Source organism: Ahaetulla prasina, chromosome 4 (assembly GCF_028640845.1).
Source record: "Ahaetulla prasina isolate Xishuangbanna chromosome 4, ASM2864084v1, whole genome shotgun sequence".
NCBI classification, from domain to species: Eukaryota; Metazoa; Chordata; class Lepidosauria; order Squamata; family Colubridae; genus Ahaetulla; species Ahaetulla prasina.
The window spans coordinates 104,007,651-104,292,528 of record NC_080542.1 but is presented as its reverse complement, the minus strand read 5'-3'; the positions used below and the strand labels follow the sequence as shown (position 1 = coordinate 104,292,528).

General features: G+C 38.1%; 4 protein-coding genes and 2 long non-coding RNA genes across 6 annotated transcripts; 2 read left to right on the top strand and 4 right to left on the bottom strand.

Moving 5' to 3' along the window:
• Positions 1 to 9,368: 9,368 nt before the first annotated feature.
• Positions 9,369 to 15,220, bottom strand: LOC131197717 (uncharacterized). The gene is made up of 2 exons (XR_009155016.1): positions 11,356 to 15,220; positions 9,369 to 10,893 (listed from the first exon to the last, which is right to left on the bottom strand). It is a non-coding gene; the product is annotated as an uncharacterized LOC131197717 (long non-coding RNA).
• Positions 15,221 to 25,176: 9,956 nt separating this feature from the next.
• Positions 25,177 to 30,656, top strand: LOC131197713 (uncharacterized protein K02A2.6-like). The gene has a single exon (XM_058182100.1). The coding sequence runs from the start codon at positions 27,593 to 27,595 to the stop codon at positions 30,632 to 30,634; it is 3,042 nt and encodes a 1,013-aa protein (XP_058038083.1). The 5' UTR covers positions 25,177 to 27,592; the 3' UTR covers positions 30,635 to 30,656.
• Positions 30,657 to 66,697: 36,041 nt separating this feature from the next.
• On the bottom strand, positions 66,698 to 70,824 carry LOC131197716 (cytochrome c). Its single transcript, XM_058182108.1, has 3 exons — positions 70,667 to 70,824; positions 68,622 to 68,798; positions 66,698 to 67,106 (listed from the first exon to the last, which is right to left on the bottom strand). Exons 2-3 carry the CDS (start codon positions 68,788 to 68,790, stop codon positions 66,958 to 66,960), a joined length of 318 nt encoding a protein of 105 aa, XP_058038091.1. The 5' UTR covers positions 68,791 to 68,798; positions 70,667 to 70,824; the 3' UTR covers positions 66,698 to 66,957.
• A 5,319-nt stretch (positions 70,825 to 76,143) lies between these two features.
• SPMIP4 (sperm microtubule inner protein 4) lies at positions 76,144 to 99,125 on the bottom strand. The gene is made up of 7 exons (XM_058182734.1): positions 98,992 to 99,125; positions 97,750 to 97,920; positions 90,328 to 90,428; positions 89,048 to 89,115; positions 85,276 to 85,420; positions 79,176 to 79,267; positions 76,144 to 78,169 (listed from the first exon to the last, which is right to left on the bottom strand). Exons 1-7 carry the CDS (start codon positions 99,123 to 99,125, stop codon positions 77,375 to 77,377), a joined length of 1,506 nt encoding a protein of 501 aa, XP_058038717.1. The 3' UTR covers positions 76,144 to 77,374.
• Positions 99,126 to 114,897: 15,772 nt separating this feature from the next.
• Positions 114,898 to 243,050, bottom strand: NPVF (neuropeptide VF precursor). The gene is made up of 4 exons (XM_058181786.1): positions 242,980 to 243,050; positions 117,675 to 117,757; positions 115,573 to 115,931; positions 114,898 to 115,046 (listed from the first exon to the last, which is right to left on the bottom strand). The coding sequence occupies exons 1-4, from the start codon at positions 243,020 to 243,022 to the stop codon at positions 114,971 to 114,973; spliced, it is 561 nt and encodes a 186-aa protein (XP_058037769.1). The 5' UTR covers positions 243,023 to 243,050; the 3' UTR covers positions 114,898 to 114,970.
• Positions 197,996 to 270,938, top strand: LOC131197560 (uncharacterized). Its single transcript, XR_009154985.1, has 3 exons — positions 197,996 to 198,740; positions 243,251 to 243,414; positions 270,843 to 270,938. It is a non-coding gene; the product is annotated as an uncharacterized LOC131197560 (long non-coding RNA).
• The last annotated feature ends 13,940 nt before the right edge of the window (positions 270,939 to 284,878 follow it).

Here is a 284,878-nt window from a genome sequence, read left to right as displayed (position 1 = left end):
CGGAGTTTTAGACATATGATGTGTATATAAAAAAGAGATGGGACTTTGTGTGAATTTTAAAAAAATCCTTTTACAGACTGCTGCTCCAATGCCTCTATTCCCTGTCACTGTCCTCCTATCTTCACCCCAGACAGGTGGATAATAAAACAAGATTTTGTACTTGTGGAGGCTTCCCCTGAATACTGATAGAACCTGGGAGAAAATATTTCTTTAAATATCAATTGTGAAGACGTATTACTAATGGATTAGGGAGAAGATGAAACAACATTGTGAGGACCTGGCAGAAACATGATATTGCCATGATGCATTTGTGCAATAGCTGGAAAAAATGGGTAAGGTGAAAATGCCACTATCTAAATATTGAAAGTACCAGTTTGGTGTAGCAGTTAAGGTAAGTATCAGATGAGAAACTGGGACAACTGTTTCTAGACCTACCTTTGGTACAAAATCAGCAGGATGGCCTTGGATAGTGACTCTGTCAGCTCTAGCAAGCAGACAAATTCAATTATGATGGCAAACTACTTCCAAAAAACCTTACAAAGAAAACTGCTGTGATTAGTCCAGACAGTTTCCAGGAGTTAACATTTATTTAAAGGGACCAAAACAAAAACAAAATAAATATTACTGTGAATCTATATCTCTGTAGCTTCCTAACTCTCTTTCACTCTCAGAACCCTTGCTTCTTTCTCTTGGTGGACCCAGCAAGACCAGCAAAAAAGCTGGTCTCTTGCTAATTTAGGATAAGCCTAAAAATTGGTTTTCAAAGTTGCTGCAAGAGGCTCAGTTTTTAGTCTTCCATTCCAAAATGATATTATTTATTTGTGTCCCAAGCTACTCAAAATGATAATCATATGCATAGTTCATATGTGGAAAATAAAGCAAAACATACCATCAATTAAGTTGTAAAACTCTTTGCCTTCATAACTATTTAATAACACCTTTGAAGATGTTGTATAGTCCTTAGATGACCTTGGCTGATATTCAAAAGTAGGTAGAAAAACTAAGAAGGGTCAGATATAGTTAGTAGATTAGTGTTTTCAAACACTGGTAACTATAAGATATGTGGACTTCAAGATATGTTTTGCAATGCAGGTCTTAGCGGTCCTTTACTATTCACCTCTTGCTTAAGGTTGATGGTAATAGAAACCCAAATCCTACCTGGGAGGTGAACGGAGCTACAGTTTAACTACAAACCCAACTGTGAAGTTATTTCTTTTTAATTTTTAATTTTTCAGCTTTAAATCCCTCAATGTAGCAAGCACAGGGACTATTTGTTGGACATTAGAAACTGATGGGACTTGGAAGGCCTTCCCTTCTTTTTATAATAAAGTGTGCTTTACATCAGGGGTGAAATATAAAAATTTTCCCTATCGGTTCTGTGGGCTTGGCTTAATTGGTGGGCGTGGCTTGGTGGTCAGATGGCTTGGTGGGCGTGGCCAATAACAATAAATAATAAAAATAATAAACAAAGTATAAAAAAACAATAAGAGGTACCAAAAACCAACTTTCACACTTTACACACACACAACACAACACAACTGACTCACACACAACGTAAAAGCAGCTGCACTTCACACTTCACATAGCCACAAAAAGCTCAAAAACCAACTTTCACACTTTACACACACACAACACAACACAACACAACTGACTCACACACAATATAAAAGCAGCTGCACTTCACACTTCACACAGCCACAAAAAGCTCAAAAACCAACTTTCACACTTTACACATACACAACACAACACAACACAACTGATTCACAATGTAAAAGCAGCTGCACTTCACATTTCACACAGCCACAAAAAGCTCAAAAACCAACTTTCACACTTTACACACACACAACACAACACAACACAACTGATTCACAATGTAAAAGCAGCTGCACTTCACACTTCACACAGCCACAAAAAGCTCAAAAACCAACTTTCACACTTTACACACACACAACACAACACAACACAACTGACTGACACACAATGTAAAAGCAGCTGCACTTCACACTTCACACAGCCACAAAAAGCTCAAAAACCAACTTTCACACTTTACACACACACAACTAACACACACACACACATACACACACACACACAATATGCCACATACAGCTTTCTGAGATTTTGTGTGTTTGTGTAGTTAGAGTGAAACACTACAGAAACACACCAAATCTCAGAAAGCTGCACAAATATTTTATTTTATTATTTTATTTTATTTTATTGTGGACTTCAAATCCCAGAGTTCCTCAGCAAAGCCAGCCAGTTGATCACCGAGGAAATAGATTAGCTGGGCGATTGATTCTGTCTGGGCTGAAACTGAAACGGCTTTCGGACTGTGGCCATGCATTCATCAGTAATCAGTTAAGTGCCTTAGAATCTCTACTCTTACTTGTAGAGAACATATTTTCTACAAGTAAGAGTACAAGTAAGGTTCTGCTGTTTTTTACTTTTAAAGGCCTGTTTCGGCTGAAGCAAAACCGGCTTTTAGAAGTAAAAAAAAAAAACCCTCTGCAGATGGTGCGGCTCAGCAGAGGCAGGGGACGGCGCCAGGGATTTTTGCTACCGGTCCTCCGAATCAGCAGCTGCTATCGCTACCGGATCGCGTGATCCCGTCCGATCCGGGAGCATTTCACCCCTGCTTTACATTCAAGGTAAAATACATTTCATCTCTGATGGAGATAGGGATGAAGTTGGTTGGAGGTTACTTTTTTGAAAGTTCTACTTTTCTAACTTATTCAAGCTTCCATGACAAAAGGACAATCAGTTTTATTGAGGGGAAAAAGGACTGAATGGGAAAGTGGATTGCAGATACTACTAAAACTCCTATAGTGCATCTGTTTATACCCTTCAATTAGTCCAAACAGTATATTAGAGCAGAACAACTTTTGGATCAAGGTACTTCAAATCCACTATCTTAAAAAGAGTGTAAAAAGATTTTAAACCCATGACTATTGTGGAATTAAAATTTCAAGGATCTTCAGACTTACTATTATTCACAAAGTTGTGGTGGCTGCAAAAGTCCCCTAATCCAGGAGCGAAATCCAGCAGGTTCTGGAGAACTCGTAGCAGAAATTTTGAGTAGTTCAGAGAACCAGCAAATACCACCTCTGGCTGCCCCAGAGTGGGTGGGAATAGAAATTTTGCAATATCCTTCTCCCAGGAGGGAAGGGAATGGAGATTTTGCAGTATCCTTCCCCCAGGAGGAGAGGGAATGGAGATTTTGCAATATCCTTTCCCTGTAGTGGGGTGGGAATGGAGATTTTGCAATATCTTTCCCTGCCACACCCACCAAGCCACACCCACAGAACCAGTAGGGAAAAATTTTGGATTTCACCTCTGCCCTAATCCCATGTTTTGTGACTTCTAATACTACCTGTGATGTCCCATAAGCAAAGTCAATGAGTGATAGGCAGAAAGTCAGAAGTCACTTCCATTCCCACTGCACTTTTGGTTGCCCATAGTCATTCTATTCATCTCTTTACATAGTTAAATATTGACTTATTATCTACACGGAGGGAAGTACCGGCATGCAGTGGGATATCCCAAGGATATCCCAAGTCTTAGGCCCAGTAGTCTTCAACATCTTCACCAATGATTTACATGACGGGATAGAAAGGAAACTCATCAAATTTGTAGATGACATCAAGATGGCAAGAATAGCTAATACTCCAGAAGATAAACTCAAGATCGAAAAGGAACTTGACCAGTGGTGGGTTCCACTTACCTTTGCTACTAGTTCGCAACTGTGACTGTGTGTGCGTGCAGCACTTCTACACATGCGCAGACCGTCCATGATGATGTCCGGGCAGGTGGGCGGAACCTTCTGCTGCCGCCGCAGCTACCAATTCTTTTGAACCAGGGCAAACTGGTAGAAACCCACCACTGAACTTGACCAACTTGAACAATGGACCCTATCTAACAAAATGAAATTCAATGTAGAGAAAAGTAAGGTTTTACATTTATGCAAGAAAATCCAAATGCACAAAAATAGAATAGCTGGCACCTGGCTCAACAGTAGCAACTGCAAGAAGGATCTTGAAGTCCTAGTGGACAATCACTCAAATATAAACCAGCAGTGTGCTGCAGCTGCCAAAAAAGCCGACACTGTCCTAGACTCTGTTAATAGATTCAAGATCATGTGAAATATTAATACCACTTTATAATTGCTTGGTAAATCCACACTTGTATCCAGTTTTGGTTGCCATGATATAAAAAAGATGCCGAGACTTGAGAAAGAGTGCAGAGAAAGGCAATAAAGATGATTAGTGGATTGAAGACTAGGACCATTACAGGAAGTAACAATTTAGTGAAAAGGGGGACTAGGGATGATATGATAGCAAAGTTCCAAAATCTAAGGGGCTGCCACACAGAAGAAGGGGTCAAGCTGTTCTCCAAAGCATCTGAAGGCAGAACAAGAATGGGTAGAAACTAATCAAGGAGAGAACCACCTAGAACTAAGGAGAAATTTCCTGACAGAACAATTAATCAGGCTTGCCTCTAGAGATGTTGTGGGTGCTCCAACACTGGAGCTTTTAAAGAAGAGACTGGACAGTCATTTGTTGAAATGGTATAGGATTTCCTGCTTGAGCAAGGGAGTTGGATTAGAACAGGGATCTCCAACCTTGGCAACTTTAAGCCTGGCAGACTTCAACTCCCAGAATTCCCCAGCCAGCTTTGCTGAAGTCCAGAAGTCTGGGAGCTGAAGTCCGCCAGGCTTAAAGTTGCCAAGGTTGGAGACCCCTGGACTAGAAGACCTCCAAGGTTCTTTCCAAGTCGGTTATTCTGTTACGATGGGTTGCAGTCTTGTAGTATATCAAGAATGCATATTTATTCAGGGGAGTTCTTAGTAGATATCTCCCATCAAGCTGTTAAACATGGATTTGATGGCATAACAAATAATACATAGCGGGTTCAAAAATCAAATTCAAAGAGGGCTTTTCATCAATTTGATGGTGTCACAGGATTTAATTCTAGGCCTTGTGCTGTTCCACATCTTTAGAGTTGGATAAAAAAAATAGAAGAAATGCCTTTCAAATTTGCATTATCAAATGGTCATTCACAGTTGACTCAAAATTGGGTGGATATGTAAAGGTTAAGGCATCAGGCTAGAAACTGGGATACCACCTTAGGCACAAAGCCAAACACTTTCAGCCCTAAGAAGCAACCAATAGGAAGCAAGAATTGAAAAACATGAGCAAAACATCTAAAATAATGTTCTGTACCAGAGAGAAAGTCATGAAATAATGAATTAAACATGAAACTCAGAATTATAGCCCTGCTTTAGGCATGAAAGTTGAAAGGGTGACCTTGGATTATAGTCAGTCTTTCTCTCAGCCACCCACCACACACAATTATTATGAGAAAAATAGGAACTGGGAGGATATGAGTTACTTATAAAAATAATGAAGTTGAAATTGAAATAAATAAACAAACTTCTGATTGAACTTTATTAAACTTTTCCTAACAGAAAGAACAGATTGACAATGAAAATGATTTTCCAGAGAGAGAGAGAGACTAAATATAATCAAGGAGAGATAGAAGAGGATGGGGGTGTCTACAGGGCATGGTACAAAAATCAGGATGGTGGATGGATGGGACAATGCAATCAAAGCTTAGCCTGTTGTTATGTGTGTTGCAGACACAATATACATGATAAAATGAGTGGAATTTTGATAATACCATCCTGGTAACTTTTTTAACAACATTTTTCCGATATTCCCCAACAGTGATTAAATTCAAGACTCTTGTGACAGAAAAGTCACTGAAGAAATTTATCTACAATTGGTATTTTTATACCAATATGATATAAAATATATACTTTATGTTATATTATACCAATATAATGCTAAAAATGCAAGTAGAAAAATAGGGACCACCTTTGGTGGGAAGGTAACAGCATTTCGTGTGCCTTTGGTGTTTAGTCATGCCGGCCACATGACCACTGAGATGTCTTCAGACAGCGCTGGCTCTTCGGCTTTGAAATAGATGAGCACCACCCTCTAGAGTCAGGAATGACTAGCACATATGTGCAAGTGGAACCTTTACCTTTACCTTATACCAATATAATATAAAATATAAAGAACTGAAATATGTCACGTGGATTAGATGATTGTCAAAATTTTAAAAAGAGTTTTTTTCTTTTTGGGCGGGGGGAAATGTACAGTTTATTATAGTGTTAATCTAAGAATTGCACATGTTTCTTTTATCCTTGCAAGAAGTCAGAAGTCATTCTTCGCATATATTTTCATTTTCCTTTTTTTTTTAATATATATGTTTCTGTACCTCTATTTTTATCTTTTTTCTTCTTCTTCATCTTTCCTTCTGAGTGTGAGTTTATGTTATTTTAAGTGTACATTTTGTAAAATTTAATAAAATTAATATGAAACGGGTTACCCCTGAATTTCAGCCTTAAGTAATGGCTGGGCTTGATCTAAATAACCCCCTTAACATAAGCTCTATGATTATGCAGCAACTTAAAAAATCCAATTCTACATTCTTTTTCAACTTTTTCAACTCGTAATTATTTGGTTTAGGTTATATTAATGCCTCCTTCCTCATATATTCCTTTCTAACATTCTAGTGCACATCAGAGTCTGTGATTCAGATTTCTTTGATGAAACAGGATGAACAGTTAGTACTTTTCATCTGAAATTCTCTTTTGAAATTTTTTTTATGTTGATCCATTAGAGAAAATTTCCTAGATTTCTGAAAAATAATAATGCCATTCTCCTTGTGACTTTTTATGAAATAGCGTATTTTTCAGAGTATAAGACACACCTTTTTTCCCCCTAAAAGGGGGTTGAAAATTTGGGTGTGTCTTATATACCGAATGTATATAATGTATGTAATGCCCACCCACTGGCCCCACTCTTGGCCTTTGCCTCCAGCCAAGTAGCAAAAAGAAACAGCCCATTTCAGCTACAGCACAGCCTAATTAGCACAAGTTGATTGTTGGTTGGATCTGCCTCCCGACTCTCAGCTGTTTCAGGGTCCAGGGAGTGCCATGGCCTATTGCTGCGTGGGCCTCTGCTGCTTACTGCAAGGAGGTAAATTGCTGGGAGCAATTTTTTTTTTCTTGTGCTAAACAAGCTATGCTGAAAACGAACATGAAAGTAAAGCAGGCTGTTTGCTGTTTGCTGCAAGGAGGCAAAATTGATGGGAGGCAGAGGCAGATTTCTTTTACTTATTTTCCTCATCAAAAAGGTAGATGCCTCTTATAGTCTGGAGCATCTTATACTCCGAAAAATATGGTATCTTTTTTACTAATTATTTTTATATTACAGCATATGCTTATGTTTTATAAGGTATGTAAAGAGGCCTGTATCTTTTATATAAAAAAATGTCTTTGACACCCCTTAGACTTCATGCTATGCAATAAATGGACATAAAATTATTTCTTTTTAAAAAAATATATGTTTTATTTGTAGTTTTCCTTTAACAGCCATACATATTTTGTGAATAGTGTATCTGTGGACAGTGCATACATTTTACACAATGCTAACAGTAATAGTACAATTAAATATATACAGTCCTAATCTTCCAATTTCTAACCTTAACATGTACACTTTAATTATAATAAATTACTTTATAATTTTATAAATAAAATTATTTCTGTCTTGTTTAGTCTCCATCTCCTTTTTTGTTCCTCTCTATTTCAAACTATAAATTAATAATTATAAGTTATAAATAGAATATTTGATATTCAAACCAAACTGTTTCATCTAGCAGTTTAAAGTATATTTTTGGAAGTGGTTTTCAATAATATCTGTTAACATGCAGTATTTTTAGGATATAGTTGTAAAGAATCGGATGGAAAAATATATGTGGAAAACATATTTCCTGAAAAAAATACTGTTCAGAACATGAGTTGGGTGCAAACCTAAGTATAGTTTTTACTCCAAAGTGCTGAAGATGAGTGGGATGGTTGATGAACAACAGGACACAAGAACAATCAAGTGGGCTGGCTTAATTATTGCTAATTTCACGGCATTTTCACAGTGTCTTTTTATAGCCCCGCTTGGGGAGATGGAATTTTACTGCATCAAATGGATTCTGACCTAAGCCATAAAACAAAAGCTAAAAAACCAAAAACCCTTCTTAAATAAGAGCAGTTTATTTAGTCACCTATGTGTGAGTTGGGTGGATATATAAATTTGTTTAAGTAAATAAAGTACATCATTTTTAATCATGCAGAACTAAAAATGTTCAACTAGCAATACAAATTAATTAAGCTTCAATACAGAGTTTAATCAAAATAGAAATAGATATTCTGCTCCAAACTCAGGAGAATCAGATTTTGGGTTATTTTTCAGCATTGTCAAACTGGACCATAGACTCTTGTGGGAGAGTATGGGGTTATTGCAAGAAGTCTATGCTTGCCACCTAATCAGTATCTCCCTCACTTCAAACAAAGGGAACATTCTTAATAGGGCTCTCAAGATGTTCTCACCAGCTGGGCAAATGATGCCTGATGTGATCTGATATTAAGCTATATAGAATTTAACAGATCATCACCAGGTTTTTTAATCGGGCCTGGAAACTCACCCAATAAAAGGTCGTCTCCTATGGTACCATGTATAAGTATATCAATAGGAGGTTGTTAGGAAATCCAGATGGGTGATCTTCACAAAATGAAGGCAGTTGTAGTATACTGATATAAATAAAATTGACAGTAGACTGCAAAGTCTATAACCAATTTCAAGTGGCTCCTTTTTATGAGAAAAAGGAAGACTGGAAGATTTGGAGAAATATAGTGATAGAAGAGTTGCTTAGCTCTTCTGCTTCTGACCATTTTGATTTTGGTTTTGTACGGGTTGTTTTGTTTGAGGTTTTCTTTCTTTCTTTCTTTCTTTCTTTCTTTCTTTCTTTCTTTCTTTCTTTCTTTCTTTCTTTCTTTCTTTCTTTCTTTCTGAAAAATGATCATTTAAATGGTGAAATTTTACCAACCAGGTTTAGTTGTTATAGAAATGGTAACACTATAAGAAAGAGATTCAAAATAGATTTGATATGTTGTTAAGGGGGGGGGGGGAACTAAAAATAGACTGAAAAAATACCACCCTCTTCTAATCCTTAGGGGTGCTGAAGAAAATTCTTTAGTTTGCATACACTGTGGAGGAACATAGGTGCACACCTTTCCAGAAAACCAAGTGGCAATAGACAATGCCCAACTAGATGAAGAAATAGTCTGGTTTTACACACTTTGCATGAATTCTGGGGCTCAATTTAGATATTTTAATGACTATAGTTTACTGTGTAAATTTCACAAGTCAGCCAGACAAGAATTACCAGGGCTCCATGGACAGCCAGGCCTGGGAATGCAATCAGATCTTCAGAGATATAAAGAACATTTGAAGGGTGAAAACCCTATGTACCTTGGGGAGATAATATTGCAGAGCATGACACTATGACAGAGAAGGTATACTTCCTTGGTTCTGATAAATGACAATCTTTAACTGACGACACTCTGGGTGTACAACCTCCTCTGTTTGATCATACCTGAAAGGCAGAAATTATTAGAGACAAGGACTCCTTCAAATAACCATGCCCTGTGCCATGAAGGGCTTTATAGATGACAACCAACAACCTAAATTGCAATTGAAAGCCAACTGGTAATAGTGCAGCTCGTCAAGCAGAGGTTACATGATGGGCACTACAGCTTGCACTGATGCATTTGGAATGATTGTAGCTTCCATTTGGTTTTTAATGACAGCCCATGTAGAGTGCCTTATCAGTGCATGAATGACCATCTAAATAGGTCTCTTTGTTGGTCAGTTAAATGACGGAATTAGTGAATTAGAAGAACTGTGGGCAAAAGTCCTGCCTACAGCTTTCTGTCACACCAGCAGTATCTGAAAATCTAGGAGGATCCCCTTGAATGGGGAAGTGCAATCTCTTCCAGGTCTACAAGTTAAAACCATCCCAAATCTAGAGATCCGAAACAGTCCCAGGTCCGCTCAGTGTAGTCGGAATTAAGCCTGAGACTGTTCCTTCCTATCCAGACCTAAACAGTTTGCAGACACTGGGACAGACATTTTCACCTTTGCAGTCAGGAATGAGATATACAGTTAAATACGACCAGCATATTGATGGTTCCAAATGGATAGAAGATTTCTCTCAACTCCTTTCATTGTTGCAGTAGTGGAGTACTAAAATTAGGATGGGAGAGCTTCTTAGGAAGATTAAATTACTACAATACTTTGAAATGTACAATTAATATTTACAGTTATGTGTGCAAGTATTTGAAACTTTTGTTGGCATGTTTACCAAGTATATCTTACACTGTAATGTTACACTGCAAGTTACAAAAACTAAAACATCAACAACGTAACTTGAAACTAGACCTATACCTGGTCTTACATAAAATTCTTTATTTCCTTTTCAGAAATATTCACCTATAGTCAGAAAAACAGAAGCAGATACGTCTTCTCTGTGGCATCTCCATCTGTATATGCCTTTAGGAATAAGATTGTAAGTGATTTGTGCCAGAATCTAAGAGATTCAATTTGATATTCTTAACAAGAGGGCAGAGGGACCTTCCAACTCATTTCTGCCACTAACACAGTATGTGGGGAGGAAAACAAAGAAGCTAAGAGAGAGTGAAAGCTAATCCACAGTGAAAGCTATTCCTCTTCAAATAACACTTATTAACAAAGGATTAGGCTGTCCACTAACCAGAACAGAAGAGCTGAATCTGTACTTCTGGCAGCATTATCAACCCTCTCTTGATGTCTCACTGAAAGACGTTATTGGATAATATCTCGAGAAAATCTCATATTTGAGCACATGCTTTACCTGCAAATGAAATTCACAGAACAGCCTGTCCTGTTAATTATGATGCTACTTATTGCCAAGAATGAAGGCAGCTTCTTTATCTACTTCCTTTCTTCCTTTTTCCCCCTGTCAAGAAAACGACATAACAGAGCAATAATGCAGTAGCTGGAAAGAAGAAGTCACTTATGCACAAGAAATACTGGCTGCTTAGAAAAAAAATTGGAATTGTAATTAATCAAAACTGCATATACAACATCAGGGTGATCTAGCTGTTAAAATAAATAAACACAATTCCTTGAAAAGATATTTTTTTTCTGCTGCATGATTATTTCTTAACAAATTTTTCTTCTTACTCCAGACTAAAACAATCATAACCCAGTTATAATTGGGAGATTTTAGCCAACAAAGAAATAACAGAGATAGAACAGGAAGCAAAGCAAAATTAATCAGGAGAATTTGGTTAAGGTTTTGAGAGGCTATATGTAGACAGATAGAAGTAGGTAGAAGAAACATTACAACTTGGATTACAATAAATCATTAATTTAAAACTAGCAAGGAGATAAAGGACAAAGAGGAGAAATAAAGTACCTATTTTCAGCGTGGGAGGAAGGTAATAGGGAACTGTTCCAACACTGGAACCAATGTTCCATAGTAATAGTCAAAGTATTATTGCTAGTTCAGAATGGATTTAATGAATATAAAGCAGTAAAGAGCTCCCCTCCCCCCCTTGTGGAATACAATGATCTAGCAGAGAAGAAGACAAGAAATACAAAAAGCATTATAAGCTTTTATTGTTTTTTGTTTTTGTTTTTTGCATTCCCTGGAGCTCCCTTATACCACATACTGAAATCGAATATTTTACAGGCAAAAATCAATGGCACAGTTTTTGACTATTTTTAGATGGGAAATATCCTACTAAAATTTGACCCTATGACACTGTTTCATGAAATGGGAGAGGGGAATCAAACCTCACCCTATCCCTCCAGTCTTTGAAAAACATCATTCCTGTGAGTTACTAATCTACTATTCCAAGTCTATGCAAAAAGAAAAAAAAATGATTTTTTAGTCACTCCTCATGATGATTTCTAGCTTCTGAAACTTTACCTGGTAATAGATTAAGTATTGCATGCTAGTAGCCACTCAGCATATTGACCAATTAATTAATTCAGCTTTCCCAACTGGTGCTCTTATATATGTTGGTTTTTATCAATCTTTGGAATTTATCAATTCTCATTATTCACAGTCAATTCTGCTGGGTATGTAGTCCAAAAGAAATGAAAGGTACCAGAAAGATGAAATTTATTTATTAGATATATATATATATATAGTACAGGAACACAAGACTGTGTAGCTAATGTTTCTTTCTCCTGTTTTTACTTCCTACTATCTTTGCATTTTTGATGTTTTCCTGTGTTGTTTCCAAAACAGAACAATTTCTATAATCAGGTCACGTTTCACAAGTCATTGTGAAAGCAATTTCAGCAAATAACTAGATTTCTGGCATTTTCTCACCATGGTTTTAAATACAAAGGAAGGACAAGTGGCACAAGTGACCTCGAGGGACTAAAATATTTACAATGGTAAGAATATATACCATACATACAGTTCTCGTGATAAATGTTCCTTAAAAAAAACCACTGAACTAAATATGCTAAACATTTTGGGATTCCTTATAAGACTGAAAATCCCTACTGGTCTTTTATATATGTAGAACCTATCTGGGAATTATGGTATGAACTGGCAGAATTTATTACAGTACTTCAATTATGAATAATTTCTTCTGTTGGACTTGACAGATCTTGGATCTCCTCAGGCCACACACCTGCTTAACAATGCTACACATTTTCTGCATTTTTTTAAACATTTCATTGCCATTTCTTCATACCATTTATCATTTCTTTATCCCTCTTTTTGTACTAAGTAAAATGAATACTTCCGGAAATTCTATGTAGCTGATTCATGAAAACTTTGCTGTCATGATAAATGTTTGCTTTCAGAAGTTGTGAGTGCTCCATCAGTGGAGGTTTTTAAGAAGAGATTAGACAGCCATTGTCCAGAGTTGTTAGAGTCTTCTGCTTGACCAAGGGGTTGGTCTATATAAGTCCTGCAATGTCCCTTCCAACTCTGATATTCTGTTATTCTTTAATACACTAAAACATACTGAAGTGCCTTCATGATGTAGTATTTTGTCAAATGCTTTGTATTAGACAAACACTTCACAGAAACAAAAGAAACAACTTTCATCATAATTTTTAAAAAAAATCAATACTCAGGATTCCATAATTTCCAATATGGCCAGAGGACATGAATTCAAAATTGCAGCAGTAATCTATAACATAAGTCTCTAGAATTGTATCAGGCCTTGGAAGTAGAAACTATGTCCAAACTGTAGTTTAACTTGATGGAAGAAAAATTACTTAAATATAGGTAGATAATAGAAATCATATAATAGGCATCATTTAAATATGTTTCAAATTAGACCAAATTTAGCTGTCCCTGACTATTGGGGATCAATGTTATATCTTTACAAATGTCTTTAATGCAAAGAACCCCACTGCAGAAAACTTTGCACAGGATTTATGACTTTGCTAACCTGATATTATGAAGGTTAGTTAAGTCATATCTGAATCAGATATGACACTGACCATACAGAAAAATATTGTCCATCCTGAACTGTCCTCACTAATAATTTGCCACTGTTCTAGAGACATACCTGATCTCTTCTGTCAGGAATTGATAGTTCCATCCACCCCTGATCAATTGACTTTCCTTCAACCTTGCCAAGAATTTTTCTCTTTTAGTTTGCATCACTTGCCTGAATTATGTGAATTCTGCTAACTAATGATCACCTCAAAGGAACAGTCAATCTTTATTTTTTCCAGTACCAATTGCTTGATAGGGTTTGAATTCCATAATGTAACTGTTGGCAAAACTATAATTCAAAGAAATTTCTTCTCTGCCTCATTTTTTTTTCTCAGGGAACAGCTTTCACTGGCATATATTACTGCTGGAAAAACCATTTCTTTTATCTGTTGCAATCTTTGTCTTAATTGGTTTTATATTAGGTTTTTTTTAAATGAAATATTTAAGTTATTTTCTATTATAGTGTCCTGGTACATATTGACCACAACATTTAAAATGTTACAAATGGATTTAAATGTACTTTCTAAAGGATTATGATCGATCTCATTTCACTTTTAGCAGGACATAATTATATTCTATTTCACTATTTTCACTGTAAATTGTAGTTCAAAACACCATTATGTGATCTACATTTTTTCTTTTACTTTTTTCCCTCCCTCCCTCTTTTCTGCTTCATTGTCAAGGTTGACTCCCAGTTTATTTTTTTATAAGAAATCTATTATTTCAGAGGATACAATGTGTTATACAAAGCAAAACCATTTGAGTTTTTGATTGAAAAGGAGGAGGAGTACAGGAAAAGGATTTCTCTCTTTCACCTAAGACCCCTTTCACAGCAGGAAATATATATATATATATATATTTGAATTGCCAAATGGAAGCCTTTACATAAGAAAAGGCCACACAGGCTAGAAAATTCCATAGCAACATAGAAGCAATCTAAAGAAATTGGCTATTTGTGCATTTAGTCCTTTTTCTAGTTAGACAATATAGAACCTTGCCTAAATATTTTGCTATGAGAGTTATTTTGCAGAAATATATTATTATTATTATTATTATTTAATCATATTTATATACCGCCTTATCTCCCGAAGGACTCAGGGCGGTTCACAGGCGCTTAAAAACATATAAATACAGAATAAAAACAATTAAAAAACTTATTTTAAAGCCCGTTAATTAAAATATACAAATAAAACCCAATTAAAACCCAAAAATTTAAAATCTAGCTCAGTCCTGAACAATTAAATAAGTATGTTTTAAGCCCGCGGCGGAAGGTCCGAAGGTCCGGAAGCTGACGAAGTAGTTCGTTCCAAAGGGTGGGAGCCCCCACAGAGAAGGCCCTTCCCCTGGGCGTCGCCAGACGACATTGCCTCGCTGACGGCACCCTGAGGAGACCCTCTCTGTGAGAGCGCACGGGTCGGTGAGAGGTATTCGGTAGCAGTAGGCGGTCCCGTAAATAACCCGGCCCAATGCCATGGAGCGCTTTAAAGGTGGTCACCAAGACCTTGAAGCGCACCCGGAAGGCCACAGGTAGCCAGTGCAGTCTGCGCAGGATGGGTGTTATACGGGAGCCACAAGGGGCTCCATCTATCACCCGCGCAGCTGCATTCTGGACTAACTGCAGCCTCCGGATGCCCTTCAAGGGGAGCCCCATGTAGAGAGCATTGCAGTAATCCAGGCGAGACGTCACGAGTGCGTGAGTGACCGTGCATAGGGCATCCCGGTCCAGAAAGGGGCGCAACTGGCGTACCAGGCGAACCTGGTAGAACGCTCTCCTGGAGACGGCCGTCAAATGGTCTTCTAGAGACAGCCGTTCGTCCAGGAGGGCGCCTAAGTTGCGGACCCTCTCCATCGGGGCCAATGACTCGCCACCGATGGTCAGCCGCGGATTAAGCTGACTGTACCGGGATGCCGGCATCCACAGCCACTCTGTCTTGGCGGGATTGAGCTTGAGCCTGTTTCTCCCCATCCAGACCCGTACGGCCTCCAGACACCGGGACAGTACTTCGATAGCTTCGTTGGGGTGGTCCGGTGTAGAAAAGTACAGCTGGGTGTCATCCGCATACAGCTGGTACTTCACACCGAAACCACTGATGATCTCACCCAGCGGCTTCATGTAGATGTTAAACAGAAGGGGCGAGAGGATCGACCCCTGCGGCACCCCACAAGTGAGGCGCCTCGGAGCCGACTTCTGCCCCCCTGTCAACACAGACTGCGACCGGTCGGAGAGATAGGAGGAGAACCACCGATAAACGGTGCCTCCCACTCCCAATCCCTCCAACCGGCGCAGCAGGATACCATGGTCGATGGTATCGAAAGCCGCTGAGAGGTCTAATAGGACCAGGGCAGAGGAGCAACCCCTATCCCTGGCCCTCCAGAGATCATCCACCAATGCGACCAAAGCCGTCTCCGTGCTGTAACCGGGCCGGAAACCGGACTGGAACGGGTCTAGATAGACAGCTTCATCCAGGTGCAAGGGAAACTGATATGCCACCATACTCTCTACAACCTATATACCAAATAACAAGCAGTTCTAAGCAAGCTGCTAAGTTATAAGTAAGAATGGGTGTGGTTGATTTATTTCTAGACCTAAGCAAAAATTATATTTCAACATTCTCCATTGAGTTTGGGGTCAAAAAAAAGAAAAGAAAGGAAGATTATTTTTGCAGGTTTTTTACAGAAAAATAAGAACTTCTCTAGCAATTTCCACAACATATTTTCTTTCCTGTAATTTAATGAGAAATTATTTTAAAATGCAGGAGCATTTTACTTGCTATCACTGGTTCATTAGTAAGACTGAGTAACAATGTTTTGTTAATAAGGTTTGCAACTTTGTCATAAAGACAGAAGAAAAATACATTAAGAAATGCAGATAAAGAAATTCAGATAAAGAAATAAATACATTTACAAAAACATTCAAAGTATTTAGTCAGATTTGTTCTAGTTAATTATCATGTGCTTTATTGCATATGTGATCCATGATCGTCCCACCAAATCTTTGAAATATTGTAAAAGATACAAAAATATAAACAAAATATCAAGACATTTCAATTAGATGTATGCATTAAATTGCATGAGATTTTAAATTGTTTTATTTGGGGAATGACAAGCATTACCTGTCATTAGAATGTCTAATTCTCATTTAGATATTGAAAATCTGGATAAAAATCTTTCAAGTTTTCAGTCATGATTATCATATTAAATTAAATATCACCCACTATTTTTTGATAGGATCATTAGCTTTTAACAGCAATGAAATAGGTTCTAAATTAGCATCCTTATGTTATCAATGTTTGCACTTTGAATTTGCTAGGGGCAGATGTTAGGCAGATGGAAAAAATATTAAATTACTTTTCTTTTAAAAAATGAGAATATTTTTCTCATTTTTAAACATTTCATCAGATACAAAGAGACTATATGAGAGTAAAGTCAGAAGGGAAAAAGCTAAGAGAAAACCAAATTAATACATTTTTTACATTCTTTTACTTTTAAGAGGGCAAATAGGAATGGGGACAAGATTAACTGTGTCAGTCTTGTTAGAAATAAAAATATGCAGGGTTTTCCTTTATTGGATAGAAGAAAAAGTTGCAAATCGTAATGATTTTCTAAAATCTGCCCTTTTCTGAGGAACTAATTGTGAAAAGAAAAACAAAGGCTTTCTTGATTAAGTATTTTATCCTATATCATTCGCCTAGCAGAAATGTTTTGTAACATAGCCTTTTGTAATATCTTCTGAAGTTTCATTACCGATTTATAAGGTTTTATTGGGATATTGGGATAAGGGCCGGAATAGCTCAGGCTGTAAGCAGCCTGTTATTAGAACACAATAGCCTGCAATTACTGCAGGTTCAAGCCCGGCCCAAGGTTGACTCAGCCTTCCATCCTTTATAAGGTAGGTAAAATGAGGACCCAGATTGTTGGGGGGGCAATAAGTTGACTTTGTAAATATACAAATAGAATGAGACTATTGCCTTATACACAGTAAGCCGCCCTGAGTCTTCGGAGAAGGGCGGGATATAAATGTAAATTTTAAAAAAAAATTATATCTCATTTACAACTACTGTTTTTGCACAGTCTCATGTTATTGCTGTCATTGCCTCATTTGCAACTATATTCATTGTATAGCTTTGACATGATTCTCTCTGTAAGCGTTTTATCACATCATTTCTCTTTTTTACCACAACATTCTATTGCTTGAGAAATATTTTATTTATTTATTTATTATTTATTTATTTCGACAAATACACATTAGATAATATATATAAGCATAAAGTGAAAACATAAAATGAATACAACTAAAGGGAACATAAGGACAGGAATGGTATGCACCCTGGTGCTCTTATGTATATTAACAAGAAAAATCACAGATCCAGTCCATGCATTATTACTATATTCCAAAAATCATTATTTGCATTGATTCATCATTGCCAATTCCCTTGAAGGGATAAAGTATCAAAAAGATTCAAAGAAATCTTAAATATTTCTCGTGTTCGATGAAAATAGTATTAAAAATTGAGTCAGGCAGCAAAAGTCTACAATTTGATCTAAAAAATATACTCTGTGACACAATCAGTCACATTGTTTTTATATAAAAAATGAAAGGACTCATTAAAGCTAAAGAATGATATATTTAACACAATATGACAGAATAAATTAAGTAACCCCAGAATGTACCACTTCATTATCAATTTATAGGCTACCTTTATGTCAACTGAATTTTTAAAAAGCATAGTGTAATACTTTGAAAAAAGATAAATCCAAACAATGTGTCATTGAATAACAAAAAAACAATATGGTAATAAATTTGCTTATATGGGAAGCATATAAGGCTTTCTTTCAAAATATAGTTCATTTATGCATTTAATTGTCTTTGACTATGTATTACTTCTTTTTTGAAATCCAAAGATAATTTTCTGAAAAAGCAGTATTTATAACGCTAATTAATAGGAATCAAAGCCAACACTCATTATATTTGATTACAACAAGTTACTCCTTTAAGAACATATATGTACTGGAATAAATTGAAAGGACTAAATTTATAAAATAAAAACATCTCAGAACCTATTGCGTTTCATTTTCTCATTTTGTAATTCATTTCTTCCTTTTCAGGGTTCTGTGCTCACTGAGCATGCTCAGACCACAGAAGCTCTTTTGGTTCTTTTTCCTTTGAAAGTTGTTCTCTGAAATGAGGGAGGGAGCTGGTAGTGGCAGTGCAGGAATGGTGGCAATGGGGGAGGGGAGGGCAGTGGCAGCCCTATTGATTCGGCCTCCACAACAGTCCTTGGAAAAATTAAATGCCCATCCTGTTTGAGGGGAAGTTGTGATTATAAGTACTTTGCTCAATTTTGTATTGTGCATCAGCTGTGCATAGATAAAGGGATTAAGGGACTCTACTCATGATCATTCTGTCCTAATCATCTGCACTTGGATTTCTATAATGTAATCTACATGGGGCTGCCTTTGAAGATTATCTAGAAGCAGTACTGGTTGTGATAGGTGCATGTATAGGAACGTACATTATATCTTTGCTCTTGAACTGCATTGCAGACAAAAATATTAGTGTCCTGGAAAGACAATTTGTGAGGAAGATCTGAAAGAAATGGGTTGATTATATGTTTTATATCTATCATAAAAGACTAGATATTTGGATCTATACTGGATTTTGATGAGGAAGGACTAAAGTTAAATAGATATTGTAATTTTCTGTATTGAAATTTTATAAGGTGTTGCACTAAATTTTAAATAGAATATTCTCAAAAGATCTTATGTAAGAAAGACATGGGGGGAAAATTATATGGTTATAGAAGTTATAAGGGACATATTTTTTGAATTGGATTGGATTTTTATGCTTTAGCTGGTTTTAAATACTTTAGGATTAATTTGTTCTATTGATTTATATATTTTACTATTGTTAATTCTTAATTTTTATTTTTATTTTTTTGAAGGATTTTGGTTATGTTAGGAGGAAGTCAGAGCTAGAGAGGGAAAATTGGTATAATAGTTTTGGGGGAAAATTTTCTTAGCATATGTTTGTTTTATTTTTAACTATACCTTGTGCTTGTTCCAGGAAGCCAGGGGGGAGGGGGGAGGGTATTAGTGAAGGGAGGGGGGTTGGGGGGAAAGGGGGGAAAAAATTTTTGTAAAACTTTTTGAATAAAAAAAAAACTGCATTGCTTACCAGTCTGTTTGTAGGTCAAATTGAAGGTGCCTTAATTAATCTCTGAAGTGCTACAGGGCATGGGACCAGGTTATTGGAAAGTACAGGATTTTCCTGTTTACATCTACCTACTCCCCTACCCCAAGATCCAGCAGAAAGAAGATACTGCAGATCCCATTGCAGTGTTGGGTTGCTCCTGGTTTGGTCCGGATCTTGTGAACTGGTAGTAATGGCGGCAGAAGGCTCCACCCACCCAGCTGGACATCATCATAAACGATCTGCGCATGCGAAGCAAGCGCGCACGTACATGCTCCCATTGCGAACCGGTAGCGGAGGTAAGTAGAACCCATCCCTGTTCCATTGGCTAAGAACCTTTGCTGGATAGTAGGTGGTGGGCTTCTTTCAGTTTTGATCCCATTTTATGGAACATTTTTCTATCTTAATTGAGACTGGCTTCCTCTTTTTAACTTACCAGAAGAACCTCAAGACCTGATTGTGTTTTCAGTTTTGCGGATCTAGGGGACCCATTGAGATGGCTCCAATGTGATTAACATCTGGCTATTCATCTAATTTCATTATTTGGTTTTAGTACTGTGACTGGGGTGGCCAAAAGAGACGTTGCACAAATTCATCTAGTGTCCCAATTATACCCATTCCTGATCAGAAAGCCCCTCAGTCAGCCATTTGTGCCCTAATCACCTCACAAATGCCATGAGTTCTAGATGGAGCTGCCATTAAAGATAAGCTAGTAAAGATTGCAGTGAAACGGACAGTTATGGGCATGCTGCAATTTGTCCATGTGTTACAACTGCTCTGCAAGTTGCACTCATTACCAGTCAACTTCTGGAAGCAATTTAGAATACTAGTTGCTGCCTACAAAGCCTTTAAACAAATAAGGCTGGTTATTTGAGGGACTGAATATTTCCAACAGACTCTGCTCATCCGTGATATCAGACAGAGTAAGCGGGATTTCAAATCTTTTTGATTAAACAATAGCATCTTCCATGATCTAGGAAGCATGCCTTCTCTATCACAGCACCTGCCCTTGGAATAGACTCTCTCCCCCTCCCCATGTTTGAGATCCATATAGTTTTCACTCTGATAATATTTGGAAAACTATTAAAAGCCTGGATATTCTTCCAGGCCCTGGGGGGAAATGTGGGTGATCCTCTATAAGATATTTTATTTATTGTCCAATAAAGTGTTTGTCTTCTGGATAAATATGATTTCTTTATTTTTTATTTTATTTTTAAGTGCAAATTGCCCAAAGTCATTTGGAGTTGGACAGCATTAAAATTGTTTAACTGCATAAACAAACAACAAAAGAAAGCCAATGAAGCCACAGAAACATCAGAAAAGCTGCCTATCTCTGGTTTAATTTGTATTTATCTTGAATGAAATTACTATAGTCTTCTAAGATCCATCACTGAAAAATAGTTATTGACAGCTAGAAGTTATAAAGAAATCAAGCTGAACATTTCTCCACAAGAAAAACTTTATTATATATTTTCTTTTCCATCTGATGGTCAACATTTCATGGATCCTGAGCAGAGGTGGGTTTCAGCAGGTTCTGACCAGTTCTGGAGAACCAGCAGTGGAAATTTGGAGTTCGGAGAATCGGTAAATACCATTTCTGACTGGCCCCACCCCCATCTATTCTCTGCCTCCCGAGTCCCAGCTGATCGGGAGGAAATGGCGATTATGCAGTATTCTTCCCCTGGAGTGGGAAGGGAATGGAGATTTTACAATATTCTTTCCCTGCCACGCCCACCAAGCCACGCCCACCAAGCCATGTCATGCCCACCAAGCCATACCTACAGAACCAGTAGTAAAAAAATTTGAAACCCACCACTGATCCTGAGCATGCTCTGACTGAATTTTGGTTTTTTCAGGGAAAGGGATGAGGGGGCAAGGGTGTTGGGTAATTCTTGTTCCTTAGTATTTTTAAAGAACTATTCTTAGTAATATGCAAGTCTGGGAATTCTACTGAGTATGTTAAATATATTTTTTCCTCCAGTAGCCCCGTTTATTTCTAATTTTCTCAGCACTCAACTCTCAAGTTGATTATTAACAGGAATAAAATGGTTTCTGATAATGCAACAGCTGCTATTTTATGTAAATACAGGTTATGTGGTAAACCATAGAAATCATGATAGCCATCAATCTGTTTTATGGCAACTGGCCAAGACTAAGCAGAATTAATAGAATTGCCTGTGAGAGTTAATAAAGCCTGCTGAATAATTGTGTTCCTCATATATTCCTATAAATGAGTGCAGACTCATATATTCTCAGTGCTTGGAATTACTTTAGTCGTGACTAAATGAGAAATAAGAAATCTCATTCTTGGACCCAACTCATAAAACATCACACACAGAATGTCAAATCCTAATTTTATTGTATAGTTTAGCAGTCCCATCAACAGCGTGCATTTTAATATCGCTTTTATTTGTGGTATTTCTGTCTGCAAATTTTCAGCATGAAGCATGAAAATAAATGAAGCTTAAAGTTTAATGTAGATTAAGGCTTGCTCATCAGAAAATTCTGCTCTGCTAGAATTGGAAAATAATTTCCCTCTAGACCTCACTAAGATTATTTGAGGTTTTGTTCCCAGTCAATCCTTGGTGAAGTGAATATAAACAAGAATAAAATAGGCAGAGAAATTAGTTATGTGATTTTGGATCGGTTCCTCTTTCTCAACCCACTTCATCCTCACAGGATTCCGGTTGGGGAGAAAATAGGAAAAGAAAGTGTTATGTAAGTCCCCTTGAATGATAAAAATACAGAGTTATTAATTAATGTTTTCTTTTCTAAAAAAGTAAAATTTTTTAGTAAAAATCCAAAGACAAATATATTAGAGTGGAAATTTTCCTGTTACTAGTTGGTAAAATGAATGGTTCTTAAATTGACCTACAATTCTTAATCTAAAGCAGGAGCTACACCAGTGGGTTATCTGAACAATTGTAGGTTGCAAATTATATAGAAGCCTCCAACTTACCTTTTCATGAAATCAGCGATCTATATTGACAGGCACTCATTTACTTTAAACCTTTGACACTCTATCTGATCCCCCAGAAGGTCAAGGATTGACGTTAAATGAGTGTTTATTAATGAAAGGAAGAGATGGATGCGTTACCATCAACTCTATGTGAACCCATTAAGAATTCCAAAGTTTTATTTTCAGTCCTATATTTTAGATAATGTTTTAATATTTTTTAAGAAGGCCATCATTATAACATTTGGATGTTTCTGGTAAGATGGGTTTGTTTCAAAAATCACTTTGCATTTTTAATCACTGAAAAAACTGCTATAATCCACCCACTTCCTCGGCATGAATAAATTGATAACCAATCTTTGCCTAGCAATTTATTTTCATGGTTTGTTTCCATCCTTTTAAGTTTATTAAATAATAAAAAATGACTCATTCGTGCTTGAAACCATTATTGAAACAGATTATTGTCAAGTGAGGTGGATCAAATAAAAATATATGGGTAAAAACAACATTTATTTATTTATTTATTTATTTATTTTATCACATTTATATACCGCCTAGGGACTCAGAGCGGTTCACAGGCAAATAAAATGTACATATAAATACAGACTAAAATAACAGTTAAAAAACTTATTCTACATGGCCGAATTATTAAAAAGCAATATAAATAATAAAACCCATTAAAACCAGTATGAATTTAAAATCTAATCCAGTCCTGCGCAGATGAATAAATGTGTTTTATTTCTGGTGGATACAATGTTTACTTTGAAAAATTATATAAGGCTAATTAGCAAACATTAATTAGTTGCCACTTTTGGAGTATTTGAGAATGAGCTGATCTTTGTAGGACCAAGTTTTGTTGAATTAAGTTGATGTAGTTGAAGTAAATAAGTTTAGGACCTAACTATTGGAAAAGTTCTTCATTCCTCTTATTGGAACAATGAAGGAAACTAGCAAACCAAATGTTGAGCTTTCCCAGAACTGAAATCCACAGATTTTAAAGAATATCAGATTGAACAATGTACACTTCAAATGAGAGCCTGAAGGTTTTGTTAGCACTCCTGCTCTGCAATGTGTTCTCTGCTTCTGCTTCTGTATTTAGTGCACAAGTATGATGAACAGTATTGTCTGCAGGGCACAATTATATTGATAAATGAATACAGGTAGTCCTTGCTTACTGACTACTTATCTAGCAACTGTTCCATGTTATGACAGCACTTGAAAAAGGCGACTTTTGGCCAACCCTCAAAATTGCTGTCATTGCAGTCTTCTTTGCAGTCATGCAAACTCTTTGCGGTCATGCAAACTCTATTTTGGTCCTTGATAACTGGCATGTATTAATGATCATTTCAGTGCTCCATAGTCATATGATTGCCATCTGTGACCATCACAGATGACTTCCAACAAGCAAAATCAATGGGCAAACCAATAAGTCACAAGTTGTGGTGAACATGATATCACTTAATGACTCACAGTGATTTGCTTACTGGCTGTAACCAGAGTGTCTGCATTCCCAACTGACATCATAAGACAGATGTGGTCATGTGACATTTCACTTTGCAATTATGTTGCTTATTGATAGAATTGCTGTTCCCAATTGTGGTTGGTAAGGGAGGACTAGCTCTAATGGCATATGTCATAAGCTAGGATTCTACAAATTGTCTAAACTTCCATTTCACATATTTGTTAGATTTATATCTATATTTCAAGGTGATATACATTGGGATCTTCTTCTATTTAGCCCGACAAAAGTAACACTAGGAGATTTATTAAACTGAGAAAGTATAATTGGTCCAAAGGACTGAATGAATTTTCACAGCTAAAGGAAAATTTGAATCTGGAACTTCTAGTCCCCTTTCAATACCATATTGGCTCTCTAATTCAGTTTAGGGATTTGAAGGCAATATGAAATGATATAAACCCCTTAAATAACTATGATTAGTTAAATCATAGATTTATTATTATATACAATTAAAACACTACTTATTTTTATGATAAGTCTAGTATTCCAATTTAAAAATAAAATATAAAAAATATAAAAAGTAAACTTCTTACTAAATAAATGAAGATTTCAGCATACTTTGATACTACTGAAAGACTTATTGACATGGTTCATGGGCAAGGTTCACATATTCTTGGAAGAATATGTTGTGCGCTCTTTGTGCAGCCATTTTTAAAAAGAAAAACTGTTGAACAATCTGTGTCTTATTATTATTTCACTGTAACTAATAGTCTGAATTATATATTTAATCTCCCCAAATTAAATTTTTAAATAGTACTTTAGTCTAAAAAATTTACATTTACTTTGTTTTGGGGAGGGGGGAAAAGATGAAAGCTGTGGATTTAGAAAAATGTAAAAAACAATCCCCCTTCCCCAACAAGGCAAACAGATAAAAAGGTCCAAATCAGCTAACAAAGACCAATACAGGAAATAAAGAAAAAAGAAAACTTTTTCTGCTAGTCTTTCCTTGCAGGCAAATTTATCGGACGAAACACAAACCCCTCCTCTAAATGGCTGTGTTAGGATTTGCAGAATTGATAAAATTCACCATTTCCCACCCCTCCAGTTTTATCCATAAATGAAAGGCAATCTCCAGCCATCTTTTAGCTTATAACTGTTTTCCAGGGGTTATTTTAGGACCTATGGCATGTTTTCAGTACTGCATTTAAAATTGCATTTGCCCTTTGATTATCTGCTTCTTCCAAATATTTGGCTCCAATTACACAGGGAAGTACCTCCTTCCTCCATGAACATGCCGGTCATAAGTTAGCTTTGAAAGTTTCTACAAAATGGCTTTTTATACATACTTCAAATATTACAATATCATTAGACATTTTAATGATTTCATTCAGGAAGGGAACTGATGTTTTCTATGTTATGGTCTTATCCATGGCATTTATTTTCCTTAAAATTCTGGTCTGTGGGGTCCATTGTAATTCTAATTCAAGTTTCAGATAATCCGATCACTTTTGCTTTGATACCCATAGTGCAAAACATCAAGGTTAACAGCCTGTTGTAATATTTGTTTTAGCCTGATAATGGAGCTCAGGTGGAAAGCAAGCAAATCAAAGAGGACAAAAACTGAGGGACAACAGGCCTTGAGATCGTGCTTTTAAAACTGAAGGACAATCTTCTCAGCCTAGACCCCATGGGCTACCTTTGGAATACTGAACTGAGTTGCAATCCAATGCATATGAGACAGGCTGTTTTATGTTGAAGAATGTAGCTGCTTTTGTCTTCACATAAGATTGTCTTATCTGAAGCTGGGATGACAGCTAAAAAGCTGCACAGTTGACTTGGCATGAGCTAAACATGACAGCAGATGGGACCTAGATTTATTTTTATCTAGACTGAAAATGAACAGAGTAATGAATGAGAACAAATGGCTACAATATTTTGATACTCCAGATTGTAGTATTTGTGGGCTTGAAGGATTTGTCTCTAGCAAGCAATGATGGGAAAAGGTCTAAATTTACAAACCATTCCAAATGGTTATCTCTTCCCATTGCAAGCAATGCTATTGAAATTGCCATGGGCAGTGGGGGAGGGCGGAGGAGAGGGGAGATATGAATGCCTTTATATATGCCTCTGACATAATGGACAATGTGCGGGGTCTTCCTCTGATTATGGCAGGGAAATAATTCATAATCCATAGGGCAGATGTATTTCAAGAAAGTTCTACAAAGTTGGTCTATGTTATTAATAGTACAGCATAAGGGCAATTTTGAGCTTAAGGACCAGAAAGTTTGAAGTCCCCTACATACAAATAAACAATGACGAAAAGGAATTGTGCTTCCATGGAGTCATTGAAAATTCAGTGGGATACATGTATAATAAATGTATTATTTATAAACACAGAAAGACATTTTTCTAATTGAATTATGGAAGATTTTGAATTAGAATATGATTGTGATGGAATGTTGCTTAAATTCCCAGGAGGGAGGGAATGCATTCCAGAGAAACAAGAGACAATGCAGTTTACAGTAATACCTTGATACTCATCATTAATTGGTTCTGGGAAAAGTGATGCATAACAAAAGCAATTTTTTCCATAAGGAATAATGTAAATAAATTTAATGCATTCCCAAACAAGACAATGCACATTTTAAGGCAAAAGATAGAGTTGTATATCATTGCTGCCTTTTTCGGTGTATAAGACGCACCGGATTATAAAACACACCTTAATTTTGGGGAGAAAAAAAAAAAGAATTCTGCCTCTGTGTTATGTCCTCGGAGTTACGACCCGAGGAACCTTTGCCTGTTGCTGGCCGCCTCTGATTGGCCCAGGCGCGGCTAGCCCAGAGCGGGAAACCCGGTTGCCTTTTGATTGGTTCTTCAGACTTGACAGCTAGCTATTTAAGCTGCTGTCAAGGCAAGGAATGTTGTTGTTGTTCTGAGGAGCACGTTAGCTCCAATTGTTATTCTTGAATGTGGATTAGAAAATAAAGACGGTTACTGCTTAAGCCTCGGACTGCCTTATTGTTCGTGAGTACAGAACACTGGCGACGAGGACGGGGGCCGGAAACCCATCACCGCAGAAATGACAACCACGCTTCCCACATTCCCTCTGTTCGAGCCGGCTAATGAGGCTTGGGACACTTATATCGAGCGCTTTGAATGCTTCCTTCAAGCTAATGATTTGTTAGATCTGTCAAGTGCCAGGAAGCGAGGCTTCTTCTTGAGCTCCTGCGGCCATGAGATTTTTGCCACGGCTAGGGCTCTAACCGCCCCTCAACAGGTCTCCTCTGTTCCATGGGAGATGCTGCTAGAAAAATTACGAGCTCATTTCTCTCCGGCTCCTTCCCGCATAGCAAGGCGACACGCTTTCAGGCAGCGTTTTCAGAAGGCAGGGGAGTCCATTAACGAATACATGGCTTCCCTACGTGTCGCCGCTTTAGAGTGCGAATTTCGAGATTTGGATGAGATGTTGTTAGACCAACTGGTCACCGGGGTTCGAGACCTGCGGCTGTAGCGCCGCCTCCTAGCCCGCAAAGACGCAACCCTGCAAATTGCCTTGGATGAGGCGCGAGCCTCTGAGATGTCTGAACGGTCGGCTGCCGAAATCCAGAGGTCCCATGCTGGGACTGCTTCCGAAGGCAAGCCTCAAATGGTCCACCATGAGACCGTTGTTGATGACATACCGTCCGACGAAGACGACGAAGTAAGCCGCCTCAAGGCGACGCGGAAAAATGTGTGGGACAGTGACTGGAAAAACCCTCAGGGAGGTTGCCTCGGATGCGGAGGAAATTACCACCGTTCTGAATGCCGTTTTAAAACAGCAATTTGCCGCCGCTGCGGCCGGAAAGGCCACCTTTCGCGGGTCTGCCGGGCATCCCTCCCCGCCTACCAGGGTGCCTCTCCCCAAGTGAAGCCCAAGCAAGGTGCCAGGAAGATGCCGAGCCGCCGTGATGAGTGCCATGCAGTTGACCGCAAGGTGATGAGCGCTGATACCGCTGTCAGCCACGCCTCCGCCACCGTTCCCACCAACAAGATTTACCTCAGGATACATCTGGAAGGTGTCCCTCTCAAGATGGAGGTTGACACCAGCTCTTCGAGGTCCCTCATAGCTTGGCATACCCTGCGGCGCCTATTGCCTAAGTTTGCAAAACGGTGCCTCCAGCCCTGTCCAATTAATTTAAGGGACTATCAGGGGAATCCAATTCCTATTGCGGGTTGCACCTCTCTTAATGTCTCCTTTGGGACCTTTGCGGGTCGTTTACCCCTCATAGTAGTTAGAGACAACCTCCCAAGTCTCCTGGGCTTGGACTGGTTTGCTGCTCTGCATCTTGACGTATCAGGGATCCACACCACCGACCTAGACACCCCGGCCCAACTCTTCTCCGAATTTGCCGATGTATTTGAGGGCCAGTTAGGCAAATACACAGGACAACCTATTTCTTTTAATTTGGATCCTCAAGTTGCCCCAGTCCGCTTAAAGCCGCGAAGGGTACCGCTAGCACTCCGTCCCAAAGTAGATATGGAGCTGGATAAACTTATTGCCCAAGGAGTCCTAGAACCTATTGAGTATTCACATTGGGAGACCCCTATTGTGATCCCCCTAAAACCGGACGGATCCATTAGGATCTGTGCCGATTACAAATGTACTATTAATAAGGCCCTGCAAGCTAATCAGTACCCCCTTCCGGTGGTGCAGCAATTGCTTCACTCATTAGGGCCTGGGCGGGTGTTTGTTAAATTGGACCTCGTCCAGGCGTATCAGCAGCTCCCGGTGGATGACGTGACCGCCATGGCCCAGGCGATTGTCACCCATCGGGGCGCTTTCAGGTGCAACCGCCTGCAGTTTGGGGTCAGCATAGCTCCCGGGTTGTTCCAGGGATTGATGGAACAGTTGCTCCAGGGGCTCCCGGGGGTTGTGCCCTACTTCGACGACGTTCTGATCTCGGCCATCGACCGATCAGAACTCGTTGAACGGCTACGGGCCGTCCTCAGCTGTTTCTGGGCTGCAGGGTTGAAACTAAAAAAAGATAAGTGCCACATAGGGGTGCCACGGGTAGAGTTTCTAGGATTCTTGGTGGACTCCAATGGAATCCACCCCGCACCTTCTAAGGTCGAGGCAATTAAGAACGCCCCAACTCCAACTAATAAGGGGGAACTGCAAGCGTTCCTGGGGCTCCTTAATTTCTATTCCGTATTCTTGCCCCATAAGGCTACCTTAGCTGAGCCCCTCCACAAACTCTTAACCTCCAAGGCCCAGTGGCACTGGAACCAGGCAGCTGCTAACGCATTTCAGGCTGTCAAAGACATCCTCGCGTCGGCGGCTGTGCTCGTTCAATACGACCCCTGTTTGCCGCTGTCCTTGACATGCGATGCCTCCCCCTATGGTTTGGGGGCCGTTTTGAGCCATCAACTTCCTGATGGCTCAGAGGCCCCTACTGCATTCTACTCGCGCACCTTATCGGCTGCTGAGCGGAATTATAGCCAGCTAGACCGGGAAGCCCTAGCTGCGGTAGCTGGAATCAAAAGATTCCACGACTACCTCTATGGTCGGTTCTTCTCTCTTATTACCGACCACAAACCATTATTGGGGTTATTGTCAGGGAACAAACAAACACCCCAAATCCTATCCCCGCGTATGTCCCGGTGGGTGGAATTCCTAGCTGCCTACTCCTATCAGCTAATATATAAGCCAGGAAAGTTTATTGGGCACGCTGACGCGCTCAGTCGTTGCCCCCTCCCCATGACAGATGCAGACCCTGCCCCGACGTCCCCTATCCTTTTTGTTGAGGACTGGGACATATCCATCTCCGCCACCTCTATACGTGACCTTTCTGCAAGGGATCCTATTCTCTCTACAGTTTTGGACTGGGTGCGCAGGGGGTGGCCCCGGGGACAGGTAGCCCCCAGTTTCCAGCCTTTTGCCCGCCGGCAGCATGAGCTGTCCGTCCTTAAGGGATGCCTATTGTGGGGAAATCGGGTAGTAGTTCCCCCCGACCTTAGACGGCGCATTTTGGCTTGTCTGCACGATGCCCACCCTGGCATCGTGCGAATGAAAGCCCTGGGTCATAGCTATGTCTGGTGGCCGGGCATGGATCAGGAGATCGAGGCCTGGGTAACTAGATGCCCTCAATGCCAGACCTCCAGACCTGCTCTGGCTGCTGCACCAGTTAGGAACTGGGAGCTTCCTAAGACCCCTTGGGCGCGGGTCCACGTGGACTTCGCGGGACCCTTCCTAGGCCAGACTTTTCTGATTTTAGTAGATGCCTACTCGAAGTGGGTAGACATCGTCCTCACACCGTCACCCACGGCGGGGGCAGTCATCCGAGCCCTAGACGGCCTATTCGCTACCCATGGGCTACCCGACGTTATCGTTACCGATAACGGAGCCCAGTTCACCTCGGCGCCTTTCCGGCAGTTTTTGACAAGGCTGGACATCCGCCATGCCACCACGGCCCCGTACCATCCGGCCGGGAATGGCCGGGCAGAGAGGGCCGTACAGTCAGCCAAGGAGGCTTTGGGACGCCTGAGTTCCGCAAATTGGCATCAAAAGATATGCCAATATCTCCTAGCGCAACATACCACCCTTGCCCAGAAACTAACCGAAGCCCGGCTGAAATGCTAATGGGTCGGCATTTACGGACCATCTTAGATCGCCTACACCCAAGTTATGCCCCTGACACGCCAGCAATTCCAAGTTCCCCTTACAGGACATTCCAGGCAGGGGACTTAGTATACACGGAAAATTATGGGACTGGCAACCGATGGCTCTCAGGCCAAATCACCCAACTAACAGGGCCCTATTCTTATAGGGTCCAACTGGAGGATGGTCGTCAGTGGCGTCGCCATGTGAACCAGTTACGGCGCAGGGTCCCTGGAGTGAGTGAGCCATCCCCTGACCAAATCAACCCATCGTCAACAACCGGCGCCATCCCTAATCAAACCACCTCTCCCTCAACGAATGGCGCCACACCTGAGTTCTCAGATATCCAGCCGGAACCCGCAGAAATGTCTGTTCCCGTAGCGGTCTCGGCGGACGCCTTACCTGGGGTCTATGTTCCTCCCGCGACGCTCCAGCCACTTCCTAGTCCACAGGCACAGTCTCCAGCCGCGCGTAGAGATGACAGCCCAGCTCCTCCTAATCCTACAACGCAAGCCCCTATACTACGAAGATCGGGGCGGAGCCGACGTCGTCCAGCGTACCTCGCTGACTACGCTTGCGCTGTCTGGGGGTGAGGGGTGTTATGTCCTCGGAGTTAAGACCCGAGGAACCTTTGCCTGTTGCTGGTCGCCTCTGGTTGGCCCAGGCGCGGCTAGCCCAGAGCGGGAAACCCGGTTGCCTTTTGATTGGTTCTTCAGACTTGACAGCTAGCTATTTAAGCTGCTGTCAAGGCAAGGAATGTTGTTGTTGTTCTGAGGAGCACGTTAGCTCCAATTGTTATTCTTGAATGTGGATTAGAAAATAAAGACGGTTACTGCTTAAGCCTCGGACTGCCTTATTGTTCGTGAGTACAGAACACTCTGCCTATCAGCATCAGGATCAGCCATGTCCAGACTTCCACTTGATTTTGATAATGAGCAGAACAGTTATCTGTTTAAAACAAACCCTATAACTCTACATGTGTTTAACTAGAATGAATGGGGTGAGGGATGATTTTCATGGGGGCAGAAGAGGAACTTGGCACCGAAGGCTCTGCTCCTGAGATGCCCCTGTCTTCCTACTTATAGCTCGGGGTGGGTGGGTGGAGCACTGCCTGAGGAACAAACCTCTTCAGGATGGTCGTGGGGGGGGGAATCTGCCCAGCAGCTTTAGCAAACAAGGTGGGCCCCAAGGTTTGTGGCTGGTCACCCCTCTGTCCGCCTAGTGGGCAGCTCAGGCCAGGCAATGGTCATGATGACTTCACTCCCCAGCAATGTTAGGAGCCACTGCTGCCGCCACCACCTAAGCCCTCTTTATGCCCAGGAGCTGAGCCGAGCAGAGCGGGAATCGTGAAACGTTCCTCCTTTCCAGCCACCGCTGCCCGTTGTCCTGATTCCCCAATGCAAATTTCAGAGCCGTGTTTCAGGCGGCGGCCAGTTCCCCTGCAATGTGCAGTGGGGAACCAGGGACCATTTTGGATTTAAGGAGAGGATCACAGTGCTGCCGCCTGAAAGTGCTCCTTCCTGTTGCACATTGCAGAGCTGCGCATCCTCATCCTCCTTCTCAGCAGACTCAAATCCCGATTCTAAAGGAAAGCGTTTTTGGGCAGCAGCCCCACGATCCCCTTCCTGATTCCAAAAGTGGGGTGTGCAGAGGCAAAAAAGGTGCTTCACGTTTTAGGCGGCAGATCTGGCCAGGAGGAAAGAGATGAGTCTGCTGAGAAGAAGGATGAGGGTGCACAGCTCTGCAATGTGCAACAGGAAGGAGCACTTTCAGGTAGCAGTGCTGTGATCTCCTCAAATTCAAAACGCTTCCCAGTTCCCCGCTGCACATTGCAGGAGAACTGGCCACTGCCTGAAACGCGGATCTGAAATTTGCATTGGTGAATTGGGCCAATGAGCAGCGGTGGCTGGAAAGGAGGGACGTTTCACGGCTCCTGCTCGGCTCGGCTCGGCTCCTGGGCATAGAGAGGGTTTAGGCGGTGGCAGCAGCAGTGGCTCCTCACGTTGCTGGAGAGTGAAGTCATTGCAACCATTGCCTGGCCTGAGGTGCCCGCTGGGCAGCCAGAGGGGTGATCAGCCACGAACCGTGGGGCCTGCCTTGTTCACCAAAGCCGCTGGGCAGATCCCCCCTCCCCAAAAGTATCCCGAAGAGCTTTGTTCCTCTTCAGGACAGGCTGTGCCCCGGTCCAGATTCCCGCTGCCTGGAACTACCTGAAAATGTTCAAATAATGCACCCAGATTTTCACCCTCTTTTTGGGGGTAAAAAGGTGCATTTTATACACCGAAAAATACGATACTTTATATGAGAAATAAATCTAAAAATCAGTAAACACTTAAAGAAAACAAAAACTTTACTATATCTCTACTGATGAGGAAAAAAGGTGTAAAAATAGACAATAGGACCACAGAAGCTAAGAGCGCAAGGGGATGTGCACACGGAAAGAACTACTGCATGACTAATGCATCACACTTTGTTTCAGCTGGAAAGAGTAGTGAGTCATGAGGCAACCGACACCAACAAGTTCTAGCTTGTGCATTGAATACAAAACAAACAACAAGTTACTGAAGCAAAATTTTCTCATCAAGTGGCACTGAGTACCAAATTTGATGAGTTTCAAAGCAGTTGCGTACCAAGGTACCACTGTTGTTAGTTTATGTGAGAGAAAGAGGGTGAAGATGGTGCCTTCCTAATAATTCCCAGTGTACAGGTAGTACTCAACTTATTACCACTAGAGCCAAAATTTATGCTAAGTGAACATTTATTAAGTGAGCTTTGCCCTATTTTATGACCTTTATTGCCAGATGTTAAGTGAATCATTGCAGTTAAGTTAGTAACACGATTGTTAAGTGAATTTGATTTACCCATTGACTTTGCTTGTCAGAAGGTTGCAAAAGGTGATCATATGTTCCTAGGACACTGCAACCATCATAAATATGAGTCAGTAGCCATGCATCTGAATTTTGATAATGTGATGCTGCAACAGTTATAAGTGTGAAAAATGGTCAAAAAACTACTTTTTTCAGTGCCGTTGTAACTTCAAACTGTCACTAAATGAACTCTTGTAAATTGAGGACATTGGCAAGGTCTCTTGCCAATGTAAGGAATAATAAAAAGTTTGCTTAGAAAAATCACAATATGTCTTTTTTCTTTTTGGAGCCTAACACTTTTAGTAACCTATACTACTATTTCCATCTAGTTACACTGAACAAGAAAAGTTTGAGGAAAGGGTATATTATCATGCATCAACATCACAACTATCCTATTTATCTTTCAGTAATATGTCTTTTTTCTTTTTGGAGCCTAACACTTTTAGTAACCTATACTACTATTTCCATCTAGTTACACTGAACAAGAAAAGTTTGAGGAAAGGGTATATTATCATGCATCAACATCACAACTATCCTATTTATCTTTCAGTAATATGTCTTTTTCTTTTTTAACTACATGTACTGTACTAGATTTTATTAGCTCACATTCAAATGAAAAAGGCCTTTATTAATATAAAAACTGTATATTACTTTCTGACTTTTGAATGCTGCATACTATAGAATTTGAAATCTATTTTTTTCTCAAAATTGATTTTTTTTTTAAATGTCAAGCTCACTTTTATTTTTATATTTTTTATTGTATTTTTTATTATACTTTTTATTGTAACTCAAGGCCGGGAACATATCTAATACTCCTTCTTCTTGCTGTTTTTCCCCACAATAGACCTGTGGGGTGAGTTGGGCTGAGGAAGAATGTCCAAAGTCACCCAGCTGCCTTTCATGCCTAAAGTGGACTGGAACTCCTGATTTCTACCCTGGTGCCTTAACCACAAGATCGAAGTGGTTCTTATAAATAGATACAAATGTGGATTTCATGATTTACAAAAACTGTGGAATCGGCTATTCCATCATTATTTTTCTCAACAATTGTAGAAATAAGTCTATGTAACTCAATGCTTTAATATGTACCTTTTCATCTATTCAGTTTTAATATTGTGTGTCCATCTCCATAGAACTGTTGATCGGTTGTCATAAATACTTTGGTAGATTTTTTTATAATCCCTAAGTAAACTAAATTGAATTCAATATCTCATTTAAGAATCAATGCAAAGAGCTTGTCTTTCTCCTTGCTTGGTTTGTTTGCATTGGCAAAGGTACAGCTATACAATTTTGATGCCTGTACAATATTGGGTTGTGGTGTTAGAAAGCTCAGAGAGATCCATCAATAATTTAATATCATCTGATGTTGTTTGTCCTGAGTATTTGAAAGCAAGAAACATTCTAGAGAAAATGGGGTTATAATTTCCTAACAATAAAATTATTTGAGCGCAGACAACATTATCTTGGCAACTCCAAATCTCAACCAGCAAATGCTCAGTCTTACATATAGGAAAAAAGAACCCAAACACTAAGTACATACTAGATGGACATTACCTTACAGACGACCCCCCATCCCGTTAAAGACCTTGGAGTTTTCATGTCAAATGATCTAAGTGCCAAAGCCCACTGCAACTACATAGCAAAAAAAGCTCTAAGAGTTGTAAACCTAATCCTGCGTAGCTTCTTTTCCAAAAACACTACACTACTAACCAGAGCATATAAAACATTTGCTAGACCAATTCTAGAATACAGCTCGCCTGTTTGGAACCCTCACCACATCTCTGACATCAATACAATTGAACGTGTCCAGAAATATTTTACAAGAAGAGTTCTCCATTCCTCTGAAAACAACAAAATACCTTATCCCACCAGACTTGAAATCCTAGGCTTAGAAAACTTGGAACTCGGTCGCCTTCGACAAGACCTAAGTTTAACTCACAGAATCATCTATTGTAATGTCCTTCCTGTTAAAGACTACTTCATCTTAAATTGCAATAATACTAGAGCAACCAATAGATTTAAACTTAATGTCAACCGCTTTAATCTAGATTGCAGAAAATATGACTTCTGTAACAGAATCATCAGTACTTGGAATACTTTACCTGACTCTGTGGTCTCTTCCCATAATCCTAAAAGCTTTAACCAAAAACTCTCTACTATTGATCTCACCCCATTCCTAAGAGGACCATAAGGGGCGTGCATAAGCGCACAAATCTGCCTACCATTCCTGTCCTATTGTTTTTCTTTTCTTCTTCCTATATGCTTATATGCTTATACCTCCTTATATTTATTCATATATGTGTTTATATATTATATATTCTTTTTGTATGATACCTACATATATTGTTATGACAAAATAAATAAATAATTAAAAAATAAAAATCTTTTTGTCTGGTACTGTTGCCGGAGGAAAGAATTTGAATCTCTCAGTATACATTTCTGCATAAAAAAATAATCTGGAACAAATTAAAACAGAATATTTATTCTGTTTTAAGAGATCACATACAAGCAATTTCAGAGGAGAAAAGAGATGCTGCACTATTTTATTGATACATCGTGAACATCACTCCATGCACTATGAGAGAAGATAAAACTATTTGTATCACATAATTCTTTTAAAATCTACATGAGTTCTTCACTATGGCTCTCCAGTACACCTTAACATAATGTAGTTAACAGATTTCTGAAATGAACCATTTAATCTGATTTATTTAAAAACAGAAAATCACAGTGTATTAAAGCTCTTTATTAGATCATAAACCATACTAGGTCTTCTCATACTGGCAAAAATATTGTTTATTTATTAATTAAATTTATATACCCACCCATTTCACATACATGACTGAGTAACTCATAAAATTAAAACAATCACAAAAAACAACAAACAAACAAAATAGAGATAACAGTAAAACAACAACCCGCATTAAAACTGAATTAAAACTGTTAAACATAAGGACAAGGGTTGTGGCAGAATAGCCTCCTTCTGAGCCCCATCAAATGGCCCTTCTAAACAGAAGGGACCTCTTACATGCCTCTTCTGCCATCCTGATGAGGCAGGGAGATGTAACTAGGGAAAGCAGGCTTCTTATTCCAACATCCAAGTAAATAAAGTGGGAGATGATGTTTCCACTTAAATTTACTCTAATTTCCATGAGTGCTACGTTATAAAATGAATTTTAAGACTCCTGTATTGCCCAAATATTGATTAGTATAATGGTGAAGGTGCTGGCTTAACTGAGAATTTCAAGTTCACTTTTAGTTACAATAAACTCATCAGAAGTTATAGGTAATATATAAGGGTCTTATAACGAGTCTGTTAGCCTAAACAATTTCACCATTCTATTCTCCTATGACAGCTTTTTCTTTAAAAATGACATCAGCATTTTTCTTATGAGTGCTGATGGGGAACAAATTTAGGCCATGATGTGCAATGAGCATACTTTTAATTTATTGCAGAAAATTTTATTTATTTTTATTTATTTTATTAGATTTTTATACCGCCCTTCTCCCGAAGGACTCAGGGCGGTGTACAGCCGAAATAAAATACAGAGTATATACAATTAAAAGAAATTAAAAGAAGCTATTAATAAATGGCCGATAATTAGAAAATTTAAAAATTTACAAATATTTAAAATCTCTAAAACCCCAAATTAAAATCAACTATTTATGCCAGTCCTGCTTGAGTAAATAAGTATGTTTTTAGCTCACGACGGAAGGTCCGAAGATCAGGAACTTGACGTAAGCCTGGGGGGAGTTCGTTCCAGAGCGTCGGTGCTCCCACAGAGAAGGCCCTACCCCTGGGGGCCGCCAGCCGACATTGTTTGGCGGACGGCACCCTGAGAAGGCCCTCTCTGTGAGAGCGTACGGGTCGATGGGAGGCATACGGTAACAGCAGGCGGTGGGTCCTAAGCCATGGAGCGCTTTAAAGGTGGTAACCAGGATCTTGAAGCGCACCCGAAAGACCACAGGAAGCCAGTGCAAACTACGGAGCAGTGGTGTTACGTGGGAGCCTCGAGCGGCTCCCATTACCACTCGCGCAGCTGCATTCTGGACTAACTGCAGCCTCCGGGTGCACCTCAAGGGCAGCCCCATGTAGAGAGCATTGCAATAATCCAGCCGAGACGTAACCAGAGCGTGAGTGACCGTGCATAAGGCATCCCGGTCAAGGAAGGGACGCAACTGGCGAACCAAGCGAACTTGGTAAAAAGCCCTCCTGGTGACGGCTGCCAGATGTTCCTCAAAGGACAGCCGGCCATCCAGGAGGACACCCAAGTTGCGAACCACCTCCTTTGGGGCCACTAACTCGCCCCCAATTTATTGAAAATGTCAATAAATCAATCTGAATAAGTAAACTATAGTGACCTAGTATTATACAGTCATCATATAGACACCAGGCTAGAAATCAGGAGAATGTGAGTACTGGCTAAGTTATAAAGCCAACTGGATGGCATTGGGCCAATCTTTTCTCCCTAGGAAGTAGGCACTGATAAACCACTTCCAAAATTTTGCCAAGAAAAATTCAAGAGCTGGTTCAGGCAGTCCCTAGGAGTCAAGACTGGCTCAAACTCATCCCTTCAAAAAATAAGCTATATATAAATAGAAGATGAAGTTACATTCACATGACACATAAAAAGAAAAATGTCAGTATAGGCCAGGGCCTATACTGTGGGGCGTGGAACTTCTGCTGAAATGACATCTGGACCGGCTGGATGGGCTGCTAATCGCACCACAACTTTATTATGCGAAGATTTTCTACTGCGGACCTTCTTGCCCTGCGAGATTCCCCTCTCTCGCAGGTCTGGCCCTCCTCACTATCGAGGGCCCACCTTGAGGACGGGTTTTGGAACCCCGAGAGCTGGCATGCTAAATCTAGGAGGCTTAGGGGATTTTTAGTTAATTGTTTTAACCGTTTTTTAAATGGGAGTTTTAATGGAAATTTTAAGGGGGGGAGGGAAACCGACGGGTCTGGGTTGGGGGTGGGTGGGAGGGTTAGAGGCGGGTGATGGGGTAGCCCGTCGGGAGAAACCAGTTCCAGCGCATGCTCATGGCGACTATCAAATGGGTTCGGAGGTTATGGGGAGTGTGTTCCTTTGTGTGAGGTGAGTCCATCTGCACGGTAAGTGGAGGGGCAGATATGGCGGAAGGGGGATCGCATCGGTTTAGGGGTCACGTTCGATGTATACAGGCGATCGCGTGCCCCGATCCCCCTGACTTCTCCCGTTCCCCGGATGGTCAAGACCCTCAGAGCCTGGGCCTTCGTCTGATGTTATGCAACGCACGGTCCGTGGCCAATAAGGCCCCCCTAATACATGATCTGATTCAGGGGGGTGCCGCGGATATTATAGGCGTTACGGAGACCTGGTTGGGCACTGAAGGGGGCGTGCCCCTGGTCGAGATGTGCCCACCGGGTTTCCGTGCATTCCATCAGCCGAGGGCCCAGGGTAGGGGTGGTGGGGTGGCGGTTATTATTAAAGAGAGTCTAGAGCCGAAGGAGACCACTGTACCTCAGATTGCCGGGTGTGAATCCCTCTTTGTGAGGTGGGGTCATAGATGTCAGATGGGCTTGCTGGTCGCGTACCTGGCTCCTTGCTACGTGACAGCCGCCCTGCCCGAGCTTCTGGAGGTGCTTGCCGGGGTGGCAGTGGAGACCCCCAGACTTTTAGTCATGGGGGACTTTAATTTGCCATCTGCCGGCCCGTCATCGACAGTAGCTCGGGAGTTCATGGCCTCCATGACGGCCTTGGACCTGACCCAAGTAGTGGATGGCCCTACTCACATCGGGGGAGGCACACTGGACCTGATTTTCATCTCTGGTCAGTGGCTGAAGGATCTGGACTTGAGAGATATAGTCACAGAACCTTTGTCATGGTCAGATCACTCTCTCCTTCGCCTGGACTTTCTGACTGCTACCCAACACCGCAGGGAGACGGAACCACTACGTTGGTACCGTCCCAGGCGCCTGATGGACCCAGAGAGGTTTCGGACGGAGCTTGGGCCATTCCCTGAGGGTCTGGCTCACGGCACGGCAGAGGAACTAGCCGCAGCCTGGGAACGGGCTGCGGCTGGGGCTTTAGACCGTGTCGTGCCTCTGCGGCCTCTGACCCGGTGCAGATCCCAACCGGCTCCTTGGTTCTCTGAGGAGCTGAGGGGGATGAAACGCCGGAGAAGACGCCTAGAGAGTTCCTGGAGGTCCAGCCGCTCAGAGGCTGATCGGACACTAGTTAGATCCTATACTAGGACCTACCTAGTGGCACTGAGGGAAGCGAGGCGTTGCTACGCCTCCTCCCTCATTGCGTCGGCAGATAACCGCCCAGCTGCCCTGTTTCGGGTGACCCGCTCCCTCCTTCACCAGGGGGAGCGGGATGACCCGTTGCAGGGACGTGCTGAGGAGTTTAACGGTTATCTATACGATAAAATCGTTCAGCTTAGGGACGGCCTGGACCAAAATTGTGGCGATCCGGACGGGGCATCTGAGGGCGGTCTTGGTGATGTTGTTTGGGATGAGTTTGACCCTGTGACTCCCGAGGACATGGACAGGTTGCTGGGTAGATTGAATGCCACCACGTGTTTGCTGGACCCGTGCCCCTCCTGGCTGGTGCTGGCCACTCAGGAGGTGACACGAGGCTGGCTCCAGGGGATTACGAGTGCTTCCTTGTTGGAGGGAGTCTTTCCGGCCGCCTTGAAAGAGGCGGTGGTGAGGCCCCTCCTCAAGAAGCCTTCCCTGGACCCGGCTGTTTTAGGTAATTATCGTCCGGTCTCCAACCTTCGCTTTGCGGCGAAGATTGTAGAGAGTATGGTGGCATATCAGTTTCCCTTGCACCTGGAGGAAACTGTCTATCTGGACCCGTTCCAGTCCGGCTTCCGGCCCGGTTACAGCACTGAGACGGCTTTGGTCGCATTGGTGGATGATCTCTGGAGGGCCAGGGATAGGGGTTGTTCCTCTGCCCTGGTCCTATTAGACCTCTCAGCGGCTTTCGATACCATCGACCATGGTATCCTGCTGCGCCGGTTGGAGGGATTGGGAGTGGGAGGCACCGTTTATCGGTGGTTCTCCTCCTATCTCTCCGACCGGTCGCAGACGGTGTTGACGGGGGCAGAGGTCACCCGCGGTGCCTCACTTGTGGGGTGCCGCAGGGTCATTCTTCGCCTTCTGTTCAACATCTATATGAAGCCGCTGGATGAGATCATCAGTGGCTTCGGTGTGAGGTACCAGCTGTACGCTGATGACACCCAGCTGTACTTTTCCACACCGGGCCACCCCAATGAAGCTATCGAAGTGCTGTCCCGGTGTTTGGAAGCCGTGACGGGTCTGGATGGGGAGAAACAGGCTCAACCTCAATCCCTCCAAGACGGAGTGGCTGTGGATGCCGGCATCCCGGTACAGTCAGCTGAGTCCGCGGCTGACTGTCGGGGGCGAGTCATTGGCCCCGATGGAGAGGGTACGCAATTTGGGCGTTCTCCTGGATGAACGGCTGTCTTTGAAGACCACTTGACGGCCGCTCCAGGAGAGCTTTCCACCAGGTTCGCCTGGTGCGCCAGTTGCGCCTTTCTAGACCGGGATGCCTTGTGCACAGTCACTCACGCCCTTGTGACGCCTCGCCTGGACTACTGCAATGCTCTCTACATGGGGCTCCCTTGAGGGGCATCCGGAGGCTACAGTTAGTCCAGAATGCAGCTGCGCGGGTGATAGAGGGAGCCCCTCGTGGCTCCCGAGTGACACCTATCCTGCGCAGGCTGCACTGGCTACCTGTGGCCTTCCGGGTGTGCTTCAATGTGTTGGTGAACGTCTTTAAAGCGCTCCATGGCATAGGGCCGGGTTACTTACGGGACCGCCTGCTGCTACCGAATACCTCTCACCGACCCGTGCGCTCTCACAGAGAGGGACTCCTCAGGGTGCCGTCGGCGCGACAGTGTCGTCTGGCGACGCCCAGGGGAAGGGCCTTCTCTGTGGGGGCTCCCGCCCTCTGGAACGAACTCCCCCCAGGACTCCGTCAACTTCCGGACCTCCGAACCTTTCGCCGTGAGCTTAAAACTCACTTATTCATCTGCGCTGGACTGGGTTAATTTTTTAAGTTTATGGGTTTTTAATGGGTTTTACTTCTAAATTTTAATTCTGGCCAATTTAATAAGTTTTTTAATAGTATTTTAATTGTATTTATAGTGTATTATGTATTTTTACTTGGCTGTGAACCGCCCTGAGTCCTTCGGGAGAAGGGCGGTATACAAATTAGAATATAAAAATAAATGTTCTACATTGACTTTGCAGCACTGGTCAAAAACTAATGTTTGCTTTCCACAAACTAAATCCTATAGGCCTTATGGAAAGATACCATGATCTTTCAAAGTGAAAGCATTTTCAAAGTGAATAGCAAAGTAGTTTACACTGCTTTAAGATGAAGACGTTCAAATCAAGGCTAGCCATTATTTTTATCCCAAGCACAGGAAAGAGATTGGGGTTGGAAGAAAGGAATTGAGGGACGGCAGAAGGGAGGGACGGAGAGAGGGAGAAAAGAAGGAAGGGAGGGATCAAGATAAAGAAGGCTGCTTAATTAGTTTGATTTCAGTATACTTAAATTAATTTTACCTTGCGTTCATTTGAATGCAGTTTTTAACTTTCTACTTACTGTCTTCATCATTTCATTCCATATTGTTTTTAAAGTTTAAAATTTTTAGCAGTGTAATTTTCTCATTTATTTTATTAATTGTAAACAACTCTCAACAAATTCTATTCTCTAAATAGTCTTAATGAAAAAAAGATGAAAAGGGACAATTGATTTTGTCTTCTTATTTTTGCCATAAATAATATCTAAATAATTGAAAACTCATTCACATTTGCCAATCTAGTTTTTTCTTTCCATAAACACCAACTTTTTAATGCCTTAAAATGAACTAATGGCTTGCTTGCTAATGCATTTCAAATTTGATCTTGTAGCAACCACTATTCTTACAATGGAATCTATATCTTCCAGCTCCTACGTGATGTTTAAATTTTAGATTAAATCTCAATGCCAGAAATTGTCCTAGGAGAATGGTAGGAGTGTGTATAATTGTAAAAGCCATTATTACTGGGGGTGGGGGGGTGGAACCCTGGCAGAGGAGTAGAGTGCATTAAGCATCATTCTGGTCCAAGTTATTTTTCAAATGTCTTTGAAAGGAAGGATGTTGGATAATTGGGCATCCAGACAGTGCAGCAAAGGTAAGTAATCAAGTGATTCATGCAGTACTACTATTACTTTCCTAATCTGTAACATTTTAAGAATAGGAATTTTGAACTAATAGTACCAACAAACGTTGTTCAGATCTTTAAAAAAAGGGGTGAGGCAAAAACTCATTACTAATGTTGATCCTTTCTTGTTCCATTCTTTGAATTTTAAAAAAAGGAAAGAATTATATAGTTATTTTTAAGGTACCTCAATGCAATGGCTACTACACTTAAGAAAATGTTAACAAGTGGATTATTAATATTACAACAATTGTGAAATTAAACTGAGCAAAGAATGGTTCTACTCGAAGATATCAACTGAGAGTCATGGATGAATATGCTTCTTTTGCATCAAAACAGAAAATTACGAATCATCTTATTTGTCTTTTTTTAGCAATGCATAATGAAAAAATATCTTTGCCCCAATTTTAAAATTAATGTATAAATATATCAAGGAATATTGCATATAGTACAGCACACTTTAGACATAAAATTCTATGAGTCATTTTGGGTCTAAAAATGATGCTTTTTTTCCAGCATAGATAGCAATGTACTTTGCTCTTTCGAAATTTGACCCAAATTACATCCCTCTAGGAGGCCAATGCTTTTAAAACATCTTGCTACACAAATTGGTCAACACAGAGGTTCCCAATCTTTTTCGGTTTGCGGCTCCCATAACACTTCGGATTTTTTCCGCGGCTCCCTTAATAGGTACATCCGATTTTTTTTTTAATTTTTGTCTTTTTTTCAGAATTTTTTTCTGAAAGCTGAAATCTTTTCTGTTAACTTTAAAATGTGCATATTGCCTCCTTGTAAAGAGAGATTCAACACATTCAACTTTTCAAAGATATCACATAGGTATGTGAGTTTAATCAAAAAGTCTGTTTCTACAAAGTGTTTGGCATACTCATGTTTTGCTGATGGACGCGCCGTCTCCTTTGATGGGAGCGGCCTCTGTGGAACTTTCCCAGGCGTGGGGGTCCCTGCTTCGGTCTCGGAGTTTGGCCTCTCGCGATCCCCTTGTTCCCTCGGGTCTCCGCCTTGTGGAGGAGGTGGCTGTTCTCGCCTCCAGCCTGGCTCACCTGGGAGGAACTAACGGGGTGGTTTTGCTATTTTCTGCGCAGCCCCTCTTTCCCGATGCCGTCGAGCGTGGTGGCCGCGGCCGTGTTGGGCAGCGTGTCGGGTGGTCTGGGAGGCCAGTGGCGTCGCGGGCAGACTGGAGGGGAGGTGCGCCGTTGCTTCGTCAGGCGGCGGGTCTGGGCGGGCGCTGTGGTTCAGGCGGGCGGGCGGGGCCGGAGCTCGCGCTTCTCCTTTGGTCCGTCGTCGGCGTCTGCCGTCTTCCTGCCTGCTGTGGCCTGCCCCGCGGGGGGTGTGGGTGCGGCTGCGCGGGGGTCCCTTGGCTTTTGGAGTTGTCCCGAGTTGCGGTGTGCGAGTCCCGGTCGCTGCGGCCGTGTCCGGCTTTGTGCGTCTGGGATCTCGCGGCACCGCGTGTGGAGCGGACGCTGCTTCTTCGCGGCTCCCTTGTGGCGGTGGCGCGGCTCCCTGGGGAGCCGCGGCTCACAGTTTGGGAATCACTGGGTCAACAGTTTCTTTTCCTTTTGTCCATTTCAAAATAACCAAGTGGATCCTCTTCTTGCTGCTCAGCAGACCAAGCTATTTTTGTTTCTTAACCTTGGTGGCTTTAAGATGTGTGGACTTCAACTCCCAGAATTCCTCAGCTAGCAAATTCTAGGAGTAAGTCCATCTTTCTTAAAGCCACCAAGACTGAGAAATACTACATTAAACCAGTTGTCAATACAGTATTAAGTGGCCAGATTATTGTATATTTTTGTACTATCCAGATCATCCAGATCAGAATTCAACTATTTAAACGCAGTTAAAATATTTAACTTTTCCTTAACTCTTTGTTGGATGGCAACTTTGTCCTAGGAACATATGCTACTTTGTCCTAGGAACATATCAAAATTAATTCAAGTATTGTCTGTAAAATGTTAAACAATTGTCCATAAATTATCCAAAAACATGCCAAGCTATCAATTTCATGTTTTACAGTGGCCACTAAATTAAAAAAAATATCCTTCACAAACATTTTAAATAACAAATTCAAAATATTTAGTTTTTTGCATCTGAACCCTCAAGGCGACATAAAAAGAGTGTTAAAACAACGCAGAGAAAATTAAACAAATGTTTCTCTGATTTCCTTTAGCAAAATTTTAATTTTGTTAAAGGAAATCCTTTATTTCCTTCCTAACAAATAGGAAGCAGCAGGTCAAGCTAAGCAGGAGCACATCAGATACCTGTACAATTAGCACAGGGGACCCCCAAGGCTGTGTGCTCTCCCCACTTCTCTTCTCTCTGTATACCAATGACTGCATCTCCAACGATCCATCTGTTAAACTACTGAAGTTCGCAGATGACACAACAGTGATCGGTCTCATTCGAGACAATGACGAATTCGCATATAGACGAGAGGTCGAACGACTAGCCTCGTGGTGCGACCGAAACAATCTGGAACTGAACACACTCAAAACTGTAGAAATGGTGGTAGATTTTAGGAAAAACCCTTCCATACTTCCACCTCTCACAATACTAGACAACACAGTATTAACAGTAGAAACCTTCAAATTTCTAGGTTCTACCATATCACAAGATCTAAAATGGACAACTAACATCAAAAACATCATCAAAAAAGGACAGCAAAGAATGTTCTTTTTGCGCCAACTCAGAAAGCTCAAACTGCCCAAGGAGCTGCTGATCCAGTTCTACAGAGACATTATTGAGTCTTGTCATTTGCACCTCTATAACTGTCTGGTTTGGTTCTGCAACCCAACAAGAAAGACACAGACTTCAGAGGATAATTAGAACTGCAGAAAAAATAATTGCTACCAACCTGCCTTCCATTGAGGACCTGTATATCGCACGAATCAAGAAGAGGGCCGTGAAAATATTTACAGATCCCTCACATCCTGGACATAAACTGTTTCAACTCCTACCCTCAAAACGACGCTATAGAGCATTGCACACCAGAACAACTAGACACAAGAACAGTTTTTTCCCAAATGCCATCACTCTACTAAACAAATAATTCCCTCAACACTGTCAAACTATTTACTAAATCTGCACTATTAATCTTCTCATGGTTCCCATCACCCATCTCCTTCCACTTATGACTGTATGACTGTAACTTTGTTGCTGGTAATCCTTATGATTTATATTGATATTGTTTCCTGACTGCTTATTTGTAGCCTATGACTATCATTAAGTGTTGTATCATTAAGTGTTAAATTTGTACCCTATGACCATCATTAAGTGTTGTAAGTGTTGTACCTTGATGAAGGTATCTTTTCTTTTATGTACACTGAGAGCATATGCACCAAGACCCTTGTGTGTCCAATCACTTGGCCAATAAAAATTCTATTCTATTCTATTCTATTCTTCTTCTTCTTCTTTTTTATTCAAAAGGTTTTACAGAAAAATTCCCCCCCTTTCCCCCCTCCCCTCCCCCCTCCCTTCACAACCCCCCTCCACCCCCCAACTTCCCGGAACGAGCACAAGGTATAGTTAAAAATAAAACAAACATATGCTAAAAAATTTTCGTCCCAACTTAATTATACCCCTAAAACCATCAATTCCTAACTTCCCCCGAAAACAATCAAAAATAATACATCATAATCATTCAAAAACAGTCTGATAACTCTTAGTCTGATATCTACTTTGAATATAGTCAATCCATTTTTCCCATTCCTTTAAGTATCTTTCTTGCGTATTGTCTTTCAAAAAGGCTGATATCTTCGCCATCTCAGCCAAATTGGCAACTTTCAATATCCATTCTTCTATTGTAGGTACTTCTTTTTTCTTCCAGTATTGTCCTATTAGTAATCTTGCTGCTGTTATTAGATTTAAAATCAATTTAGTCTCAATTACTGTACAGTCCGTAATAATTCCCAACAAAAAAAATTGTAGCAGGAACTTTTATCTTCTTTTTCAAAACATTTTGTAAAATCCACCAAATTTTTATCCAAAAGGCCTTTATATCCTTACAAGTCCACCAAATATGAAAATATGTAGCATCATCACAATTACATCTCCAACATTTTGCTTGCATATCTGGGTACATACACGATAATTTCTTAGGATCTAAGTGCCATCTATAAAACATTTTATAAAAATTTTCCCTCAGATTCTGTGCCTGCGTGAATTTAACATTTCTAACCCAATTTTTTCCCCAAGTTTCCAATAATATTGGCTCCTGAAAATTTTGTGCCCACTTTATCATACAGTCCTTTACCAAGTCCCTTTCAGAATCTATTTCAAGTAACACATTATACAATCTCTTTATATGCTCCTGAGACTGATTTCTAATTTGCTTTACCAAATTTCCCTCGTTCTGCTCTATACCAATTTTCTGATCTTCCTTCCATCTAGCACGTAGTTGCTCATATTGAAACCAAGTATAATTTTTCCCTTCTTCTTTTAGTACGTGCAGAGATTTTAATTGCAAATTACCTCTTTCAGTATACAAAAGATCTTTATATGTAATCATTTCCTGATTCTGTTCTATATTTATATTCTCTATTGTATGTCTAGGACTTGCCCATATAGGAACCTTATAATTTAGTTTGTAAGAGTATTTTTTCCAAACACGCAGAAGAGCAGTTCTTAACACATGATTTTTAAAGGCCTTATCCACTTTTTTGTCATAAATTAAATATGCATGCCATCCATATAGCAAGTCATAACCTTCTATATTCAAAATTCTTTCCTCCGTTAAATTAAACCAATCACTTATTACAGAGAGCAGCTGCTTCATAGTATAATTTAAAATTGGGCATTTTTAAACCTCCCCTTTCCCGGGAATCTTGAATTATTTTCATTTTAACCCTAGCTTTTTTACCTTCCCATATAAATTTATTAATTCCCTTCTGCCATTCCTCAAGATTCTTATCTTTCTTAATTATTGGTATCATCTGAAAGAGGAATAAAAATCTAGGTAAAACATTCATTTTAATAGCAGCTATTCTCCCCAGCAAGGATAATTGCAATTTTTTCCAAACAATCAACTCCTTCTGAACTTTTTGCCATAAAACCTCATAGTTATTCTTATACAATTTCACATTTGATGATGTAATATAGACCCCTAAGTATTTAACCTTCTTTACAATTTCAAATCCTGTTATTTCCTCTAGTTTTTCTTTCTGTTGTCTGGCCATATTTTTTATTATCACTTTTGTCTTTTTCTGATTTACCTTAAACCCTGAAACCTTCCCATATTGATCAATTATTTCCAACAAAGATTTACTAGAATTTATAGGGTTTGTTAAAGTAATCACCAGGTCATCTGCAAAAGCTCTCAGCTTATATTCATGTTGTCTAACTCTAATTCCCTCTATCTCCTTTACTTCTCGTATTTTATCCAATAATGGTTCTAGAGTTAAAATAAACAATAATGGTGATAAAGGACATCCCTGTCTTGTTCCTTTCGCAATCTTAAAAGGTTCTGTTAAGCTACCATTAATTATAATCTGTGCTGTTTGCTCTCCATAAATTGCCCTAATTATTCTTGTAAAACCATCTCCAAATTGCATCTTTTCTATTAATTTAAATAAAAAATCCCAATGCAATCGATCAAAAGCTTTCTCTGCATCAAGAAAAATAAATGCTGCTGGAATAAAATTTTTCTTTTCTAAATACTCCAGTAAATTAACAATCTGCCTAACATTATTCCTCATCTGTCTCCCTTTTATAAATCCAGATTGATCATTATGAATTCTTCGCTGCAAAATCAACATTAATCTATTAGCTATTATTTTAACAAGAATCTTATAATCATATTCTATTCTCTTCTATATTCACTTTGAAGAAGCCAATCTATTTCAACTGTAAATGAATAACAAAATGAAAAAGATTCACCTCTGGTGGGCTATGTATGAGCATACTGCACAGACTCGAATAAGAAACATAAACATTTGTTTCATTGTGGCACAGGGCATAGAAAGAGCAGAAGAGTTTTTTTCTGAACAGAATAATACTCGATATAATAAAATACATTCTAAGGGATGAATTGGTCTGCCCTAATTTAATGGCACAAGTCTAAGAGGGCACATCCCAGACCACCAAACATTAGTAATATTTAGCACACGGTTCAGCTTGGAAATACCCAAAAGAATGACTAATGGAATTCATATGTGTGAGATCTCACAATACTTTTGTCAGAGGCTATTCTCTATGGTTCTTGGTTATGGCTTCTTATAATGATTGAAACATTGCCTGCATGTCTTTCTGGATTGTATTCATTTTCTTCTGCTGAATCAAACTTTCTATTGACCTTTGGTTTGAGGGACTCGACGTTGCTGATGATAGTGCAGATAATGATGCCGATGGGATTTCCCACTAGTTTAGATAAATTTGAGATTGACATTTTAAACTATATCAATATACCAATAACTTTGAAGCAAGTGCCCACTAATAATTCTAAATTCTACCAAATCTTCCACCATCTTTTCCTCCCCTTTTTAAATATTTACCAATAGTTCTCTCCCCCCCTTTTTTCCTTTAAGTCAGTGGTAGTCAACCTGATCCCTACCACCTACTAGTGGGTGTTCCAGCTTTCATGGTGGGTGGTAGAGGTTTTGTCTGATACTGAAGCACTTTCCATTTTTTTAATTTGACTTTTTAAAAAATTTTCATAGCATTATTGAAAACATTTTCATTAGGTTTTCATAAAATTCCCCATGACAATTTAAATTTCTGAAAATATACTATTTGTATCACATAAGTTTAGTTCACGTTACGTAAGTGAAACTAAATGGCGCTATAGTGCGACCGCAAACAAAAGAGCCTTGTCCCAGAATAGCTTGGGCATCTCCCCCCGAACTGGTGGGCAGTTAGAAAATTTTACAGAGATACAAAAGTGGGCGGTAGGTACAAAAGTGGGTAGGTATAAAAAGGTTGACTACCCCTGCTTTAAGTCATCAGCCAACTTCACTGTTCTTTAACTTTAACTTTAACTTCCACACAGTCTATGTCTGAATTAATCCAGTGGGTTTCTTCAGTATTCTTAATCCACCTATTCTTCTTATAGCAAATGGAATTTATAATCCATAAAGTCCACAAAACCCCCAGTATTTATAAGTCACCCTCTCTAACCATTCAAAAAATCATTCACTTAGTTTCAAAATAAATCCAAGTTTCATACTGCCCAGTGTATTTGTAATCCACAAATTTTCTGTGTCTTCCAAATGTCAAATATAAACAATCATCCAAATGTCAAAAGTAAACAATTTGCAGGTGTTAATTATCAGTTCAGTTCCAGGCAAAGCCAGACAATTCACATTTCAAAAGGCAATTCAAGGTCTTCTCCCTTTCAATGTCAAATTCCACCTGTAGATAGTATCCTTATTCTGTTTTTCACTGTCACAGACCTTTTACTTTAAGAACTTTTGTGAGCTTTCAAAATGTCCAAGATTCACTTTTCAAAATTTTCAATACTCAGAAAAATGTCTTAAATGTACTCCAAAAAAAAAGGGGAAAATGTCCGCAAACAGCCAGCCCAGGGTCTCAGCCACTTAAAAGTCTATTTCTTAAAAGTGTTCTCTTCCCATTCCTTCAGATCTGTCAGCTGCTCATGAGCTTAGTTGCTGCCATTCTTGAGTGATTAAAGACCACCTCTTCTCTTTTAGAGTCTCATTTCAGAGAAAAAGTTAATTTCTGGGGCAAATTCCTCACCAGAAGTTGGAAAATTGAAAGTATTTCACCTAGATCAACCACACTGTTATCCACTTATCTCCTTCTTTGCTCTTTCATTGGAGCTGTCGTAGCCTTGGTCTGGCCAGTTTAATGGCCATTTTTCTAACCCCCCATCCTTGGTTTGAGGGGTTTTTCCAATACGAACAAGGAATTTGCTGACGCCCTGTGATCAACAGAATTTCTCCTGTTTTCACCACCTCTCCAAGGTGGCTTGGGTCCAATTGAATTCAATTGGACCTCCTGGCAGATAGAATTCAGCAGCTTAGCATGGAGCCCCGTGGAAGCACACCATTTTGCCACAACGTCAGCTGTGCCCTCCCAATCACAAGCCATTCTCATCATTTAAAGAACCTGACATCAGCTAGTCCACATTTTTAGATTTTAGAAATAAAATCTTAAGTGATTTGTCATTAGAAAAAGAATATTTAGATTCTGCAAGATAGACGTTAAGACTGAAATGCTTATTCCTTAGAAGTGTAATTGGCATTAATTCTATTGGCAACTTGACTCAGGCGAAGACCATCTGCTTTACATGAAGCATATATTTATGATAAAATGTTATGTGATTTGTAGCTTTCTTTTGACTGATTTATGGTTATATTGTTATGTTGTTTTTATTTATTAACATTATTTCTAACTTTTTTTATTGTTGCAAAGGGCAGTATCAACAGAAAAATAAAAAATAAGTGCTTTAATGGAAAACATTCATTTCTTTTCAAGGATGGATAAACATTTAGGGTCATGATTAGACAGTGCATGGCCCCATCAGAACCCGGTTCAGAGGAGGAGTTGGAACTGGGACCATCCAACAGGGAAGGTAAATCAGGAGCTGAGGAGGATACTGTCCTGGGACCCTCAGGCACTGGGGGAGGTGGTTGACCAGACGGAGAGCTGCCTGCTTGCACAGACACAAGGAAGGATTGGCTGCTGACCGGCTGTGATGCTGATAGGAAGCTGATCTCTTCTAATGAGGAACAGCTGTCTAGTCCACTTGATCCAAAAACAAGGAAAGTGGAGCATAGGCAAGCCCAAGGAAGAACTGCGAGGCTACTCAGAAGGTCACCCCACCTCTCTTCACAAAGAACACCTGGAGGAGAGTAATTTAAGGACAAGCTGTGGGGAGTTAGTCTTTGCCAGGAACAATTGTTCGCTTTGGCTTACATCCCCCAGCTTTGATTTATGCCTGTTGCTGTTTGCCTTGCCTCGCTTGGAAGATTGCTTTTCGCCTTTTGTTTTGGACCTACCCTTCTCTTGCGGCCTGCATTTGGTCTTTGTTTCATTGTGCTTTGGGAACTGCTTCTTACCTGGGACTTGCTTCTTGTCCTGAGGACTGCCCTTATCTTGTGCCTGGACTCTAACTTGTGGCTTGGACTTGGAACCTTGGACCTTGCCCTGTGACTACCCTCCTACTCTGTGGGCTTTCTTTGTATTACTCGGGCTGTGTTTGCGAGACTGAGGGAGGCTGCCTTCAGGGTAGCTTGGAGCTGGAGCCTTACCATTTGTTGGCAGACTGTTGCCTGGAACATTTGTGAAAAGAAATAAAGAATGTTCCAGAGGCCCGCCTTGAATACCTGGATCATAACAGACAGTTTCAAAGCTGTTTTTTTTTTTTTTAAATTTACCTTTATATCCCGCCCTTCTCCGAAGACTCAGGGCGGCTTACAGTGTATAAGGCAATAGTCTCATTCTATTTGTATATTTACAAAGTCAACTTATTGCCCCCCCAACAATCTGGGTCCTCATTTTACCTACCTTATAAAGGATGGAAGGCTGAGTCAACCTTGGGCCGGGCTTGAACCTGCAGTAATTGCAGCCTGCTGTGTTCTAATAACAGGCTTCTAACAGCCTGAGCTATTGCTGCAAGACACTAGCCAGATGAATACCAATGGATGCTGGTAGGCAGAAGCAGAATTTTTTTTTCGTTTTCCTCTCCAAAAACGAATGTGCGTCTTATACTCTGGAGTATTTTATACTCCAGAGTATCTTATCTTATGTGTGTGTGTGTGTGTGTGTGTGTGTGTGTAATGTATATGTATACATATACATTACACAGACACAAACGATATATATGTATGAATGTGTGTGTATGTGTGTGTGTGTGTGTCTCGTTCGTCATCTTCAGGCTTCAGATTGTCGAAATGTTGCCAAGACACTTCCAATTTATGCGGGAGAAAACCCAAATAACCAAAGACCTACATATATAAATATAAATATAAATATAAATATAAATATATATATTTGTTTTCTGAGGTTTTTGTGGGTGTTTGTATGTAGGTCTTTGGTTATTCGGGTTTTCTCCCACGTAAAATTGGAAGTGTCTTGGCGACGTTTCGACAAAGTCTCATTCGTCATCTTCAGGCTTCAGCTTTGTGCTTCTAGGAGCAATGTGTGATCGCAGCTGTTTCTTCCTTTTAACTGCTAGTGTTGGTTTGAACTGATTGGGTGGGAGCTTGGCTGTGCTCTGATTGGATGGGGATTTTGTGTTCTGATTGGCTGGGGGTGTGTCCTGTTTGGGTGGCTGCTTGGTTGTGCTCAGATTAGTCTGAGTTGCAGGGGGATTTGAGCTGGTGAGCTGCATTGCTGTTGTTTGGCGTCGTGTTCGTGGTTGTGCTACATCTTCATGGAGGGTGTCAGTCTGCTGCATGTATGGATTGGAGGGGTTTGAAATGGCTAATGTTGCAGCTGCGGTCTGGCTTCTGGTCCTTGGTCGTGCTTCATGATCAGTGTGGGTTTGGGTCTGCTTTCTGGGTGGATGTGTGATGGTGACATCCTGTGTGGACCTCGTGAGTGTGGGTCTGGTGTCATTCCTTGTATTAGGGGCTCGTTTGTCAATAAGGGCGGGTTTCCAAATGGCTGGCAGGCGGGAGGGAGGTATCATCTTGTTTATTCATGCTGTGTGGGTGTTTTTCTATCTCAATGGCTTCTCTGATTATTCTGTTGTTGAAGTGTTCAGTTTTGACGATAGTTCTGGTCTTTTTAAAATCAATATCATGTCCTGTGGCTTTTTATATATATATTTATATATACCTCAGAAAACCTCAGAAAACATATATATATATATATATATATATATATATATATATATATATATATATATATATATATATATATAATTTGTTTTCGTATACACACACACACACACACACACACAGAGATGGTTGGATTGAGTCACTGAAGCAGTAGGCATGAGCTTAAATGGATTCTAGGGGATGGTAGCGGATAGGAAGGCCTGGAGGAATGTTGTCCATGGGGTCGCAATGGGTCAGACACGACTTCACAACTAACAACAAATATATATGCATTCATACATGCATACATGTATAAAATGAAATTTTATTTTGGGTTTTTGATTTTGTTTTTTTTTTATTTAAAGTTTTATTAAATATAGAATTTAAAAACATTGGACATGGTGCGACTAGTCTGGTACGTCCTTTTGTAACACTTTTTCTTTTGTGTAGCTTACAATATAACATCATGTTTATTCCGTATATACTTTTTTGTACATTCAATTATCCTCCAATTACATACATATTCCCTTCATATCTATTTGAATCCTATCTACTCCTTTCTACTATTTCTTATAATATTTTCTTTATTTTTCCCCCTACTTTTCACTTTGTTTCTAATTCTCTATCCCTACATTCCTCCTTTTCTCTAGCCATTTATAAAACATATTCCAGGTTTCATAGAATTCTGATTCATCTTTATCTTTGAGCTCCATTGTTAACCTCTCCATTTCTGCACAGGTCAATGTTTTATTGATTATTTCTACCTCCTGTGGGTTCTCTCTGCATTTCCAATTTTGTGCGAATATCAGCCTTGCTTTTGGTTTTCCTGATCAGAAAGATTTGTCATTATAGAAATGGCTACTTATATATTCATTTGTAAAAGCAAAAAGTTGAGGATAGTTTTTATCTTGTACTGTGCTAAGAAGGGTTGGAAGTCAATGCCTCTTTTTCTTTCTCCCCCTACCTGTTGTATTTCATGTCCCCTTTTCCTTTCCTTAATTTCCTATTTTACTTTATTTGTATTTCATATAATAAAACAAAAATCAGAAGAACTTGAAAAAAAAAGATTAAAAAAATGAAACAAAGAAACAAAAAAGGCTGGAACCACAATTTGAAATTAATATGCTTTAGAAACACAATGGAAAAAATGATATTCATGTTGTTGTACTATGGAGAAATGGAAGCTTACATCTACCTGTGAGACCCCTGTGCAGGATAAAGGTATTCTTAGACACTTTCAGGAGTAAGCAATGTCTGATCCTCAAGATATTGCTGAATTCCAACTTTCCATAAGCTTTTGTTAGCATGGTCACTAATGAGTATTAATGAGAATTAAAGTGCAGTAATTTCTGGAGAGTCATATGCTTCTAACCCTTGCTCTGGGAGTCCTCTGAGAACTCAAGGTTTGCTTATCTCAGTTTTCTGAAGATAAGCTGTTGGTTTTTGCTTATAGCCCTCCTTTATTTTATTTTTTAATTAAAAATCTCGCCACATGATGACTCTTATATTAAAATGAAATCATAAATATATGAATATATAAAATCAAATTAAAATTATAATAGTGCAAGTTATAACTGAAGATGGGGAGGAAGTGACCAGAATGTATGGGGACTGGAGAGGGGGAAGCTGCTATTAGTTAATCAACCACTTCCAATGTAAAATTCCCATATCAGGGCCCCAGGCCAAATAACAGAGCCAGGTCTTCAGGCTCTTACAGAAAGTTAGGAGGGCCGGAGTCAATCTCACCTTAGGGGACAAGATGTTCCAAAGGACCAGGGCTACAGCAGAGAGGGCTCTTCTCCTGTCAGAATTCCTTGAATGATGAGATTCGCAGTATGACTTCTCTGCCAGCACAAGTGGAGGGGGACTGTCCCATAGGGGTGAGATGCTTCCTCATGTAACCTAGAGCCATGCCATGCAGGGCATTATAGGTAATAATTTGAACATTTTGAATTGCACCTGGAAGCAATCTAGTAGCCAGAGCAGCTCTCTAAACAGTGGTCTAGGGGCCCCAGAGACTGCCTGTACCACTACACTCTGCACCAGTTGAAACTTTGGATGTTCTTTAAGGATAGCTTCATGTAGCCGCATTGCTGTAGTCCAAGTATGAGATGACTGAGGCTTGAATGATTGAGCACAGGGATTTCTTATCCAGGAAAGGCTGCAACTGGCATACAACCTGAAGTTGTTCAAAGATGCTCCCAGCCACAACTTCCGCCTGCTCTTTGAGCAGGAATTGCAAATCCAGGAAAATCCCTAAGTTGCAGTTTGGGTTTATCTGGGGTAGTGCCCCCCCTTCCAGAGCTAAATATGTTAGAGTCCTGAATCTTGAAGCTCTGTGTACCTACAGCCATTCAAACTTGCCAGAACCTGTTGTCACCCAAACAGGCTCCCAAAGGCTCCAGACACCATGAAAGGCCAGTGACAGCATCACTTGGGTCACCAGAAATGGAAATACAAAGGTGAGTATCAACTGCATATTAATGATACTCAGCTCATGGTTTCACCCAAAGGCTTCATGTACAAGTTAAAAAGGAGTGGAGAGAGAGATGAGCCCTGTGGCACACCATAGAAGAGCAGCTGTGGGTTAGATCTCTTACTCTATCAACATTGATTGGGATCGGCCTTGGAGAAAGGAGCCAAACTGGTGAAAGACTGTGCCATCCCGCCCCATACACCGTAACTGGCCCAATACCATGTTTGATGGTATCGAAGGCTGTTGAGACATCAAGGAAGCACAAGAATGATTGCACTACCCTTTCTATATCAGAAGTCTGCAATTTTTTCCTTTCTGCTTTCTTTCTTTCTACTGTACTTCATTGAGAACCTGAGCCTTGCAAATAAACTAGAATCTCAGGTTTTGCATAACATTTTGTTAGCAGAAAACAATTCCTTTCTGAGGAAGATCCAGAAAACAGTTTTTAGGAATCCTTGAGTGACTGCTTTCTCTATTTAGGGTTGCTACTTCTTCTGAAAGTGATCCATCCTCCTCCTCCTCCTCCTCCTCCTCCTCCTCCTCCTCTCCTTTAGATTTTCTTGCTTTTATTTCTTTTCAATATCTGGAGTTTTGATGATAAAAGCATCTTATAAAATCTTTAATAGCAAATAAGAATTTCCAACTTGGTAAAGTAGCAAAGTTCAAGTTCAAGTTTCAGTTTATTACAGCCATAGGCCAGAACAAATAAAAAACACTCAGTAAATATACAATTACAAATTCAAGAATAAAATAATACATAACAGATAAAATCTATGATAAAAACCAGTTATCTGTTATGTAATTTAACATTAAAATACTACTGACTCAATCGTGTATAATACCATTCCTATAATTAAAATACATGATCTCAACCAATAGGGTCACTTCCTAATTTACATGCGTGGAGAGCTGTCAAGTATGTGAGTAAATGTATTTTTCCCATAACTGTTATATATATATCTCCAGAAAGTTGGCATCAGTTGACATCTATAATTCAGTAACCAATTTTTTTCTTGTGGACATTGCAGCGACACAAAATTTTGCCACTGCATGTGTGGTAGCCGGATTTGAGTCTTGGAGGAGAAAGCCTACATAAAAGTCCTCCGTCCTCCCTGGCAATCTCTCTAGTAAGGGGAGAATATATATTGACCTACATACTCTGTATAACTCACGGTACAATAAGACATGTGAGATATCTTTGACTTCTCCTTTACCACATATACGTACCAGTTCTGTTATTGATGTTTTCTTGTACCTACCCTGGAGAAGTGCTTTGGGGAGAATATTAAATCTGGCTCTGAAGAATATTCTTTGTTTTGGGGAAATCAGATCATTCAGCTATCCTGCTGATTCCCACACACCCTGGTAAAGTAGCAAAGAATGACATCATAGTAACAATGTCTGAGAAAACCTTCATACTGGAACCTTTTCAATTCCTCTGTTCTAATAGAAAATACATTTTGCAAAAATTCTTCTAATTATCTCCAACAAAATTAGAGCATAGGTAATTTTAATAGAATATTGTGTATTTTCTAATTGTATATTAGAAGAAATTAAGCTGTGACATTATGAATATTTCTCAAATATAATCCTCAAAATGAGAAAAAATCCATTATTTTGACCACAAAAGATTTAAGAGTTTTAATCCTCATGTCTTTTTAAGAAAAAGCTTACCAAATCATTTTTCTTCAAAATATCTATATTTAGATACAATAATACTGAATTAAAAAACTGAGATTTCCCAGGATTGTGTGGCTTATCTGACCAGTAGCAGTTAATGATCATCAATCACCCTTATATCAGGGATGAAATGCTCCCGGTTTGTACCGGATCGCCTGATCTGGTAGTGATGGCGGCGGGTGGTTCGAAGAATCCTTTAAAAGCATGTTTTCTACAAGCTCTTCGGCCGAGCTTGTAGAAGATGTTTTTAAAAGGTTCTGGCGATCAGGCAACTCAGCTGGGATCGTCAGAACCCTTTAAAAGCTTTTTTTTCCTCTGGCGTCCCAACTGAGTTGCCTGATCATCAAAACTATTTCAAAGCATGTTTTCTACAAGCTCTTCAGCAGAGGAAGTTGTAGAAAAAATGCTTTTAAAAGTAAAAAAAATTGGCCACGCCCACCCAGTCACATTACCTACCACCAAGCCACACCCACAGAACCGATAGTAACAAATTTTACATTTCAACCCTGTCTTATATTCCTTATTCATTTGTTTAATGAAACATTGATACATCACTAACATTTGTATTTTGTTCCCACCCACTTTTTTTAGCCCTGCTAGTTTTTCATGGCTGCACTCATTTTAAAAAAAATCAAAAGATTAATTAAAATAAAATTTGCTGCTTTTATCTGCCCATGTATTTAACAGGATAGAATTCTGGAATTATATTTTGGGAGCATGATTTCTTACTTTTTCAAAGATGTTTCATAATGCTTCTCGGAAAAAAGTTGGAGCCACTAATGTCCAGAGCTGAAAATATTATTGCACAAATAGCCCAGGATCTGCCAAATAAAGTTTGTTTATATTCTGAAAGTTATGCTTTACAGTTCAAACTCTGGCAGTCACTCAAGCTAAGAATTCCAGAAAGGGACGATATTGCTGATTCCCAAGCTTGCTTTCCTGATACCTAAGCTGTTGGCTGTAGATAAGCTACAGCTGACATGAATGGTATTGGCTGCTTAAACAACTATTCACAGAGGGCATAAACAACCTAACATCACAACACCACCTGGAATCCAGAATAACACCAATCTGTTAAAAAATATGTGCATTGCAGTATGAGCCCAAGCTTATTTATTCCAAATTAAGTCCTGTATTGATTGGGCTCCAGTTCATAAAAGCATTGGATAGAATAGAAAGTCAGAATTAGATAGAAAAATAACTCTTATCATCAATAGCATCTTGCCAGCTGGAAGGAAAGGATCCATAGCAGAATTTGCTACTTTTTTTTTTTTAAAGAAAGTTATTCTATTTTCAAAGAAATCAAACATCATTTATATTTTTGTTTCTGTTGAAATTAAGAGGTTTTCAAAGATTAACAATCACTTTTTGAAATATTTTAAATTTAAATAGTCTTTTGTGGTATGTACTGTATTAAATTATAAACAATGACCATAACTGTATATTTCTGAACTTTATATATTTGACCAAAAATTATACTAAAGAATATTTTCCCACCTTGAGATCTATGAATAGTATATTAACCTAGAAATAGTGAAACCCTGGTTGAACTGAATGGGATCTATTTAATTTTAAATATTTATGTACCGTTCTTTATCAAAACTCCCAAATAGCCCAAAGTTTTTAGTATTACATAAGTCATATATAAGCCTAAAGAAAACATGATCCACGAACACTGTAATGGATTACCTTTAAATTTTGAATCATTAAACCATTATTTTATATGCCAGAAATCCAAGGGTGCAATCTTATATCCGATTCCTGAGAGTTACTCCAATTGAATAAAATGAGTTATTTTGGATAATGTGATTGTGTATTGGTACAACCATTTGTTTAGTGACTGTTTAAAATTGCAGAGACAATGGAAAAAGTGACATGACCATTTTTCACACTTACAATCATTGCAACATCCCTATGACCACATGATCGAAATTTGTATGCTTTTCAACTGGTTCATATTTATGAAAGGTGCAATGACCTGGGATTATGTGATCATCTTTTGCAACTTTTTGAAAAGCAAACTCAATGGGAAAGCCAGATTCATATTACTAGCTTAACAATTGCAACGATCCACTTAACAATTGTGGCAAGAAACATCATAAAATGGGGCAAAACTAACTTAACAATTGTCTCACTTAGCAACAGAAATTTTGGGCTCAAGAACTATTTGTATTAAAGAAAGGAAGATGTACTCCCAATAATGTATAGAGAGAACTGGGGGAATAATGAAAGAAAGAGAAGGAATATCTCTGTTTTAGGAAATAGATTTTAAAAATGTATGTTTTTTCCTATGAGTTCAGCATGTTTAAACATGAATAGTTACACTAACATAGAGGAGGGTGAGCTAAAAACCAACAAAAAAATTTACTGCAATCAAAATATTAATATAAAATATTTTTGCCTCAATTCTTAGGATTCAGATGTAGCTTGATAGTAGAGTTCTACTGAAGCTAATGAATTTGATGTTTTGAATTGTTGATGAACCTCCCAAACAAGAACCATAAGGGATTAGATTTATTTATACCTTTTCAATTAATGGTGAAGCAGATGCTTCTAAGAAACCCATAAGCAACATATAAAGTCCAGTTTTTCTCCCATCATATTTCCCAATAAGCCAACACTATGAAATTGAAGCTGATTTGTAACCATTGCTAGAAATCTTCTGTATGCATTTTTGATATATCTGGTTTGGGCAATGAAACATCTGCAAGAAAACAGAGAGTACAGAGGACCGTTCATTTGACTCCCTGAGCTACAATTATTCTGCTTTGTTGATACATTTTTAAATTTAAAACTATCTTTTGGTGATGATTCCTACGAGCTCTACAAACTCTGCCAAGTATATCTTTTTGATGTATATTTGAATCTTCCTACACATCTGACTCATTTGATATCCCAGGGTTCTATAAGCAATATTCTCACCAACCAAAAAACTAATAGAGGACATTAAACTCATTTTGAAAAAAAAATACTTAAAAACAGCTGCTTAAAATCACTTAATTTTGATCAGTGCAAATTTGCATTTAATGGCAAATTGTAATCTGTTCTTTTTTCTGGCCCTATGCCAGAAGACAAAAGCAAAGCAGCAAGCATGATCCTCCAGCAGAAAACCCTTCATTAGTTGACTTACAAGGATAAAATAAACCCCCGTACTGTATAGAACCTTTCTTACTTTTTTTTTGCTTCTAAAATGGAACATGGAAGCAGGTTTCCAATGTTACAATATAATTCCCAAATGGAATAGTGTATTAATATTTTTTGTTACCTGGGTATCTTCTCTTACTGGAAAAACAGGTACAGTAATCTGCTTTATATTTTCGAAGGACTGAGCTTTTCAATGTCTTTGCTCCCTCTTCTGGCTTTACTGAGCAATTTCATCATTTGAACATGAAAAACACTATCTACTGCCTACTGCCCTCTTACGTCTATAGAAAGCAATCTAGGAGTGAGTTTTGCTCTTTTGTTTTTTTTAATTGTCAGACAGTGCTACGCCAGTCTTGTCAACAGGGATGTGTCTGTAAAGGATCAGAAAGAGTCAAAGGGCAATCCAAATTGTATGCATTTAGAAGGCCCTTTCTTTCAAAATCATAATCCATGATAATTGAGGAAAATACATTTTCTTTTAAAAAATAAGTTTTGAAAACTTTTTTACAGTTAGACATAGAAATGGATCTATTTTGATCATTTTAAAAGAGTTTTAAAGTGCATTATTCCTATGAATTGTAGGAGTCAATTTTGATTTTTTTCCATTAAATAATATTTATTTACATAATACAGGTAGTCCTTGACTTAATAATTCATTTAGTGACCATTTGAAGTTACAACAGCAATGAAAACAGTGACTTATGACTGCATTTCACACGTGACAATTGCAGAATCTCCAAGGTCATGTGATCAAAATCAAACCCTTGGCAATTGACTTAAATTTATGACAGTTGCAGGGTCCTGGGATCATGTGATCACTTTTTGCAACCTTCTGACAAGCAAAGCCAATGAGGAAGCCAGATTCATTTACAATGGTAAATTACTTTTACCATTTACTTACTTACTTATTTAACAAGGTCCCTTCCAACTCTGTTACTGTTATAACTGCAGTGGCTCACTTAACAACCATGGCAAGAAAGATAGTAAAACGGGCCAAAACTCACTTAACAACTGCCTTACTTAGCAACAGAAATTTTGGGATCAATTATGGTCAAGGACTAGCTCTATATATTTCCCAACTTCAAAACCAGTGGTGGGTTGCTAGCAGTTCACCCTGATCAGGCAAACCAATAGCCGCGGCGGAAGGCTCCACCCACCTGCCTGGACGCTTCTGCACAAACCGGTAGCAAACTAATTTGAAACCCACTACTGTTCCAAACACTCGTTTCACACAGCAGCATTACAATAAGCCAGATCTGTGACCGGCCCTCGGTGCTCTTTGGAACAAGCACAGAATGGGAGGTCCTTCTAGTTTAGGAGGAAAGAGGTTGTACAGTATGGAGCCGATCACTGCTTTCACTTTCCATGGGTAGGAATCCTCAACAATTTTTTTTGAGATAAATCCAAAGGTAATTGTTATCAAGAAACATGACCCTAGAGGTACAGGGCTAAAGAATTAGTAGCTAGACTGCATTTTGAATTATTTTCCAGGATAATCCATAAAAAACACATTGCAGTATCTTGAGTTGGCTGAAACGGCAAAATTGATCACTTTGATTAAAGAAAAGAATGTACCGTATATACTCGAATATAAGCCGATCCGAGTATAAGCCGAGGTCCCCAATTTTACCCCAAAAACTGGGGTAAACTGGGGACTCGAGTATAAGCCGAGGGTGGGAAATGAGGCACCTACCGGTTGGGGAAAGCCTCCCTCCCTCAGCTGAGAAGGCTGGCGGCTCCCCCGCCCCGCCCTCTCACTGCACCGGCAGGGCTTCCGTCCGGTAAAATGTGAAAAAAAGAAGGAAAAAAAAAACTCGAGTATAAGCCGTATATACTCGAGTATAAGCCGAGGGGCTTAAAAAAAAAAACCTAGAGTATAAGCCGTATAGACCCGAGTATAAGCCGAGGGGACGTTTTTCAGCACAAAAAACGTGCTGAAAAACTCGGCTTATACTCGAGTATATACGGTAAGTACTTTTGTTTCCACATGGAGACAGCTTCTGAACTTAGTGTTTGATGTGGAGAAGAATGAAACTCTGACTTTGGATTTTACTGATTAGACTGATAGATATTTTATAGAAATGGCTTGTTCATATTACTATGAAAAAGCAAAAAGTTGTGATTTGATGTTAATGCCTTATTTTAGAGAGAGTTGGAAGTCAATGCTTTTTTCTTTTTTTCCCCCTTACCTTTTCTCACTTCTCCTTCCTCTTTTCCTCGCCATTGCTTTCCTATTTACTTTGTATTTTACATTACTTTATAACTAAATAAAAATGATGATAAAAAAGGAAAACACAATGTAATATCTTAAGTACAGATGTTATTAAGTTACTGTTGTAAGTCACTTGTCACTGTCCAAGAAGAGTTGCAAATCACTATCTGAAACTGAGCAAAGCCCTCTTGGACACTGTCTCCATCTGTTGTTCTATTGTACTTCTTTTTATCTATTTTTTGTTCTTCTTTTTCTCATGAGATCTAATGTTCTGTAGTGGTTAGTAGTTATGTGGTTATGAAAAACTTAATTGATTTGGGATGGAATATTCTGGATAATTTCAGAATGTTTCATTCTCCTCCCAGACCATGCTGAACCTCATCCGTTCTATGCTATTCTGAAATCAGTTTGGCAGCTTCCAAAAGAAAATTCTACTGAACTAGAAAGTCTAGTGTCCTGGTGTTCTTCCAGCCTCAAAAAGAACAGTGTTTCATCAGCAACTCCTAAATGTTGAAGACACCTAGGGCCACTTCTGGTTAGATGATTGATTTTCAGAAACCATCCAGACTGAAATAATATGATTTTGAGGCCTGCCTGACATGATCCAAAGACGGAACAGAGCATGTTGGAATGCTTCACAAGTCCCATTCTAAATTTTTGGGTTTTGTACAACTTCAGCAATCAAAATGTCAGACTAGTTCTAGCCAAGAAGATTCGAGAGTCAGTGTTCAAGGCTTTGCTTAGGGCCTAATTCAGACCATTTCAATATTAACAAAAACAGCATGAGTGAACTTGAGAGAGTTTTTGAGACACTAAAACTGAGAATATCACAAGCTGTGCATTTTTTTTCATGTAAATGGCTCAGAGACTGAAATGTTATTTCACCAAAATGCAATTATATATTGGAAAATAGAAGGAATATTAGCTAATTTTGCTGCCTTATTTATAAAAATAATACAGGCAGAATAAAAAAAAAAAATAATCAAAAATAAAATTTATTTCTCATCGAACTTTTGGTCTAGTCAAAATGGACTACATATTGATGGGGTCAGAATGAGGACGTGTTTGGTATTCCTTAGCACTTCGCATATGCAGAACCCAGGCATATGTGGCTTCTGCTTCATGCCAGAGCTGAGTGTGACTCATATGGCAAATCAGATCAATGCAGTGGCAAACAGCTTGGTTGAGAACTGACTTCATGCAGTTCTCATAAACTGCAGATTATGTTGGAGAGCAGATAGCTTTGTACAGTAAAAGGAGTGGAAACACTATTATAAATACAAATTTGTAATAAATCATGGGGCTGACAGTTGTAGAGAAGAAAATACAATAAACCTTAATTTTATTTAGGAAGTTAACAGTGATAAGAAAGCCTGTTATTCAAGCTGGCGTATAATTGAGGCACTGTCCTCCATTATGGACCAAATTTGTTAAATGGGTCACCTGAATTACACAAGACAGGGTTTTTTTGAGTAAGAAAGTAATGGCCTTGAGAGTATTAATCTAGCCAATAGGAAGCATGCTATGCAGAAATATGGAAAGACTTTTAGACCAGAAAATGAATTAAAGTACAAAATCCCTCTATCTCCACATCTACTGTCCCTAGTGGTCAATAGATTAGAAAGCATAAAAAACTGAATTCCAACCAGTTCAAAATGCATGGAAAACCCACTAGCCATTGTTTATTAGCATGAACTGCACTATTCAGATTGAAAACTAATTGAATAGAATAGTTTTGGTTTGAAGGGGGACAGCACTAGGATTATGTCAGCACACAATGGGAATTGTGTTGTTAATAGACGAGTGCTAATTCTGACTAAATTGCAAAGGAAAGGGATTAGTCTCAAGTTCAGTATTTTCTCGCAATTTCCCAGAATGTTACCCCATAGAACTCTTCTTGCCTCTAAGAAAACAACTCACCCAGGTGCATATGGCAAAACTGTTAGCTATGCTTCACTTCTAGGAGCAAAAACCCATGGCTGAAATAGTTCTCTGTACTTGCATTTTTGGAATAAAGTGTAGGCAATCATGCAGAGCTGGCTTTGTCCTTGGTTGAACTCCAAAGAGAAGCTGAGCTGTGAGAATTAATCTTGGTGGCCTGATTTCACACTTGAATCATGCAACACTTACGCACTTGGGTCCCAACTGAGCATTTGCCAGTCCTATGACCACAGATAAAGGGAACAATTCCCCACACTGACAATTGCCTCCAGTAGAGAAAACTCCTGATTGCAGAAGCCCAGGTGGAGATTAGGATAATAGTTGCTTGGCAACATCATTTACCCACTTGATCCTGGGCAGATGATATAATACATCATCATTCACACTTGGATGGTAACTTGGTGGTGCCACCAGCCTTGAAAATGAATCTTCCCCTGCCAGATTTCCCTAATCTGCCATTTAAGAAAGAATGAGGAAGTTTCTTCTACTTTCCAGACTTCTGGTAGCAGCAGGTGAATACACCAAATCATCTGAATCAGAGAAAGCCAATCACTTAGTGGGAGGAAGTCATAGTTATAAGAATCACAAAATGCATTTTTAATGAACCGCACTTGGCTCTTCTGTGGCCCTTCAATGAGCACTCACTGGATGCAAGTCCATGCAATTAATATGTTGGCTGTCCCTTTTATCGCTGAATAAAGAATGGATGAAACTCATACTAGAAGAAAATCCCAAATGGGATCACCTATTTTTTTGCAGTTGCAGCGGGATTTATTCACCATCCCACTCCTAAATTTCCCTTGTTCCAGTGAAATAGTCCACTTACCTTCACACTGAATAGTAAGGATATAGGGGCCCTAATTCCTGACCTACCCTGTTTCCTCCAAAATAAGACATTCCGTGATAGTAAACCCAATTAGGCTTTTGAGTGCATGGCAATAAGGCCAAGTGCTTATTTCAGGGTTCAAAAAAATATAAGACAGGGTCTTATTTTCGGGGAAACTTATTTTCGGTAGCTAAATTAAACAAGTGCACACTTGTAAGGTCGCATATATAAATTCAAAGTATGCATACACCACAGCGTGTGGTGGTTAATATTCTGGCTAGCAACAAATCAATTAGTCAAGACAAAAGAAAAAGATGACCCTTTCTTTCTTTCCCATTCATTATGCTATTGCCCAACTGCTTAGATGGTAAATCATCAGTTTTTTCCTCCCCTAAAGGATTCCCGTAGAAAAACTTAACTGATGTTAAGGTGGGGTGACATCTGAGATGAAACATGGGAAGCAATACCAAAGATGAGTATGTATGTATTAACATGCACTTCTGTTCAGTTTTCCATAAAAATAATTGAAATGCAAAAAATGATACATGCTAGTTTAGTTGGTCCACTGCTTAGAGGCATTTGGATATTCTGTGGTTGCTTTTAGTTTCTGCAAATGATGAGTCATCTTTGTCTATATAAGCCAGGCTCTTATAAGCAGTTCTACTTTGACAGTGAGGTGCGTTGTTTCATAGGTCACCTCATTGAGACTCACTAATAACATGATTTGCATCTTTGTACCACTTAACATTGCTTTGAATCTCCCTGTTCCCCTTCTCCCCAGTGGCCAGAAAGGCGCATAGAAACTCTTCTAGTTACCAGACATGTGATCAGAGAAGACCTCAGAAGCCACATGAATGTTTTAGATAAGCATTCCTTCAAAACCCCTTTTTTCTTCAAAAACAGTAATTCATTTATAAAAATAATCAAAACCAAACAAAACAAAGACATTGATAGGATTTTAATTACATGATTCAGGTTGCAATGTAGTTGTCCTGACAATATTCCTTCAAGCCTGATTGCACAATTCTATAAATTATGACAACGAATATGTATTTTTAACCATCCATGATCAAAGTTCTCTGGTTGATGAGTAATATTTTTTAAGTGTTAGGTACAATATATGTAAAAATAGAAAGTTTAAGATCTAATCTCATCACAGAGAATGTTTCTGTTTGATAAAATAAATAAGGCAATACATAGCCATTACTTAGCAGTGGCTTCCTTAAGATACGCTATTATATCTGTCCTCTCTTTCTTACTCTTAAGGCCAGTAAAGACCATCTTAGTTCCTGGAATATACTTCTTCGGATTTTCCAGGTACTCCATCAATGTCTCTTCTCCCCAGATTATACCTATGAGAGAACATTATTACAACAATATTGTAGAATTAAATTCAAAATAATTTGTATCGTGTATCAGAATCTTTGTATTATTCTTTTCCAAGGCGTCCATATTTTTTTTATATAGCTGAATAAAAACAATTCAATATAGTGATTAAGGCACTGCACTAAAACTAAGACCCTAAATGTCCTATACCTTGAACCTGGCTGGGAGGCATCACATTCTCTTAGTCCAATTTCCTCTTCTTGATTTGAGGAAAATAGGACACATGATATATTGTGCCTTCAGTTCTACAAAATAAAGTGCAGATATGAATCTAATAAAAAACAGGAATGACATATTAAAAGTTATACATAATAATTATTAAAATAAAAAAACAGAAAAGGAACAAAAAGATCCATGTAATTTAATTTAATCTAACTCAATCCTTAGGAAGTTATTGGTGGGCTGCTGGCCTTTTACCACCCAAATATTTGACCTTAAAATCTGTAGACAGAGACAGAATACAAGAGTAGTTTAAAGAGATAGAGGGGAATACAGAACTGCCTGTTTTCCACCAATTTAATTCCTTGCAAAATACACTAGTTAGAAACAGATTTAAGAGTTAGAAAAAAAAAGATTATTTCAGGATTATTTTGAAATGTTAAGACCAGTCATTGGGTATTGTTACTGTAGTTCAAGTGAATGCAGTAAGGAAGTTTAAACATACTTTAAACTCTGAAGAAATATTTAGGTTTTTCGAACCATATATCAATACAGATATAATATGTTGGTTTATATATAATTCACACTGTGCCATAACAAGTCAAACCAATGAAGAAAAAATAAACTGCCTCACAATACCCAACAAATTATAGTTAGAACTAATAGTTTAAGAACCCTGGTTACAATTTGCTTTTTAAAAAATTCTTCTCCCAACCTTTTTTCCTTGTGTTTTCTGCCATTTTTTAAGATGGGGATAATTTAGAATACTTTATTTACAATTCTGAGTGAAACTAAAGGGTCTAGAACTTTACAATGGGACTTTATTATAATTCTGTTAAAAATTCTTTTCCTAGTAAAATTCCACCAGCTGCTTACATCAGTGAAAGATGCTCCTGCACTAACAATTATCTTATGTAATAAGTAATTTTTTGTCAGCCATTTACAATACATAAAGTCAGGAAATACAGTGATCTGGGTTGCATTTTGAACTAACAGAAATCTAAATCTGCAATGTAGAAGAATAAGATTATGTAATTGCCACTAAAGAGGACTGCTCAGTTGCTAAGGAAATATGGGAAGTCGGACACCTAAGGGACAAGAATTAGGGTTCATTACATTCTAAAAAGTGTATTAAATCTGAAGGTGATATCTAACATATACTAAAATACACCTAACATATACTAAAATATTATTATCCATTGGAGCAAGAATCCATCTTGTTTGAAGGGATGTTTTTAAACATACAATAATCCTTTGGTAATATGTCTTCCCCATTATTATTGCATTTGCTTTGTACAGTAAGTGTAACACTTCCATTTTACCTTTGTTTTTGTTGGCGTCTGTGTAGGAGTAACCAACAGCTTGACCAGTCTTTCGGCCAAACAGACCATGTAGATTGGGACCAGTCTTGTGTTTGCCTCCTGCCTCCACAGTATGGCAGGTTCCGCATTTCATAGAAAAGATCTTTCTGCCCTTTTCAACGTCTCCCATTGTAAATGCTGAAGGAAAGACATACACATCAGCAGGGTTAATTAAAGAAGTATGCAAAAATGGATAGAAACTGCAAAATACAAGGCATTCTGAAACATGTTGAAGCACAAACACCAAAACTAGAAGCGAACTGCCAAAATGTATACTTTCATAATGGATAACATGCTTTAGTACAATAAATGTATTAAAAGCATTTTAGACTTCATGTTGTCAATTGTATGGAGATTGTAATGAAGTTTAGAAAAAATTCGCTATATTCTGAATTATTAGGGTTAAGCGCTCCATGGCATAGGGCCGGGTTATTTACGGGACCGCCTACTGCTACCAAATACCTCTCACCGACCCGTGCGCTCTCACAGAGAGGGACTCCTCAGGGTGCCGTCAGCTAGGCAGTGCCGTCTGGCGACACCCAGGGGAAGGGCCTTCTCTGTGGGGGCTCCCACCCTCTGGAACGAACTCCCTCCAGGACTTCGTCAACTTCCGGATCTCCGAACCTTTCGTCGCGAGCTTAAAACATACTTATTCATCTGCGCGGGACTGGATTAGGTTTTAAAGTAATTGGTTTTAAGGGGTTTTTTATTATTTATACTGTTTTTAATGATTTGGGCTTTAGAATAAGTTTTTTAATTGTCGTTTTAATCTGTATTTATATGTATTTTAACTGCCTGTGAACCGCCCTGAGTCCTTAGGGAGATAGGGCGGTATATAAATATGAAAAATAAAATAAATAAATAAATAAAATAAAGGTCAATTTTCTTTTTCAGTCTGGTCCTAGACCCGTCATAAATATAGCCTTTGGATGTGATAACAATCAGACAGCACCTGTCATCACACTCAAAAGAACATAATTGGAATAATCAAACGATCAATAACTCTAATGATGAAATTGTGCTTCTAGAAAAAAATTATGATGCACTAATATGCACTTTCACTGAAAATTATTTTCAAGTAAACGCATGCATTTAGGATTTCCTGCAGAAGTGTGCCAAATATACATCAATGCATACATTATTATGGAAAATATTAAGCCGATTACTGCAAGTGAGCAGAATTAAGCACCTTAATTGATTTGACATCAAAACGAGGTCCTTGCATAGTACCATCTGGCAAAACTCCCGATTCAATTCAATAAATTATTCAGTGACCCTGACTGTGACCTCTAATCGACACAGAAACCATTACTTCTACTACCAGGAAGCAGCCAAGGTTACTCCGTCCTTCGTTGTGAATGGATCTTATTTCCAAGGGAATCGAGCTTCCCTCTCTCTTTTAACCAAGTCCCAAATACGGGGCAACGGTTAAAAGACGGCAGAGATGCCTTAAGGCTCCCTCTGCTCTAAAGACTCCCTGACCGCTGGCCTCGCTGGAATGAAGTGCATCCATTTAAAAAGCGGCGCTTTTTAAAATTTTAATCAGATTAAAGCCGCGCTGAGCCGCCACCCTGACATCCTTCCTTAGTCCCATATAAGGTCAGATGCCGCAAGAGGCAACGTGGGAGCGTCCGCTTTGTCTCTTTCGGAAGGAAGGCCTGGATCTTTCATAAGCCTCAGCAGGGAGCCCCCCCCCACTTGAGAATGGACCCAACTTCCTCCCTCGGTCACTTTGTATTGTACCACAAAAACATCCTCCCACATTTTTTTGGGGGGGGCACATTCCACAGCCACGTGGAGTCCCGAGCTGTGTCTCAAGGATCTGCGCAAGCGTCGCCCGCGAGCCTGCAGCTCTGACCTCGCGAGCCTTCCATCCCTCACCCGCCAATCCCCACCCGTAGCTCAGAGCCGTTCTCCGGCTTTTCCCACCAAGCATCTTTCCCCCAATTTCGGGAAGCTCCATACACACGTGCAATTTTAGGATGGGGAAGGTTCTCTTTAATTACCAGGCCAAGTCGTTGACTACGTGCAAGAAATCCGCGGTGTGGTACTCGCGCCGATCTCCCTTTCCCAGTAGCGCCGTTTCTACCCAAGGACACCCGGTACGCAAGACTTTGTAACCGGTGCCTCTGCAACCAAACTCCCTTCTCGTCTAATGTACGTCGGCCAATCAGACGCTAGATAGGAGCAAGACTATTGGACGGTCTTGGTGCCTATCATCAACTAGCATAGTAGGTTGAGTTTCGAGGCATGTCTGATAAGACGGTGTGGTTTTGCGCAATGGGCAAGGACGTAGTAAGGGAGGAAGCTACGCATGCGTATTGGGTCGTTGTAACAAGGTCAAGACTACCTGAAGCCGCTGTGCCTTTCATGATTTTTTCCCCCTCCCTTAAAGGTCATGTGAATGACCTTTTTTGCCGGCAAAAAGTGACGTAAGCGGGGATTCCGCCCATAAAGCGAGAAACTTGCTGTTCTCTTGGCGGCAAATAGGTTGATCATGCAATGGGTGGGTGGGCGAGCGGAAAATGATGCAATCGTCAAACTGCGGAGATAGGAAAACTTCTCTTAACTTGCACATTCAGAGTCAGTTATTAAGTTCGGCATCCTGGAAAGATACATTTATTTATTTATTTTGTCACAACAATATATGTAGGTATACAAAAAGATTATATAGTATATAAACACATATATGAGTAAATGTAAGGAGGTATAAGCATATATATATATAGGAACAAGAAAAGAAAAACAATAGAACAGGAACGGTAGGCACGTTTGTGCGCTTATGCACGCCCCTTATGGTCCTCTTAGGAATGGGGTGAGGTCAATAGTAGAAGGGTTTTGGTTAAAACTTTTAGGATTATGAGAAGAGACCACAGAGTCAGGTAAAGTATTCCAAGCACTGATGATTCTGTTACAGAAGTCATATTTTCTGCAATCTAGATTAAAGCGGTTGACATTAAGTTTAAATCTATTAGTTGCTCTAGTATTATTGCAATTAAAGCTGAAGTAGTCTTTAACAGGAAGGACATTACAATAGATGATTCTGTGAGTTAAATTTAGGTCTTGTCGAAGGCGACGGAGTTCCAAGTTTTCTAAGCCTAGGGTTTCAAGTTTGGTGGGATAAAGTATTTTGTTGTTTTCAGAGGAATGAAGAACTCTTCTTGTAAAATATTTCTGGACACGTTCAATTGTATTGATGTCAGAGATGTGGTGAGGGTTCCAAACAGGCGAGCTGTATTCTAGAATTGGTCTAGCAAATGTTTTATATGCTCTGGTTAGTAGTGTGGTGTTTTTGGAAAAAAAGCTACGCAAGATTAGGTTTACAACTCTTAAAGCCTTTTTTGCTATGTAGTTGCAGTGGGCTTTGGCACTTAGATCATTTGACATGAAAACTCCAAGGTCTTTAACGGGATGGGGGTCATCTGTAAGGTAATGTCCATCAAGTATGTACTTGGTGTTTGAGTTCTTTTTTCCTATATGTAAGACTGAGCATTTGCTGGCTGAGATTTGGAGTTGCCGAGTTTTAGACCAAGCGGTTAGATGATCAAGGTCTTTTTGAATGATAGATGTATTGTCTGTGGTGTTAAATAGTTTGACATCGTCAGCAAAGAGAACACAATTACTTGAGATATGGTCACAAAGATCACTAATGTATAGTATGAAGAGTGTTGGTCCAAGGACGCTGCCTTGAGAAATGCCACTCTTGACAGGAACAGGATTTGATAAAGCATTGCCAATTTTGACCACTTGTTGTCTGTTAGACAGAAAAGCAGATATCCATTTGTGAAGGGGTCCTGAGATGCCATAGGATATTAGTTTTAGGAGAAGTTTATCGTGTACTACTGAGTCAAAAGCTTTGCAGAAGTCTATGTAGATTGCATCTATTATTTTGCCTTGATCAAGCTTTGTAGTCCATATGTTTTTACAGTGGAGAAGTTGTAAGTTACATGATAATTTTTTCCTGAAACCAAATTGTTTATTGGAGAGTAGGTTGTTAGTTTCTAAGTGTGAGGTAATGGATTGGTTGATGATTGATTCCATGACTTTGCAGGTGACGCAGCACAGAGAGATCGGTCTGTAATTTTCGACTAAGCTGGGGCCTCCTTTTTTGAAGATAGGGATGACTGTTGCTAGTGACCAAAGTTTGGGAAGGGAACTGGTAGTGAAAGCTTTATCAAAGATAATGCTTAGGAGTTCTGCTATATTAATGGAAAGTTTTTTTAAGAAGTATGCACATAGTCCATCGGGTCCAATAGATAGCGATGGTTTTAAGTTATGAAGAGCTTTTCCAACGTTATCTTCTGTGAAATCTATATGAGTTAAGTCATCATAATCATTGCTGGTACATTTGTGGAATGTCGGATATATGTTATCAGAGTTAACAAAAACTGAGCCAAAGAAAATGTTGAAGTTACAAACATCTGGTTTGTAACCCTAGATTGTAGATAGTGTTTTATTTTATTCTGTCCAAATTGGTAACAGCCATCAGAAGACTTGGGTGTATTCTAAAGCAGAGGTCTCCAACCTTAGCAACTTCAAGCCTGGAAGACTTCAACTTCTCTAGGTTTGCTGGCAGGGGAATTCTGGGAGTTGAAGTCTTCCAGACTTGTTGCCAAGTTCTAAAGCAGAGGTCTCCACCTGGGCATCTTTCAGCTTGGTGGACTTCAACTCCCAGAATTCCCCAGCAGCTTTGCTGGCTGGGGGATTCTGGGAGTTGAAGTCCACCAGGCTGAAATTTGCCCAGGTTGGAGATCCCTGTTCTAAAGGATGTCTTCTAAGCTAAATTGAACATGGTCATATTTGGCTAGGAGACACCAATGGTACAGAGCAAAGCAGTCAGTCAGGAAAACATCCTGGTAGGAAGCAGTGACAACAAAGAAAACAGTATGGATGTTGTTATATATTGTGACGCTATAAAAGTTGAGCTTGACTCAGAGCAGACTTTCCTTCTCTTCTGTTATATCTGGGGAGCCCATATTCACACCCACACCCCAGAGGTCATTGATCCTGCCCAAGTAAAAATGGCCAGTGGGAAAGTTTGCAATGACTTGAAGGGACTGGACACACCTACAGTAACCAATAAGAGTGGACAAGTCCTAGCTAGTATGTTACCATCACAGCAATGTGAAACACCACAAAAAGCATACAGATTTGCTTAATGATCACTTACGGTACTTCAACAACTGTTCAAACTTACAGTGGTGCTGAATGAGTACAAGTTACAACCAACTTTCATATTTACATCCGTCAGAGTGTCATGTTGCAATCCAGATACATGGTGCTGGGTTCACAATTATGATTTCACAGCAACCTGCCATCATTTGATTGTCATTTGCAATCTTCTTTGCTGGATTTCTACAAGCAAAGTCAATGGTGAAGCCAGCAGGAGGTTACAAATGTACATATGATATCCTCGCTTTATGACTTGCAGTGATTCATTTAACAATGGCAACATGAGTACTGAAATTTCTGTTGCTTAGTAGTATAGTCATGTGACATCACCCTTTATGATTGTCATTTAATGATGGAAATCCTGGTCTCAATTATGTTGTTAAGTGAGAACTATCTGTATAGCCACCAAGTCTCTTGATTGTGAAAAATAAATCTAATTAAATAACAAGCTACAAAACAAATCATATATTTTTTCATATAATTACAAAGTTAGGTAGCAGCTATTTGAGATGGAATGAAATGAAGGGATAAAAGCAATAGTGAATGATGCAATATCCAGTTATCTTTGATAGAAATGTGGAACAGCCTTTGTTTAAACATATTTATTGAAACAAATGTATTTTCTAACCAATGAGTGAATTTCACTTCTGTATGTACACACTATATATGTGTACAGAGAGAGGGAAAGGGAGGGGGAGAGAATATATGTATGTGATTACTAGGAGGAGATTGAGTTTGATGAACTGGTATAATAAAAAGAGTGTGGTTTTAAATATAGGAAAAACAAAAGAGATCATTTTCGATTTCAGAAAAAGCAGGCACAGCCATACACCTCTGTGTATTAACAAATCAACTGTGGAAGTGGTTGGTAGTATGAAGTTTCTGGGTATGCAGCTGATGAGCTGGTTAACTTTTTTTTTTTTAATTTTATTTAAAATCCCGCCCTTCTCCGAAGACTCAGGGCGGCTTACAGTGTGTAAGGCAATAATCTCACTCTATTTGTATATTTACAAAGTCAACTTATTGCCCCCCCAACAATCTGGGTCACTCAGTAGTGAGACGCTAGTGAAGCAGTCAGAGCAGCACCTGCATTTTCTGCATCGTATGAGAAGAGCACATCTTCCTTTCCCTATCATTACAACTTTGTAAAGAGCAGGGGTCGTCAACCTTTTTATACCTACTGCCCACTTTTGTATCTCTGTTAGTAGTAAAATTTTCTAACCGCCCACCGGTTCCACAGTAATGCGCCATGTATCGTCGTCTGCGCATGCCTCTCACACATCAGTGGATGGGGGTTGGGGTGGGGCACCAGCTACCAGCTCTGGTTGTCTGCTATAGCTGGGTGGTGTGGGGGGAGATGCGTGAGCTATTCTGGAATGAGGCTCTTTTGTTTGCAGTCGCACTATAGCGCCATTTAGTTTCACTAACGTACCGTGAACTAAAATTATGCGTGGGTGATACAAATAGTATATTTTCAGAAATTTAAATTGTCACAGGGAATTTTATAAAAATCTAATGAAAATGTTTTTAAATAACGCTATGAATTTTTTAAAAAAAGTCAATTAAATTAAAAAAAAGGAAAGTGCTTCAGTATTGGACAAAGCCCCTACTGCCCACCATGAAAGCTGGAACACCCACTAGTGGGCGGTAGGGACCAGGTTGACTACCACTGGTATAGAGGGATGATTGAAAGCATCCTGTCATATTTATTACTGTGTGGTTTGGAAGTATTACTGTTTCGGACAGGAAGGCTGTGCAGAGTGTGGTAATGAGGGCAAAGAAGATTATTGGAAGCTCACTTCTTTCGATCCAGGACATAACATATAAGCAATGCTTGACCAGGATCGGCACGCTACACGTCCTCTCCATGACCAGTTTTCATGACCTTCTGGGAGGAGGCTTTGTGGTAGCCGAAGCAGAACAAACAGCAGATTCTGTAATAGCTTTGTAACATATAGTATCAACCTTGTTACTTCTCAAAACTCTTTTCTGCTATGAATACAATATGAATTAGATATATGTGTGTGTGTGTAAGTAACAATGGATCAACGACATCAGCGAAAAAAATCAACTGGGTAAAATGCATTTCATTCAATATATTTTATCCTGAGCTCAAAAATGGGGTCAGGCATGTCTTGTCCTGTGCAATTCTTTCTGGAAAACTTTCATACTTGAGCAAGAAAAAGCCATCTTCTGGATTCATGAAATTCTGAAAGGCACTTGATCTTTGTGCTACTTGGCAGGTTTATTTCTGGTGTGTCAAATATGCTGTTTCACAATCTTTGCAATTCCATTTTATAACCTAGTGGATTTTTCCCTTCAAGACAACTCATAAGTATACAGGCTCAAACCCATACCACTAGAAAATTTATTTTCATCTAGTGATGATCTATTTTAGAAATATGTACCTTGGAGCCTTCTGGAATTATAGATGGCAATTCTTATATACCCAATCAGTAAGATCCATAAGGATCGTTGTTCAAAATGTATGGAGGGCATAGGTTTTCTTACTTTGATCAGTCTCGAGAGAAAAGAAAATCACAAAAAATCCACATTAGCAGAATACTTAGCAGGAAAAAAAATGTTCCTTAGCAGGAAAGGAGAAGAGTTAGATTACCCACAGTATGCTGTGGAAGTAAAAGTATGTACCTTTTTCGGGATTTCATCTAAAACATAGGTTATCCAATCCAATGCCTATCACCTATTTGGACAGCATTTCCATTTTCAAATCCTCTGGCACATACGGAGTTTGCCAGATACAGTCAAGTTCATTAGCAGCTTATGAACAATTCCAAAATATTAGTTCTGCAGTCAGCAGTTTTAAAACCTTTTAATACTGGAGTGCTGTCAGTTCTGTAACTAAGATCCTTTATGCCAACCAGCAAATTGATATGACCAAATGTAGAAGGTGCAAAATTTGTCTCCAAAGAGAGAACGTACAATGTATATTTGAAACAGCTTCAGTTACTTTAAACTTGCAATTTCCTGTTCATAAATGTGACATTTCAAAATAAGTTTGCTCCCTGATGATAATGCCACTAGGGCAAGGATAGTTTAAATGCTCATAATAGCAAGTCTTGACTAGTATGTCATGTGATCAGGGTAGGGCGGGTTGATTTCATATGGGCGTTGGAATTATCAAATTCAATTATCAAAACTCAATTATCAACATTTTATTATTATAGAACAAGGATTCTGATGCAATATTTGAAAAGTGGATAGCGTGGTTAAAGACAGCTAAGTGATATTCCTACTTTACAGAATAGGAACACTGAGGTTGAAAGACACAAACAGTTAAGCACAGCAATTTCTTTACTTGGAGTTTATAAAGTATTGGGAATATGCAATTTTGGCAGACTACTGCACATCACAGAGGCCTGCCAGTGTATTCTAAACCATCCCTACATTAGAGGATATTGAAACAATTCCATAATAATAAATAATTAAACTAAGAGAAAAATACAAAAAATAAAAAGACCAATTCAGTAGTGGAGTCTGTGGCTGAGGTGTTTATAAGTTCTGCTGTTTTTGAAGATGAATTATTACAAAAAGAAAGCATGGATGCCCTGGAATTTATGCTTTCTGCCGTACCTGTCATGATCCCTCAGGTCTCTTAGTCCTCGCCTTGTAAGATCATTCAAGTACTTGATGGCTTCTCCCTTTGTAAAAGAATCCTGGATATCAAGTAATTTTGTCTGAGGTCGAACCATCCCACAATTAGGCATCCAGTCTGAGGATGGATTGCAGCTTGTTACAAACTCTCCGACATTAGAAGCACTTTCGGAATCTGGTTTACTAGCACACCTTTCACACTTCAGTTGTGTTGAAGTTGAGGCGGGCTTACTAAGAATGGCAGGATTATGCCACACAATATATCTGTTTAAATGGGAGGGTTGCAAATCTTCATAGTATATGGATCTGGCAGGCTTTAGAAGAGGTTCTGGTTCAGGTGACACTGTAAGTTGCCTGCGGTACAATTTATCTGTTTTCCAGGTATCCGTAATTTTCCGAAATCTGTTTGAGAGCAGTTTTTTATCTTGACTGTTTTCTTCCTGGCAAGCTGTTTCAGGATGAATCCAGTTGTTGAGCAGGTAATTGTCCCTTTGACTTGCTTTGTTTTGTGTATCCTGCTGAAGGGGACTCAAGGATGCTTTCCCACTATTCTGCATTCCCTCTGAATGCCAGTTTATGCTGCAATGGTCTCTCGAATGAAGTGGCGACTCATAGTTCTCTGTAGCATGCTGATGTTGATGATTTGAGATCCTGCCTTGAAGGAGGCGGGCAATGCGTCCTTCCAAGGGCCTTACTTGAGACATTGCTGAATGAAGGGATTCTTTCTGAAGAACAGATGGAATAGAATGGATTCCCAGGACTTATATGTACAATGCTGCACATCTGAATATGATTTTTTTAGACCTGTATATTTATTTCATATGTGCATCCATCTCAATCTACTGATTCTTAGTGATTAGCAATACATAAAACATAAAGTAACACAATATAAAATAATTCAATAATACAATGCAACTGAGAGTTGTAGTAAGTTATAGTTCACTACAATAAGGCTGAACTAGCATCCTGGCACCAGTATTTGAGGGGAAAACCAGGTCTTCAAGGATTTCTGGCAGATTAATAGGATCACAGTCATCCAAACTTGGATGATGCTGTTTCACAGTTCAGATGCCACAGTAAAGAAGACAAGTTTTTTTGAATCCCCACTAGATGACAGTGTTAAACAGAAGGACCCAGAGCATGTTCATTTTGCCATGAACATGGCAAAACGAGTGGTCTGGCAATGCAAACAATTATCAATGTCAACCATGATATGCCCACATAACATTACTGTTTTGCCATCAAAGGAACTAACTCCCAATAGATTTCTACATGCAGTTCAAGATGATATTATCTTGAATTGCAGGTGGAAATCTGTTGGGAGGTAGTTCCTTTGATGGCAAAACAGTGATGTTGAAAGCACTTCAAGGATAGCTCCATATAGAGCGTATTTCAATGGTCCAAACAAGTAGTAACTAAACATGACTGATTAGAAGCAGGGCCTCCTGATTCAGGAAAGAGTACAATGTGCAGATAAGATGAATTGCTGCAAAGGCCCTCCTAGCCACTCATATTAAGTACTGATTAAGCTCTTCTTGCAACAGAATTTCAAAAACAACCCCAAGTTCCCTCTGAAATCCAACCAGTCTATTAGGTGCTTGTGGTGGACTGTTCAAGTAATCCTTCTACCCTACAAAGAAGAGCGGCCACAGAAAATTCCAAAGCTAATGTGTGATTTTTGCCATGACAAAAGACTCAGTCCAGATCCATGATACCACTTTCTGTACTTACAAGATCCACATTTTTTCCCAGTTCTCCTGTTGCTCTGCCAATTAATTTGGCATTATAATCATCCAGCTGCAATGGGTTCATACGCCCTCTACCTAAAAAAAAGAAAAAAGGAACTAAAATATTTTATAATTTCTATTCTTTTTAAATAAATAATATTTCATTTGTCTATATTTTCTTTTTTTTTAATTCTCTGTATTTTTTTTAGGAAGATACAAAGAACCAGATGATTATTTGAAAGTGTTTGTGATTTATCTGCTTTCTTGAACTATAATACTTTAGTTTGGGTGTTGGCAACCTGCGGCTCCAGAGCTGCATGTGGCTCTTTGGGCCCTCTGCTGTGGTTCCCTGTCTCATCACTGGTTGGCCCTCCCCTTGCCCCTTTTATTTCTTTTTTGGATATTTTTGGAAATCCAGGCTGGCTGAGGAAAGATCGCCAGCAGCGGCTAAGGCTTCCTTTTGGGCGACCCTCCTCCTCCTCCTCCTCTCATGACCCTCTGGCCGGCTGTGGCTAAGCAGGGAGCATGGGCATGCATGGGAAGACCCTCCTCAAGTGAGCGCCAAAACACAGGAAAGATGTGCATGGGATGGGCAGCCACTCGCTTAAGGAGAATCTTAACAGGATGCAGCAGGACACGGCTTCTCTCCTGCACTAAGGCTCCGGCTATCACCTTGCTGTGTTGTTCCCCCACCCCAGCAGCTCTTTGGCTGAGTGTGGAGGACGCAAACTCCAGCCCAAAGTGGCAGGAAGCAAAGGCTGCCTTACACGCAAATGTGGCATGAAGGCAGGTATAGGGCCGCTTCAGTCCTGCACTCTCTGGCGACCCTCCTCCTCTCATGACCCCCTGTGTTAGATACTGATAAACTAATAGTTTTTCCTCTGGTGTGTCATTTGAGTGGGAAGTGATTCAGATGTTATTGCTGAACTCCCTGACAGCTCCCTATATAAGGGCAGGCTGTCAGAGAGGCAAGCTGCTGGATTGTAGATAGTTGTCAAATAAAGAGCTGCTGCTGAAGTCTGTTTCCAGTCTCTTCATTCACCCAACTTAACACTGGTGATGAGGATGGAATCGGCGACGGAGAACTGAGGCAAAAAAAAAAATTGACAACGAACATCCAGCCAGGCAGACAAAAAGGAGCAGTGGCCATTTTGCATGCAAAATTCAAAGGGAGCAGAAGCAGCAAAAATGTCTGCATTCCACCTGCCTGCGCCCTTTGATCCAACAAGGGAGAAATGAGAAACGTACATGACCTGATTTAAATGATTCATGGTAGCAAATTATCTCCTTGGGTTATCCGACAACCAAAAAAGAGCACTATTTCTCAGCCATTGCGGCCACAACGTGTTCAACACAGCAGAATCCTTGTCCAAACCATTTCTGGTGCAATCGGTTCAATGGCAAGAGCTTCAGAATGCACTGAAGACTCACTACACTCTGGCACCGTCCAAAATAGATGCTATAAATTCCGGCACAGAATGCAGAAGGACAGAGAGTCCATCACCGAATACAGTATATTGCAGTACTTCAAAAGGCCGCTACCCACTGTGAATTTAGGGACTTGAATGATATCCTTTTGGATCTATTCATCTGCAGGGTACAAGACCTCTGCCTACAAAGAAGGCTCCTCACCAAAACCAATCTGACTCTGCAGGACATCTTAAATAAAGCAAGGGCTACTGAGTCATCTAACAGAGCAGCTGAATCGCTCCAAAATCTTGCTACAGTCCTGGCAGCCAAACCTGCAGCCATGGTGCACAAGGGGCACCAGCAGGACCAAGAGTCTGAAGATAGCAAGGATGAAGTCTATCACACAGACAAAAGGAGGTTTTCAGGACAAGAGAGTAGACGGCAACCATGTGCCAGCTGTGGGGGCCAGCACCTGAAAGCATCGTGCTACCATCGTGATGCAGTCTGCCAAAGATGTGAATGGAAGGGGCACTTGGCAAGAGTATGCCAAGCAAATCTGCCCCTCAACTACAAATCTACCTCTGAGGCCACCCTAATGGGGACATCCAAACAACTAAGACACGACACGTGGAAGCCAAGGTGCACTAGCAACAACATGGGGGTTCAGGAAACCAAGCAGACCAGAATTGGCAAAGCAAGCACCCCCTCTCAAAAGAAACTAAATGTAACTATCTTAATTGAAGGGTCCCCTTGCAAGATGGAGATAGACACTGGGTCATCAGTGACAATAATATCCTGGCAAGCACTAAAGAGAGCAGTTCCAAGACTCTAGAACAGTGGTTCCCAACCTTTTCTTGTTTGAGGCACAACCTTTTCTTGTTTGAGGCACCCTTGGAAAGCCTTTCAAAAGTTCCCGGCACCCTTATAAGGAAATAGATATTTAAAATCTCCGTAGCTCAAAAGTTCCCGGCACCCTCAAAAGATCTCACGGCACCCCTTAGTGCCGCGGCACACTGGTTGGGAACCACTGCTCTAGAAGCAACAATTGAGCCACCAACAACTGAAGCTGAGTGACTATCAAGGGAATCAAATTCCTGTGCTGGGCTGCGGGAGGTCAAATTCCTGGGGTACAGGGTCACCAGGGAGGGCATACACCAACAAGATCTGGGAAGCCCCAATGCCAAAAAACCAAGCCGAACTAAAAGCATTCCTGGGTTTGCTGAACTTTTACAGGGTCTTCTTAAAAAACAAAGCCACGATTGTGGATCCCCTCCATAGACTACTGGCTAAGAGGTGCCCCTGGGTCTGGAGGCAGAAAGAAGCTGCCGCCTTTCAGGCAGTCAAGCGGCTTCTCTCAGCTGACAGTTTCCTGATACAATATAATGACTCACTTCCCCTTGTCTTGGTTTGTAATGCTTCACCCTTTGATGTGGGGGCAGTCCTCAACCATTGCATCCCAAATGCGAATGAGGCACTGGTTGCTTATTTTCCCAGGAATCTGTCAAACACAGAGAGCAACTATAGCCAGCTGGACAGGGGTAAAACGGTTTCAGGAGTACTTGTTTGGGAGGGATTTTGAATTGGTGATTGACCACTTGCCACTGTTGGGGGTTTTGGCAAGGGACTGCCCCACAGCTGTGCCTCTGTCCCCCCATTTCACGAGATGGGCCATTTTCCTTTTGGCCTACAGCTACAAACTCCTCCACAGACCCGTAAAATCCTTGGGTCATGTTGATGCCTTCAGCCATTGCCTGCTGCCCGAACTGTTGGACGATCCTACCCTGGGTGAACCCATCCTCCTTATTGACTGCCTTGACTCCGGACTTGTGATTTCTGCTGAAGTGGCAAACCATTCAGCTAGAAATGCAACGTTCAAGACTCTTTTGAACTGGGTGTGAGGGGATGGCCAAAAGGCCCAGTTGGTACTGAATTTACGCCTTACATGGCAAAATAAACTGAATGTCTGCTCAAGGGATTGTTTATTATGGGGGGATCGGGTTATAATACCCCCAAATCTAAGGAAACCTATTCTGAGGGCATTACATGAGGCCATCTGGGGATTGTCCGGATGAAAGCCCTAGCATGAAGCTATGTCTAGTGGCCCAAAATGGACCAGGAAATACAGGACTGGGTAGCGACGTGTAGGCCGTGCCAAGAGTCGTGACCGGCAGTCCCAAAGGCACCTGTACAGGAATGGGAACATCCCCGAGCACCATGGGCAAGGGTCCACATAGACTTTGCAGGGCCATTCCATGGCCAAACATTCCTAGTGGTTGTGGATGCATACTACAAATGATTGAAGATCATCCTGATGGGCACGACCACTGCAGAGGCAGTGTTTAAGGTGTTGAGGAAATTGTTTGCCACACACGGCTTATCTGATGTGCTGGTGTCCGATAACGGCCCACAATTTATGGCCACGCCTTTCGAAGGGTTCTTGGCAGACCAGGGGATAAGACATGCTCTCACAGTGCCCTTTCATCCGGCCAGCAATGGTATGGCTGAAAGGATGGTAAGGTCTGCCAAGGAAGCTCTGGATAGACTTGGACCAGGAGACTGGCTAGGCCGGGTAGATAAATTCCTCCTGTACCAACACATAACGCCCAGTGCAACCACAGGGAGAAGCCCGGCTGAACTACTCATGGGCTTTTGGCTCCGGTTGGTCCTAGACCGACTTCAACCAAACTATGCCCCCGAGACAATAAAGGAACCAACAAACCACACCAGTCCTTTAGCATCAGAGACCTGGTGTTTACAAAAAAACTTTGCCGAAGGACCCCTATGACTACCGGGAACAATAGATAAAGCAACGGGGCCCAGGTCATACATAGTTAAACTAGACAACGGGCGACTATGGAGACAGCACATAGACCAACTACATAGCCGCTTCTGCTCTAACAAAGAACCTACAGAATTAGTCAATAATGAACTATAATCCCTTCTTAGCAGACTCAAGCCCAAAGGAAGCAGAGTATACACCTGAAGAACTGGAAATCGAGCAACGTGCCTGCTGCAAACTGGTTCCAGTAGAATCCGAGGCCCCATCCAGAGAAATTCAGGACCTTCTATGGGTGGACCAGGAGGCAGCAGCAGACACTACCTCTTAAGCCGCTGCCACCACACCTACTGAGTTGTGCAGATCTGGAATGACCTGTAAATGTCCTGCCTATTTGCGCAACTACGTATGCAGAGTGGATTGTTCCAACTAAGAGGGGAGAGGTGTTAGACTGACAGCCTAATAGTTTCCCCTCTGGTCCGTTGTTGAGTGGGAAGAATACTCAAATGTGATTGGCTGAGCTCCTTGACAGCTCCCTATATAAGGGCTCCCTGACAGCTCCCTTATCAGAGAGGCAAGCTGCTGGATTGTAGATGTTATCAAATAAAGAGCTGTTGTCTAAAGCCTGTTTCCAGTCTCTTCACTGGAAACAGGCTTAACAGCCTGGCCGGCTGTGGTTGAGCCAGGAGTGCGCGCACGCATGGGGAGACCCTCTTTAAGCGAGCGACAGCCCACCCCGCACACACCTTTCCTGTGCTTTGGCACACACAGAGTGATACACACACAGAGTGATACACGGGGTGAGAGAGAGAGAGACATAGAAGCACACACAGAGTGCTACACAGAGAGGGGGTGAGAGAGAGAGAGAGACACACACACACAGTGAAACAGAGAGAGAGGGAAAGACCTAATCTTCTGCAGCTTCTTCTTCGGTAATATTGAACTGCAAACTAGGGCATATAAAACTTTTGCTAGACCAATTCTTGAATACTGCCTGGAACCCACACTGCATATCGGACATAAATACAATCAAGAGAGTCCAGAGATATTTCACGAGAAGAGTCCTCCACTCCTCTGTTTGCAACAGAATACCTTATGCCACCAGGCTTGAAATTTTGGGCTTAGACAACTTAGAACTTTGCTGTCTTCAGTCTGATCTAAGCATAGGACATAAAATTATCTGCTACAATGTCCTACTTGTCAATGAATACTTCAGTTTCAACCACAATAATACATGAGCACACAATAAATACAAACTTAGGCAAACCGCTCCAAACTTGACTGCAGAAGATACAACTTCAGTAACAGAGTTGTCAATGCCTGGAATACACTACCTGAGTCTGTGGTTTCTTCCCCAAACCCCCAAAACTTTAACCTTAGACTGTCTACTGTTGACCACACCCCATTCCTAAGAAGTCTTTAAGAGGTGTGCATAAGTGCACCAACAAGCCTACCATCCCTATCCTAATGTTCCCTTTTATTCGTATCCATTTCATATATTCATAATCATATTTATATTTATATCTGTTATCTAATATATGCTTGATGAAATAAATAAATAAATAAAGATAAGGAGAAGGGAAGAGAGATACAGAGGGGGAGAGAAGAGATAGTGGGGAGAGAGGGAAAAATAGGGAGAGGGACAGAGAAAGATACAGAGAAATATAGAAAGGGGAGAGAGAGGGAGAGAGAGAAAGGAGAGAGAAAGGAAGATAAAGAGAGGGGGAGAGGGCTTGGTAGGCATGGCTTGGTAGGCATGGCTAGATGGGTTGTGTGACTGGGAGTGTCATCGAGTTGGCCACTCCCACCCAGGTTTTGTGGTTCCCAGTGTGCTTTTTTTCTGTGGGAAATGGGTCCAAATGGCTCTTTGAGTGTTTAGGGTTACAGACCCCTGCTTTAGTTTGATAAATATGTATACCCGTGTAGTCTCGCTTGTATGTAGATAGCCAAAGAGCCTTCTTTACGTTTTCTAGTATATTGGCAGCTCGAGGTGAAAGATCAGGTTCTGAAGGCTGGAATGTTGATTTAGGAGTTTCATCTTGGTGACCGATTCCTTCAATGACCTGAGATTTGGCATAAAGATATAAATAAAACATGTTGACAAATGATTCACTTGAAGCCATATTGGGAATGCATACTGCTTCTTCATTGGTTTGGGAAGTAGCAGTTTTTAAAATTAAATTTAAAACATTAAAAAATCTAACAGGATGCTGCATATATTTCCCATCTCACATGTACCTCTCTCCCTTTTATTCTAGAATAAGTTCAGTGTAATTGAGATGTAATGTTTAATGAAAAGTGTTTTTCTCCTTGCTGTTCTGAATAAATTGGACTTTCAATATATATGTTAACATTTTAGAAAACGTCTGTTCCACACATACAGAAACTGATTTGGATTGAGACCACAGACTTTACCAAAGGTTAAAATACCCCGGCTTTCCTTCTAGTTCCTGTTGCAAATCAAAACAGGAAATGAACCGGTAAAGGGGGGGGGGAGGGAATAGTTTTAATAGTGATATGAAAAGTCTGTTTATTGTACAGTGAAATAGAGTGAAGTACCCATTAGATCAATGATAAACAACCTGGGGTTCTCCATGTCCTTTAGACCACAACATTCCTTGTCACTGGACTAGGCTGACTGGGACTGATAGGAATTGAAGTCCTCAATGCCTGAATATGCCAAGTTGAATGCTAGAAATGTGGGGAAAGTGTGGTTTAATGCTGAACTTTGCATGGCAAGAGCATGTTTTGCCTCACTCTCAGGCTGCACCCATGAAAGCTGCCTTGAAATCAGTTAAACAGGCACAAAACTTCTGGTACTTTCTGTAGAAACTTTCTATAGAAGAACTAAGAAGTCCCTGCAAAAGAATTCCAAGGTCACTTATATATCAAAAGCGAGCCCCTTTTACATTTAAATAAACATTCATATTTTTGTATCTTTTTCTTCTAACTGGGCAGACTTCACTGTCTCTATCTTTCTTTGATCATGAACAACATATTTAATATTAACTGTTTTCCTCTGACTAACTTTCACACCTAAAAGTAATAACGCCAGGCTAATTTCCTGGGAGTCTTGTCCCAAAGTAATCGCCATCCATGCAAGTATTCAATTGCATAGAAGACATTTTTCCAAATGAAGTGTGGTGACTGTTTACTAAACACCATAGTATTTTCTTCACCGAATTTCAGTGGTGTTTTTTTTAAATATCTTCTTTAAAGCTCCTATTGAATAACTATGGCTTAAAATGTGATCACTGCAATTGGTAATATTCCAAATGTTGTAGAAATTAGTAGCTGGTGGTTGATTTTATTATGATCCATTGCATAGTCAACCGGATGTTCAGACTGTATTTGGCATTTTTATCAACCTACCGAGTCCTTCCCAAGAAACTGGGATAGGCAGATATTGATGTTTGATGGTGTTAGAGTTATCATTGCAGGATGTAAGCTGCTCCAAGTAAAGCTGCTTTTTGCAGTTGACTGATGGTGAATTGATCAATGCCAAATGGTGTTCCAGTTGTTTTGAGATTGCAATGAACACACTTCTTACTATTGGTATTACTTTTGCTTCCTTCTGCTACAGTTCTATTTCTATTGGCAGGTATTTGGGCCGTGGCAGTGCAGTGATTAGAATGCGGTACTGCAGGCTATTTCTGCTGCCTGCCAGCTGCCTGCAATTTGGCAGACTGAATCTCATCAGGCTCAAGGTTGACTCAGCTGTCCATCCTTCCGAGGTTGGTAAAATGAGGATCCAGATTGTTGAGGGCAATATGCTGATTCTGAAAACCGCTTAGAGAGGGTTGTAAAAGCACTGTGAAGTGATATATAAGTCTGCTATTGCTATCGGTATTTTATTATCTTCTCTAGTTCCTTCTGTTCTAATTTGCTTCTTTGTCATGCCATTGTTTATAATTGATCTGTGCAATCTTTTTGCAGCTGCTAACCAGGTGACCCTCTGTTTCTTCAGCTTCTTTGCAGAGATAGCACTTACTATCTGTTGCTGTCTTCACAATTCTGGCTTTATATGCATTTGTTCCTAAGGTCTGATCTTGTGCAGCCAGAAAGAGCCCCCATTTCTTTCTTCAAACTTTCTTGCTCTTAGCCATTGCTGGGTTTTGTTATTATCTGCTTTACCTGTTGTTATTTTTAAAAATGTACTGTATTATCATTGTTATTATTGTTATTATTATATCTCTTTTATTCATTAAACATGAAATTCAGTCAACTGAACATTTACAAATGTGTTACAAATACGATTGACTGGTGCTAATGGTTGATACGGGTTGCTGCCAGCATCCGAGGTATCAACCAAGTATCTTCTTAAAATATACGATGTTCTGAGTAGCACCGTTTTTTGCAGTTCCATTGGTGCTATTGCAGGAAGCTGCAATTTCTTGATGTGTTTTGTAAAATTCTTGGACATGATACCAAGTGCCCTGATGACAATGAGTATCACTGTTACATGTTTCATCCATAGCCGTGTAGTTTCGATATTTCATGATTTTTTCCAGTTCTTTTTCTTCGACTGTGATGTCTCCTGGTACAGTGATATCAATAAACTGTATGCTTTGGCTCTCAACAACCGTGATACCTAGCGTGTTATGTTCCAAATGACAGTGTTACTGTCTCATTTTCAATAACTTTTTCCACTTTGTGCTCCCATGACTTTTTGGATACAGGTATATCATATTTTTTACATAATGACCAGTGGACTAATTTAGCAACTCAGTCATGTCTAGCTTTGTAAGCAGTTTGCGCGATTTTGCTGCATTCACATATTAAATGTGAAACAGTTTCGACTTTGTTGTTGCAAAGTCAGCAGTTTGGATTGTCAATGGATTTTTGTATCTTTGCTTTTATGGCATTAGTTTGTAGTGCTTGTTTTTGAGCAGCAAGTATTAAACCTTCTGTTTCTTTCTTGATGGTTCCTCTCTTAAGCCATGCTGATGTCAAGTTATTATCACACTTTCCTTCAGTGTTTTTCAGCAGAGCTTTGGTTTTTCATCCATTTAATTTGTCATCCAACTGTTTTTCCTTATATTCTGCCTTTGTTTCTGTTGTTTTAATAATGTTCTCTGTTTTCACAGCCTGCAGCAATCTTTCTGTGTTTTGGTTCACATAATCAGTCAAACTTCATTTTTCTTCTTCTAGAGTTTGATGGATTTGCAATAGCCCTCTGCCCCCTATTCTTCTTGGCAGGTACAACCTGTCGGTGTCACTTTGTGGATGTAAAGTGTGGTACATATTCAAAAGTTTACACTCTGGTTCAGGTTTTCCAGTTTAGCCACAGTCCAGTTGATGATTCCAGCTGGGTAGGTTATCACTGGAACTGCCCATGTATTAATGGCTTTAATTATGTTTCCAGCATTGTTGTTGTTGTTGTTGTTGTTATTATTTTGGTGACTTTGGGTCAGTCTTCGTGACTACATCGACAAGCCCATGCAATTTTCTTAGTAATATTTCAGAGGTGGCTTTCCATTAACCTCTTTCCAGGACTGAGAAGGAGAAAAAGAAACTGCCCCAAGTCACCCCAAGAAGTTCTATGTCTCCTAGAGATAGTAGCTTTTCGAGATTTCAGGTTAGGCTTAATGGAAGATGTCAGATATAGAATCTGAGATCTGAAACATGCATCCCATGTCTTCCACCATCAAGTTTATGCTGTTTTTCAACTACTAGTAATAATTACTTACATGACGTGAACATGTCACAGCTTCTCTATAGATAGGTTCATTAGCATCTTCCTTTTTATTGAGGCCACCTGCAATGTCAGATGAAAACATTTGATTATAATATGACATTCATGAAATTTAGTTTAGAATCGCTATGAGTTCTGGCCAGATGAGTGGAATTGACATTGCTTGTGATATTCTTCCATTACACTGTGTGTAGTTTTTAAAAGTACCATGAAAATTAAAACAAAGGCTTTGCAGAGAAAGTTCTAGATCTTTGATTCTGATTCTGTAGGACTATTAAAATAATTTTTTTAAATAAAAAATTAAAATTAAAATTTAATTTTTTTTAAAAAAAATAAAAATTGTTAAAATAATATTTTTTTACTGGAACTGTGTTTGCGTGCTGAATTGACATTGAAATACTCTTGTGGAGGATTATTAGGATATTCAGTGAATGAAAAATATTTCCTCTCCATCCCTTTAAAAGGAAAAAGTCCTTCTACATTTTAAAAAATATGGCAATAGAAGCAGATTAGCTTCTCTATCTGTTCTTCTTTGGGGAAGAGGATGATTTCCTTTTAATAAAATAAGACCCTTTGCTATAAACTAAGCACAGGAAATTGTTCATCTGTATTTTTTCTGATCGGCGAGCTTTGCACACAATTAATTTTAGACTTTCCAGCAGTATTACTAACAGCTAATTAACGTGGACTATAACAAGTACCAAGCTAGTCTATAATGCAAATGTTAATTTTTCTCTATAACACTCTTTTAAGCTACAATCAAAACACGGGGGTGGGGTGGGGAAGGAAAACCACACTACAGCAAAATCAATGAACATTAAGTGCATAGTTTATTCAAAAGTATCTTTGTAGGAAGAAATCCCCAAAAAGTAGTTTTTAAATAGTGTTTTCTCTAAGACATCATATATACACAGTCCCCCAAGCATTATTTTAAGTGAATCATATTCATATTTCATAGATAGTAAAGATAAAGTAAATGTGCCTTAAAGACTAATGTATGTTGTTTGCTTAGGGCTATGCAAAGCATTTAAAAGAGCCACTTTTCGAAGTACATGGCTTGAGTAAAGTATCTCTCCATAAAATACCAAAGCAATAATGCTCTCTGGAACATTTGCATAGCTGCTTTGAAAAAATTCCCTGATTTTTGCACATATGCATGAATAGAATAGAATTTCCAGTGGAGCACTTTGCTTGTTCTCTACTGAATATTTAAATAGTGAATATTTAAACACTACTCTATAAACACTACCTTATAAAAAGAGAATCTTGCTTTACCTTGGATATCAGTGTTGCCATGGACATAAGGATGAAAAGGACGAAATCGGTTTTCTATGAGTAGAGCGCCTGGTGTCTTATATTTTAGATACTTTGCACACCTAAACAATAGAGCAAATACTTTATAAAAGTTTGGCAAGAAAATAAAACAAATAATGTTACTTAATAACATCTTATTGGTTCCTATAAGTCCTGCATGGATGATTCTTCCCCCCCTCCTTTTCCTCTTCTTTTTCTTCTTCTTCCTCCTCCTCTTCCTCTGCTTTCTCTGCTTCATCATCATTCTAAAACCATATGATCAACCTTGCTTTGACTATGAGTAGCAAAAGATTTGCACCTTTTTATAGCATGTTCTTGAATCCTTCATAGGTCAATATATACACTTCCTATTTGGAAGGTATTGCTACCCGTTTCTGTAAACCAAAAAAGTAATAGCTCATATCTGAAAATGCAGAGAATGATGAACTCCTTGCTATGGCCTCTCCCTTGTTTACCCACTGTTTAGTAACCTCATTACTCATAGTACATAAACTAAGAATCAAGAGTGGACGAACAGGAATTTTGGTTTCTATTAATTATGCTATAGATTATGAGCCCAATATTGTTCACCTTGCGATAGGCTGAAAAAATCTCCTAATTTTTTTTTACATGGTTGTACCTGTCCTATGCCTATATTTCACCATATTACTTATATTATTTTTGGCAGTTTTAAGTCCAACTATAAACACATTGCTTTTTATTTTTTTAAAAATCAGATCTCACACATTCTGTTCACACAGATTCAGTTTTTAGTACTATCCTCAGATACTGTATGCTTTTAAAGCAGAAATGAGGAGCATGTTAATCTCCAGATATTGCTGATCTACCACATGTTCACCACTGGCCATGGTGAAAGTAGCTGCTGGAAGGTGGAGTTCAATGACATTTGATGGCTAAAGATTCCTCTTGCTCACTTGAGGGAATTAGCTTCCCGCACAGCTTATATTTAAAGTGGCTGTGAAGAGCTGAGACCAGTTCAAAAAGCCCAGATTACAGCTCCACCTGCCAACACTCAGATGCTACCCATGGGTAGAATTTAAAAGAATGATCTACATGAACAGAAAAAATAGAAGATATACACTTACTTGTTTGAACTGGAATTTTCTGGCAACTCAGGTAATCTGTAATTAGAATAAAAAAATATTCTGCATTTATTTATTTATGAATCCAATTTATATAGCTGCTCATACCACTGACATGATTGTAGGTATCATACAATAAAGCAAATAATTTAATCTTAAATTACATTATTAAGTTAAATTATATTAAAAACAATATAAAACATAAATTGGATCAAAGGAGAATGCATCAAAATTTCACACAATTTACTTTTTATTTATTTGTACTCCACCTATATTATTTTTATAAATAGCTCAAGTTGACAAACATATCCAACATACTATCGTTCTCCTATTTTCCCCATAACAACAACTTGTGAGGTGGGTTTGGTAATTGGCCCAAAGTCACTCAGCTGACTTTCATTACTAAGGCAGGACTTGAACTCATAGTCTCCTGCTTTTTTGCCTGGTGCCTACTTGAAATAAGTCATAACACTGAAATCTAGCACAAAATCAATATAAATGAATAGTACAAATAAGAAGGAATATGCTTTCTTCTGCTTTCTAGCCTGGTGTCTTAACCACTAGACCAAAATCTCACAAGCTTTCTATTATCATGGGGTTATCATATTTTAACAGATTTCCACAAGGACAATTCTTTATTAGGCTTTATAACCAGATGCATTCCAAATATTTTGAAAAAAAACCACGTTCCATTAAGTAGAATTGTCTACAGCCAAACAATATATTTATTTACATTTCATTGATCAAATAAAAGGGATGCGGTGGCTCAGGGATGAGGACGTTAAGCCTGTTGATCGAAAGGTCGGCAGCTCAGCGATTCGAATCCCTAGTGCTGCTGTGTAATGGGGTGAGCTCCCGTTACTTGTCCCAGCTTCTGCCAACCTAGCAGTTTTGAAAGCACATAAAAATGCAAGTAGAAAAAATAGGGACCACCTTTGGTGGGAAGGTAACAGCGTTCCGTGCACCTTTGGCATTGAGTCATGCCGGCCACATGACCACGGAGATGTCTTCTGCTTTGAAACAGAGATGAGCACCGCTCCCTAGAGTCGGCAGCGACTAGCACATATGTGCAAGGGGAACCTTTATCTTTACCTGATCGAATAACAATTTGTTTGCATCAAGTGCTGCCATTTTGAAACAGTTGTGTTATAAAAATAATTGCATACTTAGTTATAACAGCATTCTGTAAAGACAGACAGCAATTGAAAATAATTACTGATGAGGATCTAAAAATCAAGTCTGTTGATAAGAATGTTATTAAAAGTTCCAAGTGCAGAATATTCACGTTTTCTAAGTCTAGATGTTTGTTATTGCTACCAATTGACAGTATTTATTAACATTCTGATTTGGACCAATGGAGATTTCAGCATCAGAGATATCTAAATTTTTATAAGGGAAAAATATCACAGTTAAATCAATAAATCAATCGGATATGCACGGATTATAATTATATTATATTTAAATGTAAATATAGTACTTGAAATCAATAAATCAATCGGATATGCACGGATTATAGACTGAAGGAACTAAAGGAACCCAGTTTCCTCTAAAGAATGGGAAACTCTTAATATCTGTATTAAAAAATTCAATTATGGTTTACTGAAGTTTTTCTATACTACATGTATAGAAAAAGAATGAATAAATCAACCTATTGTTGGAGATGCAGTAAGAATAATGCTTTATTATTAAATATTGTTGTACTGTCCTGAAGTTGTTATGCTTGGGGAATTAGAAATTACATACATTAATGTGATTTTGCAATAGGGTTTAATACTTTTAAATATTCATATTTTCCATTAGGTACATATTACATAGAAATGAGAGCAAGAAAATGGAAGTAGGATATTTTTACTGTTAGCAGACAATTCTTTCAATATTGGAAAAATAATTATATAGCCCCAATTATTCAATGGACTGGAGACCTGATATTTGTCATTTATTTTTGTTGTTTTATTTTGCTGTTTTTCCTTATATTCTGCCCTTGTTTCTGTTGTTTTTATAATGTTCTCTGTTTTCACAGCCTGCAGCAATTATTCTGTACTTTGGTTCATATAATCATTCAAACTTCGTTTTTCTTCTTCTACAGTTTGATGGATTTGCAATAGTCCTCTGCCCTCTATTTTTCTTGGCAGGTACAACCTGTCGATGTCACTTTGTGGATGTAAAACATGTTATATATTCAAAAGTTTGCGCCTTTTCTGGTCCAAGTTTTCTAGTTCAGCCGAAGTCCAGTTGTTGATTCCAGCTGAGTGGAACTGCCCATGTATTAATGCCTTTAATTATGTTTCCAGCATTAAGCTTTGATTTTAATATTTGTGGACCCTCCTGATGTATTCCTTTTGCATTGACTCTTTGACTTTTCCATTTAAGATGTTATCTGCTTCCAGTATGCCTAGGTATTTATAACCCTCATCCTTTGCTAATGCTTTTACTATATTTCCATTTCCCAGTTCTATTCCTTCTATTTTTTCCATTTTTCCTTGCTGCATGGATAATATAGCACATTTTTAAAGTCCAAAATTCATTTTGATGTCGCTGCTGAACAGTTGAACCGTGTTGAGTATTGATTTAAGTTCAGTGGGGCTTTTTGTATACATTTTTAAGTCATCCATGTATAGTAGATGGTTTATCTTCCCATGTTGGCTTGAGATTTGAGTTTTGTGTTTCGTAGGATTATTGTCAATAGAATTAATACGGTGTTGAACAGTAGTGGTAAAAGTGAGTTCCCCTGGAAGATTTGTCTGATGTTGACTTCACCAATGTTCTCCCCATTTGCTGTTAGAACTGTTTTCCATTTTTGCATATTTGCTTTCAAAAATGTACAAATATTTTTGTTGATTCCAAAGTTTTCCAAGCAGGTGTTAATCCAACTGGGGGTAATAGTCAAATGCATTCTTGTAATCAATCCATGCCATATTTAAATTTGTTTTTCTACATTTTGCATTTTTTAATACCATTTTGTCAATGAGCAGCTGATCTTTCGTTCTTCTTGATTTTTTATAATTTTTTTTTGTTCTACTGGATACAAACTGTTTTCCATCAGATGATTGAATACTGAATTTGCCAGTATTCTTGTAAAAAGTTTGAATGTTGTTGGCAAACAAATAATTGGGCAATAGTTGCTTGGCTGTGTCCTTTTCTGGATCTTTTATTATCAAGTATGTTCGACCATCTGTTAACCATTCTTCGCTTCTTGCATTTTGAAGCATTTAATCAAATTGAGTGGCTGTGCGATGATAGAGGCTGGTTAGGTGTTTTAGCCAGTATCCATGCAGTTCGTCTAGGCCAGGTGCACTCCAGTTCTTGACTTTCTTTACTAGTTTTGCAACCATATCATGTGTGTGTGTGTGTGTGTGTGTGAGAGAGAGAGAGAGAGAGATATTGCTCAGCAGTTAAGATGCTGGGCTTGTTGGCTGGAAAGCCAGCAGCCCAGGTTTGAGACCTAAGCTCCATGCAAGAGGGTAAGCTCTGCTCCTCGCCCCAGTCCTGCCAACCTAGCAGTTTGAAACACACAAATGCAAGTAGATAAATATGTACTACTTTGGTGGGAACAGTGCTTTGTGATGTCATGCTGGCCACATGACTACAGAAATGTCTTTGGTCAGTGCTGGCTCAATGGCCCTGAAATGGAGATGACACCGCCCACTATAGTCAATAAACTAAAAGAGTAAAATCCACAGGGGACACAGGTTACAGAACATTTAAAGTATGAAATACCCATCTATATCTCTACCTCTACCTCTACCACTACCACTACCACTACCACTACCACTATCACTATATTATTTTATTGATTTTATATTGATTTTATTTATTTTTATAAATATTTATTTATTTTTATAAATAAAATTTTTTATTTTTAAATATAATTTATATATTATTTTATATTTATTTTATTTATTTTATATTGATATTGATATACTGATATACCACTATCACTATATTGATTTACAGATTTATATATTATATATTTATATATTGATCACTATATTGATTTAGATTGTTCTAAAACTTGGCAACTCCAAATCTCAACCAGCAAATGCTCAGTCTTACATATTGGAAAAAAGAACCCAAACACTAAGTACAAGCTTGATGGACATTACCTTACAGACGACCCCCACCCTGTTAAAGACATTGGAGTTTACATATCAAATGATCTAAGTGCCAAAGCCCACTGCAACTACATAGCAAAAAAGGCTCTAAGAGTTGTAAACCTAATTTTGCTTAGCTTCTTTTCCAAAAACTCTACACTACTAACCAGAGCATACAAAACATCTGCTAGATCTATTCTTGAATACAACTCACCTGTCTGGAACCCACACCACATCTCTGACATTAATACAATTGAACATGTCCAGAAATATTTTACAAGAAGAGTTCTCTGCTCCTCTGAAAACAACAAAATACCTTACACCACCAGACTTGAAATCCTGGGATTAGAAAATTTAGAACTCCGCCGACTCTGACAAGACCTGTGTTTAACACACAGCATCATTTATTGCAATGTCCTTCCTGTTGAAGACTACTTCAGCTTCAGTCGCAATAATACAAGAGCAAACAATAGATTCAAACTTAATGTTAACCGCTTCAATCTTGATTGTAGAAAATATGATTTTTGTAACAGAGTTGTTAATGCTTGGAACACACTGCCTGACTCTTTGGTCTCTTCTCAAACTCCCAAAAGCTTTAACCAAAAACTGTTTACCATTGACCTCACTCCATTCCTAAGAGGACTATAAAGGGCGTGCATAAGAACACAAAAGTGCCTACCATTCCTGTCCTAGTGTTTCCTTTCATTATATCTAATCTGTATCTGTCTATCAATATTTAATTTTTATTCTTGTTTTTTTACTTTTTCTATCTCTTCTGTTTTCTGTTCAATAAAAACAGCCCTTCATCCATCTCTCTCTCTCTCTCTCTCCCCCCTCACCCTCTCTCTCTGTGGATATGTTCACATGTGCATATCTGTTTACAGAAAACTAAGTTTGAATTGTCCACTAGGTGGCAGAAAAGAATCTCTGTTTTTCTTGCTGTTCGATTTATTCATTTGCGTTTTTTAAATCCCATCTTTATTATAAATCAATGGTGAACTTCATAATATTCCTTCCTATTTTTCCCCACACCTAACACCCTGTGATATTAGGGACTGGGCCAAAGTCATTCAGTCAATTTTTTATGTCTTAGATAGAACTAGAAATCACAATCTTTTGGCTTGAATCACTACACCAAACTGATTGTGTTTAACAGACAATCCCATTTTAAAGTTCATGCGATAGAGTATATTCATGGCAATAATAACCAGATTAATAAAATATAGTAGGGAGTAGATTTATATTTTAAAATAAGCGACCTACAAAATCTAACGCTGAAAAAACAACTGATGGTTTTGTATATATAAATATCACATCAACAATATTTCATTTAACTTTTAAGGCTTAATCTGAGCAAATGAAAAGCTATCAGGTGGTTAAATTTGAGAATACACTTTTAATTTTGCAGTCCTCAACATACAATCAATTAAAGTTTAAAATAGGTATAAAGAATCTTTGTGAGGCCAGATTTTCAAAAAGTCATTGACATGTGCAGGGAGCAGCCCTTTTTATAATAAACCATTCTATCTGAAAAACCATACTTAAAATCACCTGTAACCTGACATGTAGATTTGAAAGAAAGTAAAACAGAAGCCCAGAGCAGGCAGGTCTTCTGTTATATTATAAACATATATTATATTATATATAATATAATTCAGTTATAATATATGTATGTATGTATGTATAAAATCCTCCCATCCCCAGGTTTGGCAAGTGGCGGGAGGCTTTGCCCACCCATCCGGGTGTCATCACATCCCGTTTTTGACCCTCTGTGCATGTGCAGAAGGCTCTGCACATCTGTGGATGAGGCGCGTGTGCTCACATTTGCGAACCAATTATGAAGGTAAGTGGATTTTACCTCTGGATATGATGCTAGAGTTAAAGCAGCAGCTGAGAAATTTGATGAAATGGTTAAGGTGTGTTGGTTTAGAAAGCAAGAGATTATAGTTTTAGTCTCACTTTGGGTCAGCTGCACTTTCTTAGCCCAACTCACCTCACAGGGTTGTTGTTGTGAGGAAAATAGGAGGACAAAGAATATTAAGAATGTTCACAACCTTGACTTATTTATAAAGTAAGAAATGTGAGATAAATATCTAATAAATAAAAATAAATAACTTATCGTCAATCAGGAATAAGAGGAAGGCTAAAGCAGATGATACCAAAGAAGGAATATGTAAGAGTCAATCAAAAACAGAATGGAGTTCTACAACCTTAATGGAACATTTTTGGGGTCCTCCTCACAGCAGGGTCCCTGAGTAAACTTGTGAGGTGGTTCATATGTTCTGTGATATTCAGGCAGCATAGGCTCAGTTCCTCTAGGTTCTTGACTTCCTCTCAAGATTGATTTGCATAGCTGAAATGTTTTCCTTAGTTCCTCAAATCTGAAATGAGATCAAATATTATGAAAGAATAATTGCAGTTATAACATACTAAGCCTGGTTGACAGCTTATGGTGATCCAAATTGCTGAATTATACCTGAATTTTTATCACTAATTCTTGTAACAGATCTGAAAGTTGTGTTCACACATCATATGGCTTGCTTAATCAGGATTTGTTGAGTAAACCACAATTGGCACGATTTATACAACATTCAAGTAACATGATAAAAGTAGCCTTCATAACTCCACTGTGGATGACCTAGAAAGATTTCTAGAAAGTGTATGTTTACAATCTCTTCCATTTCAATAATCCAGAAGAAAAACTCACAGCAAATCAGTATACCTAACCAACCTTAAAATAGCAGGTTATTAGGAACACTAGAAACTGTTTCTGTTTCACGTTTGAGCATTCCAGACATATATTAAGTTTCTTTTTACATTTCCTATGCTGAGAATATTTGAACATCCTAAACATTGATTTCTGCAGGTGCTAGAAATAAGGTAAACATAGATAAGAACTGATCAAAGCAGTATGATCAAAATCCTGCCATTGGTATACATAGTATATATAGATGACATTGAAAAAATATAAAAACAGTTGATTTCTGTTTACCATGTAACAACTACCATCTTATCTTTTTGACAACTCCCTGATTGGCTGCTTTGGTGGACTTTGTTCTGAACTAAATATAAACTTTACTGAAGTGCAGCAGGATAAAAGCAAGAGAAGCATTTAAATATCTTGTATGTCTTTGGCTTTCTAATTGGTGACTTGATAGCTCTTTGTTTTGCATCATTTAAAAAGGTATAATTGATTTGCATGTACAGAACATGATTTTCTGTTTAGTCCTAATTAATGTTTCAAATGCATTTTCACAAAGAAATAATACAATCCATATAAAGCTAAATCTTTTTTTTTCCAAATACAAAGAATTAAACAAAGGAGCAAGAACACACCAACTAAACCTTAATCTTAGCAATTGTGCAGATACATGCCATTGTATAAATATTTAAAAGTCTAGATTCAAGCTATGGATGATAGAGTTGAAAGCAATTAAAAGGTGAATTTTTACCTCTCTGGGAATATAGGTGGGCCTGGAGGGATATGCAGTGGAGTAAAGTGGTCAGTGGATTCCAAAGTTTTCGTTACTACAGCTGCTCCATCTTGTACATCATTGTAATAAGTCAGTCTTGGATACACCTCCATCTTAAACTGCTAGGGGGAAGACCTGAAAACAGATAATTTCAATGGTCTGGTTCTGAAACCAACTAACCAAATACATTAGAATACATTTTCAGGTTGTATTGGAATGCTAAATATGTTTGAACAAATAAAATGGATAAGAACTTTTAGCATTTAACATAAATAAGGGAGGGAAGATTTCTAAAATAGACACAGTTATTTTGCATTTTTAGTAGATCAAGGTTTCTAATTAAAATAAAAAAATATTTGTCGGAAGTCACATAAAGCAATCACAATCACAGAAAATTAATGTGATGTAATGATGATTTCTTTTACTAGTGTTTTGGATTGAGTGAAATATGCATATTATGAATTTAAGTATTTCTGCATATAACAAAAAAAGACATTTTGATTTCCTTTAGTTCATGAAAAAAGGCACAATTCATTCCTACTTGCAAACTTTGTTTGTTCAAATGATCAAATATGCAATTGTTAAATGATATATCTTGCAATTATAGTTATTTCAGCCTTCTCAAACTAGGTGTTCTTCAAATGTATTAGCAATAGCAATAACACTTAGACTTATATACCGCTTCACAGTGCTTTACAGCCCTCTCTAAGCAGTTTACAGAGTCAGCATATTGTCCCCAACAATCTGGGTCCTAATTTTACCGACCTCTGAAGGATGGAAGGCTGAGTCAACTGAGCCAGTGAGAATTGAACTGCCACTGCAGGCAGCCGGCAGGCAGCAGAAATAGCCTGCAGTACTGCACATTGATGCCACCATGTACCAATTCCCATGATAATCAGCTACTATAGAAAAGAAACACACTCTCTAGAAATTATGAGAGTAGTTTGAATACAGTGAGAAGATATTCAATTGAGGAAATGTCTTTGAACGTTGAACTCTAGGACAGAGAAATCTATAGTCTCCCAACTATGTCTAAACGAAATTCTCATTGATTACATTGGTTGCTGAGAGGTATGATTCAGTTTATGATTCACCTGTCTCTTGCAGCTTCAAATCCACCTACCTTTCCATTTAAGTGTTGTGCAGGATACTGAATTACTTTCTTAGCTAGCCCCCCAAGTTTTTATCTGACATCACAATGACTTGGTCATCAACTCCTTGTGAAATAGAGGAGATTATCCTCTCTCTTGTTTCTAGATTAAAAAGAAATGTCTGAATTTGCATAATGGGTTTTAATCAAATGAGGCTAAGTAGTGAAACGTACTTGTAATACTGTAGGGAAAAAATATTGGTGACTGATTTACTCAGGCAGGAATGAAAGTTAATAAAGTTAATTAAGATACAGAAAAAACTGCAGCCAAGATTATAAACTACAATCTTGCTGGAAATGATAAAACAGAAGGGTGGTTATCTTTCAGTAAAACTAGATTTTGATTCCATTCCTACACAAGAGAAAATAATCTGCCTATCTAGTGTTTTAAATATCAGTTTTAAGCTTTAGTGGACAACTTCTGCACTCTAGTGGCCGCAGGATAATTCTGAAAAGATCCAATTTCACTCATAATTTGAAATTATTCAATAGGAAATTATTCAAGAAATTATTAGAAAAGGAATAAAGAAGTACACTTCTCTTGTTAATATATCTACTTTTTCATATTGACAAGAGTTGAAAGTGTGGTTTAACTATAGTTATTATTTCTTTGAGGCCATAAAATGATGCCAATAGTTGCCTGTTTATGGCTCAGTTCAATTTGTGTGATTAACTTCTGAGGGGAGACTATGAAGAGAAACTATTATCACCATTTAAATCAACAGTAAAAATTCAGCAGCATATAAGCTACATGAGATTCTAACATCCCCCCATTAAAATTCAGAATTAAAATTTTTACATTTCAGAGGCACAATTTCAGATCATTTGAGGGGATGCTTGAGGTAGGCAGGTATGAAGAGTAAAATGGGTTCCTAAAACTGCTCCATTCCTAGTGTAGCCTCCAAAAGACAAAAGTGCCAATGTATTTGGCTCTGCTCTCTCAGTGACATCATAGCATTAGGAGAAAGTACCTGTGATTATCCAGAAGAGTTGGGAGTTGGACTACTGCTCTAAATCCACAGATATAAGCGGTCCATGCGTATGTTATCTGAAGGATACTTATGGATGATGATTCTTTTCTATATAAAGGGAAAACATGGCATATAGCCCATTATGCATTTAACTACAATGCTGATTATTTGGCTTGGTTTTGAAGGATGAATCCAGCTATTGTAGTTTGAAAATGATGGTTTATGAATTAATGCCATATTGGAATCATACTATTTGGTTGTTTGTTTGTATCCTACCTTCATTATTTTACAAATAACTGAAGGCAGCAAACATATCCAACAAACCTTTCTTCTCTAATTTTCCACACAACAACCCTCTGAGTGAATTGGGCTGAGGGAAAGTGACTGGCCCAAAGTCACCCAGTTGACTGTCATGGCTTTCAGATAAAACTATAAAACTCACAGTTGCCTGATTTCTAGCCTGGTATCTTAACCACAGGCTATTATACTATTATAATTACTATTTCTATTGTATTATTGTGATGGTTTGTCAAGGCAGAGTTAAAATAAACATGATTGTAATGAGGGCCATTCAATCTTTAGCAGAGACTGAAAATCTGGACATGTGAAGTCCAAATGTGAAAATATTGCATTGGAAAACTGTGGTCCTTAACAACTCTGTTCCTGAGGTGCTTATCTGTTCTTTCATTTAAGACTTTTAGCATTACAATCTGAAAAGGACACAAAGTGTTATCTTCTCCCATGGCTGGGCAGAAGCAGCTCTGGAAGTACATCTTATTTGTTACTTGAATGAGAAAGGATCTGCTTCCTTTCACCTGGGCATAGAAATCTTTTAATAACAGACTTTCTAGCTGAATCTATGCTTTAATCTTTTTTCTTCCTCTTCTCCTTCTTGTGGTTGGAGGGCACAGAGGCATCTTCCATAATGCATATGTTCCCCTTGTTCCCCCGTCACTTCTCCAGATGCCCTTGGATGAACAAAACCTTGCCAAGTAGTTTTTTAATATTTAATATTTAATATTTAATAAAATATTAAAAAATTTTAATTTTTAATTTTTAATAAAGCCTTCAAAACTTGTTCCCTTCCAAACTCTGGTCTCTAGCCACAGTCATCCCTATCTTCAAAAAAGGAGATCCAAGCCTTGTTGAAAATTACAGACCTATCTCTCTATGTTATGTCTCATGCAAAGTAATGGAATCCATCATTAACCAATCCATTACACTCCATCTTGAAATAAACAACCTTCTCTCTAATAAACAATTTGGTTTCAGGAAAAAATTGTCTTGTAACCTACAACTACTCCACTGCAAAAATATATGGACTACCAACCTTGATCAAGGAAAAGCAATAGATGCAATCTACATAGACTTCTGCAAAGCTTTTGATTCAGTAGTACATGATAAACTACTGCTTAAACTAAAATCCTACGGCATTTTGGGACCTCTTCACAATTGGATAAATGCCTTCCTGTCAAACAGACAAGTGGTCAAAATTGGCAACGCTATATCAAATCCTGTTCCTGTCAAAAGTGGCGTTCCCCAAGGTAGTGTTCTTGGATCAACACTCTTCATACTATACATAAATGATCTCTGTGACCTAATCTCAAGTTATTGTGTTCTCTTTGCTGACGATGTCAAACTATTTAATACCACTAATAATACTTCTACCCTTCAAGAAGACCTCAACTTAATTTCTGATTGGTCTAAAACTTGGCAACTCCAAATCTCAAACAGCAAATGCTCAGTCTTACATATTGGAAAAAAGAACCCCAACATCAAGTACAAACTTGATGGACATTACCTAACTGATGACCCCCATCCTGTCAAAGATCTTGGAGTTCTCATATCAAATGACTTTAATGCCAAAGCCCACTGCAACTACATAGCAAAAAAGGCTCTAAGAGGTGTAAACCTAATTTTACGCAGCTTCTTTTCAAAAAACTCTACACTACTAACTAGAGCATACAAAACATTTGTCAGACCTATTCTTGAATACAGCTCATCCGTCTGGAATCCATACCACATCTCTGACATAAACACAATAGAACGAGTCCAGAAATATTTTACTAGTAGAGTTCTTCATTCCTCCGAAAACAACAAAATACCTTATACCGACAGACTTGAAATCCTGGGATTAGAAAACTTACAACTCTGTCGACTTTGACATGACCTGTGTTTAACACACAAAATCATCTATTGCAATATCCTTCCTATAAAAGACTACTTCAGCTTCAGTCGCAATATTACAAGAGCAAAAAATAGATTCAAGCTAAATGTCAACCGCTTCAAACTTGATTGCAGAAAATATGACTTTTGTAACAGAGTTGTTAATGCTTGGAACTCATTACCTGACTCCATAGTCTCTACTCAAAATCCCAAAATCTTCAACCAAAAGCTATCTACTATTGACCTCACCCCATTCCTGAGAGGACTATAAGGGGCGTGCATAAGAGCACAAACGTGCCTACTGTTCCTGTCCTATTGTTCCCTTCATTATATCCAATTAATATAGTTGATGCATAATTTTAATTATATATATATATATATATATATATATATATATATATATATATATATATATATATATATATATATATATATATATATATTCTTCAAGATATGCTGTTTTATCTATGACATTTGTTTGTGTATACTGTTGTGACAAAAAGAAATAAAAAAAAAAAGTGCTACCAGTGACTTGCAGCTTGTGGGTTAGGTGCTGCTGCTGTTCAACACAATCAAAACTGGAGGATCTTGAACACTGTGCAGTGTCTGTATCACACAAGCAAAACTGGAGGTGAGAAGGCAAATATGCTGCAGCAAAGTCTTGGCCTGCTACAAAAAGTTCCCTAAACTTTCAGTTCTCTCAGAGGAAGAATAAGTGGCAGAATGTTGCAAATCATAACATAATACTTTCACTATTTTTGCACTGATTTTTTTTGCATTGAAGTTAATATGAACAGGTTATTTCTAGTAGTATTTAATATGTCTTCTCCAGTTGTGTATCTTCTGATCATCAACAAAGTTACAATATTTGTGTGATCCCATCCTGTAGATCATTTCCTACTAAATGTTTTGCTTTGTCAATCTCAGGTAGTATTTCTGGGGTATTTATTCAAAATATATTAGAGTGAGGGGGACTACAGTGGCAAAAATCAGAAGTCTGGTAGCATTAGTTTATTCATTAGTCAGAAGTTATTCTGAAAAGACTCACTATGACAGTTGTATCATCTCTGGCACTTCATAAGTAATAAAGCAATTCTTATCAGAGGGAAGGACTGCAATCTGTGAGGAAGACAAATGTAGCTTCTTCTCCTACCCTTAAATACTAATGGCTCAAATAAAAGAAAAAGGAGCCCTTTTTTCTGAGTTGTGTTGAGTAATTAGCATCTCTATGTGTTTGCATGATTTTCATTTGCACTGCAGCTGATTTAAAAATACAGGCAGTCCTCAAGCTATGACCGCAATTTCCATTGCTAAGCAAGACAGTTGTTAAGTGAGTTGAGCTCATTTACAACCTTTTTGCCACAGTTGTTAAGTGAATCACTGCAGCTATTAAGTGAATCATGAGATTGTTAAGCAAATCTGGTTTCCCTCACTGACTTTTCTTTTGGGAAGCCAGCTATAACCACTGGACAGTGCAAATGGACAGTGCAATATGTGAAGCACGCAAATTTTGATCACATGACCATTGGGATGCTGCAATAATTACAAGTGTGAAAACTGGTTATAAATCACTTTTTTCAGTGCCATTGTAACTTTGAATATCATAAATCAAGAACTACCATGTTTCCCTGAAAATACAACCTACCCCAAAAACAAGCTCTAGCCTGATTATCATACCTGCGCCTAATATAATCCTTACCCCCAAAATAAGCCAAAGTTAAGCCTCGCCCACCATCTGGTTATATGAGCTGAGGCAAGGTGCAAGCATAAAAATCAAGTTATAGCAGGGGTGGGGGTGGAGCTGCCCCACATGCCCTGCACCTGCATAGCTGAAGTGATCCCAAGGTATGTGGGTAAGACATTTTCCCAAAATAAGACCTGGTGCTTATTATGGGGCCGAAAAGAAAATAAGACCAGGTCTTACTTTTATGGAAACATGGTACCTATATTACCATATTTCCTCGAATATAAGACCGGGTCTTATTTTCTTTTGATACCTGAACTATAGCCATGGCCTTATTATTGGGGGTCTTATCCCTAAACCTTGGCCCTGGAATGCTGACTGGCTGCTTCACCAGTGCTGCTCAGGCAGCTGCTTCTAGCAATCATGACAGCTTTTTCATTACTTCCCGTGCAAACAGCATGAGGTGAGGAGGCAAGGTGGGGGGGCGAAGGGGGGGAACATGCCCCTGCCATCCATGAGGAACTGCCTCGTGGAGGCAGTTCCTGCAAGCCCTAGTTCATGCGCCCCTTCTTTTAGTGGCAAGCCGGATGCACCACTGCCAGTTGGGAGAAGAGAGAGAAGAGGTGCTGCGAGAGAGCCCATTTCTGATGTTCTTCTTCTCCTGGGTGGTGGCAGCACGTTCAGCTTCCCGAATCTGGCTTGCCAATCTCAGCCAGAGAGGGGGTGTGGCAAGTGGGAGGGGTGGGGTGGCGCAGAGCGAGATGCATGGAGTGAAACATGACTCCCCTTGCCATCCACCCCCCGGCATGGCAGGAGCTGGAAGTCAGGTAAGACATGGCAGAGAAGACAGGCAGAGAGACGGACAGGGAGAGAAGCAACAGGAGTGAATATTCTCCTGTCCGCTTTTATTTGCTAATAGTGCGCTGACCATTTAGCCAGATTTCAATTCCATATCCTTTGGAGATTTGGAGGTGACTATTTTTTTCCCCTCGCTTTTCTCCCCCCCCTCACTTCATTCTTTTTTTTTTTATTGAAAAAGTTTTTACAAAAAGAGAGCTTTCCCCTTTCCCCTCCCCTTCCCCCTCCCCTTCCCCCTCCCCTCCCTTCAAAAACCCTTCCTCATCTCCCCCGACTTCCCGGAACAAACAAAAGGTATAGTTAAAAATAAAACAAACATATGCTAAAATTTTTTCCTCCTAACTCAATTATACTCCTGCATTTCTCATCAAATTCTAACCTCCCCCAATGCAATCAGAAATAATACATCCTAATCATTCAAAGGCAGTCTGATATCTCTTCATCTGATATCTGTTTTGAATATAGTCAATCCATTTTTTCCATTCATTTAAGTATCTTTCTTGCGTATTGTCTTTCAAAAAGGCTGAGATTTTTGCCATCTCAGCCAAATTGGCAACTTTCAATATCCATTCTTCTATTGTAGGTAATTCTTTTTTCTTCCAGTACTGTCCTATCAGTAATCTTGCCGCTGTTATTAGATTTAAAGTCAATTTAGTCTCAATTACTGTGCAGTCCGTGATAATTCCCAACAAAAAAAATTGCGGCAGGAACTTTTTCTTCTTTTTCAAAACATTTTGTAAAATCCACCAAATTCTTATCCAAAAAGCTTTAATATTCTTGCAAATTCACCAAATATGAAAATATGTAGCATTATCACAGTTACATCTCCAACATTTTGCTTGCATATCTGGATACATACATGACAATTTCTTAGGATCTAAATGCCAGCTATAAAACATTTTATAAATATTTTCCCTTAAACTCTGTGCCTGCATAAATTTAACATTTCTAACCCAAATTTTTTCCCAAGTTTCCAATAATATTGGCTCCTGAAAATTTTGTGCCCACTTTATCATACAGTCCTTCATCAAATCCCTTTCAAAATCTATTTCAAGTAACACAATATACAATCTCTTTATATGCTCCTGAGACTGATTTCTAATTTGCTTTACCAAATTTTCCTCATTCTGCACTATACCAATTTTCTGATCTTCCTTCCATCTAGCATGTAGTTGCCCATATTGAAACCAAGTATAATTTTTCCCTTCTTCTTTTAATACGTGCAGAGATTTTAATTGCAAATTATCTCTTTCAGTATACAAAAGATCTTTATATGTAATTATTTCCTGATTCTGTTCTATATTTATATTCTCTATTGTATGCCTGGGACTCACCGACATAGGAACCTTATAATTTAGTTTATAAGAGTATTTTTTCCAAACATGCAAGAGAGCAATTCTTAAAACATGATTTTTAAAAGCCTTATCCACCTTTTTGTCATAAATTAAATATGCATGCCATCCATATAGCAAGTCATAACCTTCTATATTCAGGATTCTTTCCTCTGTTAGATTAAACCAATCACTTATTGCAGAGAGAGCAGCTGCTTCATAGTATAATTTAAAATTGGGCATTTTTAAACCTCCCCTTTCCCGGGAATCTTGAATTATTTTCATTTTAACCCTCGCTTTTTTACCTTCCCATATAAATTTATTAATTCCAGTCTGCCATTCCTCCAAATTTTTATCTTTCTTAATTTTTTTTTAATTTCTTTTTGTCACAACAGTATACACAAACAATTGTCATAGATAAAACAACATATCTTGAAGAATATATATATATATATATATATATATAAGTAAAAAAAATATGCATCAACTATATTGATTTGATATAATGAAGGGAACAATAGGACAGGAATGGTAGGCACTATTGTGCTCTTATGCACGCCCCTTATAGTCCTCTTAGGAATGGGGTGAGGTCAATAGTAGACAGCTTTTGGTTGAAGATTTTGGGATTTTGAGTAGAGACTATGGAGTCAGGTAATGAGTTCCAAGCATTAACAACTCTGTTACAGAAGTCATATTTTCTGCAATCAAGTTTGAAGTGGTTGACATTTAGCTTGAATCTATTTTTTTGCTCTTGTAATATTGCGATTGAAGCTGAAGTAGTCTTTTATAGGAAGGATATTGCAATAGATGATTTTGTGTGTTAAACACAGGTCATGTCGAAGTCGACGGAGTTGTAAGTTCTAATCCCAGGATTTCAAGTCTGTTGGTATAAGGTATTTTATTGTTTTCGGAGGAGTGAAGAACTCTTCTAGTAAAATATTTCTGGACTCGTTCTATTGTATTTATGTCAGAGAAGTGGTATATATGATATATATGGTATCAGATTATTGGTATCATCTGAAAGAGGAATAAAAATCTAGGTAAAACATTCATTTTGATAGCAGCTATTCTCCCCAGCAACGATAATTGCAATTTTTTCCAAACAATCAACTCCTTCTGAACTTTTTGCCATAACACCTCATAATTATTCTTGTACAACTTCACATTTGATGGTGTAATATAAACCCCTAAATATTTAACCTTTTTTACAATTTCAAATCCTGTTATTTCCTCTAATTTTTCTTTCTGTTCTTGTCATATTTTTTATTATCACTTTTGTTTTATTCTGATCTACCTTAAACCCTGAAACCTTTCCATATCGATCAATTATTTCCAACAGAGATAAATTGGAGTTTATGGGATTTATTAAAGTAATCACCAAGTCATCTGCAAAAGCTCTCAGTTTATATTCATGTTGTCTAACTTTAATTCTGTCTTCTCCTTTGATTCTCGTATTTTATCCAATAATGGCTCCAGAGTTAAAATAAACAATAATGGTGATAAAGGACATCCCGGTCTTGTTCTTTTCGCAACCTTAAAAGCTTCTGTTAAATTACCATTAATTATTATCTGGGCTGTTTGCTCTCCATAAATCGCTCTAATTATTCTTACAAAACCATCTCCAAATTGCATTTTATCTATTAATTTAAATAAAAAATCCCAATGCAATCGATCAAAAGCTTTCTCTGCATCCCAAAAAAATAAATGCTGCTGGAATAAAAAATTTTTTCTAAATATTCCAATAAATTTACAATCTGCCTAACATTATTCCTCATCTGTCTCCCTTTTATAAATCCAAATTGATCAGTATAAATTCTTCGTTGTAAAACTAACATTAATCTATTTGCTATTATTTTAACAAAAATCTTATAATCATTATTTAAAAGTGAAATTGGCCTATAATTCCCAGGTTTAGAATAATCCTGTCCCTCTTTTGGTATCAATGAAATAAAAGAAGTTCTCCATGAAGGGGGAATTCCCCCTCCTAATTGTATTTGATTAAATAATTCCGTAAGTGGACCTAACATTTCATCCTGTAAATTCCTATAATAACTTGCTGTAAGCCCATCCGTACCAGGAGTTTTCCCCATTTTTAATTGTCTAATTACCAAAATAATTTCTTCAGAAGTTAGAGGCCGATTTAATTCTTCCCTTTGTTCTAAAGTTAAGCTTTTAACCTTATAATCTTTCAAATAATTATCGATATCCATATTCAATATATTATCTTTAGCATATAAATTTGTATAGTATTCTAAGAAAGCTTTTTTAATTTTATCCTGTTGATATCTCTCTTTACCTTTACAATCTATTTTTTCTATAGTATGTTGTTTTTGTTTTTTCCTTAAAATGTATGCTAACCACCTACCAGGTCTGTTTGCATTACAGAAAGTATTATGTTTGGCATAGTGTATATTTGTTGCCACCTGGTCAGCCATTACCATATTAAGTTGACTCTGTAATAACTTTATTGCATCTTTAAGTTTTTGATCATGCAGATTATGTATTAATAATTGTTGTTTCTTGTAAATTTCCTCTTCTAGATACCTACACTGTCTTTGTTGCTTATTTCTCTGTCTATTGTTAATATATATTAATATAACTCTCATAAAAGCTTTACTGGCATCCCAAACCATTTCTATTGATGTTTCCTTATTCAAATTATAATCAAAAAATTCTTTCATCTGCTTTTTACATTGATTTACATTATTCTGATATCTAAACAAATTTTCATTTAATCTCCATGTTCTTCTGCTTCTTTTTCATACTGCAATTCCATCCAAACTGGGCTATGATCAGATAAACATCTTGAAAATATCTTAATTTTCTTTACCCTAGAAAGCAAATCATTAGAGGTTAATATAAAATCAATACGTGAAAAAGATTGATGCCTATCAGAGAAAAAAGTATAGTCTCTTTCCTCCAAGTTCCACAATCTCCATACATCTCTCAACTCAAAATCTTCTATCATCTCAAAAAAGGATTTAGGGAGCTTTGCATGTGCAAATATCTTTTTAGAAGAAATTCTCTTGTCCTTTGGTGTATCAATTACTCCATTCCAATCTCCTAATATAATATACGATCTGTAATCCCATAGAATCAACTTATCATACAACATTCTGTAGTATTTTTCTTGTTGCTGATTAGGTGCATATATACCCAGCAGAAGAATCTTTTTTGTTTCTAATGTAAGTTCAATAGCAATATATCTTCCATGAATATATGCCTCTATTAACTTAGCTGGTATATCCTTTCTTAAATATACTACTATGCCATTTTTCTTATCCAAAGCTGAAGCAACAAAGTGTTTACCTAATTTTGAGTTTATCAAATATTTTTGATCTGATAATTTAATATATGTCTCTTGTAAACAAATCACATCATTTTTAAATTGTTTCAAATAATGAAATATTTTTCTTCTTTTCTGAGCTGAATTCAAACCATTGACATTCCAGGTCAGAATTTCATTTACCATTACTGGCCTCCTGAAGCTTTTGAGCAATCTGCTGAAGATCATCCTCCCGTATCTTTGGCCTTGCTCCTCCCACCGCTTCTGTAGCAGAATCCTGAACTTTGCTTTGAATTTGTTGCTCCTTTTCTTTATGCTTAAGGGCTCCCCTCGTCACTCTTTGTTCTTGTGGTTGTTCCTCAGATGATAACATCACTGGAGTCACCTCCACTTCCACACTCATTTGACTCTCTTGAATTCTTTTTTCTATTACTTCTATTTCAACTTTCAACACAGTAGAAAGAAAATCTTTGGCCTTAAGCACAGTATCAATATGATATCTTCTTCCTTGATAATACACTGTCAAGCGAACTGGAACTTCCCATCTAAATTGAATCTGGTACTTTTTAAGTTCTTGTGTAAAAAATATAAAGTCTTTCCTGTCCCTTAGCATCTTGGGAGGAATCTCTTTCAAAACCTTCAATTCCTGATCTCCTATTTTCAATTTTTTCTGATATGCAACTTGCAAAATCTGGTTTCTCATTGTTCTTTTCACAAAGTAAACCACAATGTCTCTAGGGAGTTTCTTCTGCCTAGCAATCCAGGAATTAACTCTGTATATTTTATCAATTTGATAAGCAACCTCTTGTGGATCAAATTCAATAAATTCAGCCAAGGCTTCTGATAATTTTTTTTTAAATCTTCACCTTTTTCCTTTGTAAACCCCTAATTCTCAGTGCTCCTTCCATCATCCTATACTGCATCACCACCACTTGATCTTCATTTTTGTCCAATTTTATTTGCATTCCTCCCATTTTATTTTCTAATTACTGGTTTGACTGGGCAATTTCTTGCACCTCCTCCTCCAACTCTCCAGTCTTTTTGCCAAACCTTGAAAAGCCATTGAAATATCTTCTCTTATTTTTTTATTATTCTCTTTCATTTCTTCTCTTATCTTCTCATTATTTTCCATCAACTCCTTAAACCTCTCTTCAAACATTTTCCCTTGCTCTTTAAGCATAACTTCCAAAGCTACTTCAGATCCCCTTCTGCCAGCAGTCTTAGGTGGTTTTGTAGCCATTTCAGTTTTTAAAAGTCACAAAATTTAAGTTTAAAACTTTTCTTTTCTCCTTTAAGTATAGGAGAGCTCAATTCGTTGCGATCCACAAATAACGTTTCTTAGTTACACAGCCAGCTTCCACTTTCACTTCCACTTCCACTTCCACTTCCACTTCACTTCACTTTCACTTCCTCTCAGACGCCATTTTAAACAAAAAAAATTTGTTAAGGCAAAAAAAATTTCCCCCCACTTTTTAAAAGGTAGACGTCAGGAAGTCAAAAATACTTGTGATCCAATAATTATTCACTCATGTTTATTCCATCTGCATGTAGAAATCCACAGAAAAAATTGATTGGGCAGAGATGGACACTTTCTTCTTTTCCTGCATCTGCAGGAGTGTGCTGAAGTTCAGAGCTCGGCAGGGTTTCAGTGGGACTCAACCCTCCGGGGCTCTGCTTAACAAAGCCAAGCCCCTGGGGAGATCTACCACTCTCCCGCTGCTCTATCCTTTCCCTTTCTCCCAGGGAGAGAAGTTGAAGCCGGCGAACAGCTGATTTTCGCTGTTTTGCTGGCTTTTACGAGATTTCAGCGCAGAGCGCCTTGATTAGGCGCCCAGCGAGGAAAGTGGCACCACCAGAAGTCCCCCCCAACTTCATTCTTTAACCAGGAGGGGAGGGCATGGGATGAGACGTTTCTCGCTTCAGCTGCACTGCAGGAGATGCAGGATTGCAAAGAGGGACCGCTTTTCTAAACTTGGTTTAAAATCCGAAGTTGGTGCGCTCTCCACCTAGCAACTTCAAGCTCCTGCTGCGTTCCTTATGTTCAAATGGTCACTTTCAAATGCAGCTGGCCCCTTCCAATCTGCTTCTGTATATCTCTTGTGCTCAGTTCATGCAGCCAGGACATTGAAGGCTGGGGGGAGGCTTTACTCTGCTGTTGGGTTCGGGGCTGAGGGGGGTGGGCAGTGCTTTAAGGCCATTTGTGCAGCTGATGCAAGAAACACCTCATCCCATGCCCACCCCTCCCAGTTAAAGAATGAAGTTGAAGGGGGAGAGAAAAGGGAGGGGGAAAATAGTTGTCTCCCAAATTTCCAAAGGATATGGAGTTGAGATCTGGCTAAATGGTCAGTGCACCGTTACCAAATAAAAGTGGATAGGAGGATATTCACTCCTGTTGCTTCTCTCCCTGTCTTCTCTGCTGTGTCTTACCTGACTTCCAGCTCCTGCCATGCTGGTTGAGGGGACGGCAAGGGGAGTCCCCTATTGCTCCATGCATCTCACTTCTCCGCCACCCCACCCCTCTCCACCTGCCACACCCCCATGCCGGCCAAGATCGGCAAGCCAGATTTGGGAAGCTGAACATACTGCCGCTGCCCAGGAGGAAAAAAACGGCAGAAATGGCCTCTGTTGCAGTGCTTCCTCTCTCTCTTCTTCTCCCGAATGGCAGCGGTGCCTCAGGCTCACCACTAAAAGAAGGGGAACACGAGCTAGAGTTTGCAGTAGTGGCTCCGCAAGACCATTCTGCATGGATGGCAGGGGTGTGTGGGGCACATGGGGCATGTTCCCCCTCCCTTCCCCCCTCTCCGGCCTAGCCTCCTCACGTTGTGTTGTTTGCGTAGCAGCTGCACATGCATCTAAGTATGGGGGGACTTATTTTCAGGGGGAAGCTTATTTTAGCACATGTGCTTGAAAGCCCAATTGGGCTTATTATCCGGGCATGTCCTAGTTTTGGGGAAACACGATAGCTACCCCCCCCCACCCGTACTGAATCCTGAATTATACATAGAAAAATGTCATGCAATATTTTTGCAAACATTTTGACTCTCCACAAGTTTGGAGAACGGACCTTCACTCTCATCCTACACCTGAGCTACAGATATTTGCCACTGTTTTGACTTTCTTAACAATCACTAACAAGGAGTTGGCTCAGTGTAATTTCAGTCTTAATGTTTATAAGATTCTCAGTCATTCAGATCATAGTTGTCCCAATGGTGTTTTTTCAAGCGGCAACTGGACTTTCAGCTTTTTCTGAACAGAAGACACTTTTTGGATGAGAAGTGAAACATCTTCAAAGAAAAACCAGAAAGTCCAGTTACCTCTTGAAAAAGCACCTTTGGGATAATTTCAGTCTACATTTTCTACATTTTGTCAGTTTTGGAAACCATTTTTTCTTTTAGCTTCCTGACTGCCACATATTCAGTTCACAAACACTATTTTGGGTTAAGAAGCAAAACAAACTTTTGAATATCATTATTATTATTTAGTTTCTAATTCTGCCCTTTTCCAGTTGAATATCTGTGTTCACATAATAAATTACCAATTGCCTTCTTTGTCTGGATTATCACATTTTCACACCCATTAGATAGTTACACTATTGTGATGAAAAGGAAAAAAAACTACTCCTCTTCCTATACATAGCATCCTATCATTTCAAGAAGTGGAATGAAAGGACAATTGCGTGTTTGGGTGGCAAACAGAAGGAGCCACCTGTAAACTTGTATGTTTTCGGGGGTCAGGATTCTGGCTGTGATTGTCCTGCCCTCTTTGCAGTGGTGAAATCCAATTTTTTTCACTACTGATTCTGTGGGTGTGGCTTGGTAGGTGTGGCAGGGGTAGGATACTGCAAAATCTCCATTCCCATCCCACTCCAGGGAAGGATACTGCAAAATCCCCATTCCTTCTCCACTCCTGGGGGAAGGATATTGCAAAATTCCCATTCCCTCCCTACTCTGGGACCAGCCAGAGGTGGTATTTGCCAGTTCTCGGAACTGCTCAAAATTTCTGCTACCAGTTCTCCAGAACCTGTCAGAAGCTGCTGGATTTCACCCCTGCCTCTTTATATTACTTCACGTAAGAAAGAGGAGAACTTTAATATAGCAGTAACATATGCCATATTGACTTTTTCCTGACAAACACACCACCCCATGCCCCTACTTTTGGACTCAATATATGAGATAATCACAAGTAGTTATATTCATCTTTATTTTGCTTATACAGATAATATTTTTCAACTGACTGGATATTAGTTGTATTGAGTACAGAAGAATTAGCATTGACAGCATAGCTATGGGAATAAACTATTACTGACGTTATCATGATTTTATATATATATATATATATATATATATATATATATATATATATATATATATATATATATATATATATATATATATATATATATATATAATGTTTAGCTAAGGACAAATGCTCTGGTTTGAATCACAATTTGACAGCAGATATTTTTCTTTTTCTATTTTTTCTTTCTACCACATTGGCATTTCAGAAAGAAAACTAGTCCTGCATATTCTGATGGCTTGCCTCTTCATTTCCAGAATTCCTTTTCAAAAGTTTGTTCAAATGGCCAAGTCTGAAAGAAAGAAAAAAGGAAGGAAGGAAGGAAAGAAAGAGAGGCAGGGAAAGAAAAAAATATATTATTAATGTTATTTCGGTCATTAACTAGTCTTCACTGTTTAATTCACTATGTAAATCAATTGGGTTTTTCAGTGTTCTAAATACAACCTAAAACAGCTCAAAAGTTTTTGTCCAACAGCTTGAACATTTAAGCTCAATATTTAAATTGATAATGCATTTCCTACCTTTTGCTAATTTCTTCTTCCTCAGTAGCTTTCAGAGCCCCTCCAAATATAGGCACTTACCGGTAATTGTATTTTTTAACATGACAGGAGGGCAAAAATGATTAAATGTGTGGCAGTGATTATATGAATTGATAGCCAAAGCTACCTTTACATTTAGCTGACAAATTTAGAAATATATGTTGTGCCAATTCGACTAATTGTAAAGTCATTTTTCTTGTTGGACACTAGAATAACATTTAAAACCTGCAAGTGCTGACTGAGATGATAATTTCATCAAGCATGCTTTAAACTATTTACCTATTTTTGATTTGGTCACAATCCTGGGTGCCTTGAATCAAACTGAAAAGAAAGGATCTCCCAAATTTCTCTGGTAGGTTGGCCAGTGAATGGAAGAAACTTTGAACTGAAGGAGCTTTCTCAAAACTGTGTGAGAAATATCTAAAAGCCCTTCCAAACCTGAGGGGCAGATTGGCTGTAGGTTTGATATTTCTTCTTTCCAGGAAGTTTCGGCCAAATCTCAGTGGCAAATTAGCCATTGAACTTGGCACTACCTTCCCAGCTGGTCCACTCATCTTAACTATGTTCTTCAGTTCCCAGTCTTTCAGTTCTTCAAGATTCACACTTCTCTGTTTTTCTTCTATAAGGTCTTCACTAGACTGGAAGGGAAAAAAATAACATGATTTAATGTTATTAAAAATATAGCAAAGAAACCAGAGTAACATAAGTGGCATAGAAAGTGCACTTTAGGTCCCCAAAGGGTTGCAAATGATCTTTAGCACAATGAGGAGGCATTTAGAAGAGGAAAGGATTTGTGCTGTTTGATAAAATCTAATGCAAAAAGAAGTAGAATAGTTTTAGTACACTGGAGTTAACGCTCTACTGCTGCAGAGTGAAAGGGTAACTAAGAAAATATAGCATCAACATCTAGAACTATGTGACTTTGATTAGACCTTGGGTGAAGTCTTGTACAATTAGTTGTGCAAGAAAAAGAATTCCTCTAAATTTTGGAAGAAAGGATAAGGAAGATAACTTTGTAGAGTTTAAAGTGAACTTACCCAACTTTCCCAATCAATATATAAAATGAAATGCAGTTTAATCATTGCTCTTCTGAACAACAAAAACATTGTTATAGCAATGCGCATAGAAGAGAAAAGCAGACAATATAAGGGAGGACTAAGAGTTATTATTACTATTAGTTTGGGGCAAAGGGATAAATTTAACAAATAGATCTAATAAAAGTAGAAAACCTGTGGGAGAAACGAAAACAGATCTATTTAGAAATAATTCCTGTTTTCCAAAAGTGGAATATAATGAAACGTTCATTTTATTGAACTTTGAAAAACAGATTTCAAAGTAACACTCAGATCAACAAGCTATACACACTGATGTGAATATACTTTGATTCTTAAGCAATCTGTACAATTATCTCAATGAAACAGAACCTTTCTGCCTTTGTGGTGCAGAGGAGGAGGATTATTTTTTTTTAACGTCGGGGGAACATTTTTTTAAAAAAAATGATGTTGATTCAATGTTTTTGGTTGTGTACAAAAAAGAATATCTGATTAAAATCAACATAAATGTTAGTAAAAATCTAGTCTTTCTCTCACAAATGAATTTGCCACAGAATATATGTAAAGTTCTGTTCTTTCTTTGATCAGCCCTTTCTTAATAGATGGAGGAATACAGTATTTCTTTTAGGTCATAAAAGATCTCTTCCCTAAAGCTTATACATTGTACGGTTGTGTAAAGTTTTGACTCAAGCAACCTTTCTCTCTTGTTCCATGAAGCAATGTAGTAGTTTTGTTTCTAAGGGTGAAACAAGCACATTGTTTCACTTTGCTGACCACTTTGTGGTCTGGATCCCCTTTCTGCCGCTTCCGCAGAGCTTATGCTGTGAGACATTCTGAGGAGATTTCTTCAATTAGCTCTGCACCAGGAGGCATCTTCTCTGTTGGACAATGGTATCTGGCTTATGCTAAAGGTTTTCCAAGCTAGGTGCCTGATGCTCATATTGTGAGCAATTTCACCAGCATTGTGAGAGAAGGCTGAAAGGGATTTGATGCCATTCAAATTGCTTTGTTGAAATGCCCTCTCCTCTTCAGCAAAAACAAAACAATCTTAATTGCTTCCATGGCCCACAATGTTTCATTGAGATGCATTTTATTGCTTTTCATAAGCCAGAGGAATTTCAAAAGCAGTTAGAGAGGCTGCAAAGTGGATCAAGAGAACCAAAACAAGCAGTCTGTTCCACTGCAGAAGAATAACAAAGCTAAAAGAGGCAGAAAACCATAGCTCCTATTTCAAGAGAAAGAAAACTTACAGCAAATTAGGAATATACATTAATCAAAATAATGATAATTCAATTTTCATGTAAAAAGTAATGCCAGTCAAGATCTTACCTCAGAAGAGTTTTTCTCACTGTTTTCTTCTCTAGTCCGCAAACTGGTCATTAATGATTCATTGTGGCAGATGGTTTTTGAAGCTAAAAGCAGACATATAGCTAAAGTAACTATGATCACTCTGTTCATTTCTCTTAAAATTGAATTTACATAAGAGATCAAAATCACAACACATAGAAAGTAGCATCATTTTATACCAGCAGACAACAATAGAATCTTTTATCATGACGTCAATATCACATACCTTAATTTTAATATCAAAAGACAGTGTTAATTATATAATGCAGAGAATTTCTTTTGATAACTTCTGTAAACAAAAGAGCTTCCTATCAAAAATGCAGATGACTTTCCAAAAATTTTCTTGCCTGTTAATTAGGGTTATTAATATTGACCAGTTAGGTTTAATTACATTTTAAACAAAAGCCTCTTGTTATATTGTTTGTATCAGGCTTAGTCATTAGTACCTTGAAACAAAATGTCAGTGTCTAGGCCATAGTCACTAAATCCTGAAGTGTAACCCTGCCAAAATGTCAATGTATTTTCAGCATAAACATGTAATTATAGAAATCAACTGTCAAGGAATTAAGCTTAGTTCCAGGCAACCATAGAGACAAATGCTTACTGTCATAGTTCCTCTTACATTTCTGAATTTCTTCTCTTCATCATCAGTTAAACAGTACTCATCATCTCTTACAGTTCTTTTACTTTCAAGAGCTCTATCAAACATAATTTCAATAGATAAGAATATAGTAATTGAAGAGAAAATACTAATTTTCTTAGGAGTCCATCTTTCATTGACATTGTTTGCCTAAAATATGTGAGTTTCAACTTACTGATCAAGTGATCAATCAGTTTTTATCTGATTCCAAAATGATTGATATGTTCATTTTACTGTGTATAGTATTCTTAACAGCATAACTAAATCTGAAATCTGAAGATGACAACACTTCCTATTCTTTCTCAAGCTTCCACAGCCACATGTTATTGCTGGATACACTAGTGAGAGAATACAGAAAATTATGAACAACTCACTCCTAACAGTGCATGCCAATATTCCTCATTTATCAGCAAGAAGACTTAGATCTAGGCAATCTCTATTGGCACTTGCACAACATCTGCCCAACAACTTTAACATCAATTCACAATGGAAAGTCAAATGGGTTGCTGAATGCTCAGTCATAGGTAGACATATAAATGATCCAAAAAAGATGCCAGGCTTTGAACTACCATGTCAGCAATGGACCATCCTGAATAGGATTCGCACCTCATAGTGTCTACCGGAATTCTCTGTATGAATGGGGTATAGTATCCTCCCCTCAGCATGACTGAGAGATCTCACGTCAAACTTTAGATCACATTGCGACCAGCTGTAAGCTGAGGGCCTATACCAATCCACTATCAGATTTTTTTTTAATATAAACAAAGCTACACTTCAGTGGTTAGATGGTCTAGGCTTTGGTACTTGAACCTAGATCTTTTTAATGTTTATATATTATTATGTTCTACTAATTTAGATGAAATGTTAATATATATTGCTAGTCCATGTATGACACGCCCTACGCTAAATAAATAAATTATCGCTGGGAACACCATTATTTAACTATTCTGATCTTGTTGTTACTGAAATGTCCTTAATTTATTAATGAGTTCTTCTATGTCTTCTTTTGTTTCAACTAGTAAAGGAACATCATTTGGGCCTCTGGTGGCTCAACAGACTAAGTCTGTCTGTTATTAACACAGCTGCTTGCAATTACTGCAAGTTCAAGTCCCACCAGGCCCAAGGTTGACTCAGCCTTCCATCCTTTCTAAGGTAGGTAAAATGAGGACCCAGATTGTTGGGGGCAATAAAAGTTGACTTTGTATATAATATACAAATGGATGAAGACTATTGCTTAACACTGTGTAAGCCGCCCTGAGTCTTCGGAGAAGGGCGGGATATAAATTCAAATAAATAAATAAATAAATAAATAAATAAATAAATAAATAAATAAATAAATAAATAAATAAATAAATCATTTCAAACAGAACTTGAAATTTTACTATTTTGACTGGTACTTCTAATTTCAGCTTTATTAGAGGCAATACATAACAGTATTTTATTTGAAATACAATATATATAAAATCTTACTATAGTGGTTGCATTGACTAGAGTAGCAAACTTTGTTTAATGTCAACCCTGTCACAGTATAATGTCCAATGCAAGTTCATTTGGAATGCCCAGGGTCACACAGGCATCAGACAAGCTGCTGTAGTCTTAGATTACTACACACAGCTGCTTGGATATTGGATGGTATGGAAATAGGATCAGGAGTAATGAAAAGAGCACCTTCATCTCCTAAGTGAATCAGCTGGAGGACTGTAAATCATTTGGTACCAGTAGAAGAGGAAGTTTTAATATTTTTTGTTGCATTTCCTATAATAATATAATGATAAATCTTTATTTATTATTAACAACACATCATGCAAAAATGCAGTGCGTTCTATGACTCATGTCACCGATAAGTATCAAAAGATTTCCATGCTGATGAATAATTCATAGCATATTCATTTCCCCCCAGCATATAATAACCTATTTTATGGCTCATTTTGAAATGGCATGATTTAAAAACGCATACATTTTTTAGTTGAGAAATTGCCCAGTGATTTTTTAAAACATTCTGTGAATTATACAGCATTCTGGCTGAACTCTGAGATACTCTACAAATGCTGCTATATATAAAATGGCCTTTTCCAATTTGGATTTCCCCAGCCAGATTTTTCCAGATATATTGATCTACAACTCCCAGAATTTCTAGCGAGTATAGCAGGAAACTCTGAGAATTGAATTTCCAATACAGCTAATAAAAACTAAGTTCTCAAGTCTGTAATAACAATTCATGCAGTATGTAATCTGTTTTTCACCCAGAAAATATCAATTTCATAACTGCTCAGTACAAACCAGAAAGGGGGATTTTGCTAGAGAAGCATAGAAAATATTTTCACATTATCTGGGTACATGCAAATCTCATACTGTCAGAACTTCTGGTTGATGATGATTATTATTATGTTCATAATAATATGAAATTGTAACTGCCAAGTTCTTTAGTTGGTCTTCCCGATCATTCACCAAGAACTTTCCCAAGAAATTAGGATGTTCTATTATCCAAACAATGTGGCCTTTTGATATTCACAAATGGAAATTTTGCCAAATGTGCAAAGTGCTGTCCAAGATTTTTTGCTATTATTGATAACCACTGGGGCCACCAGTTTATATCGTAATCTTTCAGATTTGATTTTCATATTTTGATGTTTTGTAATCTCCAATTCTTTGTTTTTTATTTGACTATGTCCTGCTATTGCCACATCAATCATCCAGACTTTTTTCTTTTCAACTACAGTTGAATCTGATATGTTATGAGCCAAGTTTAAGTATGGACTGACTTTCAAAATTTTCCAGCCAGCAAGAAGTCCACACATTTTAAAGTTGCAGAGGTTGAAAAATTGAATAATGTTCTAGATGATTGGAGCTGATGTGATGCAGTTAGAATATATAAAAAAGAAGGTCAAAGGGGGTCTTGAGAATAATTTTTATACTTGCTTTTTGGTTTTGTTTTGATCCCCAGACTTTGGCTATGAGAGACAACCTCTTTCACTGATCATTAAGAATTCCTTTTGCTACTTAGGAACTTGTGCAAAAATAATTAAGTGTAGCTCTAATAACAGTGCTCTTTCAATTTTCTTGAGTACCAATGATGCAGCTGTCTGCTCTGTTATATAAATACACCAAAAATGGAGCCTCTAAATCAGGGGTGTCAAACTCAAGGCCCATGGGCTGGATTATGCCTGCAGGGTGTTTAGATCTGGCCCACAGGGCTGCCCTGGAAACAGTGAAGGGCCGGCCTGTGGTGCTTCTGCCAGTGAAAATGGAGCTTGGAAGGGCCACCTCCAGAGCTCCATTTTTGCTGGCAGAGGGTTGCAGGAGGTCATTGCAGCCAAAACGGAGCTCACTAGGGCTGTGTGCAGTCCTCTGGAGCTCCAACTTTGCTTGCAGAGGATTGCAGGAGGCTGTCTCATCCAAAAACAGAGCTCTGGAGCCTGCTTTTGCTGATAGAGCACTCAGGCTGCCACAGGCACCTCCAACATAAGTGATGTTGAACTGGCCATACCTAACCAAGTCACGCCCACCTGCCCTGCCCGAGGTCAAATATAACCCTGATGCGGCCCTCAATGAAATTGAGTTTGACATTGAGTTAAGTCATTGCTGCCTATTGTAGAAAGAAAAGATTGACCCTTTCCTTCAAATGGAATGTCATTTATTATTATTATTGGAAATTAATGAATACAATTTTGATTAGGAATTCAAATACTGGAGGTTTCCTTTTCAAATATGGGTGATATGGAAAGAACAACAAGAACCATCACTATCCAAGCTCACAAATCAGCAAATATTTTCTTGTGCTATGCAATCATAATGGCAGTAATTATTTCTCACCTGTAACATCCTGTTTTTGTGGTTCTCTCCTATGACTATTTTCTACCCAATAGCTTAGGTTTAATTCATAGGACAGGCCTTATGTTCATAAGATTCAAAGTTTTACCATCTTTATTGCTGGTGTGGTTAAGGTGCTGGACCAAGAAATGAGAGACTGATTTCTGATTCTTCTGGATGACAAAAATCCATAAGAACTGTTTATTTGTTTGCTTGTTTCTTTGTTTGTTTCTTTGTTTGTTTGTTTGTTTGTTTGTTTGTTTGTTTGTTTATTTATTTATTTATTTATTTATTTATTTATTTATTTATTTATTTATTTATTTATCATATTTATATCCCGCCCTTCTCCCGAAGGATTCAGGGTGGTTAACAGCCAATTTAAAAACACGTTATTATACAAATAAAAAACAGGATAAAATTAATATAACTTATGGCCAAATTTTCCTAAAAACTAAACAATAAAAATCTAAAACCCCATTAAAACAGCATTTTTAGGCTAGCCCTGCTCAATGGAATAAAAGAGTCTTCAGCTTGCGGTGGAAGGTCTGGTGGTCGGGGAGTTGGCGAAGCCCCGGAGGCAACTCATTCCAGAGGGCAGGAGCCCCCACAGAGAAGGCCCTCCCCCTGAGAACCGCCAGTCGACATTGTCTAACCGATATGTCCATATGTTTGACATATGGACAGAGTTAAAGACTTAACATAAATTCCCTGAATAAGGTAAATACTAGTTTTTGTATCTTTGATCAGTAGTAAAATTGTTAAGAAAAATATAAATGCTTTCTTCTCTGACATCCTAATTATTTCAATATACGTTTTTATTGAATTTTTGAGATTTCTGAAAAAAGTGTTGACTGAAAAATATTTGCAAATTTAAAAGTATCCAAAATTCTTCTTGAGTGAGTAGATTAGATGCATAACCTGGGCTATATAACAGCAGGTCTATGATCTAATTTTATAGCCATTCCCTTTTGGATTATTGCACTTATTAATTTTCCCTATTAATTTTGCCCTGATCTTTAAGACCCATTTGATTTTTTAAGAGGCTCATCTTCTTTTGAATTACATATTAAGGCTTTGAAACTTGGTAGTATGACAATATAAATCTATACTGTCTATGGAGATTCTCAGCCATCCAGGTCATGGTTGTCCCAAAGGTGCTTTTTCAAGAGGCAACTGGACTTTCTGTTTTTTCTTTGAAGATGTTTCACTTCTCACCCAAGAAGCTTCTTTGGTTCTCTGAAGAAACTTCTCTGAAGAAGCTTCTTGGATGAGAAGTGAAACATCTTCAAAGAAAAACAAGAAAATCAGTTGCCTCTTGAAAAAGCACCTTTGGAAGAAATCTCTACTGCATGTTTTTTGTTGCAAATAAATCAATGCAAAGAATACAGAACGTGCATTCTTGGTCATCCATACATGGAACGTGTCTCTCTTTAGCAGGCATTTCATTGCCAACAGATCTGACTTGGAGAACTGATTAAAAATTTGGACTTTATGTACAGGTGGTCCTAGATTTATGGCCACAATTGTGCCCAAAATTTCTGTTGCTAAGCAGGACAGTTGTTAAGTGCATTTTGCGCATTGTAAAGCCCTTCTTGCTACAGTTGTTAAGTGAATCACTGCAGTTGTGAAGTTAGTAACATGATTGTTCAGTGAATCTGGCTTCCCCATTGACTTTGCTTGTCAAGAGGTCGCAAAAGGGGATCACGCAATCTCGTGACATTGCAGCTGTCATAAATATAACACAGTTGCCAAGCATCTGAATTTTGATCATGTGACCATGACAATGATGCAATGGTCGTTAAGTGTGAAAAAAGATCGTAAGTCATTTTTTCAGTGCCGTTATAATTTCGAAAGGTCACTAAATGAACTGTTGTAAGTTGAAAACTACCTGTATGTTGCATTTCCAGTTTTCCCAATTATTATGCAAACTGACTTAATTGTAGAACATAAAATTGTACTGGAAACTATTTGTGAAGTTTTGGTTTTCTTATTTTGCCTTTCTTTTTAAAATAGCAAACCAAGTAAATAGTGGTGACTTAACTGAAATATTACAATGCTGTATATGATTATTTGTGTTGCTGTTATATAGTAACTTCTGCTAAGTTTGTGGAAATTTATTTATGCAAAGAGGAATGCAAGAATGGATTCAGAGAATTGTGTCATTTGTAATAATCTATCAATCTTTAGTTTTTCCTCTAATGAAGTAAATATTGTAAATTATATCTAAGAGTGTTGTTTATTAAGTCATTTTTCCCTTGCGGGTGAACATAGTAGAAGCAATACAGAAATCACAAAATCATCAGGGGTTGGCAATAGATCAAAGGCAATTATATGCTCTTTTTAAGAAGAAACCAATAATTGTAAATTGGACACGTTTTTCAATTATGCATTTGATTTTTGGTAATAAAATAACGCCTGGTTTATAAATATACTCATAGGTTTTTACTAAATCTTTTGGAAAGAACAATGAAATGTTCTTTTAGAAATGAACTAAAGGATAGCCTGTCTCCAATTCATTATTTTTCTATTAATAATTACAAATTATTAAAAAGGTTTGAATTGGCTATAAATCTACAGCTTCATAACAGCTAATAAGATCAAGAGAGAATAAAAATCTATATTCAGAGATAACAGTAATGAAGCACATGAAATAAAAGAAATCTTCCATTAATTTGTGTTTGTAAAGACTTTCCAAAATGTTAAAAGGATATTAAAATTAAACAAAACTTTTCAGTATAAATGCCCATAATTTTTAAAAGGCTTTTCTATTTAGGTTATCAGACATTTTAATTTTTTTGTTTGTTTTTTCTTAATTTTAAACAATTTTTATTACATCTATTTTTATTATAATTTTGATAATATAGACTAGTTGAGGGTGAAGGCTCGTTCTTCGAGCTTGTGGGTTGGTGTGGTAACATCAGGGGTGAAATCTAAAATTTTCCCCTACCAGTTCTGTGGGCGTGGCTTAATTGGTGGGTGTGGCTTGGTGGTCAGGTGACCAGGTGGGCATGGTCAATAACAATAAATAATAAAAATAATAAAAAAAGTTCACAAAACAATTAGAGGTACCAAAAACCAACTTTCACACTTTACACACACACAACACAACACAACTGACTCACACACAAAATACCACATACAGCTTTGTGAGATTTTGTGTTTTTGTGTAGTTAGAGTGAAACACTACAGAAACACACCAAATCTCAGAAATCTGCACAGATATTTTATTTTATTATTTTATTTTATTTATATTTTTTAGATAAAAGCAGCTAAATTTAAAACTTCCTTAACTTTAAATTGCTATGTCAAAAAAAAAAACCCCTCCTTAAAAAAACCTAATTAACTATTTTTTTAAAGCTTCCCCCCCCTTTTTTTTGTTTTTTGTTTACATTTATACCCCGCCCTTCTCCGAAGACTCAGGGCGGCTTACAGTGTATAAGGCAATAGTCTCATTCTATTTGTATATTTTTACAAAGTCAACTTATTGCCCCCCCAACAATCTGGGTCCTCATTTTACCTACCTTATAAAGGATGGAAGGCTGAGTCAACCTTGGGCCGGGCTCGAACCTGCAATAAAAAACCTTACTTACCCAATTCAAGGGACAAGGCAGGCAGATTGAGTTGCTCACCGATGAGATGGATTGCAGGCAGGCAGATTGAGTTGCAATTTGATTGCAGCAGCCGAAGCAATAGTGAGCGAGACCGAAACAAGCAGGAAGCTCCCAAGTAGGCAAGTGGGGACCGGGCGATTGGGTGGGCAGGGGAGGGCCCGGGATTTTTGCTACCGGTTCGCCGAACTACCCACCCCCATTGCTACTGGATCGCTGGAACCGGTCTGAACTGGGAGCATTTCACCCCTGGGTACCATCTTCAGTGCAGTTTATGGGATGTCAGTGTTCTTCTGTTTATAAGGGCTTCAGATATGGGCATATCAAGTAAGGCTGTTGTGATGGGTCAGGAGTGAGAATCTTGTGACAGGTCTTGTGATAGGGAGGTTACATCAGGTCAAGGTCATTGGGAGGTGAACTGCTGGTGAAGGGGAGTTATATGGGTTAGCTGAGGATCGGTGCTGTTCTCTGGTTGGCTGTGTAATTGATTTGGATTCTGAGGGATTCATAGGTCAATATGAACCCCTGAGGTCAATGTGTCAGTTGATGGAATTGCTTATGAAGTGCCAGTCTTCGATGAACTCACAAGCATGATGGGTGGTAGCAAGGCCAATGTTTTTTGTCTTGCTCCAATCAAACTAGTGCTGTTTGATGTCGGTATGGGTAGAGATTGAGGATTTGAGATCGTAGTATTTGACTGCAAGCTGGTGTTCGTGGATCCTGGTTTTTAATTTTTGTGATGTTTGTCCCACGTAGAATTGATTTCAATTGTTACAGTTGATTTTGTAAATCACATTGTTTCTTTCATCCTTCTGTATTTTGTCTTTGGTTCTGGATAATTCCTGATGGAGTATGGCTGTGGGTTTGTGGGCTATTGCTATTCCTAGGGGTTGGAGGATTCTGGTTGTCGTTTCAAACACCCCTTTTGTGTATGGTAGCATTAGTTTTTGCGTAGTGGTTGGGCTGTGTGGCATGTTGTAGTTTGGGTGTTGGGTGTCAGAATATGAAGTTTTTGGACAGCCATTAAGGAGAAAGATGGTAAGCAGCTGTTTCTCTTCCACTTTTCTTATTGTTGTGGTGCTGCAGAGTATCCTGGTCTTTCTGAAGAGACACAGCTTCTTTTGTGTGTGATGGAATGGTTGCTTGTGAAGCTTGGGATCTGGTCGATGTGCATGGGTTTGTGATAGATGTGGCTTTCCAGTTCTCCGTTGTGTAGTCACCTTTGTCGATGTTGAGGAATCTGAGTCTGTTGTCAGTTTCCTCTTTGTATGTGAATTTGATCCCAACGAATATGTTATTGAGTAGGTAGTGTGTTTCTTTAATTTGGGAGCATTTGATGATGACGAAGGTGTCATTATGTAATTGTCCAGAAGGCCCTGATCAGGAGTGGGTTTCAATTTTTTTACTACCAGTTCTGTGGGTGTGGCTTGGGGTGTGGCATGGCTTGGGATACTGTAAAATCTCCATTCCCTCCCCAATCCAGGGGAAAGTTACTGCAAAATCCCCATTTCCTTCTGATCAGCTGGGGACTTAGGAGGCAGAGAATAGATGGGGGCAGGGCCAGTAGAGGTGTTATTTCCCGGTTCTCCGAACTACTCAAAATTTCCGCTACCGGTTCTCCAGAACTGGTCAGAACCTGCTGAAACCCACCACTAGCCCTGATGGTATTACCTCCATTGAGTTTGGACTTGAAGATCTTCTTCACTCTCTTGATGTATTCACTTTTAACCCTTTTTCTTCACTTCATTGTCACCTTAAAGGATAGCCAGATACTTGTAGTGATCATTTTCATCCAGACTTTTGATGTTATTTCCATAGGGCATCTTCAATTGCTGGGCCCAGTTACTCAGGTATCAGTCATGGATCCTGTAGCCAAGCAGTCCCCAATCATTCTGGCTCCATGGAATGGCAGCAGCAGTGGCAGCGGTGGTGGTGAAGGGTAGGGGATGATTTCACATGCCCACTCACTGCTTGCATGGCTGAGTTCCCAAAGGCTGAAGACCCATACCAGCCTATGGATTGGGGGTTAGGGACCCCTATTCTAGTCATTTTTTCCCACGTATCCAAAAACTCCAATACCTAGGATAATCCTGACTCAGGAGACAAGTAAGATGGTCTATGTATCATTCCATGGTTTGGACATAAAAATTGGGTAAAGTTTTGATTATACTATCTCAGCCACAGCTTTTACCACATTGTGTAGCAAGTCTGAACGTATACATACATGTTGTTTTGCCATTTGATATTTGTTAAAAAAATCTGTAAGTTTAGGATCTTTTGTCACTCATTACGGAGGAAAAGAAAGGACATCCATTGGACATTTTTCTTCGCATGTGCATCACACAAACAGCTGCTTTGTTTAGGCAAAGGGACCATCAATTCCATTGGGATTCTTGACTGCCATCTGCCAGTTAACTGTTTATTTGGCAGGCAAGGAACTATGTTTCTAAATCCAAATCATTTCCATTGATTTGTGGCTCACAGCCTGTCTGCTTCATGATGAACATTAGTCACACATTTCACACACAACTGGCAATTATACTTGAATGTTGGGAAAACCGGATAAAGCTCCTTCTTTCCTGGGGAAAAAAAAAGGGATTGAACTGACAGATGGCCGCAAACCATTTTTCCAGCTTGTATAGTTTTGCTGGAAGCCTTTCTTCTCATGATATTCATGCTTGTTCATTCATTTGATGTTTTCCTTTCTTCTCCAAAGGATTTCAAAGATATTGTCGTTTCAAGGGGTTTCTGGGAGCAAAATGGCAGCTGTCTAGAGCATCACAAAGCATGATTTTCTTCTCAATTCTCTCCTCAGAACTTCTTTGACCTGCTGTCTCTCCTTTTCTCCTCTATTCTGCCATGTGCAAGTGGAGAGATGTCTTGAATTAGCATCTCCATGTAGCTGTTAGCCTTCCAAGCTTTCTAAACGTGAAGGTCATAACGGAAGTAGGATTTACAAAACCATGCTTCAATCTTTCTGTACTTTTATGCCGTAAGTAGATGCATTCAAGTGGGATCAAGTGGGATTTTAGTTCATTATACAAATACATGTGTAGCATTTTTATAGTTTAACACTTTTGCATGGAACAAGAACTTTAGCTATAATTAAAAGATTTCATGTCTGTCTTGCCTGGTTAAGTCTCCTCTTCTATAATCAGCCTGACATTTTTGTCAGTCATCTCCTATAACATTATAGGTAGTCCTCAATTATATATATAGTGTTAGTTTGAAGTTCATAATCACACTAAAAAAGTTACTTATGACTAGTCCTTGCACTTATGACTGTTGCAGCATCCCTAAGGTCACATGATCAAAATTCAGGCACTTGGCACCAAGATGTATTTATAACAGTATATTGTTATCCTATTCCTATCTTATCCTATCCTATCCAGTGGTAGGTTTCAATTTTTTTTTACTACCAGTTCTGTGGATGTGGCTTGGTGGGAATGACTTGGTGGGCATGGCAGTGTAAGGTTACTACAAAATCTCCATTTCCTCCCAATCAGCTGGGACTTGGGAGGCAGAGAATAGATGGGGTTGGGGCCAGTCAGAATTTTTACTTACCGATTCTCTGAACTACTCAAATTTTCCACCACCGGTTCTCCAGAACTGGTCAGAACCTGCTGAAAGCCACCTCTGGTCCTGTCCTGTCCTGTCCTATCCTATCTTCTCTTAGCCTAGCCATCCAATCCCATCCCATCCCATCTCATTTTCAATTTCTATAGCGGCCCAATTCAATCAAGGGATTCTGGGTGGCTTACAATTCTAAAATTATAAATTATAAATTATCTAAAATTATAAAACAATTAAACATTTAAAACAATTTTAAAAAACATGACAATAAAAAATATCCACAAAGTTAAAGAGTACAAGCAGCAGCTGTGACAATTAATCAGCTAAGTGGAAAGTTACAAGGGCCTGGTGATGGTGAGCTGATGAGCCTTCCAGTCCAGAAATGCATGCAACTTGCATATTACCTGAAGGTGTGAAAAGACCCTTCTAACCCAGCTGCCAACTAGTTATCAAAAAGGAGTTGAAGTCTAGGAGGAACCCCAGGTTGCCCATTGTGTCTGTCTGAGGTAGTATTGCCCCATCCAGAACTAAAGATGGAAGAATCTTGTTTCCGGAAGTCCAAATACTCACAGCCATTCTGCTAGAGTTGAATTAGAGTCTGTTTCACAGAAAAACACTTTCCAAAGTGTTAAGGCAATTGGAATTTCTTGGTTTTTCCTTGAAAACATTTCATTTTTCATCTAAGAAGCATCTTCAGTTCTCAAGACCGAAGACCAGTTGCCTTTTAAAAGAAACTTTGGGATAATCATGGCCTCAATGATTGAGAATCTTCAGAAACAGTTTGCTTCACTCCATTCAGACCCAAACAGCCTCATGAGGCTGGGATACAACACCCACAGCATCACTCAAGGACCTGGAGTAGAGATATAAAACAGGTTGTCATCTGCATATTGATGATATCTCACCCAAAACCAGCAAATCACTTTACCCAGTGGCCTCATGTACAGTAGACATTAAATAAGAGAGGAGAGAACCCTGAGGTGCCCCAGAAAGTAGGGGCTTCAGCCCAAATATCTCCATTTATGAACACCAACTGAAATTAATCCTGGAGGAAGGATGAGAACCAGCAGAACACAGTGCCAATCACCCCCAACTCCTGGACACAGCCCAGAGGGTATTGAAGGTATCAACTACTGCTTAGAGATCAAGTAGATCCAGAATGGATACACTACCACCATCCCACTCCCACACCATCCATGAGGTGATCAATGTCATCTCAATCCCAAATCCTGGCTTGAATCCCAACTGAAAGGGGGCTAGATAATCTGCTTCATCCAAGATTGTCTTCAGCTGCCACACAACTACTCTCTCCACAATCTTGGGATGGTGGGTTTGGAAACTGCGTGAAAACAGTTCTGTAAAGCAATGGTCCTTGGGGAGACGGTACTGAGGAGCTGGTGGGACCACTCCCTCTTTCAAGACGGAGTTAATTACTGCCCGGACCCAATTCCACATTCTCTTCTGTGCAACTTTAATACATTTAATAATAATTTAATTAATACACAGGTAGCTGAATGAGCAGCTGAGAAGGCTTTGTCCACTCCCTCAGTTTCCATAGGCTAAAACTCATCTCAGCTCACCCTGCAAAATGTTGTCCCGGCTATCTCTACAGATTCAGCTTTAAAGCTGAGTCCCAGCATACAGCAAATATGAGTGACTTTGTCTGCCACATGTGCAGCATGTTCCTCACAGTGACCTTTAAGTGAATTTCGGTATTACTCCCCCTGAGAAGGGACTGAGTGACTTGAAACCTGAGTCATCTACTGAATGACTATCTTGGCAGACACAATAAGGGCAGACAAATAGTTAAATTTTAACTAGTAGTGGCTCTAGCTCATGTTCAATTGTCCTAACTCTGTGTTGCGCAGCATTTCAAGATAATATGATGCCATCTGCAACCTTCCAACCAGCTTCTGAAAAACAGTTAATGAGGGAAGCTGGATTCATTTAAGAACCATGTGTTTCACTCAACAACTGCAATGATTTGCTTAACAATCACGGTAAAAAATGTAATACAATCAGGTATAACTGACTTAATAGTCACCTTGCTCAGAAATGGAATTTCTGGCCCCAAGCCCTTAAGCCAAGGACTACATGTAATTCAGAAATGTGTGACCATATACATCAGTCCTGTATAAGTTATTTCTTGCCTCCACATTCAGCATACCATCCATCCTATTTTGGGATGCTGTCCTAATAATTGGCTGGCTCGGTGATCTGGACCACTTTGCATCAAAATTCTGTCACAAACGTTCCATTGTTTCCTGCAGGGATTATTAAGCCAGCATCATTGGGAGTCAAGATATCTGCACCCAAATTTGAAAATCTTCAAAAGTCCATGGAATAACAGAGATTTCTTGTGAGGTCATAAATACTTTGGCATTCTATGTGTGATCTCAGAGATAAGTGCACTGAAATATTTAATTAATTTAAACAATATTTTTGGGAACCATACCATTAAATAAGATTATGATTATGATGTCTATTGGATGAAAAGATACTTGTTGAAAAATAAAACTTGCATTTTTCTTCTTTCCATTATAATTAATGGAATTAATCACCAAGATAGATTTGTTGCAAAAGAAAAAAAATGTATCACTAAAACTGATATGATATCTGCAGATATCTCTGAAGGCCATGCAAAGAAAGGTATCCCAAACAGATGCCAAATGTATAAAAAAAACATCCTACTACATAAACCCTCTTTTGCTATCCTAATCTTTATCATTGGTTTGCTTGCTTCTATATCGGCCACTGTCCTTTCTGCACAGAAACAGAGATATCAATTTCTGTCCAGAAATTGAAATAGTTAAGAAACAAAGCTTCCTTTTATGGAGCTAATTCAGTTTATTTCTGAGCCAGTCTGATGAAAGTCATGTAATCCTTTTTAATCTCTACAATTGCATGAATATAATTCAGCGAATGTAATAGGTACTTTTTTGATACTTTTAATAAAGTACAATAAATTTTTCTCTTTTCAGAAGCAATTAAAAATGAAGACGATCCATTTCCTTTCCACAGAAACATCTTTTTAAGTTACCTTTGCTTAGTGTTCTAAACACAGCTAAATAAATTTGTTAGGCAATTTAAAAAGAAACGATATTTCAGGCATTTTTTTAGTTTAACCACATGGGGGCACAATACGTTTGCATAAGAACAGTTTTATTTGCTCAGAAGACTTTCCCAAGATTATGCTGGCCTTTACTAGATGCTTGGTTACAATCTAATGCTTACTAATTTGCCTACAAATAAGGCATGACTAAAATCTATCAAAATGAGCTTTACCTGAAATAAATCTAAATTCATTTAGAAAGCATAGGTTTGTTTGGAAGAAGTATAAAAAAAAAATCCTGCTTAATCCATTTGCTTTCTAAATATCAGAATGTTCTTGTAATACAGTATCCCAAAGGATCTTCAATATTAAAAATACATTCTTGAATGTGTTTAACCTATGCAGTTTCAGCTACATTTTAGGTTAGCCAAATATAAATCTGACTTATAGATACATTATTTAATTGAATTGTTATAAATATTCCAATGTGTAAAAAATGCCTTTATGTGTGGCATATATATTGCATTTTCCCCACATTGCAATATAATTGGATTAGAATAATTTTAGCTATGCTTTCAGAGCTGATGGTGTTTATAGGATACTGTTCCTTGCATTTATTCCCTAATTAAAAGGATGGCAGGCAAGCAGCGGAATTTTGGAATTTGAATTGCAATTTTCCTTTGTGGTTTGTGTAAAGTAAAATGCTTGTTCTGAAATTCATTCTTAGAGGGCAAGCATAAAACATATTTACCTCTTTATAAGGATAAGATTGTTTGCTTTGCTTCCTCTCTAAATTTGTCCATTTATTTTACTAGTTGACTTCAACAGTTCAAAAGTTTTTCTTTTTTTTTACAGGTATTCAATCTGGGTAATAAAATACAAACTGTCCTTTTTAAGAATAATTATAGAAAAGTATTCATATTTATCTCTGATTAAGGGATAAACTATAAATTACAAATTAATGTACTGAGATGAAATAATGGTGGGTTTTTTTAAGGGAAAACAATTGTGGGTAACTTTCAGTTTTTTAAGCAGCTTCTCTTTGGGACAGGAAAGCTGTGAGGATCAGAAACGAGAGGGTTAAGCAATGTCTCTCCCAATTAAACAGATTCAACCATGCCTATTTTGCATAAAATAATAGTTGGGCAAAGAATAATGGCACCATATAAAAGGAATCCTGGCAAAAACATAAAAAAGTATAATTCAAGTTACATTAAATGCTGTTTTGTTCTGAATAATGTGAACATTAACCCTGATTTTATTTAAACTTCATTTAAAGTTCTGAGCATAAGTTCAAAAGAGAGAGGAAAGAAGATGTTGGAATCTACTATAGTTTGTAATTTTACTGTGGCAAATAATATCACCATCATCCTTGATAATTGCATTCTAAATGTAAGCATTTTGTTTTAGGTTTCCCACAGAAGGATTGCATTGTGTTTTCCAAAGGATATCTTTAATTCAACAGACTTCATTTAAATCAAATCTGTGGCATTCTACCCTTCAGCTGTATTTCATCTTTTTCTAGTTAACTCCTCAAAGATGTTAATTTTCAACTCCCAACGAGTACGATCAACACCATGCTAGGGATTATGGGATTATGATATACAACAATTTGCAGTGTACAAGTTTGAGGAAAGCTGATCAAAATGGCTTTTAATTTTTTTATTGATACCAAATCAATGCTGAGTCTGGGTTACTTTAAGGAACTGCCTCACCCCAATGGGATTGGCCCGCCCCACCTGTGCCAGCAGAGGAGGCCTGCTCCTGGCCTGTCAGTTCATCTGGTTCAGCTATGTTACCCCCTGTAAAATGGGTAAAAGGTGATTTTACCCATTCTTTTGATCTTCTGTAATGGCCTGAAGTTCTGGCTCTGACAGTTGGCTTGGGACCTTAACAGGGAAATATCACACTAGAGGTAATTGATGAATTAAGAGGTAATCCCACCTTCCCCCCACCTCCATCCTGCTCCCTCCCCATCTTTTAACTATAATTTTATCTTTGATCATTTTAGAAATATTTATTGTTTATGGTTTTAATGCTGTAAGACACCCAGACTTGCTTTAAATGAGATGGGCAGCAAACAAACAAACAAACAAACAAACAAACAAACAAACAAACAAACAAACAGAAAGACAAACAAAAAAATAAATGAAAGAATATTGATTCTGACCAGACAAAATGCAACTGAATGAGACCTGATTTTACCATGTTTATTTCATATATATCTTGGCAATAACAAATTGTCTATAAACCATCATCTCATTTACTGCATCCGAAATTATGGTGCAAAGAAAAACAGTTGAGAGCCTGTTTGTACTCTGTTAATACACCGAATGCCCTTGAATTACAAGATTTATATAATGTTTTATAGAATGCTATTAAACCAGCTTGTTACTCTTGATGATAACTGTGCTGCAACATTTACAATGTTCTATAGCAGTAGTGAAATCATTATTCTTGGTTATGTTTTTCAGATGCTATATATTGGAATTGCAATGGCAATTTTAAGAAGAGCTTATATTTTTCCACTGAAACTGCTTAGCAAGAGTCATTTAACTTTATATAAAAACTGATAAATATAAAGAAAAAAGCCCTGCATGTGTGTTAGTATATTGCCACCTACAACCCAAGTTTCTGAATGTTTACCTAAAGTAAGTCCCATTCTAGAATTCTATTGTCTCACATTCTAGAATTCTCAATATAATATAATTCTGAATTCTACTGAGAATGTGGAGAATATAGAGAATTCCTCCATATGAATACCAGTAAACCAGGTTTCCATGGAGATACTCTTTCATTTCTCAAATTAAAGCTCACTGAAAACCAAAAGCCATTTTCTTGAAGACATCTGGAGCTTCCTTTCCAAGCTGACACAAGCTTTTATCTAGACAAGAAAGGTGATCTTAGAATTTGGAACGAAGTCTATTTTGCAGTTAATTGGTGTTAGTGAGGTAGATCTGACAGACTGACACACAGCTTTGGAATGTCCAATTCTATTAAGACTTGTCACTTCTGAACTAGAAGATATAAATACATCAGCATTTGCTGTTTTGACTTTTCCTTTGGAAAGAAAACTATAAGAGCTTACCAGCTTTCATTACACATATTTTCCAAAACTATTTAATTAATGTCAAGAAATAATAGTGCATACAAATGTCAAATACATACTAAATATCCGACTGTGTGACCAGTAACAACAACAAAAAATAATACTTGGAACTTGTTACATCCATAAACACTATCAAACAAAATTTTCTACCTATCCAGATCATCCTTGAGAAGGACAAAATTACTAAATCGAATCTAAACTTTTGGCTGACTATGCAACTAATCTTAGCAATATTAATATTTTCAAAGCATCTAGAGCACTACTTGAACACCATCAGCATTGAAAAAATCACCATCATTCAACTGCAAATGGTAACTTTACTTGGGACAGCTGACATTCTGTAATGATACCCTTACTACTATCAAACAATAACACCTGCTCATCCCAGGTCCTTGGAAAGGTTGATTGGTGGATAAAAATGCCAAATCCAGTCTAAACATCTTGTTGGCTATGTGACCAACCATAGTAATAAAATAAAGCACCAACAGCATTGACAAATTCAGTATCAGTCAATTGCAAAAGGTATGCAATTGTATGACAAAATGACTGTATGACGAACCGTATTACTAATGTCCTATATATTACATTCCAGTCGTGATATTGCTAGATTATTTACTTATTTATTAAATTTATATGCTGCCCATCTCACTGTCTGAAGTAACTGAGATTATACCTGTCCTGCAGAATTGGAGGTAAATGTTTAGTTTAACTGTTGAAGAAAAAAACCATGCATTGACTAATTAGATAAAAAATAACTAAGAATAAGCAGTGATGCAAATTAATGATTGGAACACTAGAACGGGCAGGAAACAAAACATGAATATTGAAATAATGTAATAAATGCAAGGACAGAAAAAAAGTCAATTTCTACAAAGGATCGAAGATAAAGTAGGTAAAGAGAAAACCTGGCAACAGTTTACAATTGGAACAATAAAAAAAGAAACCGAAGGCTTGATTTTATTTATTTATTTTGTCAAGCATGTATAAGATAACAGATATAAATATAAACATGATTATGAATACGAATAAATGGTGACAGTAGGACAAGGATGGTAGGCACACTGGGGTGCTTATGCAAGAGCAACTATTTGAATTAATACAATCAGGGCCAGAACTGAAAATGATTCAAATGATTCAAAGTGCAGATTGCACAAAGAAGTAGAAGAAATGTAGATCATAAACTCTGCTTGTGCAAGAATATTATGCAAACTAATTATAAACAATAGAATAGAATAGAATAGAATAGAATAGAATAGAATAGAATTGGAAGAGACATTGGAGGTCTTCTAGTCCAACCCCCTGCTTAGGCAGGAAATCCTATATCACTTCAGACATATGGTTATCCAACATCATCTTAAAAACTTCCAGGGTTGGAGCATTTACAACTTCTACTACTATTGAGCAAGTACAACATATATTGTACCTGTGCATTTTGCTTTTCTTACCTAAATGTAGAACCTTACTTTTTTCACCATTGAATTACATTTTGTAAGATAGTGCCCAATGTCCAAGTCTGTCAAGATCCTTGAAAATGGATAGTTGAAAATGAGCAGTTTAAAATATGGTGAGGTTTCCAAATACAAACTTATAAAGTCTTGGCTCACAATATATCACATTTAACTGTGATTGAAGGAGGAAATATGTGCAATTGGCTCAATATCAGGAGACAGTAGAATAGAAGACAAAAAATGGAAGATCACAAAGTATCAAAATATGAAAATCGAAACTGAAAAAATATAGCATAATGTTGCTGTGATACCCACATTTAATAACTTTTAATTATGAAATCACACTGAGTGCATTTATATGCAATGTCAGATGGAGAAAATCAAAGTGGTATTTTTTAAAGGAAAGTCAACAAGAAAAACAGGGAGCTACATAACCAGAAGTTTTCTCGAATAATACAATTTGTGGAGCTAAAATAAAAACTGATCACAAGCAATCCACATTTCATTTACTGTTTGCATGACATGCAAACACATATCTGAGTTTAACAACTTGAATTTTGCTGTTAAAGAAATAATTTGCATTTATTATTTATCTGGTACATGAAATTATAAAGAGATTTCTTTATAGTTCTTAGTGGTAAAAAGGCCATCAGAATTGGGAAGAAGCAAAAAGTTTTAAAACTAAGTAAACTACTCTGGCTGGGGTCTCTTTGGGATGTTACTGCAGAAGTTCTAATCCCATAATTATAATTACCAAGCATCCCAATACTATAAAAAGAAAATCATCTTTCCAAATCATCACCTTCCATTTTATGTGACCTTGCATTCCTACGAAACTGCCGAGATCAAAATTTAATCCCCACATGCTTCCAATTGAAATTCCACTCCAACTCTGCAGCCGCCAAACGCATCCAAAAAGAACAGAATTGGCCATAATCAGAAATGAACTTCACACAAAAAGATTCCTCCTAGATCAAATCAACAAAGATCTCCTCACACTTCACCTCAAACTCACCAACAAGATCCACCCTGCACTTTGGGACAAATCCAAACAACTCGCCGTCTGGAGAGCCGAAACACAGACCACCTCAAGACAGACACACACACCAACAAACTCCGAAGACTACAAGAATGCCAGAAACAAACCCCTCCACCCTCACAGCCACACATGAAACAAACAGTGCATAACATCTCAGATAGGATCCTCACCAAAGCTGAAACCGATATCCTTTCCAAAGGATTCAGCTTTGCAGTCACTCCCAAATACATCTCCACTGAAACCATTATATGCGGAGTTGAAACCAGCCTGACCAAAATCAACCCCAATGACGCTAACAAAATCAGACTCGAAATCACCAACATCCTCTGCAGCAGCAAGCCACCCAAAAGCAACTTACCCAAAGAGGAACAGACAGCACTACTTAACCTGAAAAAAGACACCAGCATAATTATTATTATTTATTTATTTATTTAATCATATTTATATACCGCCCTATCTCCCGAAGGACTCAGGGCGGTTCACAGGCATTTAAAAACATATAAATACAGAATAAAAACAGTTAAAAAACTTATTTTAAAGCCCGTTAGTTAAAATATAAATAAAACCCAATTAAAACCCATGAATTTAAAACCTAGCTCAGTCCTGCACAATTAAATAAGTATGTTTTAAGCCCGCGGCGGAAGGTCCGAAGGTCCGGAAGCTGGCGGAGTCCGGGGGTAGTTCGTTCCAAAGGGTGGGAGCCCCCACAGAGAAGGCCCTTCCCCTGGGCGTCGCCAGACGACATTGCCTCGCTGACGGCACCCTGAGGAGACCCTCTCTGTGAGAGCGCACGGGTCGGTGAGAGGTATTCGGTAGCAGTAGGCGGTCCCGTAAGTAACCCGGCCCTATGCCATGGAGCGCTTTAAAGGTGGTCACCAAGACCTTGAAGCGCACCCGGAAGGCCACAGGTAGCCAGTGCAGTCTGCGCAGGATGGGTGTTATACGGGAGCCACGAGGGGCTCCATCTATCACCCACGCAGCCGCATTCTGGACTAACTGTAGCCTCCGGATGCCCTTCAAGGGGAGCCCCATGTAGAGAGCATTGCAGTAATCCAGGCGAGACGTCACGAGTGCGTGAGTGACCGTGCATAGGGCATCCCGGTCCAGAAAGGGGCGCAACTGGCGTACCAGGCGAACCTGGTAAAACGCTCTCCTGGAGACGGCCGTCAAATGGTCTTCTAGAGACAGCCGTTCGTCCAGGAGGACGCCTAAGTTGCGGACCCTTTCCATTGGGGCCAATGACTCGCCACCGATGGTCAGCCGCGGATTAAGCTGACTGTACCGGGATGCCGGCATCCACAACCACTCTGTCTTGGCGGGATTGAGCTTGAGCCTGTTTCTCCCCATCCAGACCCGTACGGCCTCCAGACACCGGGACAGCACTTCGATAGCTTCGTTGGGGTGGTCCGGTGTAGACAAGTACAGCTGGGTGTCATCCGCATACAGCTGATACTTCACACCGAAACCACTGATGATCTCACCCAGCGGCTTCATATAGATGTTGAACAGAAGGGGTGAGAGAATCGACCCCTGCGGCACCCCACAAGTGAGGCGCCTCGGAGTCGACCTCTGCCCCCCTGTCAACACCGACTGCGACCGGTCGGAGAGATAGGAGGAGAACCACCGATAAACGGTGCCTCCCACTCCCAATCCCTCCAACCGGTGCAGCAGGATACCATGGTCGATGGTATCGAAAGCCGCTGAGAGGTCTAATAGGACCAGGGCAGAGGAGCAACCCCTATCCCTGGCCCTCCAGAGATCATCCACCAACGCGACCAAAGCCGTCTCCGTGCTGTAACCGGGCCGGAAACCGGACTGGAACGGGTCTAGATAGACAGTTTCATCCAGGTGCAAGGGAAACTGATATGCCACCATACTCTCTACAACCTTCGCCGCAAAGCGAAGGTTGGAGACCGGACGATAGTTACCTAAAACAGCCGGGTCCAGGGAAGGCTTCTTAAGGAGGGGCCTCACCACCGCCTCTTTCAAGGCGGCCGGGAAGACACCCTCCACCAATAATCCTACCAGCAGACAAGGGGAATGCCACGGTGGTTATGAACACATCTGACTACCAAACCAAATTAACCATTCTACTCCAAGACCCTGCATACAAGCCCCTAAAAACAGACCCCACCACCTACCTAGAAAAAACCACTAGATCCAAAATAAAAGCCTCCCTCATCAGTGAAGAAATCCAACAAAGAATCATTCCCAGAGAGAAATCATCCAGATGCCCTAAGCTCTACGGCCTCCCCAAGATACACAAAGAAGGAACCCCACTCAGACCCATAGTAAGCTCCATAGGCTCACCTCTACAAAACCTAGCCAAATTTCTCGCCAAACAACTACAGCCCTATGCAGAATCCAGCGCCTCACACGTAAAAAACTCATTCCAGTTCATAGATATCATAAAGAAACAAAAGTTACAGCCCAGTGACCTACTCGTGAGCTTTGATGTCATATCCCTCTTCACCCAAGTGCCAATCAAAGAAGCCTTGACAGCTATCCAAAACAAATATAACCCCCCCCAAGCACATCCTAGATCTGACCAACCACTGCCTATCCAACACATACTTCATCTATAATGGACAAAAATACAAACAAATAGAAGGCGCACCCATGGGATCACCCCTCTCACCTGTCATTGCCAACCTCTACATGGAACACTTTGAAACCCAAGCACTAGAAAAATCTGATCACAAACCCAAACTCTGGCTCAGATACGTAGACGACACCTTCATAATCTGGCCACACGGGAAAGAAAAACTTGACAACTTCCTCACACACCTCAATAGCCTACACCCCAAAATACAGTTCACCATGGAAACAGAAGTTAACAACCAACTTCCCTTCCTAGATGTCTTAGTCTACAAGAAACCCAATGGCTCCCTAGGACACACCATCTACCAGAAGAAAACACACACAAACCGCTATCTGCACGCACTCTCACACCACCACCCAGCACAGATCAACTCCGTAGCCAAGACACTCATCTCTAGAACAAAACGCTTAGCTGACGAACAACACCTAAAAACCGAACTACACACTCTCACAAACGTACTAACATCCAATGGATTCCAGAGAAATAAGATTACCAAACTAATCCAAAAAGAACCCCCCACTAAAATCCAAGACAGAGAACAAGAAAACGGCACAGCCCTTTTCCCATATATAAAAGGCACCACAGACAGAATCAGCAAGATCAACATAACATCAAGACAGCATTCTGCACAAACCAAAAAATATCCACCATCCTAAGAAACCCCAAAGACAAAATTGAGTTAGAAAATCAAGGAGTATATGAAATCTCATGCACCGCCTGCAGCACCACATACATCGGACAAACCAACAGAAGAATAAGTGCACGCATTGAAGAACACAAGAACTCAGTCAAAAAAGAGGAACCAACTTCTTCCCTGGTCCAACACCTTAAAGCCACAGGACACGATATTGACTTTAAAAAGACCAGAACTATCGCCAAAACTGAAAACTTTAACAACAGAATAATCAGAGAAGCCATCGAGATAGAAAAACGCCCACACAGCATGAACAAACGAGATGATACCTCCCACCTACCAGCCATTTGGAAACCCGCCCTTATTGACAAACGAATCCTTAACCCAAGGAATGACATCAGACCCACACTCACGAGGTCCACACAGGATGTCACCACCACACATCCACCCAAAAAGCAGACCCAAACCCACACTGATCAGGAAGCACGACCAAGGACCAGAAGCCAGACCGCAGCTGCATCATTAGCCATTTCAAACCCCTCCAATCCATACATGCAGCAGACTGACACCCACTACAAAGATGTAGCACGACCACGAAGCCAAACAGCAGCAGTGCAGCTCACCAGCTCAAATCCCCCTGCAACTCAGACTAATCTGAGCACAACCAAGCCCCCACCCAAACAGGACACACACCCAGCCAATCAGAGCACAAAAAAACTCCCATCCAATCAGAGCACAGCCAAGCTCCCACCCAATCAGTTCAACCCCCCACTAGCAGTTAAAAAGGAAGAAACAGCTGCAATCGCACATTGCTCCCAGAAGCACGAAGCTGAAGCCTGAAGATGACGAATGAGACTTCGTCGAAACGTCGCCAAGACACTTCCAATTTTACGCGGGAGAAAACCCGAATAACCAAAGACCTACATACAAACACCCGCGAAAACCTCAGAAAACAAAAATCATCTTTATTTCTAGAATTTATTATTTCTGTTTTACAGATAGCAGATGAGCATGTTTTGATGACCAAGACATTCCAAGACATTCTGTTTATATCTACAACTTACAATGTATTTCCTCAATCTTAGAGATGGAAGAATTGAACATTTCTCTGAACCTGATGGCCTTGAGTGTTGTATATGAATTCAGTTGTATTGTTTAATATAATTTCTGTTGCATTGGGTTTTTTTAACCTTTGTCTGAGGCAAAGGGGTTTAATGAGATATCCTATGCAACTAGACATACATATTTACTTAAAAATAAATTGAACTGATTTCAGTGGAGCTTTCTCTAGGCATATGGTATCTGGTTTACTGTTCAGAGTTTGAAAAACAGATACTGTATGATATGCCTAGAAGAGGTGCAGGTTTGCTATGTCAGCTCACTAGAAATCTGAAAGTCACTAAAAGACTGCTTACTTATCAAATTTGCACATAAAAGGACAAAGAGAAAACTAGGCACATTTAAATTAGAATATGCTAGAATGAGTTACTGTTATTCTTTAGGAAGTCCTTGAAGAAATAGTAAATGTGCTATTTACTTGCATTTTTAGACAGCTAGATATCACCAATACAGCATCAATTTCAAAAGCTTTTTGAGCCAATGGAAAATGCTTCTAACATTGCCCAAGTTTTTGCTCTCATCAGGTACCTGGGAGTGCAGAACAATGTTTTTCAATGTACAGAAGTTGGGACAAAGTTGGAAGGGACCTTGGAAGTCTTCTAGTCCAACCCTCTGCTCAAGCAGGAGACCCTGTGCCATTCCGACAAACGTCTCTTCTTGAAAACCTCTAGTGATGGAGTAGCCGCAACTTCTAAAGGCAAGTTGTTCAACTGATTAATTGTTCTCATTGTCAGCACATTTCTCCTTGGCTCTAGTTGGATCTCTCTTTGATGAGTTTCCATTTGTTACTTCTTGTCTTGTCCTCAGGTGTTTTGGGAAATAGTTCACCCCCTATTCTTTGTGACAGCCCCTTAAATATTGGAAGACTGATTAAGATGGGAGGTGTGGAGATTTGTGAATTTATATCATGTTCTCCCTCAAGCACAGATTTTTGTAATACACCCTTTCATCGATGAAGTTCAGTGGATGGGTCAATGGATGGAGAGATGAAACCAAAATGGCCATTACTGAATAATAACTAGAGAATGTATTTCTATCAGGTTTACATACTTAGGAGATGCTTTTCCTGCTGTAAATGGTGAAATATTCCACAGTGTAATCATTTGAGAAACTGTTTTCCATCATCTACTTGGGACCTTTCCATTGTGGGAAATGTTTCTGTTTTTCCTTATAACTGCAGTGTTATTCTTTCCCACTTTCCATTAAGGTTTCAGCAAAGTTTCTTTTGAAATATAAGTGACAAATATATTTAACATTGTGTAAAACAGCAAAGAGCAATGCCAAACTGCTTTTCTCATTCCAAAAAGCAGCAATTGATGAGCTGGTTGCCAGATTTCATGCATAAACTCCATCGCAACAGCTTTTTAAGAGGCCTGAGCTCTGGGAGTTGATTCAAAGAGACTTCTGATGGAACAACCAGACGTTATGCATTAAACTTGAATGGCATTTGAATATATTTCAGTACAACATTTTAGCTTTGGCACAACCAAGATTTACTTCTAAGTCTCTTTCAAGAAAATTGAAGCTGTTGCACATGATCTTTCACATATTTCCAGAGAAACACAACTGGAAAAATTGAAGATTTGGGTATTCAGTCTTAATGACTTTTTTGATTATTCAGAATTTAAATTATATCCTGAAGCTAGCTTTTTATTTCAATATTCAATATTCTATGATAAAAAAACCAAAAAAATAGGTTCAAAATACATTTATCAATAATATAGATATAACACTTCTATACACTGTGCCTTATTGATATATCAAGATTTATAGGAAAAACTTGAATTGACTTCTTCAATATAGCAACAGTATATCTGTAAAAGTATCTTGTTTTGACTTTTGTAGCATAAGAATACATATATGAATCAGAACTGATCATATTTCCATTTAATGGGAGAGGTCAGGGAGACAACTGGAGATAAAAGATGGACTTGCCATCTGCTCCATATTCCAAAGTAGCAACCCTTATCTATGATGAAAATAAAGTTTTATATTAATAGGGAACAGAGTTTATTGGATGACATAATAATGTGATGCTTCTCATCATGGCTTGTCCCGGGACCCCTATTTTAGAGAATGAATTATACATTCACAAATAACATTTTAGTATGTAAATAAATTGATTTTATCAATTCTTTCTTTCCCTTTCTTCATTTTTCTTCTTCAGCCAAATAAGATTTGGACTTACTGGCTTCTCTGAATTATTTGTTACCCTGACTACTCCTCACAATGGATTCCTCATTATAATCTCTCTGGAACCTCTAGACATATTTGGGTTGGTTCTAAAACAGGATATTTCTTTCTCGAGCTACAGAAGGATCCCCAGGTAACAGCAAGTTTCCTGGAACTTGTGAATGTAGGCTCAGCCTTTCAGTTTATCTTCAGCATAAGGGTTCTTGACAGCAGCAGTCATGCTCCCAAGGAGGGATTACAGTATGTTTAAGGACTATGCTGCAGCAGTTATGTGGCTCTTGAACTGCTAGCTGGTGAGCTGGTGAGCTGGTGAGTAGACGATGCTGAGGTAGAGACAGCTTAGCCTGCAGAAGCAAAAGTGCATGGCAAACCCTGTCTAGTTTCTTTACCATAGAGACAAGGGAGAAGGAAGAGATATGTTTTCAGATTTGCAAGATGGGGTCCTGGAAATATAACATTACAATAAAGTTACAGCTAGTACTTAGCTAGTGTTTTCCTTGCAAGGCTGACAGATTAACTCCTGATTGCTATTTATATAATTGTAAGTATGCTGAGATACTTTGTTGTGCACTTCCTCTTTTCTCTTCTAGCGTGACATAAGGAAGCATTTCAAGAATTCACTTGAGTTCTTGATTAACCATAGTTTATTATAATATACAACAAATAGGAAAAGATCAGTTACCTGTTCGGAACTGCTGCCACAATATTATACATAAGTATTATATTATGGTTACAGTAGGTACAGACATAGATCTCATTCTCTCTCTTTCCCCATTCCCTCTCCCTCTCCCTTTCCCATTTCCCCTCTCCCTATTTCTGTCTCTTGTTGGAAGAAATGTCCATCTGGGTCCAAGTGGAAGAAAGACACTGGAAACAAGGAGGCTATTTGGAAAGATGGTTTAATGGTGGACAGGACCACATGGTTTGAGGTCCTGGGCAAAATGAGCACATGAGTGAGAAAGAGAAATAAATTTATACCCTCTCTTTGGCACGGCCTTGGAGCTTTCTGCTCCTGTGTAAGAAATGTATTCTGATTGATTGTCTCATGGAGCATGCAGGAGTAACTTCGTAAGTTGTCTTGAGTCCCAGCCTTGGTTGAATCTTGCAGGGTGATGCAATCACCCCAGCTGCCACGTGGTGAGATGTGTAGAGGGCTAATCCTATTATATCCTGAGGGTGAAGGCCTTTTGTGTTGTAGATAAGCTGGCCCAGTCTTTCTGGGGGCTGCTTTCCAAGAGCATGTTTCTTCTTTTCTCATTCAGGGAGGTATAGCATTCTGCCTTTTAAATATTTACTAGAATCTTTCATTCTTCTAGGAGAAGGGTGGGTGCTAACTTTCTACACTCTACTTCCAGATATGTATCTATATCTATCTACAGATTTACATTGTTTATCAATATATGTCTGTATTATCCATCTATCATCTAGATCAGCAGTCACCAACTGGTAGTCCATGAGAAAAATTTGGTGGTCTACACAAAAATTATTTGCATTTTTTATATTGCACTAAATCTGGGGTCTTCAAACTATGGCCCCTGGGCCGGATATGTGCAATGAACATTTGTATTGTTGCAGAGAGTCTCCCCCTTTGGAGTCTTTTTGTGTGGGTCAGAGGGGGGCAGAAATTCCAACTTGGGGCAGGGCTTTGGGCAAAGGCTGAAGGGAAGTGCAGCTGGGGAGAAGAGCAGGAGGGCCATGTTCCAGTGGGACTGCATCTTGGCCTGGAACTGGCTGACCATCTTAGCCTGCTGAGCCTCCAGGCGCTGCTACCTGGTTTTGCACTCCCACAGGTCTTCCCTCTGCTTGGAAAGCCTATGCTCGTAGTCCTCAGTGAGGTCCTTCTGCTGAGCCTCCTTTTTGGTCAGATCCAATTTGAACTGAGCCAGCTGTTTTGCCAACTATTTTTTGTGGTGGCTGCTTAGCTCGAACAATTACTTCCTATTGGGGTCCTAAGGAGCCCAGGTGGGCAGGCGAGGAGTGGCTGGGAGGGGAGGGGTGAGTAGAGGCAGCGAGGTGCCCCTCAACGTAAGTGTCATCAAGTTGACCATGCCCACCCAGTCACATATCTACCTAGCCATGCTCACCCATTAGGCAGATCATATTAGTGGTCCCCGGGATTAAAATTATGAATTTAGAGGTCCCTGAGGTCCAAAAGGTTGGTGACCCCAGATTTTTATATCTGGAATCATATTAATTTGCTATTATTTACTGAATCATGTTAAAATTAATAAATATTTTCTGAGCCTGCATAATTGTTAAATAATTTTCAGCAAATTCAATATTTTGCTTGAGGCTATTCTGATTTTAGCTATACATTCTTGGTATACTTGTTCATTTGTCCTCAGTTTAAATAACTTGAGCAACTATTAAGCCTTACTGCTGAGCAAACATCTTTATTCCTAAATTCCTGGCATAAATGTTTTTACTGAACGGATTCATATAGTCACCTAATCCTTGAGGATGACCTCTCTTCCAAAAATGAAGAGCATTAAAGTAGAGCTTACAAACTGATAAAGCCCTTAACTAAGTCCCAGCACAACAAGAACAGAAAAGTAGGCAAGAGTTATGGATCCCAGGACTCTGACTCTGAATCCTTAGAATAGTCTCCAGGCCTACAGAAGAGCCAGCATTATGAGGTAGAGAGTTGAAAGGCTGAGATGTGTAGAACTATGAGGTTCCAAGAAAGCCTTCCGAAGAATGCACTCATGGAAGACATACCTGTATGATATATAGAGTGCATAAATCCAGATGACCAGTAGATGGTAGCAAGGAGTTAGAGTGTTCTGTATCTCTTTACTGGCAGCTTGAGAACACCTTAATTTTTATAGTCCAGATATGAACTTATTCAGTAATCAGTGGTGCTCCCAAGTCCATGATTATCTCTTGAATGACATGGTGCACAGGTCTAACTGTGTTAGAGACGAAAGCCTGAATGTTTTGCTATAGAACTCTCCATTCTAAAGTAAGCAATTACTGGAAACAATACTCTTACCTTATACTGTATCATACCAGCTTCAGTGTTTGGATACTGACATGATTTGTACTTTTATTTTTCTTGTAATTTCTGAACTATAACTCAGATTACTTGGCTTGGCTGGATCATCATAAAGCTGATGTTTTCTTTCACACTGTTGAAGTGCAAATTAATTTCCTGAGAGAGAATTTAGCACATCCAAGTATATTTTATGTCATTTATATGTATATTCATACTTTTATTATTTTCACAAATAACCCAAAGCAGATAACATATCCAACTCACCTTCCTCCTCCTTTTCCACACAACAACCACTTTGTGAATGAATTGAACTGAGAGAGGGGAACTGCCACAATATTATCAAGTTTGCTTTCATGGCTAAAGCAGGATTAGAACACACCCTGTTTTCTATCCTGGTGCTTCTACTACTAGACCAAAATGGCTTTCAGTTCTACTGAATCTACTGGGTGAGACAGATCACATAGCTTGCTCAAGCAAGGCTTTTCTGTAGAAATTAATAGTATGTTTTTATCTAGCTGCACTATTATTTGATTCAATCGAGATACTCTCTGTTGTTGAGGGACAAATAGGAGGAGGAAGTTCTATATGTTTGCTGCCTTGACTTATTTGTAAAAATAATAAGGCGGGACATAAATAAAATAAATATTAGGTTATTAGATATATGTAAATATTAGTTAGAATCCTCTGTATTTGTAAATATAAGAAACTTGAAACTTGAAATTCGACTACCATATATATACCAATTAAATATGATTACTCTTAACTGGGCTTGTTTGAAACAAGCTGACTTTAAATCCTGGTTTATTGAACCATTTTGTTTTGATAAATTAACATTAAGATTGACTACCATGTCAGATTTAGATGCTACATTAAACTGTTTTAACTGCTGCATTAAACTAATTTAAAATACATGCAGAGACTTTTAGTTACCTCTGTCATGCTGCATACACAGAGAGACATGGAATTAAGTACATGCCATTCATGACAAAGCAATTATAAGTATCCATTGAGCTGGACAGTCCCTTGGAAGAATTTGTAAGTAATCAAAATGACCCAGTCTGGTCTAAAAAAATAGAGCCATCTGTGGAATGGAGCCGTTAATAACACATCTCTCCCAGGATGTACCAACTTGAATATTAAAACTCAAAGCAGGTGGCACATTGTTCAGTCAAATGAGAGTGAGTACATAGCATTGACTTGAATCAAAATGAAAAATGTAAAAATCTGACGTGTACTGCTGCATAATGGAATCTGAACTGCTAACGTGAGTGCCTGCATACATGAACAGAATCAACCAGAACAGGAGGAATTTGTCTGCAGAAAGTCAGACATCTGATTCTTTAGTTGAGATTTTCATGGATTCATCACTGCATTAGCTATGGCTACATTTAGCTGTGCATTCCCATTGGATTAGCAAAATGATGGCCCAGAAGAAAACTGTCACTTTCAAACACTCCAGCTGTGCTTTGCCACCATCAGAGTCTTCGGTTTGCAAACTCCATAATTTATTACTTCTCTCTTTTTCCCACCCCTATGAAAATATTGCTATTCTGTTTATGGGGAGTAGTGCAGTGAGAAAAGAATTCAACATACGGTGGATCTGCTAGAAGTTAAGCATTGTTGATGGTCTACTATAAATAGTGAAGTGTTCTCTCTGCCTCTAGGTATTATAAGCTATATTAGCAACAAATGACTCTTTCTTTGGGGAAAAACTGTATGGCCAAGTAGGTATGCAGAATGTGATAGAGAATACAGTATAAAAACAATAAATAACCCAGCATTAAATCTTGTGATTTATTAAGGCTCAGAGAAAAGGCTCTAGAGGACCAATTGTGGTATTTGTATAAGGAAGTGGAAGCAGCTTGGTGCTGTTTTTTTTGTTAAGACAGGTCTTTGTTTATGTCTGTATCAACACGGCACAATGCAGGGCATAGATCTTTTTCTTGCAGTCAGACAAGGCCCTGTAACCTCTTTGCTGTCAAAAAGAAACATGTTTTCATTAAAAGAACACTGCCTTTCGGTCTGGTCCCTGCATCGTATATGCAGAGAAAGCAAAAGAAGTATGTGTTGGGGTTTTCCTTTGTTTCTTTCTAAAAACATTTCATGGTGCTACATTTGTATGGCTGGGGTGCAGGAGACCACAAAGGCAAAAGGTGGTTGACACTTGAAGAATGGCCTGATTGGTAAGGTTGAGCAGAAGAGTCTCTCCACCGCAAAATAGGTCTACTAAGCCTCATTTTCTCCCATAGCACCACTTCATTTAACGATCCAAAAATCACCACCTAAAGTGAGAGAATGAATCCTAGCAGGAATCCAACCCTTTTATCCTCAGCAATATTTTGGACAAAAGGAAAATAAAAGTTGCATTTTAATCACTGGAATTGGGATTGAATTTTCACATGGTGGTGTTCAAACAGAAGGTTTTTCTCCCTCACAGGGCCAAACTGGGGGCTGAGAAAGGAAAAGGAATGTGTTGTCATTTCAAAATATTTAGGCTGGTCATGCATCTTACTGAATCTCGAAATACATTTTGGAGCATTGGAAAGGTTTAGTCATGTTCTCCCCATTCACATTTTTAAAATCTCAGATTCCTTCCATTCTCTATGTGTAAATTCCCATAGAAAAAGAACCAAGGAAAATGCTTGCCCATCTGCAACAGCTAGATTCAAACAGCATGGCTTTTCCCAATAGAATTAAGAACTCTCAGAAAATTCTAGCCCAGTGTTTGCTTGAAAAGACCCATAGAAAAAGTCAGAGTACCGGAATATTGGAGGGATAGATGTGCTGGAACATCAAAGGATGGAAATTTGCAGGAAATTGGTAAACAGATATTAATTAGTTAATCCCTCCTTCCATTGAAATTCAGACAAAAATCCATACATGTGTCATAATGAGCTCTGCGTATCATGCTGGAAATTAATAAGGATGAAGATATTATGGTAAATCATTTCTGTTTTTCCTTTTAGGAATGGCTTTTAATCTAGCCAAGTTCTGATACACTTTTTAATTAAAAGCCTGGCTGGAAATTTTGTGGATAAGGCCCAAAGATAGGAAAAGAGGTTTTTTTACATTAGAACTTCTACAAATAATCAATAAAGTCTTTCTTTTCTTCCTTTCAACCCTGAAAAATAAAATAAAAACCCTCTAAAACTGCACAAAGCTCTCTAATGGATTAAACATTTTCTGGAGCTATCCTGAACTCTCACAAAGGACTCAGAATAATGGGGGGAAGGGGAGATAAATCATTTTGGGTCATTTTATTCATCGTAATGAAAATCCAGTGGGAATCTGATAGTGTGCTGTATATTTTAGTATGATTTATTTTGGAGTAAAATTCTCAAGTTCAGCCCTGCACAAAACCTAAGAGGAGGCTTACAGCAGTGAGTACAGGTCCTTGACTTATAACAGTTCACTCAGTGACCGTTCGATGATACAACGGCACTGAAAAAAACTTATGAACGTTGTAGCATCCCCATGTTTATGTGATTTACATTTGGATATTTAACAACTTGACTTATGTTTATGACAGTATCCCGGGGTATGTGACCTCCTTTTACAGACTTCTGACAAGCAAAGTCAATGGGGAAACCAGATTCACTTAACAACTGCAGTGATTCACTTAACAAATGTTGCAAAAAAAGTCATAAAATAGAGCAAAACTCATTTAACAAATTTCTCACTTAGCAACATAAATTTTAGGCTCAACTGTGGTCTCAGGTCGAGGATTACCTTTATTCATTTTGCTTAGTATAGTATGTGGGAATAACCTTGGGAAATAGGAGGAAGAGCCACAACCTAGACAATGGTCGAATAAACAAAATTTGAGTTTGAAGGAGGAAGGGTGTCAGAGCATCTCAGAAGGGATATTCGCTAGTTTTTGGGAGAGTAAAAATGAGGAAATGAGGAAAATCTTAAATTAATCTTTAAATAAACATAGACTTAGTTCTTAGTACTTTTGGCTATGCTGATTGTCAGAACTAACTTCACAAGACTGACCTCAATCTTGCAAATCTGAAAGTAAGTTAGGCCAATGAGTTGGACAATCCTCATGTCCATTATATCTTTTTCTGTATTACACCAAAAATGGGGGGAAATGCCACTCTTATGACCCTATGAATTGGTTCACAGAATTTATAGAGATGGACAATGCAAAGTAGATATGGCATTAGGCTGAAGATCACTTATTATTGCTGAATATACAACCATGAAACCTCTTGAAAACAGTAATGCTCAATTGTTAACATGTTTGGTGCTTTCTGAGCTTTGTTATTTACTGCAGAGGTTTCATTATTCAATTAGGTAACCTCATCAGTGTGAAGTTCCTTGTTCCCTGTTTTTATACAGAAGCTTGCCCAGCCACCTTTGGTGAGGGTATGGTTTTCTCATTGGTAGCTCCTTGATTATTACTTTCTGCTTGATTGCTTGCCTAGTATACTACCTGCTTGTCTGGGTGTTTCTGGAAAGATACATTCAGGTATAATTGTTTCCTTCTTGATTTTTTTTAATTGTCCCTTTTGAATGTATAAATATGTGTTTTTTTCTGTGTCCATTGATAGCTAATTCGTTTGAATGCCAAATTTTTAGGAATGTTCTGAGATTTTTAGATTTAGCTTGGTCAAGGATGCTCACAATTTCCCAGCTGAAACTATGGTTGAGTTTGTTCATGTGTTGTGAGATTAAAGAGCTTTTGTTGTGTTTTTTTGAATGCTAGTTGATATCCATAAATGTGCTCTGCTAGTGTTCTGCCTGTCTCTCCGACATAATGTTACTACAGTTCTTCCACTGTATATTATAGATGACAGCAGTACTTTTTTCTTCTTCTTCTTGGACTATTGAGTCTTTTGGGTTTATTGATATGCTTTGGAGGGCTTTATTTATTTTATTTATTTATTTTGTCACACAGTATATATAAGCATAAGCATGAAATTACTATACAATATATAAGCATATCTTTTATGTAACACTGAGAGCATATGCACCAAGACAAATTCCTTGTGTGTCCAATCACACTTGGCCAATAAAATTCTATTCTATTCTATTCTATATATAAGTTTGAGTATGTAATAACTATATTAATTGGATATATCTAGAATGTATTGAATGCTCTATGTGTGTGTGAGAGACAGAGAGGGGGGGAGAGAGGGGAGAGAGAGAGAAAGAGGGAGAGAGGGATGGCTACTTTTGTCTTAGATGTGCTCCCAAACTTCCTAAAATTACTGCTGATTGTGATTTTTACAGTTATGGAAATAATATATAGTTAAATACAAGAAAAATAAACATATTGTCCCCATGTGGGGTATTGGGGTATTAAGTCCCTAATGCACTTGTTCCAAAATCAAATCTATATCTTGGTCCAGAAAAGATAAGGCACCGTTCCTGTAGAAGGTTCAAGGCCATCAGTCAATATAATATACTAATTTCTTTGTAAGAAATGGGCCGAAGCACCCAAGGTCCTCTACCTGGATGATGTATTCACACAAACATTGAAATAATGGAGAAAGTCCTAGATTAAAAAACAACAACTCAAAACTCTAAATAATATCTACAAATCCCTTTTCCTATTTCCACTCCAATTTTAATATCACCATTAACCTTCTTGTAGTTTAGCTAGGCTGGAACCATAGCTAAGCTGGAATACCACATAGGGTAAGTTCACTATCTTTCCATTGGACTCACTATAATTCAAGCTCTTGTCAACAGCTATATGACAATGCTGATGCACAAATTAACATCTTCCCATTAATTGGAAGGATAGAAGGCTGAGTCAACCTTGAGCCTGGTGAGATTCGATCTGCCAAACAGCTAGCAGCCGGTGATCAGCAGAAGTAGCCAGCAGTAACTGCGTCACCGCGGTTCATTTCTCTAATCTCAATTTCAATAATGGGTATTGTTAGGTACAGCAGAATACATCTCTCTTTAGAATATATTACTAATCTTTGTAGACAATACTATAGACAAATGGTCTGATTTGGTATAAAAAGCCATATAGAAGAACATCTTTTGGCAATAAAAGGCCATGTCCGATATACTTTTATTCAGACAATGGCTGAAAATTAAAAGGAGAAAAGTAAAAAAGCATAATTTTAGTCTTCAGTCATTTAAAAATGATTAACGATTAATTACATATCAAATGGCATCAAGTTTTATAAATAAATGAAAAAGGAAAATACAGCAACAAAACAAGCTGGAAGAAAAAGAATTGGTAGTTTTGCTGTTCCATCAACCTTTCATTAGTTAATGCAGTGTTTTCGGTTTTGGATGGATCCTCTGGTTTATTTTAATGCCTATATTTCAGCAGTTTGGTTTTTAGCTTTTAAAAATTGTTGTATGTGTACTTCAGTTTTAAAAGTGAAAGGGTGCTTTAAAATATGGTTCAAAGAATGAGCAGAAATGTACTGGAAAATAGCAACCAGTAACTACAAAAATTAAAATTTAATAGAAAGAAAAAAGGCTGAAGGTTCATAGACTTGATTATTTATATCAAGAGGAGTGATAAAATGTAAGCAGAAGCAGAACATATGATTCAGAAAATATTACATTATAATTATAGTTAGCCCTTGTAATTTTTCATGTTGGTTGGTGGGTCTTGAGTCCCATTATCTACAGAGCTATGGTTTATCTACCTTGGTTCAAAATAATAATAATAATAAAAAAAGGTCAGTTGCTCAAATCAAACTTTAGGTTATTATTAGACTCATTCTAATAAAAAGTGATGCCCAACAGTCATTATTTTATTTTTATTTTTCATGAAGCAACAAACCTACTTTTCTTTCTAATTTTTATTCCCATGTTGCTGGGCTCCCAACTATGCCAAAAATGTTTTTATTTATTTATTTGTCACAACAGTATATATAAGTATAAGCATGGAATAACTATACAAATTTGATACAATCAAAGGGAACATTAGGAAAGGAACGGTAGGCATGCTGGTGCTCTTATGCACGCCCCTTACAGACCTCTTAGGAATGGGGTGAGGTCAATAGTAGATAGCCTTTAGTTAAAGATTTTGGGATTTTGGGAAGAGACCATAGAGTCAGATAGTGCATTCCAGGCATTAATAACTCTGTTACTGGAGTCATATTTTCTACAATCAAGATTGGAGTGGTTTACTTTAAGTTTAAATCTATTGTGTGCTCGTGTATTGTTGCGATTGAAGCTGAAGTAGTCTTTGACAGAAGGACATTGTAGCATATGATTCTATGAGTTATACTCAAGTCATGCTGATGGCGGCGGAGTTCTAAATTTTCTAAACCCAGGATTTCAAGTCTGGTGGCATAAGGTATTTTGTTGTGATCAGAGGAGTGGAGAACTCTTCTTGTAAAATATTTCTGGACACGCTCAATTGTATTAATGTCCAAAATGAGGTGTGGGTTCCAGACAGGCGAGCTGTATTCAAGAATTGGTCTAGCAAATGTTTTGTATGCTCTGGTTAGTAGTGTAATCTTTCTGGAGAAGAAGCTACGCAAGATTAAGTTTACAACTTTTAAAGCCTTTTTGGCAATATAGTTGCAGTGGGTTTTGGCACTTCGATCGTTTGATATGAAAACTCCAAGGTCTTTGACAGGGTGAGGGTCATCTATAAGGTAATGTCCATCAAGCTTGTATTTAGTGTTCTGATTCTTATTTCCAATGTGTAAGACAGAGCATTTGCTGGTTGAGATTTGGAGTTGCCAAATTTTTGACCATTCCAACATAAAGTCAAGGTCTTTTTGTAGGGTAGCCGTATTATTGGTAGTGTTAAATCGGTTAACATCATCGGTGAAGAGAGTACAATTACTTATAACATGGTCACATAAGTCATTAATGTATAATATGAAGAGTATTGGTCCTACAATGCTGCCTTGGGGGACATCGCTATTGACAGGAGCAGGATTTGATAAGGCGCTGCCTATTTTGACCACTTGTTGTCTGTTTGACATGAATGCTGTTATCCAGTTGTGGAGGGGTCCGGAGATGCTGTAGGATTTTAGTTTTAGAAGACGTTGGTCATGAACCACTGAGTCAAAAGCTTTACAGAAGTCTATGTAAATTGCATCTATTGTAAATTGCATTTTTAAAATTACATTGTAAATCGCATCTATTATGTTCAGAGACATTTTGCTCCAGCATCTGGATTATTCTCTTAGGCTCGCTTCTCTCTGTTCTGTCATCAAATTGCACAGTTCAGGAATGGAAAACTGGAAGCTATTGTATTCTAAATGAGGTTCTAGTGCCTCTTTAAAAGTGGTCATCAGTTCTGAGATGTTTAAATGGGACAAAGAGAAAATGGTAGAAATATTTGGGTATAAATAAATACATAAAAGTAAACAAGTAAGCCCTATTGCATTAATTATTTGCAGGTTTAATTCTGTATAATTCTTTTTGAAATGGCATGCCATTGCTACTCAGTGACAAAATCAGGAGTGTTCCCAGGATATGGGCAAAAATTAAGATGGTGCCCTTACAGTGTGATTGCAACTGTGTTTTGTTTTTTTATGAGGATAGAGCTTTGTTCCCAACTTGGCAACTGCCATCTGGGATTTGTGACCGCTCTGGACCAATTATATGCTGTCAACCTGAAGTTTTTTTATCTGCTGTATGATTCCGAAATTTGCTTCCAGACTGAATCTGAATTAGTCATTTACTCCATTTCAGTATTTTGGCTGTGAAGTTATGTGTACAACTGTTCTTTTAAGCTCCAGCTTCCTATTGTTTTGTTTTTGTTGAGAGGCAATTGACCATAGACGATATTATTTTGGATGTACGCTGAACTGGTATTTTCTTTGCAAATGGGACCTCGAGTATTCATTATATATAAAATGGTAGCTAAATTTCACAGCTGTTTCTCAGTCTGCTTCTGATCTATATCAATTCTGCATGTGTTTATTCATACATTCTTTCCCTTCTGTCATTAAAGTGGGAAGTGACTTGGAAGACAGAATAGGAAAATTTACAGGATTTTTACATACCTATCCAAGATATAAATTTCAGCCCAGAAGGATTTTTTTTAAAAAGAGGATTAAGGGCAAAATAAGTGCTTTAAGCCATGGAAAGCTTTGGAAACCATTTTCACCCATTGCATATCTTATTCTTCAAAAATTACATATTGAATTTTCTATTTTGGAAGGGCATATAGCAAAATGGATACATTAAATCTCCAAAAAGGGCCTCTGGTGGCTCAGCAGACCAAGTCTGTCTGTTATTAACACAGCTGCTTGCAATTACTGCAAGTTCAAGTCCCACCAGGCCCAAGGTTGACTCAGCCTTCCATCCTTTATAAGGTAGGTAAAATGAGGACCCAGATTGTTGGGGGCAATAAAAGTTGACTTTGTATATAATATGCAAATGGATGAAGACTATTGCTTAACACATTGTAAGCCACCCTGAGTCTTCGGAGAAGGGTGGGATATAAATTCATATATATATGAATATATATATATATATATATATATATATATATATATATATATATATATATATATATATATATATATATATATATTCATTTATGAATAACGAAAGACCTACATATATATATATATATATATATATATATATATATATGTAGGTCTTTGGTTATTCGGGTTTTCTCCCGCGTAAAATTGGAAGTGTCTTGGCGACATTTCGATGAAGTCTCATTCGTCATCTTCAGGCTTCAGCTTCGTGCTTCTGGGAGCAATGTGTGATTGCAGCTGTTTCTTTCTTTTTAACTGCTAGTGGGGGTTTGAACTGATTGGGTGGGAGCTTGGCTGTGCTCTGATTGGGTTTTTTTTGTGCTCTGATTGGATGGGGGTGTGTCCTGTTTGGGTGGGGGCTTGGTTGTGCTCAGATTATATATATATATCCAAATGTATCCATTAATATATCAAAAATGAATATATTAAATTTAAAAAATCCTGGGTAAAACATTGATCCCTATCCACTATGATGATGTTTCGATATCGTGCACTGCATACTTTGCAGTGGTCAGTCAGGGCACAATCCAGTGAAAAAAGTTATTGCCTTATGTCAGAAGTCTGAATTAGAAAGTGCATGTTTAGTTTCTTTTATTCACACCAAAGAGAATAAATCAAAGATCTTCTGTATTAAGTATACATTGTTATATTTGGATTATTTTAGCTATTAAGTTAAATTATTCTTAGGCTTATGCACACACATACATACTCACACAAATCAGCATTTCTGCTTCTCTCTGTCTTTAAGTGAACAATGCTAACTTCTATGACACAGAATTGCAACAAAGAACTGAATATTTGATTGTTAATTGTTTTGGTTAATGGGTGAAAATAGGGGGGAAAGTGCAGATGGTATGAAAATGAAGAGGAAAATTATATATCCAAGCCTGGCTTTTGTTAAAAATGAGCAATTTAAGTTGGACTTTGTTTTTGTTTTTTACATTGTTTGCCATTTGGCTTTAATCAAGCTGGACTGAAATCCCCTCCTCAGCCAAGTTCCTGTTCTGTTTTGATTTTAAAAAGAAACAATTTCTGGCTATTGATTAGACACCTGTGGAAATCTGATTTTGTTTCCAAGAAGGAGAAATAAATTGCACAGATGTAGCAATGAAATATTTGCTTCAATAAAGAAAATGGGAGTTTCGGGTAATTTCTATTTTTTTAAAATTTCCCCCTTATAGGTATGGCTTGTGAAGTGGGAGAATTTGCTTTCACCCTCTGTGTGTCATTGCTCCCTTCTGGTTTATAGGCAGACTAACTCTACCTATAATAGGGATACCCATTAAGACGCATGCCTTGTGGGTATCAGCGCTAGTTTGGTGTGCTTTGTTTTTCATGGATAGACTTGGCTGAGATAAGAGAGAAGCAGAACAGTCCCAACTCAGTTCTGTAGTGCAGGTTGAAGCATTCATAAAGAGAAATACAACGCTGTTACAATACAACGCTGTTACAAACCTAGGTCTTGAACAACTTGTAACTAACAATACAAGACTCAACAACTGCCTTGACCTCATCTTCTGCAACAATTCAAACTCAATTTACGGACTACAAATTAAAGAACCTTTTTCCAACAGTGACCACTGCATGATTGATTTTCGTCTCAGTATATGTCCATATTTAAATCATCATAACAACAGTACTCCCAACTACAACTTCAAAAAAGCCAATTACGACCTCATAAACAACGATCTTTCATTTCTAGACTGGCAAAATCTGTTTGCAACCTGCATAACTGCTGAAGACCACTATAGAGTCTTCCTACTTGAAATCAATAGAGTCATTAAACTATATGTACCACAAATGACTACCATGACCAAGAAAAACAAACAACCCATATCAATAAAAAAGCTTCAATCAAAAAAAAAAATCCCTCTGGAAAAGAAACAAAAAAGGCTATGTTACAAATTTCAAAAACCGCTACAGAAACATATGCAACCAAATAAAAACTGAATGCACAAATTACCACACCAAGCAAGAAGAGAACCTTCTGCGCACAAATTCCAATCGTGCCTTTTACAATTTTGTCAACAATAAACTTAAAGACTCAAGATTCATCCCACCACTAAAAGATTCTAACAACAAAGAATGCAATGACGAAACAGTCAAAGCAAACTTCTTCAACATTTTCTTTGGCTCAGTTTTTGTTAACGCCGATAACACATATCCGACATTCCACAAACGAACCAGCAATGACTATGATGATTTAACTCATATAGATTTCACAGAAGACAACGTTGGAAAAGCTCTTCACAACTTAAAACCATCGCTTTCTATTGGACCCGATGGACTATGTGCATACTTCTTAAAAAAAATTTCCATTAATATAGCAGAACCCCTAAGTATTATCTTTGATAAAGCTTTCACTACCAGTTCCCTTCCCAAACTTTGGTCACTAGCAACAGTCATCCCTATCTTCAAAAAAGGAGAGCCTAGCTTAGTCGAAAATTACAGACCAATCTCCCTTTGCTGCGTCACCTGCAAAGTCATGGAATCTATCATCAACCAATCCATTACCTCACACTTAGAAACTAACAACCTACTCTCCAACAAACAATCTGGTTTCAGGAAAAAATTATCATGTAACTTACAACTTCTCCACTGCAAAAACATATGGACTTCAAATCTCGATCAAGGCAAATCAATAGATGCAATCTACATAGACTTCTGCAAAGCTTTTGACTCAGTAGTATATGATAAACTTCTCCTAAAACTATCATCCTATGGCATCTCAGGACCCCTCCACAAATGGATATCTGCTTTTCTGTCTAACAGACAACAAGTGGTCAAAATTGGCAATGCTTTATCAAATCCTGTTCCTGTCAAGAGTGGCATTCCTCAAGGCAGCGTCCTTGGACCAACACTCTTTATACTATACATTAATGATCTTTGTGACCACATCTCAAGTAATTGTGTTCTCTTTGCTGATGATGTCAAACTATTTAACACCACAAACAATACTTCTATCATTCAAAAACAACCTTGATCATCTAACCGCTTGGTCTAAAAATTGGCAGCTCCAAATTTCAACCAACAAATGCTCAGTCATATAGGAAAAAAGAACCCAAAAACTAAGTATATACTAGATGGACATTACTTTACAGACAACCCCCATCCCGTTAAAAACCTTGGAGTTTTCATGTCAAATGATCTAAGTGCCAAAGCCCACTGCATCTACATAGCAAAAAAAGCTCTAAGAGTTGTAAACCTAATTTTGCGTAGCTTCTTTTCCAAAAACACCACACTACTAACCAGAGCACATAAAACATTTGCTAGACCAATTCTAGAATACAGCTCGCCTGTTTGGAACCTCACCACAACTCTGACATCAATACAATTGAACGTGTCCAGAAATATTTTACAAGAAGAGTTCTCCATTCCTCTGAAAACAATAAAATACCCTATCCCACCAGACTTGAAATCCTAGGCTTAGAAAACTTGGAACTCCGTCGCCTTCGACAAGACCTAAGCTTAGCTCACAGAATCATCTATTGTAATGTCCTTCCTGTTAAAGACTACTTCAGCTTTAATTGCAATAATACTAGAGCAACTAATAGATTTAAACTTAATGTCAACTGCTTTGACATTTTCTGCTTTGATTGCAGAAAATATGACTTCTGTAACAGAATCATCAGTGCTTGGAATACTTTACCTGACTCTGTGGTCTCTTCCCATAATCCTAAAAGTTTTATCCAAAAACTTTCTACTATTGACTTCACCCCATTCCTAAGAGGACCATAAGGGGTGTGCATAAGCGCACAAACGTGCCTACCGTTCCTGTCCTGTTGTTTTTTTCTTTTCTTCTTCCTATATATATGTCTATACCTCCTTATATTTACTCATATATGTGTTTATATACTATATAATCTTTTTGTATGATACCTACATATATTGTTGTGATGAAATAAATAAAATAAAATAAATAAATAAAATAAATGTATTTCAGATCTGTGTGCTGTTTTTAAATCTAAAAATGAAATATGTGGTGAGTTCAATGAAGCGACACGTTTGCATGGAATTCATATATTTCAGTGGTATCTTGGTTTGTTCAGTTTGTAGTTTAATGGAAATCTGTCTGAAACAGAATACAAACACAATTACCGGTTTGGCTAAGCCTGACTTGGGAGTCTTAAATAAGAAATAGCTTTTATGACAATCTTTTAAAACTCTGATTATATTTAACACTGAGGTTAAATCTCAGTTAAAGCATGAGGCACATGCTGGACTTTTTTCAACAGTTTAGAATGCCTTCTCTTAGATTTAGTAAGACTTTAAACCTGGGCAAGAGTCTTTTGTGGGATGGAAAAAATCAAGAGAGCATTCACATTTGAAAGCATAATATTTGACCTCTTTTTATGTTTGTCATATCATACAGTTAAAGAAGAGCAGAGCTTCAATTGTACATTCATAACTAATCTAGAAAAAAACTAATCAAGGACAGAATCAATATGAATTAAGGAGAAATTTCCTAACAGTGAGAACAATTAAGCAGTGGAACAGCTTGCCTTCAGAAGTTGTGGGTACTCCATCACAGAAGGCTTTTAAGAAGAGACTGTGTATAGCTACTTGTCTAGAATGGTATAGGATCTCTTGCTTGAGTGGGGGTTGGACTAGAAGACCTCCAAAGTTTCTTCCAGCTCTATTCTGAATGATTGAAAAGGTGCCATCTTGATTTTTTCATCCCTTTCTGCAAATGCCACTCTCTAGGAGTTAAAATTATGACACTCAACTCATTCTGAAAATGTCATATGAGATGCTTGTTAAGAATAGGTAGGCCAACTAATTTATTTATTTATTTATTTAATCACATTTTTATATCGCCCTATCTCCCGAGGGACTCAGGAGGGCATTATTGTGAGAAAGGGCATTATTCAGTTCAATCATGGAATGAAAATTAGAACTGATACCAATTTTTCCCTAATTCCCACTCTTTCCTGCCCATGTCCTCTCTTATATATGACCTATGACCCATGAATAGCAAAAAAAATATTTTGGGAAAGTTGTGTTTTTTCCCTTGAGGAAGTTTTTTTTGTTTTAAACTAACTGGCATCAGATGAACCTATCTATCTGGGTAACAAATAGAAAGGAATTCTATAGACCCAAATTTATCAGTGCATTAAACTGTAGTGAAAGAATCCTAAGAGCAGTTGGAGAGCATAACCATTATATCTCACAGTTTCTATTGTATTATTTATTTATCAACATACTTGCTCCCAGAGATTTAAGGTATTTCACAGAACAGATAAAAGAACAGATAAAACAACAATAAAACATGAAGAACAAAGAATGGCAAAGGGCGGGGGGGGGGGGGGAGAGGTAACAACACAAAACTAACTCATCCTACAAAATAGGAGGTTTCAATCCCCCTCTTAAAAGTCTTGGGTAAAGAGTCAATCCTTCAATGGTCTCTGAAACACTACCTACAAGCGGGGGGAAGGGGATGATCTATATTCCTGGAGGATCTCCTTCACTATTTATTTAGATTTTTAAAAAAACCTGCCTTTATTATTTTTATAAATAACTCAAGGCTGCAAGCATATCCTATTTATAATACTCCCTCTTCCTATTTTCCCCACAATAACAACCTGGTGATGTGAATGGATCTAAGAAAAAGTGACTGGACTAGAATTCAGTCTCCTAGTTTTTAGCTTGGTGCCTTAACCCCTAGGCAAACTGGCCTCAAAAAAAAGAAAAAGAAAAAAAAAGACACACTTCCTGGTTTCCAATAGATTGAAAGAAACGGGAATCTGGTTAGCTCTGCTTTAGCAAGTCATCCTCGTTTAGATGTTGTTGATGCTAATATTTAGCAGTTATCAGAAATGTATAAAGCTTCTTCTTATAAAAATAGCAGTTATCTCTTAAGTCTATTTATTAAAACTTATCTTCATGGGGCATTAGTGATCCCTAGGTGATAGGTTGGCACTCTTATAGTATTTAGCATTATTCTGAGGCCATCTCAGACTCTTCCCCTTCAACTCAATCCATGATATAATAGTTTTCTTAGGTAAATTGAGCCATTTTTGATTTTGACATCTTAATTTTAGGTATTGATATTATTCGTTTGATATGTAAATCTTAATAGAAAAACATTTCACCCTTAATAGCTAAGGAGATTCTCTAATAAGTAGAACATTCCAGCAAAGGTCATATTCTTATGTTAAGTTGTTCTCTCAGCAATTTCTAAACGTGAACTTGCATTACAAGTTTACCAAATAATAAACAGCCTTAAGCTATAAAATCTTTCAGATTGTCGACCACAGACTGGATTTGTATGCTGACTCATATCCTTGATATTTATAAGCTATTGCCAAATGAAGGCAACTGCAGGATTTCTAATAATGCTATGGAAATTGCTAACATTGCAATGGGAGTTGAATAAATTTACATTTCTAGGATTTTGCTATCTCAAAATTTATGGTAGATTACCTTGTTTGTGCATGTCTTGGTTTTAATAGTTATTTTTATAGCAAAAATAGTAGTTTATGATACTATTCCCTGTAGAGATTGATGTGAATCTACCATATGGAATTTTATAATAACTCTTTTCCTGCAAGAAACAATTTTGCATTAGTGATTTTTTCACAATGAGGTAACGTTTACTGTAAATAATGTCCACATAGAGATTTCTAGAATATTTTAAAATCCTTTTGGATATTAATAACTTACATTTTTTTAAAGAGAGAACCCAGCTTACATTATCACAAGGAAAAAAGAGAGTGCATTCATTTATTATCATAGGCAAGAAAAAAGCTGCTAGGTCCTAATAGAAGTACAAGTAGTTCTTGACTTCTCAGTTATTATAACCAGGACCGGATTTCTGGTTGTAAGTCATTACAGTCATAAGTCAAGGTACCTACAAGATGGAATCCAATTTTATGTTTTATTTGCAGTGCTTGTTAAAAGAATTTGCAATCATTAAACAAATGTCGTGATCATAAGTGAGAACCCATTCTTCTAAATGGACATTTTTTATTGGAAACCAGCAAAAAAACATAGCAAATCATGACCATACAATTGCAGAATATTGCAACTGGTCATAAAGGCAAGCTAGTTACCAAGCACCTTAACTGTAGTCATAAGTCAAAGGCTACCTATAGATTGAACAAGTCTGTTCAATCAGGCTTGCCTTTTTTGAAGAATTTATAAGCTGCAAAGCAATAAAATATGTTAATTAATTATGTCCAAGCTATAATTCAAACTGGCATAAAAAGAATTCCCATTCTTTAATTTTTAACCACCACTATAATCCTGTGAAGTTAATTGGATTATGACAGCCCCATGGGTGGATAATGATATCAAGTCCATGGAATGGCTAAACCAACTTTTAGTGAGAGTGAATTACAATAACAGAATCTTGCAAGTCAGATTGTGTTGTATCTTACCTTCTTATAGTTTGGTGAATGAAGGAAGCATCTGCTGAGGTACTTCTGAATATTGTCTGGGTGTTCTGGACTTTAAAAAAATGTTTTACACCCTTTTGTATAGGTAGCAGAATATACATATTTTCATCAAAGCCATCTTCCTTATTTTTTAAAATTTGAGACATAGTAACAGGCTCAAAATTATAAACTTCTATGTCAGAGTTAATCCAACCCAATCCAATATAGAGCACCAACTCTCTAACTTTTCCTACACAGTATATTTTTTAAAAGGTGAAATTTTGATGACAGATATTTTGATGTTTTGCTTTTGTTTACCCCTTTATTTAAATTGGATTAGACCAGAGTAGAAAACCTTAGATTTCTCTGAAATCTAAATTGCCCATCTGTTTAAGGTTTAAGGTATCTTTAGTTTGAATTAGTCTTGTCATCGTGAGTATATTGATTTAACTATTAAAGAATTGAAGTTTTGATATGATCCAGTAAAGTTTAGGCTTTGTAGAAATTGTGCTATAGATCTCTCACACCATCCTGAATTTTAAGTATTTAAAATCATACTTTGCTATGTTGCCTGGCTATTTTGAGAACTATATTACAATATCCATGGAAATTATAAGACATTATTCTAATGTACATTTCAGAAAGGTAATGTTGAAAAAGCTCTTTGCAAACTAAAACCATCCCTATCTATTGGACCTGATGGACTATGTGCATATTTCTTAAAAAAACTTTCTACTAATATATCGAAACCCCTAAGCATAATCTTTGGAAAAGCTTTCACGACCAGTTCCCTTCCCAAACTTTGGTCACTAGCCACGGTCATCCCTTTTTTCAAAAAAGGAGACCCCAGCCTAGTTGAAAATTACCAATATCTCTATGCTGCGTCACCTGCAAAGTAATGGAATCTATCATCAACCAATCCATTACCCTCCACCTAGAAAAAAACAACCTACTCTCTAATAAACAATTTGGTTTCAGGAAAAAATTATCATATAATTTACAACTTCTTCACTGCAAAAACATAGGGACTACAAACCTTGATCAGAGCAAAGCAATAGATGCGAACTACATAGACTTCTGTAAAGCTTTTGACTCTGTTGTACATGATAAACTTCTCCTAAAACTAAAACCTTACAGCATTTCAGGACCCCTCCACAACTGGCTAACAGCTTTCCTGTCAAACAGACAACAACTGGTCAAAATTGGCAATGCACTATCAAATTCTGTTCCTATCAAAAGTGGCATTCCCCAAGGCAGCCTTCTTGGATCAACACTCTTCATATACATTAATGATCTCTGTGACCATATTAGAAGTGATTGTGTTCTTTTTGCTGATGACGTCAAACTATTTAACACTACCAACAATACAACTACCCTTCAAAAAGACCTTGACTTTGTATCTGAATGGTCTAAAACTTGGCAACTCCAAATCTCAACCAGCAAATGCTCAGTATTACATATTGGAAAAAAGAACCCAAACACTAAGTACAAGCTTGATGAACATTACCTTACAGATGTACCCCACCCTGTTAAAGACCTTGGAGTTTTCATATCCAATGATCTAAGAGCCAAAGCCCACTGCAACTACATCGCAAAAAAGGCTTTAAGAGTTGTAAACCTAATCTTACGAAGCTTCTTCTCCAGAAACACTACACTGCTAACCAGAGCTTATAAAACATTTGCCAGAACATTTGAATACAGCTCACCTGTCTGGAACCCATACCACATTTCAGACATCAATACAATTGAACATGTCGAGATATATTTTACAAGAAGAGTTCTCCACTCCTCTGAATACAACAAAATACCTTATGCCACCAAACTTGAAATCTTGAATTTAGAAAACTTAGAACTCCGCCGCCTTCGACAGGACCTGTGCTTAACTTATAGAATCATCAATTGCAATGTCTTCCCTGTTGAAGACTATTTCAGCTTCAAGCATAACAATACAAGAGCAAACAATAGATTTAAACTCAATGTTAACTGTTTCAATCTTGATTGCAGAAAATATGACTTCTGTAACAGAGTTATTAATACTTGAAGCACACTACATGACTCTGTGGTCTCTTCTCAAAATCCCCAAAGCTTTAACCAAAAACTCTCTACTATTGACCTCACCCCATTCCTAAGAGGTCTATGAGGGGCGTGCATAAGAGCACAAAACGTGCCTACCATTCCTGTCCTATTGATTTCTTTCATTATATCCAATTAATATAGTTATTACATACTTATGCTCATTTATATGCTTATATATTATATAGTTATTTTCATGCTTATGCTTATATATATTGTTATGACAAAATTAAAATTAAAAAAAATCTACATTTGGGATAAGTACTTTTCAAATTCCATTAACGGGCATTCAAAATCTTGAAGACTAATGGATCTTGGAGGATTCTGACAATCAAATCTAGGAATCTTCTGTGAGCATATAAAAATATAATGCAAGATTTCAGAATTCTAGCATGAGCACATAAAAAAAATTCACAAGTTTGGTGAAATGTTGCAAGATTTCAGAGAACTTGTATGAATTCGACCTTTTTAAATAAAAAAAAAAGGAGGATTGTGGTTAATATTTTTGAAGATGCATGACATAATGATACCATCCTGCTGTACAAAATCAGTTTCATGGCATTTTTGTAAGTTTTATAAGCCCAATTCCTTTAGAATTCTGGTTCAAATTATCTACCATTTTTTAAAAAGTGGCCATGTATTATTTTCTTTCCTTTCTGAAATGCATAAAGTCCATAATTTGGACAGGGACTTTATTGCGATGCAGCGGCATTAACTGTGTGTTCCAATTCATATTCATCTTCCTCTCTTTGACTGTATCCCTCTACCTATTCACCTGTTTGCTTCAATGGATCATGTTTATGCAATGTATGTGGCTGTGTATCTTATGTTTCATCTTATTTCCACATAGGAACACAAATAGAAGCTAAACCATCTGAAGTTTCATTTAAGTGTCTCAAAAGTGTGTTTGTTGTGTTTTGGATGGTCACATTTTGGAAGTGTGACCATCACACTATCCATGTGAAAGAATGTATATGTGGGGGGGAAAAGAACAATAAATAAGGGAGGAGAAACAGCAATCCAGTCCTAAGAAAGTGGGAAGGATGAGAAAGAAACTAAAAAAAAAATTATACTGTTATATTGTTTGGTGTAAGGTAGGATAGAGAGAAGCTTTGACAGATAGTCAATGTTCTGTTACCTTACTTTTCAAAAAGAATGAATATATCTGAAATCTCTACCGCTTCTGGTTGTTCACCTTGCTTATCTTGCTGACATCTACTGACCATAAAGGGCAGTGGGAGGTAGCTCATTAGACATTTCGTGTTCTTTCTTTCTTTTCTCCTTCTGACTGCTTTTTGTCTGGGAATTGCTAGTCTCAAGGGGCTTCCTTGCTGCCTTTCTCTTCCCAATATGCTTGCTCTCTGATCCTCTACCAGTGTAATAGGATGTAGCTTGCTGGACACTAGGCTTTGACTACTCACATGATTACCTACAGTACCCACATGGGAGTGATAAACCTTTCTGCTAAAGTTATATAGGCCTTCACCAGTCACAGAGGTAGTTACTTCTTTGAAATAACATATAGTTTGACCTTGAGATGAATAGGAGACATTTGGGTCAGCATAAGTTTGGTTAGCAAACTTGCAGTTCAACTTTATAGTCTACTTCATATAGTCCCGTAGGCATTATTTATTTATTTGTTCCAGCTAGTGTCATTGCATTATATACACTATTTAATAAAATTTTATATTATTTTGATTAAAATGTCAAGGAATGAAGATTTAGGATTAATCAAAGCGGTTTGCTTTCCTTGTGCCAAAGTTTTAATCAACCAGTTTCAACCCTTGTTATGGCTAAAGATTAAAGATGCATACAGACACTCTGAGATGAAAATAGTTTAATTTTATGGAGGAAAAAGGGGCAACACGCAAACTTTCATCTGGTAGCCTCACTCACTTTGAGTTTTACTCACTCATTGCCTTTAGCAATGAACATTATGGAAGGAAAAATCTCCTTACCTTTTTACATGAATGGATTATTGCTCAGTTAAAAGACTTCATGTTTTAACTGAAGAACGTCCCAGATTCAAATCTTCTAAAGAATTTTTTATAATTAGTTTGGATTTTAAAAGTTCATGTTATATCAGTGGCTTTTTCATATTTTTTATTTTATACTTTTTGTATTAACATATTCTGTTGTTTTCATAGGAAAATATTAACTTTGTTCTCTCTCTTTCAAAAAATCAGGTGAAGCAAAGGGCTTGTTGAGTATCCAAAGGTGTATTGGATACTGACCATGATGGACATTGGGCTTGGGACTCCAACCTGAGATTTGGGTTTTTTCCATAGAATATTTGCAGGGCATTAATCCTTATATGGTATACTATCTGATCCATTAATAATACAGTTCTTTAGGTTGTGATGCTGTTAAGTCATTATCATATCTGATCTTCATGAAAGTCATGAACTGTGGAAATCTTTAAAAAGTAATATATAGTATTACTTATAGATACTACTTACATAGTATCCATAAGTGCAATCACTCCTAAAAATAAAACATTCTTTACAATCAGATAAAAAAGGAAGTGGTGGTGAATAGTATTATCCCTATTGTGGTTGATTTCTGCATTAACAACAAGCTGGAAATACATTTATTTCCCTACATAGTTTCTTTCCCCCCAGGGCGGGGCATTGATTATGTTGGTGCCTGAAGTTCAGCCCCAGCTACAATACTGGCCACAGGTTGAGCAATTACAGAATACAGAATAACAGAGTTGGAAGGGATCTTGGAGGTCTTCTAGTCCAACCCACTGCCTAGGCAGGAAACCTTACACAACTTCAGAAAAATGGTTATCCAACATTTTCTTAAAAACTTCCAGTGTTGGAGCATTCACAACTTCTGGAGGCAAGCTGTTCCACTGATTAATTGTTCTAATGGTCAGGAAATTTCTCCTTAGTTCTAGATTGCTTCTCTCCTTGATTAGTTTCCACCCATTACTTCTTGTCCTGCTGTCAGGTGCTTCGGAGAATAGCTTGACTCCCTCTTCTTTGTGGCAACCCCTGAGATATTGGAACACTGATATCATGTCACCCCTGGTCCTTCTTTTCATTAAACTAGACATATCCAGTTCCTGCAACCATTCTTCATATGTTTTAGCCTCTAGTCCCCTAATCATCTTTGTTGCTCTTCTCTGCACTCTTTTTAGAGTCTCCACCTCTTTTTTACATAATGGCGACTAAAACTGAATGCAGTATTCCAAGTGTGGCCTTACCAAGGCATTATAAAGTGGCACTAACACTTCACGTGATCTTGATTCTATCCTCTGTTTATGCAGCCTAGAACTGTGTTGGCTTTTTTGTTGCACACTGTTGCACACTGCTGGCTCATAATTAAATGTATTATCCACTATGACTCCAAGATCCCTCTCACAGTTACTACTATTGAGTGAGGTACCACATATACTATACCTGTGCATTTTGTTTTTCTTACCTAAATGTAGAACCTTACTTTTTTCACCATTGAATTTCATTTCGTTAGATAGCGCCCAATGTTCAAGTCTGTTAAGATCCTTCTGTATCTTAAGCCTATCTTCTGGAGTGTTGACTATTCCTGCTAGCTTGGTGTCGTCTGCAAATCTGATGAGTTCCCCATCTATCCCCTCATCGAAATCACTGATGAAGATGTTGAAGAGTACTGGCATTCCTCTGGTCCACTAATTTTGTCACTTTGTCAAAGAATGCAATAAGATTAGTCTGGCATGATCTGTTTTTGACAAACCCATGTTGGCTTTTGGTTATCACTTTGTTTGCTTCTAGGTGTTCGCTGATTTGTTGCTTGATTATCTTTTCCAGAATCTTCCCTGGTATTGAGGTCAGGCTCATAGGTCTGTAGTTACCTGGATCTATTTTTTCTTCCTTTTTTGAAGATAGGAAGTACATCAGCTCTTTTCCAGTCCTCTGGCAGTTCCCTGTGCTCCAGGATCTTTGAAAGATATAGTTCAGTTGTTCTGAGATCTCATCTTCCAGTTCCTTCAGAACTTTGGGGTATAGTCCATCTGGTCCTGGTGATTTGAACTCATCTAGCGTAGACAGGTGCTCATTTACCATTTTCTTCCCTATTTTAACTTGTGTTCCTAGTCTGTTTTTGTGGTGCTGGTTTTAATAGGCTGGACTGTTTTTTTCCTTTGTGTAAAGACAGATGCAAAATTAGTGTCAAGCTCTCCAGTTTTATTACCATTTAGTAATAAAACTATAATTTACTTATGGTTTACGTTGATGCATTTAATTTATGAATTCATGATAGTGATTTGTTAACTAATCATAATCATGGATTATGGTTTTAGCATGAAGTGTGAATCCAACTAATTGTGGCTTAATGAATAAATAGCAATAGTACTTAGACTTATATACACCGCTTCACAGTGCTTTATAGCCCTCTCTAAGCAGTTTACAGAGTCAGCATATTGTCCCCAACAATCTCGGTCCTCATTTTAACAACCTTGGAAGGATCGAAAGCTGAGTCAACCTTGAGCCACTGAGACTCGAACTGCTAAAATGCTGGCAGTCTGCAGTCAGCAGAAGTAGGCTGCAGTACTGCATTCTAACAACTGTACCACAACAGATTCAACAAATCAGGAATAAAACATACTAGTACAATATTTATGTAATACAGGGGTCCTTTTTAAACAGGGGCCCAATTCACAATTGCTCAGACTGTTGGGGGATGGGTCAGCTGGGTGGGTGTGGCTAGATGGTCATGTGACTGGGTGGATGTGGCTAATTTAACAATCCATTTTGCCAATTTAGTAGTCCATTAAACAATACACACAAATTAAATTTTAATTTATTTTGCTCCTCGGGTGGCTTTTTTTGCTTTTGTTTGCATGTTGCTCTTTTGGTTGACTTTTCTTTCTACTAGATTGTTTTTTAAGTTGTTTAGGGGTTTATTGGTCCACTTCAGGAAACTCAGTTTTGCAGCAATTCTCAGCCCCAAGGAGCTCTCCATCAAAGCGGGCCCAGCCAGTTGCTGGCCTCCCCCTTCCCACTGGGCGTGCGAGTGCTTCTGGCAAGGAGGAAGAGAGGCGCTTGCAGTGGGAGGAGGCTCAGCAGGTGTCAGAGAAGCAGTAAGCACTTCACGGCTCTTGTGGGGGATTGAGCTTCCTTGCTCGCAACATCTTCACTTGAGGACATCGCTGGCAGCGTCTTCCCATGGCTCAGGAGATCCGCATTCTCACTGCTGCTGCTCAGCCTCCTTGATGTGCAAAGGAAGGAGGTGTGGCAGCGGCCATGATGACGGTTTTGTTTGCTGCCTATGCCCTCCGGGCGGCAAGCAACCAATCAAGCAAGCCAATGTTCTGATGGCTCCTCTAATCTGCCTGCTCCAGCACCCTTGACCATTCTACCCCATCCCCTTTCTCCTGACCTTTCCTGGCCAACAGTGTTGTGAGTAAACGGCAGCTAGGATCTCAAATATGGCCAAGAATGAACATTTGTATTGTAGCCACTGGTTGGAGCTACTAAACAGGCGACCAAGCTAAGTGTTTGAAGGACTCCATCCCATCACTGGGAGTCCAGGTGACTCAGTGATTGGCTGGGCTCCTCAAGAGATGAGGAGTTCACAGGGGGCCAATCTAGCACCTAGGCTGGCTACAACACAACATTCATTCTCATCCATATTTGAGATTCTTAGCTGCAATGGACAGCAAAGCTAGGGTTGAACTTGGCAGCTTCTCTCCGCTGCAGTGCTTTCTGGATGAGGCTTACAATTCCAAGCCCAAAGCAACAGAAGAGTGAGCCGCCACTGCTGTTGCCAGGGGCAAGTGGGCAGGATCTCCCCATTGTGAATCATGCTAAATTTTGTGCTGCACAAGGTGCTGTAAAGCAGCTGGTGGCCCATGGAGGCATGCAACAATAAATGTACCACCATGAGGAGGAATGCTGTGCTGTGCAAAGACAAGTTCAGGGGCGCTTTGCTCCCACATGTGTCTGTCCACCTGCCATCGCTCCTGGTAAGAGCCAGGGAGGGCTCTGATGCAGCCATCTCCCGCGTGCTCCCTCCCTCCCCACCGCCACCCTGGCTGCACTTTCAAAGATCAGAAGGGCTGCGTGGGAAGAGAAAAGGCAGCAAAACTTGCAAGAACGAAGATGGGAGAGCAAAGCAAGCAAGTGAACTTTCAGCCTGCCAGCTGGCCTCTTTATTCCCCCTCGCTCCTGAGGCAGGCCACTGGAATGGCAGCGGCAGCACATATGGCTGAGAGAGGAAGACAGGCTGGGTGAGACCCAGATGCTTTCGAGCTCCACTCATCCCAGAAGCATCAACCTTGCACTCTCCCCGCTCTGCTAGTGAATGCCCTTTTCTCCCCTCCCTCCTCATTGCTGGGTGTTCCTGTATGAAGAACAGGGTGGCTGCTAATAGAATTAGAATTAGAATAGAATTTTATTGGCCAAGTGTGATTGGACACACAAGGAATTTGTCTTGGTGCATATGCTCTCAGTGTACATAAAAGAAAAGATACGTTCATCAAGGTACAACATTTACAACACAATTGATGATCAATATATCAATATAAATCATAAGGATTGCCAGCAACAAGTTATAGTCATACAGTCATAAGTGGAAAGAGATTGGTGATGGGAACTATGAAACGATTAATAGTAGTGCAGATTCAGTAAATAGTCTGACAGTGTTGAGGGAATTATTTGTTTAGCAGAGTGATGGCCTTCAGGAAAAAAACTGTTCTTGTGTCTAGTTGTTCTGGTGTGCAGTGCTCTATAGCGTCGTTTTGAGGATAGGAGTTGAAACAGTTTATGTCCAGGATGAGAGGGATCTGCAAATATTTTCACGGCCCTCTTCTTGATTCGTGCAGTATACAGGTCCTCAATGGAAGGCAAGTTGGTAGCAATTATTTTTTCTGCAGTTCTAATTATCCTCTGAAGTCTGTGTTTTTCTTGTTGCAGAACCGAACCAGACAGTTATAGAGGTGCAAATGACAGACTCAATAATTCCTCTGTAGAATTGGATCAGCAGCTTCTTGGGCAGTTTGAGCTTACTGAGTTGGCGCAGAAAGAACATTCTTTGTTGTCCTTTTTTAATGATGTTTTTGATGTTAGCTGTCCATTTGAGATCTTGCGATATGATAGAACCCAGAAATTTGAAGGTTTCTACTGTTGATACTGTGTTGTCAAGTATTGTGAGAGGTGGAAGTATGGAAGGGTTTTTCCTAAAGTCTACCACCATTTCTACGGTTTTGAGTGTGTTCAGTTCCAGATTGTTTTGGTTGCACACAAGGCTAGTCGTTCGACCTCTCGTCTATATGCGGATTCATCATTGTCTCGAATGAGACCAATCACTGTTGTGTCATCTGCGAACTTCAATAGCTTAACAAATGGATCATTGGAGATGCAGTCATTGGTATACAGAGAGAAGAGAAGTGGGGAGAGCACACAGCCTTGGGGGGCCCCTGTGCTAATTGTACAGGTATTTGATGTGATCTTGCTTAGCTTCACCTGCTGCTTCCTGTTTGTTAGGAAGCTGGTGATCCACTTACAAGTCTGTTCCGGTACCTGTAGCTGGTTTAGCTTAGTTAGAAGAATGTCTGGAATGATGGTATTGAATGCTGAACTAAAGTCTACAAAAAGGACCCTTGCATAGGTCTTTGGAGACTCAAGATGTTGTAGGATGTAGTGCAGAGCCATATTAACAGCATCATCTGTTGATCTATTTGCTCGGTATGCAAATTGCAAGGGGTCTAAGAGCGGATTCGTGATGGTTTTCAGGTAGGAAAGCACTAGCCTTTCAAAGGTTTTCATGACTACAGATGTTAGAGCAACTGGTCTGTAGTCATTCAGTTCCTTGATGGTGGGCTTCTTCGGCACTGGGATGATGGTAGAGCATTTGAAGCAAGAAGGAACATAGCACATCTCTAGTGATTTATTGAAAATATGGGTGAAGATGGGGGCCAATTGGTCAGCACAGACTTTTAAGCAAGAAAGAGTTATCTTGTCTGGGCCTGGAGCTTTTCCTGGCTTTTGTCTGTGAAATAGGTCCTGCACTTTCTTTTCTGTGATCTCTAGGGGTTGTGAACCCAATGAAATGGGGTCAGTTGTAGGAGGCTTGGCTGTTGTTGGTGTGTCTGAGATGGGGGTTGTGGAGATAGGTGGCTGTAGTTTCCTTTCAAACCTGCAGTAAAACTCATTCAGGTCATCTGCCAGTTGTTGATTACCTTCAGCCTGGGAAGGAGGTTTGCCATAGCCGGTGATATTTTTAAGAGTTTTCCACATGTTTGCTGGTTCATTTGCTGAAAATTGATTCTTTAGCTTTTCAGAGTAGCTTCTTTTTGCTGCTCTTATTTCCCTTGTTAGTGCATTTCTGGCCTGATTGTACAGCATTTTATCACCTTTTCTGTAGGCTTCCTCTTTGGAATGTCGTAGCTGCTTAAGTTTAGGTGTAAACCAAGGTTTGTTATTACTGTGTATTCGCAAGTTCCTTGTAGGTACACATAGGTCTTCACAGAAGCTGACATATGATGTTACAGTATCTGTGAGTTCATCCAGGTCTGCAGAGGTATCTTTAAAATATTCCAATCAGTGCAGTCAAAACATGCCTGTAGCTTTAATTCTGATTCCTCCGTCCAGGTTTTCACTGATTTAATTATTGGTTTTATGGCTTTAAGTCTTTGCCTGTAAGCAGGTACAAGGTGAATCATGCAATGATCAGAGTGTCCTACAGCTGCACGTGGTAAAGACCGATAGGCATCTTTTAGTGTTGTGTAGCAGTGGTCTAGAGTATTCTTGCCTCTGGTGGGACAATTGACATGCTGAAAGTATTTTGGTAGTTCTTTCCTTAAGTTTGCCTTGTTTAGATCTCCCAAAACAATGGCCAGTGAATCAGGGTGTTTGGCTTCAGCCTCCATGATTTGGTCAGCTAGAGTTCGTAATGCCTCGTTTACACAGGCTTGTGGTGGGACATAAACAGCAATTAGAAGAAATGAGGAAAATTCACGAGGCGAATAGTAAGGTTTGCAGTTGATAATTAGAGTCTCTAAATTGTTGTCACAGAATTTGTAAATTATGTTAAAATCTTGACACCAGGTTGAATTAATATATAGGCATAAGCCTCCTCCTTTCTTTTTACCAGATGTTTCTGGAATCCTGTCTGATCGTTCAATTTGAAATCCTGGAATGTTCAGGCTGCTATTTTCAATTGATTCATTTAACCAGGTTTCAGAGAAGCATAGGACTGCTGAATTGCGAAAATCAGAATAGTATTTGTTTAAGAGGAGTATTTCATCCATCTTATTTGCAAGTGAGCGTATATTTGTTAGGAAAATTGAAGGCAGAGGAGTTTTAGTGCGAGTTCTTAGCTTGATTAAGATCCCAGATCGTTTACCTCGTTTCCTTCGTTTCCGTCGTTTGGTTTTTTTAGTAATCCATGGCTCCGTGGGAATTGCCTCCTCCTGTGTTAGAATCTCCTCCATGTTTGTAAAGACAGGCGGGGGTGAGATTAAAGAAAGCTGCTCCTTAAAGAAATGATCCTTAATTTTTAGCAGATGGTCTCGTGAGTAGGAAATCTGTAGTGAGTCACAGAGAACAATTAGAAATAAAGAAACAATTAGAGAGCATTTCACCGAGGCAGCCTTCGTCGGCGCCATCTTAGTATTAGATATAGAGAATTAGATATAGAGATATAGAGAAGGGAGAGTGTGAAGTTGGTGTTTCTGGGATGAGGGGAGTCAACCGCAGCTTCTCACCCACTCACTTTCTGGCCCAGGAACACATGGCTGCACCGGTGGCATCACCCTTGCACCAGTGGGCCCTCCCCAACCCACCTGCACCCTTGGGCTTACCTTTGCAGCAGCAGTGATGTGGTGAGCATTGAACTGTTGAAATGAGTAGAACTGGGAAGTGTGGCTGGATGGTGAAAGATAATGGCAATGACTGGAGGAGGGTGGCTCAGCCTTACGGTAGGCGAGGCATCTTATCCCCAGGATCCCTGTTAGCTGGGAAAAGCCAGCCACATGGGGAGTGGCTGGGAAGAGAAGGGTGAGGGGCGGGGCGAGGCTGAATCCCATCACTCATTAGGTCGGCAGGCCGTATCCAGCCCATGGGCCATAGTTTGAGGACCCCTGGTGTAATACTTGGTCACAATAGTTACTGTTTTACCAGGACAATTTTTTTTTCTCTTAACATATTAATCTATTTCAGCAGTAGTGGGTCTGATCTGTACAAGAGTACTGATCTGGATGGGTCTTAATACTAACTCACAGTATTAAGAGTAGGACACAAAACAACACATAGATGGCATAGTAACTTATATATGGAAGATTCTAGCTTAAAATAAGGTAAGATTCACCATTCTTTCTTCATTCTCTCATTTAGATCTCATCAGCTCTTTCTAATCCTGCTATTTACATCAAAAATATATAATCATAAAACTAAACATGTAATAAAATGTGACAAGCATCTGTTATGACTTCTGCTTACTTTTTTCTGTTACTTTAACACTTTTTTGTTGGATTAGGAAATAATGTAATTTATTATGTTAATTTGAATATATTTGGTCAATCTGAAAATGAGCTTTTCATAAATTAAATCCAATATTATTGAAGTATTAAGTATATATTTTGAAATTTGTGAACTAACAAATAACTCCTTAACTAATCATTAAAATAGTGGATCGTATACTTCTATACAGATCTAGAAATACATAAAGAGTTGCTTTAGGAGTCATATTAACCTTTGTGACATAACTTCTTAAAACATCTTTTTTCAGCCTTGTATGACGCTCTAAAAGAGATGGATGGTTTTAATGAATAACAGAAAGATGTTGTAATTATGCATGATCCAGAGTGTTTTTTTAAAAAAATCATTTTTGAAATGCACATAGTGCTACTAAAGATATGGCCGTTGCCTGGAAACACTGGAAACATAGCATGTTAGATAAGAATCTTAAGAATTGAATAAATAGGAGGATTACTATTGTCTATAATTATTAGCTATAATTCAGAATGTAGATAATTTCCTTTCTCCTAAAACCCCCAGGGCCTTGAATGAAATAACATAAAAAGATTGACACTTCTTATCAAACCAATTCTTTCCTTTTTATTCCACTAAATATTCTGCCTGCGAGCATTTGAGCTGAAGCACAGCGCATTCGAATTACATTTATATCACAAATTTTAGCCTTTATACTCCTGAATGCACAGCATTGCCTTAAAAAGGCTCCAGTTTCCATATCAATTCATATGAAACCTCCTTTCTCATGCATTCCCTCCCATGCTGAGTTTTCTAAGTCTTGTATGAGAATAAAGAACTAGTCACATTACCCTTTAAGGATTATTCTCAGCATCCAAGTCAGGAGGGATCTTCCAAAGACCATCAATCAGTTTTAAGCAAACTCAAAAGGCACCAAGCACTGTGCTGAGCTTTCCTCACATCACTTGACCAGAACTACACTTGTAGCAATAACTAGAGAATACCAGTAGCAATAGCACTTAGACTTATATACCGCTTCACAGTGCTTTCCAGCCCTCTCTAAGTGGTTTACAGAATCAGCATATTGCCCCCAACAATCTGGGTCCTCATTTTACTATCCTTGAAAGAAGACTGAGTCAATCTTGAACTGGTGAGAGAATTGAAGTGCTGGCAGTCGGCAGAATTAGTCTGCAATACTGCATTCCAACCATTGTGCTACCATGGCTCTATTTAGCACCATTATTTTAGCAAAATGGTAGTGAATTATGTAAGTAGAAAACAACATCTGTAAGAGTTGGAAAGAAAAACAAATTAAGGACTATATGTGCACTAAAGAAAACATATAAACATTCAAAACATCTGAACTAAATTACTATGTACAGAATGATATTTGTACAGATAAGGGTAACCTAATTGAAAAATTATTTCTAAGTAGTTGATTAGTGGTAATTAAGTTTGAATGCTTGTACAAGTAGTTCTCGACGTATGATAACAACTGAACTCGAAATGTTTGTTAAGTGAGACATTCGTTAAGTGAGCTTTACCCCATTTTATGACCTTTCTTGCCACAGTTAAGTGAATCACTGCAGTTGTTCAATTAGTAACATGACTGTTAATGGCTTCCCCATTGACTGCTTGTCAGAAGGTCACAAAAGATGAGCACATGACACTGGGACACTGCAACAGCCATAAATATGAGCCATTTGCCAATCATCTGCAACAATTGTAAGTGTGAAAAACAGTCATAGATCACTTTTTTCAGTTGTAGCTTTAAATAATCACCAAATAAACTGTTGTAAGTCAAGGACTACTTGTATTTCTCATTTTAGGGACTTTTAAAGCTGTTATTTAATTTATAAATTTTCAGCCAAACCAATCTCCCACATTTAAATACCCTAATCCAATTAAATGTATATTTTAGTGTTTTAGTATGAAAACAAACTCAGAAGGTTTGAACTAAGAAAAATTGAATCCATGTTGCTTCAGTTAATATGCTTTAGAAAAGATGGACAGTGAATCACTAACCAAATTCACTGAGAAAGCTGTTTTCCCAATATTTTCAGAAAGTTTTAATTACCTTATCATATTTTGAAATCATAATTACAAGAATTTGATCTATGAAGTTACTTTTCAATTTAGCCAGTTAAGGTCTTTTGTATTTTATTATAAACAACTTTCCTCTGATTAGAATTTTGCTTCAGATATTTTTTTTCTAGGGGAAGAAAAATATCAGTTGAATTCTAGTGGATGGAATGTAGTATTCTCTCACTTATTTAATTGTGAGTCATAATTAATATGACTGTCTGTTTTTTATTTTGTACCTTTAGCAGTCTCTCTTTCCCAAGTTCCTGCATTTTGTGGGAAGTCATCCCCATAAAGAAGGAGAATCTTTTTTTCATAAAGAAACAAAGCAAAATTATCCTTCAATTTGGTCTATTCATCATTTTTATGGAGAATATTGGCATCATGCCTAATTATTATGATTATTTTTAAGTGTATGTGTTGTAACATTGGATTAGAATGTTGGATCATAGGAGTTCTCTGAGTGTGGGCTATTTTTTGTTTATTTGTTTTGCAGACTATCAAAGATGACTTGCTTTCCTCATTGCCTATATCAACTTCAATCTCAGAATTTGCCAAACAGAAATGGGGGTGTTTTTTTTTTTTTTTTAGTAAATTCCTAGGATAGGGGAAGGCTAAGGAATGCTTGAGATTCTTCTGCTGCCACAGAGGAGATACCCATCAAAGACAAGTTCTTGGAACTACCAGCTAGCACAGAATCTTTCCCCAAAACTGAAAAAGAACTGAGTTCTTTCCCAAAGAACTGAGCATAACAATTGGACAATGGACAGTGGGCAGCTCAGGTGTGAAAAAGGGTTTTACCTATGTGGGTTTTTGTTGGAAAACGTCAGAGCTTACTTTGGTGTGCCTAAATGATCTATAAATAAAGTTTTACTCTTGGTAGTTCCTACGCGCCAGGAATTTCTATTTTTGGATGTGCCAAATGGGACAGCTGACACTGACTTTTACAGGTAGTCCTTGACTTTCAACAGTTCATTTACTGATTATTCAAAATTACAAAAACACTGAAAAGAGTGGTTTATGATTGTTTTTCACACTTGCAACCGTTGCAGCATCCTAATTGTCACATGATCAAAATTTGGCTACTTGGCAACTGAGTCATATTTATGACAGTTGTGGTGTCCTGGCATCATGTGATCACCTTCTGTGACTTTCTGACAAGTCAGCCAGATTTACTTAACAACCATATAATAAGTTAACAACTGCAGTGATTCACTTAAACAACTGTGGAAAGAAAAGTCATTAAATGTGGCAAAATTTACTTAACAACTGTCTCACTAGCAGCAGAAATGTTGGGCTCAATTGTAGTCGAGGAGTATCTGCAGTCACTTAAGATACCATTTTGATAGCTATGATCTGCAAGTAAGTGGGTTAACTATAGAACACAAAATTGTCTGCTGTACTACTCTTGTACGAGATTGGATGGGCAGCACTATTGGGTTTTCTATTTTGATGGACACATTGCTATCTGGTTCTTGTTATGCTGCTGCAGTGCATCTCCCACATACCTGGGTGTATTTTAATAGATGTGGGATAAAGGAAATGTTGTGTTGTGCATTTCTTTGTTTGGGTATTATTTTTGAACGTTGTGATTAAGCCTGTGTTGATGGCTAATTTGTGTAAAAAAAATTGGAGGTTGTCTGTGAAATTAATGTGTTCATGGTATCTTCTATCTGCCAAATAGTGGTCATGAATGCATTTGGGTAACCTTCTAGCTTTACACTGGTGCTCCCATTCTATGCATTTATTTTTGTAGAAGATTCTGATTTGTCTTCCTTGAGCACATGATCCTTATATTTGCTTAATATACTTTGGAGCGCATTTATTTGCATATATGCTACAGTTATTCTAAGAATTGGTAGTAGCCTCTTGATGGGTTTTGAGATATGCTTGATGTAAAAAAGAATTATTCTTTTAGCAGTTTGAGGTGGTTGTCCTGCTTTTACAGGTATTTCAGCATCTCTTAAAAGCTCAATTTAAAGCATAAACTGGTAACAAACATGGCACCTACTCCTAAAGAGATCATGAATTTGTGATAAACTGTAATAGATTCAGCTACCTAATAGTATAGCTACCATTATCAAAATTAGTTTCCCTAAAAGATTAGCAATAAGGGAACTGATGTGGAAGAACATGATAGGCTATACACAATGTCCTCTGATAATGTAGATAATCAATTGTAATTCCACCTGCACTTTTCAAGGGAAGGGAATGATTTATTAGTTCTAGGAGCCATCCGTCTGAAAGCAGTCTGAATTAATTTTATTTCTGCAGTCTCAATTGTTACCTATATTGAATGTGTAGGCTAGACACCACATTAATCTATAATTATTTTTAATCTACGCTGGATAGGAATTGTGACTACAGTGAATTCTAAATGTCAGTAATGCAACTTTTAGTGTTTGGGCAAATGAGATAGCCTTTGATAAAGTACTTACACCAGCCAAAGAGTTACGTCAGTGTAATAAGCCATTTTACCCCTGAAAAACATCTAATCTAGGCTTCCTTATGGAATTAGATGCTCTGCCTTCTGTTTTTAATCCACCACTCATTGAATTAAATTAAAAAGAGAAGAAGATCAAAGAATCTGAGGCACACCCAGAAGAAGATGGAGAGACAACATGAAAGACAACATCAATTAACAATGGTTAAGGCCACCAGAAAACCAAGCACTAGAACTTTAAATCTGCCTTGACACCTGAAGTGGTAAAAGAAGAACTAAAGAAGAAGAAGACTCATTTAATTTGTCTAGATCACGTCTTACATCTTAACAGGTTAAAGAGATATTCAATATACTATATGTTCACAATATTTTTTTGTACCAAAGGCTCAATTGGCTTTTGAGCATCAGGGATGGGGGAAGTGGAAGATGCAGTTTCATAAAGAAAAGAGAATTATGAAAAAGAAGTTGTTGGAACCAGAACAATTAATTTGAATTTATATTCATCCCATTCAGCTGGTAGGATTGAATGATAAGTTCATTCAATTTTTCCTTCCTTTCCTTCCTTGTGTTTTTACTTCTTGGTGCAAAACTTTTGGGACATTTGCAACTTTGATAAATAATTACAGCATCCTGGGCTCTTTGAGAGTGGACACTTTCATAGATGGGATTTAACCACAAGATAGACATTGCTAAGTTTGTGAATTCTCAGATTTTCAGAGCAATAACATTACATTTTTGGAGATGAAAGACCTCAAAATGGGAGTTAAACAGTGACTTTCGTGACTGACCATACAATAGCTAACTGTTAAGGAAATAACAGAATGCAAGAGGCAATATGAAGATAATGACCAATCTGATTATTAGCATTGCCTGGCTGGTTTTACCCTTGATTAGAGAGTTAAGCACTTCAGAGGAATGCTGTATTGCATTTCCTCCTTATTGTTGCTATTAAGCTCTGAAGGAAAAGAGCTCCTCAGAAACATCATAAAAATATATGTTGTGCTATTAATAATGAACAAAATTTAGACAAATAAAAGGCCATAGCATTTGACTGACTTGGTCTAAAAATATTTTTTACATCTTGAACATGTTCATATAATATGAAAGATAGATGCAGCAGCTAAAGAAGGTGAAGGCTAGTCTGCCAGAATCAAAATATTTTTAAAAAGCATTTTTCATCACTGGTGTTTGTTAAAATTGTATTTCAAAGAAAATCAACTACTGTGTAGAAAGTGTATCCAAAACCACAGTATAGCTATATTCACATTGATTTTAAAGGTGAATGTTACAGAGTTTACTGACAAAACTGTAAAATCCTAATTTAGTATTGATTTAGATTATTACTCACTGAAGAGAGAGACTGGCAACTTTTTAATTTTTAATTTTTTAAAATTTGAAACTGATAAATGATGAATATTATAGGCAAACTCAAAAAAGAGTGTAAAGAATGTGTAACTAATAAATATATATAAATACACACACATATATACCCATGCATATATACATAAACACATACATACATAATACTAGGTAAATTTGGGTTTATTTACACATAAATGTGTAAGTAAACTCATTGCTAATAACTGTATAGTATGCTGTTGACATTTCTTAATTTATATATAATAATATAGTTCTCTGGGCAGGAGAAAATAAAGGTTTAATGGCTGAATTTCTATATCCTCTTTCTTTGATTGAAAATAATATAAGACAACTGGCATCCAGACAGATTACATAAGCACAAGTTAAGTGGTTGAATAAAAAAGAATGATATCCTTTCTTGACTTAAATACTGCATTAAATAGTGTGTCCTTCAATTCAACATAAAGCAATTTTCTCTTGAGCAATAACAGCTAGGGGGCATTTCAAATGCAAATAGAACCAGCTTTGCATTTTTAATATTTCATGTATACATAATTCACTGTCTTGATTTAGAAATGTTATTGCTACTTCTTTGGAACATTTAAATTATTCTCCACCTCTGAACTTTCATATTAACTTTAACGTCAGTTCCAAAAATGTATTTTCCCCCTACCAAGCAGTTGCCTTTAGCTTTTTTAAAAAATGCATAAACTGGGTAGATACATATTCAGGTTATAGTCAGAGCAGGAGTAATCTGGAAGAAGTATTTTTAATACTAACCATGGTTATGTCACAGTCATTCAAACCAATAGGCAACATAATATATTCCATCAGTGTTAGAATAGCCCATTTAGAAACAGCGAATAATTAATGTCATATCAACAGGGTTGTTTTGAAAGTTCAGACTGATCAATATGAGACATTTCTCCTTTACAAACTGCATTGGTGGTAAATTTAATCTGGATGGGTGGAAAGTGTCATCATCAGAAAATAAAATCTAACCTTAAAGCAAGGCTCACTTCTGGAAGGAAAATAATAAATGGGGGCAACATATTAATGCAACATAATAATAACACAATAATAAGTGGCCAAGGTGGACTACAGGCAGGCCAAAACTGCATTTCAGTACATTTCTTCTCAGAGATGAACTATATGCCCTCCTTTTTCTCTGCTGTTTGCACAAACTCTTTTCGTGTGAGGACAAGAGTTTCTCCACTTCCTGAGATGACTTTGGCCAACTCATATATCAGTATGTACTTTTAGGCCCTATAAGTTTTAAAAACCCTATTCTCACAAAGTAGGAATGAAATATGAGCATTAATTCTTTTCTTTGAATTGCTAATTTCTTCATGAACAAAGTATATAAAACTTAGATGATCAAAATAATTCGAAAAGTTAACTCAACTTTTCCCTTCTTTAGTTCACACTAAAAAGCTCTCAAATTGTCACAAGTAAGGAAATGGACTACAGTTTAAGGATCAGCCTGAGTTGATTAAAGAGTTATGATCAATGCAAATCTATGTCCTTTGGAAATATTTTGGCTACAGAATAGATAGAAATTATCTGCAGTGGTACCTGGGCTCTTAACTGCTTTGAAACTCATTGAATTTAGTATTCAGCACATTTAGACATGAAAATTTTGTCCCAGTATTCATAGTTTGTTTAGTATTTAATGCAAAAGTTAGAACTTGTTGGTGTTGGCTGCCTTGTGATTCATCACAATACCTCTTATGGGAGAAATTTGGTATTCATCATGAGATTAGAGGAAAATGTGTTGCCCAGAAAGAGATCTAATTTCAGACCTCCTGTTTTTTCCTCCTTTGATATGTTTAGACACAGCTCTAGCTCTCCGGTCTTGGAGATTGGGAACATATATTGAGAAGGTTAGCCTTCTCCAGAAACACTACACTGCTATCCAGAGCTTGTAAAACATTTGCTAGACCAATTCTTGAATACAGTTCGCCTGGCTGGAACCCATACCACATTTCAGACATCAATACAATTGAATGTGTCCAGAAATATTTTACAAGAAGAGTTCTCCACTCCTCTGAATACAACAAAATACCTTATGCCACCAGACTTGAAATCTTGAATTTAGATAACTTAGAACTCCTTCAACAAGACCTATGTTTAACTCATAGAATCATCTATTGCAATGTCCTTCCTGTTGAAGACTACTTCAGCTTCAATCATAACAATACAAGAGCAAAGAATAGATTTAAACTCAATGTTAACCGTTTCAATCTTGATTGCAGAAAATATGACTTCTGTAACAGAGTTATTAGTGCTTGTAACACAATACCTGACTCTGTGGTCTCTTCTTAAAATCCCCAAAGCTTTAGCCAAAAACTCTCTACTATTGACCTCACCCCATTCCTAAGAGGTCTATGAGGGGCGTGCATAAGAGCACAAACGTGCCTACCGTTCCTGTCTTATTGTTTCCTTTCATTATATCCAATTAATATAGTTATTACATACTTACACTCATATATATGCTTATATGTTATATAGTTATTTTCATGTTTATGCTTGTATATACTGTTGTGACAAATAAAATAAATAAATAAATAAAAAATAAAGGTAATAAGAGGGTAACATGAGAACTTTGGGTTCTGTGGGATTTAGTGCATTTAAAACTGCCCATCCTAATTCTACAAATTATAGACCTGGACAACAATCTTTTATTCCTTCTTTCCTGCCAGTTTGTTGTGAATGAAATTTCAGACAATTCTGAATTGGGAGGAAAAAACCCTTATTATTATTATTATTATTATTATTATTATTATTATTATTATTATTATTATTATTAACAACAACAACAACAACAACAACAACTTTATTGTCATTGTACGTATATACACAGTGTACCCATACAATGAAATTCACTTAACACCCAAAGACTAGGTCCAACACACATAACAATCCCCAAACACACCCCTACCCACCACACTTTATTTGAAAAATCCCTCTAATTAGAGTAACATTTTCCTGTATTGCCATGGATTAAAACCTGTTCTGGTATTTTTACTTCGTTACATAATGGCTCCATCCTGCTAATTGTATTCACAAGTAAAGAGTATGTTCATGGGAGGGAGAAACATGCATATAATGTGCAGGATAATGCCCATGTTTAATTTGCATCAGCTAGGTGACCCAATCTACATCTTTGCGTTTTTGAGTTGCTTAAATGCATTAACTGGCACTGGTATGAGCTGAGTGAGGCTGCTGTGAGAGTTCTTGTCATGCTTTCTGCAGCTGCATGAGAAGTGTCTTCTGTGTAAATGTAATGAATGAACTGGCCTCTGCCAGTTTAAAGATGCAAAAGCTATGGAACATTATGCTGAGAGGCAATCAAGCTATTCTGTTCCTGGTTATTGAATAAACGGGGGGGGGGGAGTCCATTCAGTTCTGCAAAGTTGTTTTGTGGAAATTCTCTTCTTTAGAGAATTTCTACCACACAAAAGTAAAACACTGCCTAGAAGATTGTACAGTCTTACTGACCCTGATTTTCACCTGAATTTTGAGCAAACCAAAAGTAGTTGATAATGCATATATTATTTGCCACTTGAGTTACATGTTGCAATTTGAAAATAACCTGTGACAATGGATGGCTTTATGAAATGGAACTCCTGGAAGTAAATCATCCTTCAGTAATGGTGAAGGAGAATGCTATAATTTCAATTTGTCAAGGTATAATGATGTCACCATCCATTTATCCTGTGCACTTAAAGGTTGAGGCTATTCAGCAAATCTCTCCTAAGCAGCTTACATTGGTGACTTTAACGGTGGGCCACAGCCAAATATACTGATTAATTCACACATCAGTCATCAATTAAAACAGAAGGTGAACGTTATTTCCTTTCCTGCAATACTTTAGTAAAATAAAATATTTCTCCTTCTTTAGAAGAGGACATCTGATGAAGCACTGTTGAAACTTTGTCCAATTGTTCCATTTCTATATATGAATAAAGCTATATGGAAACAAGATACATGGAGGATTTCTTCTTTTGCATGAGCTAAGACCTGCCTTGGGAAAAAAATCTGAATATCCAAGCAGGTTATGTTTTAGACAGCTCTGGCATCTATGGATCTCTCTATGTCTTTCTTGCTTTGTTTGGTCCTTCTCTTCTTTCTTCAAGTTTATGTAGGCTTTTGAAACATGTTTTTGAATAATTTGAGATGTATTAGCTCCACTTTTTGATTTATCTTTTTCTCCCATTCTTTTTGCTGTCAGTGCTATTTTAAAATATCTAATCTTGGACAGCTAGTGCATCTTGGAAACATTTTATAAATAGAAAATAAAAATGTGTGGAAAGCCAGTATAGAGGTTTCTGTGAGTCCTTCAGATGTCTCAGTGAACAGAACTTAGTGAATGGGGGAGTGAAAAGGATATTGTGGCAGAAGACCTTCCCCCAAATATTGATTAGAATATGAATAGGATCTCCACATGAGTGGCAGTTTGCACATACAATTTTAAAAAGCCTATGATGTAATCCATCATTTCTTTAATATATATTAGGGTAAGCAGTGTAGTTCTGTGTGAATCCATGTTTTGTGAACATCTCCCTGGATCCTGCTATATCTTACCTTACTATAATGTTTATTCATAAGAGAACCTCAAGACATTTTCAGTAATAAAATGGTGAGTGGAAAGCTGGACCCCAATATTTGGATTAGATTTGTTTTACCTGCCTGTCTAAAGATAAGCTATATTCCTCAAGGAAATTATGTTGATTTAATTGTTTGCAACAGTGTAGAAATTGTTGGTCTACAGCTCTGGGATTTCCTGCTGGTTTCCTATCCAAAAACAATCCATGAACCTACTTAACTTACAGTAGATCAGTCAAGGTCAGTGGCAAAGTTGAAAGAAAAGTAATTTAAGACACTTTCCCCCCAACATTGTACTGTCCACTATATTGGGAATACAATCCTGCTGTCTAAGAATTATTAAATTTCTACTCCCAATATATCTTGGGGTTGGATATCAGACTGAGGAAGATGGTCCTGAGACTAATTCATCAAAATTTAGATTTATTGTGGATACTTTGTATTAAGATTGCTAATTTGATTATAGGAGAAAGATGTGCCTTCAAATATCAAATCAAACATATTGATTGGATATTTAGTTTCTGCTTTGGGAAAAGCATTTGCTTGGACTTTATTTGGAAATAAAGGCATTTATCTCCAATCTCTGTTTGTCTATTAGACTGCACCAGCTGGAGAAATTAACACATTTGGCTGAGATGTGGCATTTGCTGATGTCAGGAGCAGGCTATCCTTACCTGCTGTCTTACAATCATCGTATCATATTTATTTTTCTTTTAGAGGTGAGGTTTTAGTCAAAGCCATTTTTCATCCATTCTACATTCTTTTCTTGGTATGCTTTAAAAATTGGGAGGAAATGTAATATTCAGATCCCCCCCTTTTTTTTACTGCTCCTATAACTGTACCTAATCTGGGTATGTTTGAATAACACTTTTTCAATTTTATTTTGCTTAAGTTACCATTTGCAAAATAAAATGCCTTTGAAAAGCTACTCTCTGGATATTTTATTAATTATTACACAATTAAAGCCACCTTGCAGCAATTACACCCTCTTGGCAAATGTTATCTGACCAATATATGGAAAATAATGGAACAAAAGAATGCAATAGGGTCAGTAAATCTGGTCCAGTTCATCCCTTGCATTATTTTAATTAAGCAAGAGGATGAATATCTTAGCATAGTTCACAGGGGCTGTGGTGAATGGAATATGTTGGTTAAATTTTGAGTCTAATCAATACATGACAACATTAGGAAATGGTCTGATCTCACCATCAGGAATTTAGCAAAATACTGATTTCTAGCCTCAGCATTGCTCAAATGCAATATATATCCATAAAGTTCTTGGATTACTGCCTTCAAATTCTTGCATATGGTTGCACGTCATGAATACTTTTATGAGAGTTAACCTTACTCATCATAGCAAGAGGTATTATGTATTTTCCTGTGTTTCAACCTCATTTGGCAAGAATATCTAACTTGGTATGCCCTCAGAATGGCAACTGTATATAGGTTGCCTCTGAATCTCAGAGTTAAAAGCACATTGTCAACTTGCTTTATCTATTGTGCCCTTATTTGATCCTAACAATTAATGAAGTACCAGGTACATTACTGATGTGCTTCATGTACTAAGTATACATGGTATGCATGGTATTCATTATACCTAGTCCTCAATTTACAACCAGAATTGGGAGCAGAATTTCCACTGGGAGGCAAGGCAGTTGTCAAGTGAATTGCATCTGATTTTATGACTTTTTTGTTAAATGAATCATTGCATATGTTAAGTGAATCATATGATCATTAAGCAAATCTGGATTTCCCCATTGATTTTGGTTGTTGGAAGCTGACTGGAAAGGTTGCAATTGTGATCAAATGATCATTTGCAACCATTGTATATACTTGTTGGTTGCCAAATGCCCAAATTCTGATCACATGACTTTAGGGACTGGTTGTATTAGGACCGGTGGTAAGTCACTTTTTAACTGCCATTGTAACTTTGAATTGTTGTTAAACAAACTTGTAATTCAAGGATTATCTGTGTAGATGTGTGAATGTGATGAATGTAATGAAATATCTTAAAATTCTATCCAAATTTCCTGGAAGCAGACTGTATATGTGATGACACAAAAGTGTCATACTAGACACAAAGTGATATACTAGAACTATACAATAGGCTGAATGATATACAATGTAATTTTATAATGAATTGCATAGTTGATGCAGAACATTGATTATTTGTTACTGAAGATTTTCAATTTTATTAAAGACTATTTATTATGTGTTATGTGTCTTTGTGATTAAAAGGTAGAAAGTCAAAGAAGAATGGTATATTTTAGAATTTAGGAAACTCTGTCCTTGGACTCCATCCATTGCACTGTTTCTGACAGATTGTTCATTATCTGGTAGAGTTCCCAGCCATTTACCAGGCTGATAATACATCTGTTGAGTTACTGATTTATTCCATGTATCACACTCTTTTTACCCAAAACAATTCACTTTTGCAAATTGATATATTTATTTTAACAAATAATAGATTCCAGCACAAATTATATTCATATTGCTAATATTAAACTACATTACTGAATGGATTTGGAAATCACAATCCCAAGGAATTTGTAATAGGTTTTACAAATTGAATGTATGCATGAGACACATAAAACTTGCCTTTATCCATCACTACTTCTCAATGCCCTTCTTTAAGAAGCTAGAGTGAGGTCAACATTTTACTTTGCTTAAAAAAAGAGTTGGCCTGACCAACAGCATCTCCAACTGATTATTTCAAGAAATGTTTTGCATATTGGGGAAATATAGGAAAACTAAATCCCAACATAGCATTTCATCCCAATTTCTCAAAATGTAAATTGCTACCTCTCAAGTAGACTAAGAATTAAAATACAAGCTTAAAAACAAGAATTTAGTAGGAATCTGCTAATTAACGTACAAAGCAGCATCAATACTAAATGAATTTCCAGGAAGATTTATATGGATTAATTCTCAATGCCTTTTTTCATAGTTCTAGGAAACAGGGCCCTAATATTTTCAGAAGACCTGCTTTAAGATTTCTAATATGCCTGTATAGTAAAGTAAGATGGATTCTTGTGGTCTTTTGACAGCATAAAATGTGCTCACATACAACTTCATCAAATGATGGCTATACTGTTTGAGACACATGGAAGTTGTAATCCAGCATACTTGTAATGTGGGTAACTTTGTGGACTGTGGAATTTTGAACCAGAACTCTACAATTTTTAAAAAAAATGATGAGCATAGAACCAATAGCATGTGTTGCTTCTATTTTATTCTTCTTTCTCTTATTTTTATTTTTTATTTATTTATTTTGTCACAACAATATATGTAGGTATCATACAAAAATATTATCTAGTATATAAACACATATATGAGTAAATATAAGGAGGTATAAGCATATATATATATAGGAAGAAGATATATATATATATATATATATATATATATATATATATATATATATATATATATATATATATATATATATAGGAAGAAGAAAAGAAAAACAATAGGACAGGAACGGTAGGCACGTTTGTGCGCTTATGCAAGCCCTTTATGGTCCTCTTAGGAATGGGATGAGGTCAATAGTAGAAAGTTTTTGGTTAAAGCTTTTGGGATTATGGGAATGATTATTATGATTATGATTATTATCATTGGGATCACATTAGACTAGGAAAGCATAGTTCTATTTTCCAGTACTTATTGCTTGCATTTGAAAGGTTCTGAGTAAAAAGATGATCTATCAAAAAGCTGGTTGGATAGACATTTTGAGTAAAATAGGAGAAAGGATTTCATTCATTGTGTTTTCCAATTTGTCCTGAAACAAATATCCCTCTCCAAAAAACAACGCTTCTGCAAAGTGTAAGGGCCTAGCAGAGAAGCAATCTAGGATTTAAAATGTGCAGATACCTGTATTTGAAGCTAATCCTTTCAGTCAATGGTATACCACTGCTAAATAAAAGAGATTGTTCTAAAAAAACATGAAGGAAATTATTAACTTAGTATCACACAGGCAATGTAGCTCCACAAAGATAAGGTATTTTTCTTCCAACCTTCACAATAAACTATGAGAACACAAGCAAGCATTAATACTATTTAAAAGTCACTTGGGTGTGAGTTCAATTTACTTGTATAATGAATAAGTAAAAACAATTCTGATGTAATTGGAAGATGATTTCTCCCTATGTCTTTTCAGAATTAATTTTTACAAGAAAAATTGGATTATTAGAAATGTGAATAATGACATTCTAAAAATTTTCTTAGAATGTTTCATCATGTTTTTATCAGGGGATTCTGCAATGGAATGTCACAACTTGCCATGGCCAACTCATATTCTGGCTGATTTGCCTGAATTGTCTTGCTGTAACCAACTTGCCCCAGTTGACTTGCCCCAGCCAAATTGCCACAGGACAATTTGCCCCTGCCAACTTATCATAAGACAACTTGGGACAATTCAACATGGGATAACTCATGAGAGGAGTAAGTAGAATTGCTACTCATTGCAGCCTCAAGGACTTCTAACGAGAAAGTTCAAATCTAAACAAAAAAAGGTCTAATGAATAGAATTGAAGATAGAATAGAATTTATTGGCCAAGTGTGATTGGAAACACACAAGGAATTTGTTTTGGTGCATATGCTCTCAGTGTACATAAAAGAAAAAAAATACCTTCATCAAGGTACAACATTTACAACACAAATGATGGTCATAGAGTACAATTTAACCCTTAATGATAGCAACAAAAAGCTACAGCCATACAGTCATAAGTGGAAAGAGATTGGTGATGGAAACGATGAGAAGATTAATAGTAGTGCAGATTTAGTAAATCGTTTGACAGTGTTGAGGGAATTATTTGTTTAGCAAAGTGATGGCCTTCAGGAAAATAGAGCATTTGTGTTCTGTTTATGCCTGGGAAAGATGCACATATTAATACAGTAACATTGAAGTAAAAAATTCCAGACAAAGGAAGAAGGAAGATGGAAAAAGAGAAAATGGGGAAGAGAGAATGGGAACAGAGAAAAAGGAGGAGGAGGAGGAGAACAAAGGGAAAAAAAGGAGAAAGAGAACTTTCAAGAAATTTGGAAACAAATTTAGGACCCCTAGTTAATATCCACAAATATCTTCATGGCTGTACCCATCTCAAGTCCAGAGAGTCAATATAGCTAACGCTTTCTAAGGAAATCAGGTATTTCATGATAGTTCTTCTGTAGGAACTAGGAGTATGTGTCCCATCGCCCAAGCCAAATTGGCAAGGGACAGCCATTCTCACTGCCCATAGGGGAAAAGCATGACCTTTTCAACCACTGCCCCTCTTTCCTAAAGCAGCATTCTCAGAGATTTGACTTGTTCCCATACTGTTCAGCTTCAGAAAAGGAAGTGAAAACTGATTACTTCATCTAAAAAAGGAAAAGAGAGAAAATGAGAGAGATTATTTATAAGTATGAGCATTGATTATATTAGTTATTATAATATTCAATAAAATAAAAATACAATATAATTACTCTTAATGGCTATTTAATTTGCCAGATTTTTGCAGGCAAAAGGGCTTGTTCTGATTGATTATGGGTGGAACCCCTGAACTCCATTTTTCTGCTATCTAAAATAAGTGAAAGATAAATGCTAATGAATGTAGTGGATATTCTTCTGAATAAAACAAATGTGAGATTGTATAGAATATTTCAGAACATCTCTCAGATACACACTGGATTTTTTTAAAATATAAAGCATAATTAATATTAACACCTGCAGAGGATGAATGAACAAATATTCCGCTTCTTACTTCATTGCTTTGGTTTTCGGGCCCCCACATTCTTCTATTTTGCATCTTTTGGAAAACAGAAGGTGTTTCCATGGTGACAAATAGATGTTACATTTATTTACTGGGCAACCAGGAATGACAATGTCAGCAAATGACATTTTCTGTTCTTTTCTCTCTTTTCCAGCTGAGATTTGTTTTAGTTAATGAAATTGGCAACAGAATGGGCAGCTATTTTTTTTTTCCTTCCTTCTTGGAGGGGTAAAAATAAGCAGCAGTTAATCTGCCTCTGTAATTCTCAGAACAACACTTTGGAACCTCTGGCTCCATTCATTATGCAAATAGCTATTGGGATATGCAGATGTCGACTGCAAAGTGAAAAGTAAATTTCAGTTTTTACTCAAGGGAAATGATGGGAATACTTTTTGCCTTCATTCCTGCTCCTTAACTTTCACAGGGCTGACATTGTAAAGAGTTACATTGTCCATCTGAAAGATTGGTTAAAAATCTTCTGTGCCTTTGCATGCAGATTGTGGTGTGTGTGTGTGGGGGAAGGTACTTCAATGCAACACATTCTTTAAGAGGAATAGCCTTTTAGAACCTCTCAGTAGTTCAAAGAATAAAAATGACATTTGGAGAATTTGAAGGAGTGCTTTGGTAAGGTGATATTTCTTATGGTCCTTAATCTCCTTCAAATTTGTTTCAGAAATATTTCATAGATATTCATAGGAATCAGTTTTACATCTAGAACCTCTCCTGCTCAAAGGGAGAGTGTCATACATGTCAAAAGCTGCAAAGGTGCACCAAAAATTTGCTGCTTTTTATCTGTGTTGTGTGTGTGACATGCATGTTAAAAGACGGTAAGGCTTTGGAGATCGTCAAAGCCACCATGTTGATTCTTTTGATCCTTATGGATGCCCCTATTTATATCAACTCATATTGATATTTCACAGAGAAGGCATTATATACATGCCTCATTGAATTCTACAAAATACAAAATACAAGGGGCCGTAATAGCTCAAGCTGTTAGAGCCTGTTATTAGAACACAGTAGCCTGCAATTACTGCAGGTTCAAGCCCGGCCCAAGGTTGATTCAGCCTTCCATCCTTTATAAGGTAGGTAAAATGAGGACCCAGATTGTTGGGGGGCAATAAGTTGACTTTGTAAAAATATACAAATAGAATGAGACTATTGCCTTATACACTGTAAGCCGCCCTGAGTCTTCGGAGAAGGGCGGGATATAAATGTAAACAAAATAAAAAATAAAAAAATACAGATAGTCCTCATTTGGCAGGCAGAACTAGAACAGGCAACTTGGTCTTTAAGCAATGTGATCACTAATTGAAACCCTAACTGTGGCTATGAGCTTAATTCAGCTTTTCTTTGCTTTACAGACCTATGAAGGTTATAAATATGAAGATTTATCATAAAGTTACTTCATAACTTTAAATGGTTGTTAAACAAGGCAGTGATTAAACAAGGACTGTCTGTAAATTTTGGATATCCTCATTGCCCTCCTTATACTGACAAATTTGACAGTGATTGATAAGCTAGTGAGATAACATGAAAATTTCCAACTGATCAGAGAACATCAACAATAAACAATTAAATGTTTAAATTTCTGCTTGTGTAGGTAGGAATGGTTGCCAGTTTAGCTGGGACTGAGACTGTTTTCCAGAAGGAAGACTCAGATTAATACTGACAATCTGATAGGAACAAGGTTTCAAGAAATGAGGCAGGATGGAAAACTCATAGATAGAATTCAAAGCAGTGAGGCAGAGATAGCAATGGGCACATATGAAAGTATTAGGAGATGAAATTCTGATGAAAAGTTTTGGAACTATGGAACAAAACTTATTCTCTTAAATATTGAAATAACATGTTATTAGTGTTGATTTAAATCCATACAAAGTACGTGTGCAAATTTCTCCTGGGAAACAAAATAATGTTTTCCTCTTAGAGTCCAAATTCAAATTTTCATTAAGTGGAAACTCAGCAGATAATCTTCCCATTCCAGTAATCTCAGTTCCAAATATATTATAAAACCTCCCATCTTAATCTATTGCAAAACTGCAAATAACAGCTCTTCCAATGAGAATCAGAACCATAAATATCAAATGAAATACATCTTCAGGCATCAGGGGCCATTATTAAGTCTGTAACCTAGGCACAAAGCCAAAATAGCTGGGTGATGCAATTTGACATAAAACAACACATTCCAGTCACCTTCTCATCCTTATGTCTGTTTCATTTTGGTTTGACAGCAACTTGATTTTAAATGGCAACCACTTCATAATTTCCTCATCATGGGTCCTGATTCCCTTAGTGTAATTACTAGCATGCCAAGGGGTTTCATATGCTGTGAATTCCAGGTATTTCCTTTGTTTTCTTTTCATATTTCAACAGAAGCTGCGACATCTTAAGCATCATTTCACCATGAACCTGGAACCATGGGGGGTAGCAAAAATGCCACTCCTTGTGAAGAGAAGGGGATGGAAAAATGACCTACCTCCATATGTCTGCATCCCTTATTCAGTCTCTAATTCTTTCTAAGAACTTTTAACTTGCTTCTACAGCCTTGCTATTTAACCATGGCCAATTCTTGTCTCTATAATATTTCCACTATGCACCAGAGGAAGAATTTATAGTAGTAAATAGAGCACCTTCCAGGCTACTGATCTTTATGATTATATTAATTATATTATCAATTATATTAATTATATTATCAATTTTCAGCAAATGAACCAGCAAACATGTGGAAAACTCTTAAAAATATCACCGGCTATGGCAAACCTCCTTCCCAGGCTGAACGTAATCAACAACTGGCAGATGACCTGAATGAGTTTACTGCAGGTTTGAAAGGAAACTACAGCCACCTATCTCCAAAACCCCCATCTCAGACACACCAACAACAGCCAAGCCTCCTACAACTGACCCCATTTCATTGGGTTCACAAGGACCTATTTCACAGACAAAAGCCAGGAAAAGCTCCAGGCCCAGACAAGATAACTCCTTCTTGCTTAAAAGTCTGTGCTGACCAATTGGCCCCCATCTTCACCCATATTTTCAATAAATCACTAGAGATGTGCTATGTTCCTTCTTGCTTCAAACGCTCTACCATCATCCCAGTGCCGAAGAAGCCCACCATCAAGGAACTGAATGACTACAGACCAGTTGCTCTAACATCTGTAGTCATGAAAACCTTTGAAAGGCTAGTGCTTTCCTACCTGAAAACCATCACGAATCCGCTCTTAGACCCCTTGCAATTTGCATACCGAGCAAATAGATCAACAGATGATGCTGTTAATATGGCTCTGCACTACATCCTACAACATCTTGAGTCTCCAAAGACCTATGCAAGGGTCCTTTGTGTAGACTTTAGTTCAGCATTCAATACCATCATTCCAGACATTCTTCTAACTAAGCTAAACCAGCTACAGGTACCGGAACAGACTTGTAAGTGGATCACAAGCTTCCTAACAAACAGGAAGCAGCAGGTGAAGCTAAGCAAGATCACATCAAATACCTGTACAATTAGCATAGGGGCCCCCCAAGGCTGTGTGCTCTCCCCACTTCTCTTCTCTCTGTATACCAATGACTGCATCTCCAATGATCCATTTGTTAAGCTACTGAAGTTCGCAGATGACACAACAGTGATTGGTCTCATTCGAGACAATGACGAATCCACATATAGACGAGAGGTCGAACGACTAGCCTTGTGGTGCAACCAAAACAATCTGGAACTGAACACACTCAAAACCATAGAAATGGTGGTAGACTTTAGGAAAAACCCTTCCATACTTCCACCTCTCACAATACTTGACAACACAGTATCAACAGTAGAAACCTTCAAATTTCTGGGTTCTATCATATCGCAAGATCTCAAATGGACAGCTAACATCAAAAACATCATTAAAAAAGGACAACAAAGAATGTTCTTTCTGCGCCAACTCAGTAAGCTCAAACTGCCCAAGGAGCTGCTGATCCAGTTCTACAGAGGAATTATTGAGTCTGTCATTTGCACCTCTATAACTGTCTGGTTCGGTTCTGCAACCCAACAAGAAAAACACAGACTTCAGAGGATAATTAGAACTGCAGAAAAAATAATTGCTACCAACCTGCCTTCCATTGAGGACCTGTATACTGCATGAATCAAGAAGAGGGCCGTGAAAATATTTGCAGATCCCTCGCATCCTGGACATAAACTGTTTCAACTCCTACCCTCAAAACGACGCTATAGAGCACTGCACACCAGAACAACTAGACACAAGAACAGTTTTTCCCCGAAGGCCATCACTCTGCTAAACAAATAATTCCCTCAACACTGTCAGACTATTTACTGAATCTGCACTACTATTAATCGTTTCATAGTTCCCATCACCAATCTCTTTCCACTTATGACTGTATGACTATAACTTGTTGCTGGCAATCCTTATGATTTATATTGATATATTGATCATCAATTGTGTTATAAATGTTGTACCTTGATGAACGTATCTTTTCTTTTATGTACACTGAGAGCATATGCACCAAGACAAATTCCTTGTGTGTCCAATCACACTTGGCCAATAAAATTCTATTCTATTCTATTGATACAGAGGCAAATCCCTCTGTCAAAGGGCAAGGTACCAGACCAACAGGTAAGTATCCAGTTGTCCCACATATTGTTTGGATCTATTGCTAATCAAGTTGCAAATTTGATTAATTGCAGATTAGAGTGAATGTAGATATCAAGTTAGCCTTATGAATTGGTCTGAAGTGTAATTATTACAGTAGGTTATTATAGAACTGATTGATTATCCTAAATATGATACTGCAATTAATTTTAGATGGTTCTTAATGGAATTATGATAGGAGGCTCCTTTTGATGCTAAAATATAAAACTTATACCTGAGAATACTTTGGTTTTATATTGTAGTAATTTAAATTGCTTTCAATATACTATTATATTATGGATATGTAGGTTGCAATTCTGACAATCACAACTAGCCAATTTCCAAATAATCTCAAAATAATTTTCCATATTGCATGTGAATAATCCATATTCACAAAAGAATCCATATCCACAAGTGAGTTATGGCCCTTGATGACATGAAGAATTAGATTACTCAGGCCTTCTTTTCTGAAGATGTAGATTTGGATGCATTTTTAAAATTAAGGGGAAATTTTTTAAGGAGAAATTTGAAAACCAAGATGGGAGAAGAATCTCAGTTTTTTAATTCATATATAAAGCTATGCATGAAGAGTAATATTGTTTTTATGCTATCCTTGTAATTTACTGGACAATCCGTGGCCTGTTAGTCAATGTTTCAGAGATATTTTTTTTTTACTGAAAGAGAAATAGAATGTCCAAGGGCAGGCAAAAAAGCAATGGGAGCAAAAGTGACTTCTGATTTCCCACTGGTTTCCCTACTGAGTTTCCTTGTGGGAATCTGGTAAGGGGCATTGAAACTATCCCCTTCCCTTCCCCTTCCATTTTCCCTTCCCTCTTCTTTCCTACAATACCCTACCCTATCCTTTCTGTCATATTAGCAAGTGGCTGCTGTTGAGTGGAGAAGAGAAGGAAGGATTGTAAGATTGGCTGGAAGCTATTGTGGAATGTTGCAAATGAAGATCACATGACTACAGCAGTTGCACAGCAGCAGCCAATAGCACTGGAACAGCCACAACTTGCCCAAATTTCATTTCCTCAGGAGTCAGGAGTCCCAGATTTTGGATATATTCTGTAAGTTACCTCATTTACGGTACCTTGGTTCATAAATTGTTGCCCTATAGTTTACTGTTTCACCCAGTTAAAGGTCATGGGAAGGAGAGTTTTAGTAGTAAATAGATAATATAAATTCTTTGCAGCATTTCTTTCAAGATACTAGCTATCTGCAGCAGATCACCATCCTGTAATTTAAACAGAGTGTTGCATTTTCTTTTGCAAATTTTCTGGAAAGTTGTCAGCAAGTTCACTTTGATCTGAGCAGTTCTACAATTTTTCAACATTTAATGTTTGGTTTTCCAATATTTAATGTTAGTAAAGTCTTCATGTATTGTATTTTCTTCTTTTGGAATAAAGTTTGGTTATGTTTATCTCAAAAGAGATTAGTCTACCTTCCAAGGATTGGAAGAAAGAATGAATAATCTAATCACAACTTCAGTTTACATTCCAGAAGGTTGCATAATTTTAATATCTCATTTTTAATTGTCAAAAAGGCAGAACAGGTTTTAAGCCCTATGTCTCACAGACTCTGGAATTAGAAAAATGTCGTCAGGTAAGGTATTCTCCGGAAGATAAGTGGTGGCAACAGAAACTAAAAAACAACAGTCCCAAAATAGGAGAGAGACAGGATGTGAATATCCAGAAGGTTTTTGGAAGAGGGAATTGAGATGTAATTTGGAAACACTTTACAGGCACAACCGTTTTCTACACATATGTGGCAAAAAATGTTTTGATTTCAATTTTTTTTTCATTTCTAGCCCAATATATGTCAAGAATGGTTGATTTATGGGATAGGTCAGCTCCAAATGTAATGGGAGGATTTTAAAGCATTTGTAAGAAACACTCTACATGGCTCAATGTTAGGAATAGTGGATTCTATAGATATTTAAGAAAATTATTTAATACTTGTATGGCTACTTAATCTCTGGGTGGCTCACAATATACAACATATAAAAACTAAACCCAAAAAAACCCCAAAAACCAAAAAACAACTAAAACCCAGGACCACATTCATGCAATCCACAACACTCTCTGGATTCATCCTAACCCAATGCTTAGGGAAAACAACATCGTTTCATGACTTTCTGGAAGTTTGAAAAGATAGGAACCTGCTGGATCTTAAGAAGAAAGTTTTTCTATTGAGCAGTAGCTACCATGGAAAAGTCACACTCCTAGGTGCTGCCAAATGGTACCATATACGGAATGGAACTAAAGAATAGAACCTATTCTATCCAATCTGGTGGGACAGGCAGTCCCTTAAGTAATCATGTAAGACTTAAAAAGGTGATATTCTGCTTCTTTAATTGCGCCTGTAAGAAAACTGGATATCAGTGCACACACGGAAAAGAGATATATCATGGACAAACCTAAAGATGCATAGCATTGCGCATGACCCAGTATTCTGGACTAGTTGCAACTTCTGGGAGATCTTCAAGAGTAGCTTTATATAGAATGCATTGCAGTAATGCAATTGAGAAGTAACCAAGGTGAGTGACAGTGATCAAAGCCTCCTGGTCCATGACAGGATACAACTGGCAAACAACATGGATCTGTGCAAAAAACCCCTAAGCCATGGTTGCTCAAACATAAGCCATGACTCTAAGAAGACACCCAAATTGTGCACCAGTTCAGACTGGGCAACTGCCACCCTGTCTAGACTTAAAAAATAATACATCAGCAAACTCCAAGGAACCGAAAACCCAAAGCTACTCCATTATGCCAAGGTGTAACATTGGTAAAATCTCAAGAAGGCAGTGTTTTGTGTGGGGCTGTGCATATTCTGAATATGATTCAGAAGTATATCGTCTGATATTCATTAAAACAATTAAGACTTATTTCAGGCATGCATGTATAAAATGACATACTATAGCAAAGAGATCCTAAGCATGCACATAAACAGTACTCTGCTTTTTGTTTCAGGGAAAGGGGTAGCTTGTTTATACATTTCTAGCATTTAATTTATTTGATTTTTAGATACCCTGAGTACAATATTAATAGAATGATATGGTATAAATTGAAATGTTGATAATTATAAAGCACATGGCCAATGCTGGAGTAAAGAACTTGCAATTGCAGCCTCAGTGGTATGAAGCAAGCTTTTAGATTCTGTTAAGAAAAGGAAGGTTGTGACATTTTGTTTCATTTTGGAGAGTTAATTCTCATTCAACAGTGTGTCATCCTGTTTTGCTGACAAGTTGATCAATTTTCTCTTGCTTGCTGACATTTGGAACCAATGTTTCTTATGCTACACAGATGCCAAGAGCCTAGGCAACATCATAACTCAGTTGCAATGCTGTGGACTCTGGAACTGGGCACATTTTTTATTTCAGGTGTTTTAAAGGAAAAGCAACTCAGCTGTACCTAAGAGCATGAATTTAGGCTACCTCTATAAGAACATTGCTGCAAATCATGATTTAGTAATCATGTGGACTCAATAATATTTTTTGCTTTTAGAGTAACTACTTTTGTCCATATATTAAGTCCTACCCTACTTTTGGTGGCTATAATTTGTAAATCGTTTGTCAATATTTAATTTAGTAACATGTAGGAGAAGTGGCAGAGCCTGGGGGTAAAGTCCAGAGAGGAATCAGTCTAGAGTCTCTACATTGCCACAAGTGGGCTAAATTCAACCCATCTTGAATTCCATTAACCTTTGTCTAGCACCAAAATAGCTAACCATTAGTTGACTGTGCATTACTATCCTGTGCATAGGCATGAGCAATAAATCAGCTTAATTGGAAATTAACATGTGGCCCTGGTCTTTTGCACCTGACATAACATCTGTGGCTTCCACTAAGTTAATCATCTACAGCTCCATCATGTAGAGTTGATATGCTCATAATAAAACATACAAACAAAATACACAGTGGATATATAAATAATATATAAATATATTATAAATATATAATATAAAGTGGATAGATTTTACACTAAAGAGGAAGAAATCCAGAAATACTCTTATGCTATAGAAACAGATAACATTTTTCATTATTTCTTTTCTTCTTTGTTTAACGCCTTACAAAAACACATTGCTAAAAATGGGAACAAGAGTTAAATAAAAATTGTATATACTCTTTTAGTTAATTAGCTATAAGTGTAGAAAATTAATACAATGTGTTTTACTTTAATATAGTTACATTTATAGTTGCCAGTAAAAGTAAATTTGCAAAAGTTTATTTATTTCTTAATTTACAAAATTACTAAAAATAAGAACTGCTTGAACAAGATAATTAGCAAATATGTGATGTGCATTATTACATATTGTGGATGTACTTATAACAATAATATTGTCCAAGATGTAATTTAGTGATACTTTCTATTTACATTTATTAGCATGATGCAATTGTGGAACTAACCTAGGGCAATTTTGCAATACAACTGGCATTTACCTGCCTCAATGAACAATTCTTGCTCAGTTCACGATAAGATTCTTAATCTCACAAGGCTACAGTAGTGGAAGATAGCAAGATTATTCTCTTTCTGAAATATCAGTTTAATTTACTTTCCATTAAACCAATTTATTTCCATTCTACTTTCCCATTTGCAAATGGTTTTTCTCTTCCTTCTTTCTGTTTTTTCTTTCATTTGTAGACCCATTTTTGAAAAGTTATATATGTCTTTTATTCCACCACAGCAGTTGGCCGATCTGAGCAGTCTTTTCTGAGTTTACAAGCTAAATAGAACTTAAAAAGAAAGGCCAGCAGGAAACCATTTCAAAAGAAAATAGTGAAAAATCATTTCTAAATTACTGCTCATATCACAACATGGACATATCTATCAGGGATGACATTCAATTTTTTCCCCTACTGGTTCTGTGGGCGTGGCTTGATGTGAGGGTCCTGTGATGCCCATGATTACTCAATCACATGACCACCCACCAAGCCACACCCTCAGAACCTGGTAGGAAAAACGTGGGTATGAGCACGAGAAGGGCTCATAGTGAATTCTGTGGCAGAGAGAATCTGAACTTTTCTCCCTCCATTCATAGTGGAGCTGCTGCTTCCTTTATGGTCTCTCCCAGCCCCCTCCCTCCTGGGGGTCGAAGTAGCTTAAAGGGACAGGCTGCAGCAGCTCCGCTGTGAATGCAGGGAGAAAAGTCTCACTCTATAGGGTGGGGGTAGATGGGTGGGTCAAGCAGCTGGAAGGGTGAGTGAGTGGCCGGAGGGGTGAATGGCAACTGAGTGGATGTGGGCAGGACCAATCAGGGGTGGTTTTTACCAGTTCGGTGAACTGATTCAAATAATCCCTACTGGTTTACCAGAGCCTGTCTGAGCTGGTCGAATTTCACCCCAATGTCTATGAAATCACTATGAGTCAAACTTGAGATGAAAGCTATTTACTAAGTCACTTTTGGGGCTCTCTTAATTGAAAAAAACCCCACAAAGCTCCTAAAGAGATTACTAATGTTCCAAACTTAATTTATATGCCAAATTAATAATGAGAAAAATCACAGCAGTATAGCAAATCAAAATTAAAAAACTAAGTATTTGAGTAATATATGATTTGAAAAGGGTGTTGAGGGCTGCTGAAATCTGGCAAAGATCAGTATTTGCAGCCCTGCCCTTCAAGATATACATTTAATATAATGTATGCAGCCCTGCCCTTCAAGATATACATTTAATATAAAGGCTGAATATGAATGTAATACACGATGTTGCAGGAACTGTAAATTGATACACTGCTCGTATAAGCAATATATTATTTGATTCATAAGGTTTCTGTAAAAAGGCAAATGAAATTGACTTCGAATCAGGCAATTAAAATTGACTGATTTTTGTCATTCAGAACCATTTAACTAACTTGGAAAAAGTTGCCTTGAAACAATTCAAAGCCAACTCAGCTAACATAAAGATCATTGTGTCAACAGCTTAGGCCTTTTCCATGACAAATGTATGGACATTAATTAAGAGAAAAATGTTCTGCATTTTTATAATATATGGCAACATTATGCCATATAATATATGGCAACATTATAGTATTTTAAAATGCTTACAACAGCTAACGAATCTATTTCCTAGGTATAAAAATAACTACTATATCATTTTTATAAATCTGATGTTCCTACATTTGAGTAACAGCATGCTAGCAATTGTTCTTTGGAAAATGCTTTTGTATTGATTCTGCAAGAGGGTACTTTCAAAGTTACATCTGGAAAACCAATTTTCAGCTTAGTGCTAGTTAAGATAAAATATTGACATGGTGATTTAATTATTGACTTAATATCCCAAGTTAAAATTACCAAAGATTACATATTTTACAATAAATTTATTCCCACAAACTCTAATAAGAACTTTCCAAATTACAAATGAACATACTTTTATAGTCTTCAGTAAGAATGATTTATTCTTATTGAATTATATTGCTTGTTTAAAAAGTCTCCTCAAACATAGAAGGAACTTCTCAGAAAGAATTAAAAGATATTTTTCAAACATGTTGTTACTAAACAGTCTATAACTGCAATCTGGAGTGGAGAAATAAAGAAGTAGGATATCTTTAAGCCTTTTGGCAATTAATATTTTTGATTCCATTCTGGAATGAAAGCCATTATCGTCTTTTATGGACAGGGGCTTTTCTTACATTTATCTGAGCAAATAAGATTTTGCAGATTTTTCTTGTCTAAATTGGAGGAGGCTATAATAATATTGTTTTGTACCACTGTATCCTTCCTTATTGCACCCTTCTCCAAATGCTAGGCTGCTTCAACATTTCTCAGAGAATATATCTGAACCTATCATGATTCATATTTATAACAGCAGATAATAATAGACCCACGTACATACTCTAGTTAATGCAGATGGAGATATTTTTTTAACCATAGTTTGTTGAATTAGTGTAGCAGGCGGCTGAACTAAAAGACCTCCAAAGTTCCTTCCAGCTCATTCATTCTAAAAATCCTGATCACAGGATGTGGACAGGCAGAGCCAGGAACAATATCTTTGAAAAAATATATTTAAGTTGTTACTTAGTTAAGTTGATAATCAGATGGATCTTCCATAAAATGCAGCTAGTTACAGTACCACTCTATGCTATGTAATAAACAATTCTGGATTTCCCTGACACATTAAGCCAAAAAAAAGCAAACGATGTTTGGCTTACTGGTAACTTGATTGTTTAAAAAGTCTCCTCAAACATAGAAGGAACTTCTCAGAAAGAATTAAAAGATATTTTTCAAACATGTTGTTACTAAACAGTCTATAACTGCAATCTGGAGTGGAGAAATAAAGAAGTAGGATATCTTTAAGCCTTTTGGCAATTAATATTTTTGATTCCATTCTGGAATGAAAGCCATTATCGTCTTTTATGGACAGGGGCTTTTCTTACATTTATCTGAGCAAATAAGATTTTGCAGATTTTTCTTGTCTAAATTGGAGGAGGCTATAATAATATTGTTTTGTACCACTGTATCCTTCCTTATTGCACCCTTCTCCAAATGCTAGGCTGCTTCAACATTTCTCAGAGAATATATCTGAACCTATCATGATTCATATTTATAACAGCAGATAATAATAGACCCACGTACATACTCTAGTTAATGCAGATGGAGATATTTTTTTAACCATAGTTTGTTGAATTAGTGTAGCAGGCGGCTGAACTAAAAGACCTCCAAAGTTCCTTCCAGCTCATTCATTCTAAAAATCCTGATCACAGGATGTGGACAGGCAGAGCCAGGAACAATATCTTTGAAAAAATATATTTAAGTTGTTACTTAGTTAAGTTGATAATCAGATGGATCTTCCATAAAATGCAGCTAGTTACAGTACCACTCTATGCTATGTAATAAACAATTCTGGATTTCCCTGACACATTAAGCCAAAAAAAAGCAAACGATGTTTGGCTTACTGGTAACTTGATTGTTTTTAAAAAGCACATTCATTTTCAAAAGCAACACTTACAACTTCCCATGCCTACAAGCTGCAATTTCTTTTCAAAGTCAGTGTAAACAAATTTACACACACACACATACTTTTGACTATATTTAGTACCATTCAAAGATAGGATAGATAGGATGTATGTATGTGTGTATGTATGTATGTATGTAGGGATGCGGTGGCTCAGGGGCTAGGACGTTGAGCTTGTCGATTGAAAGGTCGGCAGCTTAGCGGTTCAAATCCCTAGTGCTGCCGTGTAACAGGGTGAGCTCCCATTACTTGTCCCAGCTTCTGCCAACCTAGCAGTTTCAAAAGCATGTAAAAATGCAAGTAGAGAACTTCCGGTATGGCTCCGCTTCATGGAGAGCAGCTATGATTTAGCTGCTAACTCCCTAGTCAGTAAGAGCTGTCAGGACATCGTAAATCTGGGTCCGACAGCTTGGAATTCTCTCCTTCGGGCAAAGAAGGAAAGATGAGCATTCAGGTTTGAAGTTGAGACACCCTAATAAGCTTCAAAGGCTTACGGGGAGATCTCCTTCCATAGCCTGATAAGCTCCTGGCTAGGCGAGGCTTCTGCCTTTATGGCGGACAAACGAAGCGTCCAATTTCCACGACTGGAGTTGATTTATGATGGACTGTAACGTGGACGGAGCAGAAACTGGAGTTTTAACATTTGTTTGTAAGAAGACTGCAAGCCCCTGAGGATATATTTGCTGCGAAGATAGGAGAGAAGAAAGCAAATGGCGGTTTTGTGGAATGTGTATATTGAAAACGAAAGTTAAAAAAATGCTTACTAACAGCTAGTGTCGAAATAGAAGATATATAGGAATGACTAAATGGAAGAAACGAGAATCTTATGATTTATATTTTTTTCTTCTTCTTTGGGATTATAGTGATTTAGAAGAAAAGTTTTTTGAATTTTTTTTTGAATTTTTTTCTTCTTCTTGGTCCATTATCAAGCTATATATATATATATATATATATTAAAAAATGGCTTTTAAGCAAATAGTGCCAAAAGTCATTAAAAACTTTGAAATTTCTTCAGCTCAGATTCAAAAATTAAAAGAAGAAATTAAAAAGGAATTAAGAAATTTTTTACAGGAGTTTTTGGAGAGTCATTTTTTAGAAATAGATCAAAAATTTGATGAAATAGAGAAAGAGATGTTGGATTTTAAGGAAGTGGTGGAAGAGCAGAAGAGGGAAATGAAAATGGTAAAGGATGCAATTGCACAAATATTGAGCTCTTGTATTCAGATGGAGGATGATTTTGCAGAAATTAATAAAGCTAATTTAGAGTTGCAAAGGAAAATAGAAGAAACTCAAAAAAATCAAAACAATTGGAACTTAGATAATAAGATGGAAGATATACAGGCAAAGGTAGATAGGGCAGATGAAGAAAGAGTAATATTACAATATAGATTAATGGAATATGCTATAAGGGTGAGGGGGTTGAAACAAAATAGGAAGGAAAATTTAAAGGAGATTTTTACGCAAGCCTTTGCTCAGATAAAGGGTGTGGAGCCAGAAGATTTTGAGACTAATATTGAAAGAATTTATCGTGTTAATTCTTGGTGGGCAAGACAAAATAGAGTACCGAGGGATGTGGTTATTTATTTTACAACTAAAAGGTTAGGTATGAAATTTTGCAAGCCTTTTATAAAAATAAATTCAAATATTGGGACAAGATATAAAATGATGAAGGAAATTCCTCCTAAAATGTTAAGAAAGAGAAGAGAATTTGCTTTTTTAGTGGATGAGTTTAAGAAACATCAGATATATTTTAGATGGGAAGTCCCAATGGGTTTGTCAGTGAATTTTAGAGGCAGAAAGTATTTTCTTAATTCAGTTATGAAAGCGAGACATTTTTATATTAATGTTTTAAAGAGTGGGAATCCTTTGTTGTTAGATGCTAAGTTAATTGGTTTGGAAATGATGGAAAATAGAATGGGAGAGGGGAGGAATGTTTAAGATGTGAATATGATGATTATGGTTAATTTTTGGAATTGATTTGTTTAGGATATAAATTATAGGATTTTGTTATTTGCTATTCGTATGGTATAAATCTATGGGATGATATTATTCAATTGTGAAGGATGGAAAGTGAAATTTATGAATTTAGATAATGTGGATGTAATGATTTTAACTGCTTACTGTTATATTGTGGATGAATACTATATTTGAGAGATTTTATTTGAAATGATATTTGATTGATGGAGTAGTATTGGAAGATTGGATATTAAATCTTATGACAATTGAAGAAATATATAAGTGATGAAAATTTGAATTTGAGAAGCTGGATTGTAAATTAAGAAATGGACTTATGAAATTTGAAGGAATATACAAGTGGCTGAAAAAAAATTGAACTTTAGAAGATGGACTAATTTTTAAAATGGACTGTAAGAAGAACGGACATTAAATGTTATGGCAATTGAAGAAATATATAAGTGATAAAAATTTGAGTTCGAGAAGATGGACAGTAATTTGAGAAATGGACTTATGAAATTTGAAGGAATATACAAGTGGGAAAAAAATCGAATTTGAGAAGATGGATTAATTTTAAGATTGGACTGTAAGAAGAAGTAATATGTGAAGTTGGTATTGCTTCTCTTCTTTTCCTTTTTTTAAAATTATTCTTTCCTATCTTTTTATTTTTATTGTGAGGGGATCTAAAGTTTTAAATTTTTAAAGGTGGGAGGTTATGTATATTTTGTATACGTTAGATTGTGATTGTTGGTCATAATACCCGGTATTTGCTCTGGGAAGTCTGGGGTGGGGGAAGGGAAGGGGGAGGAAATGATACATGGATTGATTATTAATGTACAGTAATTTTTGAAGATATGAAATTAAAATTTTTTAAATGATATTGGGGATGCTCGACTGCCATTTCAGGAAGAAAAGGAGAGAGGAGTAGAAGGAGGGAAGAAAGTAGGTAGGAATGAGTAGAGAAGGAGGAGGGGAATAAGAAGGTTAGATAGGGTGGAAGAAGGGAGGAGTGGAGAAGGAGGAGAGGAAGTAGTAAAGTGAAGCAGATGAGGATGGATGGGAAAGTAGTAGAGGGTAGAGAGGGAGGTTGTGAAGAAAGGAAGTGGCAATCGGGCAGGCCTGAATCAGTAATAAATAAAAATTTAATGATTAATGATGGATAATAGTTTGTACATAAATATGATGTTTGAAAATGGAAATAAAAATTATTTATAAAAAAAATGCAAGTAGAAAAAATAGGGACCACCTTTGGTGGGAAGGTAACAGCGTTCCGTGCGCCTTTGGTGTTGAGTCATGCCGGCCACATGATCACGGAGATGTGTTCGGACAGCGCTGGCTCTTCGGCTTTGAAATGGAGATGAGCCCCCCCCCCCAGAGTTGCGAACGACTAGCATGTATGTGCGAGGGGAACCTTTACCTTTACCTTTATGTATGTATGTATGTATGTATGTATGGATGGATGGATGGATGGATGGACCGATGGATGGATAGACAGACGGATGGATGGATGGAAGGATGATAGATAGACACTCCATCTCCTAGTTTCTACTTCACATTGACTGTCTTATGCAGTAATACAGTAAACCTGTATTTTCATGTGAAAATTGGACATTCACAAAAACAGCTGTTAATGTAGGGACCAGGCAAGTCACTACAAAAATATTTATTCCTGAATTCACTAGAGGTTTCCATTTGGCCACATTGTAATAATGCCAGAGAAAGTCTGAAAGAACCAACTGACATTCAGAAGGTTCTCTTGCCAGCCCCTGAACTCTGTGATAAGTTTTTACATTATCGTTAATTACAAACATGCAAAAGATTGCAAGGACAAGTTGATTCATTGGCAAGTTGACAAACATATGGCTCATTTTGCAAACCGTGAGGCTTTTGATCATCAAGGGAGAAGGACATTTTTGGGGAATCAGTTCTACCAAGATAAAGAGAGCCACAAGCAACCATAATTGGATGTTTTTCCTGACAAGCATTGTTCATCCTAAAATAGAGTCATAAACTAGAACCTGTATGTTGACTTTTGACAAACAGAATGATGAAGCAGATGAGCACAACAAGGTGTCAGACAATTTGCTTCTTGATGGAAGATTGTTATGGTTTATACATTATTTATACACAGTTGGAAACTGGTTTCCAAAATCTGTTCCATGCTATTCTTGGCAGTCTACCAATCCTGCTTTTAGTCTTTAGTTGTCAGCTTGGCATTTGAAATTAATGGTAAGTTGAAATAGGGTATAAAACAAGGCATGATATGAAGCATTTCTTGTACTTTTGTTGCTCATCTATAAAATGTATGCTCTCATGCCCCTTTGCAGAAGATCACAACATTTTCAAACCAGAATTCAAGTTCACATTCAGATATTTTTCAGACAGCAGTTATTGGTTATCAAAGATCCCTCTGGCCATTCTAAATTTTTTCAACTGTTTAGATTCAACTCTATACATAGTTATAACCTCTCATCTTGGTGTTACACATTTTTCAACAAGCAGAATACCAACTGATATGGATGCGTATTAAAAAATGCATGCTAAGCAAGTAGAGTCATGGGTGTACTTCTGTTTTGGCAAACTGATGCAGAGATTTTGAGAATCTGATCATATATAGTCTTCACATGAAAATACAGTTCCTCAAGACAGTTCCTTCATGCTATTTAATAGCACTGATATATTAACCACTCCTTCTAGCCAGATGGACTCCCCAGTGCCTTTTATTGACCACAGACCCAGTGGTGAGCAGCAAAAAACTGCAACCTTTGGCTACAGGTTTTTGTTTTTTTTAGTTTTTCTTCCCAGTTCCGGACTACCACTCATGACTGACCTCTGAAAATCCTCAAAAGAATTAGGACATTTCTTCAAAAGTATTTGAATTTGCCTGCAAAATACATCAGTATTCTTTCTGAATGAAATCCTGACAACTTACAGAAACTAAGACAAGCCCAAGAAGAATCATTGATCTAGAAAATAAAATCAGAACATGAACAATTCTCTTTTAGGCTATGAATGTAAATGTTCCAAGCTTAATGGAATTGTTCCCAAGGAAAAGGATTAGAACTCACATACAAGGTGGTGCAGGCAATCCTGTCTATGGTCTGACTTAGTATAAAGCAACTTCCAAAATTAGGATTACGATAAGGTTGGAGTCTTAGGTGCAAGTTTGGGCCTGCAAGCAAAAGGGTCCCTAAAATTAGCACAAACATGGCCAGAATTCTCCTCTTCTTTTTTCTCTACAAGAAATCTTCTGGAAGAAAGAAATTTTTTTCAAAGGCCATGGGAGAAAAGAAAGAAATAACTGCAAGAATCCTAGAAATCTGAAAGCGGATATGGTACCAACAGAATGTATGATAACATCAGTTTTGGCCTCATTCAACCCTAACAGCACCACTGTGTACTGTCAGAGTTGTGAGTATTATATGAGGCTAATGTTATTTTTCTGCCAGTAGGGAACAAGACTTTGGGACTAAACAAGCACCCTGCACTCTTCCCTCCCCCCCCCCGCCCCATTTTCTGGCTATATTGTTATGCACATTCAACATAAAGTTTAGCCCCAGAATGCTTGTAAAATACTAGGTCATTGAAATGACAGTACTCATTTGCTGCACTCAATTTAGCACTAATAACCAGAAATTGTTGAAGAGGGATATTTTTACATGGGACATAAACTTTGTTCCGCTTCTCCCACTGCAACAATAATTTTCTACCAAATTATCTTGGCTTAATTTCTGTGACCAAGTGCCTGTACAGAGAACTCTTTCCCCAAACAGTTTTGATAACATTGTATGTATATTCTGTACAATGAGATGGAACTTGTACGATTTTAGGGGATTTATAAGATGTTCAAGATTGTTCTATCCATCAATGTACTTCTCAATTCATGGAATTAATGCTTGAGTATGGCTAGAGAGACAGACCCTCTTCAATTATCTCTATTCCAGGCTTGTAGAACTAGAAGGTGATTTGAGTTAAAGTCTATTTTTCATCCTAAAACAACTACTTCATCATGTTGTTATAGAGTAAAAGGGCAACGAATACTCAAATTTCATTGGAAGAAAAATGGAAAGCATATGAATAATATTTGATGGAACCATAAAGTTAAAAACAATTACACATACAAAATAAATCATTAGTATCCATAGAGAAAAATACATATACTGTGATTTTAAAAAATGGTATTATGCAGCTGACTTTTACTTACCAACATTGGTAGGATGTATGTGATTTTTGTATGCTATATTCTGAAACCTTGAAATGGAGAACAGGAAATGTTATATTGTTAGTCATTTTTAATTATTATAAACACTGTCTTATTTTATGTTAAGTGCACCTTTTCTTATAACCGTAATATCATTGGTCTGTCTTACTCCCTAGCAATAATTAGATTTCATTGTGATAAACTATTCAGCTCTCAGTCTCATAACTTATTCACTTGAGAATTGAGTTACTGCCTCATGAAATGGAGGATTGGTTTATTTAATTACTTAATTAAATGTTCTAACTTGGTCATTGCTGACATGCATTTGGATTCACTAGTGACATTTGGAAATGTGTGACTATTTTCTCTAAACTCTTGTTCTTAATAATCTCTTCCTCTATCCTATTTTTAATTGTACTATGCTTTTAAATTTAAAAGGCTGCGTTCCTAGACAAAGTGCAAATGACTAAGCAAATTGTTTTCATTCATTTACTTTATTTATTATGTACATTTGTTTCGTTTGACTCTAACCAATCTATTGGGGGCAAACGTCAAAAAGATTCAGAGAAAAGAACAGAAATCCTAGGACCTTCTAAGATCCAAGAAAAAATAAGAGATGTGCTCAATTTATCAAAAAGATTCCTGAAAATAATGATTACCAAGATCATATTACAAATTAAAAATAGACCTACAGCTGCAGAGAATAAAGCTTATTTAAATGTTTATTTATTTATTTATTTAATCACATTTTTATACCGCCCTATCTCTTGAGGGACTCAGGGCGGTTTACAGCCTGATAAAAACACAAATATAAATACAAGATAAAACACCAATTAAAAAACTTATTGAATAAGGCCGAATATTAAAATTACGATTAAAATAATAGGACCCTATTAAAAACCAAATTTAAAATTCTAGTCCAGTCCTGTGCAGATAAATAGATGTGTCTTAAGCTTGCGGTGAAAGGTTCGAAGGTCAGGAAGTTGACCGAGTCCTGGGGGAAGTTCGTTCCAGAGGGTGGGAGCCCCCACAGAGAAGGCCCTTCCCCTGGGTGTCGCCAGTCAGCACTGCCTGGCGGACGGCACCCTAAGGAGTCCCTCCCTGTGAGAGCGCATGGGTCGGTGGGAGGAAATTGGTGGCAGCAGACGGTCCCGTAGGTAACCCGGCCCTATGCCATGGAGCGCTTTGAAGATAGTTACCAAAACCTTGAAGCGCATCCGAAAGGCCACAGGTAGCCAGTGCAGTCTGTGCAGGAGAGGTGTCACATGGGAGCCATGAGGGGCTCCCTCTATCACCCGCGCAGCCTCATTCTGGACTAACTGGAGCCTCCGGGTGCTCTTCAAGGGAAGCCCCATGTAGAGAGCATTGCAGTAATCCAGACGAGATGTCACAAGAGCATGAGTGACTGTGCATAGGGCATCCCGGTCTAGGAAGGGGCGCAACTGGCGAACCAGGCGAACCTGGTAAAAAGCTCTCCTGGAGACGGCCGTCAAATGGTGTTCAAAAGACAGCCGTCCATCCAGGAGCATGCCCAAGTTGCACACCCTTTCCATCGGGGCCAATGACTCGCCCCCAACAGTCAGCCGCACTGCAGCTGACTGTACCGGGGTGCCGGCATCCACAGCTACTCCGTCTTGGAGGGATTGAGCTTGAGCCTGTTCCTCCCCATCCAGACCCATACGGCCTCCAGACACCGGGACAGCACTTCGATAGCTTCGTTGGGGTGGCCTGGTGTGGAGAAGTACAGCTGAGTATCATCAGCGTACAGTTGGTACCTCACACCGAAACCACTGATGATCTCACCCAGTGGCTTCATATAGATGTTGAACAGGAGGGGCGAGAGAATCGACCCCTGCGGCACCCCACAAGTGAGGCACCTCGGGGACCTCTGCCCTCCCGTCAACACCGTCTGCGACCGATCAGAGAGATAGGAGGAGAACCACCGATAAACGGTGCCTCCCATTCCCAATCCCTCCAACCGGTGTAGCAAGATACCATGGTCGATGGTATCAAAAGCCGCTGAGAGGTCTAATAGGACCAAGGCAGAGGAATAACCCCTATCCCTGGCCCTCCAGAGATCATCAACCAACGCGACCAAAGCCGTCTCCGTGCTGTATCCGGGCCGAAAGCCGGACTGGAATGGGTCTAGATAGACAGTTTCATCCAGGTACCGGGGTAATTGACATGCCACCACACTCTCTACAACCTTCGCCACAAATTACTTAAAACAGCTGGGTCCAGGGAAGGCTTCTTGAGGAGAGGTCTCACCACCGCCTCTTTCAAGGTGGCAGGAAAGACCCCCTCCAACAGAAAAGCATTAGTAATCCCCTGGAGCCAGCCTCGTGTCACCTCCTGCGTGGCCAGTATCAACCAGGAGGGGCACGGGTCCAGTAAACATGTGGTGGCATTCAACCTCCCCAATAACCTGTCCATGTCCTCGGGAGCCACAGGGTCAAACTCATCCCAAACAGTCTCAACAAGACAGCTCTCCGACCTCTCACCTGGATCCACCTAATTTTGATCCAGACCATCCCAAAGCTGAACGATTTTATCATATAGATAACCACTAAACTCCTCGGCAGGTCCCTGCAACGGGTCATCCCGCTCCCCCGTTGAAGGAGAGAGCGATGTCCTTTCCAAAGGATTCAACTTTGCAGTCACTCCCAAACACATCCCCACTGAAACCATTATATGCGGAGTTGAAACCAGCCTGACCAAAATCAACCCCGATGACGCTAACAAAATCAGACTCGAAATCACCAACATCCTCTGCACCAGCAAGCCACCCAAAAGCAACTTACCCAAAGAGGAACAGACAGCACTACTTAACCTGAAAAAAGACACCAGCATAATAATCCTACCAGCAGACAAGGGCAACGCCACGGTGGTTATGAACACATCTGACTACCAAACCAAATTAACCAACCTACTCCAAGACCCTGCATACAAGCCCCTAAAAACAGACCCCACCACCTACCTAGAAAAAACCACTAGATCCAAAATAAAAGCCTCCCCCATCAGCGAAGAAATCCAACAAAGAATCATTCCCAGAGAGAAACCATCCAGATGCCCTAAGCTCTATGGCCTCCCAAGATACACAAAGAAGGAACCCCACTCAGACCCATAGTCAGCTCCATAGGCTCACCTCTACAAAACCTAGCCAAATTTCTCGCCAAAGAACTACAGCCCTATGCAGAATCCATTGCCTCACACGTAAAAAACTCATTCCAGTTCATAGAGATCATAAAGAAACAAAACTTACAGCCCAGCGACCTACTCGTGAGCTTTGATGTCATATCCCTCTTCACCCAAGTGCCAATCAAAGAAGCCTTGACAGCTATCCAAAACAAATATAACCCCCCCAAGCACATCCTAGATCTGACCAACCACTGCCTATCCAACACATACTTCATCTATAATGGACAAAAATACAAACAAATAGAAGGCGCACCCATGGGATCACCCCTCTCACCTGTCATTACCAACCTCTACATGGGACACTTTGAAACCCAAGCACTAGAAAAATCTGATCACAAACCCAAACTCTGGCTCAGATACGTAGATGACACCTTCATAATCTGGCCACACGGGAAAGAAAAACTTGACAACTTCCTCACACACCTCAATAGCCTACACCCCAAAATACAGTTCACCATGGAAACAGAAGTTAACAGCCAACTTCCCTTCCTAGATGTCTTAGTCTACAGGAAACCCAATGGCTCCCTAGGACACACCATCTACCAGAAGAAAACACACACAAACCGCTATCTGCACGCACTCTCACACCACCACCCAGCACAGATAAACTCCGTAGCCAAGACACTCATCTCTAGAACAAAACGCTTAGCCGACGAACAACACCTAAAAACCAAACTACACACTCTCACAAACATACTAACATCCAATGGATTCCAGAGAAATAGGATTACCAAACTAATCCAAAAAGAACCCCCCACTAAAATCCAAGACAGAGAACAAGAAAACGGCACAGCCCTCCTCCCATATATAAAAGGCACCACAGACAGAATCAGCAAGATCCTCCACAAACACAACATCAAGACAGCATTCTGCACAAACCGAAAAATATCCACCATCCTAAGAAACCCCAAAGACAAAATTGAGTTAGAAAATCAAGGAGTATATGAAATCCCATGCACCGCCTGCCCCACCACATACATTGGACAAACCAACAGAAGAATAAGTGCACGCATTGAAGAACACAAGAACTCAGTCAAAAAAGAGAAACCAACTTCTTCCCTGGTCCAACACCTTAAAGCCACAGGACACGATATTGACTTTAAAAAGACCAGAACTATCGCCAAAACTGAACACTTTAACAACAGAATAATCAGAGAAGCCATCGAGATAGAAAAACGCCCACACAGCATGAACAAACAAGATGATACCTCCCGCCTACCAGCCATTTAGAAACCCACCCTTATTGACAAATGAGTCCCTAACACGAGGAATGACACCAGACCCACACTCACAAGGTCCACACAGGATGTCACCACCACACATCCACCCAGAAAGCAGACCCAAATCCACACTAATCATGAAGCACGACCAAGGACCAGAAGCCAGACTGCAGCTGCAACATTAGCCATTTCAAACCCCTCCAATCCATACATGCAGCAGACAGACACCCACTATGAAGATGTAGCACGACCACAAACATGAAGCCAAACAACAGCAATGCAGCTCACCAGCTCAAATTCCCCTGCAACTCAGACTAATCTGAGCACAACCAAGCCCCCCACCCAAACAGGACACCCCCCCATCCAATCAGAGCACAACCCCCCCCCATCCAATCAGAGCACAGCCAAGCTCCACCCAATCAGTTCAAACCCCCACTAGCAGTTAAAAAGGAAGAAACAGCTGCAATCACACATTGCTCCCAGAAGCACGAAGCTGAATCCTGAAGATGACGAATGAGACTTCGTCGAAACGTCACCAAGACACTTCCAATTTTACGCGGGAGGAAACCTGAATAACCAAAGACCTACATACAAACACCCGCGAAAACCTCAGAAAACGTGTGTGTGTGTGTGTGTGTGTGTGTGTGTGTGTGTGTGTGTTGAACATTTAAAAGGGTCAAAGCTTTACTAATTGACCACTATTTTTCTCTTTTCCTCCCTCCCCCCTGCCATGAATGTGTCTCTGCAGGGAAACAGTCATAAATATGGAAATATTCTGGTTCTAAGATAAGGGGTAATTATATGGATTTGTCATCAATTTGGTATTAACTTAAATGTTTCAATTTGGTTCCAGGAATTTGAACACAGAACCATATTAAATATAGTTTTGAAAATAAAAATATTAAATCTAATGGAATATTTAGGCAAGATTTAAAATTCAATCAACCAATTTCAATGCTGCTATAATCTCTTTTTATTTCTATCACCATATATTTATTTTATATTATAAATAGTTTAAAATGCTGAAATTACAAATACAATAGGTGTAATCTAATACCGATTATTCTTATTGTTGCCTAATTAGGAAGAATTAATGGCTAGAATGGTTAGGGTAGCCTAGGAGTTGAAAACCAACATATCTGATTACCGGAACATAATTCAATCAAGAAATGGATATTGCATAGTATTATCATCATATACTTTATGATCTTTCATTGCTGCTTTGTTTCAGAGAAGGAAGGAAGGAAGGACTGGGCAGTCACAGTTTTTAAAAACGTCAAATGGTGGAGCTATCACATAGCTTTCAAATAGTTAAAACCCTGTAGGAAAAGCTGCATTCAAAAGGAGCTGTGAAAATGAATTCAGTCCTTAGGAAATTGTACCGAAAATAAGTATGTAAGAAGGAGAAACACTTTTTTATTATTCTGATTGCTTTGTTCCATAAAGGTTAAATAATACATTCTTTTCTTTTTCCTTTAAACTGCACTTAAAAAAAAAATCATTGCATTATTACTCCGAAGCAAGTTGTATGTGATACAAGAATATTAGGTTTTCCATATTATTAACAATGTCACATATGACACCTTTTATTAGTCAAAGTTCTGTTTAAAGAACAGAAAGAAAACGGATTTCATGGGAAAGCTTATATATGTTACAAAATATCATTGCTACAATGGGAATCAATAAAAACAGAGCCAAGAATATACATGTTCATGGATTCATGTATTAGAAATATATGGAATTGTACCGTTAGAAGGTAAAAGCTTTCATGGCATCTTCTAGTCAGACCACACATTAATCTTGACTCTGCCTGACCCCAGGAAACCCCAGGTTACACAAAAAAAGAACCACCCGAGTTTTTCAGCCAATTCTGACCATTTAAATGAAACTGACAGGAGATTGGCAGACATCTCAATCAAAACCGCTAGAAATCCCTTCAGGACATGGAAATCCTTTACATCCACAAAGACAATGAAATTGGCCAAAGATTACAAGCCCATTCAAGTAAATACCAGATAACACACCTATTAATAAACAAAAAGTTCCCTTCCTCCCCGTAACTTACACCTACAGTTGCAATGTTAATTAAACAGGAAGCCAGTTGATATGGTAATGAGTGGGAAAATTTGGCAAGTTCATTAGGGTGCCTGACCACTGAGCATCCTGTTCATGTTATGCATGTTATGTTGTTGAAATAAACTCTGCTCCAACAAATTTTCCCTGTATGTTCCCTAGATTCAAACTCAAAACTTTCCTCTAACATACAGTATATGTGTCAGCCTCCACTCCAATCCTCATATATTTTTTGTACAACTTATATTCAGTAGTTAGAATGTAAATGGTTCTTTCTGTAATGTAAAATAATTCAAGGATGTAAGGTGTATCATTGCCTCATACAGGGTAAGGGAAGAGGGCCCTTTAAGAGTGTCATCTGACATAACAGTGGGGGAGGGGTGATTAACGGCTGAATGTTAGAGGGCGGGCTTTTTCAACAGACACTGCATTCCTGAGATGATTAACAGCTAGAGACCCGCCAAAGAAGATTACCACGGGGGCCGAGAATGAGCTGGCATTGGACCAGACCAGCCTGACCTCCTGAGGAGAGGCGGGACAAATGGGGGGATATGGAATGTTAGCCATATTTTGTCTCAGATCCAACTTTATACTGCTGCAGTCAAGATGTATCTAGTAAAAGTACTTTTCTTTATTTGCAAGTGAAGTCAAGGTATATTCTTTCCTAGATATAATCAGAGGCGGCCTGACATTAAGTTGGATCTCACAGTATGTTGACCGACCAGGATTTTAACCAAAATACCGAGGGGGCCGACAGAAAACCTTTGATGGGAAGCCAGCCAGCTGCTGAACTGGGGGAGGCGACCGGAGGCTTTTCTTCTGTCAGTTTTAACCCTGAACTGGAGGATTGCAGAGCCCGGTGGATGGAGCAATTACAGCTGGAAGAAAAAAGGTGGCAACCAGATCCTGAAGAGCTCCCTTCTGTAGTGACTAAAAGGAAAAGGGGAGAGCTAGACTTTCAGATTGGAAGAAGAAGCAGGAAATCAGAGACAAGCTCCAGTTGGACGAGGCATTGCGTCTTTACCGTGAGGTGAAAGTGAGGCAAGCAGCGTGCCAAAGGTATGAATCCCCTATTCGGTCCTCCAGGGGGGAGGGAGAAGAGGATGAAGAAATTATCAGGGGAGCAACTGGGGGAATTTCCCAATGCGTAGAAATTTTGGAACAACCAGAACCAGAAATCCCCTTCTCGGAGGCAGATGGGTCGGATGGAGGGCGTACGCCACCTGCTGGCCAAGTGAGGCTGCGCAGAGGAAGGAAAAAGCCTAAAATCCCCCCCCCCCCATATTTGAGAAATTCGATGGAAATGCCAAGGAGCTAGGACTGTTCCTGGCATTAGTGAATAACCATATGATGGACTGGGGGGAAGATAATTGGTCACAGGCAGCACAAGTTAGAGCTGTGACCCAAAATCTAACAGGAAGAGCAGCTGCGTGGTTTGTGTCATTATATAGCGGCCACTCCCCCTTACTGCAAAACTACGAGCATTTTATGACTGCACTGAGTAGGAGGTTCGAGGACTCCCTGGTAGAGCAGAAGGCCAAAGGCCGGATGAAAACCATCCGGCAAGGGAGGAGACCAGTGGCTGACTACAGCCAGGAGTTCAGTGATCTGGTTCCCCTGATGAGAGGATGGTCGGAGGTGACCCTTGTGGACATTTACAAAGATGGCCTGAATGGAGACCTGTATGAATTGTGCCTGGCACGGGCCTCTCCAACCATGTTGTACGGCTGGTACACCCTGGCAGCGGAGATGGAAATCGAGTTAGCGAAGGATCGTGGCCGAAGAGAGCACGCTGGAAGGCCAAACCTTGCCCATTTTCCTAGAGGCCCTCCAAAGGACGCTCTTACATTGGAGAGTGGGAGGCAATGCTCAACTGTGTGCTACAGATGTGGAAAAGAAGGCCATCGAGCAGCTGACTGTTGGGTGAAGCTGGTGCCTAAGACGACCCCTAGTGGTGGGAAAGAACCAGTGAAACCAGATGCTAAGGCGCGAAAGCCGGCAAAAGTGGGAGAAGGCGTTGCCAAGAAGGCCACTCCTATCAGGGAGGAGCGTGGAACACCGACCGAATCCAATGACAGCGAAACCACATCAGAATCAGATGAAGATCTTCTGGTGAGTTGGACACAGGTCCTTTGAACATCCCGGTCAAACTGCATGGCCCTTCTTTGGGTAATAAGGGGGAAATACTAGCGCTCCTAGACACTGGGTGTACTAGGTGCATCATTAGTCCCGAGGTAGTAGAGAAAATGGAACTAAAACTGAGAACTCTACGTAGGCCCATAGCCTTTCCCCAGTTGGATGGCTCTGAGGCAGGGGGATGGCCCGCCCATTTTGTAACAGAACCCATAGAAATGATGATGGGAGACCATCGTGAAGTCCTAAATTTTATAGTAGCCCCAGGGATGGACCAACCTCTGTTGCTAGACTTGTCATGGCTGCGGAAATGGAACCCTCATATTAACTGGAAGATGGGAGTCTTACGTTTTCGCTCTAAGATGCTTAGAGGGGAGAAAAGAGAAACAAAGGAGGGATCTACCGTGGCCGTGCCCCATGATGTGATGGGGGCAATGATGGAACGGATAGAAGGAGAGGAGAGGATACCTAAGGAATACTGGGACTTGCGAGAAGTCTTTAGCGAGAAAGCACCAGATGTTCTACCTCCCCCTAGGCCAACTGACTGCACAATAGACATACTTTCAGGGGTAAAGCTTCCAAAACCAAAAGCTTATCCCATGACCCAAAAAGAATTGGGGGAGCTAAGTAAATTTATAGACAAAAACTTAGAGCTGGGGTTTATCCAACCGGCTAGGCCTCGTGTGGCCGCACCAGTGGTTTTCGAGAAAAGAAAGATGGCTCTTTTCATCTTATAGTTGACTATAGAAATCTTAACATGATATGCGCCGAAAACGTATACCCCATGCCGCTCATGAAAAACATGTTAGCGCATCTAGCGAAAGGAAAGTTTTTCACCAAACTAGACCTGCGAGAGGCTTACTACAGAGTTTGTATAAAGGAAGGGGATGAATGGAAAACCACTTTCAACTGCCCCCTGGGATGCTTTCAGTTTCGAGTACTGCTGTTTGGACTGCAGGGGGCGCCCACAGTTTTCATGCAACTAATAAATGAAATACTCCATCAACATTTGTTTAAAGGGGTTCTTTTTTACCTTGACGACATACTTATCTATACAGAAACAATGGAAGAACATATTAAACTAGTAAGAGCAGTTCTCAAAAAGTTATTATCTACAGAACTTTATTGCAAACTATCCAAATGTGATTTCCATCAAACAAAAATAGACTACTTAGCGTACCGCATATCGACGGATGGATTGGAAATGGATCCAGAGAAAGTGAAATCTGTCTTGGAATGGGCCCCCCCACGCACACGCAAACAGCTGAAAGTTTCTTGGGATTTGCGAATTTTTATCGTCAATTCATCCCCTCCTTTGCTCAAATTGCTTTGCCAATCACCAACCTCTTAAAAACTAAAGGAGATACCAAGCCTAAACCATCATTACCTCTCGAATGGTCAATGGAATGTCAAGCAGCGTTTGAAAAATTGAAACGACTGTTTGCTGCTGAACCTATTTTGAAACACCCCGACATGGATGTTCCTTTTGTTGTACAAGCAGATGCTAGTGACGTAGCAGTCGGAGCCGTTTTGCTCCAGAACAATGCCGATGGTAAACTACAACCTTGTGCTTTCACTTCTCAAAAATTGACTGAAACTGAAAAAAGGTGGGCTATTTGGGAGAAAGAAGCATTTGTAGTTCATTGGGCTCTTCGCACTAGGAGACAATTCCTAGAAGGTTCCAACCATCCTTTTGAAGTTTGGACTGATCATAAAAACCTGGAAGCACTAAAAACTCCTAGAAAACTTTCACATAAACAAGCCCGCTGGGCTCAATATTTTAACCATTTTAATTTCACTTTACATTACATTCCTGGAAGAAAGAACTTTTTGGCAGATGCTCTTTCACATCTACCCCAATACAATGGTACACGCTCCCAGGTAGTACGCCCAATACTTCCCATTCAGCAATTAGCAGCTCCGGCTATAACCTGAAGCCATACCAAAACCGAGACTTCACTACCAGATGAATTAACTAAGTTATTTAAGGAAGCTTTGAACTCAGATGATTGGTTCTTGGCTCATTCAAACGAATGCACGCTCTGTGATGGACTAGCTTGGATTGGAGCAAAACTATATGTTCCTCTATCACTCAGAGAAACCATCCCACAACGATGCCATGATGCTAAAATGGCAGGACATTTTGGGTTTGTGAAAACATTGCACCTTCTTAAAAGATAATTTTGGTGGCCAAGTCTTAAAAAGGACATTCAATCATATATAGCAAGTTGCCCTGTTTGCGCATCATCTAAAAGGCCTCCAGGAAAATCTCCTGGATTACTACAAACAGTAGCCCGGCCAGGAGCTCAATGGAAAGAAATATCCATAGATTTCATAGTGGAACTACCCGAAAGTGCAGGCAATACTGTAATCTGGGTAGTCACAGACCTGTTCTCCAAACAAGTCCATTTTATTCCATGCTCCAAAATGCCTTCTTCAAAGACTCTGGCAAAGTTGTTTGTGCAATACATTTATAAACTCCACGGGGTTCCTGAACGCATCATCTCAGATCGAGGAGTTCAGTTCACTTCTCAGTTTTAGAAAGAGTTTTTACGACTGATTGGCTCCGCCCAAGGATTAAGCTCCTTCCATCATCCCCAGACTAATGGAAGTTGTGAACGCTCGAACTCAGTACTAGAACAATATTTACATTGTTACATTAACTATCAGCAAGATAATTGGGCGGACCTACTACCTTTTGCAGAAGTAGCCTACAATAACTCAATTCATAGTAGCACAGGATTTACTCCTTTTAAAGTAGCTTCAGGCCAAGACTTTGTTCCCATCTCGGAACTCCCAAAGGAAAAAAACCACGTTTTCATCGTTGTCTGAATGGATAGATCAAATACAAAGCACATGGAAAATGACTCGAAAGGTGATTGATGACGCCCATCGTGCACATAAAAAACAAGCAGATAAAAAAAGATCCCCTGAAAACAAGTACCAAGTTGGAGACAGAGTTTATCTCTCCACCAAATATTTACAAACCACTCAAAAATCTAAAAACTGGGACCTAAATATGTTGGACCTTTCCCCATAGTGAAAATCATCAACCCCATAACTGTACAGCTTGATTTACCAAAAACACTTAGAAGAATTCACCCTGTTTTCCATGTGAGCTTACTAAAACCAGAACACTCGTCTACTTTCCGTGCGAACCATACACCTCCTCCTATATCAATTCTCATAGAGGGCGAACAACATTTTGAAGTAAAAGAAATCTTAGATTCAAGAAAACATAGAAATAAAATTCAATATCTTATTGCTTGGAAGCACTTCCCTTTGTCCCAAGCTGAATGGGGGAACAAGGAAGATGTTCTTGCTTCAGAAAAGATAGCACAATTCTATAAAAAATATCCTGACAAACCCTAACTTTTCTCTTTTCTTTTCTAGGACTAATGTCCTTGTTGCAGGAGGGCCAAATGTCAGCCTCCACTCCAATCCTCATATATTTTTTGTACAACTTATATTCAGTAGTTAGAATGTAAATGGTTCTTTCTGTAATGTAAAATAGTTCAAGGATGTAAGGTGTATCATTGCCCCATACAGGGTAAGGGAAGAGGGCCCTTTAAGAGTGTCGTCTGACATAACAGTGGGGGAGGGGTGATTAACGGCTGAATGTTAGAGGGCGGGCTTTTTCAACAGACACTGCATTCTTGAGATGATTAACAGCTAGAGACCCGCCAAAGAAGATTACCATGGGGGCCGAGAATGAGCTGGCATTGGAACAGACCAGCCTGACCTCCTGAGGAGAGGCGGGACAAATGGGGGGATATGGAATGTTAGCCATATTTTGTCTCAGATCCAACTTTATACTGCTGCAGTCAAGATGTATCTAGTAAAAGTACTTTTCTTTATTTGCAAATGAAGTCAAGGTATATTCTTTCCTAGATATAATCAGAGGCGGCCTGACAATATGTGAATATTTCTTTATATTGTACAGTTTGTTTATGTAACATGTTAGGTAAAATACAAAATTAGAATAGAATAGATTTTTTTTTATTGGCCAAGTATGATTGGACACACAAGGAATTTGTCTTCGTGTATATATTCTCAGTGTCCATAAAAGAAAAGATACCTTCATCAAGAATCATAAGGTACCATACTTAATGATAGTCATAGGGTACAAATAAGCAATCAGGAAACAATATCAATATCAATATAAATTGTAAGAATACAAGCAACAAAGTTACAGTCATACAGTCATAAATGGAAGGAGAAGGGTGGTGGGAACGATGAGAAGATTAATAGTAGGGCAGATTTAGTAAATAGTTTGACAGTGTTGAGGGAATTATTTGTTTAGCAGAGTGATGGTGTTCGGGGAAAAAAAACTGTTCTTGTGTCTAGTTGCTCTGATGTGCAGTGCTCTATAGCCTCGTTTTGAGGGTAGGAGTTGAAACAGTTTATGTCCAGGATGTGAGAGGTCTGTAAATATTTTCACAGCCTTCTTTTTGACTTGTGCAGTATACAGGTCCTCAATGGAAGGCAGGTTGGTAGCAATTGTTTTTTCTACAGTTCTAATTATCCTCTGAAATTTGTGTCTGTCTTGTTGAGTTGTAGAACCAAACCAGACAGTTATAGAGGTACAGATGACAGACTCAATAATTCTTCTGTAGAACTATATCAGCAGCTCCTTGGGCAGTTTGAGCTTTCTGAGTTAGCGCAGAAAGAACATTCTTTGTTGTGCTTTTTTGATGACGTTTTTGATGTTAGCTGTCCATTTTAGATCTTGCGATATGGTAGAACCTAGAAATTTGAAGGTCTCTACTGTTGATACTGTGTTGTCTAGTATTGTGAGAGGTGAAAGTATGGAAGGGTTTCTCCTAAAGTCTATCACCATTTCTATGGTTTTGAGTGTGTTGAGTTCCAGATTGTTCTGGTCGTACCACGAGGCTAGTTGTTCAACCTCCCGTCTGTATGCGGATTCATCATTGTCTCAAATGAGACTGATCACTGTTGTGTCATCTGCGAACTTCAGGAGTTTAACAGATGGATCGTTAGAGATGCAGTCATTGGTATAAAGAGAGAAGAGAAGTGGAGAGAGCATACAGCCTTGGGGGGGGCCCCTGTGCTAATTGTAACCAATGCTCCATATAATAATGTAAAATTATGCGTAATGCTTTGCAGGGCAAACATAATCACTGTTCCCTAGAAAAAATACTTAGATTTCAATTCCTACAAGTTATCAAGAGTATTGGAATAGAATGCCAAATTTGCATTCAGTTAGTAGAAGTATATGGGCACAAGCAGTGAACAATCAATGGGTGGTCAGAATAAATAAAGGAAAATTAGAAGAGGAGAAAATTATCTGAAACAAAGTTAAAGGGGAACTCCAGTATGTGGGACATACTGCTGTCTTTGGTCTCTTTAGCCCAAGAATGTTGCCCATCTCCTGCCCTATATTATATTTAAAAATTTTTTGACCTCGCATATAAAGTTTGGCACGTTCATTGATTCATTGATTTTGCAATCCAAAGTGAGAATTTACATACTTAACATCTATTTACATTTTGCTAACCTAACATTCTCTAAAAATGTTAAACCTTAATTCCCATTGTTCATGCCACTGACCATTCTGGCACAAGCTAATGGAAGTTGCATTCCATAGTTTCTTTAAGATGTAGGTCTGAATGTGAATAGATCAGTTTTCTATTCTCATTAACCCAAAGCCCATGCATAATTTTCAGTTTTCAGAAAGGAACATTCAGATCCCTTTCATACGTACTCATGTATCTCCCGTCCTATATTTGTGATTTAATTTTTTCTTCCCATTTATTCTCACTATATTTCCTTGTGTCAGTTTCAACCCTCTGCTGAAGTCTGTCTTCATGCTTTCAAATTTTCTCTCTTTTTTAAAATCTTCCTAATCATTGAGCATTTCTCTCTCCACACATGATTGAACTTTTTTATAAAAACTTGTTGATGTGAGGAATTAGTACAATGGTTTGATGATTTGCTCATGCTCTTGTGTTTTTCTAATTTGCTATAAATATATGCACCCATCTTCACTAGCTCACATATTCCATTCCATTATCACTGAGCTGTTAACACCTTAATTGACTCTTACCTTAGGGCTAAGCATCTTAATTCACTGTAGGGCCAAAGACATTGTGGTAAATTGTGGTCTAATATAAAGAGAAGGAATTCAGATCCGTCCTTGTTAATATAAGCTGAATACTTGACTGCAGTGGTGGAATTCAAATTTTTTTACTACCAGCTCTGTGGGCGTGGCTTGGTGGACATGATGTGGCTTGGTGGCATGGTTTGGTGGGTGTGACAGGGGAAGGATACTGCAAAATCTCTATTCCCACCCCACTCCAGATGAAGCATACTGCAAAATTCCCACTCCTGGGGTGAGGATATTGCAAAATCTCCCTTTCCACCCCACTCTGGGACTAGCCAAAGATTGTATTTGCCGGTTCTCCAAACTATTCAAAATTTCTGCTACCGGTTTTCCAGAACCTGTCAGAACCTGCTGAATTTCACCCCTGCTTGACTGGTAATGCCGAACTGGATGCAAATAGTTAGTATCCCATTCCAATGGTTTTGTTTAGTTGGCTGAGTTAAATATAATTATATAAGGATGTTGCTTCTCCTGCAAAATATCATATGTAATTTTACATTATTATATAGTAGATTGGACTCTGATAGCAAATAAATCAATTTCTACGTCACTTTAGGCAAGACCACCAGCCATCTGTTTGGCTTATATCAGCAATGCAAAGGCTTTCCAAGCAGAATGCTGCTGACTCCCTCTCCAGAGGCCTGTCCTCTGTTGCAGACTGGGGGCAGAGGCAACCACCATATCATAGCATTTCCACAGCACCAGCTGAGATAGCTCATCCCAGTGGCTGCTCTCCGGAGGCAGACAAGGAGGCTGCCATGCTGCTTTACTGTGTGTTCAGCTGCTATCAGGATTTATAGAGTAATTGAGGGGAAGGGGATGGTACGACTCCAGGGATTGGTTATAGGGGAGAAGCCTTTCATCTTCAGGTCATCTAACAGCTGTTGGGTGGCTTGTGCAGGATGACATGAGTAATGGTCGAAGCCCAGTGATTGAAAGACAGCACACAACCAAACACAAGGCACACAATGCCTACAATAATAAACACTAATTGGCAATTTAACCAGACACCAACAGAAACGGATGTTGAACATCAAGAGGAAAAAGAAAAGAACCTGGAAAATAGGCTTTAGATGGTAAACTGAAACTGACAAAACAAAAACTTTAGACAAATTTGCTATAATAATTACTATTATCACTATTACTTTAAATATCGGGGGGGGGGGGGCGGAGCGGGAAATCTCCACTATAGGAGTTCAAAATGTGCCCAGCATCAAACCAAATCTACAGTGTGAAATGAGTACAAGATGCTATCATTGCTTAAAAATCAAAACAGAAACTCATACGGTATTCCTCCTCTCTCTAAAAAACAAATAACCCTTGAAATGACTATAAAGAAAAAAGAATATACAGGTAGTTCTTGACTTATGGCCATGATTTAGGTTGCTAAGTGAGAACTTTGTTAAGTGAATTTTGTCCATTTTACGACTTTTCTTGCCACATTTATTAAGTGAATCACAGCAGTTGTTAAATTAATAACATGATTGTTAAGTGAATTTGGCTTCCCCATTGACTTTGCTTGTCAGAAGATTGGTCACATGACCCCAGGATACTGCAACCATCATAAATATGAACCAGTTGTCAAGCATCCGAATGTAAATCATGTGACATAAGAATGTTGCAATGGTCATAAGTGTGAAAAATGGTCATAAGTCACTTTTTTCCAGTGCCGTTGTAAACTTTGAATGGTCACCAAATGAACTGTGGTAAGCTGAGGACTACCTATATTGCATATTCATTATAAGAAGGTAAATTTTTCTTAGTTGAAGGTATTCCATAGTAGCCAATTTTAGCCAACTACTTAGAATTAACAATCTGAGCAACACAACTGCCAGACCCATGGCTATGAGCCCCAGTGTTAACAACCCCACCTTGTATTAGCATCCAATGGACTTAGGCAAAAGACTGAGAGTCGTCAGATCTCAGCCCTATCATTATCTTTGGATGGCTGGAGTTCTTCAACTGTTAAACAACTTGTAAGAAATGCTTTTCAAAGGCTGGGAACAGAGATGTCTCCTTTTCAAAGCATATATATATATTTAGTAAGCCATTATGGTACCTCTTCTTTGAAAAAGGAAAATAAACATTTCTAACCAGTTTAATAAAGTATACATATATAAATACACACTATTTCTTTTCAAATAAGCAAACTGATAAAGAAAGGGAAGGGAGGGGAAGGGAAGGGAAGGGAAGGGAAGGAAGAGGAAGGGAAGGGAGAAAATAAACTCCAATTAAATATCATTTATGCCAACACAATCCTATATCTCCTCATATATTTTCATCCAGATTGCACTCCATTCATACATGATTCAGATATTGCCTTGTATATTTTAAATTTCTTGCCTTCCTGTTTTGAGAATTCTCGTCAATTCTATTCAACCTTGAATTTCTCAATGTTCCCCTTCCTCTCTACCAATTCATTGTTCCTTCCTTTATTTGTCTTTTGTCCCATCTTCATTCAGTCTCTTGATACTTCAATGTACAGTACATGTTTTGTATTAGTAACCAACTTTTGTATTTAATCCTAACTTAAATATTAAACTAACTTTAATATTTAATCATTCCTGACCACCCACACCTACTTCTTAAGTAATGAATTCCCATTGTATTCAAGTTAATTTTTTGTTTTCCCAATAGATCCTAACTTCTGAATAACAAACATCCATTATACAAAGCATTTTTTTTTGTTTCAGCAAATGTACATTACTTACAATAGACCAAATGCTATTCACTATCTACCTGCTTTTGTACATTTTAATTGATCTATATCTATTTTCCCATCTTTGGAAAACATTCTACCAAACTTATATATCGAATTATATAGTACCATATAGTACTTCCTTTAATAGTTTGCCTTTTATCTATAATTTGCAATCATTCACTCAATTTTTCCTATTAAACGCAGTTGCCTTGGTCTTTGATACATGCTCTGTGCATGCGCAAGATGGCTGCATAACCGGGAGATCGGGAGGACGACGACTTGGTGAAGTGGGGGATGGCGACGCCCAGGCGGTCTGCCGAGCAGCCTGCGCCCCCCGGTTAGGTGTAGCACCACCTGAGCAGCCGTGAGAGGGGTCTTGGGACTTCCTTGGACCCACGGCTGCCGGGACCGAAGCCGGGAAGGGCGGGGCTGCGAACGGCGGCCATTTTATTATTCGGCCGGGCGGGAGCCGAGGAAGGAAACAGCGAGGCCTGGAGGAAGGAAACAGCGAGGCCTGGAGGAAGGACGCCGGCACCCAGAGGGCCTGCCAAGCGGTTTCGCCCCAGACCCGGTATGTCATCTCTCGGGCAGCCGGGGGAGAGGTCTGGGAGCCTCTTTGGACCCCCGGCTGCCGGGAACGAGGCCGGGGGATGGGCGAGCCGCGGATGGCGGCCTCTGGGCTACGGACGAGGCTGCGGCTTGGATTTGGTGGTTGGGGAAGCCGCAGCTGGGTTTCCCCCCCCCGTTTCATCGTTTCATCGTTTCATCGCTTTCTGGCATCTGGCGTCTTCGGATGTCTTCTGGGTTCTCCAGCTCTTCTTGATTTCCCCTGACCCCCCTTTGGACTTGGCGGAGGGGCCTAGGCTCTAGGGCCTAGGGTGAAGGGCTGTGATAGATCCCTCTTGTGGCCCCCACCGGAGGTGTCCTGGCCCAGTTTGGCCTGGTTAGGCCTAGCGGGGCCTGCTTCTTCTCGGACTGGGAGTTGCATTGTCATCTGCAATCATGGGCCAGCTGCATTTGTCACCTTGCATCTTATATGGCTGGCTGATGGTCATTTTTGGGACTGTTCGGGAAGGTGATTGGAGACCGAATGGGTATTGGGGCCCTACTTTGCAACATCTTATGAGGAAACATCCACTCTGGAAATATCGGTGACGCCACGAACGGGGGAGATGAATACCACCCCTATTAGGACGGATTTTAGGACTGAGCTTTTCGCAGAACCACAATCATTTTTTACTACCAGACTGCATCTGCGACTTATACCATCTTGTATCAGCTTTAAGCCAGCCACCATCTGAAGACATTTGGCAGATGGGTATCCACTCGGACTTGGCATTACACCTTGCCACCCCAGACATTACTTTGCTACTTCACGTCGTCTGCTCTCTCCTGTGTATGCTTTTAACTTATTTATTTATGCGATATTCTGCCTTGGAACTCTTGCGCCTGCGAGGTGCCCCCGCCTCGCAGGAATGGCCCGCCGCATTATCAAGGGCCGGCCTCAATGACGGGTCTTGGGACCCACAGAGGTGGCATGCGAAAAAAAAGAGCCTGTGGGGGTTTTTAGATAGGGCTTTTTTAAGGGGTGGGAGGGTTAAGGCGGGCGTTGGGGGTAGCCCGTCGGGAGGGGAGCCAGTCCTTGCGCCTGCTCGTGACGGTTTTTTAATAGGTTCGGAGGTTAGGGGGGGAGATTGCGTTCCTGTTGGTGAGGGCGGCCTGATTCCCACGGTAAGTGAGAGGGGCAGATATGGCGGAAGGGGAGGATCATATCGTTTTGGGGGGGCGCGCACCCGATGTTTGCAAGCGGTCGCGCGCCCCGATCCCCCGTCCTTTTCCCGTTCCCCGGATGGTCATGACCCCCAGAGCCTGGGCCTTCGGCTGATGTTATGCAACGCACGGTCCGTAGTTAATAAGGCCCCTAGTATACGACCTTATTCAGGGGCGCTGCGGACCTTATAGGCGTTCTGAAACCTGGCTGGGCACTGAAGGGGTGTGCCTTGTTGAGATGTGCCCGCGGGTTTCCGTGCATTCCATCAGCCGAGGCCCAGGGTAGGGGTGGGGGTGGCGGTTGTGATTAGAAAGTCTAGAGCCGAGGAGACCACTGTACCTCAGATTGCGGGTGCGAATCCCTCTTTGTGAGATGGGGCCATAGGTGCCAGATGGGTTTGCTGATCACGTACCTGGCTCCTTGCTGCGTGACAGCTGCCCTGCCCGAGCTCCTGGAGGTGCTGGCGGGGTGGCAGTTGAGACCCCAGACTTTTAGTCATGGGGACTTTAACTGCCATCGTCCGGCTCGTCATCGACGGCAGCTCGGGAGTTCATGGCTTCCATGACGGCCTTGGACCTGACCCAAGTAATTGATGGCCCTACTCACATTGGGGGTGGCACCCTGGACCTGATTTTTGTCTCTGGTCAGTGGTTGAGAGATCTGGACTTAAAGGAAATAGTCATTGAACCTTTGTCATGGTCAGATCACTCTCTTCTTCGCCTGGACTTTCTGACCGCCATTCACCGCCGCAGGGAGACGGAGCCGACACGTTGGTTCCGTCCCAGGCGCCTGATGGACCCGGAGGGGTTCCGGACGGAGCTTGGGCCATTTCCTGAGGGTCTGGCTCACGGCTCGGCTGAGGAACTTGTTGCGGCCTGGGAACGGGCGCGGCGGGCCCTTAGACCGTGCCGTCCCTTGGCGCCCCCTGCCCGGGCGCGGGCCCCACCCGGCTCCTTGGTTCCCGGAGGAGCGGGGGGGGATGAGGCGCCGGAGAAGACGCCTAGAGAGTTCCTGGAGGTCTAGCCGTTCAGAAGCTGATCGGACACTAGTGAAGTCCTATACTAGGGCTTACCTAGTGGCAATGAGGGAAGCGAGGCGTAGTTACGCCTCCTCATTGCATCGGCAGATAACCGCCCAGCCGCCCTGTTTCGGGTGACCCGCTCCCTCCTACACCAGGGGGAGCGGGATGACCCGTTACAGGGACGTGCTGAGGAGTTTAACGGTTATCTATACGATAAAATCGTTCAGCTTCGGGATGGTTTGGACCAAGATTGCGGTGATACGGGTGAGACGGCTGAGGGTGGTCTTGGTGACATTTTATGGGATGAGTTTGACCCTGTCGCTCCCGAGGACATGGACAGGTTGTTGGGAGGCTGAATGCCACCACGTGTTTACTGGACCCGTGCCTCCTGGTTGGTGCTGGCCACGCAGGAGGTGACACGAGGCTGGCTCAGGCGATTCTGGCGCTTCTTTGGTGGAGGGTGTCTTTCCGGCCGCCTTGAAAGAGGCGGTGGTGAGGCCCCTCCTCAAGAAGCCTTCCCTGGACCCGGCTGTTTTAGGTAATTATCGTCCGGTCTCCAACCTTCGCTTCACGGCGAAGGTTGTAGAGAGTATGGTGGCATATCAGTTTCCCTTGCACCTGGATGAAACTGTCTATCTAGACCCGTTCCAGTCCGGTTTCCGACCCGGTTACAGCACGGAGACGGCTTTGGTCGCGTTGGTGAATGATCTCTGGAGGGCCAGGGATAGGGGTTGTTCCTCTGCCCTGGTCCTATTAGACCTCTCAGCGGCTTTCGATACCATCGACCATGGTATCCTGCTGCGGTTAGAGGATTGGGAGTGGGAGGCACCGTTTATCGGTGGTTCTCCTCCTATCTCTCTGACCGGTCGCAGTCGGTGTTGACAGGGGGGCAGTGGTCGGCCCCGAGGCGCCTCACTTGGGGGGGGGCGCCGGGATCGATCCTCTCGCCTTCTGTTCAACATCTATATGAAGCCGCTGGGTGAGATCATCAGTGGGTTCGGTGTGAGGTACCAGCTGTCGCGGATGACACCCAGCTGTACTTTTCACACCGGACCACCCCAACGGCCATCAAGTGCTGTCCCGGTGTCTGGAGGCCGTCGGGTCTGGATGGGGAGAAACAGGCTCAAGCTCAATCCCTCCAAGACAGAGTGGCTGTGGATGCGGCGTCCCGGTACAGTCAGCTAAATGCGCAGCTGACCATCGGTGGCGAGTCATTGGCCCCGGTGGAGAGGGTGCGCAACTTAGGCGTCCTCCTGGATGAACGGCTGTCTCTAGAAGATCATTTGACAGCCGTCTCCAGGAGAGCGTTCTACCAGGTTCGCCTGGTGCACCAGTTGCGCCCCTTTCTGGACCGGGAGGCCCTATGCACGGTCACTCACGCCTCGTGACGTCTCGCCTGGATTACTGTAACGCTCTCTACATGGGGCTCCCTTGAAGGGCATCCGGAGGCTACAGTTAGTCCAGAACGCGGCTGCGCTGGTGATAGTTGGAGCCCTCGTGGCTCCCGTGATAACACCTATCCTCGCGGTCTGCACTGGCTACCTGTGGCTTTCGGGTGCGCTTCAAGGTTTTGGTGACCACCTTTAAAGCGCCCATGGCATAGGGCCGGGTTATCTACGGGACCGCCTACTGCGACCAGATACCTCTCACCGACCCGTGCGCTCTCACAGAGAGGGACTCCTCAGGGTGCCGTCAGCTAGGCAGTGTCGTCTGGCGGCGCCCAGGGGAAGGGCCTTCTCTGTGGGGCTCCGCCCTCTGGAACGAACTCCCCAGGACTCCGTCAACTTCGGACCTTGAACCTTCCGTCATGAGCTCAAGACACATTTATTCATCTGTGCAGGACTGGCTTAGTTTTTTAGATTTTAAATTTAGAGGGGTTTTTAAATTGATTTTAATATCTATATTTTTATTTTTAATTAATTGGGCAGTAGAATAAGTTTTTTAATGATTGTTTTAATTTGTATATTGATGTTTTTATATGCCTGTGAACCGCCCTGAGTCCTTTGGGAGATAGGGCGGTATATAAATTCAAACAATAAATAAATAAATAAATAAATAAAAATAATGAATCTTTACAGCCATACTCTTTGTAGGAACATATAATCTCTCTAATATTCACTGCAAATGATTTCAGTTCTCAGCTAGCAACATGGCATCACACATGCCCCTAGTTAACATTTGTTGTTGTTAGTTGCAAAGTTGTGTCTGACCCATTGCGACCCCATGGACAACGTTCCTCCAGGCCTTCCTATCCTCTACCACCCTCTGGAGTCCATTTAAGCTCACGCCTACTGCTTCAGTGACTCCATCCAGCCACCTCATTCTCTTTCATCCCGTTCTTCTTTTGCCCTCAATCTTTCCCAGCATTAGGCTCTTCTCCAGTGAATCCTTCCTTCTCATTAGGTGGCCAAAGTATTAAACAAAGTAGTTAACATTACACTGCAGTAATTTCTTATATATGTCTGATATGTTCCAATGTTCCATTGAAATGCTATTGAGGGAAGCAACTACTTTCCTGTGAATATTACATACTGTATAAATGAAAACCAGTAATGGTACCCACTCATTTGACAATGCATTCAGTCTATATTCTTCATTTCATCTTTGATCTTTTGTAACATGTAATAAAGAGTTTTTGCAAATCCAATACGTGCTACTAAGTGCCAAGGGCATATGGTCCCCTAAACCACATTGACTACTATAATGATGCCTTCATCTGCCAATACAAAGATTTGCATTTTTGCATTGCATTTGAAATTATTTAGAACAGTGGCTCCCAACCTTTTGGGTATCAGGGACTGGTTCGGTGAAGAAAGGTTTTTCCATGGACCAGAGGAAACATGGTTTCACGTGCTGCCTGCATCCTGTGGATGGGCCTTCATTTGTTTGTGTGGCCCAGTTGCCGGCATGCTGTAGCCTTGTGCTTGTACAAGGATTTTTGTCTGACTTAAGCATAGTACATAAAATTATCTCCCACAATGTCCTACCTGTCAATGATTACTTCCGCTTCAACCACAACAGTACATGAGCAAAAAAAAAAAGAATAGGTCAATATGGATCTCTTCCTCAATAACCTGGATTCAAAAGATGCATTGAAGAATCATATATTATAGGAAAAAAATAGAAAATTATTCAAGTATCTGCTGTATGAAATTGTAGATTAGCTGATCAAAACATGGACATCTATGGAAGATTACTGCTCAATCATGTCTGCTTCTTCTAAATGACTGGCTGTTGTTTTCTCTTTCAGTAGCTTTACCCAACTTATCCTTCAATATTTCTTACTGGAGTTGAATTTCAAGGCCTAGTAAAGGCCTGCTAAAAGCATCAGAATTTTTTGGATGCTTCCAAATAACTTTCATATTTTTTCATGCACAACTTTAAGAGGTCCTCATTGTTCTCCTAAATATAGATTCTTTCGAAGTTATTTGTCAATATGCTTCTTTAAAGAATATTGTGGCATTACTTTTCTGATTTGTGCACATTTAGTGGCCTAGTAAAGTTAAGAATACAGTTTTATTTACATATATTTCTTTTTTATTTCATTATTTGACAAAGTGATTAAATTAATAGACCAGTGAAATGCTTTGGACATACTATTAGTATTCTTAGACTTCTGCAAGGCTTTTGACAAAGTAGACCACAACCTATTTCTTGATAAGCTAAAAAAAATGTGGGATAGACAGCATCACCACCAGAGGGATTTGTAATTGGCTGACAAACTGTATTCGGCAAGTAGCCCTTAATGGTACTTCATCTACATGGAGGGAAGTAAGCAGTGGGGTACCACAAGGTTCCATCTACTCTCCGGTACTCTTCAATATCTTCATAAATGAGTTAAATGATTAGTCTGTGTAGTTTGGCACAACACAAACTAAAGCCATCTCTATCTATTGGTCCCAATGGAAATTTGTGCCTTCTTTCTTAAAAAGCTTTCCTCTGCATTTCCTCTAAGCATCATCTATGAAGTATCTTTTAGAATGGGCTCCTTGCCTGACATATGGTCATTAGCAACAGTCATACCTATCTTCTTCAAAAAAGGTGACCTTGGCCTTGTTGAGAAATATAAACCAATCTCTTTTTGTTGTGTCATGTGTAAAGCCATGCAATCCATCATAAACCAATCCATCACCCTCCACTTAACAACAAATAATCTACTCTCTGATAAACAATTTGGTTTCAGGAAAAATTTGTCATGTAATCTGCAACCAAAACACTGGAAAAACATCTGGACCTCTCAACTTGACCAGGGCAAAGCAATAGATGCAATTTACATTGACTTTTGTAAAGCCTTTGATTTAGTTGTGCATGACAAACTACTTCTGAAACTTAAATCTTATGGCATTTCTGGACTCTTACATAATTGGATAGCTGAGTTCCTGTCAAACAGGCAACAGGTGGTCAAAATAGGCAGTGCCCTATCAAATCCTGCACAATGGTGTATCCCAAGGCAGCGTTCTAGGTCCAACACAGAGGACCCAGATTGTTGGGGGGGCAATAAGTTGACTTTGTAAATATACAAATAGAATGAGACTATTGCCTTATACATTGTAAGCCGCCCTGAGTCTTCGGAGAAGGGCGGGGTATAAATGTAAACAAAAAAAACAACAAAAAAAACACTCTTTCTGCTTTATATCAACGACCTTTGTGATCAAATTATAAGCAGCTGTGTCCTCTTTGCTGATGATGTTAAACTATTCAACACCACAGGCAACTTTGCTACCCTTCAAAATGACATTGACTATGTATCTGAATGGTCTAACAATTGGCAACTCCAAATCTCTGCTAACAAATGTTCAGTCCTGCACATTGGCAGTAGAAATAAAAATTTCAAATATTTGCTGGCTGGTAGTGATCTAAAAGTTGATCCACACTCTGTCAAAGACCTTGGAGTACTCATTTCTAAAGATCTAAGTCAGGGGTGAAATGCTCCCGGTTCGCACAGGCTTGCCTGATTAGGTAGTGATGGCAGCTGCTGGTTTGGAGGACTGCTAGCAAAAATCCCTGTCCCCCCCCCCTGCCTCTGCTGAGCCGCACCATCAGCAGAGGATTTTTTTTACTTTTAAAAGTTTTTCTTCAGCCGAAACATGCCTTTAAAAGTAAAAAAAAAACCTCTGATGATCACAGGGCTGAGAAGAGATCAAAACTCTTTAAAAGTTTTTTTAAAAAAACCGTCTTCAGCAAAAGGGAAAAAAAACAAGAAAAAAACCCCAGGATTTAAAAGCCTCCTCTGGCGATCCCAGAGGAGTTTCCTGATCCTCACAGGCTTTTAAACTCACTTTTTAACAGCCTCCACTTACAAGAGCCCCACCCATGCCCAGCCAATTCCCCCTCCTCACTTACCTATAATTACTGCTCCTTTCCGGCTGCAACTACATGCTTTTCTTCAGCTACTGAAGAAAAAAAAAAAAGCTTGCTTTGACTTCCTGCTTTGCTGGCTGAGGAACTCTGGGGTTTGAAGTCCACAATAAAATAAATAAAATAAAATAAAATAAAATAAAATAAAATAAATAAAATAATAAAATAAAATAAAATAAAATAAAATAAAATAAAATAAAATAAAATAAAATAAAATAAAATAAAATAAAATAATAAAATAATAAAATAATAAAATATTTGTGCAGCTTTCTGAGATTTGGTGTGTTTCTGTAGTGTTTCACTCTAACTACACAAACATACAAAATCTCAGAAAGCTGTATGTGGCATTTTGTGTGTGTGAGTTGTGTGTGTGTAAAGTGTGAAAGTTGGTTTTTGATACCTCTTATTGTTTTTTATACTTTGTTTATTATTTTTATTATTTATTGTTATTGGCCACGCCCACCCAGTCATCTGACCACCAAGCCAAGCCCACTAATTAAGCCACGCCCACAAAACCAGTAGGGAAAATTTTTAGATTTCACCCCTGGTCTAAGTCCCTGAGCTCACTGTAACATTATTGCAAAAAAGGCTTTAAGAGTTGTAAATCTTATTTTACGAAGTTTTCTCTCTGGTAACACTGTACTCCAAACTAGGGCATATAAAACCTTTGCCAGACCTATACTTGATTACTGTTCACCTGCCTGGAACCCTCACTGTATTTCAGACATCATTACATTAGAGAGGGTCCAGAGATATTTTACTAGGAGAGTTCTCAAATCTTCTGCTCAAAATAAAATTTCCTATACCAGCAAGCTTGAAATCTTAGGTCTAGAAAGCCTTGAACTACATCGTCTACATTTTGACCTATGCTTAGTTCATAAGATTATTTATCAAAATGTTCTACCTGTAAATGAATACTTTAATTTCAACCATAATAATACAAGGGCCATTAATAGATTTAAATTCAATTTAATTTGCTCTAATCTTAATTGTGGGAAATATGAATTTTGCAATAGAGTAGTAAATGTCTGGAACAATCTACCTGATCCTGTTACTCTCTCTAATCCTCATACCTTTTACCATAAACTGTCTACCGTGGACCTTTCATGTTTCTTAAGAGGTCCCTAGGGGGTGTGCATAAGCGCACCAATGTGCCTACTGTCCCGGTCCTACTGCTCCCAATTATATGTAATAATTCTATGTGTTTATAGCTATGTTTTGTCAATTTATATCCTTTTTTTTTGGTTCCAATTTTTTTCCATGTGTCCATGTCTGTCTACTCTGTTACTTGTTTTCTTGTATTTGTTGACAAATAAAACAAACAAACAAACAAACAAATAAATAAATAAAGGCCTACCTATCTCCCTCAGAACCTATAATTCAAGGCAAATTTCCATTCCACTGAGATGTGCTCATTTCTGGGAATGAGAAGAATCAAATTCTGGTAAAAATGTGTATAAATAACTCGTTTATACCGTAAATTAACTAACGTATATATTTTACATGTTAAGTAAATTGTTGCAAATTTGTGTCTATTCTGCCCACCTCCCCTACCACTTTCTTCACCAAAGAGATCTTTTGCAGTGAATGATGCAACTTCTCATGCATGTTTGAACTAATGATAAGGAACATTACTGTCACTCAGGTAAATTTATAACATCATTGCATCTGAAATGAAATGTGAATTATTCTAGGATACTCGCACATACCCAGGCAGGTAGCCTATGGCATCCATTCTAACAACTAGAGATGTAGCCCAGGGCTGGGTATGATTGCATGGGAAAATAAATTCTTTTTCAATTTCTCAAGATACAAACCAAATGCTTCACAAATTGGTCATGTTCCATTTAACTCATATTAATCTGCACTGTATCTCCTAAGGGCAGAAAACGCTCCATTTTCTTCCTTTTTTTTTTAGTTCATATAATTTGTTTCAGTTTGTTTTATTTTTGATAAAACATATTCAAAACTGGGTATGAAATTATAATAAAAGGAAACATCCCCCACATCAAAATGTTATTCATTTAATCAACTACTAGCTTAACTGAAGCAACTTTTTTCCTCACCATATCCAACACAATGTGTATTTGTAGAGTAAAATTTTTACCTAACATGCAGTATATTTCTTAAAGGCCAAACAAATTTATCTCATGTAACTAATATAAGGATTTCTGAACATTTAGTTTCAGGATTTTTTTTAATCAAATGGTGAACACCTTAAGGAAAACTTATTATTTGTTCTGAGCTAGTATTCAGATTCTTGGACAAACAGAGCAGAGCAGAGCAGAACTTTCTACTATTGACTTCACCCCATTCCTAAGAGGACCATAAGGGGTGTGCATAAGCGCACAAACGTGCCTACCGTTCCTGTTCTATTGTTTTTCTTTTCTTCTTCCTATATATATATATATATATATATATATGCTTATACCTCCTAGTATATGTTTATATACTATATAATCTTTTTATATGATGTGACAAAATAAATAAATAAATAAAAATAAAGAGCAGAACAACAGAGTTGGAAGGGACCTTGGAGTCTTTTAGGCCAACCCCCTGCTTAGACAGGAAACCTTACACCACTTCAGACAAATGGTTATCCAATATCTTCTTAAAAACTTAAAAAGAGAGAGAGAGAGAGAGAATGTCTCTGGGTGTGTTTGTGTTTGTGTGTGTGTGTGTGTTCTGTTACCATGGAAATCTTCCATGGCTGTTTTATGTTGGAACTCGAAAACTGAGGGGAGTTATTTTACCAAATATATGTATGGAAAAATTGTGAATCTCTAGAATTGTAGAAATACACTTTCTTTGGTCTTTAGCACATACAACAGAATAGCTTGCTCTATTAATGTAGAAGAAAAGGGAACTAGTTTGTAAGTAACTTTGCAGAGGCCCTTGTAACTCTGAACGGTTGCTAAATGACTGACCATTAAGCAAGAACTGCCTGTATTGTCTGTGGGCTACCAAATCTATAAAAGGTCACTTTAGTGAGATGCTTCATGTTGTTGTAGAGAAGCATTACTTGCCACATAAAAGTTTAATGGTGGTAGTATCTATCTTATTGAGATGTTTTACTTCATTCTGAAACCACTTCTGGCTACTAAAAGTGGAAGTGTATTAAAGCAATATGAAGCAAAGCATACAGAGACTACACAGACTTAGCTTCATTCTTTAGATGAGAAGCAGCTTCAAAGGGGTAATTTCATCAAAGTGTTGTCCAAACAAGAGAATCTTTCAGAATTTCCCATAGCCTTAGGGGTTGGTGTTAGTAAAAAAAAAACAAAAAAACAGGAAAAAAGCTCTCAAACTGCTTTCATCTAGTCCTATAAAATAGTTGAAATGAAAACAGGAAATAGCCTATAAAGATTAGTGGTGGCAAACAGAACAAAAGCTATATATTTAAATAAAGGAGATATAGTTGATTCTCCAGTCATGTAGTTCACAGTTTTACTTTCAGTAACATTCACCTTTATAATCTGATTATAGGTTTGAAGGATTTCTGATGGACTGCATCCAAAACTTTTAAGAACGGTGTGGCTATAGATGATACTGTGAATAAAAAAATAGCCAATAAATAAAGAATATTATTCTTTAAGTAATCTTAATGGCAAGCTAAGACAGACGTAATATCACAGGTTCTAAAAAAAAATTATTTCACCAATCATTCTTTGGAGACTACAGAAGTCTTCCTTATAATGAGAACAGACATTAAGCACAACAAACTACTAAGCTTACAGTGCTGTTCTCCTTGAGCTTTGCTCATTTATTTATTTATTTATTTATTTTGTCATAACAATATATGTAGGTATCATACAAAAATATAAACACATATATGGGTAAATATAAATATGAAGTATAAGCATATATGTATATAGGAAGAAGAAAAGAAAAACAATAGGACAGGAACGATAGGCACGTTTTGTGCGCTTATGCACGCCCCTTATGGTCCCCTTAGGAATGGGGTGAGGTCAATAGTAGACAGTAGACTCATGGTACAGCCCAGCCTCATCTGTGTTTTTGAAGTGAAATATTGTAAGATTGCTAATCAATATGAAGAGTGACAGAATCATTTGTCAAAGACAAGTCAGCATGGCAGCTGTTGTTGTCAGTCTCCCTTTTCTGTTTTCCAAAAAGCAGGGGAGAGACCTGATTATTGGTCTTAGGTATGGCCATTCAAGCATTCTAGCCAGCAATTCACTGTGGCATGAGAAAATAGTTACTATCCCTCTGCTTTTTGCAAATATTCTTTGTGGTTAGCAGCAGTTGAAGGGAATAAGCTGCCAAGAGACTGGCAGGAAGTATATAGTTTCAAACAATGGGATGTCAAAGACACGAGACACACTGCAAGAGACCAGATGATCTTTGAGAGATGAGAAACCTATTGACCTATAAACAGCAGATGACTGTTGTGTATGTGTTACCAGTGGGTGGTAGATACTCTTGGATGGTCTTCTTGTTGGAAAGTCAGAGTTTCCAAAAGCTCCAGCAGATTGTAATGAACACCTCCTTCTGTTCTAGTCACAAACCAGAAAAGCAGCAGATCATTCTTTAAAAAAAAACTCCCACAGATGATAAATAAATATGACCATGAACACTTCTACCGAACACAGTTTTTTATAGTAGCAATGCTCCAACATATAGGAGCACAGGAGCGAAAGTATTGCATTGAGCTTCAGAGCTGTTGTGGAAATGAATGCAATTAGCCACTGTAGTTCAGTATTTAGTGCAAATGAGCAGACATGATAGTTAAAAAGAAAAGAAAAAAAAAGTACAAGTGGGTAGTAAAACTCCGGGAGTAGAACTAAGGATGAAAGAAGGAAAAGTCACATAGAAGTTAGTGAATGAAATTGGGGAAAAGTATCACCCATAGGATAAGAGGTTTTAAAAAGTAGCAGATGTGAAATGACAAAAGGTAAAGGAAGATTATCACAGGAGATATATAAAGATTTCCCTTAATCCAATAAGTAATACAAGGATTGAATAATTTAAAAGTTATATATGAAATTGTGCAGTGTTGTTCAGTTGTTACCATTTTAAAAATATGCATGTTTCTTCTGATATTTAAATGAACTTTAGGATGTGACATTTTTTTTGAATAAAGTTGAAGGTGCAGCTTAATAGTTGTGCAGTAGACATTTGTGCTATCAAAATTCTTACTCCTAGACCAGTAAGCATCTTCCAGCTTAAAGATGCTAGTAAAATCTATTATTCCTGTATAAATCAGGAATTACAATTCTGTGCAAGATAACTGCCTCTTTTTCTTTTTCAAGAAGTGGATGCTGATTTTGCCAGAGCTCTTCCATTATATGCATACCTGCGGAAGATCTATTTCCATTTCCACTTCTACTTAAAAACCATAGAAAGTCTGGACAATCTTTTAAGATATGTTAATAATATATATGAAAACCTCTTCTCAGAATGTGGTCATTTGGTATGTGTATATAAGTTTAAAATTTTAAAACTTGGTTGCCAAAATGCAACAGTGGCAATACAAATGTAAAACTTTAATTGGAAAAGTTTGAGCTATACAATGTTGTCTTTGAATCATTTCCTTTCCTGTTTAATAAAGACAGGACCAAAAGACAATTAGAAACTCCGCACAAACCTGTTGGTATTTTCTTCCTGTCCTCACGATAGGAGGGAAGCATGCTGTTTTTCAAAACTGCTGTACCCAAAGCATACCTTTTACAAGATCAGTGGAGAAGCTGCCCTTACACGAGGGTAGCTGCAGCTGGAAGTGGTTATCTTCAACAACCTGCCAAGGACCAAAGAGAAAATTTCCAAGCCTTTCCAACAATTCTTTTTTTTTTCTCCTTGTCCTTACCTTGGCATATTTCCTCCAAGGGATTACTTACTTTGGTTTTTTTTTCCCCCAGAGCTTCGTATACCTTTGACTGAAGATCAGTACACTCCTCCTATCTGGAATGGTTATCCTCATCTATCAAGCACATAAGGACATACATGGAGCAGTCAAGGACGAAAGGGACATCCACCCATCTAATTCAACTAGATCAGCTGAATCAACCCAGATGATCAGTGGGTGAGAGATGTTGCAGCCAAATTTTCCTGGGTCAGGATGTTGTTCGAATAATCATTTTCACTGATGTAATTTTACTGTCATAATTTCTATCCCTCCCTCCAGCCAGGCATTGTTTAATTTATTATTATTATTTGTTTTAACTTTCTGTAAACTCACTATATTCATTTTCAAATCATGAGGTATGAAAATAGAGAGAAGAAGCTTCCAGCAATTCCTTTCAAATATGGAAATCTTGGCTTTTAAGACTGTCCTTGGAAGAAACAAGAACATTTTGGTTTTGCAATGTTGTACAATAAGATGGTTTTTGGTACTAAATTCTTTTCTGATTCATAACTGCAACAATGCAAGGAAGCAAATCAATCTGAATTTTCCCATTGTTCATTCTCCACTCAATTCCAAATGGCAGCTTGAGATATTGTTGAAAAAGTAATCTTCATCTAAGATTTGGAGATTCTCCAAATGATATACCCATGATATAGCTATCATTCATGGAATGAATCTTAGTTATATTCTTAAGTTTACAATTTTATTTATTTGCTTTTGAAATCATATTTAATAACATTGTCTGTTCATTGTGTTTTATTTGTGTCTTCAAGAACAAAGGGACACATGCAAAATATCAATTATTACATCACAGTAGGTATCATTAGACAAGACTATAATGGGCAAATACAGGACTGGTGTCACTGATATAGTTTTATAGCTACTTAGCTGCAAACTAATGCCCAACACAAGGTGGGAGTGAACATTAACAATGATCTTCAATCTCAATTCTTTCTTTGTTTTACGTTTTAGTTTAATGTAAGCAGCATCAGAAGAAATTCTGAGAGCAAAAAATTTAAATTAGTTACGTGTGCAGCCATAAAATGCCTAATTTGTTTTTGACAAGATAATGTGTATTATAAACCATTTACAACAAATTATATAATGGATTTTGATCTCTAATGTCAACTAATACTCAAGTGAAGTCATCATTTCATCATCTAATTTTAAATCTGCTTCTGAAAATAAGGAAAATCCTGCTTGGCAAACATATTTTCCTTTCCACTTGTTAATATGGACATATATTAAGTGTTTACCAATATATTCTGTGAAAATAGCTAATAGGAATGCAGTTAAACATCTTGGAAGATCATTGCAGAGGTTATGGGAAATAGGCCTACAAGGGTCTTTCTGAATCTGAGGCCTACATCAAACATCACAAGCAATAGAAAGTTCTCTGTGTAAATTTAGCCTGTAGCTAGTGGGCTACTTCCCCAAGTGCTCCATTTTAATCAAAAGGCAGAACATTCTCATTGTTTAAATTGATTATCAATCAGAAGGGCTATTCTTGGGTTCACTTACATTCCACATTAACCATGGCCTGCTATTCAAGACCTTGACTTGACCTTTGCAGAATTGGGGGAGGGGAGACAGAACAAGAGCACAATCATAGAATAATGTAGGAATAAAAGTATATGAAATAAACACCCAGTGAAACATTTTAATAACAATAGGAATGATTTAATAAAAAAATCTGGACTTTAAAAGATTGAAAATACATGTATTTAACTATGGACTCAATTCAAGAAAGGAAAAAAACTCTAAACATCTTCCCTTACTGGAAGATAGAAAAAAACTAACTGCTTATTTTGGTTAGACTTGTAGAAACACAAACGAAATTTAGATTCTCAGGGGAATTCAAGTTCATATATATGTAAAGTATTTTCAGAAAGAAAATTCAGAAAATGCAATTACCATCTAATGAAGGATAATTCAATTGTTGACTTTCAGTATTTATTACTTGACAATATCAAGTAATAAATACTGAAAGTCAACAATTGGTGTTAATTTTCTGATCTGGATAACTTTGGAATCTATATATATAAAAGTGAAACCACTCACGCATTAATTACGAAATCTCCAGAACCGTAAAGCCTACAAACTTGAAATTTGCCACATATGTTTTTCTTGACTTCTAGGTGCTCACTAAGAAAGGAATTTTTTGAAATTACCATCACAACATTAGTATTTCCTCTATTATTATAACATGCTCTGATGCTAATTAGTTAGACATTCTACTCCCCCTCCCAACTTGAAAATAACTCTGGAGAGAATGGGATAACATAGGACAGTAAACCTCATGGAGAGAAGGGGCTAGAAAGCCTGAGAAGAGAAGGGGATAGGATAGGAGATATTTCTGTGGGGCAAGGCTAAGGGAGAGAAGGGGAGAGGAGAGGATCTATGTGGTCAGCCTGAGGGAGAGAAGGGGAGTAGAGAGGATCTATAGGGCCAACCTGAGGAGAGAAAGGCTTAGGATAGGAGACGTCTCTGTGGGGCAAGGCTGAGGAAGAGAAGGGGAGAGGAAAGGAGACGTTTCTGTTTTTTTAGAGATAGGATCTGTGTTGCTTTGTTGTTAAAAAAATTGGATAATAAGATAAGTTTAAGATAAAACAAGACAGCAATTTTCCAGTATTTGAAATGCTATCATAAGGGAGAGGATCTGGATTTATTCACCATGTTGCATGAAAGTAGGACAAGACTGAATAGGTAACAGCTTGACAAAGAGAGAGGTCCAAATTCAAAACAAGGAATTTTCTCACCATGAGAGCTGTTAAAGTTGGACACTATTTGTCTCAAATAGTCTGAGGACTATCTGAGGATATTTTGGAATAAGATATTTCCAGCCCTATGATTCTGGTGCTCTATAGTTTTAATTTCAAAGGAAGACCTATTAATATTTTACACATACTTTTTATCTAGATGAATCAAGCAAAAACTGCAGCAAATAATGTTTCCAGACTGTGGAATGAATAATTAAATGACAAATGCTATATACAAGTGTAAAAGGAAGTTCATTGGGAGGAAAATCAGTGCTACATATATGCTGATGGAACCAAGTAGAACCAAGAAAACTATAGATGGTGGCAAACTCTCAATTAAATTGTTGACCTATGACTCTGTTGAGATAATATGATTGAAGGCTTATCCCCCAGTCTAACTGTTCCATTACCTCAATTGTAGCCCTTTTTGAAGTTTTCCTCACAAGGCAACCAGGAAACTATTATATCATGCCTTTTCGCTGATGTTGTTAAATAAGCAAATACATACAATTGTAGTAGTCCAATTAGCATGAGTAATGAAGCTTATCCATTCTCATCTCTTTCTACTCCCTTTTCACCTCCTCATGTCATATGAATGTTGAGGAAAAGTTAAAAATAAAAGAAGACAGAGATGGAATGTGTAAATATATTTTCTCAGGGCCTCTCTAGAATTTTGTTTCTACTTCAGCAATAGGAGAGAGGGAAAATGCTCTATTAACTCTTTAATCTTCTTTCTCTGACAACATTGTTCAGGTTTCCTTTAGCTGCAAACAGGATTGATTTTTGTAATTGATTGACCAGTTCTAATGTTTGTCTGATGTTCTAATCAGGTTAACATAACAAGTTAAGCGCATTGTGAAAACATAGCCACTGTACCACTTTGGAGAAAAGAAAAATTGAATATTGGAAATAATTAATGAAGGAACAAAATGGAATTATCAATAATGTTATGCCTTTATGCAAATCTATAGTTTTTAGAAACTATATAAATCAAATCTCTCAAAGTAGATTATACTCAAAAGATAGAGAAAATATTAAAAATGCCCAATCTTCCAATATTTTAAAAATACTAAAATCTAGAGCCACCCAATAAATGTTAAGGTTAAAAAATAAAATAAAACATTTCATTATTTTTTGGATACGGGTATGCATTGCTGATGTGATACTATCACTTGAAGCCATGGAGCTGCAATTTTTGGTCACTTTGCTTTATGTTTGAGTGGAATGGAAGATTATTATTTTTTTAAAAAAAGTTTTGAATATGTTGAAGATTTAATTAAGCAATTTCATTGTTAGTTTCTTTTTAAATGGAAAATCATGCCTTCACAATTAAAATTTTAATGATTAGTTTGACAGATTGGCTTCAGAGCTCTAAGATCCACAAAAAAGGTGCCATATTTTCAGGTACCACAAGCTGAAAAGGCCTACAGCCAGATCTAGATATATTTGTACCCATTTATTTAAACCATTACTTTTCTATGGAATTAAATGGCTATATTATGAGAATTTAGGAAAGGAAAAAATAAAAACTTAAAATTAACACCCAAGGCTCTCCTTACTAGCAGTTTCAGATAGCAATTCCCAAACTGATCTCTGCATATCTGAAAAACCAGCCCTTTAAAATACGAATATAGTGTTAAAAATTTTGCAATGTCACTGCATACTTGTTAAAAATCATAAAATGCTTGTTCATAGCATACATTAGTAAAATGCAATAATCTTCCATAGCTACTTTCAGAAGCATAATTACATTAACCATCTTCAGCAAAAACATTATTTATTTTATTTTTAAAACAAATTTTAAATAATGTCTTCGGAAAGATATGTTTCAACTTTCATCAACCGCCCTGAACCGCCCTGAGTCCTTCAGGAGAAGGGCGGTATAAAAATCGAATTAATAATAATAATAATAATAATAATAATAATAATAATAATAATAATAATAATAATAATAATAACATTGATCTCAAAACAAAATAATGAGCACTATCACATCGTTATCCATTCAGTTTACAAGCCTATCCTGACATTGCTAATTGTCACTATGTATGTTTCCCACATTATAATAGAATATTGTCCTTAGTATATGAAACTCCACATAGTAAAATATCACTAGTAGTTCACAATAGTAAAATATTTTACACAATAGTAAAATTATAGACAATTAACCAAAACAAGACAAAACTAACTACAAAATAATCGCAAGATGGCAATCCAATAATAAAGATGGCAATCCAACAGTTCTGTGCCAGTACTGCTGGTTAAAGGTAAAGGTAAAGGTTCCCTTTGCATATACGTGCTAGTTGTTCCTGACTCTAGGGGGCATGCTCATCTCCGTTTCAAAGCCAAAGAGCCAGCAGTGTCCAAAGATATCTCCGTGGTCATGTGGCCAGCATGACTCAATGCCAAAGGCGCATGGAACGCTATTATCTTCCCACCAAAGATGGTCCCTATTTTTTCTACTTGCATTTTTTATGTGCTTTCAAACTGCTAAGTTGGCAGAAGCTGGGACAAGTAATGGGAGCTCACCCTGTTACACAACAGCACTAGGGATTTGAACTGCTGAACTGCCGACCTTTCGATTGACAAACTCAGCATCTTAGCCCCTGAGCCACCGCTCAGTTGGGATGCCTACCACAGTTCTGCACTTTAAAGTATATTTTTGCATAGTGCATGGTGGGTGAACCTGAAAGCCTGAAAAGCCCGTCAGTGATCAGTAAGGAAGTGATGGGGGCTTTCTGGAACTGCCTCTCCAGAGTAGTTAGGCTTCAACACTGCTGGAATCTACCCCTCCAGGGCTATTATCCTAATACCCCTGCTCCACTTCCTCCTCCTCTTCATCATCATCATCACAAGATAAGTCCAGCAGAACCATAACACAAACATAAACATCAGGAACGGGGGAGTCCTATCTCCCTATTCAAACCTCATCAAAATCATATGGATCATATAAATCTTGAGTGGAGGCACATTCCACAGCACAGACAATAATACAGAAAAGGCAGGCTTCACAGATTTGGAAAGATGACTCTGTTTAATCAAGAGGACCCAAGCATGGCTACTCAGCTGGATAGTATCAGATGGGCAGAAACTTAACTGTTTTAGTCACAGCTGTACTGTATTTTGTATAGCACTGAGTATAGGGTTGCATCAACTGCCTTTTAATATATGCTCGAAATTAATAATAGTGCATAGAAAGAAACTAAGTAGAGTTTATACTAGTGGTCCTTACTTAATGGACCACTCATTCAGGGACCAAAATTACAATGGTGCTGACAAGTGCTACTTTCAAATGGTCTTTGAAATTCTGGCTGTTGCAGCATTCCTACCGTCACATGATCACCTTCCCAGCTGGTTTCCCATGAGCAAAATCAATGAGGAAGCTGGAAGTAACTCACTTATCACATGAGGTTGCGGCCACATGAGATTCTCAATTAATGACTATGCACAATTCAGCTAACAGCAGCAATCAGGACTTTTGGAATTCATGCCATTAAGCAGCATGGTCATGTGACATCATGCTTAACAACCATATCATTTAGAGATAGTGTTTTCAGTCACAATTATCACTGTTAAGCAAGGACTGTCCATATGAGTAATATTCAGACTGTATGATTACCTACCTAGATTTTTTAAGTATTTGATCATATATGTTTTCATGTTTTTATAAAGAGGTACATCATGAATTTAATATCATTAAATAATGCATATATAAGGATTTACCATCTCCTAAAAGTTATTCCTGAACCTCAAGTATTCACTGCTGAAACTGTGGAGATGTTAAGGTCAAGTCTTATTATGGATGTTTACAATAAGTGTTTTTCAAGTCAGAGTGTTAAAAAGAATTATGCAGAGTCAATGCCATTAACGTCAAACAAGATTTATATCTTTGTATAAAGAAGATCTGTAATTTGGCAAATTAAATCTATACTGGAAGGAGTGAGTCCTTGGGCATTGTTGCAATAACACCAAATGCAATGATCATGTAAGTCCTTCTGTTTGTTTTTCTATTGAATGCCCAAGCAAAAGTCATTTGGATTTTTGTCAATCTACTGAGCTCAGTTAATTTTTCTATAGTCATTGCAAATCCTTGTTGATGGCTTGTTTTCCCTTACCAATTCTGCAATTATATGGGTCTCTTAAATGGCAGCTTTGGTTTTATGTTAAATATTAATTTTACCTAATTAAAATATAGTTTTTCAACTATTACTATATAATATCAGCTAACCTATAAAATGCTCTTAACCTTTTCTAGAAGTAAAATTGATTTCACTCCTTGATTGAATGAACAATTTGACATTAATTAGAAAATATTATGTATTTCCACTTATCCAGGAATTGGTCATATTTTCATGAGAACTGCATTTCACATATTTTCTTTATTTAATTATTACTTTTACATTCTATCTTTCCTCCAAGAACCTAATATAAGCTCTATTTTCTCATTATGCCAGGAGTCCCTTTGTCTCTAGTTTTCCATCCCTCAGCTTAATCCCCATTGCATTTTATCCACTGGAACTTTTTTTAAATTAAGAAAAGGTAACAGGGCAAAATGTACAAAGATAGATAATGAGAATGTGGGTGGGTGGGGGAAAGATACCTTTCACAATTTTAAAAAAATGCTCCAAGCATAATTAAAATATTTTTCTAACAAATTCTAAAATACTTCCAGAGAAGTAAGAAAAAACAAACCTCTTTTGCAAAACAAACAAACTCTCAGGAAGTTGGCTAAAAAAAAAAGAAACAACACAGCATTTATGATTCTATTTTAAAGATGCTAAAGGTGACACATACCTTTTCCTTGAAAGAGTTTTACAAAAATCTGATTTGGCAGATAAAATAAAATCCATTTTACAAAATTAAAAAGGAACGGTTTTCGGAACACCACTGGTTAATAAATAAATGCTGTTTTTCTTTAAGTCCTTATTGTACAATCAAATTTTCAAAATGTGCAAACAAATCTCACAGAAAACATTGCCAATAGTTTGGAAAATAATTATATTTACAATAGAATAGTTATTTTGATATTTTAAAATTTAACTGGAGGTGTAATTTCCATAATGGTGCAGAAAGCTGAAAAGAGGCCATTATATTGCCAAATAAAACTATAATGTGCTGTGCGTTGTCATGAGAACATTTTGACAAGTTAATTCAATAAGAATGCAGGAGAGCATTATATATGGATGATTGCCACACATGGAAGACCGAGTTTTCAGGATAAAATATCTCAGGTATGTGGTCTTTAAGAATGAGCCAATGATATGCATCCTTCCTGAAAATGCTTCAGGGAGTCATTAATTAAGAGTTGGGAGGGAGGGGAATGAAGACAAAAATGACTGGCAATTGACAAGTGAACTATTCATTAATACTACTAATACTAGATAATACTAGAATTTTTATTGGCCAAGTGTGATTGGCCACACAAGGAATTTGTCTTGGTGCATATGCTCTCAGTGTACAAAAAGAAAAGATACATTCATCAAGAATCATAAGGTACAACACTTAATGATAGTCATAGGGTACAAATAAGCAATCAGGAAACAATATCAATATAAATCATAAGGATACAAGCAACAAAGTTACAGTCATATGATCATAAGTGGAAAGAGATTGGTGATGGGAACAATGAGAAGATTAATAGTAATGCAGATTTAGTAAATAGTTTGACAGTGTTGAGGGAATTATTTGTTTAGCAGAGTGATGGCATTCGGGGAAAAAACTGTTCTCGTGTCTAGTTGTTCTGGTGTGCAGTGCTCTATAGTCTCGTTTTGAGGGTAGGAGTTGAAACAGTTTATGTCCAGGATGTGAGGGATCTGTAAATATTTCCACAGCCCTGTTTTTGACTCGTGCAGTATACAGGTTCTCAATGGAAGGCAGGTTGGTAGCAATTATTTTTTCTGCAGTTATAATTATCCTCTGAAGTCTGTGTCTGTCTTGTTGGGTTGCAGAACCAAACCAGACAGTTATAGAAGTGCAGATGACAGACTCAATAATTCCTCTGTAGAACTGGATCAGCAGCTCCTTGGGCCATTTGAGCTTTCTGAGTTGGCACAGAAAGAACAGTCTTTGTTGTCCTTTTTTGATGTTAGATGTCCATTTTAGATCTTATGATATGGTAGAACCTAGAAATTACATGAACAAAATCATGATTAGGCTTAAACATACAGTATATAGGTGTTTTATGACAATTTAGTAAATTGACTCATAGCGGAAAGAAGCAAACAAACTGCCAATTCATTGGACCACAGCACCCATCAGCACAGGCAAGAACCTGGCACATTCTTGCATAATTGTGATCCATATTTTCTAGACAGCAACCAGGTAGGGTACCTCTGATCTGGAGGTTTTAATAGTGCTGTCTCATTGGGTATTTCAATACTGAAATATACTGTATGCAGTCATAGTTGGAAAGTTGAAAATTACTACAGTGATATATAATTTCAGTCTCTCTGAAATTCAAGGACAGCATAAACAATTTGGAGTGGTATTCTCCATTTACTATTATCTGAGAGTTCCTTACATTTAGTGATTGTTGTTGGAGAAGATAAACTAACAAAAGATACCAGGAAAAAAACGAGGGAATAAATTTTCTACTGCAGAGAGTTCCCCTAAATTAAAAAAGTACTATATTTTGTATTTGCTTGGTGTTTGGACCTTCCTGGACAAAGTCTGTTCCTCTGAGCATATAAATTAGCTCCATTGAATGTAATACACAAAAGCAAAGTTTAAAGTTGGTAGGGTTATCTTCGTCCTATTGAGAACTATCTGAGACACTTGAGTTAGTCATTGATTAAAGTGAATGGATCTTTGATTCTTCACTGGTTGTTGGAGAGCTTCATTTTGATATTTTACCTGTTCACTAATAAGAGTTCTCTGTTAAGACTTATGAATCAGCGTTGATTCTTGATCACTGCCTGGATCAGTCCCTTTAGTTATTTTGGCAAGATTTTGGAAGTGGTTTGCCATTGCCTATTTCCCAGGCCTGAGAGAAAGAGACTGGACTCACCCAGCTATCTTTATTCAGGTGAGACTTGAACTCAGGATCCTTTAATCAATAATATCAAACTCGAAAGACCATTGAATAGTTAGAAATAATTTTTAAAAATAGCAGAATGGTAAGCACATTAATAGATCAATTACCAGAAAAGAAAGTGAATGAATTATAATAAGTAAAAGCTAGTCTTCCAACTTATTAAAATTGTAAACTTGAAATGTGTTTATTTGTTGTACTAAGAACAATAATATATTTTTATAAGGTATAGCCTTCTGCTGGCGGTGTTCAGTAAAATTGATTGAGCATGCCCTTTTGCATAGTCCTCTGAAGAGTCTCATTGATCCAGTTTGGAAATCCCAATGTTTTCTCCCAGCAGTTGAAAATTTAAATGAGGGATGTTCTTGCAATTTTATGAAATGCTATTGTTGTAGAGACTACACAGGCTCTATATTCACAAATAGTTTCCTATATTAAATGCTCCAAGAGTTGCTTGATATCATATTTGCTTGTCCTGAAAAATCATATCCTCATACATATCCACAATTACACTAGAAAGGGAAAATATTTCTATGAATTGGGTTATGCACATATTCATATATTTGGCTGGCAATAATTTCTTCGATTATGGCTGTGAGTTTTCCCATCACAGAGAGGATCAGAAGTGCTATTATTTCTTCTACTTACAACCTAGTTTATTATCCTAGAGATAATGTGACAAAGAATTATGTTTGTTCACAGCATCCTGCCAATTACCTGATAACTATTATGCATTTTCTTGTATTTCCTTTTCTATATATAGAAACACTGTAAAAAATAGCTTAACATAATATCTTAAAAATTGATAGTTATATAATGGGTAGATAGTTATGTAGTGATTGAAACCCTATCAAGCTGCTTGTATATTTACCTAATGCTTCAAATCAGATTGCTGCCTTTTTTACTCTTTCCCGCCATTCCTCTCTGAACTTTTAACTTGTTTTTAATCTGTACATTGTTTATTTTTAAAATTTTGTTCAAGTGCTGTTTGATGATGGGTAGTGTCTGAATGTAAATGCAAGTGTTGTGTTGTCTCTACTGTTTCAGGCTGGGAACAATGTAATAGCAACATCACTCAAGGATAACTTTGTTTTCATAGGCTAATATTAAGAAAAATGGTGGTTTCTCATAATGATGAACAGTTGTGTCAGATCCGCATGGCACTTACCCTTTGGACTGAGAGTGATTATGTTTTATGGCATCAATTCTGCAGTACAACATTAATAAATTTATGTTAGGAATAAAATTGCATCATTTTGATGTTGCAGCATTAAATCACAAAAGAGGAACCAATTGCAACAATAATATAAAAACAGCCTGGATTTTCTGCAGGGGAAAAAAATCAATGGCAGGATATGGACCACAGTCTGAAAACTTTAAGCAAGTAAAAAAAGACATAAATCTTTATGATGAAGTTTATGAACTGGCCTCTAAAAATAATAGCCAGCATTAATACTGCCACTGCAACAATTTTATGAGACAATAACCTGGTTCTAAAGTGGATAAACTATGAGGTTGAAGACTGGATATTTTATATCAGTGAGAGGACTAGATTATTGCCCACTAAAAAGAGAAAGAATAGTAGAATTGCCAGAAGAATATAATAAGTTAACACCTATTAAAATAGATGTTAAGTAATTCTGAAAGAGCCAAAAGAGAAAACAGAACTCCATATTGATTGTTAGTGTTGGAAACTCCTTTTGAATCTGATAAGGGGTGCTGGGAAGCTACTCAAGAAATGATTTAATATACTGGCATAGACTTTATGCGCTCTATATATTACTATCTTTTGATTTAAATAAGAGTGAGAACCTCTTACTTGTACATAGAGCAAAGCAAAGAACTATATATGAAGACTGCAACAGGCTGGATTATTGGTACAAGAAACTCAGCGCTGTGCAGTTCTAGCAAACAATAGTCTTCAAAATTTATATCAGAAATTTATCATAACTGTCAACAATTATTTTAATTAGAGAGAGCTAGTGATTGAACCCAGGACTATGTACAAATGAGAGAATAGTTTAGCATCCCCCTGCCCCAGCAGGATATGCTTATCATGGAAAGCTCTAAAAGAACTGACATTTTCCTGGCTTTTGAGATTTTAGAGTTTTCAACTCACTGCATTATTCTGGAGAATAACATAATAGATTTTCACCAGTGGGTTTCCAGCTTTGAAAACTCAGAGATACAATAAACATCCAAAGAGTCTTAATTGCTTTTTCTGTAATGCAGATCTTCGAAAATAATTTTTTTAAAAAAATCCTGTAAACCCTAGAATAGAATAGAATAGAATAGAATAGAATAGAATTTTTATTGGCCAAGTGTGATAGGACACACGAGGAATTTGTCTTGGTGCATATGCTCTCAGTGTACATAAAAAGAAAAAAAATACATTCATGAAGAATCATAAAGTACAACAATGATAGTCATAGGGTACAAATAAGCATTCAGGAAACAATATCAATATAAATCATAAGGATACAAGCAACAACGTTATAGTCATACAGTCATAAGTGGAAGGAGATGGGTGGTGGGAACGATGAGAAGATTAATAGTAGGGCAGATTTAGTAAATAGTTTGACAGTGTTGAAGGAATTATTTATTTAGCAGAGTGATGGCGTTCAGGAAAAAACTGTTCTTGTGTCTAGTTGTTCTGATGTGTATTGCTCTATAGCAGGGGTGTCCAAACTTGGTCCCTTTAAGACTTTTGGACTTCAACTCCCAGAGTTCCTCAGCCAGCTTTGCTGGCTGAGGGACTCTGGGAGTTGAAGTCCAAAAGTCTTAAAGGGACCAAGTTTGGACACCCCTGCTCTATAGCATTATTTTGAGGGTAGAAGTTGAAACAGTTTATGTCCAGGATGTGAGGGGTCTGTAAATATTTTCACGGCCCTCTTCTTGATTCGTGCAGTATACAGGTCCTCAATGGAAGGCAGGTTGGTAGCAATTGTTTTTTCTGCAGTTCTAATTATCCTCTGAAGTCTGTGTCTGTCTTGTTGAGTTGTAGAACCAAACCAGACAGTTATAGAGGTACAGATGACAGACTCAATAATTCCTCTGTAGAACTATATCAGCAGCTCCTTGGGCAGTTTGAGCTTTCTGAGTTAGCGCAGAAAGAACATTCTTTGTTGTGCTTTTTTGATGACGTTTTTGATGTTAGCTCTTTTATTTTATTTTATTTGAATTTATAACCCGCCCTTCTCCGAAGACTCAGGATGGATTACACTGTGTTAAGCAATAGTCTTCATGCATTTGTATATTATATACAAAGTCAACTTTTTATTGCCCCCAACAATCTGGGTCCTCATTTTACCTACCTTATAAAGGATGGAAGGCTGAGTCAACCTTGGCCTAGTGGGACTTGAATTTGCAATAATTGCAAGCAGCTGTGTTAATAACAGACAGACTTAGTCTGCTGAGCTCTCCATTTTAGATCTTGCGTATGATAAAACCTAGAAATTTGAAGGTCTCTATTGTTGATACTGTCAATATTGCCACATTACTGTCTAGTATTGTGAGAAGTGGAAGTATGGAAGGGTTTCTCCTATAGTCTATCACCATTTCTATGGTTGTGAGTGTGTTCAGTTCCAGATTTCAGTCACACCACGAGGCTAGTTGTTCAACCTCCCATCTATATGCGGATTCATCATTGTCTTGAATGAGACCGATCACTGTTGTGTCATTTGCAAACTCTGGTAATTTAACAGATGGATTGTTTGAGATGCAGTTATTAGTATATAGAAAGAAATGGAGAGCGCACACAGCCTTGGGGGGCGGGCTGTGTTAATTGTACAGGTATCTGGTGTGATTCTGCTTAGCTTCACCTGCTGGTGAGTACCTGCTGTAATCATGTCACCTGCTGGTCACATGATTACCATGAAGTAAGTATACTTTATTCTCCATAATTTATGGTGGATTCTCCTTCATTTCCTGAATAAAGATAGAGTTCAGACACAGAAGTATATGATATAGATTTGAGTAGATAGCATTGAATACTTGAAGTACCCTTGATATTTTTATTTATTTATTTGCAGATTTAAAGCAGAGCATTCTACAAACACATAAATATTCCTACAGCAGATGGTAAAGTCACTAACTCAGCATCTGACTATGAGAATGGCCTTGCATTCTAATTCTCACTCTTTAATTTTCTCCCAGCTCCAAACTGAAAACTCAATGCAAATAGTATTTTTCTCTCTTCACTAACTGGAGACTGTTTCTTCTCACTTGGGCATGCCATTCCAGATACCTAAAGGATCACATTTTTACTTCCATGTATTCTTTTTATATGAATAGAATGACAAGCAAGTCTTCAGTTTTCAAGTCCCATGTTTTCTTTCCCAATGCCTCGCCTATACTTTAAATGAGAAACTTGATATAAGTGAAAGAAATTCAGTTCTCCTATCACCACGAGTTAATTGGATTCCTTTCAATTTACATAATTGTGTTTATTGCACATAGGCTTTGGGTGGAACCATGGATTATACTGGTTTATATTGGGTGGCTTTTTAAAAAATAAATACACGTCTATTTTTTCCCCTATCAACTTTCAAAATGTTGATTTTCTATCTTGCAAAGAACACTAAAATTTAGCAAGGAAGAACACTATAACAAATGCTGAGCTTAAATTTATGGCTTATGTGGTACACATAAATCTAAATGTAATTCTGATGCTGGGAGAGAGGAGAGAAACTGAATAGCCAAAGTCATTGCTGTTTGTTGGAGAAATAGGCCTGGAAGGCAGAGTGGAGCACTTCCTTGCAATATTAATAGCATCATTCACAGGCGAGCAAGCAAAAACGAGCCAGAGAACTGTCCTCAGTAGTTCTCTTGCCTTGACTACTAATTAGCCGCAGGGATGAAGAAAATGATTATCATAAAGATGTGTTTTTCCGAAGAGGTTTATTTCAGATAATATTCCAGCACCTGATTTTGCTGATAATGTCCTCTGGTTCAATTAATCTAATAAGACTTATGGTGTAATGAATAAAGGAAAACTGAGCCTTGGAGGCGTAAAACAAAGAGCTGGGATCCAGGTGATTTAAGTTCAAATTGCTACTGAACCATGGAGCTGGCTAGATGACTTTAAGGTTACCACCGTCTCACTTATTGATTTACTTAATTTTTTTTTTTTTAAAGTGTTCCTGTTTTTTTGCTGAAACACATTAAAACAGCTAACCAAATAATGTAATAATACAGGTAATCTTGGACCTACAACCACAACTGAGCCCAAAATTTCTGTTGCTATTTCTTAAGCAAGGCAGTTGATAAGTTTTGCCCCATTTTACTTTTTTTTTGCCACAGTTATTAAGTGAATCATGCAGTTATTAAACAAACCATGCAATGATTAAGCAAATCTGGCATTGGCTTTGCTTATCAGGCTTTGCAGGTTGGGAAAGTTACAAATAGTTAACACGTGAAACCAGGACACTGCAACTCTCATAAATACATGCCAAGCACTCACATTTTGATAATGAGGATGATCACGATTATTATCACATGACGTATCATGACTTCCCCCCCTTCGCTAAAATGGGTGTGGGCATGGCTAGTGCATGATACATCCGGCCTGCAGGCCGTGAGTTTGACACTCCTAGTTTATATAGATAATAGAGGATCATCTACATAATTATTGTATGTCTATGCGGGCACACACACAGACACACACACAGACAAACACAAACCTGCAGACTTCTCTTAAGACAACTGGAAGAAAGGCAATGATACAAACATTTAGAATGTTTTTAAGTATACGTGGTTTTTAATGATTAATGAGCTTTGTATTTCATATTATAATCATTCAACAGTGGCTAACCAATAAAAAATTGTTCAGATAATTAAATGAATGGTTCTGGGTCTTGATAGTCATGTTTCAGTTAATGAATGGTGATTTACTATATTTAAAAAGGGAAGCTTCATTTTGAAATAAAAGTTGCACACTAATCTACTGACAATCTCCCAAGAGGTACTCAAGTGTGCAAAATATATTACACTCCATGTCTAGAAATCATTTACTAAAAAGTGGTCTGTAAGTCAGAACTCTGTCAAACTTGATTGCATAACATGACCTATTGTGAGGTATGGTGACACTTTTTGTCTTTGCTGAGCCGGGGTGGCCGTGGCCTGTATACCAGTTTGACACCTCTTCCCTAAGGTGAACCCAATCATTTATTCAAAACATTGCAGTATCTCCCCAACTTTTCTTTTTCAGCCACTCAGCTTTCACATTCTTAAGCAACTTTTATTCCAACATGATTAAAGATGTTTATCTATGGCAAAAGATTAAAGACTATGCCTGCTTTCATCATAAGAACAATTAATCTAATCTTTGGGAGAAACTTAGAATTGAAGAAAACCATCTGAGAACTCCATAATTATCAAATTTACTTTCTTCTCTCAAAAAAAAAAACCCTTAATACTTAGGCAACTTATGTACAACAGTGATGGGGGAAAAATAAAATGATTTGTGGTAGGAAAATGGTCATTATGAACAGGTAACTGTTGCCCATTTAGAGAAATTGGATACTTGAGGTTTCAAGGAGAGGAAAAGCAAAATGTGAGAAACCAATGTTTCTCACAACAAATTGAGAAGCCAATGCTGGTTCATCCTGGACAATTTTTTTTTAAAAATTAACATTAATCCTCATCTGTACAGAGAAATATGTAAACAGAGAACAGAAATTACAAATTAGGTTAGGGCTCCATCTGGATACTTATCTCATCTGTCCATTCCCCCACCTTCTATGTAGTCACCTAGGAAGTTTGAAGGCAGACTATTCACATTTGCTTCAACACAGCTGCAATCGTTTTAGTTCTACACAGACAAGAACCTGGTTTATATGGTTTCAGATCACACAGAGCACTGTGGTTGCTTACAGGCATTTTTAAAAAAGAAAAATTCCATCAAAATAAAATCAAAGCAATGAAAAAGAAGACTTAAAATTAATTTATTCTTATGGCTAGATATTGTAAGTATAGTAAAATTTGTAAAAAAAATAATATAATTTCAATACAAATCTCAGTATAATTGAGAAGGCTGTGACAATTATCTATGTACTGAAACTAGATTGGCAACTGCAAATGTTCTTATGTTCTTTATCTTTAAACTGAGCTTTTAACAATATAGGCAACCCCACCCTCTCTGGAGAAACATTAATAATCATTAATCTTGCTTCTCTTTTTCTAATAGTGGGTTCAAGCAGAAGAGGAAAGAATATGTATTATCCAAATATTTTAAAATGTGTGACAGAAGGATTTTTCCCCCCTTGGTTTTATTGAGACATTTAAGTTCTGCAGCTAAATAAATATAGATTTTGAGCTTTATGGACTTTTAATTTTTTAAAAAAATATACAATAACAGTAATCAATACAATAACATTCTACACACACACACACACACACATGAATAAAAAGGGAGACAAGAAAAACAATTCATAGAAACCACATATTTATAATTCCTTAATATTTCTCCATCACATTGATATATTCATCTAGGATAAAAGAATCATGGTTTATTTGATTAGCATTAGATATCAAATCAAATCATATATTTGAAAATTGTTTAGCTTGACCAGGATGCAGATGAAGAATGTAGGTCTATTTCTCAGCTATGCTGATATACCAAATCTCCATTATCTTAGTTTTATCTTTCCACTGTTTAGCTTTGGACATCCTGGTGGCAATAACAAAACTACTTTACAGTACGTATTTGTGATAGAACTTAAAAATACATTCAGCAAAGCAAGCTGTGGAGTATATTAATTCTTTGATTTGTGCTTGACTTTACCTGTCTCCTAAACAACCCAGACCACAAGGGATATGAACACCACAAGTGGAAATAAGTTTCCTTTTCTTCACAACCATTCCAATAGCAAGGAACTTTCTTTGTTCAGATTTGCTATCTAATAGAACTCATATATCATTTCTTTTAAAAAAAAATTGTCTTTAATTTGGATTGAGGATGATGACATAGAATACCGTATATACTCGAGTATAAGCCGAGTTTTTCAGCACGTTTTTTGTGCTGAAAAACGTCCCCTCGGCTTATACTCGGGTCTATACGGCTTATACTCGAGTTTTTTTTTTTTTTTAAGCCCCTCGGCTTATACTCGAGTATATACGGCTTATACTCGAGTTTTTTTTTTCTTTCTTTTTTTCACATTTTACCGGACGGCGCGGGGAAGCCCTGCCGGTGCAGTGAGAGGGCGGGGCGGGGGAGCTGCCAGCCTTCTCAGCTGAGGAGGAGGTTTCAACCGGTAGGTGCCTCATTTCCCACCCTCGGCTTATACTCGAGTCCCCAGTTTACCCCAGTTTTTGGGGTAAAATTGGGGACCTCGGCTTATACTCGGATCGGCTTATATTCGAGTATATACGGTAGATTAGAATAGAATTTTTTGTTGGCCAAATGTGATTGGACACCCAAGGAATTTGTCTTGGTGCATATGCTCTCAGTGTACATAAAAAAAAGATACCTTCATCAAGAATTCTAAGGAACAAAACTTAATGATAGTCATAGGGTACAAATAAGCAATCAGGAAACAATATCAAAATCAATATAAATCATAAGGATACAAGTAACAAAGTTACAGTCATACAGTCATAAGTGGAAGGAGATGGGTGATGGGAATGATGAGAAGATTAATAGTAGTGCAGATTTAGTAAATAGTTTGACAGTGTTGAGGGAATTATTTGTTTAGCAGAGTGATAGTGTTCGGAGAAAAAACTGTTCTTGTATATAGTTGTTCTGGTGTGCAGTGCTCTATAGCATCGTTTTGAGGGTAGGAGTTGAAACAGTTTATGTCCAGGATGTGAGGGGTCTGTAAATATTTTCACAGCCCTCTTTTTTACTCGTGCAGTATACAGGTTCTCAATGGAAGGCAGGTTGGTAGTAATTGTTTTTTTCTGCAGTTCTAATTATTCTCTGAAGTCTGTGTCTGTCTTGTTGGGTTGCAGAACCAAACCGGACAGTTATAGAGGTGCAGATAACAGATTCAATAATTGAGTCTGTAGAACTGTATCAGCAGCTCCTCCAGCAGTTTGAGCTTTCTGAGTTGGCACAGAAAGAACATTCTTTGTTGTGCTTTTTTGATGATGTTTTTGATGTTAGCTGTCCATTTTAGATCTTGCGATATGGTAGAACCTAGAAATTTGAAGGTCTCTACTGTTGATACTGTGTTGTCTAGTGGTGGTAGTATGGAAGGGTTTCTCCTAAAGTCTACCACCATTTCTACAGTTTGGAGTGTGTTCAGTTCCAGATTGTTCCGGTCACACCATGAGGCTAGTTGTTCAACCTCCCATCTGTATACGGATTCACCATTGTCTCGAATGAGACCAATCACTGTTGTGTCATCTATGAACTTCAGTAGTTTAACAGATGGATTATTAGAGATGCAGTCATTGGTATACAGAGAGAAGAGAAGTGGAGAGAGCACACAGCCTTGGGGGTGGGCTGTGCTAATTATACAAGTATTGATATGATTCTGCTTAGCTTCACCTGCTGCTTCCTGTGGTTTCCATTTCCACATTTTATTATTTATTTATTATTTATTATGGGTTTCCATTTCCACATTTTATTCTGGCCTTGATTTTTATTTTTTTATTTGCAGGAAATATTTTTCCTAAGCAATTTTCAAAGCAATCAGAGGGATCTTCATAGACTTTGCTTTAGTTGGAAATATTTGTGGTTTTATGTACTTCTAGTTGGTTCTGATGTATTAGATTTGTGTTGGAAGATGGGGCTTCTGTTCAGTTTGCTAGTTCAGTAACATGAAGGTTGGATGTCTCTCCCAAACCTCTTTTCATGGTCCCTTGAAGTCTACTGTTTGTTCCACAGCTCCCAGTCCAACATAAGGTCTTGGGTAGGATTACTGGATAAATGAAATGAAATGGAAGCAGTGTGCCATGTAGATTGGCCAGAACTCCATGAAGAAAAGGCAGAAGAAGAAAAAAATATAATAACAGCTTCTGATTGTATTGCTTCAGATGTGTTCAGAAGAAGAGCTTGTTTAATAAGCATGAATTACCCTGTAAAGGGTACAATTTATAAGGGTGGCAAGGCAAATGTCTCTGGCGAACAAAAGAGCTCAGTAGTAGGCACAAACTTGAAGAATAAAAGAAAGGATGGAATAGAAGAAGTGCCAGAAAAAGGAATGAGACAAGAAGGGTTTTAAATTCATGGATGTATGCATATAGACAGATATTGAGGCAGATATTTTCCTCTGCAGAGTGGGTAGATAGCTCAAAATATTTCCCCCCCCCCAAAGTAATATACATTATTTGGCTAACTGAGATAACTCTGTCATTCTTTTAAGGTCTTGAAATGTTCAAAAGGATATTGCTTGTACAAGTACAAAAATCAATTAATTAATTAAAAATCAGAAAAATTCAAAGATATTAAGCATATCACATTCTAACTTCTGATATTAAACACATTTCTTTTTAGTCTATGTGTTTATTTTTAATATGTTGCTGTATTTCCTTGCATTATTGAAATAAAAAAAAAACTTAATACAATCCTAGTGGACATTTTTACATGCCACTGGTTTTACTCTCAAATCTCTCCAAAGTCTTCTGGAATCAGTTATGACATATTTTTCATTTAACAGAATAAAAGTGTTGGAAGGACCTTGAAAATCTTCTAGTCCAACCCCCTGCTCTGGCAGGTTGCTTCTATCCTTGATGAGTTTCCCTCCATTTCAATATTTCCTTGATTTAAGGAATACTTATTATATATTCAAACCACAGAGAGTGGATTTCACTGGCTGAATCGTGCTTTTTGCACACATTTCCTTTGTTTTGCCACATTTTACAACTTTTCTTGCCACATTTGTTAAGTGAATCACTGCAGTTGTTAAATTAGCAACACAGTTATTAAGTAAATCTGGGTTCCTCATTGACTTCGCTTGCCAGAAAGTTGCAAAACATGACCCGAGGACATTGCAACGGTCATAAATGTGAGTCAATTGTCAAGCATCCAAATGTAAATCATGTGATCATGGAGATGCTCAGTGATTACTAGCTAACATGTGCCATCTGCTAAAAAAAATATGGGGATGCTGCAATGATCATAAGTGTGAAAAATAATCATAAGTCACTTTTTTCAGTGCCATTGTAACTTCAAATTGTCACTAAGCAAACTGTTGTATGTCAAGAACTACCTGTATCTAACCTAGTATTCTTCTATAGCAGGGGTGTCAAATTTGTGTCATCATGGTGGCATCACATGACATATCACAACTATTTTCCCCTTTGCTAAACCGGGCGTGGGTGTGGCCAGCAAGTGACACATCCAGCCCATGGGTCAGGAGTTTGACATCGCTGTTCTATAGTAGTCCAGATTTCTCTAAAAACTGAAAAACAGGATATGTCATGATATTTAATTTCTTTCCTAAAGCTGCTTTTCCAAAAGGCAAATGGACTTTCTTGTTTTTTTCCTTGAAAACATTTCATTTCTCATCCAAGAAGCTTCGTCAGTTCTTTAATTTCCTTCTCCATTTATTTGCATAATACTCTATAAAAACAATCTGCACTAGTAGCCATTTTGTGGAAATATTTTTCATATTATTTTGCCTCTCCAGAAACAAGTTTATTTTTTGGCATGCGAGGGCTGGTTCTCCCATTGTTTTGGAAATAGTTGAGTGATCTTTTTAAGTAACATGTACAGAATGACTTCACAAACATCCATTCTCCCTTTTATATCAAAACACAAGAGAAAAAACAGACCCCTGTTTCTTTACAATTGCCCTTATATGGGTTTCTCGTTTTAGTAGGACATGTTTTGGAATTCCTATTATAGCCTAAATCCTGTCTAATAAAAATTACAAAACAGAGCTGTGACAGATTTATTCTTTGCACACATTGTTTTCAGTCCTGGTGATATAAGATAATCTTGCATGGCTCCAATTCTAGCCATAGGAAAAAGAAAAATACCAATGTACATGCAGAATGGGATCCTATACACATCCAGATTGAGACCCATGTGTAAAAGTGAATGCTCACATATATACTTTCTGTTGCAATATCTCCTTTCTTTGATTATAAAATGAATATTGTGCAGTACAATGTGTTACCTATAGGAAGTATGAAGCAAAACCAACAGGTGAAAAATACTGGCTATACTGATAGCAAGATTTTCAACCAAAATTAGATTTTAACTGTCAGAAACCAACTAGACAACTAGTACAACTAGAACTATTGAGAGATAGGAAGATTGACAGTCTTTGATGATCATAGGAAGTGCTGAAGTAATCCAATTTCTTGCTTATAAGATGTGGTTAAAGAGTGAACGCTATCAAAACAGCCATTCAGTCAAGAAAATATTGGTGATATTCCTTGATTTGGGCAGCTCTGCACCTAAACCCTCATCTTCTAACGAAAGGTTGGTGAAAGAAAGAAATTTGAAAAATTAGCAACAAATTCATCTAATTCAAATATCTGCAGGATAAATGAAATAGTTTCTAATGTATTAAAAGCAGGTTCAAAAAAAATGCTCCCTGTCTGAACACCCCAAATACAGACATAGAACAGTGAGTGAAGTATGCATCTGACATAATGATTCTGTGATAGTTTCAGGATATATTCTCACCTCACAAGGTTACTTCTAGGACTTTATGAAAGTTGGCCCTGAAGTAAAAACTTTGTTGAGAAAATCATTCTTCTTATCTTTGGAAATAATTGATAGTCAGGAGAAGTAAAGTGCACTGCTCCTGTATGTCAATATACCATTAATATTGTGCACATCCTTGTTTGCCTTCAGGCAAAGAGTTTTCACATAATGTATTCTTTTATATTTTACTGATAATGGATGCAGCCAGTTGGAACTTCAATTAAAGTGGTTCTTGAAATGTCCTAGTTTTTGTATCTAGATTTTGAAAGAACACATCCCTTAAGAAGCTACACCTTCAGAAATTACAAGGATACTTCGAAACATTAATGGCAAAATCATTTTGAAATTATAATTAACAAATCTGTTTTCCTCTTCTTCTTTTCCTCTCTGTCTTCCTCTTGTTAGTTTTTTCTAGTACTGACATATTTTTTCTTGTAATCTATTTTGTTTTTAAAAATATCTAATTGCTGGGCTACTGCATTATTTATTCCCACGTCTGTCTCATTAAGAACATTAGTTCAATATTCTTCTCTTTCATCTCTTCCAAATATGTGGGATTTAACTCTTAGACTTTCTCTGAGATGATGTCCATTGATGTCCTATGGAATTTGACAAATTCCATATATCTGGAGATCACCAAAATGGAGGAGGGATGCTTTTATAAACTGAGATTTATTTTTTGTTAGTCTTTGATAATTTAACCAACCTGTAGGAAATAAACAAGTGCAGATTAACGGAATGACCAAATAATTGTGTAATTAATGTCAAACTCTACAGCTGAAGTTCTACCTCTGCTGTGATCTCAATAAGTGTGTTCAGTTATTTCCCCATTTCCAAATCTTTGGATCTCCCATTCATGATTTATTTTCTTCCTTTTCTCTTTTTGTAAGGAACAAGGGAGTTTGTGTTGTGGCAGTGATCATCACATCTTATTGTCAATACTGCAAGGTTGACAGTTCTGAATATCAATGCATATATTATATAGGTCCGTGATGGTGAACCTATGGCATGCGTGCCAGAGATGGCACACAGAACTTCTCTGTAGGCACACATGTCATCACCAGCTGCACGCATGTCATCACCAGCTGCTCTTCTGGGTTCTGTCGCGCACATGCGCACCGGATAGCTAGTCAGGTGCGTATGTGCACCGGCCAGCTGCTGTCTTCTGGGTTCCAGCATGTGCAGGTGCACCAGCCAGTGGTCTTTGCATGAAGACCAGCTGGCTGAACACACAGCGGCCAGCTGCTCTGTTTCAGGTTCTGATGCGTCAGCAGGCACGTGCATGTGGTCCAGTTTTGGCACTCGGTGCCAAAAAGGTTAACCATCGCTGATATAGTTGAGGGTTAGATAGTAGACACTGTCTGTCTGTCTATTGGCCTGATCAACTCATTAGCTGACAAACAATTGCATAAACCTATTGGTAGACTTGCCCTCTAAGCATGAAACTCCATTGCCCCAATATATTCATGTAGTCATATGGATTACACAAGCCAAAGTGTAGACCAGCCAAGTTGAAGGCTCAAGCTAAGGCTAAGCTGCCCACTAACAACCATGGAGTAGTGTTAGCTGTTAGAAAACTTGCCCACCTAAAAACCCTAGTAGAGGTGGGAAGGGGGAGTGAATAGGAAGCATTCTTGAATTGAAGTGACAGCTTCAGCCTCTTCATTTTCAGTCTCTCAGATACTCCTCAAATAAATCAAACCGTTGAAGGAACACTTACTCTGTAAAATGTGTGGCTTTTGCTGGACATACATAATTGTTGCCAAGGGCATTGGCATATTGGTTAGTTATAATGGCATTTCTTAGTGACAACAAAGGAGTTGGTCTTATTTTCTGTTGGCAACCATTTTGAGTTTGCAGTCCATCTTGTCTCCAAAATAAAGTAATTGATTTTGCTTTGAAATCAGAAAAAACAGAGGAATACTTATTATTAATTCAGTCCTCCTGTAAAAAGCACTATTATGCTTCCATTTCTTTTGATTCAAGAAATGTTTTTCATAAGAGTTGAGAGGGAAGAGGTATTGTATCAAAAGCAGAAAGGAACACATTTAATGGTTTTTATAAAAATCCAAAGAGAAGTGAAATGTGATTGGGGGAGACAGATTATGACCATAGAATATTCATGTATATACATGCACCAGCTACTATTTACACTGAATCTATGGGAGGCAACAATTGGAAAAATCTGTGCTAAAATATCCGATTTACATTTGGAGAATGTAATGAAATAATATAATTAATCTAATTCTGGAATTACTTTTCTAGTGGAATTCTTTCATTCTTTATTAAAAGAATTTAATCCAGTTGTATATATAAATCTAAGAATTAATAGGTACAAGTATTACCTTATCCTGAGATTCAATGATCTTGCTCAGCTTTTATTAAACTCTCTGCATATGTCAGTGTGTATTTCTCCCTCTGTGTGTGTGCGTGTGAGTGAGTAACATTATTCTTGGCTCTTATAGCAACCTAACATTGGTGTTCAAGAATGAACTTTTCTTAACACCAGAGAAATGTCTCTCTGAATATCTCACCCACAACGGTGAGTTCTGGGATCCTTCATTTCCTGGAATGCACAGTGCTAGGAAGAAAATATCTTGGACAGTTGCCTGAAAGATCTTTGGCATCACTTAGGAGTTGGATTGTGGACAGACCTGTCATAAGGTTTTCTTTAACATGAAGAAATGAGATAGGGTTGGCATGAAACAAAAGAAAAATATTGCTCCTTTTCTTCTGGAAACTGGAAAGGATTCTTCCACTGCTTAATGAAAATAGGTCTAAAATAAGCCAAGCTGAAACAACCTGTCATCCCCATATTGAATGCTCCCCACCTATCATACGTGGCAACTCAGCAGGGATTAATCAAATTTGGGGGCAGAGGAGGAAAGTGCCTTGAAACATTGCATAGGCACAATACATCACATAGGCTACATTTGAGATAGTAGATATATCCTAATTAACATGGAATAGTTTTCTGCTTGAAAACATACTCTATTTGAAAGGATGTCCAGTTCAAGTCCAGTTTAGATACCAAAGAATTTAAAAAGGAGATCAGGGCTGCAAAAATTGTCCATCAACGAAAGAGCACTTGGAAGGCAAATCAGGCAGACATTGGTCCATATTACTCCAAATCTTCTCCATGATCTTTAGATCTTTTAAAAGTATAGTTCTAAATTTGCAGGCATCTTGGCAATGTAGCATATGCAGATTTGATGCAAAATCTGCTTACCCTTTTGGGATGTATGTGAATGTTTATGTGTATGGTCCATTTCCTGTCATTTTCCAATGCGATAGTGGGAAAAAGTTAAGGGAGTGCAGAAAATAAATCTAGTCTTTAGTTCCTTTCTGCACTTCTGTTCAAATGGCCAATTGCCTTTATGCAGATTGGAAGAAGTATTATCTATCCTCCTCTATTTCAAGCATTAAAATGAGAGGGGAAAGATTTTGGCGCTCACTGTTGTGCACAATCCAGGCTTTCAAAACACACTCTGCTTTTATTGGTTCAAATGTATAATTATGACACTTTAATGACAGAAAAAGGAGCAGGCAATTAGAAGCACAGAGTTCCCATCACCCTTGAACACAGAGCCAGAGACATTCTCACTACTTCTGAAGCCCTGCTAGTTTGTTGTGCCTTAAGCCAAAATCCCACAAGGTCTCAATGTAACCAGCTGTCTCACTAACGAACTGCCAGCACTTTTCCTGAATGGGAGCTATCATCTTTGCTGACATCAGCTGCCTCCCTAGAGCACTTCTCGGCTGTCTTTCTTGGTGTGATTGCATTTATCTGTGGCTTGCAGGGACTAGTCCTAATCATATTGCTTCTTGCCTTCGAGGGTCAAATACAAGTCCATTGCTCCTGAGACAAATGTGAGAGGGAGGGAAAACAGTTGGGGGGAGAGAGGGAGAAACAGAAACTGTCACCTTTTTGTAAGACTGATAAGCATTTGGCAGACAGGACACCACAAATGAGAAAAGCAAACAGCCAGCAATCTGTGAGTGCCATAAATATGTTACCATCTCAGCTGGAAGATAGGCAATATATGCACCAAGGGGCCTTTGTTTAATGAGCTGTCAGGAAGCAGGCACAAAATTATGCTTGAAAACACAGGGAAGCTGCAGAGACAGCAGATCCTGGACCCTGGAAATGCCCTCTTTGCCTTTTATGTGGATGTTTCAAAGGGTCTTATCAGCTAAGGGTTGTCGATTGATGCAGGCTATCATTCGTAATCCAGTAGCCTTTTGGACTTTTTTTAAAAAAAAGTCTAACAGAGAGTGATGGCTAAACCGGAATCTGGTCTTTTCCTTATATAGTTTCCTAATCCCATAAATATAACAAAAGTATAGCTGGATCTCGTCCAAATAAGACAAAAATAGCAGTAAGTAAGAAATTAAACATCTGATTTCTAATCATATAGAGGTTCTTTTTCTGATTATCTCAGTATGTTCAGTTCCCTAGTTATTTCAGTCAGGCACACAACAAAGGCATTACTGATCAAAAGATATTGCAGCAACATAATGTGAATACATGAGCTGCTTTGTAATTGCTCTGCAACATCCAGAGTTTCAGCGGCTGTGCAGCTAAACTGGTGAAGCAACTGTGGAATTACAATGTCGGCACTGGGAACATTGTGTGAAGCTTGAAATGATGGACAGCATGATAGACCTTCAATAGTTAGGCAGTCATGCGCAGCAAATTACCAGGATATTCAGCCAAACAGCAAGTTTGAATTCAAATTTCCCTTTTTGTCATTAAAAAGAGCTTTTCCCCTTTAGTTTCTTGTATTATTGCATATGACTTCTGATCCTTGCACTCAGTCTGATTTTACAGAAAAATAACTCATTGAACCTAGTTTATCTGTTACTTTAAGAATTTTGTTACTTTAGCAATATTGTTGACAACAAATTCTGTTATTGTGGAGAAGTATGGCCAAACAAAATGCATTCCACCAATATTATTGCAATTTATTTAAAGGAAGTGACACCTTGTCAGAGAAAATAGGTGAATATCTAAAGTAACAAAATTTACTGAGGATTACAGAGAGACAGAAACAGTTTGTGAATGGATCTATAACTATTAGAAAGATTTTGAAGCAATAAAAAAGATTGAACGAGCAAAGGTGTCTGAATCAAGCAGATTATCGGGTTCTATTATATAGGTTTTGAAGATGAACTTTAACAACCTTTACTAAACACAATACATTTCTTTCTACAGGGAGAAAAATGCCAAGACTTGGAAAGAAGCCAATAAAGCACTAATATCTAAAGTGGGACAAGATTTAAATTTTATCAAGAAACTATAGACTGATATCAGTATAATAATGACTGTGAGTAGTTCACAACTATCATAGTTGAGAAACTGAAAATAATTTAGCAATTTATTCATAAAGATCAATATGGTTTTTTATCTAAAAGGCAGTTAAAGGACAATTTAGAAATGTGTTAGACATTTTGGAATATGTGAAGCAACGTAATGAAAAAGAAGTCACATTGATTTTCTTAGGTACAAAGAAAGCCTTTGACAATTTGAAGTGGGCTTTCTAGTTCAAGGTTTTTAGAAGATATAAATTTTAGAGAGAACTTTATAAAATGTGTAAGACTGATTAACACTTCAAGAAAAGTATAAATATGGGTTAATGAGATTTAATAAAACCATGTGAGATACAAAAAGAGAGGACTGCCGACTGTCACCACCCCCCTTTTAAAGTTTTGATTCTTGAAATGTTGAATAGAGAAGACAAAATGAGAAGGCTGAGGGAGTAAAGATTGAGAAAAGAAACTAAGTTAAGGGTTTTTGTAGATTACTCTATGCTGTTTTTTGGTAGATTCCTTAAAGGGAATTGAAATATTAATTGGCAAATTAAAAGAATTTGGTGCATTAGCAAGTTTTAAAATTAATAAACAGAAGGCAAAGATATTAACAAAAATATAAAAATAGAAGATCAAAGAATTGATGAAAACATGTTTTAATATTGAGAAGGTAAAATATCTGGGTATCTGACAAATATGAATTTTATATAGTTTCAAAATAGTGTTATGGAATGGAACAAAAATATAAAAAGATATGTTAATGTGAAAAAACTATTTCTTTGATAAAAATCAGTGTCTTGCATAGAATTATGTTTTTGTTTCAAACAATACCTGTCTTGACATTCGTTGCACTATTTAAACAGTGGCAGAAGGACACATCTAAATTTTTATGATGGGAAAATGACGAATTAGATACAAGATGCAAAAGAGAATATTGGATTTACCTGACTTGAAATTGTATTTTGCAGTTTGCTATCTAATTTGGAGAAAAGAGTGAGTGTTGCTAAGAACTAGAAAGCTTTTGGAATTAAAAGCAGTATTTGAGATTTAGGTGACAAGAATGTTTTAAAATTCACTATGTTAGACATGCCATACTTAGCATTTGGATACTTAGGTCATGTGAAAATACATTTGTGGCTCCTGGCAAAAAAGCAGCTTATAGATGAGAAATAATAGGCAAACACAAATAGAGGAAAGGCTAACATATTGAGAAATAATAGAAGGGAAATGTAAAATAGGATCAGCAGAAGAACTGATGGCAGGTTATAGCTGCAAATGGTTCTCTTATTTACAATTATTAGAAAGATTTAAAGACAGTAATTGATGGTTTTGAACATAAATTAATGGTTTGGAACAGATTTGAATTTGAAATAGAATTGTTCATCATACAAATGATGAACATGTAATTGCTAAAACGTACACACTTTTATTGAAATTTGAAACAGAAGAGCAAGTGAAAGATAAGATAAAGTGGGCTAAATTTTTGGTTATAATGGAACAGTATGGCTAAAACCATTGAAACCTATACTACATTATAATCTAATTATAATTATAATCTACATTATAATCTAATTATAATTATAATCTACATTATAATCTATACTACATTATAATTATAAAGAAAATTTTCATAAAATGATGTACCTTGGTATATGTCACCAGAGAAATTGTTTTGACTGTATAAAGGCACTTCAAATTTATATTAGAAATAACAGGAAGGGACATTTTATTATGTTTGGTAGACTAAAATAAAATACTGGATTTTTGATAGACCAAAGAATACCAAATTCAAATTCCTACACTTATTCAGAAAAAATTAAGTTTCCCAATTGAATGGGAAGCTTTTCTTTTTATGCTGATGGACAAATAGCTGGGGAAAAGTCATGAACTTTGTTTTTATACATAATAACTTCAGTGAGATTAATATATGCAGAAAGATGGAAAGATTTGACTCTGTCCACAATGGAGGAAGCTGGTGAATATGATGGAAGTTGTTGATATACCTAAATGGGTTTCTTTGGTCACAGAAAAAAATAATATTTATGTTTATTGCTAACTGGAAATCCCTTATAGACTTTTTGTGTGAAACAGGAAAATATGAATTTATGATTTTGATGATTAGACAGAATAGGTTATAGAAACAAGAGAATTATGTTGCAACTCTAAAGTAAGAGATAAATTGAGAATTGTACTTACATTTGATTTAAAGAATAGCAGAAGCTACTGTTTTTTTCTTTTCTATTTTTTCTTTTTTCATTTCTTGCACTTTTCTCTGATTGCTTTCTTCTTTTCTTTTTGACTTTATATTAGTTTATATTAGTTTTTCTCTTCTAAAAATCACACACACATACGTAGTCTGGTGTCAATTATATTTCATAGGCAACTATCAGGAATAATTGCAGAAATGCACAAGAGAGATAAATTTCATAAAGAGTCTCTCTAATCATTATTTTTTATGAGATTATAGGCTGTATCCAAAATTTATTTGTGTAAGACTACTCTAAATAGGGATTGCCCTTCCCCATTATTTTCTTTCTTTTAAAATAGAACAAAATGATATCAATTTTCCTTGATAATTGTAAACAAATCACACAAACCACAATGTTATTCTCTAATAATACCATTTATATATGCAGTCTTACCATTTTTCAATATTCTTGGAACATTTATGATTTCCTTTTCATCATTTTTGCTGGATACTTAAGTTTATAGTATTTCTTTCAATTCTATTTTTCAACACATCGTTTCATGTCATATTAATCTCTAAAATACACTTTCCATCACTCTCTCACTTTTATTCCAAATTGCTTTCTTGTTTTAATTTTAATGGCATTATACAATTGCTTATTTGAAATACATTTTTTAAATTTAAACCAAATTACTCTGCCTTTGTTAGCATTCCGAGGTAGACTAGGCAAGAAACATGATAAGATGAGATAATTCTATTTTATTGTAAAGTCTGATAGTATAAACCTCCCACCATCTCTTTTACAATCTGAAAAGTTAGCGAAGTTCCTTTCTGAGTTTTCCTATCTACCTGTTATTCAGGTGTGTGTTAAAGCCTCTCTTAGCTGATCATTTCCCAGGCAGCATTTCTTTACTATGTCTCCCAAGGTCATGCTCACATACCAATAAAGCTCTTTCTTTGTTACTTTTAATTCTAAATACTCCTTTCCCACAATGTATATTGTTGCTTCCATCATATTGTTAAATATTACTATAATTCTCATTTTTGTGCATTCTGTTCTATTTTTTTTTTCATCCACAGTCTCTTTCATTTCATCAAACAAAAACAGCAGCTATATAAAAGAAGATTGATATGGCTGTCCTAGTTTGTAGAACAGCTTCTTCTTTATCACTGTACAATTGCAAGCCATATCTCTCCTTTAATAATCAGGCTATCATTACTTTCTAAGCTATTGTCAATGGTCATTGGATGGATACTCCTATCTCTGAATGTATCCAATGCTATAAATAACGAAAATCAATGTTTCAATGTAGTTTTGAATCTGGGTGCAAGTCTGGTTGTCAGCCTTATGGGGCAATTAGATAGGAAACACAAACAGATGACCTAATTCTACTTTATTGTAAAATTACATTGACGCTATCCTACAAGTTTGAAAGTACATTTCTCCTTCCATCACCTTTACAACCTGAGAAACTATGGACTGTCTCTTCTGAGTCTCTTGCCTCACCCACCACCCAGCTGTGGGCTATGCTATCTCTTCTCTGACCACTTCCATGACAATGTTTCTTTGCCCAAGTCTCCCAAGGCCATTCACACATACCACTATGGAGTCCAAATATATTTTTACAAGGTTTCTTTTTCACAGCAAATGGTATTAGTTCAATAGTAGAAAAAAAATCCTCACATCTTGTAAGGTACCTGGGGAGCATAACCAACCCCCACATGTTCACTTTTTTAAATAAGATGTCACCATTTTAAAATCATAGCTTTATCCTGGTTTAGTTAGCAATCTCATTAGGATCAAGGAATTAATTTCTAGTACTTCTGCAACAAAAAGTAATATTTTTCCTATCTCCTTACATAGTCTCAGAACAATTGGTAAAAATGTGGGAGGATTTTTGTCTACATGAAAGGAGATATTTTTGTTTAAATGGGATCTTAATTTTGGCTTATTCCTACCAGTAGTTATTATCCTTAATTTATTCAAATTACTTAAACTATATTAGCTGTAAGATTTTCTCCATTTGTATTTATCACATGCCTAGCAATCTCTCTTTTTCTTCTATTTTTAATATAGAATCAAAATATCTACGTATCTGATCACCACTTCATATCTAAAGCAGCTTAAAGTTATCCTTAGCTGTTCCAGTTTTAGAGTTTTTCCCCTTAAGCAAGCACCCAACTATACAGTTTTATTTTGGGTACAATATTACATTCTTCACTGACCATTCAGTCAGTGTGGTGCCATAGACTGATGAGATAAGCCTTTGTCTAAAATCCATTTACGTCAACATATTTCCCCTCCAAACCCTGAACACTTTCTTCAGAACCATTTTTGCACTTGTGAATGATGCAGGACTTTGAAAGGCGCATTTCCTGTGCCTTTCAAGTCTTCCACTCAACTCCTGGCTCAGTAACATCGTTTTGAACAAGAGATAAGCCTGGCTCCTAGGAATGATACAATAGGAAAGAACTTCCATCTGTCACCTAACTGGTTTGTGGACTTTTCGTTTGCCAAAAAAAGTTTTGTTTTTTAAGAACAATGGGTAAACTCATGTTTAAAATACACTGATTTAACAAGTGATGGGTCGTTGGAACTACACAGAGAACTGAGAGGAAGCTGGCCATCTGCCTAACAGAACAGCCCTTTCCTCTCCAATCACCAGTTAATAAAGTTGACCTCTTTGTTGTGGAGTCAAAGAAAAAGCAAAGCTTGGAATGATGGGGGGGGGAGAGAGGGGGAAAGAGATGGAAGATAGACAGACCTGCCAATCTTGGCATCTGTTAAAAATTATCTCCTTCCCAACTCCAGGCTAGTCAAGGAGGTATATTGAAGGTTGTATTCCTGCTGGTTGGAGGTTGGGTGGGGATAAACAAGCTGGATACCAGTACTTTTCCTTAGCTTACCCTTAGCTTACCCAGTAATTTGATGGTGTCCTTCATTTGCCAGGATAGGGATTTGCAATGGAAGCAGTGCATTTCATAGCAATTTCTTGCCGTTTTCTGCCAGCTGTAAGATCTGAACCATGGATAGCATTTTAACTGAGCCACTGGGAAGAGCTGTAAGAGTTATGAACAGGATATTTGGCAGCCTTTGGCTTGACTTATGAGCCTGAAGTTTGCTAGACTCAGCTGACTCAGAGAGTGGGAAGAATAATGCCTTTCAACATTATCATAAAGAGAGAATCACTGAACAAAATGTACGCTTTGTGTGTCAGTTAGCAATGGGGTGGATTACAGACTGTTCAGGCAATTGCAAGTTTATGTTTTTCTTCTTCAGTGTCTTTGCAAAAACAATTCTTATACTCTGTTCCCTAGGAAGCTTAATATAAACTATCTATATGGCAGCATATGGAATGGATAAATACTACCTGGTCTCTTAACTTTCCTATATGGATAAAGCATCTGAGAATGACATTACATTACAGTTCAAGGAATGTAAAGAATAGACAAACTTTTCATATCATTCTAGCTTGATTTAATGGTAGCTTTTGCTACTTTAATGATCTCATGGAAAGTCTTCACTTAGGTCAGGGGTCGGCAACCTTAAACACTCAGAGAGCTATTTGGACCCATTTCCCACAGAAAAGAAAATACTGGGAGCCACAAAATTCTTCCCATGCCTATTTCCTGAGTGACCACAAAACTAGCATATATAGTTGAATTAAAGATTCTGTTTTCTTCTGAAATTTTTCTTTTCTTGGATTTATCCATGGTTGGATTGGTGTGTGTTGCATATTGGCAGTTGTGATCAGTGGTGAACTCCACATTTTTTAACTATCGGTTCTGTGGGCATGGCTTGGTGGATGTGGTGTGGCTTGGTGGGCGTGGCTTGGTGGGTGTAGCAGAGGAAGGATATTGTAAAATCTCCATTCCCACCCCACTCTGGGGCCAGCCAGAATTGGTATTTGCCAGTTCTGTGAACTACTCAAAATTTCTGCTACTAGTTCTCCAGAACCTGCCGGATTTCACCCCTTGTTGTGACACATATTTTGAGCGACAGGGAGCCACAGCAAAGAGATAAGAACCACATGTGGCTCCAGAGCCACAGGTTGCTGATGCCTGACTTAGGTGAACTCGTTAGATGAAACAGTAACAGATTATATTACTAACTTTCTCAGTGGCTTTTGAAAAAGGAGATTGAATTTTATAGGGTTGATGGTCTTCTTCTGCTATTGTCCCTTTATTATTATTCAAAACAATAAAGGAAGGCTGATCATGGGAAATGATCTTTCAATCAACTGAATATTTTTTGTCAGCGGAAACAAATCTTCTTCCCTTGCTTTACTCCTAATTGAGAAATAGTCACTGTGATTATTTAAAAGTTTTGACATAATATGTTGAAGAAGATACAATAATGTTTTCTTTTTCTATTCATCTAAGAGTAAGAATCTTAGTATATAACACAGGATTGGCTTTAAGTTGCCAGCCAGAATAGGAAAATCTTATTTAATACAAATTCAGTATAAAAGGATTAACCTTTTATCTGTCAAGTGTGCTATTAAATTAAAGTGTTTGAAAGCCCTTTCTTGTAGATTATGTTGGCTGTGAATGATAGGTGTTCGAAATGACAATATCAGGAAGACAGCTGGAAAGGAAGATCAGGAAAGATTCCATTTTGAATCTTTGGTCTGCCTTCATTCAGCTTTGGGTATTTGCTATAAGGCCTTTCGTGTCTGGATTACAAAACTCCAAACCATCTGGAAGGCCAAAGAATATTCTATGTCTCTTTTCTACCATCTAAAGTTTCTCTACATTTTATCAGGCTCTTCATGATAGGCCCAGCAAACGTCAATGAGTGTTCATCTCATATCTCTGAATTAAACAAGCAGTTCAGCATTGATTGGTACAGAATCTGGGAAAACCAAAAGATATATATGTACCAGCAGCTTGAAATGAGTTGTAATTTCTCCCCTATAAAGGATGGTTCAAATAAAGTAGGATATGAGTCAAGTGGAAACATCATGCAATCTAGATCAAAAAGGATAAGATGGCATAGCGACACAATCACAGCCCTGTCTCTTTTATATATTTGTTGACATCCATTGTGAAAAAAAATTTTTTTTCTAATATATCTATATATTAGATTAGCTATATATATATAGTGCTTCAAGATTTTGGTTACCATCTTTAAAGCGCTCCATGGCTTAGGACCCGGGTACTTACGAGACCGCCTGCTGTTACCTTTTGCCTCCCACCGACCCGTACGCTCTCACAGAGAGGGTCTCCTCAGGGTGCCGTCCGCCAAACAGTGTCGGCTGGCGGCCCCCAGGAGTAGGGCCTTCTCTATGGGGGCAGTGATGCTCTGGAATGAACTTCCCCCTGGCCTGCGTCAAGTGCCTGATCTTCGGACCTTCCGTCGTGAGCTCAAAACATATTTATTCATTAAAGCGGGACTGGCATAATTAGCGATGAATTTTAATTGGGTTTTCTTAATATTTTAAAATTTTAAATCTAAATTTTTAATTATCAGCCTTTATAATTTGCTTTTTTAAAATGTTGTTTTAACTGTATATATTTCATTTTATTTTGGCTGTACACCGCCCTGAGTCCTTCGGGAGAAGGGCGGTATAAAAATTTAATAAATAAATAAAAAAATATCTGTCGGTTGATTGCTTGGTTGGTAGGAATGCTCTTAAATTTGGAATAATCTTTCAAAAAGCATCTCAGTTTTGAAGTTCACCTCTTATTCTCTAAATGAACATATATGGGGTTTGTTGTGCATAAACATATGGTTTATTTCTCAATATCCTTTAATAAAATTGTTACTTTTCTTCAATGAAAGTAGTTTGCCTAAACTGGAAACACAGTTTTAACACAGAGAAAATAGCATGATAGTTATGCATTTTACAATAGCTTAAAAAAATAAATCAAGGATGTACAATTCTTCCTTTACTATTCCCAGAGAACTTGTGTACTTCACTTTTTTTTTTAAAAAAAGAGTAACTTTCTATAAACTTCTAGTTTTTCAGAATGTATTTGTACATTTCTAAAATTAAATTCACGTGTTCTGGTCTCCAAAATTTCCTTTAAGAGAATCATGCTACAGAGTTTTCTATTATTCCCTGCTAGATAACAGAGCAAAATAGTAACAATGCCTACAATAAATAACAGTGCAGAATAAATTTTAACACTGAGCAAAATGACTTAGGAGTAAAAATGCACACCTGGAAACAAGAATATGCGTACTAAATTTATTGCTGCTAAGCATCTGTTTTTGTCTGCTTCCTATTGAGAACAAATTAATAGCCTTTGCATATGTCCATATGGCTTGATGTGAGAATTATTGGTAATACAAGGGAATATGTTTGTTAGCTTTTTCCTCTTCTAATGATTATGCATGTTGGTTCTGCTTCATGAAATATAAGGAATGAATGTTGATGATATGTTTACCATGTGATAAATAACAACAGACAGGAAGGCATTTTAAAGCAACAGACATTTATTCCACAAAAAGCCACCCAAAGACTAATATCTTGTACTTGTTAATTTCTCCATTTGGCTTATCACCTTCGAGAAGTTATTCCTTAGTGACTCACATTTTAAAAAACCCACAATATGCTGCACATATCATAAGTCTATGGAACCAGACTTCTGCTTACAAAATAAATATTCATGAAAATATTGAATGTTTAAAAATAGAATGCCCCACAAATAAGTCAAAGTAGCTGGAATTAGAATATCTTCAAAAGCCTCTTATAAACTAGTAAATTGCTCCCAAGAGAAGGAAATGCACAAATATAGGCCAACCACTAAAACCATTTTAAACAGATTTTAATATCTTTCCAAAATGTCTTACTGGACAGATCTAAAATTTTATAATTACAATCTGACTTTTAGCTAACAATAATAAGTTGCCATCAAAACTGCAAAAAAACATCCAATATAGAGAACTCAGCATGGATATTTTATATTCCTGCTCTGTGGGCTCCTATAAGTATCCCAGCAGTGACATTTTTGTGTATTATGCTGGTCTTTATAGAACTCATTTATTTTTCATGATGCTTAATAAAGCCAGATCTTGAAAATTAGTACAGGTACTCCTTGTTTAATGATTGGTTGCACCTACACACACACACACACACACACACACATATTTTGGCTTCAGAAAATTACAAATGGATGTAAAATAAGATTTTGGAATTAATTAAAAGGATCCCTCCCATGAGAAAATTATTTTGCTTTGAATTTTCTTTAAAAAAAACACACCCCAACAATAACTCCATAATAGGATGAAACTTTGAAGGCTGGGCAATAGAAGGAATTAAAAATTTAAATTAAAGGAGACGAATTCTTAAATTTGACTTACTAAAACAAAGTATAGCAAAATATTTTAACATTAGACATATTGGAGGATATTTTTTAACAATTGACGCATATGTTAATTTAAGAAAGTATACTTCTGTAATGTTTTTAAAATATGTTTTGAAGGAGGAACAGGTTTTACCTAAAAGTATTGAGACTGATCTGAAAATGGATTTAAAAATGATATGTTATAAAAGTGATGTGAAAAAAGATGCTACACTGGACAAACAAGAGAAACTGATTCTTAAAAATTAAAAGAGATATACAAATAGCAAACCAAGAGGGTGGCCTCAATAATTTTCCTATATAGAATTTATAAAAGAATCTTATTAAAACTTTGAAGAATTTTGTGAGAAGGCATTAAGAAAAAATGAAAATAAATCAGGTTCTGGGATATTATTTGACAGGACCAAAGATCAACATATTTAAAAGTAATATAATGGAAGGAATATAATGTTTGTTTATTTGATTAAGGATAAAATGGATTATTGTCTCTGGTAACTTTTGCTGATCAGGATGAAATGACAAAGCTTTAAGGATTTATTTAAAGATAAGATATAGGATATCAGAAAAAGAGAACCTTTGTTGTATTTTAAGAGATAATGATAAGATGATAAGTTATAGTTGTTGTGAAGGGTACAAACAATTTGTATATTATTATTTTTATTTTTTTACTATCTTCTTATTTTTTTCTTTCTTTTCTGTTTTTCTTTGTATTTTTTCTTTTCCGTACTTATTTTTTTTGTACTTATTTTTCTGAACTTATTTGTAGTTTGTATTCATTTTTAGCTTTTTATTTATAAATTTAATAAATATACTATAACATACTCTGTGGGACTTAATCCATATAAGTATCAGTGAATTGAAATAGCTTTAAATGATGTTATTATTATAATAATAACAACATTTGCTATCAGTGCATTGCTATTTCAATTCACTGATACATATATGGATTAAGTACCACAGAGAGTAAATCAAGGGGAAATATTTTTTAATTATATAGTTATATCATCAACCACAGAGAGGGGATAGCTGTGATTCTTCAGATGTTGCAAAAACATTCCTCCCAACCTCTTTGCCACTATGGTCTTCTGGAAATTATAATTCATAACATTTGGATGACTACATCTTCCCATTCTTCAGCTAAAGCAGGGGTGTCAAACTCACATTGTTACGGTGTCATCACCTGATGTATCGCAACTTCCCCCCTTCGTTAAACTAGGCATGGGCCAGCACGTGGTGCATCCGGCCTGTGGGCCGCGAGTTTGAGACCCCTGAGCTAAAGAATGTTATGACGTCAGGCAGTGGTTCTCAACCTTTATAGTGCTGTAACCCCTTTAATACAATTCCCCATGATGTGGCGACCCCAACCATAAAATTCATCACGGTGATAGGCAGCAATCTCAGTGTGCCTCAGCAGCCGCAGAAGGGAAAAAAAGCGGCAAACTGTTTTTTTGAATTTATCGTGCCTGAAGCCGTATTGGCTAGCGATTTGAACTGTTTGCGATTGCCTTGAGGACGGAGGCATTAAAGCGGAGACTCCTCCCCTATTAATTTTATTGTGACTGAAGCCAGATTAGGCTAGCGATTGGGAGTGATTGCAACTGGCTTGAGAGGGAGACATCAGAGCAAAGATTTCTCTCTTTTTTAATTCATCACGCCTGAAGCCAAATTTGGCTAGCGATTTGAAGAGCCTGCAGCTGGCTTGTGAAGTCAACCATTAGAGCGCGATTCTTCGACTCGCAAGTATACTTCCCATATTTCCAATGGTCTTAGGCGACCCCTGGCAAATTGTCATTCGACTCCCAGCGGGGTCGCAACCCACAGGTTGAGAACCACTGACATAAGGGGAAGGAGAGAAATAAGAAGTAGATCGCTAAGAAACTCTCAAGGCTAATTTGGGTGTGTAGGCCATCCAATGAGGGCATTCAGCAGATAGGAGAGATGAACAAAGTCATACATTTATTCATTTGTTTCATTTTTTAAGCAAGTTCTTCAGAGCTTTTTTCTATGCCAATTTTGAAAGAGCAACCCATCTGCTTCATTTACTCAGTGAAGCATGTTTGGAACCTGATAAGACCAGAGAGGAAAATTTCATTGAACTAACTTAAAATTCAGTAGCATTTGGCTTCCTGGGCTTCCTGTGCAAATATAGCCTTCTGTTATGTTATTGTTCATTAGGACCTCATTGCTATACTGTTTCATAATAAATAAAAACTTTTCAAACATATCTAAAGATGAATATGGGTACCCTTGAAGTATAACGTTAGCTTTGCAGCAAATTCTTTATTCTGTAAATTAATCCCATGGTACTTAAAAATGATCTTATGAGTGGAGACAACATGTCAACTTTAAGAAAAAAAACTCAGACAACCAGTTTTGCCAATATGATGACAGGTGGTTCTATCTGGATGTTCTAGAACTTCAGTTTCCAGAATTCCGGGAAGGGCACCAGGTTTGCATGAATTGGCACCACCAATGAGTTCATTTCATAGAAAAAAATGAATGTTTTATTCATGTAGACTTTCAAGAGAGGTCTAGTCATTTCCTAAATGCTAATTAGCATAATAATAGGCTGTTTGTTGCAGCGTCTATGATTAGATGAAAATAAACAATTCTCTTCAGGTTGTTCTGATGCGATAAACCACTGAGCAATAAAGAAGTAATGGGTCTAGGATTGTTCCAAGATCCAAATTTACAATTTGTTCTAATTTATCCTGAAGAGTGGCAGAAGCTTTCTTATGTTCATTGTTTATTCTACCTGACATGACAGGTTTCTTTGCTCCTTGCCTGTTTTTCAACAGACTTCCTTCTTATACTGCTAGGTAAGTGTTGCACAAGATATACCTAGATGAGAGTTTCTGCCTATCTGTCTTGCTCTCTCTCCTTTTTTCTAGAAAACATAATCTGTTCCTCAACTTGCAGTGCAGCAGCCCTGTATAAATTGATTTTCCTTAGAATTTAACACTTAGGACAGCTAGAGTTCAGTCTGCATGCAACATTTTAACAAGAAGTTTAAGAAGAAGATATCAATGATGTTATAGGGTTTAGAAAGGAATTCATTTAAGGAAGCAGAATACTGAGTAAAGGGAAAAACTCATGCACATTTAATCCTAAAATAAGCATTTTCATATAGTGCAGTTTGATTTTACTAAAGTTATTCAAAAAGAGGCTGGCAAACGATCTTCAAGGCTGTGATATTGCCCAATCTTAATCTAACTAGTTTGTTGGGTCTGAATAATATGTAAAGACATTATTAGTATAAAGCTACAGTGGTGTCTTACATACCCACAGTCTCATATTGTAAATCATAATCTTATTATCAATTTTGCTATTGTACTTGCTTGCTGTGTTGTGTGACACAGTTCATAATACATTGGGCCTTTCAATCACGAGAGGAGGGAAGGGGGGGGGAGAGAGAGAGAGACACTTAAATATCACAAGTAGTTTCTTTGATACAAGCTATTAATGATTGAAACCCCAATTTATTATGAACTGTCGCACATAACAGAGCAAGCAAGTACAATAGCAAATGTGATAATAAGATGATAAATTTCTTATATGTAGCAATAGCACTTATATTGCTTCACAGTGCTTTACAACCTTCTCTAAGCAGTTTACAGAGTCAACATATTTCCCCCAACAATCTGGGTCCTCATTTTACCTACCTGGGAAGGATGGAATGCTGAGTCAACTTTGTCAGTGAGAATTAAACTCTAGCAATCAGCAGAATTAGCCTGCATACTGCATTGTAACTACTTAGCTACTATGGGTCATATATATATATATATATATATATATATATATATATATATATATATATATATATATATATATATATATATATATATATAGGTCTTTGGTTATTCGGGTTTTCTCCCGCATAAAATTGGAAGTGTCTTGGCAACGTTTCGACTGTTGTTTGGCTTCGTGTTCGTGGTCGTGCTACAGTATGCAGTACAACAGTAATGCAACTCATCAGCTCAAATCCCCCTGCAGCTCAGATTAATCTGAGCACAACCAAGCCCCCACCCAAAGAGGACACACCCCCATCCAATCAGAGCAGAAAAAAACCCCATCCAATCAGAGCACAGCCAAGCTCCCACCCAATCAGTTCAAACCCCCACTAGCAGTTAAAAAGGAAGAAACAGCTGCAATCACACATTGCTCCCAGAAGTACGAAGCTGAAGCCTGAAGATGATGAATGAGACTTTGTCGAAACGTCGCCAAGACACTTCCAATTTTACACGGGAGAAAACCCGAATAACCAAAGACCTACATATATATATATATATGTTTTCTGAGGTTTTCGCGGGTGTTTGTATGTAGGTCTTTTTTGCACCTCTATGGGGAGGAAATCCACCATCTGACCAGGACCTATGAAAAACTAGAAGTCCAAAGAGCTTCCATTGTATGTGAGCTTGCATTCCTACGAAACTGCCGAGATC

What these genes read in the sequence shown, in the direction of transcription:
- LOC131197716 (XM_058182108.1), bottom strand. Translation starts at nt 68,790, where the DNA reads ATGGGAGACGTTGAAAAGGGCAGAAAGATCTTTTCTATGAAATGCGGA. An exon ending in AGACGCCAACAAAAACAAAG is followed by an intron (nt 67,107 to 68,621) that starts GTAAAATGGAAG and finishes GTTCTCTCATAG; the next exon opens with GTATAATCTGGGGAGAAGAG.
- LOC131197713 (XM_058182100.1), top strand. Translation starts at nt 27,593, where the DNA reads ATGTCTGAACGGTCGGCTGCCGAAATCCAGAGGTCCCATGCTGGGACT.
- NPVF (XM_058181786.1), bottom strand. Translation starts at nt 243,022, where the DNA reads ATGCTTCCCTCCTATCGTGAGGACAGGAAGAAAATACCAACAG. An exon ending in GTGAGAAAAACTCTTCTGAG is followed by an intron (nt 115,932 to 117,674) that starts GTAAGATCTTGA and finishes TTTCCCTTCCAG; the next exon opens with TCTAGTGAAGACCTTATAGA. An exon ending in TGTGACCAAATCAAAAATAG is followed by an intron (nt 115,047 to 115,572) that starts GTAAATAGTTTA and finishes TCTTTCTTTCAG; the next exon opens with ACTTGGCCATTTGAACAAAC.
- SPMIP4 (XM_058182734.1), bottom strand. Translation starts at nt 99,125, where the DNA reads ATGGAGGTGTATCCAAGACTGACTTATTACAATGATGTACAAGATGGA. An exon ending in CCCAAAAATGTTCCATTAAG is followed by an intron (nt 90,429 to 97,749) that starts GTTGTAGAACTC and finishes TCTATTGTTTAG; the next exon opens with GTGTGCAAAGTATCTAAAAT. An exon ending in TGGCAACACTGATATCCAAG is followed by an intron (nt 89,116 to 90,327) that starts GTAAAGCAAGAT and finishes CTGACATTGCAG; the next exon opens with GTGGCCTCAATAAAAAGGAA.